The sequence below is a fragment of the Lemur catta genome, chromosome 12 (assembly GCF_020740605.2).
Source record: "Lemur catta isolate mLemCat1 chromosome 12, mLemCat1.pri, whole genome shotgun sequence".
Lineage (NCBI taxonomy): Eukaryota > Metazoa > Chordata > Mammalia > Primates > Lemuridae > Lemur > Lemur catta.
The window spans coordinates 90,179,647-90,434,245 of NC_059139.1; the positions used below are offsets into that span (position 1 = coordinate 90,179,647).

At 40.4% G+C, this 254,599-nt stretch overlaps 1 protein-coding gene across 1 annotated transcript; it reads left to right on the forward strand.

Moving 5' to 3' along the window:
• The first annotated feature begins 99,543 nt into the window (after positions 1–99,543).
• MEGF10 (multiple EGF like domains 10) lies at positions 99,544–213,692 on the forward strand. Its single transcript, XM_045566023.1, has 24 exons — positions 99,544–99,659; positions 106,507–106,608; positions 107,944–108,044; positions 137,203–137,295; positions 158,846–159,092; positions 160,577–160,697; positions 164,378–164,514; positions 169,364–169,576; positions 175,895–176,069; positions 177,403–177,523; positions 178,340–178,503; positions 180,613–180,715; positions 191,188–191,334; positions 192,529–192,663; positions 193,197–193,325; positions 196,266–196,394; positions 198,568–198,696; positions 200,712–200,840; positions 203,151–203,387; positions 204,434–204,561; positions 205,953–206,082; positions 211,059–211,103; positions 211,932–212,138; positions 213,433–213,692. The coding sequence occupies exons 1-24, from the start codon at positions 99,544–99,546 to the stop codon at positions 213,627–213,629; spliced, it is 3,435 nt and encodes a 1,144-aa protein (XP_045421979.1). The 3' UTR covers positions 213,630–213,692.
• The last annotated feature ends 40,907 nt before the right edge of the window (positions 213,693–254,599 follow it).

Consider the following 254,599-nt stretch of genomic DNA (forward strand, 5'->3'; position numbering starts at 1 on the left):
CAACAAGGCTAGGAAATTGCATTTGTTTTGCTGTGTTCTGTGTGTGGCTTCTATCCTCAAGGCCACCTCACAGTCCAAGATGACTGCTTAGATCTAGCTATTACATCATAATTACAAGCAGCTATGGAGGAAGGCAAGAGAGGAAACGTACGCTCTCCCTTGCATGAAGATCTCCTGAACTCAGCACTCTCCGCCGTAACACTTCTCCAGTGCAGCTCACTGACCAAAACCAGCTACCTCCTAAGCTGATTGGAAGGGAAGCTGAGAACTATCACCTTTTAGCTGGATAACAATATATCCTGGCTAAAAAAAAATTCAGAGCTCTTTTACAAGGAAGCAGTGGAGAGAGGATTTAGGGAGGCAACTAGCAGTGTCTGCCACAACCAGGTAACCCTTACGTTCACCTGTCTCACAAGGTTGTGGATTAAAGATCTCTTTAATTTTTTGTTTCTGAGTTTACTGGATCAAAATGCCCTACCACCAGATAGCTAGGCACTGATCCTTCCTCATTCCAATCTCACGTTTTCTTTCCCTTGCTGCTTGCACATCTGGCAGGTCTCTGCTTTAGCTGATTTTCTCTGTGTTCCTCCAAACCTTCATTTGCTGCGGATCCGATTGCCAGCGTAGTAGGTGGCATCCGAGTCCACAAAGCTTGGTAGATTAAAACGAGATGTTACAATATCCTAACTCTCTGCACCCATTCTTTTAGGAAATTCAGCTTCTAGTTTTCTTTGAGGACTCGGCCCCAAAGACCTTACCTAGCGCCAGTAATTAAAGCGGTTTCACCATCAAAGAACAAACATATTTTTCCTGTCTCACTTGCTTTGATGCCTCCTGCCACCAGTATGCTGTGCTGGGGATGACGTCTGTCTCACTGATCTCTGCTTCATTCATGGGTATGGTTCATGCTGGCATTAATCACCTCGTGCAATTCTAGGACTTCAGAGGCTGCCAACTAGGGCAGTGGGGTGATGCATTGCATAGCCGACTGGTGTTTCATAGTACAATTGTTTTGGTGGAATATCTAGTTCTGCAAGTAAAAGGTCCCTGCACATTTTAGGCTTTACTGATTTTGATTGAATCAGTTTGACCATGTAGCTCTTTTCATCCCAGTGTGTTTGGAGACCACCAGGAAACTGGGTCAGGAGGACTAAAATGCCTCAAGAGAAGAGTGCAGAGTCAGGGCCAGAGGGGTGGGAGCTTGCATGTTGCATTCTCCTTGGAGGAATGAGGAAGACCGACTAGCCAAGCATGGATTGCACACATGCCGTGGAGGGGTGAGTAACCACTCGGTGGCCAGCTGCTAGGCACAGATGTGATCCTCAGCTCCAGAGCAGCCAGGATTCCTGCTGGCTGTAGTGACACCTCAGTCACCCACTTGCTCTCCAGTGTGATTTCTTTAATGGGAGAGAGAGAGGTAGGGATTTAGCTGTGCTTCTGGGAATTTCACAAAAATTGAGTATGCCCAGGGAATACGATCTGAATGTTATTTGTCAGTGTGGTAGGCCAGGAAAACTGAGAATCGTGGGTTTGAAGTATTATAGTAATCTTTATTTGGGCTTCATCAAGGCTCTTGACAAGTTAACCCATGGTATTCTTGAGGATGAGAAAAAGAAATGTAGCATGTTTGAACCTGATTGAATTGGCACATTCAGCAAGGGCTGATTAATGGAGGTGAGCATCTCAGGGAGGTCGCTAGGCTCTGTACTTGCCTGTTGAAGATGTAGAAGGTTTCCTAATTAAGTTTGCAGATAACATAAAATTGTTAGTGATAGGAATATGCTAGAGAATATGTTAGAGAATGAGGCTCCACAAACATCTCAGCAATCTGAAATAATGAACAACAACAAGGTCAGTGTGGAATAAATGTGATGTCGTCTCTGGAATCCAAAATGCCAAGCTCAACATACATGTTGAAGGGGACATGCTTAGGTGCATCATGTTTGAGCAGGATTTTAACTGCCATTCCTTTCTTCATTCCTTCATTCATTGGTCAACAAATATTTTTTCAAGCTTTCTTTATTCAGTGCTGGGGATTTAATGGTGAACAAGATAGACATAATTCCTTCCCATATGGAAATAATTAAATGAGAGATAACAATAAAGGATAACACATGCATGGGAGACTGAAAACAGGATCCTACAGAATACGTCGCTTTAACATTCAGGGAAGTTCCCCTTGAGAAAATGACATTAAGACTGAAATATGAAGGATGAGTAGAACTTAACTTGTCAGGCAGTAGGGAGAGGAAAGAATGTTCCAGCAAGAGAAAATAGCATGTGTAAAGGCCTGGAGGTGAAACGACATGACACATTGAGGGACTGGGAGGAGGTTCAATAAAATTCTGGTATGAAGGGTGTGGGGTAAATAATGAGCGATGAAATTAGACAGGGAGGACTAGGATAGGCTTTGAAGAGTTTTGCAATTCACTTAAAAGAGCTTGGATATTATTTTTGTGGGGTGGGAAGCCATGAAAAAGTTTTAAACAAGGAAGTGACTTAATCAGGTATTCATGTGGAAGGTCCCACCAGCTTCGCTGTTGGGGAGGACAGAGGCAGGGGGCGGCAGTCCAGATGCCTGGTGACCTGTGAGGAGGCTACTGCCTGCGTCCAGGTGGGAGACGTTGGTGGCTGCCACGGTGACAGTGTTGAACACGTACAGAAGAGGAATCAAGGCCTTGGTGATGGTTTGGATGTGGGGCAACAGGAAGATTCAAGGATGACTCTTGAGACAACTGAGGGGACTATGAAGCCGCTTGCTAATTTTTGAGAACAGTGGGGGAAGGATATATCGGGGAGAGCAGGTGACGTGTTTGGCTTTGCATGTGCTGAGTTGGAGGCAATCAGGAGTTGCCCGGGTGGTTGAGGCCCAGCAGGCAGCTGGAAGTAAGAATCCAGGACCCAAGAGAGAGGCTTGGGCTGAAGACACTGATTTGGGAACCAACTCTGTGAGCCAACAGAAAGAGCCAATTCAGTCTCCGGCCACGTTCATACAAGTAGGGAAGTGACAGCTCTGGCTCCAGCTCCAAGATGGTGCAGGGGTGAGACTCCTGCCCCCACAGACACGTGAGCCTACGGCTAGTGACTACGTCTTGGAGTTTCAGCTTCTTCAGCTGTAGATCAGGGGGATGGAAACAGTTACTGCGTAGTGTTTTGTAAGAATGAGATAAGATGCTGAATGTAAAATGCATAACAGAGTGCCTGGCACATACTAAGTGCTCAAGAAATAATAAAGATTATTTTCACTGTTGTTGCTACTGTATGTGCTTGTTGTTCGGGTGAACTCACTTTAAGAGGGACAAGCAGATGGTGCTATATTCACAGGAGGCACTGAAACTTTGTCACACGAGGAACGGTTAAAGAGCCCAGGACTGGTCAGCTTGATGTGGCACTTGGGACCGTTCTGTGCCCTTCCCGCAGGGCGCTGTGCTGTGCGCATGTGGGCAGTGGGAGAATGCAGGCCCAGCTGAGAGGGCTGTTTCTCTCTAAAACGTCTTAACCCTGCTCCACTCAGCGAAGAAAATAATCTCTTTTATGGTTAGAGAACAAGGGTGAGAATGAATGTTGTAATGTAATGTTCATACATTTCAATGAACTTGCTGAGGAGACCAGGCCCTAAATAAAGGTTTGGGGGTTTCATTTTCCAAATACACAAAGAACTTACAGGAGAAAAAGGAGATAGAATTACCCTGTGGGACCCCAGAGGGAAAAATGGGATGGACTGACAGGAGTTTCAGAGAGACTGACCTCTTAGATATAATGAGAACCTTCTAATAGCAGCCGAAGTTCTCTAAAGATAGAACAGTTTTTTGTTTTTGTTTTTGTCAGAAGTAGGGACTTCCTCATCTTTGAATTAGAGGCCCTATGATTGCAGCTGGGAGAGTCACACTTTCTGCTGGGGGGTTGGGATGCGTCCTTGCTAACTGCACGGCTAGGGCCCAGTCTGACTAGGGTGTTTATTTAGGGCCTGGTCTCCCCAGCAAGTTCATTGAAATGTATGAACGTTACATTACAACATTCATTCTCACCCTTGTTCTCTAACCCTAAAACAGATTATTTTCTTCGCTGAGTGGAGCAGGGTTCAGACGTTTCAGAGAGAAACAGCCCTCTGAGCCGGGCCTGCGTTCTCCCTCGTCCCACATGCGCACAGGCAGCGCCCTGCGGGAAGGGCACAGACCGTCCCCGGTGCGGTGCCGCAGTGAGGTTTCTTTCCCACTGACCCCTGTCCCCGAACGTGTCATTATCCCTCCCGGCTGGGGAGTGTCCTCCCCTCTCCCCCTCCCTCCAGGGTCCGGCTTCAGGAAAAGCCCAGTGCGAAGTAATAAATAAGAGGAGGGCAAGATTTTAAATCTCACCACCCTGGGTTTATTTTCTGGTAGTAAAATGGAAGGAAAATAGAGTGAAACCTCCGTGATTTAGGCTCCTTTCCCTTCGGAGGTTTTCCAGCTGCATCTTTGCTCTTCGCTTGACATTTATGATATAAGGTATTAATATCTGGGAAGAAGAGCTGCTGGTGCTAATTATTCAGACCTCCTCTGACAGTGAACTGGGGAGCGGCACTCATATGTCAGATCCCATCTATGCATTAAGTCCTTCGCCTAAAATAGGTGGGAATTATGAGGCTCCGCGGGCTGTGGGTGTGCGGCTTGTGCAGAGGGTCCATGGGCTGTATTAGTAAATCAGCCACGATAGGGCTGCCGAAAAGCAAGCCAATACCTGCCTGATAAATAGAACCCTCAGCAAAGGCTTTGATTTAGGAAATGTGCCAGAGACATTAAATTGATATGAGAGAGGGAAAATGCAAATGATGGAACTAATTTTTCTTAATTCAGAAAGGAAAATGTTGGCTTCCTCTTCCAATTCTTCAGGTTGTCAGATGTGCCTTGTTTCTAGTAGCTATTTGTAATATTAATCATTTTAGCAGTATCAAACAGACCGGGTTTTTACACTTGATAAATTTTTGATGTTGAACCTTTGAAAAATGCAGTAATGTGATTTCTTTTTTCCTCAAGAGTTTCTCCCCAGAAGCCAGTGTTAATTTGCAGATGCCAACACAAGACTAATGGTTTTACCTCAAAAGATTAACGCACATTAAATTAACATAGGACTAAGGCCTCGTGGCTGTATAGCCTTTTGTCACAAGAGGTGCTGGGCTTTGCCACTCTGGCAGACGGGCGGCAGCTGTCTCCTCACGACGGATGGTCGCTGCATAGTTGACTGGCCAGTCCGGCAGCCTGGCAGACCCTGTCATTGCCTCCCCACCAGTCAGCCCCTCCTCTTCCTTGTCAAAGAACACAGATTTTGTTTAGGGGGCAATGTGCTCAGCTCCGGGTGACGAGATATGACGGGTCCATGTCAGTTATGGTGAACTAAATTCCCTTTGCCTGTGATCAGTTTAGGGATGCGGAGGCGACCTCATTCTGGCCAATGAAAAGTAAGAGAAGGAAGGAGAGGAGTTGAATGGGTTGGAGGGGAGGGATGGTGGCTTTCAGAAAAGAAATGAAAGGAGGTCAGCAGGAGGGCGTTAGTTCTTTTTTGTCTCTGCTAATTTCTTTCCTGATGTTGGATGTGGGTGTGAGAGAACTGGTTCCTGGAACGAGCAGCCCTGTTGGGATCATGAGTGGAGACCACAGCCAGAGCTGTGGACCGCAGAGCAGGAAGAAGCAAACGGAGCCCTTGCTGATGTCACCAAGCCACCAAACCACCAGTAGTTGGTTCGTTCTTTTTAAACAAATAACAAATGTTGTCAATTAAACCACTGTTAGTCAGGTTTTTTGCATATTGCTGCTGGAAGTATTTCTAATGATACAGTCAATTTTGCAAACCTGTGAATTTCTCTCTCTCTCTTATTAAATTTGTAAAGTCATACATGCATATGGTAAAGCAAAATGTTGAAAAAATATATAGTGGCATTAAATCACAAGTGAAAGAGTATTATCCCCGGCTCCCATACCCTCCTCGGAAGAAACCACTTTTAATTGCTTCTGTTTTAGTCCTCTGATGGTTAGTTACTACTATAATTTATGGTAATTTGCCTATACTTCTATTCTGAACATATTATTTAGACAGTATCTGTTCCCTCCATACTCTGAAAGAATTTACCTTCTACCACTCCCCATATTTATTACATTTCCTCTACAGTTATAGCTTTAAATCGATAAATGTCACCTTTTCACATTTTTACTACATTAAATATAATTAAATGCAGAATTAAGAGGTTTAATCCCTCGAAAAGGGAATGCAATCCTATGTCACTAAACTAGTCAAAGGAACATGTTCTAGGCATTGAGGTCAATGGATTCTCTTTCTTCATGTTGAAATTCTTCAAAATCATGCCATACTTTAGTTGTTCATATTTGTACACTGGTTCTTGAACAACTTTTTTTTAACCCTAAATTGCTAATGGCCTTACATTTTTCTTGTTGAGACTGGAAACCCAAGTGTTCTTCATTATATCACTAGACTTCAGCATCTCGACCATACTATTTGTTGAATGAATAGCGCTTTCTTAGAAGATATTATTTTTATAGGTATCTGACTTCCTATTCTGATTGGGTCAATAACAGTCCTGCAGAACTGTGAAAAGGCATTATTCCCTTGTCTTCTAGAAGTATTGCAGATGAGAAGTTTGATACCAATTTTATTTTAATTTTTATGTGATTTTTTTCTTGATACTCGTCGGCTTTTTTCTTTTTTTCTTTCTTTAGTGTTCGATTCCAGAAGCATGAATTTCATACTCAGTCATAAATCTTTTTTTTTTTTTAGTTCCTGGAAATTTTCTTCTATTTCTTTTTTTAAAAATTAATATCTATTTCACACAGCATAGAATTCACCCTTTGAAAGCATATAATCAAATAGTTTTCATATATTCACAGAGTTGTGCAACCATCACCACTATCTAGTTCCAGCACATTTTCATCACCCCAAGAAGAAACCCCACGCCCATTAGCTGTCACTCCCTCCCCATTCCCTTGTCCCCAAGCCCCTGGCAACCACTAGTCTACTTTCTGTGTTTATGACTTTGGCTATTCTGGATATTTCAAATTAATGGAATCACATAATACGTGGCCTTTGTGTCTGGTTTCTTTCACTCAGTATGATGTTTTCAAGGTTCATCCATATTGTAGCATGTATCAGTACTTTGTTCCTTTTTACGTCGGGATGATATTTCATTATATGTATATAACACATTCTGTTTATCCATTCTTCAATTACTGTTGCATTAATGATTTTCTCCTGTGCATTTTTTCAGTTCTCTCCTTCTGGCACTTCTGTTAGGTGGATGTTGGACTTCTGTTGATTATGATTTTAACTTTTCTTCCATATTTTTGACTTCTTTTTCTTTTTTCTCATCATTTTGGTAGTTTTCCTTGATTTCATTTTTCAGCCCTTGTATTGCAGGTAAAATTTTTTAGCAGCCATATTTTTAATTTTCAGTAACCCTTTGTTGTTTTCTGCTTGTTCCTTTTTAATAAGAAGTCTCTTTTGGTTTTACTTTTGTTTTGTGTGACATTTAGTTCACACTTATTAAGTATCTACCTAGGTGTCCTGGGCTGATGTAAGACATTCCCAAATGTCCCACCTCGAGAGATGAGGGGCATCTCCCTAGGCAGATATATCCACTGTGTTGTGAATTAAATAAAATAAGGTCCTTTAGAATGCCTCGTACCTGGTGTGTACCTGGTTACATTAGGTTTTTGTCCCTCTGCTGCTTCTGAGTCAATCAGGTTAGCTTAGTGCTTTGCTAAGGTGGAGCTATCCTTTGTGTTTGTCACCCCTGTGTGCTGCTAGAAAAGTGGACAAACTCCCCAGCACTGCAGCCAGTCAAGTCAGACATTAACTTTAGTTTGCTTTCCTTTCATGGTTTGTGCTGCTTTTTTGAAGTTCAGGTTTACTGAGGCATAATTTATAGACAGTAATTTCACCTTTTAAAGGCGCTCAACTTGATGAGGTCTGATAAATGTAGATAGTCATGTTATTACCACCAGAATCAAGATAGAGAATAGTTTCATCAACCCCAAAATTCCCTCGGGTCCCTTCTCAAGTCTCGTCTCTTAGCTGTGGATTCAAGCATTCAGTGACCAATGCTGTAGATCACTCCATGGCTTTCCCCCACTGTTGTGTTCTCCTACAAGCTCTTCTACTGACCCTCAGGGCTGAGGGGTCTGACTGTGCTGTGCTGTTGAGTGGGACACACTTTCCTTTAGGGCACGTGGGCAGGGAACAGGAAGGAAGCAGTTCTACAGTTCAAATTCCAGGCTCTAATGGCTCTGATGCAAGGGGACAGGAATGGAGTGGGAGGGGCTACCTGAACCAGGTTATTTCATAAATCGTATTTGACTTAATTACAATGATTATTGCTCTGCACCCTCCTTCTGCTTTTGTTTCTTGTCATCTACAAATTTAGGGTCTCCTGGGACTCTGCCGTAAAGAATGGCACCCGCCTGTGCTGCAGCAGTCTTCCCCATGTGTCCCGGCCTCCGCTTCCTTTGCCCTGGCTTATGCAGTCATACGGCCCCATCCTCTTTCCTGCTGCCAAGAAATCCATCAAAATTTATTTCTCACTGATGGCCTTCCTTCTAGTCACGATGGTGTCGTGACTTTATTCTTGCCTTACTGCTTTACTGTAAGTGCCATGCGCCTTTGCAAGGGAGTGGACGTGAATGTGTGTGCTGGGCACTATCCTGCAGGGCCAGTCTCTAAGGAATCAGTTCGTAACCATCTACGGCACATCAAGAGGCCAGCAAGTAGTCAGATTACCTGGGCTCTCCTCAAGTGAAATAATTCTCCAGAAACAAGAAGAGCAAGCTCCATGCCTCACACTACCATTAGCATGTACTTTGGCTCTCTGCATTCATGTTGTTTAGGTTTTTTTTAAGTAAAATAAAATAAAGTCCTAATTAAAAAGGAAAAATAAACAAACTCTCACAGGTAGTTTCAGGAAGCATTGAAAAGACACTTAGGTGTTTTTATTTTTCTTAAATGTCTTAACAATTTTTTGTGTCAAAGAATCTGGAATGGTCACCATAACAGAATGGCAGAATTAAAATATCATCATAGCTGTGGGGATTGCTTAATTTTGTAACTTTAATTTGCTGTCATTTTATAGATTTGCCAGTCTCTCTGGATATTTGCAGACACCTAGCTATTGACACCTTAGGGAAGCTTAGGTCCAGGCATTCTGTAAATACGGCCTGAGCGTAGGTTACTCCCCCAACTTGCATACTTGTCACACGGGTGGAAGCTACAATTCAGTTTTTGCTAATGTGGATCCTAGAACAGAGCAGCTTGATCTGGGTCATAGGGCAATTCAAAAGGGACTCAAAACATTATATTAAAATCTACTAAAGTGGGCATAAAAATATCGAACACATAATGCCTCACCTTGACTCCCACTAATTTTTTGCAAGAAATTCTTTGGAAGAAGAGAATCCATTTAAAAACCAAACTAAAACATCCATTTCTCATTCCAAATCGTACATGATCACTAAGGTATCTTTCACGTTTCATCTTTTCTTTCCCTTCCTTAATAATTCAACGGAGGTCGGAGGCGCTATGAGAACAGTCTGTCTCTGAGCTGCAAAGAAAGAAGCTTCCCGTAGGCAAAAATCTCCAGTGGGTGGGCTGCAGTCCCTCACCGGGAGCCGGGCAGTTGCAATATTCTGGCAACAAGGACTCTCCATTCTGTAAGGGGAGGGGGAGAGAGTGGCGACACCACCGCTTTCAGACCTGCGGCGAGAGGCCTGCGACCGGCCTGTCCTCGAGTCCGGCCGCTTTTGGTTCCTTCTGGGCCGCAGCTGGCGGCGTCTAGCTCCTGCCCGCGCCTACGGCATGTGGCACCTGCACGTGCGAAGGGCCACTCAGGGCTCTCAGGTGTTTGAGGCTGTGAGCAATCTGACCGTCACCTTGCTCAGCCCCGGACAGACGACTCGGGACAGGCCAGTGACGTTTGAGCCAACCTCTACCCGGTGTCGCAGGGAGCCCAGCCCAGCCCGGTCATTAACGTCTGCGATGGGAACAGGCTGCTTCACCCGCGCGTGGGCTCAGTTTTCTCATCGGTACAAAGGACATCCGCGACAGAGGCTCGCCCGACATGAAGGTCACAGATAAGCCAGCGCATCTGTGAGTGTGTAAAGCGCAAAGCTCCCTGCAAGCGTAGGAGGCGTTGTTGTTGCTTCCCTCGCGCCGGCCCCGCCCGCCCAGACCCGCCGCGCCAGTTTCCTCGGTGACAGTGCCGGCCCCGGCGCGTCGGGCTCTGTCGGTCCCCGCCGGAGACAGGCCCGCCCGCGGCACGGCGACCTGGGAGCCGGTCACCCTCCCGGCCCGGCCTCGCGGCCGCAGGGACACACAGGCGGGAGGCGGGAGCGGCGCAGGCCGGTGCCCGGGGACCCGCGTGTCGTGCGCGTGCGGCTGCCGAGGGCCCCCAGGACAGGCGAGGGACGCGAAGAACGGGGCGTCGGGGACAGGCTGCGGGGAGGCGAGGCTGCTGCGAGGCACGCGGACCCGGACGAGCCGGCCGCGAGCTTCCCGAGCCGCCCTTGCGCGTGCGCCTGTCTCCCCGCGCGGCCCTGGGGACGCCCCGGTGACGCCCCCTGGTGACGCCCCCTGGTGACGCCCCCTGGTGACGCCCCGGGGACGCGCGGCGCGAGGCAGGGCGGGGAGGCCGGAGGGCGCAGCGCCCTCTAGCGGCCAGAGCGGGACCGACGCCAGAGACCAACCTTTGAAAAACGTCTTTTTGCGGGACACTGGAGATTTATTATTTAGTTTTTTTCCCCCCTGAAAGGCAAAATGGGCTGATGAGATAAATGAAAAAGAGAGGCATAAATGAAAACAAAAAAAACGAATGAGATCATTCGTTAGTGAATTTTAGTGATGGCTAAAATTTTAGTTTTTGGTGACTAAAAACGTAGTGTGGGCAGCAGCTAAGACCATGACATCCCTTGCTGTAGTTGTCCGTGTTGTTTTCCACGTGTGGACTCATACGGTCATCAGCAGCAAAGAGGCATATTCATGGCATTGCAGGAGAAGAGACCTCTGTCTGACCAGAGGCTCGAAGCAGCCATCCCATTTTCTTCTCAGACCCAGTGACTGCTGTTTACGTTTCCCCTTCCCAGCCCTCAGGGAGCGGGGTGGAGCTGGAAGGCGGGCAAAAGTGTAGGAATCAAAGTTGAGCCTGAACGTTGACAGCCTGGTGTCCCCTGGCTGGCAGCTGGCTGCCTGCGTTCACCCTCCAGTGCTCAACACCCGGGTGGGAAGGCCCGGAGGCCCAGGGCTGAGCGACTGCCATGGGCAGGGAGGGCACAGGTGACGTTCTGCCCTAATCATTCTCAGAGAAGAGAAGTCACAGAGTCAAGAGCTTTACAAAGTGAAATGAATGAAAGAAGAAAAGAAACAATTGTTGAGTCTGTCAGGAAGGGAGAATGTGTGACTGACCGAGCACCATTGTATTCTGGGTGCCTTACATAATTATATTCCTATCTCTTCCAGCAGCCCAGTGAGGAGGTCGGTTTTATGATTCCGTTTTGCAGATGAAAAGACTGAGGCACATGGTCTATGTGCCAAAGTCACATGGCTTTGTGGAGCTTGGATTTGAATCCCAGCCTCCGTCATTCCACAGCTTGTGTTATTGCCCACGTGGGGAGGAAGGAAAACATTCATGTCCTAATAATCCAACTGAAGGGTGATATTTTAGTGCTGAAGACGTGTCTGGGGCCGCCTACTCCATCTCTTTCAATGCCTTCATTTCAAAGCTGAGGAGACCAAATTGCCCAAGGTTAGGCAAGGCAGGCTTGGAATGCTTTTCCGTGTCAGACAAGGGTGTAACCACACGCCCAGTGCTTTTAGCCAAAATCCAGGCTACACCTTGGTGACTCTCCCTCACCTTTTACATGGGCTCCCTCTGTAAATCCTGTAAGCTCCAGCTCCAAAGAATCGAAGTTTTCTCCTTCTCACTCCTGAATTTGTGCATGAGCCTCCTAACTGGTATTTCTAATTACGCTCTCCACCCAGTGGTCATAGTCATGTTTAAAAAATGAAATCATTTCATTCCTCTGCTTAAAGCACATCAAATAAATCTCATACTCTTAGATTAAAATCTAAACTCAGCATATCTGCCAGGTCTTCCATGAGGTAATCTTTTTCTACTGACCTCGCTTGGGTCCCTCTCTCCCTCCTGCTCCCTGCCCTTGCCACACTGGCCTCCTTTCTGCGCCTTGGTCACATGAAGGATGAGATGCCTGAAACACTCTCCCATCTGTCAGGTCTCTGCTTAAATGTCAGAAGAGCCTCCCCTGACAGTCACACTCCAAGTACCCCTCCCTCTACAATTACTGTTTATCACATCACCCATTTCTTTCCTTCATAGCATTTATCACTGTCTGTGATCTTCTTGATGATGTGTAAACTTGTTTATTATCTTTCTCTACCAGGATGTAAGCTAGATATTTTTACTATCTTGTTCATGACTGTTTTTCAAGACTTAGAGCAATGTCTGATACAGAGAAAATGCACACAGATATTTGTCGAATGAATAAATGGCCAAGTGAGTCAGGCTCCTTGATTCCAGGCCAGTGCTCCTTCCTTCACTAGCCCACTACAATGTACAGCACACGACACACTTGGGATATGGAAACAGAAATGTTGTGCCCCCAAGCTGGTAGAGTCAGGAGAATAGAAAATTGGGAAGAAAAGAGAAAACCCAAACAGAGGCTGAGAAGCATGGAGATCAATGATAAAGTCTGGACTGTGACCTGTGCCGAGATACCCAGTGAATGTTTCTCGATTTATCCGCAAACATTGTAACAGAGTCTTATTACACATAACAGCAAATTCCAAAGCAGCAGTGACAGAAGAAAAGAATGAAGGCAAAGGAACCAAGCCCTGGGAGGAGAAAGTGGCTTTGGGCAATAGTTTCTTCATCTCAGCATCTTTTATGGATTTCAAATAAGTGGTACTGATATTTTCATTTGCGTATTTTTTGAAAATAAAAATGATCTTGCTTATCTCTTTTCAAAATGGAAATGATTAAAGCACACTTGTAAGTTTTTCTTGCTATTTTGTCTTATAAGTGTAACGGTTACCACCCCAGTCTAGGTGGTATATTCTGAAGCATCCGGAAGCTTTCTCCCCCCAAAATTTGTCCTGCCCATTTTGCTTAAATTTCCCATAAGTAGCCAAATGGAGCTTTAAGAAGCTAACAATTAACATCAACCAATCCTCACTGAGAATTTACTGTATACCAGCCTGTGAGCCTTGAACATAGCACATAGACTCGGGAACCTTGAGGATAGGCTCTGCGTTCTGTTCACTTTAGTATCCCAGGGTCAAGGATACAGTAGACCCTCACAGAATATTTTCTGGCAAATGAATAAATATATGGTGTTATCCTAGGTACTTGGGAAACAGTCACTGTCTTCAGAGTGCATAGCAGATGTTCAATAAATTTTTAAAATATAATGGAGGAGCAGATAGAAGATTGTAACACAAAATAGTACAGGGTAAATGTCCCAAAAGAAGTAACAAATTTGGAGGAAATTATGGCTTAGCAGAGAGATCAGGGAGAATTGTATGAGGGGAAAGTATATGAAGATAGAAAAGATGGGCCCTCATTATGGAATGAGTGAATGCATTTTGCCAAAGGACAGACAAGTCCAAGCAAAAGCAGAGGCAGGAAAGCATAGCGAGTGTAGGATTCATGCAGGAGAAGAAAAACCAAATGTCTGGAGCACCAGATTGAGAAGACTGGGCTGTGGAGGTCTTGGACCCCAGTAGACCCCAGTAGACCCCAGTAGGGTGTGCAAGAATTCCTCTGAGCCTTCATCCCTCCTTGCTGGAAGTAAAGTCAATCTGTTGTTTGGGTTCTCTCTCTCTCTCTCTTTGTCTCTCTCTGTCTCTCTCTCTTCCTTGGTATCTCAGAGACTTTTGTGGTTCCTTGAAAAACAGGAGAACTACTGCTAATTTTTTGCACATTATGGGGGTCTTATTGTCAAAGTTGTCACAGACACTTGAATGACAGTGACTCTGCTTCTATGCTCTCTCTTGGTCTGTAGGCATCTTTCTTCACAACGGGAGCCATGTTGCCAAGGATACAGCTGCCCAAGAGGCCGGTTGAAGGCCTGGTCTTCTCCCCCAGGCACTGCCAGGAGTAAGATACAGGCTTCCGACCTCTGCGGAAACCACCACTCCTTCCTGGTACAGGGCCGTCCCCTTCTCTCCTGCTCCGTCTGCCTCTGCTTGTCCCCTCAGCACAGTCCCCTGCAGCAGCTCGCTCCTGAAGACCAGACACCAGGCAGGGATAGTAGGGAGTTTGCTTTCAAACTTCTGCCACAAACTTCCCTGAAGTAAGGCAGCAGTTGGCCTGGCTACTTGCCTGGAATAGGGGAGGAAAACACTGGCAATACAAAGCCCAGATTAATAGTTCCATCACTTATCACACACATGCTTCATTGGCTGGACAGTGGGAAGGCGCTGAAGGTTAATGAATGATGTATTCATACTTTATTGTTCATTTTTTCTTCCATTAGGTTGAGGATAGAGGGAAAGATGAAAAGCCAAAAGAAAACATGGTGGAGGATGCTAGGATTTGGAGATTTGGGGCACACCGTCTTCTGGGGAGCTCATCCGTCAGGGCCAGCGAACCCCCAGCTGCCGCCTCCCTTTTTCCCTCACTTGGTTTGACCAAGGCTGAAGCAGGAGTCCCTAGGGTTTCTTGTCGCAGCTCGGTGGGCACCAACTGTTCATTTTTTCCTGGTCATCATATTAACTTTGAAGGCAGTTTTGGGGAGTTTTTACCTAAGACTATTTTAAAATAGGACTTCTGCGTTGGGAGAAATTCACTAGGCTTCAAGTAACAGAAACCCAGAAAAAAAAGTGACTTAAAGAAGTAAGGATCTTATTATTTATATTTACATCCAGACATTGGAAGTCGAGGGCTGACTCTAGGGCTTCCTGAAGCCCCCAGGGTTCTTCTATATTTCCATTCACTAATCCCTGCATGTTCTTGGGGCCTCAAGGTCACAGTATTGCTGCTCCAACTCCAGCACTGTGTATCTAGGGAGGAAGAGGGGTGAGGGCAAAGGACCCAGGCAGTGGAGTCTCTCTGCCTGTAAAGAGCCTTTGTAGAAGTTCCATCTGTTGATTTTTGCTTATATTAACATTTCATTGGCCAGAATTGTGTAACATGGTCATTCATAGGCACACAGGGGGTGGGAAATTAAGTTTTCAGCTGGGCACATTGCCACTCTGGGAAAAACTAAGGTTTTGTTTGTAAAGAAGAAGGAGGAATGGATATTGAATAGACACCTACCAAGGACTGCCGCATTCCACACCATTTTGTCCTTTTATCCAAGTTAATGTGCCTTCTGGGAGAGTAAACCAAGTTTTAGCAAATATAAGTAAATCTTCCATAAACCCTTCTGTCCTCCGTTTGTCCACCAAAATGCATATAAGTGAATTTTGTATTGGTAGTTCATATTATGCATATGACAGTTTTCCTCCATTAGCATAGATCACCCCGAATTGACTATATTTGTGGATGCATAAATGTAGTTATTTATACAGCTGCTTCTAACAGCCAGTTCTTTATTAAGCATCTTTTAGTGCTTCCTTCTCTCACTTTCTACATTTCTGTGTGGACCATCATCTCGTCTCTGTCAGTACTTCAGCAAATGCTTATTTCTACTCCCATGTCTTTATGAGCCAGTCCTCACTCATGACTGGGTAGCCCTAAACATCCAACTTTATTCCAGATAAAAAGTGAGTCTTCCAGGTGCCCTAAATTCAACATGCCTGAGTGAAATTACTGTCCTTCCCTCCCAAACTCTTACGTCCTCAGTGAACATGAATGCCCACGCCAGCAATCTGGAGTCGTTCCCGAACCCTCCCTCGCATTCCTTCCTCCCACGACCATTTGATGTTACAGTTTTGTCCAGATAGTGCACTGAAGAGTCTCAAATGAGCCGTCTTCTCTCTTATCCATTGCTACCTCTTGGGTTCACCTAGTTTGGACTAGTTGTTTTAGCTATGTTGTTGCCACATGAATATCTAACCATTAGATTTCTTTAATAACTGCTTATAATCCAGGACCTGCCACTTTCTGTGGTCATTTTTAAATTATTGTGTTTTCATTTGGATGACATTAAAAAATACACCAACCATTGTGGCTCACCTCGCTGGCTGCCCTAGAGCCGAGTGCCGCCAATTGATTTCACACGCATTTGCGTTCTCATTGCACCAACAGGCACTACTGTGATTATTAATAGCTGGCATGAAAAGAAGACAGAAGAACTTTGTACCCCAAAATGAGGCATCTGGAATAGGTAAAGTTCAGTGAAGTCACTGTCTTGTTATACTAGGTAAAAGTTTTACCCTAGTTCAAACAAATAAAACCATCATGCGGTCCAGGTGTCATAAGTTGCTGAGTTCAAAAGAACCAGTACTGTGACAGTCAGTCCAATGGTAGGAGTGGACATTTATTTCCATACAAGTCATCTGTCACGTAGAATTAATATATTGATTTGAATTTTATTCTTTTTGTTAGTGTAAATTTAATATGGAACACTTTTATAGTTGCAAAAGAGCTATAAGCATAAGATGCTTGCACCTAGTTTAAGTTTAGTATGTATCTATATAACAATATACTAAAAAAATACCTAAATGGAGTTTTAGGTCTATGAGAACTTTTCCTTTTAAGGAGGGTGCATATATCACTCAAGTGGGCTAGCCCAGGGTCAGCAAACTTTTTATGTAAAGAGCTGGCTAGGAAATATTTTAGGCTTTAGCGGCCATACAGTCACTGCCACAACTCCCAACTCCAATGTCGCACGAGGCAGCCATAGACAATATGTAAACAAATGAGCATGGCTGTGTTCAATAAAACTTTGTGTACAAAACCATGCAGCCGGCCAGACTGGGACCCCAGCTATGGTTTGCCCACCCCTGGTCTAGAGAACGCAATCCAAGTTCTTTGGCTTGACGCGCAGTCTGTTCACCTCTCTAGACTCATCTGCCCGCTATTCTACACATTCCCCGTTTTCTAGCCATGTGGAACTACTTGCATTTCCCAAGCATGTCACCCTCTCCCACGATTCCATGGGTAGCAAATGCTCCCTGAGACATCCTTCCTTATCTTCTTAAACTATCGCCTGCTCACTCTTTAAGATAACACTTAAAAATCCTCTCCTCCTAGAAGCCTTGTCTGGCCACTTGGGACTGAGTTTATTCTTCTTTATACACTCTGTGCTCCCAAAACACTTCTGGGAAACGTAGCTGTATTGCAATTGGCGATTTACTTGACTGTCTGACGGTCTGTTGAGAGGAGAGAGGGAATCCTTTCTTTCTTTTCTGCAGCTCAAGCTACTCGACTTGTTACCTCCAGCCCCCACATTTAGGGGGTTGATGGAGAGAACAGACGGAAATAAGAGAGCACATGAATTCCACATTGACTTCATATTTACCCAAAGAAACCGAGAAAAAAAAATCCCAGAGACGTCTGAGTTTTCACTGAATTGGTAAGGTTAGATATTCTTCCATTTGTTGTAATGAGGGCTTGGGAACTAAGTCAGTTTTGAAAAAATAAAGGAAGTTTTATGTTTGCACATCTGGGTTTTGTGACTGCAAACTTTATGCCTGTTACAGAAATTATTTAACTGTGACGAATAGAGGGAGTCTGTTGAAAAATAAGAGAAGAAAAAGAAGAGAACATGTTGTGTGTGCTTGGGGTATGGGTTGAGTTGGGGGAACATAACCAACTCAGCCGTGGCCCCGAGTGCTGGGCAGAGCGAGATCTGAGGACTCAGGGCCAGTGATGCTGAACTTTCTCTCTCCCTTTACCTCTTGGTCCCTCCTTTGCTTCTCCCTGCTCCCTTCCTCTCTTGCTGTCTGTCTTCTACTGAGCTAGCTATAATGTAGTGCTGAAGTAAATATCGTATTGTTTATTTACATTATCTTTTTGTTATTCTAAAGTTTTGATGTAGTTCAGTTGATCCTTTTCTTCTTAAAGTAAGAACAAGATAATAACAATTTTGATGTCACTTTTAAATTTTAGAAATTTAAAGTTTTTTCTATATCAGTTGCAAGTAAAGAAAAAATGACTTCCACCATGGTTACACACTTTAGTAAACAGTCAAATCATAAAAATACAAAGTATTACTCTTTTGTTTATTTGATAATATAACTATTTCACTTAAGGGGAAAAGTATATTAAAAGTGGAGTGATTTTGTTAATCTATGAATGACTAATGTTGAAAATCCTACCTGGAAAGTTATTATTTCAAAACGGGTTAATGGGATAAAATCAGGACAATTCCAAGGGGCCATCACCACTACCAGCACACATGCAAATACACACACATCAGACAATGAATGATGAATTTCTCAAACAGAAAAATACCTATGAAATCTTAAAAGTAAGCAGTAATTTTAAGGTTTAGGGAGTAATCATGTCTTAGTTTGGGCTACCATAACGAAGTGTCATAGACTGAGTGGCTTATAAACCACAGAAATATGTTTCTCATAGTTCCAAAGGCTGGAAGGGTGAGATCAGGGAGCCAGCATGGTTGGGTTCTGGGGAGGGCCCTCTTCTGGGTTGCAGACGGCCATCTTCTTGTTGCAGCTTCCCATGGCAGGAAGAGAATGAGAGAACTCTCCGGGTGTGTTTTCTAAGGGCACTAATCACATTAATGAGAGCTCCACCCTCATGACCTCATTACCTCTGAGAGGCCCCACCTCCTAATACCATTCCAGTGAGGGTTAGGACTTCAACATATGAATTTGGGCGGGAAGTGGGGGACAAAAACATTCAGTCAACTTCAGATCCTAAGATCCTTGACAAGATCTTTGGGCAGGCCTTTTTCTATTTGTAATTTAGATCTTTCTGTGGGAATGTCAATATTACATAAACACGCACTAGACACAGGTTACATACATATCACTATTAATTATGAAGGGGGAGTTAATAAAATCCTCCATGGAAAATGACATTGAGCACATTTCATTGTTACGATTTTTTATTATTTGGGAAATGTTAATGCTAGTCATCTAATTGTCAAAAATCAAACTCTTTTGCCCTAAATAGCTCTCATTAGATGATGATGTTGGTGATTTTATGCAAACATGTTGACATTTTACCATATTATATTTCTGACACGGTCCAAACTTCAGACAATCTTTTTCATAAAGAAGACCTAGGGTCTTCCTTTAGTCAGCACACGGCTTTGGTGGCTCTTCACTAGAAACATCATCATACCATTGACGACTTGTTAGTGTGTCAGACATGGCACATGGAGCCTCTCAGTGCTCGCACCAACCATAGAAGATGAGCCCTACGATCGCCTGTGTCACTGACGTGGAAGCAGATAAGGAAAGGTTAAGTGACTTGCCCAAAGCCACACAGGTGGGAAGCAGCAGGGCTGGGGTGACATCCCCAGCAGTCTGGCCCCTGAGAATGCCTATTTCTGCTAAGCTTGCAGGACGGTTATCCCCTGTTGGTGTCTACTTATGATCTATATCCACCTTTCATGAATAAAACCAATAAAACTCTGTATAAATGATCTGTGCAAATGTCTCTTGGCACTAAGACAGCTCATGAGGAAACAGAAATTATGCTTTGCAGTCCTTGTCTGGTTTCCTCAGTAATGGATTATGTCTATAGGATATGAGCTCAATAGGTTGGAAAAGTGAGAGAATCATCATCAGTAACAGTACAGCTGACATCGTATGGCTCCTGGTGTGATACGATGAGGACACAGCGTCACCTATGTGATAGTGCTGCCAGAAACGCTTCACCTAAATCTAATCATGAGGAAACAATCAGACAGACACACATTAAAGGACATTCCGCAAAGCAACCGGCCTGGACTCTTCAAAGGCATCAATGTCATGAAAGGCAAAAAGGCTGAGGAGTTCTTTCAGATTGATGGAGACAAAAGAGACAGGACAATAAAATGCAATGCACGGTCTTTGTTTGGATCCTGGATCAGGGGAAAAAACAGCTACAAAGGACATTATTTGGACACATGGGAAATTTTGAATATGGACTATCTGTTAGATAATGTTAAAGTTACTAAGTGATAATTATATAATGGTCGTATAGGAGAATGCCTTTGTTTTTGGGAGAAAGATGAAATATCTCTATACACACATGCAGAGACACACATATATATTGAGAGAGGGAGAGAAAATACATATACCATACATATGCAGTATATATACATATATACATGCTATATATTTATATAAAGTTAACAGAATGTTAACAATTACTGAATCTAGATGAATGATAAATAGGTCATTATTGTTCTATTCTCACAACTTTTCTGAAAGTTTGAAATATTAATAATTAAAAAGCATACATGGGAGTGGAGAAAGAGTGGGAATATAGATCAAACAAGATTAATCCAGAGTTGGTCATTACTCAAGCTTGATGTCGAGTGCATAAGAGTGCATTAAATTATTCTGTCTACTTTTTTTAGACGTTTGAGATTTTTCCCCAACAAAAAGTTTTTAAAAAGAGAATGATTCAGTCAGATTTCATGGTGCTGATTCTCAATAAATATTTGATGGGGATGCGCTGCATGACGGATGATTTCTCTCCCTGTCACTCCAAGTCCTGCCCCAGCTACCATTTTCCCGGTGCCTGGCCCTGACCCCGTCCCCCACTTATTATCCAGCCTGAAGCCAAAGTGATTTTTTTTTTTTTTTAAAGCAAATCTGATCATACCAGGCCCTGGCTGAAACCCTTCAGAGTCTATTCATTGTTTTAGGAGGAAGTTTTTCACCTACACTGGCTTGGGCCCTCCTCACTCTCCCACTCCGTGCCTGGGGTCTGGCCCTGGGGCAGTCTTAGGTCTCTGATTCTCCCCCCAGCTTCCCTACGCCTACGTGGAGGCTTGTCTGTTGGAGGAGAATGCTTTTTTCTCTCTTTACCTAGTTAGTGCTTATTCATTCTTCAAATATCAGTTCAAATATCACTTTTTCATGAAATCCTTCCCTGGTATATCTGCTTAGGGTAAAGGCCCCAGTGTGGGCTTTTGTGGCAGCAGGTCCATTTCTCTGGGGACATCCCAACTGGACTTACAATTCTCCAGGGTCGGACTGATGCTTTCTCTCTCTGCTCGCCATTGTGACCACAGTAGGTGCTTGATATGGACACACAGTTTGTATACATTTTTAACTAATAGTTTTTTCCCACTAAAAATATTTAGAATTTTTGTCTTTATAGAATTCTTTTTTACCTATCTTAAAAAGGATAGGAGACTGTCTCCTGAAGCTTAATTTCAGTCCTCAAATTGATTTGATCTCCTCTGATAATACAGAAACATTATTGTCATAATGCTCCTTGAAAAATTGGGTAAGTCACTTGGCTTCTGTTTCCTTTCACAATCGATATGACTTCATGCAAAATGATGCCGCAGTTCACATCATCCTGTCAGCCCCCATCAAGGAAATATTGTTTTCCAAAATTAAAATTGTGAATCAACTCACAGGAGGATGTTGTCAAATAAACAAAGAATCATTGCTTATATTATGCTGCCAAATTTTTGATAAGCTTAATTCCTCTAAATGCATTTAACTTTAATGAAGAGTAATGCAATTTAATAACAACATAAAATAGAATCATTTATCTTCCCAGTCCTAGACATTGGGCAGATGTCTTCTGCTTAATAAATTGTTTCAAAGTGCAAAAGTATTTTTTCCTTCTCCTTCAGATTTTTTTCTTCTCATTTCTATATATGTGGCTTGGGGAGTGATCTGTAGGTACTTGCTTAATTAAATCACTCGTCAGGCTTTAGTGTCTATGGTTGGAAATCTCTGGGATTTGTTGTTTCGAGTTCCTGAGGCAATGATATTTATGTAACCCAATAAAATTAGGTAATTATTAGTATATTAGTCAAGATTATTTCACTTGCAAGTGACATAAAACCAAGCTCAAAGTGACTTAAGCGAAAAGGGAATTTCCTGGCCTATCTAACTAGGGCAACCAAAGGTGGACACTGGCCGCGAGGGCCCTGCCGGGGCTGGCAGGGGTCTGCTTTCCTGGCTGGCTTTGCTCTGCGCAGGCCTCGGTCCGGGTAAGCGCGCTCCTTCGCAGGCGAGGAGGGAACGCCAGGGAGCAGCACGCTCAGGTATTCATTCATACCAGGCGACCTTCAGATATCTAAAGTCAGGCGAAGGGCCCCAGCTGGGACTGAGAGTGTGCTGAGCGTCTAATTTGTGTGACAGGAATGTTTCGGCTTAAGCAGGGGCTTTGCTGCAGGGGGTTGCGGCGGGCGAGGTGCCATGCAGCGGGCGAGGTGCCATGCAGCGGGCGAGGTGCCATGCAGCGGGCAAGGTGCCATGCAGCGGGGCAGGCATCGCTTGGTGCCGTGTCTCCCACCGCGGCCCAAGGACTGGTCTTGCAGCCTCTGCGGATGTTACAGTTGTAACAGAGGGTGAAACAGTTGCTTTTTATGAAGCATTGCATACACTGTGATGGGAATGGGCACAGTTTCGGTGCGGCAGGGCTGCGATAGCTGTGAGACGCTCCCAGGCGGCGTCAGCGCAGGACGGGCCGTCTCGGAGGAGCCCGCGGAGCCCGAGGGCCGCAGCGTCCTTTCCGGACACCCTCTGCGGACGCCCCAGCTGCCTGGGTCCCCGGGCCACGGAGCCAGAGCGGCGGGGATTACAGAAACGGTAGATTTAGCTGCTTGTTTTTTGGATGGTGTTTCTAATTAGTTTTATAGAGATAGATTACATGACCCCAAAAGGTTACTTACAGGGACCGAAACAATGCAAAAGGCATTGTCATTAAATCAGAGTAAGTGAATGTGAGGATACAAAGAAATAAGGTATTGTGTGTTGACAACATTTCAATTTGATAAGACACATAAAACAGGCAGCTTATGTACAAAGCCGGTGGCATTATCACAAGATGTTTCTCATTTACTGCCCATAAGGAAGTCATGGTATTGCTCTGCGAGGGCCTCCAAAGATAGCACCAGCACTAGAAAAGCCATTTCAGACTTGTTTAAATAACTCAGCAACATTAAGATTCCCCTCACTGAGAGTACTCTTCCTATATAACCTCTTCTCTGGTTAAAAACATTAAAAAATGTTAAAAGGCATATCTAATGGGATTGCAGGGATTTATACACTCCAATTAGTCATGTGGCCTGCAAAAATTAACTGTAAATTGTTGTCTATGTAAAAGCCGCTGTTACTTTTGTTTGTATAAATTCAGATCCTAAATAAAACTGCCGCTAGCCAAATGCTCATTAAAGTAGACCTAAAATTCCAAATGAAAAGTTATTGATTTCAAAAGGGTAAACACAACTAAGCTGCTAAAAATCATTTGAAGTTATTAAATTGCCAATTTAGTTACAGTTGTTATGTTTTTTAATATCTTGGTCATTTATTAGGTAAACTGTATAAGGTATAACATTTGAAATGAAACAGAAAGATATTGGTCAATAGTTTTTTCCACAGACATTTAAAAATTAATGGTCTGCTGAAAAACGGTGATGGGTTTTGGTCTCCCTTGCCCCAAATTCCTGGCTCTCAGAAAAAATATATAGCCTACTTAATGTCTAAGGGAAGGAAGGATTAGGATGGGGGATAGACAATAAATTTTTAGCCACCAGTATGTAGCCCAAAGAGCCTGACTTAGTCCTATCACATTTCCCATGTATATTTTTGTACTATACCATTTGGGTATTATAATAAAAATTTTTTTATCTGTCTCTGGAGGCAAAATTGAGTTATATATTAAATGGCTATTTTCTTTGTTTGCTACTTAGGTATGCATGCAATGTAGTAGCATAATATATATTCCACACTTGTTTCATTCCTGCAGAGAGATAATATTTTTGCAGCTGACAGAGTAAAGACATCTTGTGCTTGCAGAATAAGAGAGAACATATTGGCAGGATAAAATACAGATGTTCCCATTGTTTCTTCTACCTCATGGTTGTTTTCAGTAGAGGTTAACTTTCATGAGCATATTTCCCTGTCCTTGTTTGGGCAGTTGAACACAGAAGTATATAGTAAATCCAAGATTGTAAAAGATGGTTTCAAGGAAAATATTTCAAAATGTGTTTAGAGGGAGGAAAGAAACTCAAAAACTCATTCCTCCAAGATAGGATCTTTTCATAAGAATGTTGAAATCAAAGTAACTTTTCTGTTTCTCTACAAGGAAAGAATTTGAAGTATATCCAATTTTTCTTTTAAAGAATTCTGTCTTAAGTGAGAAACAAATATAAAATTTCTCTTATCACAGTTTAGGAAAAATAAACAGAAGCTTCTGTATCCTAATCACGTTTGATGCCGTCGTCTTTCCTATTCCAGAAAAAAACAATCCAAAGAATCTAAAAGGGATATAACAAAGTCATTTGTGTAACATCATCATCAACTTCTTACCTCTATCCATGAAGCTGAGGAGTTGTAGTTGGAAATGGTAGAGGAGGGAGTGAATGGAGGGGACTCTGAGGAGCCATTATTCACATTTTGGCTATCATGCTGGAAAAAAAATTCTTCCTCTGTAAAAATAAGAAAACAATACCAGATAAATTAAGAAATTCAGTGGTTCAAATGAGGGGAATCAAATGTGAGCATTCAGATTAAATAACCTCTAATAAAGCAGAATTGCTATAAAATAAAAGGATTTAGGGGGGAAAAAGCTAATTTTCTCAGTCAGATTCAAAAAGATCCTGAATTAATTTTTTTTAAAAGTGAGTATGCCCACAAAAAAGTAAAAATCCAGACACAAAAAATAGATCTTGAAAGCAAAAAGAAGACTAATTATGAGACATTCTTCCAGAATGCAGAGCATAAACTTCAAGAGTTGGAAATTTCAGAGGAAAGTCAAGAGGCAGAAAAGATTGAAGCAGAAGAAGCAGTATGGTTATGACAGGAGTTCCAGAAGGACAAAACAGTATGGATGAATGAAAGCAATAATCAGAGAAATAAAAGAAGATAATTTCTCTGGGTTGAAGAATTCAGTCTTCACATGGAAGGACTTACCAAAGACTGGGCAGATATAATGAAAAAAATCATATTCAGGTTGTTCATCATATTTTGGATAAAGAACAAATGCTAGAAGCAGCCAATTAGGAAAAAGAGATCACACCCCTCTAAAAAAAAGTTTGAATAACATTGGACTTCTTATGTGCAACACTAATGCTAGAAAATGTCAGAGAAAATGTATGACCTCTGAAGGAAAGGCCTTATGTTCTGATAATTATATGCCAAACCAAACTGTTACCTAATGCAATGGCAACTAAAAGCCTTGTTCAGATTTGCACAAATTCAGAAATTTTATGACTCAGATATGCTTTTTTGAAAAATATAACTGAAAGTAGACCTTTCAGTGAAAGCTAATCAAAATAATTTTAGAAAAGCAAAGACATGTTTTAGAAAAAATAGCAGTGAGCAATAAAAACTTAGATTTAAGTCTAATAAATTGTTTGTGAAGTGGTTGTAAAACCAAGTGCAATTTATAAGAAGAGATTTAAAAAGAAAAGGATATAATATATACTTTAAAAGGCCTAAGGTTTCCTAGAGGTGTGTGGTGAAGAGAGAGGTGGGGAAAGACGAAGTAAAGTATGACAGTTTTTATCTTGAACAGGGAGGGTACACATATGTAACTACATTCTTGATATTGATGAAAAATAAATTGAAACATGTTTTTAAAAATTTTAAACAAAACAAATTTTAAATGAGACCATTGTAGAAGCAAGAAAAAGAAACACAGAAAGTATTATTATTCCAAAAGATGGAAGATGTGTGTGTATGTGTGCATGTGTTTGTGTGTGTAGGGAGAAAGTGATGAGAAAACATAATTAAAAGAATCAATGAGGTAAGATAGAAGGAATATATCAATTAAGTTCATCTATTGCAACTTTACTTAGATGCAGTACCTGCTATTGGATTTACCCTCCCACTAAAACTAAACAAAATATGACATTGCAAAAGAGGCAGTGAGGACTAGCATCTTAGAGAGACAGGAAATACATGAAGTGAGCACCACGTTCAATCTGATTCTATGTCTGGGGGCATTTTTCTGAATGTAGGGCACCGAGAATTGGAGCCCAAGTGAAGATCATTAGTGTTATTGAGCTTAGGAGGCAGAAATTGAAACGCATGGCTGTAGAGGCAGCTAGAATTTTCAGGATAGGATTCCAGAGAGGAGGGAGCAGTACAGAAAAAAGGTCTTAGAAGTCTGTGTGAAGATTCTTAGCTCTTTGGATAAGAGCTCGTCTGGGCTTTGCGTGTGTATTTGGAGATTCTGCAATACCTCAAGATTCTGCAAGATAGAAGCTGCCATGGAGCTAAACATTAGAAATGCCAGAGGTCTGCAGTGCTAAGAGATATAGGAGTTCTGGTCCAGCCATAGTGGAAAGACTTTGCCAAGCACATCAGTTCATTCAGTTGAGAGCCTAGAAAGGCCACCCTTTAGAAAAAAGGAGTAAGATCCTATTCAAAGATTAATGTCAAAATTGATACAGACTAGTCCAAACAAAGCATAAAATAAAGCCTGAAGGATTAAGAGAATGGGCCAGTTGTGTAATTGCTGACCAGAACAAAACACTCTACTTTTGAAAGCAAGACAACATAATCCAGACTATCTACAGTATATCATGTGCAACATTTGACATGCAACAGAAAATTACTACATATGCAAAGAAGCAGGAAAATGTGACCCATAATTAAGACAAAAAAAAAAAACCAGTCGATAGAAAGAGATCTTGAGATGACTCAGATTTTGCAGTTAGAACACAGTTTTTAAAATGATTGTAAACATGTTCAAGGATTTAAAGGAAAACACAGATAAAATGAATGAACATGTGGGAAATCTCAAAAGAGAAATGCAAGATGTATTATAAAAAATAACGAACTAAAAATACTAGAAATGACAATTTCCCTCAATGGCTACAGAGGAGATTGGACACTACAGAATAAAATATCAGAGAACTTGAAAATACATCAATGGAAACTCAAAACTGAAAAACAGAGAGAAAATAGATTTTAAAAAATGAACAGAGTCCCAGTATCTTGTGGGACAATATAAATGGTCTCACCTGTACTTTAAGTCTCAGAAGAAAAGGAAAAAGAGAATGGGTTATAACTATTTGAAGAAATAGCCAAAAGTACTCAAAACTTGGCAAAAAAAAAAAAAATCAATCTGCAGATCTAAGAAACTGAAAAAAACCAAAGCAGATAGCTTTCAAGATATTCTTTAAGATTGAATGCTAAAAAATATTTTCAAATTAATCTAAGCTGAAAGAATTTGTCCACAGTAGTCATGGCACTAAAGGAAATGCTAAGGAAAGGAAAGTTCATTAGGCTGAAGATAGAACTGTAGGAAAAAACGAAGATCAGTGGACATGGCAAATATAAATAAATTTTTCTTTTCAACTTTAAAATTCTTTAAAAGGTAGTTGACTGGTTCAAGCAAAAGTATAATAATAACACAGTACTATGGCATTTCTAACTTATGTAATAGTAAAATATGACAATAGCATTAAAAATTGAATGAGGTAAATGGATTCTACTGTTGGAAGATTCTTCTATTCTCTGTGAAATGTTACAATATTAAATAGAAGTAGACTGTGATAAGGATGTATACTGCAATCCTTAGAGCAATCACTAGTACGTGCACACACACACACACACACACGTGCATGCAAATACACACACACACACACACAGAGAGAGAGAGAGAGAGAGAGAGAGAGAGAGAGAGAGACAGACCCAACAGAAGCAATTAAATGGAATACTAAAAAATATTTTGTTGATTTAAAAAGGTAGAAAAGGACAAAGATACAAACATGAGATGGGACAAATAGAAAAGGTAAAATTAAAGCCAACCATACTAATAATTATGTTCAATGTAAATGTACTAAATATTACAATTAAAAGGCAGAGATTATTAAACTGGATATAAAAACAGGAGCCAACTAAATGCTTTCTACAAGAAAAACTCTTTAAAGAAAATCACACAGGTTGAAAGAAAAGATATATTTGGTCTGTTCTGTGCTGCTGTAACAGAATGCCTGAGACTGGGTAATTAATAAAGAACAGAAATTTATTGCTCACAGTTCTGGAAGCTGGGAGGTCCTAGATCAGGGTGCCAGCAGGTTTGGTGTCTGGTGGTGAGGGCCTGGTCTCTGCCTTCAAGATGTTGCCTTGAACGCTGCGTTTTACAGAGGGGAACAGCATTGTTCTGTAGGAGGCAGAAGAGCAGAAGGGGCTGTGTAATTCTCCCTTTTATAATGAACCCACTCCAGTGATGACAGCATTAATCCCTTCATGAGGGAGGAGCCCTCATGGCCTAATTACCTCCTAATGATCTCACCTTTTAATACTGTTACAATGTCAATTAAGTTTTCACTATGTGATTTTTTGGGGGACCCATTCAAATCATAGCAAATGTACACCATACAAATAGTAACCATAAAAAATAACTTATATTGCTATATTAGTATGAGGCAAAATAGTCTTCAAGGATTATTAATAGAGATTTAAAAAATTTCATAGTAGAAAAGGATCAGTTCGTCAAGAGGATACAACAGTCTTAAATATGTATTCATCTAATAGCTATGTTTAACATAGCTCCTGACACATTAAAAGAATACATTAAATGTAGCTATTATTAATGAAAGGATGATTCAACACAAAGAAAACCACTAATATAATTCACCAGATAAATAGATCAAAGGAGGAAAAAGTCACAACATTTTAATATGGGCAAAAATGTATTTGCTAAAATTCAATAACCACTCCCGATTAAAAACAAGTACACAATAAATCTTGGTAAGGGCAATAGAAGGAAACTTCACTAAGCTAATGAAGATTAGCAGAAACTAAGAACAAATACTGCATTTGATGTAGAACATTAGAAACGTTCCTATTATAACTAGAAGTAAGACACATTTGCTCCCAGCACTGTTGCCTTTTGACCTTATAATGGAGGGTCTAACTCTAACCAGTGCAATAGGACAAAGAGGAATAATATGATGTGTAGATATTATAAGGGAAAGGTACAGGCACAATTATTTGCAAACAAAAGATTGCCTTGAAAATTGAAGAAATTATCTCAAAAAATTATTAGAATCAATAAAGAGTTCAGTATGATGGTTAGATACAAAATTAGCATAGAAAAAATCAATGTTTTCCTATATATTATCAATAACATATTAAAGAATGAAACAGAGAAAGGAAATCCATTATAATAACAATTCAAAACTATAAAATGCCTAATAGAAATATGCTTCATATATTGAAAACTATGAAATTTAGAAAAAAGATAGAAGAAGATCCAATAAATGCAGACACACAGCTCTTTCCTAAATAGAAAGACATTATTTTTGAGATATCAGTCTTTCCAAGTTAATTTAGACATATAATGCAACCCTAATCATTAGTTATGGAGCTTAATAACCTGATTCCATAAATCGATTGGTAGACAAAATAGCAAGCAACTGGAAAATTCCTAGAAGAAAAAATGAGAGAAACATCTCTTTCAAAATTAAGATACATTTGAAAAATAATTGTAAAAGTATAGGATTGGTGCAGGCGTAGGCGCTGATTAACAAGATTAAATGGAATCTAGAAGCAGGAACATGTATATTGGGGTTTAGTCTACTAAAGAACATTGGAGCTCAAGCCAGGCCACACAGTAACTGTGCATTCTTGGGCAAGTTACTTAAACTCTCTGTGCCTTAGTTTCGTGTAAAACAGGGATCATTATACTACCGACGTCATTATAGTTGCTGAGAAGATTAAACAGAGCACTTAGAAGTGTGCCTGATATATGGGCAGAGCTATGTAAGTGCCAGCTGCTATTAATGATAACGATGCCAACAAATCTGTAGGAAGATGATGAATTATTCCTCAAATTAGGGTGAAGTTTGGTCATCCATTTTCAAAGAAATACAGTTAGGGGCGATTGGTAATCCATTTTGAAAGACATACATTTAGGCATATACCATAAACCATACCCAAAGAGCTATGCATAAAAGCATTAGATGAAACTATAGAAAATATATACTCATAAGCTTGGGATGAAGAAAGCCTATCTAAGCAAGGTGTAAAACACCAAAGCCATAAAGGAAAATAATCACTTATTTAAATACATAAAAATAAAAAAGGAAACTTCTGGGTGCAAAAGACATAATAAACAACATTAATAGACAACCTACATCTTGGGAATATATTTGTATTATATTAGCAAAGGATTAATATCAATATGAGTCAATAGGAAAAAGACAAGCACTTCAATAGAATGATGAGTGATGGATATTAAAAAGCAACTTATAGAAAAAGAAATACCAATGTTCAATAACATACAAAATACAAAAATGCTCAACCTCATTGATAATCAGAGAAATGTAAATTAATGTGACACATTTTAATCAATTTCACTCATTAGATTAGCAAAATTATAAAAGCTTGATAATACCTGGGTTGGTAAGCATGTGACAAATGGGCACATTGATAACCTATCAGTAGAAGGATAAGATGATAAAATTTTTTGGGAAGCCAATTTTTCAGCATCTATTAAGATAAAAACTGCCGATTTCTGTTGACTTAGTAATTCAATGTTTATGGATTTATTCTGAAGAATATTTCACATGCACAGGGACCTTACGGGTCTACATACAAGAATGTTCACAGAAGGATTGTTCTTAACAGTGAAAAGTGGGAAACAGCCAGATACTCATCATTAGAAGGACAATTAAGAAACTTATGGTATGCAAATTAGTACAACCTCTGTGGAAAGCAATATGGAGATACCTCAAAGAGATAAATGTAGAACTACCACTTGATCCAGCAATCCCACTACTGGGCATCTACCCAAAGGAAAAAAAGAGATTCTGTAAAAAAGACATCTGCACTAGAATGTTTATGACAGCACAATTCACAATTGCAAAGATGTGGAAACAACCCAAGTACCCATCAATCCATGGGAGGATTAATAAAATGTGGTATATGTATACCATGGAATACTACTCAACCACAAAAAACAATTGTGAACTAGCACCTCATATGTTATCCCGGGTGGAGCCAGAGCCCATCTTTCAAAGTGAAGTATCACAAGAATGGAAAAATAAGCACCACATGTACTCGCCATCAGATTGGTACTAACTGATCAACACTTGTGTGCTCACATGGAAGTAATATTCATCGGGTGCCAGGCAGGTGGGAGGGGGTTGGTGGGGATGGGTAAACTCACAACTAATGGGTGCAGAGTGCACTGTATGGGGGATGGGCACGTTTGTAGCTCTGGCTTGGGTGAAGCAGAGGCATTGTGTGTAACCAAAATGTTTGTACCCCCATAATATTCTGAAATTAAAAAAAAATAAATGAAAGTCAAAATTAAAACAAACTTATGGTAAAGACATAATGTTGAATAACATGCAGTTATTAAAAAGGATGAAGTGCATATATTTTTACGTCATTTAAAATACATATGTGGAAAGTTTTCCAAAAAATGTTAAGTGAAAAGGAGTAAAGTTTTAGAAAAATTCTATTTATTATTTATATATGCATGAATGCACACACACATGCATGTTATGTTTACATATAAACATGTGAGGGCATAGGAAAAGCACTAAAAAGAAAGTACTAAATTGTTGATCCTGGTTAACTCTGGAGATGGGTGGGGATGAAGTAAGGGAGGTAGATTCTCACAAAGACTTCTACATATAAGTCTTTATACTTATGTACAGTTTTAACTTTTTATAATGAAAGTCCATTCATGCACATCTTGTACAATAAAGGACAATAAAACATGATAGAAGAATAGCTACTGAAGAACTTGAAGAAGCACCAGGAGGCAGATTGTTTTCTTGGCAAATGCTCTTAATAGCCGATTTTTATGACTTTAGAACTGTTGCAAAGCAAAGACATGAAATATTCTAGTTCATTTAATGTGGTTAACATAATCCTGAAATGAAACCTGAAAAAGATAACACAGATAGCACAAAGCTTCGACTGATACTCATAAGCACAGATGCAAACATTTAAAATAAAGTGCTGGAAAATCCAATTAATAATGAAGTAATGTTCTTCTAAAAATGCAAAAGTGGTTTAACACTATGACAAATATTAATGCTTTTCATAGCTTATAAGAGACAAAGCACCTGACTGTCTGGAGGTGACTTTTCCATCTGTTGATTCATTTGTTCAACAAATTTTTATTGAACCAGGGATTATTCTCAGTTCTCGTATAAAACCAAACACTAGTATGATAAAGTATTAATAGAAAGCAGTGTTTGGATAGGAGAAGTCCTAGATACAATAGAAGTAGATGATCAAGTTTCTAACTGATATCAATAGAAAATAATATTCATGTTGGGGAAAACCAGGTGTATGCCCATTAAGTTGGGAGCAATACAACCAAATATTCCCATTATCAAAGCTATATCTAACAAGTGCTAACCAATGCAATAGGATAAGTAAAAGAAATAAGTCATATGTATAGGAAAGGAAAATTATAGCACACAATTATTAATATAATTATTTGTACATTTATATGATTGTCTACCTAGAAAACTGAAGATAATCAGTTGAAAAAGTATTGGAGATAAGCATTCAGTAAGGTGGAAAGTTACAAGAAAAATATAGAGCTTTCCTATATGCTAGAAACAGCCAGTTATAATAAGCATATAAAGGGAAAAGATGTTATCATAATGCAAAAAATAATATAAAATGCCTAGGCATAAACAACAGAAATTTCATAGGATTCGTATTAATAACAAGAAAGTGATAAAACTCTATTTGAGGACAGAAAAGAAGTCTTAACTATATTTCTAAAAGGAAATACTCAGAATTATAAAGATGCCAATTCTCCATAAGTTATTTTTCTATAAACTCAATGCAATTCTAATAAAAAACAGTAATGTAATTTTGGGGGGAAATTTAAAAATAATTCTTATTTAAAATTTTAATCTTTATTTCTATCAGTCATACATATTCATTTTAAATATGCTGAGTTTTGCTAGCTTATAATAGCAATCCTCAGCTTTGCACTTTCCAACTTTTGATTTCCACTCCCAAAGTCAACAATTTCCAACAAGTTTAAGCAATTTTTACTGGTATTTACATCCATATTTCCAAACAAGCAGATTTTTCTGCTATGTAAGTTCTGTCTTTCTTTTTCAATTTTGGATATTATCTATTGACTTCCTTCTATGAAAGACAGGATTTCTTTTTCTTACCCATTCTTCAAACCCCAAACAGTCTCCCCCACCCCTGCTCAAATACACGCCACACAAAAGCACAGGCATTTCACCTTCTTCTTTCCTGCCTGATGGTATTTTTGGTTCTATCAGTATCCGATGCTAAAATTGAATGTCTTTGTATATATTATTCACAGACAAGTCTCATAGTGTCCTACAATTTCCTTTCATATACAACTTGCTTTTCCAGAAGTTAATAATTGTCTCCTTTTAAAGTGAAACAACTATTACTGAAAGCACAGTTTAGGAAAAAAAGAAAAAGAAAATTTAAACTGGTACAACTGACAGAGCTAAAGAGGAGAGGGGAGTGAAAGAATGAAAGTAACATCTCAATACAGTCAGGCACTCAGGGAAAATCTAGGAATTGCAGTTTTTAAGACGTGCGTCCTGGACCCATCCTTCCACCCCGCAGTGCGTGGCCACTCGGGACGTGGTGCCCCGCTGTGTTTCAGGACCTTCCCTTCGCTGTCATCCCGGGAACACTGGATTCCACGTCTTCGTTTTTTTATGGCTCATCCCCTTGTTCGTGGGGTGCTTTACCCAGCAGATTCCGGGGAACCGTGCCGGAACCGGCCTGGGGAGGAAGGGCCGCCGCGCTGCGCTCCCAGGCGCCGGAGAACCCTGCCGTGTTTCTGCCTCCCCGGGACGCGCCCAGCACCGCCGGCCGGAGCGGAGGGCTTGCGGGCATCCGTGCCTGCAGGCCAGAAACTCTCCCCGGATGGATTCATTCCCAAGCCGGTGGGCAAAACCAACCTGTGATAACAAACTTACTACCCTTTACAAGTTTAAGCTAACATACACGGTTTTTTACAAGTCATTTCAATAAACATAGTGATAAAGACTTTCTCCTTTGACCAAAGGAGACGATACTTGATGTTTCTTAGTACTTTTCCATTCACTGACCCCCACTCTGCTTCTTGGTTATAAACCCGGCTTGTCCTTGTTAGGGTTGAAGTTGAGTCCAGCCTCCCTCCCCCACTGTTAGATCTGGCTGCGGTGGTCTCTACACCTGTTGCTGTGGCCTCTCCTCCTTTGAGTAATATCTACCCCACCACTTTTAACAAGTGTCCATGAATAATTTTTTATTTAATAATAGTAACCTATAACATGTGGTCTAATTGCAAGTTTGTAAGTCACCATTTTTTAGAAATATTAAAAATAAACCTTTGTAGGGTCTTAAGAGGTAAAGCTTCCCCCTCACCCCCTGAAGCTTCACTGAAAGTAAACTGATAAAAGGCAAGTTAACAGGAGAAAAAGCCATACAAAATGTATTGAACGTGCCCCGGGGAGAATCACAGGAGAGTGATTACCCTAACTCAGTGAGGTCCAGATGCTTGTATACCCTTCACAGCGGAAAGGGAGGTTGGGCGTACGGAAATGAATGAGTCCATGGAACAATGGCCTAGGACAACAGTCCTCTGAGCTCTGGGGTAGGTGGCAGAAAGGTGAGAGGTGGAACCTCACTGTGAACAAAACTTATCTTACTATGCAGACAGAGCCTCCCAGGTAAGTTCTTGGAGCTGCAGAAGAACAGATGAAAAGTCTGGTTGTGAGGGGAAGGGGTCTTAAGACAATTGCATTTCTTTTGGAAAAAAGCTTTCTTAGGTAAGAAGTTCCAGAAACAGTCTCTCCTGGTGCTTTGGGAAAGAAAGAGGATCCCAGAGACAGGAAGGTCAGAGAGAGAGAGAACATGGTTCTGAGACTTATTTCTGAGGCCTTTCAATTCTCTTTAATTCAAAGCTCTCAACATTCCAAAGTGCCATGTTTAAGCATACTGTTTGCTACACCCCAAGACCTTCAAATATAAGAAAGCTTTGTCTTTAACAAATAGACCCAGGCAGAAACTCAACTTTTTGGTGACAAGATGCCAAATCAGTATAATTTTAATTTAATTTTTTTAGCAATAGGTATTGCAAAATATTACCTATTTATAAAGTTGTAAGAGCTGACACAAGAGTAAACAAACTTATTTTTTCAATTTTATTAAAAATTAAGATGTTTCTGCTATAATACTTGAGTGCTATTTGCTGGCAAGTACTCAACTAAAGGACATCTTTAACATAGTGATGAAATATAAAGATGAAATAATTTTCCGCAAGTCCATAATTATTTATATAATTATATAATTACTTATTATTGAATTATAATAGAGGGATAATAACATGAATCAGATGTAGACCCATCTATCTGATATTTAGCTTTACTTTTCCAATTGTATTCAGTATTCTTGCTTGCACAGCAAATTCTATTCCTGCTGGAATAAAAATATGAAAAAATTTTCTTAATTTCAGCATTGAGACCAAATGACATTTGTGTTAGCATCAGTTGGTTTCTCCTTGGGGTAATCTATGACAACACTGAGAAAATGAGATGGGTTTTAAGGGGTTGGAATACAAATGAGCAAGAAGAAAGTTAAGAAATAAGAAATTATGTGATGCTAGCAGTTGTTTCAAGCACTGTACCACTTAAATTCTACAAAATTAGAGAAAATAGTTGTAAGTACTTTTATGTTCCCAGTTAGGACAAATTTGAGTCTAACATTATCTACCAGTAATTATTTAAAATTTATTCTGGCCAGGCACAGTGGCTCATGCCTGTAATCCCAGCACTTTGGGAAATCGAGGCAGGTGGATGACTTGAGGCCAGGAGTTTGAGACCAGCCTGGACAAAATGGTGAGATCCTACCTTTAAAAAATAAAAAAAATTGCCAAATGTGGTAGCATGTCCTAGCTACTTGGGAAGCTGAGGCAGGAGAATATTTTGAGCCCAGGTGTTCAAGGCTGTAGTGAACTATGATCACGCCACTGCACTCTAGTCTGGGTAACAGAGTGAGACTCTGTCTCAAAAATGAAATAAAATAAAATTTATTCTTTTCTTCAGATTTGGGACAATATGACTTTGGAAGACATGCAAGAAAAAAGCAAAGGATTGTAGGACAAAATTTGTGGGCATGTTTCTGAGTTTCTCTTGCTTAATGCTATGGATTAAATGTCCTCTCAAAAACTTGCATTGAAATTTAACTGCCATTGTGACAGCATTAGGAGGCGGGGACTCTAAAAGGATTTTCGGTCATGAGGGCTTCACCCTCATGAGAGGACGGATGACGCTATTGTGGGAGTGGGTCCACCCCCTCTTGCTCTCTCTCACCCTCTCTTTGCTCTTGTGCCATGTGATGCCTTCTGCCATGTAGGACGCAGCAAGAAGGCCCTCACCCGATGGCAGCACCTTGATCTGGGACTTGCCAGCCTCTAGAACTGTGAGAAATAAAATTCTGTTTGTTGTAAATCACCCAGTCTGTGGCATTCTCTTGTAGCAGCACAAATGGACTAAGGTGCCTAGTTACATATCCATCTTTTGATCAAGAAGAAAATGGTGGTAACGGTCACTGGGGAATGGCTGAGGGGCCGTATTTCTACAGTGAGACCCCTGGTCAGGGCTTTACGCAAGAGCCCATCACAGTATAAATTCCATTTGTGAGACGGTCTGAGACTGAAGTCTGAACAATTCCCGATGAGAACAGGCAGCAGCAGACGTGATCAGGCCGACTGGGACCCCCCGTGGTGCAGGCTTGGTCGACACAGGGGAGTAGGGCTGCTCCAGATGATCAAGGTCACCGTGCCACCTCTGCCACCCCCTGGCCAGGAATGAGTTCTGCATACTTGGCATGTACACATCTAGGGTTTTGATTTTCTCAGTCTATAACTTCTTTTATTTTTCTATGATCTAACAGCCTCTATTTTGAGCTTCCGTTCTATTTGGTGGTGGGAAATTAACAGTCTATTCATCATCCTTCCAAGGTTTGAGGGATGAGGGGATTGAGTGGCATTGAGGTGTCAAGTGGAGAGAGTGTGGACTCAGGACATCATGTCCTGTGTGGCATTTACTGTGACATAGGAACCTCTGGTTCTTGGTTGTTGTTACCTTTCTGTTGTGATGTCCACTGTAACATCTCTGTTTTGCGCGGCTCATGCTGCATGTCCCCTCATTATAGCTGTAATGGCCCCCAAGGCCCACCAGTCCCCTCTCAGCTAAATTTCTCAGCTTTTAGGGGTAACTTTTGGGTATCTTGTGCCACTCTGGAGCTGTGGGGAACCGGGCAGTTGCCTCAGCTCTCTCTGCCTGGAGAGGCTGCCACTGCGTGGTGGCTCAGGGAGTCAGTTAAGACGTTTCCACTCAGCATTATACAATGTAGCCACGTAACAAAAACATCTGTACCCCCTTAATATTTTTAAATTAAAAAAAGATGTTTCCAGCTATGAGCAACAGGAAACTCATCTCAAACTGCCTTAAGGCAAGTTATTAGCTCATACTGTACAAGAATTTGAGAGGTGAGGTGGGTTTCAGGCTGTGCTGATCCAACAGTTCAATAATGCAATTAAAACCCAGGTTCCTTCTGTCTCTTCACACTGCCCCTGCATCGTCACCTTGACTCTAAAGCAGGCATCTGTCTTTGTTGTATGGAGGTGGTAAGCAGGAGGCACGGCTTTCTCTTTTATATCTAATTGGTTTCTCATGACTCTTAGTTAAGAATGGAGAAGGTCATTCTCAGATGTCTTTGGCAAACTCCCTTCATCTCTCATTGGCATAAGTGGTTAACATGCCCATTTCTGAAGCAATTTTTAGCAAGAAGAATTATCCTTCGGCCAATATCAGGCTAAACCCTGAAGCTGAGGGTGGAATCAATGTCTCCTACTTGGCTGTGTGATGGAGAGATGAGTCCTTGAACAAAATGAAAAATTTGTTAGGAAGAGAACAAGGTGGATGGTTACTGGCTAGGCAATAATATCAATCAGAATTTAGTTAGAAAAACAAACCCCTCTGGGCATTTTATTTTACTTTATTTTGCTTATATCTGTTCTGATTGGTTTCAACACTCTAGGCATTTTAAGCAAAGTGGGATTTTACATAGGGAATTAAGCAAGAAAATCATTGGAAGGGATGAAAGAAAACAAAAACAAAGAGGGGGGATAAAGTGATGTTAGTCAATGTTCATGACCTTTAGGAGCCTACTGATGCTGTCATAGGAACCACACCTGTCTAATCCCAAATTCCTCTGAATTTATGCCCTTCTGACCCTGCAGAGCCAGTGTACAGGGGCACGCTCCGCACTGCCAAAGCCAAAGCCGGAAGACGTGGCTCTGCCTTCCTTCTTCCCTTTAATCTTTCTTTTAAAAACAGATTTATTGAAACATAAGTTATATTCAATTCACCCATTTACAGTGTACAATTCAGTGCCTTTAGTATATCCATAGAGTTGTGAGTCCACCAGCACAATCAATTTTAGAACATTTCATTACTGTCAAAAAAAACACCCTTTCTCTTTGCATGTCACCCCTCAAATCCAAACCTTTGATACTCTCTGGTCCTGGGCAAACACTAATCTACTTTTTGTCTTTATAGATTTGCCTAATCTGAGCATTTCATATCAATAGCATCTTATAATAAGTGGTCCTTTGTAATTGGATACTTTCACTTGGCAGAATGTTTTTAACATTATGGTTCATTCATGTTGTAGTATGTGTAAGTGATTTGTTGTAGTATGTGTAAGTGATAATATTCCATTTTATGAATACACCATATTTTATTTATCCATTTATCAGTTAATGAATATTTGGGTTATTTCTATTTTTTGACTAGTCTAAATAATTCTGTTATGAACATTCCTGTATAAGTTTTTGTGTGGAATTATATACATTGGGTATATACTAAGGAGTGGATTTGCTGGGTCATATGGTAACTCTAAGTTTAACCTTTTGAAGAACCGATAAACTGATTTCCAAACCAGCTGTACCATCAGCAATGTATGAGGGTTCCAATTTCTCCACATTCTCACTAACACTTGTTATTATCAAAATGATATGCCATTGTGATTTTGATTTGCATTTCCCTAATGTTTAATGATATTTAGCATTCTTTCTCGTGCTTTTTAGTCATTTGCATACCTTCTTTGGAGAAATGTCTGTTCATATGCTTTACTTATTTTTTAATTGGATAATTTATCATTTTGTTATTGAGTTATAATAGTCCTTTATATATTCTAGATACAAGTTCCTTCTCAGATATGTGATTTGCAAATATTTTCTCTCATATCACAGGCTGTCTTTTCACTTTTTCTTAATGCCCTCTGGTGCATAACAATTTTTAATTTTGATAAAGTCCAATTTATCTGTAATTTCTTTTGCTGCTTGTGCTTCTGGTATCGTAGCTAATAATCCATTGCCAAATATGATATCATGAAGATTTACCTCTTCATGTAAGAATTTACAGTTTTGGTAGGTACAATGAGGTCTCAAATCCATTTTGAGTTAATTTTTTATAGGGCGTGTTCTTCTCTCTTCCTAGTCCAGAGAATTCTAAAATTCAGTCTAAGAAAAACTCTGTCCTATATCTTTCCAGATATTTCTGCCTCCCATGCTTTTGTTCTCTAGCTCTTTCCTCTCCTAAATTGGATCCTTAAGTAAAACTACTGGTACTGAAAAGGAAGGCCTTTGTAGCGATGAAGAAAGTTTTGTTATCAACTATTAATAATTTTTTTTTTTTTTTTTGAGACAGAGTTTTGCCATGTTGTCCGGGCTAGAGTGAGTGCTGTGGCATCAGCCTAGCTCACAGCAACCTCAGACTCCTGGGCTTAAGCAATCCTCCTGCCTCAGCCTCCTGAGTAGCTGGGACTACAGGCATGCGCCACCATGCCCGGCTAATTTTTTGTATATATATATTTTAGTTGGCCAGATAATTTCTTTCTATTTTTAGTAGAGACGGGGTCTCGCTCTTGCTGAGGCTGGTCTCGAACTCCTGACCTCGAGCAATCCACCCGCCTCGGCCTCCCAGAGTGCTAGGATTACAGGCGTGAGCCACCGCGCCCTGCCCTTGTTATCAACTATTAATAATATTTTGAAGTTTTATCCTGCCATACATGGGTGGAAGTGGAGATGAGGTGGGTGTGGGGTGGGGCAAATTCTTATAGTATTTGCTGAAAGTAGCAATAAGGGCCATGCTGACAAAACAGCAACAAAAAAATACTCCTACTGCTTTAAAAATATACACGGTACTAGGTGTCCTTACCTTTAAAGGTATATTGTATTGATTTTCTTAATTTTGAAATAATTCAAAACATACTGTGGTAAGCTTTTAAAAGAATGAAAGAAAATCTTAAAGGTACAAGATTATTTTAGACTGACTGTTAGACAATAGAAAGCATCTCCGCCTGACAGATTGGGAAGATGCTTTCATGACTGTGAAGCAATGCGTCAGAGGCAGGGACAGGACTTTGGTGAAGGGAGAGGGATTCTCAAGGGGGAGATGAAATAATTATAGATAAGGAGCTAAAATTAATAGGTAAGCAGGACATTCGTGCCTTTGCTGGAGATTTCCAGTTATGACTAAGCAGGTATTTGGGGTAATTTGGCAATGGTTTTACAACTGTATTTTATAACAAACCATAGCATGCTAATACAGTCTGAACTGTTTAAGCATCTTGGAGACTTTAATTTATTCAGCTTAAGAGCTTAGTTGAAGGAAAAAAATAATGGAAAGTAAGCTGTAGGATTGCTTTTCTTGAATTCCAAATTTAGCTTAAACATATTTCTAATCCTCTATGCCAGGAATATTTTCTTGAAAATACATTTGAATTGTATAATCTGATCACCTTTATTAATACAGGGATTTATACAGACGTGAACATGCTTACTGTATTTTACTGTGTCGATTTTTAGGCTAGGTAAGCCTGTAAATGATTGGCTAATTATATTCTGTCTGATTATCAAGCTTCTTAACTTAAATCCAGTATGATCATAAATGGTAAGTAAATCTTCGGTGCCAACAGAGGAGATTCCACACATGGTTGCATTTGAGAAGGCAAGAGGGACTGCACCATGTGACCACAGCCTGCAGTGTAATTCCCACGACACTGACGACAGAATCAGAAAGGAATAGACTGTGGGAAAGCAACACAAGTTCAAAGCCACCGTTTTAGGTCTGTAAAACCCAAAGACAAATATTATTGCTCCCTAAATTGACTGTCTTATGAAACTAGGTGGGAAACATTCCATTACCAGTTATATAAAATGTCTCTCTCCATTTTTAATTTAGGCCCAGATGATCTCACATTGCATATGGGTATAAATGGAGAACTTTTTAATGAGCAACAGAAAAGGAAAACAGTGCATGAGAACTCAAGGATGTGGTATTAATATAGCTCTCAAATTGAAGAAGGGCAATAGCATATTCAGAGTATTTCTAACGTGCAGGTCATACAAACTCATTTAGTCCTCATGACAGGCATGAGAGGAAGGCATTATTATCTCTAGATGTGGAAATGGCATCAGATATATATTGGAATCCAGTTTGTTTGATTGCCAATTCTACGTACTTTTGGTTGTTACATTTTGACAGCACTCTTTCAGGTGCAAAAGATAGAAGCACAATTCATAATAGCTTAGGAAAAACAAGGAGTTTATTGACTCATAAAACTGAAAAGCATAGACGTGATCCTGCTCAGTCAACAAGCTCAGCTGCAGACGTGGTTGGATCTAGAGGCCGGCGTGGGACTCTCTCTGTCTGTGTCTTCGTTCCGCTGTCCTCTGTGCCGTGCTCACCACCAGGCAGCCTCTCAGGGGCCCCAGCTTCAATCTTTCCAGCTTCCATCCCATGGAAAAAGAGATCCTCTTTCTAAGTTGCACTAAAAGTCTCAGTGTTGAATCTCATTGCCCTGGCTTGGTCTAAGTTATCCTAGCCATGTGCTATAAGCAATTTGAAAGAAAAGTGAACACGTAGGACCAGCTGCTTCAGAAAATGTGAATTCTAACTCTTGAGCTTTATGTATGTATGTTAAAGATAGGGACTGCAGAAAAACTGCGCTGTTTATGAGATACTTCTCATGTGGATTATGAAACCAGATAACTACAGCAATTGGTGCTGGTCATGAAGATTCCTGAAATAAACAGATGCCCTTTACTTCTCTGCTGTTGAAAAGGTCTCAATTTCATGATAAGGCCAAACATACAGCTTCATTTGAACCTGCATGATAATATATCTTATAGCATGCTTTCTTTAAAATATATTTGGAAGGCAGAAGAGGTAACATTTATTAAATACCTACTTACATACAGGCAGAATGTAGGCATTTTATATTCACTTTTATGTTATATAAAATCATATAAATGAGTCAGCAGGTACTAGCCACACGTGGCTATTTAAGTTTAGAATTTAAATTAATTAAGATTAAATTAAAAGAAAATTTAGTTCCTCGGTCGCTCTAGCTACACTTCAAGCGATGAATGACGACATGACTAGTGCCTGGCATGACGAATAGCATAGATATAGAACATTTCCATCTCATTGTTGAAAGCTCCATTGGACAGCTAGGAATATCTGTCTCAATTCTTTCCTTTTTCCAAAATAGAATCTAGCAATCTTGAATCATGTTAATAACACCATGATGAAACAATCAGCCCAGAAGGCGGTAGTTTCTGCAAGAAAACTGATCTGAGCTCTTAGAAAAGTCAATGTCTGGGGAAAAAATTGAGGGTAGAGGATACTTTTCTAGATTTTAAAAGGCTTAAGAGAGGTAACAATCAAATGTTATGTTTGATCCTGATCTGAACAGAAATAATAAAAAAATTTTTTGTTGTTTTAAGGAGGAAATTTGAAAATGATCTAGATATTAGATGATATTATGGAGTTGTTATCAATTTTGTTAGGTGTGATAGAGGTATTGTGGTTTTGAAAGAATGTATCTAAACTTTTTTGAGATCTATGCTGAAGCAGTTAGGAGTGAATTATCTTAATAATTTTAATTGATTTAATAATAACACAAAAAATAGATGGATAGAGCAACTAAGACACAACGTAAACAATTGTTAAATCTAGGTGGTGGATACTATTAATTCTAATTTTGAAATATTTCAAAACTTCTAAAATAAATGAAAAGATTTTAAAAATCTATCTTTTTAAAAAAAGTTCTTCGCCTTTGGTGTGACACTCAGAAAATGTTTTTTCAAGCAAGGGTTTTAAAAGTAGTCACTGAGATTATCTTGTAGTATTTTTATGGGTCATTTGCTTTAACACAAATCTTTTACCTGTATGAAATTTGCTTTGCTGTAATGTATGAAATAAAGATTACTTTTATTTCTAAATAGTTAGATGGTAGTGAGTATCTTGTGTTTGATTTTCTAAATGCATTCACCATTTTTCCTAGAAAGATCCCCTAGTTTTCATTTAGGAATCTACATTTCTTTCATCTTCTCGTTATGTGTTTTGGGTAGTACAGCAACAGAAAATCATAAGTCCCATATTCTTTACCCTTGGCTAAGAAGTAAATAGAAAGCATAGTCCTTGTTGTTAGTTTAATAGGAAATATAAAGAATGGGGGTCTGTTGAGGCGTGAGCAGGCAAGTCCTGTGCCAGCCATTACACCCTGCTAAATAGACAGGAAAAAGCTTGGGGAGTACTAACATATCTGTTATCACACAATGGAAGTTAAAGTGTATGTTTATTTTATGTTTTATATCACAGAGTTTCTATGCCTGTTTCCTAAGAGGGGCTCAGACAGGAACACAAAAAAAGCATTTTAGACGTTTCAAACAGAGGATACAGTGTAAAGGATCAGGTGCTTACACAATGAAGGGCTGAAGGAAGGCGAGTCAGCGGTCTACCGCTAACTAACTGTTAGGTGCACCAGCATGGAAAGTCAGAAAGCCTCTGTCCCCAGAGTCAGGAACGTGCAGGAAGCTCCTACTCATCTCATGGGACTCTGTAGCCCCAGCATGGGTGGAATGGCAGGGGACATAGAAACCGCTACAGAAACTCACACTCTGCTGCCAGAGAGAGAAGAGGAATGATTTCTGCCTCGCTGCCACCTTTCAAATATCATGTGAGTTTATCTTTAAGATGGAGCCTAAAAATGCTTCCAGAACTCTGCTGGCTAGAATGTCAGAGCAATATAGTTCTTAGGCTTCCAGCCTCTGCTCTATAAGGAGAGATGGAAAAGTTTATGAAGTGGGCTGAGTGTCAACAGACAAATCCAATAGAAGGGGTGAAGAAATTTTCTACATGTCCAAATGTTTATTTTAAAAATTCAAGGCATTGTTGACTTGAAACTTTGACAGTGGACTATGTTTGTTTTAGGAAAATATATTTGTGAGACTGTTTGGTGCAGAAAGAAAGTTGAAGTTGTAAACCATGTTTGTCATAGAGGATTGTTTTCACCCACCAATTGGTAAGAATTCACGTCCTACGACATCATCTAATCTAGCAAAGCTTCCCATCTGATGGCTCAGCCAGCCTGAGGGGTGCTGGGGGTGGCTGAGCAGGCTCTGGTGGGTGGCCAGAGTAGCCTTGCCAAGGGCTCCAATTCCTTCGTTTACCCCAGTGTGCCATATAAACATAACTGTCCTTTTCTTAGTGTATTATGAAAAGGGCTACAAAGCACAGCATTTTGATGAAATAATCTTCTGTCATTTTAATGTGCATGATAATTCCAGAGTGTGTAGGCTCCAAAGTAAATCAACTTACAAGAAATGTAAGAAACGTCTCTTCCAGGGCACTCTCTCTTCACCTGTGTGAACACATCATAGCCATTTAAGACTGTAAATCACGGGATATAATATTAATATTCCAGAGGGTAATGCTAGGTAAATACCAAAGCAGGCTGATGTGAATATCCTAGGTTTTCAGAAAAGTTGAAGCCTTGATTAATTAATTCTTTGTCTGCAGCTCCTCTTCCCTTTCTTTAATTTTATAGCAGGAGTGAGATAATTACTATAATCTGAGTGATAAGCCTGCATCTACTGAGAGCTGTATTTGGGCAACTCTGTGGTTTGGGCAAATGTATTAAGTGAATTAAATAAATTCATATTCAGAAGACTCTTATTTTAAAAATAATTTCCTACTTAGAAATGATAATTTCCAAGTGGAAAATAAAAATCCTCTACTGAGTTATAAAACATTCATTTAAAACATATTCATTATATTTGAGAATTACTAGGTACCAGGACACCTCTCGGTGCTTGAGATATATCAATAAACACGATAGGCAAAGATTAAGAAGTTTATATTCTCGTGGGGGAAAGACAGATATCAAACAATAAACATAATGAATAAGTAAATTATATAGGATACTAGAAGGTGAAAAGTGATATTAAAAAAAAAGAAAAGTAGAGCATGGTAAAGGGCATCAGGTGAGCTGGGGAAGGGGTGAAGGGCTGCCTATTGAATAAGGAGGCTCACTGAGAAGATAAAATTTGAGTAGGATGTACAGGAGATTTGGGAGGAAGCCACACATTCCAGGCAGAGAGAGTAACAAGGGCTCTAAGGTTGAAGTGGGTCTTGTATGTTTGAAGAAAAGCAAGGAGACCAAAGTGTCTGGAGTAGAGAGCAAGAGAAGAGCAGTAGGAGATAAAATCAGAGAGCCACTGGGAGAAGGTAGTGGATAACACGCACCCTTCAGGATCAAGGCATTCATTTCTCAAACTGCAAGGGTTGTTGGCTGTAGATGGCTCCTGGCTCAATTCCTTATCCTGAATTGCCCTCAGCAGAAAAGACCACCATTCCCAAGGTTATGCTTCCTCCCTGGGAGCAGCCCACATTCAAAGACTCGTCTATGAGAGGTACAGCAATTGAGTGTCCTTGCCTCAATTCAGGCCAACTCTGAAGAACGTATTGTGACTATATCACAGTCCACTTTTCCTTCTGCCCAGTTTTACTTTCCTTGCCCCCATAAAGGTGTTGCTTCTGAGAGCAAGCACAATAAAACTCCTGCATACAAATCTCCATCGCAGAGTGTTTCCTGGAGAAGCAGACCTAAAACAGAGGTCATTGTAAAGATTTTGGCTTTAACTCTAAGATGGGAGGACATAAGGCCTAGAGCAAGAGAGAAACAAGATCTAACATATTTCAACAAGATGACTTTAGCTGTTGTGTTGAGAGTGGTTGATGGAGGGTTAAGAATAGAAACAGAGAGACCAATTAGGAGGAGACTATTGCATTAATTCAGGACCAATTCATGATAAAGATTTGGAGTAGGTTCACAATATATTTTGGAGGTAAAAACCCTACAGGATTTGCTAACAGTTTGAATGTGGGGTATGAGAGAAAGAGCAACTCAAACATGACACCAAAGTTTTGACCTAAGCAAATGAAAGGATAAAGTTTCTGTTTACTGAGATGGGAATGGGGATGAATTTGGGAAGGGCAGACTTCTTGGAAAATTAGGAGTTGGGTTTTGAACATCTTAATTTTGAGATACCAATCTGTGAACCAAGTAGAGATATCCAGAAGGCAGTTGGAAGAGGTCAAGGCTGAAGATTTGATATTTAGGAGTGGTCAGTATATGAATGGTATTTATAGTTCTGAGCCTATATGAGATGTTCTACAAAGTGATTCTAGCTAGGAAAGAAAAATGATCCAATGACTGAGACCTGGGCACTTCAACATTTAGCGGTTCGAAAAATGAGAAGAAATGAGCAAAAGTGATGGAGAGGGAGACACCAGAGAGAAAAAAGAAAAATTATACAATTGCGGTATACTGGAAGTCAAAGTCAAGAAAGATATTCAATAAAGAGGAGAGCAAATGTTTCTGACAGTTGGTGCCAGCAACCTGGAGCTCATTTGATTACTTTCAAAAGAAAGAGTACTTTCAGTTCAGAGTTGGAGGCCAAAATCATGATTGGAGTGGAATTAAGAGAGGACAAAAAGAAACAGTAGGAAGATAGTAAGTTTAGAAATTTATTTCCAGGAATTTATAGTAAAGGGCAACAGAGAATAGCTAAAAGAGGGGGATGGCTCCAAACAGTGTTGTTGCTTTTTTTTTTTAAGTGGGAGAAATAATAAGATTTTTGAATACTGGTGGAAATACTCTTGTTGAGGGAGAGGGGATTAATAATGCAGGAAAGAGAAGGGAAACCCATGTCATTTAGGAAGCCCAAGGGAATAAATTTAGTGTCTGGCGAGAGACTTCTCAATGGAAACAATATAGGACAGGAGGGAGTGAAATGACATTTTCCAGTTGCTGAAAGGAGAAAAAAAACCACCATCCAAGAATATCCAGTGAAGTTATCCTTTGAATATGAAGGAGAGATAGTCTTTCCTAGATAAGCACAAGTTGAGGGAATTCACCACTACCAGACCCGTCATACAAGAAATGCTAAAGGGAGCTCTTCAGTATGAAAGAAAAAACACTAACATGCAAACAATGAAAGGATTTGAAGGTATAAAAACCACTGTTAAAATTAAATACACAGGGAAAAAACCAGAATACTCTAATACTGTAATTGCAGTGTGCAATCCACTCATAACTCTAGTATGAAGCCCAAAAGACAAATCTATCTAAAACAATAATAGCTACAGCAACCTAACAGATAGATAATATAAAAATATGTAAATTTGAAACAATTGAAAGTCACAAAGTGAGGAGGATGGAGTTAAACTGTAAATTTTTTGGTTTTTGCTTTGTTTCTATTCTTTGTTATCTAAGATAAATTGTCATCTCTTTAAAATAACTCATTATATCTATAAGATTTTTTTTGTAAGCATCATGGTAACCACAATGCAAAAACCTATGATAGATTCATTAAAAATATAAAACAACAAATTAAAACATACTATCAGAGTAAATAACTTAACCACAAAGGAAGACAGCAAGGAAGGAAGAAAGGGAGAGAGGAGTTACAGAAAAATCATAAAACAAGCAACAAAATGGCAGTAGTAAGTCCTAACTTGTCAATAATAACACCGAATGTAAATGGACTCAATTCTCCAATTAAAAGACATAGAGTGGCTAAATGGACAAAGAGACAAGATCCAACTATATGCTGTTTACAAAGAAACTCACTTCACCTATAAAGACACATACAGACTGAAAGTGAAGAGGTGGTAAAGATATTCCGGGCAACTAGAAACCAAAAATTAGCAGGAGTAGATATACTTAGATAAAATAGACTATAAGTCAAAGACTGTAAAAAGAGACAAAGAAGATCCCTATATAATTATAAAGGGGTCAATTCAGCAAGAGGATATGACAATTATAAATATCCATACATCCAACACTAGAACTCCAAAATATACAAAGCAAACATGAACAGATCTAAAGAGAGAGATAGAATGCAATAAAATAATAGTAGGGGACTTTAACACCCCACTGTCAGTAATGGACAGATCATCCAGACAGTAAATCAACAAAGAAATATCAGTTAAACTACACACTACACCTAATAAGGGTAACTGACATTTATAGAACACTTCACTCAATTGCTTTAGAATAAACATTTATTTCATCAGCACGTGAAACATTCTCCAGAAGAGACTATATCTGGGGCCACAAAACAAGCCTCAACAATTCAAAAAAGTAGAGTCGTATCAAGTATCTTTTCTGACCATAATGGAATAGAACTAGAAAGCAACAAGAGGAATCTCAGAAACTTCACAAACACATGGATATTTAATAACGCATTCCTGAACAGAATGGATTAATGAAGAAATTAAGAAGAATATGAAAAACTTTTCTGAAACAAATGAAAATGGAGCTACAACATACCAAAAAATCTATGAGATACAGTAAAAGTAGTAGTAAGAGGGAAGTTTATAGCAATAAATGCCTACATCAAAAAAGTAGAAAAACTTCAAATAAACAATCTAACTATGTACCTCAAGGAACTAGAAAAGCAATAACAAACCAACCAAAATTAATAGAAGGAAAGAAATAATAAAGACCAGAACAGAAATAAATAAAATGGAGACAAAAAATAATACAGAAGATCAATGAAATGAAAAGCTGTTTTTTTAAAAAAGATAACCAAAATTGACCAACCTTTAGCTAGACTAAGAAAAAAAAGACCCAAATAAATAAAATCAGAAATGAAAAAGGAGATGTTATAACAAATACTGCAGTAATACAAAGAATCATTAGAGACTATTATGAACAACCATATGCCAATAAATTGGAAAACCTGTAAGAAATGGATAAATTCCTGGACACACATAGTCTATCAAGATTGAAATTTGAAGAAGTAGAAAACTTCAACAAACCAATAATGAGTAATGAGATTAAAGCCAAAATAAAAGCCCAGGACCTTATGCCTTCACTGCTGAATTCTATCAAACATTTAAAGAACACAATTTTACTCAAACTCTTCAAAAAAATTGAAGATGAGGGAATACTTCCAAACTTACCCTATGAGGCCAGCATTACCCTAATACAAAAAACAAACAAGGACATGATATAAAAGGAAAACTATAGACCAATATCACTGATGAATATAGATGCAAAAATCTTCAACAAAATACTAGCAAACTGAATTCAACAACACATTAAAATGATCATTCACTATGATCAAGTGGAGTCATCCCAAGGATATAAGGATGGTTCAGTGTACACAAGTCAATAAACAGAATACATCACGTTAACCGAACCAAGAACAAAAACCATATGATCATCTCAATAGATGCAGAAAAAGCATTTCAAAAAATTCAACATCATTATGATAAAACCCCTCATCAAACTGGATATAGAAGGAACATATCTCAAAATAATAAAGGCAATATATGACAAACCCACAGCTAACATTGCACTGAATGGGGAAAAATTGAAGACCTTTCCTTTAAGATTTGGAACAAGACAAGGATGCCCACTTTCACCACTTTTATTCAACATAGTACTGGAAGTCCTGGCCAGAGCAATTAGGGACGAGAAAGAAATAAAGGGCATCCAAACTAGAAAGGAAGAAGTCATGTTAGTTGGTCTTGTTCACAGATGACATGATCTCATACTTAGAAAAACCTAAAGACTCCACCAAAAAGCTATTATAACTGATAAACTAATCAGGTAAAGTTGCAGAATATAAAATCAACATACAAAAATACGTAGTACTTATGTACATCAACAGTAAACAATATGAAAAAGAAATCTCATTTACAGTAGCTACAAAGAATACAAAATACTTACAAATCAATTTAACCAAAGAAGTGAAAGTTGTATGCAGGAAAAACAATAAAACACTGATGAAAGAACTTGAAGAAAACACACAAAAAGATGGAAAGATATTCCATACTCATGTATTGGAGGAAAAAATATTGTTAAAATGACAATATTACCCAAACCAATTTACAGATTCAATGTAATCCCTATCAAAATACCAATGCCATTCTTTAAGAAATAGAAAAAAATCCTAAAATATATATGGAACCACTAAAAATCCCAAGTAGCCAAAGCAATTTTGAGCAAAACAAACACACTACCTGACTTCAAAATTTTCTACAAAGTTATAGTAACCAAGTTGGCATGGTACTGGCATAAAAACAGACACATGGACCAATGAAACAAAATAGAGAATACAGATGTAAATCCATGAATTTACAACCAACTCATCTTTGACAAAGTTGCCAAGAACATATAATTGGGAAAGGATAGTCTCTTCAAAAAATGGTGCTGGGAAAACTGGATAACTATATACAGAAGTATGAAACTAGACCCCTCTCTCTCACCATACACAAAAATAAAAGTGAATTAAAGACTTAAATCTAAAACGTGAAACTATGAAACTACTTGGAGAAACACTGGGTAAATGCTGCAGGACCTTGGTCTGGGCAAAATTTTCTGTGTAAGACCTCAAAAACACAGGCAACCAAAGCAAAGGCAGAGAAATGGGATTATATCAAGATAAAACACATCTGCACCATGAAACAGTTGAAAAAATGAAGAGACAACCCATAGAATGGGAGAAAATATTTGCAAGCTACCCATCTGATAAAGGATGAATGACCAGAATATAAAAGGAGCTCAAACAACTCAATAGGAAAACATCAAATAATCTGATTAAAAATAGGTGAAAGATCTGAATAGATATTTCTCAAAAGAAAACATACAAATGGGCACCAGGTATATGACAAAATTTTCAACATCACTAATCATCAGGAAAATGCAAATCAAAACAACAATGAGATATCACCTCACTCCCGTTAGAATGGCTATTATCAAAAAGGCAATAACAGATGCTGGCAAGGATGTGGAGAAGGGGAACCCTTGCACGCTGTTGGTGGGAGTGTAAATCAGTATAGCCACTATGGAGAACAGTATGGATGTTCCTTAAAAAACTAAAAATAGAACTACCACATGATCCAACAATTCCACTACTGGCATATATCCAAAAGAAAGGAAATCAATGTATTAAAAAGATATCTGCACTCACCTGTTTATTGCAGCACTAATCACAAGAGCCAAGATATGGAATAAACCTAAGTGCCCAACAATGGATGAATGGATTAAGAACATGTGGTATACATACACAATGGAATATTAATCACCCATAAAAAGAATGGAATCCTATCATTTGCGGCAACATGGGTGGAATTTGAGGTCATTATGTTAAGTGAAATAACATAACCACAGAAAGACAAATAATCACATGTTCTCACTTATATGTGGGGGCTAAAAAAGTGGATCATGGAGATAGAGAAGAGATTGTTGGTTACCAGAGTCTAGGAAGGGCAGGGGGGAGGCGGGGATGAAGAGAAGTTGAGTAATGGGTACAAATATACAATTTGATAGAAGAAATAAGACCTATTATTAGATCAGTAAGATTACCATAGTTTACCATAATCTATTGTATTTCCAAAATAGCTAGAAGAGAATAATTCAAATATTTCTAGCATAAAGAAAAGATAAATATTTAAGGTGACAGATATTCCAAGTACACTGATTTGATATTTACAAAGTATGTAAATGTATTAAATTATCTATTATGCCTCAACGAAAAAGTGTTTTAAAAAAGAAAATCCTCCTTTGATCTCATATCCCTTTCTAATTACTGCCTTTTTTTTTTTTTGCTGCAGTTTACAGGAAAACTTGAAAGAGCTGTCAATACTTTGTGTCAAATACCTCCCCTTCCATTTTGTTTCAAACCCTCTCCAAATAGACCTTCAACTTGCCACTCTACTGTAGAAAAAAACTCTAGACATGGCATCTGTAAAATCAACCAACCCAGAAGCATTGGCTGTGTAATATACACACAATAGAATTGATCTGATGCAGGATGGTGTTATGGACAAAATCATTTAATCGAATTGAATCTGCTTTCCCCTGATTAGTCAATATCAAATGATCAATCTGCTTGTGTTTTCTTTTTCTATTACTTTCAGAATAAAAATAGTAATAACCTACTAGTGTTTACTTTTAATTTGATCATGGCTATGTGGGTAAAATAGTTTATATGTTGATTATTATACAGTATTAAAATAATATCCACCTTTTTCTTTCAAAAACACTTGGCTAAATTATTGTGGTAATTGTGAGTAAATGAATATTAATTTTGACATAAAAAATACACAAAACTTTTCATAAATCTTTGTTAAACCAGGAGAGGAGTTGATGTAAATCTTAACGTAGTGCACTGATTAAACCTTTACTGATTCCAAGTAATTCTGCGTGACGATTCAGATGCACCCCCCTCCATCAATAACACTTGGTGCCTCCATTCATTGGTGCAAAGAGAGACTCTCCTCATGATGGTGGTTCATAACAGCATTTCTCCACTGGTCTTCATCAAGCTGTGTGCTCATCATCTGTTAACCGTATTTCTGCCTGAGCTGGATGTTTTCCTCTAGTATGTGTCTCAGGTGCATCCCCTTTGTATTTGAGAAATGCTCTCCTTAAGAGCAGAGCTGCTGCATGCAGTTGTGCAGTTTGTGCACCGCATAAAGGCTCCCAGGAGAGAGGGCAAGTGGGGTCAGCATGCTCTGCCTTCCGAACCCTGACAGTGGCCTGCAGCTACTGGGGAAAGTAGGGACTCTTGCTTATTTTCCCAACAAGAGGCATGCATTTTCCTCATTGTGCACAAAGCTCTGTATAGACTAATAGCAACCCTGCTTACAAGTCCTGATGAGAGGAAGAGCTATCCTTGCAGGGTAGGAGCAACAAAGGACACATACCTGCTTCTGCAGACTCCTTTCCAACAAGGCTTGTGCATGTGACTGAGACTCAGCCAATCCGGTGCATCTGCCCTGGACTTTGAATTTCGATCCAGGACAACAGAGAATCCTTTTTGGCAGCTCAGGGAAGGCAGTAACCTCCCATGTCCAGGGGCAGTGGTTGCCTCAGAGTTAGTGTCCAGGGATGGAGGTGTTGAGGTGAGAATGTCAGGGCTGGGCATCTGGTGGCAGGGCAGGGCTTCTTCAGACCACTTCCGAGGAGTGGCTTTGTCTCTGGTGCAGAGCCTCATCTGTCCCTGCACGTGTTCCCAACCTAGTCCTTCAGCCCTCCCGGTGTTACACTGAGCAGCAGATTCTCAATAAATTCCTTTTCTGCTTAAACCACTCAAAGTCAGTTTCTTTTGCCATGTAACCAGTTTATTGGAAGAGTCTGAACTTTGCGGGACACTAATATGAAGCCGGTTTATTTTGTTTCTCCTAGATTATTTTCAGGCATGCTTTGACAGAGCTGTTTTCTGTCCCTTCACGACTCGACTCGGGAAGCTCCTACAGTATTCCAGACATTCAGGTTTTTAGAAAGTCGAGGCCAGTGTAACCCAGTTTACAGCTTGACTCTCACATCATATCCATTTTTATGCCCTTCCTCTCACCCTAGCTCAGGTCTGACCAAGGTGCAAATGGTCCTGCCCCGGGGAACTGTGTGGGCTTTGCTTCTGTCTTGCTCCTCCACTTCCTTCTCTTCCTTGTCTTTCCTGCCTCTTCCAGTGTGTCGGGGGCCTGGAGGAGGGACGAGGGAAGGGAATGACATCTGCTTAGCTGCCGCCACTGTGGTCCACACTGGATGGTCAGTAGTGCCTGTGGCAGACGAATGGGTGCCGTGGAAGGGCAGGGCATGGGCGGCTCTTGTGGGGGTCCTGGGCGCAGGACCAGGTGCGCAGGCCGCTGTCGTGGGCGGTAACCCTGGGTCCTCTGCCCTCCACTGTCAGCTCCTGCTCCTGGGCCGGGCTATTCCGTTCGCAGGCAGCCCTCTTAGACAGGGTGACCAGGAGACACCTCCAGTGGTACCCATTTGGCCCCCAGGAAACCCAGGCATTCGTGCCTCACCAAACAGTGGGATAGAAGCTGCCCATTGTTGTCTCTTTCCAATTCCTTTCCTCCTGTTCAAATGTGTGCAGAGATTTTCCTGCTCTGCCTAAGCAGAAGTCTAACTAGGGGTGGAGATGCCAGCTTCTACCTCTCACTGGCACTCCTCATCTCTCTGACGTTTCTCTTGCTCCCCTCCACCTTTGCCACAGGGAGAAAAGAAACATCCCCCTTACCGCTCATATATGGAGGGGAAAAGTCACCAGTTGGGTGATCTCTCCCATATGGCAGGAATTCTGACAGCTCTTCTAGAATTTCTTAGTTTTTTCCTATAGGAGTAAAGGCATAGGGGTCGGGGTGGCAGTGGCAGTGCTTGCTGGTGGCATCAGAGATGGTTTTATGATACCTTTTATTAAGTATTTCAAGGGGTGGGTTTTGATACACTTGTGCCAATTATCACTTATTCTCTGAGCCTATAGCCACAGTTCTCAAATAACTGGAAAATCCCATTCTCCATCCTGCATATCATACTTGTAATAAGGGACCTGATGGATTCACAGTGCTTTGTCCAGTATGGTTTATTGATGGCATTTCCATGGCAGCCCGATTCACTTTCAGGACATTTCATCTGCCCACTTCGCTATGCTCTTGGACGTGTGTTACATCAGGCACCTGCCCCGCTATGATAGTTTGAAGAGCCAAATTCTTCCTGTTTTCCCAGGACAGCCAGGAGAGAATGCAAAACCCAAGTTCAGCCAAATGGATGCTCTCCTGTAACTCTGATCTTGAGAGCATGGTGTGAGGACTACGGAAAGAAACAGTTCAAGTTCATTAATCTCAGCAGGGACAGTCTGACCAGGCTGTTTCTGCTCTGACACCATGGCTTTGATTCCTTTTTCCCAGTCCTCTAGAGGGGATCTTCCTCATTTTCAACTTGGTCCCACAGCTGCCCACTCTTCTGGAGTCCCCCAGTTTTGTTTGTATTGAGTTAGTCAGTGTTGGTTTCTGTTACTTGAAAACAAGAACCCTGACTGACACAGAATGAATTCATATTGCAGACAAAAGGAGATCGCACTGCAGGAAATGTTTTTTTCCTCCCTAATACTTATGTCATTGCCACAGTCACCTTCGGTCACCTTCTGTGATTTTCTTTTCACACACAGTCATGACAGTCCTCGTTATACAGAATGCTTAGATTTATTTGTTTCAAATTGCAATAGGATGTATTCATTGTGTCAAATGCTGCAATTAAAAAAAGCAATTCCAGGAAGATATACATCTCTCTGCTTCTATGATTCTCTGGTTTTGGTGTATGGGAGATAAAGCCTGTTACCTGCATGACCCCACTCCACAGGTAGTCTACTTTTACAAGAATGTCCTGCCAGTCTGGAAACATGCAAGAGTCCTAAAAGTAAGTCAGTGTACAAATAAAATAAGATAGAAGTTTGCTACTCAAGATGCAGTACAAGAAACAGAAGCATCTACCTAGGAGTTTGTTAAAATACAGGCCCCACTCTGGACACTGAATCAAAAAGCCTCACATTTAACAAAATCCGTACCTGATTAACATGCACATTAAAGTTCAAGAAGCACTGATACAGAAAACGTCAAAGGGCGTTATGTGTGGGAAGAGTAAGTGTTGTTTCCTGAAACTTGTTCTAATTATATACATATGAAGATAGGAATTTGGTCATGATGAAAAATGTACTTCTTACTGTGGATCACATTAAAAAATTATTATTTTTTTAAAAAACAGTAAGCTAGAGGAAATAAACAGATGAATCTGGAATCCCACTGTTGCGTCTCTCAATAAGAATACCAGGATTCCCTCGCATCCGTGGAGACGTTACACAAAGAAGACAGGAAAGTGCCCCCAACCTCTCACACAGCGTCAAGCACTGCAAATACAATTCCTCTGCTCTGCCCTTCTTTCTTCCACTACCTTTGAAAGAGAGTGATCTTTTCCAAAGTCTGGACAAGGGTCATGCTTGAGAAGGGAGTGTATAGAAAAATCCGGGTCTAGGGGAAGGAGACTGAAATGAGGAAGTTTGAGGGGAGACTCATGCGCCAGGAACTTCACCTTTCTAGCTCTCCCCATCCCTTGGCTGAGACCTAGACTGAAGAGACAACCTATTCCAATATCACCTGCATTTGTGTTGTGGGGAGAAATGAAGCAGTGTACACCCAACAGCTTCTAAGATTCCTGAGCAAAAGAAAAACCAGACCCTACAAAGCACATTTTCAAAGTCTATGGGAGGAAAGTGTTTAAACACAGCACATTGGTGGGATTTGAGACCATGGTGGGCAATCAGACCAGAACAGTGCAATGTGGTTCTGAGGCCGACGCAGTGGTGGAGGGAGCACACGCTTTAAAGCCAGACCTGGGATCCGTCCTGCCTCTGCCGCTTACTTGCTGTGTGACCATGGGCGAGGCAATCGATTGCTCTGAGCCTTCACGTTCTTACCTGTACAACAGAAATATGATACATACCTCTTGCTATGATTGAGTGAAGTAAAAAAATGTTAACCTTCTGCCATATTTATAAGTTTATATTCTGCAATCTCCTCTCCTATTTTTTTTCAATAGGAAAAAGGTAAATTCTGTGAACTGTGGTCTATTAGTGTAACTAACCAAGCATTGAAATCATAGATTTAAAAAGCTGTTTTGAGGAGTCATGGGTATAAGAAGCTAATCTTATTTGCTAAGAGGTAGAGCTGTTTGTCTGACTTATTTTCTTGTATTGGAAATATTACCAGACAGGTAAACTGAAGGAATAAGAATACATCTGGATTTATAAGGTAATTGAAAAAATATCCCATGAAATCCTTGTGGATCAGATGAAGAAAGTAGGCTAGACATATTAAGAGATGTAGGATTTGTAAATAGTTGAATGACCATACTACGGGATGTGAATAAATATAAACGGAGAAGAGTCTTTATTAGAATATGCCTTTGACTTCTACTTGCTTCCACATGTTTAATAATTATTTGCTCAAGAACATGGTGGCTTGCTGATCAAACTTCAGATATCATGATTTCAAGCTTGGTAGCTGATATACTAAGAAAAGAATTAGCTCCACCAAGATCCCAACAAGTTCTAAAGATGGGTTGCATATAAAAATTTCAATTTCATAGACCTAAATGAATAATCCTGTAAAACTACTATGAAGGTCCAAATTAAAATTATAAATAATATTTTAAAAAGTTGGAATTAATAGCAAATATGAAAAATAAATAGAATTTTACTAGATTATAAATTCTATGTTAACAGAATTGTATAGTTACCAAACAGCTAAAATAGCCCATTTAATCTGAGATTATATTAGTAATGTTATAGTGTCCATAATAAAGGTAGTAATTAATAAGGAAATAGAAGACTTGAACAATATCATCAACTAATGAGACCAGTTAACATATTTAGAACATTCTACCCAACAACAGCACCAGTTGTACGTTCTTTTCAGGTGTACATAGACCATTCACCAAGAAATACCATATTTTCACCATAAAGCAAATTTCAATATATTTAAAAGTATTGCAATAAGATAGTGTATGCCCTCTGTTTACAATAAAATAAAATTAAAAGCCATTAACAAAAACATATCTGAACAATCCCCAAATATTTGAAAATTAAATAACACAGTTCTGTATAATCCATAGATTAAGGAAAAAACACTTTGAACTATATGAAAAAGCTACCAAAATTTGTGGAACATGGTTAAAGTAGTTCTTAGAGAGGAATTTATAATTTTAAATGCTTATATAAGCAAAAAGAAAGATCTAAAAATTGATCAAAAATTTAACCTTAAGAAATTTTAAAAAAGGAGAGCAAAATAAAGCCAATGCACATAGAAGGAAGGAAATAGTAAAGTAAGAGCTAAAATCAATGAAAGAGAAAATGTGTAAGTAATAGGAAAAAAATCCATGAAACTAAAGGCCAATCTTTGAATAGGTTAAAAAATTAATGAATCTCAAATCAGACAAAGAGATCACAAGAAAATAAAAATGCAGACCCTCATGAATATAGACACAAAAATCTTGAATGAAACTTTAGCAAATCAAATCCAACAGTATGTAAAATGTGTCATGCACTACACATTGAGCAAGTAGGCTTTAACCCAAAAGTGCAAGGCATGTTTTATAATTAATTCAATCAACTAACAGAAAAAAGGAGAAAAACCATATAATAATTTCAATAGATGCATGAAAATATTTGACAAAATTCAATAGTCATTCCTGGTGAAACACACAACTGCTAATGAACTATGAATAGAAGGAAACTTTCTCAATCAACAAATGGTATTTATAAAACCTACAGCTAACATACTACTTAATGTTACACAACTGACTGCTTTTGCTGTAAGATGGGTAACAATCGTAGGACATTAACTCATGTCACTTCTATTCAACATTATACTGGGCATCCCATACAGTGCAATAAGGCAAGAAAAAAATTAAAGAAGCAAAGCATGTATAAAATCCTAAGGAACATTAAACAAAATCCAAAACTACTAGAACTACTTAATACTAAGTAAATTTATCCAAGTTGCAAAATATGAAGCTATTATACAAAATTTCATTATATTTCTCCATTGTTCTAGTGATGAACAATTGGAAACTAGAATTCAAAAATAATTTCATTTACAATAGTATCAGAAAGAAAAAAATACTTAGGGATAATTTTTTAAAGTATGTGCAGAACTGCTATGCTGACAAGTATAAAATATTGCTGAGAAAAATTAAAAAAATACCTAAATTAATAGAGATATATAACATATTCATAGATTGGAGGATTCAATACTGTTAACATGCTAATTCTTCTTAAATTGATCAATGGATTCAAGGAACTCTCAATTCCAAAAGTGAGTTTTTTAAATGTTGACAAGCTAATTCTGAAATTCATACAGAAGATAAATTTTGAAAAAAAAGGAGCAAAGTTGGAAGACTTATTATACTTAAGTCAGCATCTTATTATAAAGTTACAGTAATTAGGGAGGTATGGTATTGGTATAAGAATAGAGATGCAGATCAAATGAAAGGAGTAGTGAGTGAGTCCAGAAATAGATCCGCTCACCTATGGTCAACTGACTTTCAATACAGGTGACAAGGTTACCCTGAAATGGGAAAAAAGATAAACTCATGGACAAATAGTGTCACAACAACTGGACATCCTTGTGAACAATAATGAACCTCAACCCTTACCTCATGTCATACACAAAAGTTAACTCTAAATGGATCATAGACCTAAATATAATAGCTAAAATTATGAACTTTTATAAAAAGCCATAGGAGAAAATCTTCATGACCTTGAGATAAACAAAGATTACTTAGATAAAACATAACTAACACAACAACAAAAGAAAAAACCTGATAAATTGGAATTCATCAAAATAAAAAACTGTTCTTTGAAAGACACAATTAAGAAATTGCAAGACAAGAAACAGACTGGAGGAGTGTATTTGTTATACACATATCTAACAAAGGCCTAGTATTCAAAATGTATAAAGGACTCCTACAACCCAGTAACAAGAATACAAATAACCCTAATTAAAAATTAGGCAAAAAATATGGACACTTTATCAAAGAACAAATGGTATGAAAGCATATGAAATTGTGGTAAACATCTTTGATGGTCATTAGAGAAATGCAAATTAAAACCACAATGAGATACCACTATATACCCACTAGAATGGCTAAAATAAAAAGAAAAGACAGAAAATACCAAATGTTGATGAGGTTGTGGAGAAACTCTCATACCTTGCTGGTGGGAATGTAAAATGATGCATCCACTTTGGAAAACAGTTCAACAGCCTCTGTTATATAGTTAAACATGCAATTACTGTATGAATGAGTGATTTTATTCCTGAGATAAGAGAAGCAACAACATATGTGCACAAAAGGACTCAGAAAAGAATGTTCCTAACAGCTTTATTAATAATTTCACAATGGCCCCATATTAGAAACAACCCTGATGTCCTCCAACACTTGATAAATTAGTAAACAAATTTTGGTATATCCATGCAATGGAATACTACTCAGCAAGAAAAAGGAACAAACTTCAGATACAGGCAACAACATCAATGAATTTCAAAAACATGTTGGCCGGGCGTGGTGGCTCACACCTGTAATCCTAGCACTCTGGGAGGCCGAGGCGGGAGAATTGCTTGAGCTCAGGAGTTCAAGACCAGCTCTGAGCAAGAGTGAGACCCCGTCTCTACTAAAAATACAAAGAAATTATCTGGACAACTAAAAAAATATATATATAAAAAATTAACCGGGCACCATGGCACATGCCTGTAGTCCCAGCTACTCGGGAGGCTGAGGCAGGAGGATTGCTTGAGCCCAGGAGTTTGAGGTTGCTGTGAGCTGTGAGGCTGAGGCCACAGTACTCTAGTCAGGGTGACAGAGTGGAACTCTGTCTTAAAAAAAAAAAACAACATTATGTTGAGTGAAGAAAGTCAGACACAAAGGAATATGTGCTATATGATTCCATTCATTTGAAATTCTAGAAAAGACGAATCTAAGTCATAGATTCGTCTTACAGGAAACAGCTAAGTGGGCCAAATATGGGGTGTGGTGGGGGTTGACCTGAAAGAGGTGAAAGAGAATCTTCTGGGATGATGGAATTATTCATTGTCTTGATTGAGGTAATGGTTACATGGATGTACACATTGTTCAAAACTCATCAGACTGTACACTTAACATGAGTCTAATATATTGAATGTCAATTATGTCTCAGTAAAGTTGATTGAAATCAAAGGAAAGTGGGAGCAACCAACTTCATAAAGCAAAAGGCAGGATATCTTTAGGTAGTAAGTGGCATGAACTAATGGCCAGTTTCTTTAGTAAACAGCCATATGGATCAATCACCTCTAGATTGATTTGTCTTTGTGCCACACTGATCAAAGTTCAGATTGCTGGGTCAGGGGCCCATTTCCGGACAGGGAATTCCTGACCGACCTTCCCACCCTGACGAACTACGTGTGACAGGGGTGGTCCCCCAAAGAAAAATGGTGGTACTGTTACCAGAGAAGGGGCAATGATGACAAACGAACAAACAGTCTTCCCTTGTGTATTTTCAGGGGAGAGAGCAAGTAGGATGGTGAAGGGCTTCAACCATATGTTCATTCATTCCACTCATTTATCCTTCAAACATAATCTGGGGTTTGGACTATTTGCCAGGTACTGTTGCTGACTCGGGAGATGTATGTACTTTGTCTCTGAAGAGTGCATAGTACTGTGAGCAAGAGAGGCCTTCAGGAGAGGATTATCTGGCGTGGGCATGGGACACAAGCCTGTTTTTGTTTGTTTTGTTTTTGTTTGGGGGGGGGAGTGGAATTCAGCTGAACAGAAGAAAGAACTTTCCAGCAATTAGAGACGTTTGTATCTTTTGGGGTCCTGCAGGCGCGGGGCAGTTCCTCAGGCTGGAAGAGGAAGGTGCCGGGTCAGGGAAGCGGAGCCTGCGTTCCGTCCTGCCCGGGGCCTCCCCGTCCTGTCGCCGGGTCGCCCGGGCCGCCTCAGCGGGCCGGCAGAGGGAGCCATTCCCCAAGAAGTCGCGGCGCGCGGCCGCTCGGAGGGCCGGGGGTTCCGGGCGGGTCGCGCGCCTCCTCCCCGCCCGCCTTCGGGCAGCGCCCCCCGCCCGCGCCGTCCCCGCCCGCGCCGCCTTCCCTGCCGCTCGGCTGCGGGGCGCTGGCGCGGCTCGGTCGGTCGTCGCTCCTCGGCCCCACATTTGCGCCCCTCCGCTGACACCGCCCAGGACGCGCCGTCCACTCCAGGTGGTCGTTCTGGCGCTGGCCCGTCCCCAAAGCGAACACCTTCTGGGCACTCTGAACGTGGGTCGGGACGCAGACGGGCGCCGACTCTGCCACCTTCTCGTTCACCCCCCTGAGGTGACCCCAAGGTTCGTCAACTTCGTGACCGGCCACTGGCAGGGTCACCCGAGACGGTGGGAGCCGCTGAGGCAGGGGCGACTCGGTCGGGGCAGGGGACGGACCCGGAGGACCCTGCCGGTCGCACTAGGGACGGCCCGCGGCGCCAGGCGACACCCCCGCGGCCGCTGCCCGGCGGCAGCAGCTGCAGCAGCGGCAACTGCTCGCATCCCGGCCCGGCTCGGGTTACTCCCCTCCTCCTCCAGCATCTCGGACCAGACTGGGAAAACCTCGTTCAAGTTTGCAGCGAGTACTTTCCCGGGGCTGGAAACGCGCTGAGACCTGCCGCCTTGCGCGCGCGTCCCAGCCTCGGCGCCGGCTCGGGCCCCCAGGGGTTGCTTTCTTCCGGGACGCTGCCTGGACTCCAGCTGTGCTGTTGGGAACAGATTTCGCGTCTTGTCTGGCCTCGGGTGGAGATCGGGTGAAAGGTTGCGCGGCGAATCTGAAGATCTCAGGACCTGGTAAGAGTTGGGTCAACTCAACTCTGGCGGCCGCTGGACTCCGGCCGGGCGCGTTTGCCTTAGCCGGGACGCTGGGGTGCAGCGTGAAGTGGGGCGAGATGGGTCTGGGCTGTTCGTGTACTTCTTAAGCGTTTATTGTTGTTTGCATTTGGTTTTGTTACTTGAGATTGTGTTTTTGGTGGGGAGACACCCTCATTACGCTTTTTATTTTGCATAATTTCTGCCTTTGTATTGCCTTGCCTGTTTGTTCCGTGCTGACGGGTGACATAGCTGGATGTAGAGAGATTTGGGGGAATCAGACTGAGACTGAACAACAGTTTCAGCGGGGCCCTTTCTTCCGGATCAGCTTCACTTCTCCTTTGGGATCTTGGCTTGTTCTGTAAACTTTTCTTTCTCCCGTACTGGATGCTCAGATTGCGCAGACAACTCACTAGGCTTGCAGGGCGCGCCTCTTACTGCGTTCTCAGCCGTCTTTACGGGGTGGCAGGGTCACAGGCTGGTCACTTAGACCAGAGAGGGTCCTTGCCAGAATGCTTGGCTCTTTAGAGTGCTGGAAGGGACGGTTCTTCATGCCGTAATTGCATAAGAAAGATTTATCCCTACTTGTCTTTTTCTTTTAAATTCCTTTGGTCTAGGACTTTTACCCCTGGTGTAGGGAAATAGTCTGTCCTTATTTTTTTTCCCTGAAAGTATTTTTTTTTAATGACACCACTGAGTAAATGAAATATGGTGATATCTTTGCTGCTTCTTTAGAAAATATCCTTACAGGAGGACCTGAATTCTTTAGGGAAAGGTCAGAGTTTGGCATTTTATTAGCCAAAATGAGTCATTATTACTGTTCTTATGCAGTAATAACCAGGCTGTGCCAAGGCAGAGGAGAAATGACATTCCTTTTTGGTTTTTCTTGCCTTATTCCTTCATGTCCTGGCTCTGACTTTGTGTATAGTCTTCCCAAATAAAAAGGCTTCTTTCCTGTGGATGAAAAGCCTAGGGCCAAATTACATTATCCAGATATGTCGTCTTCCTGACATGAGTGTTCCAAGAGGTCAGCTGGCAGGGCACTTTTTATTTTGCCACTGAGAGGTCAAAGAGTCTGGTTGGTAACTAGTAGGGGCCAGGCAGCCTGGATTCCACTCTCAACTCTGCCACTTCCCAGTTGAGTGATTTTGGGCAAGTTACTTAACTTCCCTGTCCACATCTATAAAATCAAAATGATAATAATAGTGCTCATGCCAGATGATTGTCAAAGGATTAAATGACATAATGCATGTGAAGTGCTAAGGCTGACATGTAGTAGGTATGTATTAGCTATTATTATTATTACATAACTAGCATTAACTGCTGTTGTACCCCCATTAGATAGCCTTTATCAGCTGTCAGTAAGTTTTAGTTACATTCCTATTTGTATGGGCTTTGAAGTGCTCATCTGTAAGCTTTCCTACTATCTATTGTCAAACCTTAGCTCAGGCGTGATCTTTGTATTGCTTTTCGCTGGGGCACTTCCAGTGGAAAAAAAGGTGCATGTGGCAGGGCTGGAATTTGGGGACTTGTAAGAGGGTGGGCCCTGGATGGGCACCAAAGAGTGCTTGGAACAGTTTAGGAGGTGGGAGATCTACACTCAGTTCACAACCTGTACACCTCCTTAGAAATCCTTTGCATTAATATACTTCCTTTAACCTGTTTTTAAGAGATCACTCATTCTTTCAATGAGTATTTATTAAGTATCTATTACATTTCAAGAACTGTTCTAAGTTTTATATTAAAGTTTTTCAGCTTCATTATAAAAGTGGATATGCATGAGTATTTGCTTTATGTCCCCTAACACCCCCCCCCCTGCAATTCAAGCATGTTAGGGCTTCATGTGACACTGGCACTCTGTTAATTAAATCCCAGATACTTTTTAGTGACAGTGACTTCAATACTCATTGAAATGCACACAAGAGCACATAAAAAGCATGTATCATTGGAGAATCGAACAAAATATTCTGTATGACCTCAAACAGGTTGCTTCCCCATTTAGGCATCGGTTTCATCATGTATAAACTTGTGGTGGGAGGTGGAGTAAGAGCTGAATAATCTCCGGTGTTCCTTCTGCCTCTAACATTCTTAAATTTGCTGCTTTACATTATTGGTGGCTGATTTTGAATTCCCTCTCTTTCTTTTCACTTTTGTTTTAGGTGCATAAATTATGTTACTTCCGTCTTTGGATGTTAATCAAAGTGAGTAATGACACTGATAATTAGTAAAAAAGGAAAAGCATTTAGCTCTGCTTGTATTGCATCAATTATTCTTAGATGTTGGTGTATACCGGAAGCAGGGGGGAAGGGAGTGGAGCTTGTTAAAAATGTTAGATTGCTGATATTTGATCATTTTTGACCTAAATAAAAATGGCAATTTCATATGGTTGAAGCTAATATAAATCCTAGCCCCTTAGGCCTTGATTCAGATACAGTAAGTCTTGGGCGAGGTGTGAAAAATGTCTGTAGTTTTACAAGTTCTCCAGGTGATTCTAATGCAAAGCCAAGTCACATGCTCATTTAGTAGCAGTGGATTTACTTTATGATTGTCTGCTTGGTCTAATAGCATATTTCTAAAATACACATCTGATCATGTTATTCCCTTGTCTGCAAATCTTTGGCAGGTCTCCGGATGGTGAACATCAGTGTCACCCAGGTGCCTGCTGAAGATATACATTCCAGAGCTTCACCTCATATGTAAGGGCCAGAAATCTGCATTTTGGGAAGATCTCCATGTGAATCTGGTTGAGGCCTCAATACATGATCTCAGATCACTTTGGAGAAACACTGGCTTACAGCATAAAGCCTCACCTCTTTAACATGATACACTAGACCACATTTGCAGCTTCTCTGGGTGGTTTCTCTGCTTCCCTGCACCCAGCCCTCCAGCCTGTACTGATCTTGACCTTGTTACTGTTCCAGGAATACATCGTACCCTGTCATTCCTCCATGACCTAGCTATGTATGCTGTTCCCGGTGCTGGAAATGTCTTTGCTCCTCCTTTTGGTCTAACCAACTACTTACTACCCATTTATTTCTGAAGATGTAGTTAAAATCCCTTTGAAGACTTTCCCTCTGAAGCTTTTCCTAATTTTCTCATAAACTTAGTGCTATCCCATGAGTGTCCCCATTCTACTTTGTGGATAGCTTTGCTATAGCATCTATCACATTGTGTCAGCTGTGTTTGTTATCCGAATGTTTATCTCCAACAGATTGGTGAGGTCATCATCCCTTATTGTGAGCCCTTATACAAATGGCTGGCACAGAGTAGTTATATAATAAGTGTCTACAGAATGTGGTGGAAGAGCAACTGCATGAATGATAGCTGACATTTTGTTAGCGCACAGCGTGTTTTGGATGGTCACTGTGTACACCCAGAGAGTTGTGGAGAAGCCAGTAGAGAATTTCCAGTTTGGCTAGACATAGTCTACAAAGTCTATGAATGTCCTAAGAGGACTTACGAAACACCAAATGCTACTGAATTAATGTTACGTGTTCAACATTATGGCAGTGTGACGAAGGGCTGAGCTTATCCTTTAGGACAGCTTTGGTTTGGCTTTTGGAATGACAATGTCAGAGCACTGGAATGGAAGTGCCAATGCCAATAAAAATAACTGACTTTGTCCTGTATTTTTAAGTTTATGAAACACTTCTGCATCTGTTTTTGTATTTGATCAGAAACACAGTGACTGGTTCAATACTGTCTTTCCTACTTTGCTAAAAGGACAGATTCCTGAAAATAAGTCCAAAGATTGTACAAAAGCTTACATGTTATAAGGGATCTGGCCCTGGAAAGGCAAATAAATAATAAAATTTCCTATTATACCTTGCTATTTAGACACAGCACTCAGTGTATACTCCTTTAATTTTTTTTCTTTAAACTTCCCATAATTTTGGTTATTTCCTTTTCTTTAAACAACAGTTGACCTGTTCAAGTTCAATAAATGTCTGATTCAGACTAAAGATTTGCCATTTTGGGCATGTCTAATAACTTCTATCTTTGTCTTACTTATAATAAGTTTATGAGACAAATATTTCTCATAATTACTAAAAGGTTTAAAATTTTCCCATTTCCATTCATTTTTTGTAATAATAATATGCAATAACATTTGAATAAGTGAATAAATAACTTCCAGGATAATGACAAAGATGGTAATGTTGCAAAAATTGAACTGTTGGATCATGGGTAGCTCCACCATAAAAGAAACAACAAAAAATGTCCATCCATAGGCTGATGTATGAGAGTTCCCATGACATAGGGCAGGGCGGTGGCAGAATCAATGAATGTAGTACAACCATCCAGATTGTTGGACTTCAAGCAAAGCAATAGTAAGAACTGCCCCTACTCTCAGTTTCTCAAGGGTGTGTACCTGGTATTTAGTCTTAACAATTAGCTTAGTTTTGAGAATTGATATAGGATTCATTGGATTCTATTGATTTGTCTTCTTTTTCAATTCTATTTGCAAAATGAACTTTTTCTGCCTTAGTGTGAGCCTGTATCATTTTCTGCCTAGACTTTTGCAAGTCTTTTAACCGTTCTCCTAATCTCTTTATTCAGTTATTCATTCATTCTTTCTCTCTATCTGAATTCCCCAAGATTTTATATTTATCTTGTCTCTCTTTTCTTTACCTTTTAAGATTATTTTTCACTGTGATCATTTTTAAAAACATAATTATTTCAGAGGATCAATTTGGAGCACTTAGTAAAAGGATTTCTCATACTATGAGGAAAAAAGATGCAAACCAGTGTTATTTTACTTTATAGAACTTTATTTGTAAAACTGCAAGTCTCCGTGTGGATGTTGTTTGATAACGTGTGCTGTGTGCCATTAATCAGTCTGGAAGGTGTGAATGTGATAATATATCCAATTAGTATCGCTGTTCATTTCTAGCAGTTTCCTCTCTTGTTTCATTTTTAGTGATTTATACTCCTAGATAAAGAAACTATGTAAAGCATTTTAACCACCTCAATTTCCTACTCAGAGGGCAATAAATTGTGCCCCTCCCAGCTTCTAAGACAAAGCCCCCACTATTTCAGTATGGAAAACCTCATCTTGATAGGTACATGTGCAGGATTTATAATAGCATCTGTTAAAAACATCTTATCTTTGGGAGCAAAAAGGCACCATCCTATAGAATAACTAAGTGCCTGTCATTAACATCTTGTCTGACCCTGAAGAGCTGTACAGATTTGGCTAGTTCAAAACATAGCCACAAGTGGTAGTTCCCGTGATGGGTCTTTGGAAGTGAAGACCTTCTGGTAAAGAATTTTGTCTTTTAAAAAAAATAATTTTTGATGGCAAATTGAAAATGAAAACACACAAATTTATCTTGTTCCTCACATATAGAAATAGAACTGTGAAATCTTTGTTTTGGGCTCTGAAGACTAATTCTACGATCAAAACAAAAGATTTTAAAGACCCACCCCGCCATTGACATCTTGAGAAGGGGATTTTGTTTATTTTGGATGAGGAATTGATGAAAAGATGTGACTTTGTTCTTTAAAAAAGGAATTGGTTTGAGTTTTATTTTTTAGTAGGTATCTAGGTCATGGGGATAAGTATTATGCGTAATTACCAAGAAGTTCTTGCCTTCGAAAAAAATCTATTCATAGATAGAAAAAAAAAATACAACTGACCAGGTAAGGCTGGGTGTAGCAAGGATCCCGGGTGCAGCTCTGAGGGCCGCCCAGGGAGCTCCCTCTGGAGAGAGCGCTCTGGCAGTGTGGGACCTCGAAGGAGAGATGTGAGTGGGTGGGCATCTTAGATGGGGAGAATGGGTTCAGCAAACATGTGGCAGCAGGAATTTGCAAGACACCTTCAAGCAGTAGTGACTAAACCATTCCACAAGAGTGGTGAGTTAACATTTGAGAATCATTTTATGATAGCCAATTACGGGGCTTTAGGACTAGATTCTGCCTGCACCCCAGAGCACTATGTGTGCATTAAAGGAAGCCTTCACATTATACTGCTGTTATTTATTATATGAACCAGATGTGGTTTGGGGTGCCCCATTGAGATTAAAGGAAAAATTAGCTAGAGCCACCTCCTGCCCCATTACATGAGAAAGTGTGAAACCAGAAAGCTGTTATTTCTTTCAGCCAAACTATGGAGATTCTTGATGGTAGGGATGGTGACTTAGATTTCTTCCAGTGTCATCTGGATCTGAATTCATATTTGCCCTTAAGAAGTTTAAAGATTATCTTGCCACACTACTGTGCTGTCTCTTTTAGCATGAAGTCACCCACCCAGCCATGAAGATCCTTCACTTCATAAAATGCCACCAATCATGTGGCTTGAGTAGTTGTTTTTTAAGGTTTGGGACTGTGGAAAGAGTTCATATCTTAAAACTTAAAGCCTATTATTAAACATGCTTGTTTTTTAAGAGTTCCTCCTACCACTGGCACCTTTCTTGCCATCCATCCTTTCCTGAAGGCTATGCCTGTGCCAGGGAGCCTCAGCACTCCCCTGCTCTCCCTGCACTCCCCTGCTCTCCCTGCACTCCCCTTCTCTTGCTCACTGATGGCCCACACCCAAATTCCTATTGTTTTCTGAACAACTATTAGTATTTTTAAAATGTCCGTCTGCTTTCCCACATTTCCTTGGTGCCCCCATCTTTCTCACCTGCCTTCATCTAAGTGCTTTTGCCTCCCACACTAAGATTTAATGACCACAATATAAAGTATTTACCCTTTCACTATCCTCCCTACCTACGATTGGTCCCTTAAACAGATGAGCAAATTCAGGCCATTAGTGAGGTTGGAAATGCTTGAGGCATGTTCAGCCTGTGTTCTCAAACGTTAGGGGCAGGAGAATCACCTACATATACTGGTTTCTCTCTGGATTTTGACTCAGTAGGTGTGTAGTGGGGCCTAGGGATGTGTATTTTTAACATGATTTGCTGATGCAGGTGGTCCATGGATGCATGATAATCTTTGTGAGGGTTATAGTGCCCCATTCAAAAGGCATGCCTTTTCTTGTTGTTTTTAAATTGTAGTGAATTGGCCAGAGGGGGTCACAGAGAGTAGCTGGTCTGTGAGAACCCATGCCTCTTCTCTCTACTTGAAGGAACAATGGCTGTAACACAACGCAGTTCATGTGACAGCCAGAGAAAGGGGCCCATTGTTCCGGAGTTGGCTGATGCTCTGTCCAACTGAGCTTGGTAGCCCCAAGGACACAGACACACTTGCATCAGGGAGACAAAGAAAGGAGGTCAAGGCCTTCCACAGTTAAACTACTTGCAGCAATGTGTCAGAGGAAGGATTTGGGAAGGAAAAAAGTAATTCTGCGGAAGCATCATTAATCTGCTGGTTTTGGAGCAGCGGACATGGCATTAGGGGAGCACAAGTCTGTTAGAATGCCAGCGCATCTTTGGCCAAGGAAGTATTGTATTCTGCTACTCCCCACTGACTTATCTGGTTGCAGGGTTTTATTACTGATTCTGAAAATAAAAAAAAAAAATCTCCCCCAGCCAGGATAGACAAAGGCATACTCCTCAGGTTCTCTTCCCCAGCCTCATCAGACAGGTGCCTGATGGAAGAGCCTGCCTAAACCCAGGCCTATGACCTCAGAGAATGAGTCTGTGTTCTGGGGAATGGTCACCATATATATGATATATAAACAATTCCCTTCCAAATCTAGATTTGGATAGCTGTTTTGAAGCTGAGAATTTTTTGATTTTGAAATATAATTAAGTCCATCAGAAAATTATTGATGTATTTGGACAGTTATGAGGCTGGAGGACTCTCCAGTTGCTATTTACATACCCGTTCTCATCCCTAACTTCCAAACTGGATTCCAGCCCTGGAGGGAAAGGGTTGCAAACTTCCTGTAAAGATCTAATCTTGAGTTTAACAATTGGTTACATTCTTTGTGTCAGAAGAAGATTCAAATTCAAGGTCACAGCTTTTGCAAAGGTCACAGACTTTTCGCACAGGATTGTTCTTTTAGCCTGATTACTCCCTTTATGAAAAAGTATGTCATTCATTCAGCCTTTGCCTCTGGGTTTCTTTGAAAGCGAGACTTAGTTCCTAGTCCCTGTGGATATTTGTAGGTGGCTTTTCTTTTCTTTTCTTTTTTAAAGTTAGGCACAGAATGCAGAGTCCAGTGAGGCAGAGTGGGGAAAGGCTTCTCTGGACGTACTGTGTTCTGGGGAGCCCGTCTACAGGAGCGTGCAGACTGCTGGTGCTCTTGGGCCAGCGGGAATCCTTTTATCTCTGAGATAAGAGGTTTCTTAACTGGGAGTATTTGGCCTAAGGAGGTTTGTATCAGGAGAGGGCAATGTATGATTGGCTTGAGGTCACTTAGAGCTCCTCATAATTAAGTCTGTCATTACACCTTGATTATAGATTATCGTAGCAAATCCATTAAAGCAGGAGAAGCAAGTGGATTGCAGAGAAGCAAGTGGCGTTATTTTCTTCATTATGTTTCCACTCCCCCTTCCTCTCACAGTTTGTTTACACTTTACGAAATGGATATTTGGTTTTGTCAATGATATAGATGCCTTTGAAGTGGAGAAGAGGAAGGGGAGTCTTCCCGGGTGACGAAAGGATTGTGTTAAACACTCTCCTGATTAGTTCATTAATTTTCAATTCTTTGCCATTAGGCCTGTTTCTTTGGCTCTGTCTGTGTGATTTAGGGAGGCTCCCCATCGACACTGGAGGGACAAGGACTGCACTGGACTTGAAGTGCTACGTAGGTGCCGCATTTGTTGAAAAAATAGGAAAGTTATATGTTGCCTTTTATTGCTGTTGTTTGTGTCCCAAGTAGTACATTTAATACTAAATGCGTTTTAGACATAAGATACCCGATGGGCCTTGGTTTTGTGTCAGGATGAAAGCCCATGGGGGGCTTCTGGGATGCTGATGTTGTTATGTTTAACCTGGTGCTGGTTGTATGGGTGTCAATTTGAGAAATTTATTGAGCTGTTCCATTTTGATTTCTGCCATTTTTTTTGGTATGTATTTTACACTTCAATAATAAGTTCAAAAATTAAAGGCCCCTATTTAATATAGAATTAAGAGTCTAGCAGTGATGGGAAACTGTAAACTCACATAGTTTGAATCCTGGTATGGCTTTAGATATCCATGAATTCACCCTCACTTCCACAGCCGTAAGAGCAAAGGACCAGCACCATCAGAGGCAATTGTTTTACTCTTCTAGGCGGCAAATCCGGGGCCTGAGAGATGCATGGTGTTCGCAGAGCCCCATTCTTTAGAATCCAAAGCAAGAGCCCCCCTTCAAGCTGGCCAAGTAGCGCGTCTCCTCATCCCACTCTGCACCCTCCTCCTATCCATTGTGATCTGTCAGGAGCAAGCAGAAAAGCACTAGGGATTGTGGATGTTGTTCTGCATCTTTAGCGGACATCTCTGTTAGAGTCTAATACTGGAATACTTCTTTCCCTCCCATTTTTCCAACTGGGATAAAGTGATAGGAGGTGTTGGGTCTCTGGCTCATCTCTCTCATGTATTTCAGCCATCACTTCCTGAGCTCCACAGTGAGTTCCAGGAGCAATACCTGCAAAACGATGCTTCCGGCACCAGAGCATCCTATGGTCCCCTTTCCCTCTAGAGGACCCTTGTCATTCGTCGGTGTGGAGATGCATAGATTATACCAATGTGGATCATTGTACCTATAGAACATTCCAGCTTACTTTTATAATATGGAAAAATAAGAGCAATTTCTAAATTCTTTTCCAAAGGAGAGTTAGGGGCCCTTGACTTTGAAATGGTTATATAGCACATTAGTGAGAGGTCTGAGTTCCATTTTTTACACTTCTTTTTGGGCATTGGACTTAAAGGTTAAATGCTGATTTACACAAACAAATGTGATTAAATGTGGGTTATGAGAGGAGATTTTAACAGTCTGGGTGTACTTCTTCTGACCTTGTCATTTACTGTATGAAATTTGACAGCCTGGGCTGGGATCCCATCTCCACCACTGAAAGCTTGGTGACTTTGGGCAGGCCACTTAAGCTCCCTAAGTCTCTTTGTCACCCCCAAAATGGTAACAGTATATACTTCAAAGAGTGTTGTATTTAGCATAGTGGTAGGCACACAGTAAATTCTCAATAAATATTAGTCACTATTTGACACCAAATAATGTTAAAATAAGGAAGAATAATTAATATATAATTAGGAATCAGGTCTGCTTATGCTTCTTACGAAATAATCATTCAAATGCTTAAATAAGATCTTATTAATTAAGTACAGATGTCAGAAAGTGTAGTTTCTTTCACAAAACATAAACTATTAGGAATTTAAAATATTCTAGAATACAAAAACAGTTAAATTTACTCATAAGCATAAATGTTGTTTAATGAAGATAATATTTTACTAAAAGAAAATTCATTTATCTTAACTAGAGAATTAGGATGTGGCTGCTAGTGAATCAGTTCGTTTTTCCTTAGTAAGATGTCAGCAGAATTGAAAACAGATGTTCAAACAAAATCCAAAACACGATATATTCACACGATGGAGTGTTATTCAGCCATAGAAAGGAATGAAGTACTGATACATGCTACAACATGGGTGAACCTTAAAAAACATTATGCTGAGTGAGGGAAGCTAGACACAAAAGACCACATATTGTATGATTTTATTTATATAAAACATCTAGAAGAGGCAAATCCATAGAGACAGAACGTAGGTGAGTGGTTGCCAGGGGCTGGGGGAGTGGAGAAGTGGGGAGTGACTGTGTGATGGGTGTGGGGTCTCCTTTTGGGGTGGTGGAAATATCTGGGAACTAGACAGTGGTGATGCTTGCACAGTGTGGTTGAAATGGTGAATTTTAGGTTACATGATTTTTACCTCAATTAAATTTTTTTTACCTTTATTTAAAAAAAAAATCAGGTGTTTGCTTTGAGGTGAGATGTATGTGCATAGATCAGTTGATCTCTGATTATTATGTGTCTGCCATGAGGCAAGCCTTTCTTGCATGTTGGGGAAAATACCAAAAATGACAAGATGCCACCTTCAGCTCATTGTCTTCCCACATTGCCAGTCTGTTTATGAGGAAAGGAAAGTATGAGGAAGTTGGTGATGGCCAGAGTGAAGTGTTTCTTTAGGAATATCAAGAAATAAGGCTGGAAGTATAGGTTGGAGCCAAGTAGGGAAGTCCTTAAAAACTGTCTGCCAGAGCTTCAATTCATCAGGCAGTGGGTAGCAAGTATCACTGATGACAGGAAAATGAAATAGAATGGAGATGACAATAAGGAGACTGTTGTAGTAATTTCACTCAATCTAACACAATTCATTATTTATTTAATCAATAGATATTTACTGAGCACTTATTATACTCCATACGATCATCTATGCCAGAGATAGGGCAATACCTAAGATAAACAAGTTCCTAGCCCTCTTGGATTTGCATTCTAAGCATACATTTTAAGCATTGACTGCTATGTCCAGTGGACAAATGTAGTTGAAAAGTTAAGGCACAGATGTGTTATAATGTGGTGGGGTATGAGTTCTAAAACCAGATTTCCTAGATTTGAATCCTGGCTAACAATGCTATTTGTTGGATGTATGTCCCAGTTACTCTATACTTCAGTTTCTTCATCAATTAAGTGAGGATAATTATGGCAACTCTTTCATAGACTTGTTATAATGTTTAATTGGGATAATAAATGAACAGGGCTTCAGACAGTACTTGGCATATAGCAAATGCTCAGTAGGTTTTATTCAGTTGTTTGTTTGTATCTGATTTATTAATTTTTACCAAGGATTTGTCTAGGTCACTTCTGTTTTTAACTCAGTGAGTTTATTCCAGAATCCTGGTGTGTTGTATCTCAGGTCTAAGCTCTCTTTAATATGCTATACTATTTTGGATATTGAACTTATTGACTTAATTAACATATAAACTCTTCCTAATTTAGGCAAGCAGCAAAATTCCTCTCTTTAAAAAACCACTATCCTGATCTTGGTTTGGGCAGAAGCTTCCAGATAATGCTCTTTATCCACCCCAAATCAAGAAGCCTTTTGAAACATACTGGCCTGAGAGGTACTGCCCTTTCAGTATTAGGAGTCTGGTGATAAGGAAGGCGGTTGATATCCCAGATCTTGGCACACATCTCTGGAGACAACCGCAGTATGAACTTATATATTTTTTTTTTTTGTTACCTCATCATAAGTGCCACAGGTCACCTCACCTCTCTGTGCCTCTGTGTTCCTTTCCATGAATTGGGGTGAAATAGTCAACTACCTCATCAGGAAGTATGTTCTTAGAGTATATTAACAAGGAAGCCTCAGAGCTTGTTTATGCAGGAAGAGACTGCATAAACTTTGAGGGCCCTTCAATCTCTAGCATAAATTGATTTTAGAATGTAAGCTCCTTGAACACATGGGGTCTATCTTATTTTCTTTTCTATCCCCAAATGGTCAAGCATAGTGCTATGGACTAAATTGTCTCCCCCAGATTCTCCCCCCACCCCCAAATCCATATGTTGAAGTGCTAACCTCCAGTGTGGCTCTATTTGGAGATAGAGCTTTTGGGAGGTAATTAAGGTAAAATGAGGTCATAGGGTGGGGCCCTAAACTGATAGGGCTGGTGCCCTTCTACGAAGAGGAAGAGGCTCCAGAGTGCTTGCATTCTCTGCCGTGCAATGACACAGTGAGAAGGCCGCTGTCTGCAAGCTAGGAAGAGAGCCCTCACCAGAAACGGAATCAGTGGGACCTTGATCTTGCACTTCCTGCCTCCAGAACTGTAACAGATAAATTTCTTGTTGTTTAAGCCACCCAGTCTGTGGTATTTTGTTATAGCAGCATGAGCCAACAAGACAAACAGACCAAGACATTTAAAAAAAGTATTTATGGGCCTAATTTCAAGATTATTCAGAATTGTGGTGACATAAGAATAACATGAAAAACTCAATCTAATCTATAACCCTAATACTCACTGAAATGAATAATCTTGACTTTATTTCCTACCATACCCCAGTGAGGCCAAAAAGATTACACCATTCCTTGAGTGAAATTTCCCCAAGACCCCATGCTCCCTTCAGCAGAGGTGCCACTGGGCAGTGAAATGGTCCAAAGCTGGTGAGAACCATTGCTGGGAGGATATGAGGTAAGGGAAGAGCCTGGGCAGTTTATACTTCGGACTGTAAGTTTTCGAACAATTGTGCTTTCATAGGATGCGGCTAGATTGGAAGTGGTGAGAGTGTGAGGGGAGGGTGAGCAGGGGAGGCCAGCTAGTAAGGAAGCGTTTCAGCTGGGCCAGGAGAGGTCAGGTGCTTCCTTGCACCCAGGAGAAGAGATCATCCTTCCAGAAAGGCGACGACTGCCTGAGTCCAGCCAAGGATTCGAGTGGAGAGAGTTCCTCAGTATAGGAGCTAGATGGTCTACTTTTATTTTGGTGAAGAGCAACCTGAAGCAAAGGCACTTTTCTTCCGCCATTAAAAAAACAGCAAAGCAAAAACAAACAAAAAAGCTTGTGATGTGGAGCTCTGCCAAACCAAGCCTGGAAAAAAATTCCCCTGTTTCTTCTCAGGCAGTATGTAAATGATGCCTTGTAGTTTTGTTTGCGCAGCCACTGGGGGGTGTTCCGAGCCTCACTGCGGCCCATCACTGCTGTAGCTTGGTTTTTATGATCATGATCATCCCATAAACTAACCGTCTAGGCCCAGCTGTCACCTCCCTGTGCAACTGTCTTTGGCTAAGGATATTGTATTGTCATAAGTCCAGAGTTCTTCGGAAAGTGATCACCTAAATTAGCTTTTAGAATTTCAGGCATGTGCATATGTGTAGCCCTCTCCCTAAAGGACAGGACTCTGATCTTTCTGGATTCTTCCAGAATTCAGGTGTCGCAGGCAGAGACATTACTTCCCCCCATCTAAGAAGGATTTTTTTATAGCTTAACCAAAGGAGCGTCCTGCCTAGCTGGAGAATGTGGAAGAGCATTTTCACTTCTTGGCCAGGTGGTTCTGTTTGCAAAAATGAGGCCATGTAATTAGGGCCCGATGGCGTGTGGATTCATTCACTGGCACATAAGGGAGACCGCAGTGCTTTTATGGGTTAGTGGCTGACCATGCGCTCTCTGTTTCCTTTGATGGTAAATATGTCACTGCTGAGAAGGATGGCAACCCAGTCCTGACAGGCAGGTTTTCAGAATAGAGTGTTGGGGAGTGAAGAAAGGGCTGTGGAAGCCAAGTGAGTTTTGTCACTGAGTTTTTTTTTTTTAAAAAACACAAGCAGCTTCCTATTCTCTGTCGGGGAGTTGGATCCGGCACAAATAAAACCCCAGATAGACCAAAACCCTTTTAGTGTGTACTGGGAACCACCGTGCGGCTTCTTGCATGGCGCACTCTCACACAAATGAGTTGGTGACCCTGCCTCTCTGCTTGGCTCTGCTGCTGTACCCAAGGAGCCATGGAGGCGGCTGTTCCATCTATTCACTTCGGCCCAGCACTGGTGGCAGCTGAGCAGCTCAGGAAAGCAAAGATACTCGTGGGCAGTTAGCACCAGGCCTCGGATTCTCTGCTGAAGGCCCAACGGGGAACCCATGGTTGGAGGAAGGAAGTCCAGGGAAGCAGAGCTACTTAAAAGATTCACTTTTAGGAAGTTTCGCTTCACTGACTCAGTTCAAGTTTTACCTGAAATGCACTTTATGCTGAGTTGTGGGAATGGTGGAATCACCTGAGTTTGAGATTCCAGTGTTACTCACGGGCCTAGTTGCTCACTTTCGGAATTGCCTCAATGGGAGGTAACTTTTTACATTTTCTAATCCTGGTGCAAATGAAAAATGTCGACAGTGATGCAGATCTCAGGGCCAGTATCACTAATCCATTAAAATGTTTATTTCCTTTCGCTTTGCATGGGCTTGAATGAAACAAAAACAGCTTCCAGAGCAGAGGGGAGCACACGGCTCCAGGACAGCTCTGTCGGACAACCCAGAATAGTGGGAAACGTACTGGCTCTGGAGCCTGAAGGCCTTGGCCTTGAGTCCTAACTCAGCCACACTGATCTTAGCACCTAAGGAAACTCTTCTGTGCCTCAGTTTCTGTATTTGTAAGATGAAGAGATCAAAAAAGCCCTTCCCAACCCCGGGAACTTGACCAGGGAGGCTCTGGGTCGTGTCCGGGCTGCAGGGGTGCGGAGGAGGAGGCAGTGGGCGTGGGGTGGGCGAGCCGCACCCGGCAGCACCTAGAGCGGAGCCGGGCTTTGCCTGAGCTGCCGTCGGCCTGGCCCAAGGGCTGGCCTCCAAACGGAAGATGTACGACCTGAAAGGGCTTGCGCTGTCTGCCCCTTCTAGGCTCTGGAGAAGCTGAGTGCGAGCCGTCTTCCTGGGGGTGTTCCTCTGTGTCGGCTCGCGGTGAGGACACGGCCGTTAGAGTCCCACAGGCATGTCTGTTCAAGTCTCAGAATTCAGCTAACTTCAGACCGAATGCAAACCTTCTTCTCTCCATGATGGATACATTTTCTTCCACTCCACCATGACGGATCTTTGGGAAAATGTGTAAAAATGAATTGTATGTTCTCTCTCTCTCTCTTTTTTTTTTTTTTTTAACTCATACATGAATTTTTTTTTTTTAATTGTTGACTTTAAAAAATTTTGTAAGGTCTGAAATCTGCTTCTATTCCCCAAGAGATCTGATGGCACAGAGCTTCGGTCCAGGAGCGTGGTGTGTAAACCCCGTCCTGAGTCCCTGGACTCTCTAATCCGTGCCACATGCGGTGACCTGAGCGGACCCTGCAGGACAACAGAGGTCTTGCTGTCTCCTCACAGAGCAGTTGCTCACAACCCGTTGTACAGCTGTGGCCCGCTTTGTTGGAAAGTGCAGCGTGACTTGATCTTTTAAGCTCTGTCCTCCCTGTAGATACAATCAGTAACAACTGGTCTGTGGGAGTACCTGCCAGAGGGCTTGAGATCTGCATTCTAGTCTCAAAAAGCATTGTTTTGTGTAATCTTGACTTCATTAGCAATTACGAGAGAGGAAAAAAAATGAAACCCGAAGGCAAAACTACTTTGTTATGACCTGGAAAATCCAAATCGGGGAAATAAGAACTGAAACTGAGGAAGAGAAGGTCCTTTAAAATCTCAAATTCCTTAGAACTTTTCTGAGAAAGTAAGGAGCACAGACAGGTCCAGATCCCCAAGGCATTCCAAGTTCGACAATCAAGTCAAAGTATGAATCCAGGCAGGCAGTCAGCTCTAGCTGGAATTCTGACATTGCACAGTGGCTTAGAAATGTTTGCTGCCCTTTTGGTTTCCGTTTGCTTAAAGTTAAGAGAAAGTTAAATTGCTCTATTTTGGTTACGGTGTCTGGGTTCTGGAGGGATTGCCATCTGTTTTAGAGCTCTCTGGGAGAGCGGAGAGGTGAAATCCTGAGAGACTGGCCCAAGGAGAAGGGTGTGAGGAGACCAGGCTGACACAGGATCCTACTGTTGTTATGTTTTCCCTCCCCCCACTCTCAAATTCTAGCAACTGGATTTCCAGCCTGTGTGATTCATGGAAGAATTCATGGACGTCTGACTTCATCTTGCCAACAGACATCGCTTACTTACTTCCTAGAACTGGCTTGCTTTTAGGTATTACTTTTATTGTGGTAAAATACACATACCATAAAATTTGCCGTTTTAAAGTGTACAGTTCTGTGGCATTTTAAGTGCCTTCCCATTATTATGAAACTATCACCACCATCCACCTCCAGAACTTTTTCATTATCCCAAATTGAAACTCTGTACCCATTAAATAGCAACTCCCCATTTCTCTCTCACCTTAGCCCTTGGCAACCACCATTCTACTTTCTATCATTTTAAATTTGACTACTCTGGGGACCTCATATAAGTGGAACCATACAGTATTTGTTCTTTTCTGACTGGCTTATTTTACTCCATATAATATCCTCTGGGTTCATCCATGTTATAGAGTATGCCAGAGTTTCTGTCCTTTTTAAGGCTGAATAATATTCCATTGGATGAATATAACACATTTCATTTATCTATTTATGCATTAGTGGACAAATGTTTCCACCTTCTGAGTATTGTGAATAATGATGCTTTGAACATTGGTGTACAGATATCTCTTTGAGTCCCTGCTTTAAATTCTTTTTGAGTATAAACTCAGAAATGGAATTGCTGAATAATATGGTAATTCAGTGTTTTCTGAGAAACCACCATGCTGTTTTCCACAGTGGGTGCTCCATTTTACATTCCCATCAGCAATGCACAAGAGTTCCAATTTCTCCACATCCTTGCCAACACTTGTCATTCTCTTTTCTTGTGTGTGTGTATGTGTATGTGTGTAGGGGAGATAAGAGCCATCCTGATTGGTGTGAAGTGGTATCTCATTGTGGTTTTGATTTGTATTTCCTCAATGAGTAATGATGTTGAGCATCTTTTCATGTGCATATTGGCACATAATTGCATATTAATATATCTTCTTTATAAAAAATATTCAATTTTTTTGCCCACTTTTTAATTGGGTTGCTTGTTTTGTTGCTGTTGTTTTGTTGTTGAGTTCTTTTTATATTCTGAATATTGATCCTTTATCATATATATGATTTAGAAATATTTTCCCCATTTTGTAAGTTGCCTTTTTCCTCTGTTGACAGTGTCCTTGGATGCACAAAAGTTTTAGATTTTGATGAAGTCTAGTTTATCTGTTTTTTCTTTTATTGCCTGTGCTTTTGGTATCATATCCAAGAAATCATTGCCAAATTGCTTTTAGATATTTTTAAAGTATAGCTCCTTTCTTTGTAATGCCACAAAAACCGTTATTTGTAGAAATTTATCTTTGAAGGGATTTTGCTTTGAGATGGCTCTTCTTACTTATTTGGAGAGGGACCTTTGTTTATTTCAGAATTGGTTGATTTCACTTATGCCATGCCCTGCCATCCTCTTCCCCTCCTCTCAAGGGGATCACAAAGACTCATTTATGGATAAAGAGGAAAGAGAGAGTGAAGGAAAGACTTAGTTGAAAATAGCCTCAATGTTTTATATTATAGGGGCCAAGGAGAGGAAGGGCAGATTTCAGAAAGTCTGGGGAATATGAGAGGGCCCTTTAGAAATCATGACTTGCAAGAAGTATGTGATGCCAATCTGGACTACCGTTTGTCTGAAGAGGCTGAAATCTACTTCCTAAAGTCCCCTTTTTATAAAGCTGGAAAGATTATTGAAAAGTGGGCAGGTCCTCAGGGTAGACCTCTAGGGAACTGACCTTCAGTCCCCTTTCAAAGGACAGAATATTCCATATCTGAAACTTCTTCAAGTGTACTATAGACAATGACTTTTATGACTGTTCATTTCTTTTTAGAAAATACAATATATTCCTTTTATTTTTATTTAGTGTTGGTAAAACCCTTCTAATAGAAAATCCCTTCCTGCTTGCCAATTTCTCATACTTTACTCACTATTATTTCTGGATTATATTCTGTGTACAGAGTCACCATTAAAAGTAGCCACACATCCAAAACACTATAGATATTGCTTGGTATAAAAAAGCAACTGGGGAATACATCATAAATTTATACAACCTCATCTTGAAGAGCAAATTAAATATAGAGACTGCCTCAAGGACATTCTTCTTTATACTTGATGGTTCCAGAAGAATGTATTTAAATGCTGTTATGTTTTAGTCTTTTCTCATGACTTATGTCACAGCTGTGAACTTCTGAGCCATAGGGCTGCTGTTTACTTTAGACATTCGGGGTTGAGCTAGGTGAATATTTGAGTATTTCCCTACTCAGTGCATGTTTAGATATGAAGTTGTTCGCTGTGGCTTTTATGCTTGTACTTCTGGTACGAAGAGTGATTTTGTTTCCCATTAATTGTCCCCATGCTTCTGTCTGAATGATAACTTGACTTAGGGATAGAGAGAGCTGTAGGTGTCTGACTGTAGTTTTAAAAATTTGGCTAGGTGTGGTGGCATGCACCTGTAGTCCCAGCTACTCAGGAGGCTGAGGCAGGAGGGTTGCTAGAGCCTAGGAGTTCAAGGCCAGCTTGTGCCATGTAGTGAGATCCTGTCTCTAAAAACAGAAAAATGAATAAATAAATATAATAAAAAATTATAATATAAAATTATAAAGACACTTTATAAAGGCAGCCCTTTCAAATGAGCTGCAGTTTAATTAGTGGGTCCCCCACTTGCCTACGTAACAGACTTGAAGGCATCAATGAACAGTTTTACTGAGGACAAGGAAAGAGGGGTTTAATGATAGTTTCTCTAATATGCATGTTACAGAGTGCAACATTAAATTTCTGAAATCTCATTTGATTGTTGATCTTTAAAAATAAATCGTCTTTGTTCATAGGGCCCAAGGCACCCAAGGGGTTAGGTGTCCAGAAGAGCCAGTTCCCTGTTGTTCCATGCACTTTTTAGAGTCTTAATCACCTCAGGAGCTAGGAAATGCTTTGAATCTGCAGCATATCCTCATAACTCCTATTTCAATGCCGGCAGGTAGGAATCCTGACAAAATGGTAGCTCCACTCCTCCTAGTGTTGCCTTGCTCCTCTTCTCGCCCTGAGCTTCTCTATCATGGGCTCTGGGGGAGTGTGGTCGAGCCTAGAGGAGGAAGGGAAGCCAGGGAGGGACGGAAGCAGGCAGCCCAGGCCCTGCTTCTGTCTTAACTGGCACCCCCCAGGAAAAAGTGCCTTCAGCTGGCTCAGGGGCTGTGGGCACCAGGCGTCGCTTGTTTGCCATGGAAATCCTGGTTGTAACAGAGACCAATGCCGTTCAGGCACGGAGCTGGAAGCCGCTTTTATGGGAGGCTTTTTGGCACCGTGTCCGACATACACTCCAGTCAATCACTGTAAAGTGCCTAATAACAGATGTGGTAATTAAGCCTGAAGAACTGTCTCTATGTTTTCATTTTTATTTTAGAGAATAACAAAGTGCTTCATTAAACCTCAAATCACACTGATTTTTGAATCACTGATTTTACTAGTGTCCTCAAAAATTACATCTCCGTAAGGACATTCTTCTGAAGTCCCTATCAGCCATGCATGCTACCAGGGGATCCTTTTTGGCCAGGACAGTTAGATCCTTGCTGGGCTGCCCTTTGCACTCCAGAACCAAATATATAGATTCCTGGGGCACAACCAGATTCCTATAAGTACCTTGGGTATAAATAAACAGTTTTAGCTTTATGTGCTTGTGTGAATATTAAATGTTCCCTGACTCTCTTAGGTTCAATTACACTGCTTATAGCAAGAAATTAACTATAGCTTTCAATCTTAGAAAGGTTTCAGATAACCCGAAACCATGGGAAATTACCATATTTTAATAAGATAAATTATCTTGGAAAAAATTTAATTACATCTGAAAAGGTCTGTCTTTGATTGTGGTAGTTTCTAAGGCAAATGTCTTCATTAAGGTTGTTTTTCTTTCCTTGTAAATGATGAACATGTGTCTGGCTCATCATTAAAGGGAATTAATCTAAGAATTTAATGACTTGCGCCAGGTATAAAAAGCATATGTCCTCAATAGTGACAGCACATGGCTCAAAACTTTCTTTTTAGCTTTTCCGGGATTGTTAAGAGCTGGTTCTGTGTGACTGCGGGGTTCTTGATAAACACACTCGAGGGTTCTGTCCATTTGTCACCTGACTCATGTGGCTCTACTGGAAAGCATAGATTTGGAAGCCACATTTATATCATGGAGATGATTTTTTGTTTGTTTGTTTCTAATCCAGTGTAGCCAGAGATCCATTTTGTAAAATTATTGATTCATTACCTTGTCTCCAAAGGCATAATTTTGAGTTTCCAGGATATTTCCAAGAGAGTTTCTACTTGACTAGATTCTTAAATTTATTTTTCTTCACCTGACCCACGAAGCAGATGACTCATAGAGCAGAATAAAGATTTAATTATAATTTCAATTCCTGTATTATTAATAAAGGATAAACTTAGCCTGCTCGTCTGATTAGCCTGACAAAGTAATTTGTGTGTATTTAACATTTGTACACACTCCTACATATGAAGCCAGTACTAACCTTAATGGCACTTCATGTTTGTTTACTCATCTGAAACCCAATATTTACAATTCACTTTTTACCACTTTTATCCATTTAGACAACATTTTCCTCCATTGATGTCAAACGTGTTTCTTGAATAAAATCAGCACTGTGCAGACTCAGATTTTACCACATTAAAATCTGTTTTAAGAAACCATCCTGTCTAACCTTGCATCTGAAAGTGAGACCTCCTGGGTACAGGACGGGGGACGGGTGGTGCAGGCAAGGACTGGCCTTGGGATTATTCGCTTGCTGGAAAAGCAAAGCTTTTCTTTAAATAAGATTTGGAATAGTTTCCTTATATTTTGCCTAAGAATAGCAAGATCTTCTGGGCGGATACAGCTCGTTTTGTTCCAGTTCTGTTCGCGGGAGACATTGCTGTAAGTTGATGGAGTTGCCCTGAAGATGGAGACGCGGGGACAAGAGCGTCCCTGCGCTGAGGTGCCACCTGCTGGCAGAACAGATCGTCCAGCCGTTGTTTCTCCAAGTGACCGCGGCTCCAGCTGAGGCATCTGTTCTCTCCAGCAGTGGATCCCACTCTGTTGGTATTTATGTCTCACTTCACTCCTCTGGGCTCCTACCCATTGTCTGTGACTCGCAGAATACGATCCCCTGACCGGCTGTCTTCAAGGGCCCATGTGATGTTAATGTTCGTGATCTCATAGCTCCCAGTTTCGCTCTTGCTCAGTTAACAGCCATTTATTGAGCATCTGTTATATTCCTGCAAATGGGGAGAGATGCAGAAATCACGGGTCGGGAGTCCCTGGCGTGGGAGCCGAGACAAAGCCATGGGCTCTACTTTCAAGGGTCTTACAGTCTAGTTGCGGAGATGGGATTGGTTATGTCAAAAGGTGACCAGAAGCCCGAGGCAAGCAAGATGCAAATATCAAATGAAGGATGTGGAGAGTTGGTTCCATTACATATTTCCAGGCAGTTTCTAGTGAAAAGACTAGAAAATATTTTTACTTATGTCTTAAACACACTATTAACTAGATATGGAATGAGAGAATAAATTATTTCAAAGAGAAATAAGCTGACAGAAAGCTTATGTAATGGTTTGAATTTCAAACAATTAGGGAGGCTTACATATTGACCTGAGGGAATTATGGAAATGAATCATAGACTCTTTCAAATTAGCAGGGTAGGAAAAATATATTCTAGGTAGGAAACGATTTCATTCTCCGTAGATTCTTCAACTGCGATATTCTTCACGTATGTTTTAAATCCATTAGATTTTATTTTTCCTGTTTAAATTAAATGATTAGGAAGTTTAAAACCTTGAACAAGTGACAATAATATAGTTTATGGGAACTGCTTCTTTATAAGAAGGAAATGAGTGTATTCATTGTGATAGGGTCTACTTAATCCTGAATGCTTTTGGCTTTTGTAGTTTCCAATATTTACAATAAAATGAAGATGTTATTAGAGATTTCAAATTTAAAAACCCAATAAGAATTGAGGGAGAGAATTTATAATAAAGGCAAAAAGGGAAATGACATTTGATGAGGACGGGAATGGAAGAAGAGAAGAGATTAAGGAAAATGTCAGAGGCTGGAAAGCCTGCGGCCCTGCTCAGTTCAGAACTCACAGCTTTAGGTTCAAACTGCCCTTAAAGGGTATCAGAACTTGCTTAAAAGTGGAGGCGTTTTTCCCCATGAAACAAATTATTTTGATATTAATGATACAGCTTATTCAGTCTTAATGTTATACTTGGTGAGCATTTATGCCCACCTGTGTATAAAAGAAATCCTTGCCTTATTTGGGGAATGTACAGATACTTTATGTACATTTGGGGTCCATTAAAATATTCTTTTACTTATAGTCACAATGTGACCTTTATCAAAGATCTTCATAGACCTTAATTACTTCTCAAAATTAAGCCTTAAAGATATATGAAAACTTTTTATTTCTGCCTATATTTCAAGCATACATTTTAAATCACTTTGTAATAAAGTCTTTTCCTTTGCTAAAATGTACTTACATAACACTTCATTAACATGTTGGTGAAGGGCAGTCCTTCAGTCGCTGCAGACTGTAACAATCTACCAATTACTGAGGGTTCGTTCTGAGGTGTTCCCAGACATTGTTTTTCTGGTGAAGTTTGCTGCAATGGGTTTCTGTACTAGCTCACATAGGGAGGCCTCAGGAATTGTGCTTTTTAGCAATGGAGATGCAACACTTCAAAAGAGTTCTTAGCACAGGAAAAGGTTGCCCATGGAGAGTTTGGTGCCACTGGTCCCTCACCCCATCTACTTGTCTTGTCTTTGTTACTTCCTGCTGGCTTCTATTGCCTGACCCCCATCCCCTTCTGGAGGCTCCCTTCGCTGCCCTCAAATGTGTGCTCATAGTCACCTCATCTTGCCTACAGCTGAGATGAATACCAGGTCCCCAAGAATCATGACCAAAGGCAGCCAATGTTTGAGCAGGGCCACTTATTGAGAATAAAGGAATATCAATGAGTGCTAATAGAAAGCTTTAAGCTTTTAAAGGAATTCACAGAATGATTAACTATTAATGAAGCCCTTGAAAGTGCCCATAGGTTCTCTTCTGAGACTGTATACTTTTATCTTTAATTAAAACAAATATTTCTTAAGCAAAACTTTGTTTTTTGTAGATTTGTAATCACTAGTATTGCAATCATTTTGTTTCAGCTCCATGATTTTCTGCTGCAGTTGTATAGTTTAGCAATAAAATGGGAAGATTGACCTTTCGTTTTCTTCTTTTTTATATTGAGAAAAATGATTTCAAGATCCGGAACAACTGATTTGCATGATCTGAGCTTTATTTTTCCTTTGGATCAATCATTCATTCAGTTAAGAAATATTATTGAGCCCTCCATATGTGCCAAGAACATGTGGAGGTGAACAGTGCACTGTTCGGACATTAAAGAGTTCACCAGCTAGTGGAGAGATGAGCAAGAAAACGGTGAATAAAACAGTGTGTATCACTTCTCTGACAAAGAGCACACCATCTACTCCCAGGATGTTTCAGGGTGTCAGGAGAGCAAAGAAGAAGGATGTTGAGGTCAGCTGGGGAGCTCTTCTAAGAGGAAGTGACATTTGATGCTTAAAGAATGAATGCGAATTAAGTTAGCCAGATATTTAAGGGCATTCCAAGAAGAAGAAGGGACAGCATGGGCAAAGGCAGAGGAGTGTAATCCTGTAATATTGTGGGAAATTCAAGTACCTGAGAATGGCTGAAGTGCTATGCACAAGTGATACGTACATATGAGAGTTTGCCATGTAATGAAGCTGGACTCAGGTCATCTTGAGTCTTGAATGCCAATTGGGCTTCACCTCAGAGGCAAGCTCTCGAAAACCTTTAAGTTGGGGGGTGTGATGTTTTGGTTTGTGTGTTGGAAGCATTGGTGGCAGTGTGGGGAATGAATTGGAAATCAATCGACTGGTAAAAAGGATGAAATGATCAAACTAAAACTAGTCCAAATTAGTATTCCTAGGCATTGCTATCAATAAAGGGATTCGTAAATGGGATTAGTGCCTTATAAAAGAGACCCCAGAGAGCTACTTGCCCCTTCCACCAGGGAAGAGCACAGCAAGAAGGCACTCTCCTAGAACCAGGAAGCAGGCCCTCACCAGATGCCGAATCTGCCAGCACCTTGCTCTTGGACTGCCCAGCCTCCAGAACTGTGAGAAATAAATTTCTGCTGTTTTTAAGCCACCCAGTTGATGATATTTTGTTATAGCTGCCCAAGCTAAGGCACCTACTTTAACTTTACAATAAAAAGTCCAGACTAAAGGATAAACACTTAATGACTTGTTCAGGAAAACCCAACCAAAAAAGTGGTCATTTTCTCATTCCTGATAAAAGTTTATGCTAAAATATAAAAGTGATGAACAGTTTAAAATAATGGAACCCTACTAAGTAGGCATAGTTGGCATCACTGGCTGAAAATGAATTTAAAAAAAACTTTGGAAAGCAGATGAAACTGCCAAATGATAATGTGGAAAAAAAGGTTGTAAAATCATCCTAGAATATATAAAGCTTATGAATACTGAAATCAATGATGAGAACTCTACAGCAACTTTGCCACTGGAAAATTGATGTAAGCATAAAAATAAAAGTTAATGAAAATCTTTGCCAATAAGCAGATCGAATATAGTTGTCTGAGAAGGAGGCAGGAACAACTAAAATGCCAATAAGCCCATAAAAGTTGTTCAACTATGCCCAATTTCAAACAAACAAGCTCGAAGTTCTCCCTGAGAACTTTTAAAAAGTACAAAAAGAGATGTCTTTGTAAGGTGCATAAGGGTCGCACAACTGCCTCATGGTACATAAAAATTACTAGTTCCTGAAAAAGTGTGACTTGAAATAACATTTTTCAACAGACTTTTACTTGTCCAATACCCCAATTCCAAATTTGTCCCAATCTCTTTTCTTCTTTAAACTAGTTTTTCTTTTCTTAAATTCTTTGTTCAAGTGCACATACTTGACTCTTCTTTGTGCTTTTCTTTCTTTAGGTTTCTTTATTCATTCAATCATTCATGCACTCATTTATTAATTCACTTGCTGTCCTCTCTGCCAGGTGCTATTTTAGGTACCAAGGATACTGATAATTTTTGAGGAACCAAAAAGGTATCATTGTGCTGAGGAAACCGGGAGACGTCAGTTTACTTCCCATCAGCTCCTTCACTCAGCCCTTAGCAAAACTTCTACTGCGGCTGTGTCTCATCTGCTCCTTTGATGCCCAGATAGAGCAGACATAACTCACTGCAAGCACTTCCCCCTAGGAATGAAGAGGAGCTTTTACAAGTTGCCTTATTAAAGTCTTTGGCCAACAAATCAATTTTTTAGTGTTAAACTTTTATAAGGACCCTTGGGCCAATTATTTCTATATTTGTACTCTATTAACAGTGGCATTAGCCACAGAAAAAAAGTAATTTCATCTTTATTATCTTTGTGTGTGGCAATTTATATTATTGGGCAAGACAAAACTGATAGGATCTTGAATTTTGGCCAGTATTAGCCTAAGGAGAAGCTATTTGGAAAATAGCTGTGTGACCTCGGGCATACACTTAATTTCTCTGGACCATGGCGTCATCATCTGTAAAATTTTAGAGTATTGAACCAGCTTCCTGCTAAAGGCTGTGTTCACAAAAGCTGATGAATCTTAGGTATTCTGGAGGTTTATAAGAAAAGCAAAGTGAAAATAAGACTCTCGTTGTAGGTTTGCTTGTCATTACAGCCTCTTTCCCTGCTTATGCTTCAGAAAGGGAATTAAAACAGAGAGGGAGCAAGTGACCTGCCAGTGACCAGTCTGATGTGGAGTCAGACTAGAATTTCCCTCCCTGGCTGTACCGCCTGCCCCCATAGCATCCAGAGCCTGGATTTCCCTAAAAATGGCAGAGAAGGACAAATCGGTAGACACAGGGGAGTCAGAAGAGAGAGTGATGGATAGTGTAAATGAAGGAAGTAGTATGGAGAATGGCTCTGAATTTTCCTATCAATATGAGATTGTTCTCCAACTATTAGTCAGGGTCAGACAGGGTCATTTCTTGAATGAAGGATCAGTCTAGATACTACAGGAAGTGGTGTTACTAATTCAGCATGTGGCCCTTTATCTACCAAAACAAAGCCCTATTTTAGGAGTCATAAAGTTGAGGTTGAGCTTGTGGCTTCTCACATTTGCATATATACAACATTGTCAAGGAAGTGGAGGTGGAAGGGAGGCTGCCCAGGCATTTTTTCTTGAATGTCCTCACCAAATGCAGCTTTGAATAATTACACCCTTTTGCCTACTTAACTTCCTCAGCAGTTTCCTCACATTTCACCTCAAATCTTCAAAGCTTTTGACCATGTGGGCTTAAAACCATGAGGATAAAAGTGTTCAGATTCTTTTCTGGCAGTGCTTGCTGCAGGAGATACCTGTGGTCACTCTGCATCCCGGTCTGGATTAGTGGTTCAGAACTGAGTCTGCTGGGAGGAATGACATTGAGTCACAGATGTCACTGATTATTTGAAACATCTGTACAGTATAAATGTGGAAATAGCTTTTGTACTTCCTAACTGACATTCTCAGTTTTGACCAGCAAGTAGCTTAGTCACTTGGAGAATCTAGCTTTTAATGAATTTGTGTTTCAAGAAGCACGTATTGCCATTATACAATACACAGATGGTGTGTTATTCTAGAAAGACTGTGTCTGTTTTACCTGGTGGAGAGGTGATTTGACTAAGAGGTAAGAGACTGAGATCTGGGTTCTCACGTTGTACCACTTACAAATGAGCTTTGTGATCACGGTCAAGTCAACTTGGGGCTTCAGGTATTTCATCCATAAAATGAAAGGATTTTGCTTGGGTCCCATGAAGGCCTTCAACTCTAACTTGCTGTTTTACTGTTAATATTCCTTAGCACAGGAGCTCCGTGGAACCCAGGACATATGCAGTGCTCTGGAAACTTTGGGGAGCCAAATAAATATTAAAAACTAAATTATATACCCTGTTAGAAGAATGCTGCGTGTGTGTGTGTGTGTGTATGTGTGTGCCTGTGTGTTTGCCTTAATAGAAGTGCATAGATTCAGTTGATAGGAAAATTTTCTAAAATCTTGATTTCATAGAAATTCTTCTCCTCATAAGGTCTTTTTTCCTCTACGGGGGATTTCTTCTCTAAGGAATGACCTTCGAAGAACGGAACCCTGGACTTGGATTGCTCAGCTCTGCCCTAGCAGTGAGTGTCTCAGTAACTGAAGGTCAGCTTACATAACCCAGGGCCAGCAGAGCAGGTGACATGTAGGTGCCCCCTACCATGCCAGTGATGGGGGCAGAATGCCTGTTCTCATCCTTCCCACTGTAGCTGCATGCACTATTGAAAAGGATCTTCGCGAGAGAGGGGCCACGCACATACGTAGTCTTCCCGTCTCGTGCAAGGGAAGACCTACGGTTCTGGTGACCCCCAAGTCTCCTGTGGTACGTCAGATATTTGCTCCTCTTTCTCCTTATTATAATCTGACTATTCCTTTCTAAAGGAAATTGCCTTCTTTTGTCATTTATTCTGTTGTGATTGGAATTTTTCCCCCCCTGGTATTGTCAGGGGACTGGTCAAACCTGCAACCTCTTCAATAAGTATTTTTGGTTGAAAGAAAAAAAAAGCTGTAAGTCTTCCTTTTTTCCTGAGTTGATGAAGTTCCATTTTCTAGTTCATTTTTCTCAAATCCATTCACTCTTGGACCACTTGAGGTCTCATGAGTGTTTGGATAATTTACCTTTACCTTAAACCCTGATATTCGGCATCATTCCTGAATTTCCCCTTCCACTCATTTACTTTTCTACTGTGTGCTTCAAACAATCTTGCCTATTTGCTGTTCCTCTGAGAAGTGAATTTCTCCTGCCCTTGCTTCTGCTAATTCCTCTGCCTTTAATCTCTTCTGTTCCATCTACCCAGCCAAAAGTTCCTTAAGGAGCTTTTTTGTAAGTCTTCAATAATGCTATCTCTCATCCCCACCCACCAGGTGGAAATACTTTCTGAACTCATATGCTTATGTTATTATCTTCTTTTGACCCTAAGCACATTTTGCTTTGCTTTGCCATTTCCATCTACACAGTATTATTCTAACATTAGACTGTTAATTCTTTGAGGGGCAGACATGGCCTTCATCAGTGTTTGCTGATTGAAACAACAAATGTGTGTTCATAGCAAAGCCTTTGAAAGGTTTCCATGTGATAATTGTTAAAGTAATTACATTATGAGAACAACTGATGAAATTTGAATTAGGTCTGTAGATTAGATGTTAGTATTGCATCAATGTTAAATTTCCTTGTTTAGATAATGATACTATAATTATTTAGGTGAATGTCCTTATTCTTAGGAAATGCATACAAAAGTAGTTAGAAGTAAAGGCGCTTGATGTGTACACATCACTCTCAAATGGTTCAAAATATGTATAAACATTGCATATGTATGTGCATGGGCATTCCTTGTTCTATTTTTGTAACTTTCAAGTAAATTCAAGGAAAAAATTTCAAAATACAAAGCTTTAAAAATTGAATTTTTATATATTTTCTAATCAAGGATAATCATAGAAAATTGGCCCAGATACAGAAAAATAAAAGGAACAGTTATTTGTAGAAGAAAAAGTAACCCAGAGAATAGTCTGAAATTCATTGATTTAATATTTTATTAAATTTAATATTTTATACATGACCTGTAGCACAGAGCACATGAAGAACTCTCCAAGTTTTTATGAGGCAGGTCAATCCTTCTGGACAGTCACATGCTAAACAGCTAATGATAAATGGCAGGATAATCATAATCTGGGACGATGCTTTGTGTGGAAAAACAGCAGATGCACCTCAAAGCACAGGCGTTGCAAGGTCATGCCTCCAGGCACAAAATAACTCAAACTCGTAATTAGAAGGTGATGGGCTCTTGCCAGAAGTTATAATGCAGTTTGGGAAAGATTTCAGAATCATTGCAGGTGGCTTCTTCTGTGTGCTACTGCTCCTAAAAATGCCAACAAAATGGTGGGCATTATTGGGAGATATTTAAAAAATAAAACAGCGTAATTTTGGCATGGACCTACTTAAATACAGGCATTTTGGTTATCTATTGCTGTGTAACATTACCTCAAAAATTAGTGGCTTAAAACAACAAACATTTATTACCTCACAGTTTCTGCAGATAGGAATTTGGGAGTAGCTTAGCTGGAGGTTCTGGTGCAGGGTCTCATGAGGGTCTAGTCAGTATGTTGGCGGGGGCTGCAATCATCTGAAGGCTGGACGGTGGCTGGAGGACCAACTCCCAAGATGGATCACTCGCATGGCGGCTGGTAGGAGGCCTCAGTTCCTCACCATGTTAATCTCTCCATATGGCTGCTTGAGAGTCCTAATGATATTGCAGGCAGCTGGCTTCCTGCAGAATGGTGATCCAAGAAGTGAGATGGAAATACCTTTTATGACCTAGGTTTGGAAGTTTACTTTGTCATCTCTGCAATATTCTGTTGGTTACAAAAGTCGACTTACTCAATGTGAGAGGGAGGCAGAGATCGTTGGAGGCCATCTTGCAGGCTGGCTATAAAAATAGGGTATAATTACGACTGTCAGAGCAGAGTTGGAAAAAAGAGTAAACTTTTATAAAAATGATAAAAGGCTTTTTTTTTCATGGATGGGCCAAGAAAATTAGGACTGTTCAGGTTGAGAAGAATGAGTGGGAATGTTATTGAGGTATATTAAATCATGAGAAGTTTGGAAAAATAACTATGATTTTATTCACCAAATTTTGGAATGAGAAGTAGTGTTTGAAGTTTCTTTTTCTAATAAAAAAGAGATATATTTTCTTTTCTGAGTAGGAAATAAATAGATTGAACCCAGAAAATGAATCGGAATTCAGAATGATTTAAACCCAAATCCATTTTCCCTGATATCTACCCTAATTTCTAGTGTTTCTCCTACTCCTGCTAATTCTCTTTCATTGGTTTCTCACACACTTCCTTTTCTTTAGGCTCCCACCCTAGGAAGGTCATTCCACCTCACACCTGAGTGAGGTAACCTCTGCCCACTCACTGTCTTTGTCTCCGAAGGATTTGGTCCCCTGGTTGGATTTTGCATACCTTCTCTGTTGATCTCCAAAACACCTTTTTCATCAAATAATGTCCCTGCTCAAAGACAATTCCATTATCGATACAATGAAGTAGTCTGAACTCCTTAGCCTGGTGCTCAAGACCCTTTATCACCACCAAGCACTACCCACCTTTCTAGCATTGCTTCTGGCGATCTCTTACAAGCCTTTATTTTCTCCACCCCCAAGCCTTGGCTCATAGCTTTCTCTTTGCCCTGCAGCCCCTCCTGGAGTTTTTATTTACTCAGAGCCTTTCTTTTACCCAAGGTGTGATGCTAAGGCAGGTCCTAGGTGTTGTCTTATTCAAATCTCTTATCTGTCCTAATTGTTTGGCTTCAAGCCAGACATTTAATCTCAGAGTTCATGGGGATAAAGGGAACTCTCACATGGAGTCGATGAGACTACATTGTGAGTGTGAGCTGCCACTCTATTTCTAGTTCCTTTTCTTTCTGAAGCCTCTGTTTGAGTTTTACTTCCTTCATGAGCCTTTACAGCTTGCACTGATTTCCCCTCCTCTTATGACCCTGGCAAGTTATTTCTAAGTTGACTCGTGGCAAATAATCATGTTTTGTTTATAATTTTTCTCCCCAGTAGATTTTGAACTACTGAGGGTAGAGACTGTGCTTTACAAGTCACAATAGTCCCCACAGTTTCTTGCCCTTAGATCTTTAACTAGCACTGTTTGTGGATTTTTTTCCATATGCTGTGGGTGACGGATTCATAGGGGCGTTGTAGAGGACTTCCCAAAGCTGATGACAAGTGAGTCACCAAGGGTCTTCCCCAAACTATCCCTTAACACCACCTACATAATGACTGTGGGTTGGCTGGTTAAATAGGCAAGCCTATATCTGTGTTCCCAGAGCAGCCTGTTCTGGACTTCATCATGGCGTGCACCATGCTGTGTGGATAGGGTCAGTTTGTGGCCGTTTTCCGTGTGGGGCTGTGAGCTTCCTCAGGGTAGCTCTGTGCCTGGCATTGTCAGTACCTTGCTCAGATTTTGTTTGATGTGAATTGCTCAAGGAATGTTAGAACCATTCTATTTATTTATTTATTTATTTATTTTCGAGACAAGGTCTTGCATTGTTGCCTGGGCTGTGGTGCAGTGGTGTCAAAATAGAAGTGTTATTAAACATTTACTTAATGCTAATGCTTAGGGATTTTGGGTGGCCTTGTTTATAAATCCATTATAAGTTTATAAAATAGGATTTGAGAGTATTTTTTTTCTTTTATTAATGTTGTTGGATATGCTCATTTAACTTATAATCTTAGAAGCTTCTCAGGAATTTTCTGTGATTGCCACTATAATGATTTAATTAACTTTAGAAGAATATTTTTGTTGTGGAATTCAATATAAGCAAAATGACAGGAGGCCCCCCAAACAAAATAAATATACTAGTGTTAGAAATGAATATAGTCATGTCTGGATAATGGACTGTTACTAGAATAACTAGCCTTGGATGGTGAACATAGAAGTCATGGCAGTGACTTCTTATAAGGATATAAGGATTCCTTATATCAGCAAAGTAATATTTCCGTGGAAACCCTCATCTGAGGTTGTTCTCAGGGCAACTAGCATGTGTTACTCTGTCAACATCTTTAATAGCCTGAAGCTGGACCGTTGCTACTCTGTTCACAAGCTCAAAGCTCCAGGAAGAGCAGAGCACCTGCCCCCTGCCAGCCTTTCTGGGTGGTTTGAGGAAAAGTGAGTACATCCTTTATAGATAAAATGATGGAGTGGTCAAGTGAAATAGATGGCTCATGGTAGCCTGCCTAGGGAACACAATTGTGGAAAAGTGGCTATTCTTAACCAAGAAATTGGCTTTAATTTAGAGGTATGTGAGAAGATTGTAAGGGTAAGAAATGAGCTTGAGAAAAAACTGGGTGAGGGCACCTAAGTTATTTCTGTGTATGCACTCGACAATTCTAGGAAAGGAATAAATTTTAGAGCCAAAAGGAATTGTCTGAAATTATTTATTCCTCTGTTGTTGCAAAAATAAATTAGTAAGGCAACACCCAATTATTTATTTCTCTTTAACACACCGAGGAAGAAACTACTGCCTATCATCAGAACTTAGACTCATCCATTGTAAGGATTTTATTCATCTTGATTATTATTTATTGAGGCTTTTTTGGTAGAACAAGCAAAACCTGACTTCCAAGTGGAGCTCCAAGGCACATAGGCAGCAAGAGTTAACTCTGAGGGCTGTTTCCTCTTTCTAATAGGAGCACTTTAGCAATGCTAATCAGTTGTACTGATTTTCTGTTTTGATTTTTCCATAATAATTAAGTGAATGATCTGGAATGCAATCAAGTTTGGCGCGAGGGGGTTCATGCAAATGACTCTTTATTTTTTTACATTTTAAATTTTGTTAAATGGAATCTTAGGGAAAGTTACTTGAAGAGGAAGTCTGGGTGGGTGAGGGTATCCAACACCCAATTTTGAGTTTTAAATATATTCAAAATGTCTATTTTAATGAAGCAAATCACCACTGTTTTGTCCTTATTTTCAATTGAAATAATGGTATTTTTTTAAAGTTGTATTTTGTTTTCATTTGCACTGCAAAGAGCAAAATTATAGTACAAGACAGGTTGATGATAAAGCATAGAAGAGAGAAATGAGGAAAAAAATGTATTGAACTTTTCCACCTTCAGAGTAGGCATACTGGAAAAAGTGTACCCACATTTATTCACCAAAACCTATAGAAGAAAACAAGTAAAATAGAGAAAGAGTATATGTAATGACTTCTGTGATAGCTTCTTAATTTGATTGAGTATAAAGGGACTGTCCCTTATTAAACGAGATGGAACAAAAGGAAAATCCATGTTTCTGAATATAGCGAAATGCTGCATTTCTGAGTTCCTTACAGCTTATTGGCATGTTTGTGAGATGTCTTCCTTCCTCACCTTCTATAACATTTGCCTTATTTTCTCAGTTTTAATCAGCTTACGTGAATTTGTGAGATCCCTGCATCATGCTCGAGCAATTCTTTTTGCTTTTGACATTTTATCCTCTAATGTAGATTATTCTAGAACTCAGTTAATTTTCTAATTTTAATTACAAAAATGCTTTGGGACTAAGAGGCCAAGTAATATATACATATATACACACATATATATTTTTTAATATACCGATTTTTCTTTCACAAACGCCACCTGCATCTTTTCAATGCAGTTTGATATTTCTGTATACTGAACTGAAAGAGCAATGCACAGGTGACCAAATTCTGCTTTTTTTCTGACAGCTCCCCTTCACAGGGCAACGCATCAGGTGTAAAGCAAGGAGAGAAATCAGGCGATTAGTGTCAAAATTTTTGCATGAAAAGAGAACACACAACCTCTTTCTTTTTCTTGGAATTTGATTCATTGCTTGTGGCAATTTCTAACTTTACAGACTAAACATTTCTAATTGGTAAATGGATGGTTTGAGTCTGAGATGGTGACTCAGGAAATAAACTTTCCAATTTGGGGTAATTGTTTATGAGTAGATGGCAAATTACTGCTTACCAGTCTTCATGTTGTCTTTGAGGAAAGAGTGAAAGTTAACATACATATTTCACACTTCATTGAAAGGAAATACTTACTTCTCCTGACTTAGATAAAGCAATGAGACAGAGAGATATTTGCCATGCTTTTCTGTTACAACCAAACATGTTAAAATTTTTTTGATGGATGAGGAAAACACTAGCTGTATATTACATGTCTTCAACTGTAAAATAGGGACAATAAAACCACTACTTCTTGGGTAAATTTCTGTGAGAACTAAATAGATAATTCACATAAAGGGCACACAGTAGTCAGTCAGGAAATGCTAGCTGTCATTGTTTATTGTCATTGTTATCATGTTTTACTCATTCCTGTTAAATGGAATAGCTTCTTTAGTTATATAATGTTAAGCTCCAGATTTTATAGCTTCATGATGGTTAGCCCATGAGAAATATCACTAACTGGAATTAATCCATAAGTCATATTTTGGCTACCTATTTATGCTTTATATATTGAAATTACTTTGTGACTATTGAAATATCTTTTTTAAAGATTTTACAACTCTTCTAATGGCTTATACTATCTTTTTTTGATTATCATACAAACTCATGATTTTTTTCTTTCTTCCAGATCAAACATTTTCTTTTGTTTTAAGCTTTGTGGGGTCAGAGACAGATAACTTGTCATAATGTACTTAAAATACTTGTCTTAAACAACCGGAATTTTGAAGAATTTAATATTTCCGCATTTGACCTGTCCTTCTGACTTTTAAGGGTAAACTATTTCCTAGAGTTAGTTTTTTTGCTATTATTGTTGTTTATTGTAAGATAAACTTATCTTTTCCAACCCCCAGATTATTATACAATACATCTGGACCCCAGACACTAAAAACTGGTAACTTCATGGTGTGGGAAGTTAGTTTAACTTCTCCAAATGCCATTTCTCACCTAGAGAGATGCTTTAGTCAAATAATCTGGCCCATTATCAGTATTTTCACTAATTTACCAACAGGCAGGTTAATGTTTATTCTCTTTTTAATTAGTAAATGGATCAGTTATTTCTAATTTCATGTCTACTTTTATAATGACTACATGACCTAGTACAACAATTAAACATTTCCTTCTTACTAAGTGCTAAGTTCCAGAAGGTGAAGAAGCATGTGCGATTCCCCGGCACACATTACATTTGTTTCACACCTGGGCTTGGCGCAGCACCCGGCACATAGTAGGTCTTCAAGAAATGCTTGTAGACAGCTGGAGATCTCCTAGGAACCTCAAACTTGGCATGTCTAAATTGGAACTCAAAGCTTCCTCTCCCCAGAGGAGGAGGCTTCTGTGCTTCCCAGCTCAGGGAAGGGCTAAACCGGAAGCCCCTCCTCTCCCTTACTCCCACATTCAGTGGCCATGTTCTACCTCCTAAAAATCTCCTGGAGTCACTCAAATTCCTGCAACCCCAATGCTGCCGCCTTGGTCTGCCCACAGTCGTGTCTTTCCTGGCCTTTCTCTAGGAGTCTCTCCCTGCAGCCAGAGGCATCTTCCTAATGTCACTCTGTACCCTTTATTAGCGCCCTGTTATTCTTTTTTTTTTTTTTTTTTATTTGAGAGAGTCTCACTCTGTTGCCCGGGCTAGAGTGAGTGTCGTGGCGTCAGCCTAGCTCACAGCAACCTCAAACTCCTGGGCTTAAGCGATCTTCCTGCCTCAGCCTCCCAAGTAGCTGGGATTACAGGCATGTACCACCATGCCCGGCTAATTTTTTCTATATATATATTTTAGTTGGCCACATAATTTCTTTCTATTTTTAGTAGAGACGGGGTCTCGCTCTTGCTGAGGCTGGTCTGGAACTCCTGACCTCGAGCGATCCGCCCGCCTCGGCCTCCCAGAGGGCTAGGATTACAGGCGTGAGCCACCGTGCCCGGCCAGCACCCTGTTATTCTTGGATGAAGTTCCCCTACTGTACAATGGCTTATACAGCCTATATAAGTATATACAGATACCCATTGTGTCTTTCTCCAGATGTCCCCTTTCTTTTACTGTAAATTACCTGGAGCTCCCTGAATGCACCTGGCCCTCCCTCACCTCCGTATTCCTGTGCTTAGAACATTCACTCTCTTCTTATTCAGTCTCCTTTGCCAGCCTACCTGTTTTCCAAGCTTGCTACATGGTTTTTAGGTTCATTTTCTCCAACATTGACTTCCAAAGAGCTTTATACTTTATATATATATTTAAATCTATTTTTTAGAAACCACTGTAAGATAGCTGGCTTTGTTTCTATTCAGCACGTGGAGAAACTGAAGCACCACATTTAAGAAATTTATACCGTGATTAATAAATTATAAGCATCTTACTGGGCAGAGATGGGAACTAGTTCTGTGTTTTATATCCAGTTTTGCACAGTGCCTAGGCTCGTGCAGGCATTCAGTGCACCTTGAGTGAATTATTGAATGGATCTCAGTTTGAGCCTGAGGTGCCTCTCTCGAGTCAGTGGAGCTTCTGTTTCATCATTTATTCTCTAGGACAAATGAGGCTGGATTCCTCTGTGGGCCCTCTTCTTCCAGACGGGAAATGTGCCTGGTGAGACAATCTGGAAGCCTGTGTTGCTCTGAGTTGTTCTGGTGGATTCCTTTAATGTTGGCTGGCAGGGATGAGAAGGGCTTTTGCTGTAGTGGCAATTAGTGATACTTTGCACATTTTAGTAATTTCCAAAATGGGAGGCACCCTGCATGACATAAGAAACACCCCTCTCTCCTGGACCATGAAATTTGGTGACCCGACTATATAAATGCATGGCTTGTTTACATGTTTCAGCCCTGGTGACAACTGACACTCAGGGGTTGTTGTACTGAAAAGAATTCTGTTTGGGTCATTTCAATGCATCTCTGATTTGTATTTTTTTTTTTCTTATAGGCTATTCTTCAGAAAAAATGGTCATTTCTTTGAACTCTCACCTGAACTTTGTCTGTTTACTGTTATGCCATTGGATTGGGACAGCATCACCTCTGAATCTCGAAGACCCTAACGTGTGTAGCCACTGGGAAAGGTAATAGTTCTGAAAGCAGCCTGAGAAATAATTGCTGATAAGTTCCTTTTATCCTATCACTATAGTCTGATGTATAAAATTAGAATTTGAGAAGAGATTGTGAAATTACTTTTATGAGAAAATCATTAGTTATAGCTAATAAATTAGATAGTATTACTCACCTTAGTCTTGTATATTATATGAAAGAAAACCTTGATGTATCTGATTCCAACTGTAAGACCCCGGGAAAACATTAATAGCCCAATTAAAATGATCTTACGGTTTTATTCCTGCTCTGAATCTGTTTCCAATAACTTTGGGAGCCGGATTTATGCATGGGGATCCTCAAGTGAGAAGTGGAAGGTAGCACGGAACGAGGTGCTAAACTAAAATGCTGAAATATATGGGATAAGAAAAATTGTGCCATAGGTGGCTTGAAAAGGGAGCCTGGATTTTTGGAGGCACCGGCAAGACTGCATGGAGGTGGTGTCCCTGCGGCGCTGTTGAAGAGCTGCGTAAGATGAGCGGATAGCGGTGGCTGGGAGGGGTCCTAGGGGTGGGAAGTAGCTGGAGATCAGGGCCATGCAGACCCCCGAGGGCTGCACAAAAGAACAGAGTCAGTGTTGTATCGAAGGGGTAAGATTGGAGAGATTATGTGGACAGATGATGTAGTGTCTGGGTCTGGGCAATTTGAAGTAGGAAATACAGAGGAAGTATAAAACAATAGGTCGTCCTCAGGGATCTTACAATCCCTTTTGGAAACAAAAATAGCACAAACCCATCCAGTGATCCTGCAGTACAAGCAAGTGCCCTTTGCTGTGCTCTAATGTGCTACTTTATTTCTAAGAAATTATCTTTATCCAAAAATAACAGTGTAAACACAAGTGTTTCAAACAAATAGAAGTTGAGTACTAGAGAGTAATGTGTATTTTTAATAGCTATAAGTATAATTACCTCAAGCTCTTGGTCTTTTTTTCCTACCACTCTCAGCGCCATGATTAGCAAAGCACAGAGTACACATTCTAATCCCCTTTGTCACCCACTGTTAGGACACACAAAGCCCGGAGCCTCACCAGCACAGCAGTGGTATTATTCCAGGGGCATGGTGGTTTCTCACTCACCACATTATCTTTTGGTGAGAGTTATCCCCATCTTTATTGGTAATATTACAATCAGGGTAATAAAAACATAATTACCCGGTCAGTCAATGGAGTTACATAGCAACATGAAACTTTAAGCTGTGAAAATATATGTATGTAATTAAGTTCTATATATTTGTGGTATTAAGCATACCATACAGAATTTAAGGGGAGGGACTGCCTATTGATTATCTTTATAGTATTTACAGTGCCTCTCACAAACCATTTCACCAGGAAAGTACGTAGGAAACATTTATTAAAAGAACAAAAATGAATCACTGACTGCATGAGTGGGTGCACGTGTGGTTGAACTTCTTGGACGCTGATAGCTTGGAGATGGGAGGAAAAGGCAAACTTGTGAGATGCTGTGAAATAAGGATCAACAGATCTTGATAACGTGTTGACTGAGGAGGTGAAGGAGGCAGAAAAAGCCTGGATTTAGAAGCTGCTGTGTGGAAGAATAGAGGTGTCATTGCACATATGGAAAAATAAGAGAGAGTTGATTTCAGAGGGAGGAGGGCTCGTGTGGTTTTGCCATGTGGTGCTCATAAAGTCAGGTTGAAATATGGGCCTGGAAGTATGTGGGAATATAGATTTGGGAGTATCCAGCATGATGAGGTGTGAACAGATGACGTTTCTGAGGGAAAGACTATAACAGAAAAAAATCCAAGATTTCAAACGATCCAGCACCCACTCATAAGGACAAATTTTGTTCTGCCTCCTTGCTCAGCAGGTGACCAGAGCTGCCAATGCATAAGTGTGTCGCTCTGTTCATCACCAACGATTCCCACTGTCTGGAGCACTGTCTTGCGTATGTGGCCCGTGCTCTGTGCACAGTAGTGGAATGAGTGAGCCCACCTTCTTACAGGAAGGACCAAGTGTGGACATCAGTTTGGGGGGCGGGCATGGAGAGAGACACACACACAAGGGGCACATTAGTCTCTAAACCTGACATAATCCCACAGCTGCACAAGTGATTAGAGTAACCTCTAAAATACTAAGGGAGAGGGAAACTGAGTGTGGACAAATCAGGAAATCATGGAAATATTTTTTTTGATGATATTTTTTGTATGTACTGCTAGGAAGAGGGATTGACAGCTAAAATCTTCTCATTGATAAATTTTCTGTTATGAGGCTAGATAACCTTTCCTAGAGGAAAGGTAAAAGACAGTGGAATTGTTTTTGATAAGAATGGAGGAAGGTGTAGCAAGATAAAGTAAAATGGTCAAATAAAGGTGCAGGTGACAGATTCTCCTGTATTTTCAAAAATGGAAATGGGCTTGAATTGATACGGGGAAAGGGACATCCGCTCCAAGGACATCATTCTCGGTAGGAGGGTTCACTGTAGGTTCTCCTTATACTATACTATACTATACTATACTATAAACCACCCACATCCAATGGCCGAGAGCTTTGCTTCTCAGAGTGTGGTTTGTGGGGCTGAGGGATGAGCTTTTCAGAAACGTAGACTCGAGGCACCACCCCAGACCGACCGAATCACAGTCTGCATTTAAACGAGATCCCGGGGGATCTGTCTGCACATTCAAGTTTGAGAAGCACTGAACAGAAATACTTCCATCAGTGTCTGCTAGTTGCATCCCCTTTGATACCTGAATATTTATTTTCAAATAAAGATATGACTTGTTTCAATGCAGCAATTGTGATTCTAAGAAATTGTACATAAAATGAAGTGAAAGAAAATTAAATTGTTGAAAATACACAAGGGGTGTTTCTGATTATAAAGGAATTCTGCACAGCATCCTTTCAGAAAATGAATAATTCTGTGAATCATCTGTTCCTTCTCCCTGTCCCCTTTCTCTGTTCTGTGAATTTGAGCTTTTCCGTCTAGTGGGGTTCCTTCTAAAGAAGGCACAAGTGAACACAAACCCTCAATTACTCACACAGAAGTGGTAGTAATTGCATCAGCAGTCCTGAAGTGAGCAGAAATAAGAAATGATGATTATTACCATATCTGATTAAAATAACAAGGTAATTTAGGCAGGTAAAATGTAATTAACCACTTTGGAATGTGCCCAAGTGATGATGGCTCCCTACGCCCTACTTCCATCTTCTCCCCTGCCCACCCCCTGTTCTTTGACCTTAAATTAAATCTTGCTGGGGCTTCTCCCCGGATAATACTTAATAGATTAAAATCACGGTGATGATATGTTTTTAGTGTGTTTGAGAAAATTAAACAAACAAGTAAGAAATAAGGATTTTTACATCTCAGTGCAGAAAATAGTGCAGAAGTGGGATCAGATTCCCCTGGTACCACAGTTCGCCACTCCCTGTCTGCTTTAGAAGCTTTAAATGTTCTGTAGTGAGGATGGAGAGGGGTCAGGGGCAGGACAGTGTCTGAGGGTCTTGGTGTTAGTGCTGACTCCATCTGGAAGCTCAGTGTTGGTCACTGGCGACGAAAGCGGGATTGGACCAGACAAGGGAGAAGGTGCCTTCCTACCTTACGACTTGAGGAGCAGCTGCTGGAGAAGGTGGGGGAGGGACTGGTAGCAGATGCACTAATTACTCATAACTCCAACAGCAGCCCAGGCGCCGGCTACGGCAGTAGTGATAAAGACCAGAGGGGCAGTCCCATTCTGGAAGACATTTCTCTTGGTGTTGCAAACACACAGCTTCCAGAAAGTGGGCCCCTGGGAGAGTGGCGACAACTTAATCATCTAATGACAGATTGATATTGAGCAAATTAGGCATAGTCACTTACGGAGTATTTGGCAGTTATAAGGTGAAGACATTTATGTACTAACATGGAAAAATGCTTATGATAAACTCTTAAATTGAAAAATAGGTTTCAGAATTATGTGTGAAGCATGATTATAATAACATAAAAATTTAAAAAGTATCCCAAGACTCAAAACTAACCACCCCCCCCCCGCCCCACCCTTCCCCGCCAGCCACAGTAAGGAAGCACAGCAAAATGCTATTGGTGGTTATGTGAGAGTTATAGAATTCTTTCTCTCCTTTTAAAAATTTGTTTTCCAAATTTTGTAGTATGATTATAATATCTTTAAAAAAGAAAAAAAAGAGAAAGACTGTATAGAAAAGAAAAAGAGTGTATAAAAAGCAGAAAAGAAAAGAAATTTGGGTAGAAAAGGCTTAGTACTCTTCTCCTATAAACTTAAGTGGAAGCCTCAGTTTCTGACCGATGTGAAAAGTAGTTTATCCTCAGTCAGTTCTGAATTGGGTTTGACTATCAAAATAATCTTACTGGGAAGAGTCCAGATTGAGGGGAAATAATCAACACATGGGGAATTTTATACCTCTGTTTTCTCCAAACTGTGTATATTTCTCCATAAAACCTTGTCATGTTGTATTTAGCATTTATGTGTTGACCTCTCTCATTAGACTGAGAGCTCCTTGAGGGCAGGAATTGCATGGAAATTGCTGAATAAATGTTTGCTGAATTGGAATTCTAAATGCTTTCATTATCCTTTTATAGGGAAGAGGCTTTTGATATCCTAAAACCAGAGAGGCATCCTGCAAATGTGTGCTGTTGGTGACTAGCAAGTGGCAAGAAGAGGAAATCCATGTACTTTAACATTCCCCCTTACCTAAGAAATCTTCCAGGTTGCTAGAAATTAGTAAAATCATTTCTCGTTTGTTTGTGGATTCAGTTCCCCCACCCACATCAAATAGAATTGGCCAGGATCCATTTGAGGATGATAACTTTTGCTCTCCAAGGGATAACATGGACTTTGAAATTTTCTGGGAACTCTGTATCAGGAATAGTTCCAACAAACTAGTTTAGTTCAGCTAAATTAGTACTGTAGAGGCTGATTGAGTAAGTTTTTTTTCTCCCAACTGGCTTTAATTTAGAGTGGTTTCTTTTTCATTTCTATAGCACTTGGGGGAAGTTGCTCTATTTTATTCATAGATGATGTGGAACTGTACCTGTACCACAGTTCTATACACAGAAGACATTGATTTGCTTTGCTCTCCAGTAGAAATGGAACAGAGAGATATTACATTGCAGGCCTTAAGATTCAGTTATTTACAGGCAGCTGGATAGGAAGGAAAAAATATTGGTAAGGAAGCTTTAGAATTTGCACCAACCTGAACCTCAGGACACTGCTAGTGGTCTGAAGAAAATAGTAATAGCTTAATGTGATATGTCATTCCAAAAACAGTAACATTTTAGCAATTTCCTCTTGCTTTATCCTAAAGGAGTTATATCACAGCATATAGGCAATTGCACACGCTATCCTCATCTCTACCTGTTTTTGCAGGGAGCACCAGGTTTCATCTAATGAGGCAGAAAGAAATAATCATCTAAAATGTATGTTAGAAATTCAGGATACTAAATGGGAATGGATCTTCAACACCATCCCTGACCCCCTTATTTTAAATTGTGATAATCAACACCCAGGGAAGTGAAATTATCTGCTGAAGATCACCCAGTTTCTCAGTGTCAGATTAGTATTATAACTCTGTCTTCTAATCCAGCAATCTTTTCATCTGCCTAACATTTATGGAGGATCTTGAAATTCACCTAGAAATCAAATTGCAATCCATACATCCACGAATAAAATACACAAACATGTGAGTAGTATGATTATTTCATGGATGTCCTATTGAAGCCTAACTACTTGATGACTGCCAGAGACCAGCTGCAGAAAAAAAGTTTATTATTCGTGAGGCCAGTACCACGTAGCTTTTCAAATCAGAAGGTTCTGTCTAACCTGAATTCTCCATGCTGAAATTTCAACTTTGATCTCTTTCGTACCTTCTCTGCTTGGTGGTTCCTATTAATGACTTCGGGCTGTTGATTTGCAGCAAGAGACTCAATGATTATGGCCCATTTTTTTTGTTAATGTGAATTGAAGATTTTAGTGGAAATCTTTAAGACTTACAACAAACAGAATAAATTGTTTGGAAGAGAAGAGCCTCCAGATTTTCTTGTAGGCAGACACTAAGCTCTTGAATATGTAATAGACTATTTAAAATTAAAAAGTATGAAATTGAATATTGAATGTTCTTTACATTTCATGGATGTTTTCAACCCACATTCTTGGACCCACAGGAGTGCATGTTTTACTCTAACAAGAAGCTGTTAATGAAAATGTATTGGAAAACAGACTGTTTAGGTAGCAACAAGCTGTTGGTATGATTGTTTCAGACTAATCATCTCAGCCATACTGAGAACTGGGTTTAAAGACTTCTTTGTAGTTTTTATTCAGACATTGTATACTGTTCATTCTTCCACTGTCTGAAAGAAAATTTTTCCTAGTTCCAACCAGAGAAATATGTTCTTTCTGATTTTTCAGAATCAATAGCAAAATGTATTGTTATGATTACTTGCATTGTCTCTTTGCTGATTAACCTGATTACCTGCATGCAGACTTACAATGAAATCATTTTGTGAAAGATCTTTGTTATCCCTGTAGCCCTGGGATGGGAGGAATGAATTAAATACGGAAAAATATAAGAGTGATATGTTTTTAAATTTGTGAATATTAGAGTTTATAGTGAATATTAAAAGAGAATTTCCTTTGAAATTTATAGTGCGAACTCTTGTCTTTTAAATATATTGTTAATATTGGTCCTTTTGGGATTCTAGTTTAAATAAAAACCTGTAAAACATGGAAATTCTCTGTTGAAAGTCACTATGGAGTTGCAATTGGAGATAATCTAGCCTACAATTTCTTTTAGTACACAGTATATCATTAATGTAAAAAGGAGAAATACCGATTCCTTATTTTCCTATTTCTTTTCAGCTACTCGGTGACTGTGCAAGAGTCATACCCACACCCCTTTGACCAGATTTACTACACAAGCTGCACTGACATTCTAAACTGGTTTAAATGCACGCGGCACAGGTAATAGAAGCTCAAATACATTTATGAGTTTAGCTAACTGGGAATAGGGTCTGATACGATCAGTGATGTTAATTTTAGCACTGAAGAAAGTGCATCCATTCGTTCAGTGAACAGGTACTGAGGGCTTGCCACTTGGTCCAGCCTCGCTCCCATCACCAGGGATATAGAAAAGCAGAAAGGTAGTCCCTGCCCTGAAGGAGCCCGCGCTCTAACTACAAAGGAAATGCCAGCTGCTTACCATCATTTGGTTAGCAAAAATTCATCCCGCTTCTGTGTTGTTCATAACTGGGGAAGACACTGTTAAATGTGGACATCAGCAGATATCAAGAAACTTGTATCTCAGCCAGCATATGTTCCTAACTGAACATTTGACTCAGTTTAGGTTAACTTAAATTTGACCCTTAAGTAAAACAAGCCAGATATTTTTTTACTATAAGTGTGAACACAGAAACAAACCCAAAATATAACTAAATATTAATGTTAATATAGAAGGGAATTCGTGTTATGCGTTGAGTGTGGCACCTGCTGATTTGTGCTGCACTGAGTGATGTCACGCCCAGGGCCATTCCTTCCTCAGCTGTCCTTGACCACTCTGTCTAAACTAGCATTCCCTTCCCGTCACATTCTATTCCCCAACTCTGGCTTTATTTTGCTTCACACATTTAATCATTACCTGGCATTATATGATCTAATTATTTGTCAAATGTGTGTCCTTAAACAAATTCTACCAGATCTGTCTTGCCTGGTAAGATGTAAGTTCCCTGAGAGCAGGGGCTTTATATTGTTTGCTCACTGCTCTTTCCCCAGTGCCTAGAACAGTGCCTGGAATATAGTAAGTGCTCAATAAGCACATGTTTCATAAGTGAATCAGTGAATGAATGATGCTTTAGTTAAATGGAAAGGTCTTTTGTCTGTTAACTTTCTATATCATAGTGGGATGAGGCTGCACCGAGATAATTTTTAAAGGAATTCTCTGATTCTTCCTTAAAACATATGTAAGTGAATGATGCTTAGATGAGTATCATGTAAGAATTAATCAATACATTTTAACATATTTTAAGGTAAGTAAAGTAGGGAAATCATGAAACTACTGATCCTCTGAAGTAAAGTATAGGTTGGCTTAAATAGTGAATCTTAATATATTCTTAGCGAATTGATAAGAGTTAGCATAATATTGGTCAAGACATATATTCTATGTTTCTTCTTAATTATTTTGATATACTTCGCTTTTCATACCTTTTTTATATTTAATAGCTCTTTTTATTAAAATAGAAATTATTTCTAACTAAATTGTCTGTCAGTAGAACTAATAATGTGATTTTTCCCTCTCTGTAGAATCAGTTATCGGACAGCATATCGACATGGGGAAAAAACCATGTATAGGCGCAAGTCTCAGTGTTGTCCTGGATTCTATGAAAGCGGGGAAGTGTGTGTCCGTAAGTAAGGCTTCCACCCTTGGAGGTTCCTTGTTTTTCCCAGTTTGCGTCTGTTAACTGTGGCTGAGATGGAGGCCTGGGGAGCGGGGGTGTCTCGGAACATTCCCTTCTGCTCTTGGCTGCCACTTTCGTGGCTGTGTGTGGAGGGAAGCGTCAGCTCTGTCCCCTGTCCCAACCCGTCTCCAGATGGACGTTGCTTGAGGAGAAAACAGCTGTTACAGAAAGATGATTCAAGGCCGGATGTGGCAAAGTTAATTGCAATTCTTCAATAAATGTCTCATTGGAAATTGGTCAGGAGTCATTGCACTTAGGTCACAGAGGAGAACAGAGACCTAACTTTCCCGCAGCTGACCCGAGTCGACTTCCGAGAGGCCAGCAAATTCTTTTCTATGATGAGGCTTATTAAAAGTAGAGATCTTTTCACGTTAAAAAATGACAATACGTCTGAGTGACAAAGTAGAACTTCTTTTTATTGTCATTTTCCTGCTTCTCTCCCCTTCTCATCTCATGAATTCACTCTGAGACGTCTTGAGAGCAAGTCTGGTACACTACAATGTGCTTCAGAAAGTCCCAGTCTGTCATGTGAGATGCAGTTGGGGATGGAGGTTTCTTGCTATTGTGTGTAGGTCATTTAGAAGAGAGACCATTAAAAACTCTTTCATTCAAGTATTCTGTTGCAACACACAGCTGGAGGGGCACCTCTGCTCTCTGAGTTGAGACCCTGATGTTGAGTAGCATCGAGACAAGGTTCTGCTGTAATTTGGAGGCACCAGGAATGACGGGACAAGTCTGGGCTTAAGAATCTACAGAGCCGAGTGACATCACTGGTTCACTCAGCTGTCCTTAGAGAAGCCACTTTGCCTCTTTGAGGCTCCTTTGCTGTCTCGGAGAGAGTGCTTGGATTAGCTCTTGCCTCCTCTCTTGCCAACGCCCAGATTGTATTCTTTACACAGAGACAGCTCCCTAGTTTCGATTCAGAGCCAGGACTACCTATGATAATAAGTATTCTATGATAATGAATATTCATAGAAAAAAATTAGAATGTGTAACTAAACAAAAAGAAGAAAATAAAAATACATCATAAATGTCTTTCCTGATCAGTAAATGTAGCATACTGCAAATGTCAGTATATGACTGCATTATACATACTTATTTAACCAATCTCAACTGTTGAATATTTACACAATTTCCAAGTTATGCCTATTGTGAACTACTCTAAAAGACATCATTGTGGTTAAATAATTGTTCCTGCCGTTCATTAAGCAAGCATAAATTCCTAGAATTGCTGGGTCAGAGGTGTACATATTTCTAAGACGTTTGGTGTATTTCCAATTTATATACCCACCAGCAGTAAATGAGAATGACTTTTTGCTTATACCCTGTGCCAATTTTTCCTTTGCTAATTTTTTCTTAATTTGCATGTCTTGGATGAATAATGTTGCTGACTAGGAAGAATTACAAGTTTATAATCAAACATCTTAGAGAATAATCATGAACGGATCTCAGGGGCCCAGGCCAGTGGGAAATTTTCAAAGGAAAGCAGCACTGAGCCCACACAGGGTGGGAGGAAGGAGGCCTTGCTGGTTCAGGCCAACCACGTCCCAGAGCCCTTGGGTGACATCTCCTTGGTGCCCTTACCTGGGTTCAACCTTACAGGCACAATTGCTAACACACTGAGAGAGTCCTTCTGTCTCCCAGGATACATTTCTATCACCCCAGGTCAAAGGACTGACATATAAAGCCAGGGTGGCATTTCATGGGGTTATACAGAGCTTGGCGAGGTGATGGAGCCTTTGTCTTCTGGCCATACCTTCTCTCCTTGAAGGCCTGGCACGTGGGAAGCTAGATTTTACCAGCAAGCTGGTAAGGGGAACATGGATCCAAGCAAGAGCAGTTAGTGGGTTTCAGCGTTTGCTGGCACCCGTCTTCCATAGTCCAGCACCTCTGGTTTTCCGTTCAGTAGTGCAGCCCTCCTTAGAAGGTTAGGCAGTGCCACTAGCACCGTCACGCCTGAGACTACACTGGTGAAAATAATGCTTCTCTCCCACTGGACAGCTTGCAAGGTGTCCCCCAGACGGACACCTCTAGCATTTGCTTCTAAATTCTCCTTTTTCTAGATCTCTTGGCTGACCAACTGCCCCTGGAAACTGAAACATTTTTCTTTTAGGTATTTTAATACATGTTATCAGCTTACCCTCTAGGCTCTCTGGCCTGGGAGCTACTCGGCCTTTTTAAGCTCTTTTGCATCTTTTCCCTCTGAGGTCTTTATTTCATTGCTTAACCCTCGAGACAATTGCTCTTCTCTTACTCCCTCGTCCTTGCGGATGCCTGCAAGAGACTTCTGTGCTGTCGCAGCTGGCCCTGGCCAGGCACCCTTGCGGACAGAGAAGGAAGAAAGAACACAGGATTCTCTTCTTGGTCATGCTGTCATAATCTCTTTTTCAACCGAGTTTCACTGACAGGCAGGTAACACAGCCACCCTTTTTATCTGTTTCCATTTACCAAAAGAAATTGAAATACAGGAATCGGTCCTCATTTTAGTTTACTTCTTGGTAGTCAGTTAACCCGGAAGGCAAAAAAGGATGATTTTGTGCAAACGTGTCGTTGAAACAAGTTTCTTTTAGGTAGCTGCAGTAGCTGCTTTAGGAGAGCAAGTCCCGTCCACCCGCCCCTCCCCGGCCCTCTCGTCCTGCCCTTCCCCACCCCTCCGCGGCCGGCACACTCCACCCAGGGCTGCCAGCGCCCCACCTGCCTTCCACAGCTTTCTGAATTGTTTTGTGAGGTCCTGGCTGTCTGTCCCAGCTCTCCCCTGTTAGCAACATGTCCCTGTGTTTCTCATCCTCCCCTCAGCCCCTCCTCACCTGCAGAGATTCATAAATTCTAAAAGTAGCTCTTCATCAGAAAGTTGCCAAGGATGTGTATGTGAACGGATCGTCTTCTCTAGGCCACCTGAGATGTTTCTGGAGAGCTGGCTTCTATCCGAGCATCTGCTGTGGTTGGGGAAGGGGAGCCGGGTGGCCTCAGGGAACACCTAGCCAGGCTGACCTTGGTGACGGGGTCTGTGAATAATGCCATCCTCAGGATGACGAGGACAGCTCTTAGATGCCACCAGGAAAGTGGTAGGACCACACAGCTTAGTTTAAGTTGCACTTGGGAGGAAAGCAGGTTTCTGTTCTACTTGTCCAGGTGACAGAAATCATTGTTTCTGCAAGTCATTGCCTCTGCTTCTTCATGGGAAAAATCAGATTCAACCCAGTGGATTCAGTGCAATCAAATTAAACATGGATTTGTAGGGCACCTCCATGTCGAAACCAGTGAGCTGGGCCCTAGGGATTACAGATGTATATGAGCGAGACAGATTTCTTATGCTCAGAGAGTTTTGGAGTATAAGTATCTGTTTAATGTATCTAAGCCAACAACAAAGTAACAGTTATCTTTACTCAGCACTTACTATGTACCAAGCACATGCATTATCTGATCATTATGAGGCAAATATAATTATACCCATCTTACAGATGAAGAAACTGAGGCTTTGAGAAATTAATTAACTTTCCTAGTCTGATCAGTTGGTGGTGGGTGGTGGAGGATGGTGCTGGTATATACTCTGAATGGAGAATGAGATATTTCACCTGAATAAAAGAAACGAAAGTGGCAGAGTAGTTTATGACCCAGAGATTATCCAAATGCCATCCATGCCATATTTTGTCAAGAATTTCTCAGCTACATTTTGGTTATGTGGCTTCAGAGATTTAAAAAAATATATTAGATAAATTTGCCTTTGAAAAATAAAGTCAGGAAATTTGATTTTATTCACAAATTTAATTATATGTTTTCTATGTTCAATTCTGTTTCTCTTTTTAAAAGTGACTTACATCAATAAACTTTTTTTTCTTTTGAAATGGGATATTTTAAAGGTTCCTGAAGACAAAGAGCTTTAGAGAAGTTGAGTGACTAGATCACAAACATGTGGTGATTGTATCAACCAGAAGGCCGACCGCGGATCTCCTAGGCACACAGGGCGAGTCTTCAGACCAGTTGCTGCCACTGCACTTTGCTTTGCCTTTTGCAAATCCAGCAAGGGAGCCTAGTCAGGTGCTCCTTCCTTCGCGGTGCTTTCAGGGTTCTGGGGAGAAGGACCTAGCTCCGAAAGATACCAAAGATTCTGAGTTTTATTACATTCGTGGCCAGAGCGTCCTGGAGTTAGTTCCCTTGTAGATTCACATGGAAACCGTCCCAGGCCCGGCTCTCATTTCATGTTTATGTACAACAGAGGCCGCAGGTGATCACTGAAATGGCTCTTCATTCTGTCAGCTGTGGGGATTCTTGGAGAAAAACCCTAGTTTTCTTGTACATGGAGCACAAGGAAGAGGGGGCCTCTGCTTTGGACTGGAATGAGCAGGCAACATGCTGGGGGGCGGGGGGCTGTTGAAATGCAGATTCTGATTCCCTGGGTCTGCGGGGTCCAGATTTGAGCACATGTGTTGGGTTCTCAGGCTGTGCCGAAGCTGCTGGTCCACAGAGCACACTGGGAGTGACTGGGCTCTGTCCGGAGTAGCATGGCTAGAAGCCTCTTTTAAGAATCTGGGGGGAAAAAACAATGGATTGGAAAACTTTTCATAAAGAAAATATTACTAGGACATGAGGACATCTGTGATTCCTTGATGAGGTTTTGCTCTGTTCATAAATTTAATTAAACTCTAAATTTGTTCATCCTTCAGGATTAATGTCCTTGCCTGGTCCATGTTAAGAAAGAATTTACATGTGTTTTATTATTTTTGATTTGGAGAATTTCAAGTACAGTTTGAGTATCGCTTATCCTAAATGCCTGGGACCAGAAGTGCTTTAGATTTTGGATTTTTTCACATTTTGGAATATTTGTATGTACATAATGAGATGTCTTGGGAGTGGGACCCAAGTCTAAACACAAAATTCATTTATGTTTTATATATACCCTATACACATAGCCTGAAGGTAATTTTATGTAATATTTTAAATCGTTTTATGCATGGAACAACGTTTTGACTGTTTTGACTGTGACCTGTCACATGAGGCATAGAATGTTCCACTTGTGGAGTCATATTGGTGCTCAAAAAGTTTCAGATTTTGGAGCATTACAGATTTCAGATTTTTAGATTAGGGATGCTCAACCTGTATTAATGAAGAAATGCTCCAAGAAGTGAAATGGAGAAATGCCCAGAGGAATGCAGTGATTTTAATGTATGTGTGCATGTGTATGTGGGTGTATCCATAAATATATATTTTTTAAAGTCACATAACTGATCTCTTAGAGAAATGCTATTAAAATCTCAGGTCCCTGGACCTAAATAAATGTTGATTCAAATACATTCCAATACCTTTTCTTTAACACATTAGTTTTTTTTTTTTTTTTTGAGACAGAGTCTCACTTCGTTGCCCAGGCTAGAGTGTGTGCCGTGGCATCAGCCTAGCTCACAGCAACCTCAAACTCCTGGGCTTAAGCGATCCCTCTGCCTCAGCCTCCCGAGTAGCTGGGACTACAGGCATGTTCCACCATACCCGGCTGATTTTTTCTATATATATTTTTAGTTAGTTGTCCAGATAATTTTTATTTCTATTTTTAGTAGAGACGGGGTCTCGCTCAGGCTGATCTCGAACTCCTGACCTCAAGCGATCCACCCGCCTCGGCCTCCCAGAGGGCTAGGATTACAGGCGTGAGCCACCACGCCTGGCCAACACATTAGTTTTTATAGTAAATGTTTACGTTTTGTTTTGTGCAGATTTCTGTGGTTCTTCATGAGATGGCTTGGAGTTAGCTAATACTTTTCTGTTACATGCATTGATCCTAATGCATACACAGGAACAGTAGTTATATTAGAGAGATAGGAAAATAAGAAGTGTGAGTAGTTTAAAAGCTTGTGGTTGAGAAATCCTGGATACTATTCTCCCCTTTCCACATCCCCATCATCTGACCATAAATGCAAACATAAGCACTGTAACTGCAGTGCACACGGCCAAGAAATAGTTTTCCAAGGAAAACTATTATATTTATCTCCTCTCCCTTCTGGCTTTCAGGAAAAAAATTTCAGGTCATATTCTTAACATAGAATGGAGAAAGCAGATGAATTAAACCTAGGTTCAAATCTCAATGTATGTACAATACCCTTGAGAAACTGATTTAATTTCTCTGAACCTTACTTTCTAATCTGCAAGGTAGGTTTTAATATCTATTAATCACATATGGTTGCTATTAGGATCAAGTAAGATATATGAAAGTGCTTTGAAAAATGTGAAAGACTTGCATGTACAGCATTACTAACTGCAAGTGAAGATTGTCTCTTTGATTTCACTATTATTTATAGTGTTTAGATTTCAGTTAAAAGATATTCAAGAATTCTTCTACTGTAGCTCTCAAGTTGAATGAATATTAAGCTGTAAGATTTTCATGAGCAATTCTTTATTATGACTACCATACTGACTTGCCAAAATTTAAACTGTACATCATGATTCATTTATATCCACATGCTTGTGATTACTGTGATTAGAGATAATTAATATTATCAAGTCCTGTTTTCTAGTCATATAAAATATATTACCTTTTGCTTTTATCTGAACAAAAGTAAAAAAGCCCACGTTTTTGATTCTAGATTTGTAATACATGTAGATGTTTTAAATTTGATATGCAGTCAAGTTTAAATGTAGAATTATTTTTTACATAAAAAATACATTTTGGGATTTTTATCTTAAACTACGAAGGCAATGAATTTTTGCTACAAGCCAGACCACCTAGATATGCTAATTGCTATTTAGTATTTGCTAAATGTGAAGTTTGTGGTGTCTCTTGTGTGTGTGTGAATAGGTGTGTATGTGCACACACATGCGTGTGCAACACAGAAAAGTCTATTCAGAGGTTTACTGTCATTTTAATAATTAATATTTGATTTACTATAGTTTTAATTCCAAAAACAGTTGTTTCTTAAACAAAATTCAACTTACAGATGTTTCATTCATTAGTTTAACAAATTTTAGTAAAAGGCTTTGACTATTTTATAAACTTAAATACTTTCAAGTTTTTCAAATGAAATTTGTACGTTTACTAGATTTGTTTTCCATTTTAAGTAATTTAGCTACCAGGATGACACACTTTCCTGTCCACTTGAATAATTTTTGTAAATCTAGTAAGTTCAATTTTAAATAAGGTGAAATCTCAAGTTCTCTGAAATGTTAAAATATTGTTTTTGTAAGACTCAACTTTAAAATAACATTTTAAATCAATTATCCTACTACACACTTAAAAGTGATATTAGAAGGCTGACTTATTTTATAGAGCATATTCTCTTAAATATTATATCTTCTTAAAACTAAAAAATGAACATTATAGATTTTGATTCTCGTACACATTTCTGTAATTAGTTCAAAATCTTCACAAGGTTGAATGATAGTTACCCTCTAAGCAAATAATTATTTCATCTCATCTTTAGTTTACTTTTCAATATAATTTTGGTGATCTCTTTTCAATTCATTAACTTTTTTCTCGATAGTTATTTTTATTGTGGTAAAAACACAAAACATTAAATACACCGTATTAACCATTTTAAGTGTACAGTTCTGTAGTGTTAAGCATAGTCACACTGTTGTGCAATAGATCTCTAGATCTTTTTCATCTTGCAAAACTGAAACTCTATACTCATTGAACACTAATTGCTCTTCTCTGTCAGCCTTTGGCAACCACCTTTCTACTTTCTGTTTCTATGATTTTGACTACTTTAAATATTTCATATGAGTGGAATCATACAGTATTTGTCCCTTTGTGACTAGCTTATTTTGCTTAGTATAATGTCCTTGATGTTTATCAATTTTGTAGCACGTGACAGAATTTCCTTTTTAAGGCTGCATAATATTTCTTTCTGAAGTTTTTATTTTTTTGGGGGGGTTTAAGGTTTATTTATTTTTATATTTTTTATTTCATCATATTACAGGGGTTATGTTTAGGTTATGTATATTGTCTTTGCCCCCACCTGAGTCAGAGCTTCAAGCATTTCCATACCCAGACAGTGTGCACCGCACCCATTAGGTGTGTACATGTCTATCCCCTCCTGCCCCCTGCCACCTGCTCAACAACTGATGAATGTTACTACTGTATGTGCACATAAGTGTTGATCAGTTAATACCAATTTGATGGTGAGTACATGTGGTGCTTGTTTTTCCATTCTTGTGATATTTTACTTAGTAGAATGGGTTCCAGCTCTGTCTATCCAGGATAATACAAGAGGTGCTAGATCGCCATTGTTTTTTGTGGCTGAGTAGAACTCCATGGTATTCATGTACCACATTTTATGAATCCACTCATGTATTGATGGGCATTTGAGTTGTTTCCACATCTTTGCAATTGTGAATTGTGCTGCTATAAACACTCCAGCGCAGATGTCTTTTTAACAGAATGCCTTTTTTCCTTTGGGTAGATGCCCAGTAATGAGATTCCTGGATCAAATGGTAGTTCTACTTGTAGCTCTTTGAGGTATCTCTGTATTACTTTCCACAGAGGTTGCACTAGTTTGCAGTCCCACCAGCAGTGTATGAGTGTTCCTGTCTCTCCACATCCATGCTAACATTTATTGTTATGGGACTTTCTGATAAAGGCCATTCTCACTGGAGTTAAGTGATATCTCATTATGGTTTTGATTTGTATTTCCCTGATGATTAGAGATGTTGAGCATTTTTTCATATGTTTGTTGCCCATTCTTCTGTCTTCTTTTGAAAAATTTCTGTTCATGTCTTTTGCCTACTTTTTTGACAGGGTTGTTTGATTTTTTCTTGCTGATTTTTCTGAGTTCTAAATGGATTCTAGGTGTCAGTCCTTTATCGGATGTGTACCATATGAATATTTTCTCCCATTCTGTAGTTTGTCTGTTTGCTCTCGTGATAGTTTCCTTGGCTGTGCAGAAGCTTTTTAATTTGATCAGGTCCCATTTATTTATTTTTGTTGTTGCTGTGGTTGCCTTTGGGGTATTCTTCATAAATTCTTTGTCTAGGCCTATGTCTATAAGAGTTTTTCTGACATTTTCTTCTAGAATTCTTATAGTTTCGTGTCTTAGGTTTAGTCTATTACCTATCATGAATTAATTTTTGTGAGTGGTGAGAGGTGTTGATCCTGTTTCAGTGTTCTACATGTGGCTATCCAATTTTCCTAGCAGTATTTATTGAATATGAATTCTTTTACTCAGTGTATGTTTTTGTCTGCTTTGTCAAAGATCAGATGGCAATATGAGAATGGTTTTATATCTGGGTTTTTTGTTTTGATCCATAGGTATACGTCTCTGTTTTTGTGCTGGTATCATGCTATTTTGGTTACTATAGCCTTGTAGTATAGCTTTAAGTCTGATAAATTGATGCCTCCTAATTTGTTCTTTTTGCTCAAGATTGCTTTTGCTATACAAGGTCTTCTCTGGTTCCATACGAAACATATAATTATTTTTTCTATATCTGCAAAAAATGATTGTGCTAATTTAATAGGGATTGCATTGAATCTATAGATCACTTTGGGTAGTATAGACATGTTAACAATGTTGATTCTGCCGACCTGTGAGCACGGTATGGTTTTCCACCTGTTTACGTCCTCTGCTATTTCCTTCCTCAGTGTTTCATAGTTCTCCCTGTAGAGGTCTTTCACTTCCTTAGTTAAATATATTCCTAGGTATTTTATTTTCTTTGTTGCTATTGTGAAGGGTATTTAGTCTTTGATTTTGTTTTCAGTTTGACTATTGTTGGCATATAGAAATGCTACTGATTTCTGTACATTGATTTTGTAACCTGAGACTTTGCTGAATGTGTTTATCAATTTCAGTAATCTCATGGCAGAATCTTTGGGGGTTTCTAGATATAAGATCATATAGTCAGCAATGAGCAATAGTTTGACCTCTTCTGCCCCCATTTGGATGCCCTTAATTTCCTTCTCTTGTCTGATTGCTCTGGCTTGGACTTCCAGAACTATGTTGAATAGAAGTGGTGATAGAGGGCAAACTTGTCTGGTTCCAGTTCTAAGCAGGAATGCTTTCAGTTTTTCCCCATTCAGTATGATGTTGGCTGTGGGTTTGTCATATATGGCTTTTATCATTCTGAGGTAAGTTCCATCTATGCCTATTTTGTTAAGTGTTCTTATCATAAAAGAGTGCTGAATTTTGTTGAATGCTTTTTCTGTGTCTATTGAGAGGATCATATGAGTTTCATTTTTAAAGGCTGCATAATATTTCTTTCTGAAGTTTTTAAATACCAGAAAATATCATTCTTGATTACTGCATTGATGGATTATACTGAGTCCATCATCTGTTCTAGATGGTGTATCCTGTATTCCTCTGACTTAGGACGTATTTCCTGGTACTAGTTTCAGGTTAGATTAGAACCCTCAACCCAGTTGGCTATTCCCTTCATTTGAATTTTGCATATCTTTGATCATTAAGATATGTAGATATGTTTTTTTGGCCTAACTAGCATGATGATTAACACAATTATATATTCTTTTCATATATTTCTTATCTTTTATGACCAGACATCTCTTGTAAATGTTAAAATGATATCCAATCATTTGCATTTTGTATTTTGCAAATCTCATGGCTATGTTTGGAGGTGGTATCACAACCTCCAGGGTCATCTTGTTCACCTTTTTTCGCTTTGCCTTTGGGCTTGTCCCACATATAGCCCGAAGTTACAAGAGTGGCAGCTGTGTGGCTCTTTCTCCAGGGTTTTAATTTCTTCCACAATATTGGGAATCTTTATACACTTCCCATCTTTTTCATTGTCCCTACCTCCTAGCCTGCCCAAGATTCCAAATAGTTCTCTAATTTAGAATTTTGATCCTATTCCTAAGATGAAGGGATGCATAACATGTATTGGACTAAATGTAAGTGTTCCAAACTTGTCTGTTAGTGTCTATTTTCTACTGTTTTGCCTGACTTGCTTCCTCTTCCTCCTTTTTTCCTTCCTTCCTCTTTATTCTCTCCTTTCATCTTCCTCCCTACATCTCCTCCTTCTTTTTTCTCTCTTCTATTTCTTTCTCTTCCTTCTCTCCTTCCTTTCTAAGCACTAGATCCATCAGAGGCAGGAGAATGAGTAAACTGCTGTTGATGTTCTTCAGGGATCAGTCTATACTACAAAATAGAAGTGAAATATAGACTATGGAAGGAAGGGAAAGACCCTCTGCCCCCTCCCCTCTCAACTGTGCTACTTCATTTGTTAGAAGTAAAACACCTGGGATACTTCAAAAGAAATGTGAATTTGTTTTATATTTTAAAAAATTGCTTAAAATTATTTTTCATAGTGAAGCCATTTTTCTTTTCTGTTTAAAAACTTGGAAAACAGATGAGCAAAAGGGATGAAAAAATTACTCATACTCCCACCATTTTGTTGTATATCTTTCCAAGTATTTTTCCATTATTTAAATCCAAAATAAATTTATAGGTTTATGCCATTACTTTTTCTATAAAATCCAAGATAAATTTATAGGTTTATTCCATAAATACTTTTTCTGTAAACTGCCTTGTTCATTAATATTATATTGTGGATGTATTTCCTTATAAATAAATACATCCACATAATAATCATTTTTATAGTTAAATTTTACTGTATCAATATGTCCTAATCTTAGACTAGTTGTATCCTAGTTCTAGTTTAGTGGCTGTGGTGAGCCTCATTTTGTCTATCTTTTTGCACGTGGGAGTGATTCATATAATAAATTATTTTAAGTGGCATTTCTGGGACAAAAGATATGCGGATTGTATCATTTAGGATTAGATTTGGCTATGAGGTTCCTAGAAGTGGGCAAGTCAGTGAGAATCCAGGCAATTTCTACCTTTCTGCTCCACCATCTCTAGGGTATGGTCTTCATTTTTGTATACCATTATTGACATCCACACATCAGTCAACATATGGAATAGGTGGGAGAAAAAGGCAAATGGCCGTGCCAGCTGTTTCCTAAGAAAGGTTTCCAGAAGTGATCACATTCCATTTCCTTTTATATTTCATTGGCCAAAACTTAGTCACATGATCTCACCAAGCTGCATTTTGATACAAACTGCCAAACTGCTGTCCAGACAGGTGGTAGCAACTTGCATATCCAGCAATAATGCGTGAAGGTACCCATCCTTACCAACACTCAGTGTTACTATTGCTTTCAAATTGTTAGGTGAAAAAATGGTACCTGGCTCTATTTTGCATTTCTTTAATTACTAGGGATGCTGTTCTCTTTAAAAATTTATGTTTATTAGCCATTTGTATTTTGGCTTTAAGCCCAGGAACAGGATGGGAGATAAATTAAGATTGGTTTGTTTTTCACAGAGCCACAGAAACATTGATTAGAAACAACAGGTAACAGTGGAAAAAGAAAGAGAAACAGGCTGAGGTGGGGGCTGGTACAGAAGGTAGTTTGGTAGGAGACTTGACTAACAAATGCCCCAGGGTCAAACCAGCAGGAGGCCCAGGCCCTTCCAAGCCCTTCTACCTTCATCACCATCCAGTTGCCCATTCTCTCCTCACCCCAAAATTCCATAAGGCCTCCTTTCCCAATACTTGGGGTGTTGCAGCTCTAGGGATGATTTGGAGCCAGGGCAGCCTCTTGCCTACCCCCACTACTCCCCACCAGCACAGTAGAGAGAGGAATATCTCTGATCCCATGGCGGTGAGGGAGCTCTTAGCAGCCTGAACTGAAATATAAATGCATTGGCTCATGGTAAGGAGGTAAGACTCATGATTCCCACAGTGCTGTAGTTCATTCAGGAACATTTTGGAGAAAATGAACTATTGAGGCTGTCCTAGGGACATAACCATTATTTACAACATTACAACTCCAGGAGAATGTGGCTGGAGGTACACACACCTGATTTGGAAACACATCTTTGGAACCTGACCTTTTAACACACTGGGGACTGCTTATAGATTGGGTTACATGGGACTTGGGAGAGCTCACAGGAAAAGCAGCAGAAAACAGCAGAGTGGGAAATTGGCAACTACCCTCCTGTGGGAAGGACTGGGGAATCCAGAGGCAAGGCTGGCCTTACATTCTCACTGGGGTGTTCTTGGCTTCACCTTGGCTGATGGCAGAGGAAGCGTATCATTGCCAGCAGGGCCTTTTGCAGCAGAATCATGAGGGGACCGAGGGCACAGCCAGGGGGCCCTGCTCTAGTCCAGCTCCCATTCTCTTTGCCCCAGATGGCTTGTCTTCTCCTGCTGGCGGCTGCTGCAAAGGAAGGAACCATTCTGATGATTGTTTTTTGGGGGATAGACTTAAATCTATTGCCCTATTTTTATTAGATGGATGATATCAAATGCTAACTCCAAGTTAAAGTTCTAATGGGGACATTCAGGCGGTGTGGCTTGCAAGGAAGACAGAGGGAAGAGGTTTGGGTATTGGGCTGCCCACTCTGTTGCCTGGCAGGCTTGCGCTGATGGTGAAAGAGTAGCTCCCATGGATGTGCCCTGCCTGTCTTTGGCACTCGTTAAGAGAACTTTGGAACCGTAAATAAGAAGCCTTATCTCACACACACTGAACTGTATATGATTTCCTGTTCATAACAGAGAGAAGCGTGACAATTGATTACCAGAGCAGTGAATGAATATTCACAGCTGATTTTTAACTTGGCCAACTTTATGTAAAACTGAACTGGCTGTAGGCAAATAAGGAGCTGGAGCTCTGGTTGGTTGGTGTTTATATGAACAAGAGTTCCGTAGATGAACTTTACTCTTGTTTGAATAGCATGCTGCAGAAAGCAGTGGGTTTAAAACCTAAATTTTGGAGCAAGGGCTTAAAAACATATGCAGCTCACTAAGCCAGGGCTCTTCCTTCCAGGAGACAGCTATGCCACATAGGTGGCACCTGGGGGGCCACATTAGGCTATTTGCTATATAATCCATACATTTTTCCCTATTTCTTATTTTTTTGGTACTGGAATATTATATTATATTAGACTAGAATTAACAAAAAGCTTCCTTTTTGGGAAAGAGTGCCATCTCTTGAAAGTGGCTACTTTGAACATTGTGTTTAGAAGGATTCTGAGGTCATGTCTGGAGCAGAGTGACCCACTTATGACTTTTGCTATGGGATTGCAGCGGCAGTGGGTGGTGTGAGTGCCCCTCGTTTGCCACACCTGGATTAGTCTAGGTGGCATCTGATGACATTTTGGACTTCTTGAATCATGGAGGTATCAACTGAAGTTCCTGAATCATACACCAGGCCATGGGCTCTTATTCCATCCCTCTGTGCCATGTAACTGGGAAGTCATATTTACTGTTCCTGCTGTTGTCCCCAGGAAAAATTGGCTTCCTCTTTGTGAGCTGGAATATTTGTGAAGCTTAGCTCAGGATTATATTGTGAGCAGTTTGGTATAGGGCATGGAAAGGATGGTTTCTCAACAGTCACATTTTGCCTAGTGTCAGCCAGTGGGGGATCCGATTAGGAGAGGGGTTGGCAGGCTTGGGCACGTTGGCCAACTAGGCAAGGATTTGGGGAAAATCTGCATTGAAGGTACTTTCTCCTCCCACCTGGCGATTGTGTCAGGACACATTTATTAATGATTCTTTATCTGGGCTTTATGTCATTTTGGTCTTTTCTGGCTGAGAAGTGTAGCGCCCAGATATTTCAGTCTTAAAGAAGCTGGAGTGAGGGCAAGACACCTTGCTGTGGGCTGTGAAGGGTCATCTGTTGGCCGAGTGCTGTTTAAGGGAAAGCTGGGCTGCACTGGTGGATTTAGGGGGGCAGAGGGAGAGCTTAAGGAGAGGAGAGGAGCTCCTCTTTTTGACGTTTAAGGCAGCCAGAGCCTGCTGTTCTGGATTTGTTTGATTCTCACAGGCTTGTTTAATGATAAAGTTGTGATCTTGTCAAATATTTCCCAAAAGCTTTAGTCTATAGACTCTTTTAAGTAGACCCTTTTGAGCAGAGATAAAAGTGAGACAATCCTGTTAGGCTAGCCAGAGACCCTGACTGGCAACAATCAGATGATATGTTCCCAAATATACCTACCCCTGATGCCCTTCCGGCCACTGGCAGTGGATTTTTTCATGTTTCCATAGGGACCTGTACGCTGTTGCTATGGAGTCCAACTTGGTTCAGAGGAACCTACCAGTAAATACAGGGAAAGGCCCTTTGTCTCCATGCTGCACCCGCAGAAACTCCAATTTTCCCACACATCCATTGGAAGCCAGACTTCTGTTTTCCAGTTTTGGTCATTGGTTTCTGCTGACAGTGAAGATAGGAAATCTAATAAATAATGCAGGAAACCTTTGTTGCTTTATTTTGTTGCCAATGCTTGCTCACTATTTAGGATTTTATAAATTGAAACTATGAATTTAATTTTAAAAACACCCACTATGAATTCAAGATAGCCTAAATCTAAACAGATGGAAATCATATCTACTGTCTGTTTTTTTGCTTAACAAAGCCTGACTTTAGAGTCCCATGGGGACAAGGCCAAAAGGAAACAATGAAAAAATCCTTGCCTTATCTCTAGAAAATGAGTTCCTGAAACTGCAGTCTTTGCAGGACAGGTAGAATTGTTACAGGCCTGCTAATATATTCAGTCCCCTTGCAGGGATAAATAAAAGCCCAGAACTGAGCAGCAATTTTTATTGTACTATGGTTCAAATAGTTTTAGGGCAAAGTAATTTTAAAATAATGGAAAAAAGACATTTTGATCTAAGTGACCAACCACAAAACATTGACATGACCAGGTGCTGACAGAACTTGCGTTTTTTCAGTCTGGGCTAGTGACTGCCAACACTTTTACAGATAATCCAGTGGTGAACCTAGCGCATCCATCTGGGCCACACACGGAGATGCTAAAGGGAGGGAGGGAGGGAGAGGAGAGACTGATGTACTGATAGAATCAGCGCTGCACTGACACGTCCCCTGTTCCCTTCGGTTGTAGTACATCCTATGTTCCAGACCTATTTTTTTTCCCTTGACAACTAATTCTAAAAAAGGTTTGAAGGAAATCACCTAGAGCTTCAAGACAGTTACCACACAGAAAAGCAGACTCCTCTCCTAGGTCTCAGAGTGGGGCAACATCTCAAGGTGGGCCTCCCTGGCCAGCTGGGCACACTGGAGGGGCAGAGGTGGTTGTGGCAAGTTTAAAAAGATATGACAGCCAAACTAATGGGGGTTTAAGCTTAAAAACAATAGCTAAGTTAATTTATTATACTTAGCGTGGAATTGAGGGACATAAGAGGAAACGTGCCACTTAGTTGATCTAGGGAGGAGAATAGGTTTCCATAAACTTGGATCCTGGGCATTAGCTGTAGTTTCACGCCCCTAGTGTGAGCTATGGTCTGCAGAATTCACCGTTGCATTATCCCATTAGTTTAGTTAATGCCGTATGCTGAATCCCCTTCTTGAAGAGTTGCATTAGCCTGCAGTAAGGGCATGTCTCAAACTTACTTGACTGTGGTATCCTTACTCCTCTCTCCTTCAGTTTTTCCCCTAAGAACATGATGGAACTCATAGTTCTCAGAATCTACTTATTTGTAAAACACGGCTTTAAGGGATTTGTTTTTCTTTTCTATAAACTTAGACTGTGTAATTATAAATATTTATACTTTATTTGAGACTCTCTGGATCTTTAATTTCTTCTAAGAACAATTATATCTGTTGTAACAATTCAAGAAAGGGAGAGTTTTAACTGAGTTGTGGGAGGGTATAACAGATGCTTCTTTACCTTTGCTGTGGCTTGGAGTACGTCCCTGTTTTACTGGCCTCATTGATGGAGACGGCATCAGCCGGACCTCTCCAGATTTTGAACTGTTATCAACAGAGACATTCCATGGAAAACAGTTGTTCACCAAAAGTAAAGTTGTCCATAAGTATGCATATGAAGTTGCTCTTGATGTGAAATTTAAAATAGCTATGTGAATGATAGATTTGGCACTTGATACAGGGTCAAAAGCTAAAATTAAGGAAGAAGGACAATGAAGTTTAACATGTGACATGTCAAAGAACTTAAAAACCCTTTATGCTGTGTTCTTTTAGCACCATCACTGTGGTTTCACACAGTGCACCGACAGTCTGTGTTAGAGGTAGCAGACTGGCAGGCTGGATGATCTGATGTGTAAGCATGTTTTGTTTGGTTCACATGGTGTTTCATATTTTAAAAAATTTTAACATAAAACTTGGGGCTTTCATCTTCCATGGAAAAATCAGGCTATTGGTAACACTGGCTCGATAGACAGGGGACCGAAGGGAAGTCACCTCCTTCACACGAGCAAGTGCTCATATAGTCTTCCCAGGTCCCACCTGACTTGTGATACTTCTCTCTAAGTTATCCTGTGGCCCCTGAAGGCAGTTAAGTTTGTATTCCCTGGTTTTTGTGGTGAATTCTAGTAGCAAAAGCCCTGCTGCAGCTTTCTCTCAGACCCTTAATCCTCCTCCTTTTGAAGAAGTTCTACTGCCTAATGTAGACATTTGGTTTCAGGCTTCCGTCCTGAAATGCAAAGGTTCCTGACAAGAAAAATCTTAGCTGTTGTTATTCGCCATTGGCTCTGGGGTATGAGGACTCCATTTACTCTGAACCAGGGGTAGACAGGGAAAGAGAATGGGAAGAGCGTGAGGGCCCCTGAATCCAAAAGGAAATGTCTAAGGACCACCACCAAGGAGGGCGGAGGGGCAGGAACACTGAGTGGGAAGAGTGGTGACCCCGACTATGACCTTCACCACCCTCTTACCTCTCCCTAGGGCTGGCCTTTATTATTATTAACATGTGATTCAGATGTACTGGATGACCAGAAGCAAAGCATCTGGAGACCAGTGTCAGCACAGTACGATGAAATGAGGCAGACCGGGGAAATGCCATGTGGTGGAAAGCATGCTGTGGGGAACATATTTGTGAAAGAATTCCATGGCTCCGTAGAGAGTGGTTGGACCAAGAGAAATGCCATTCTAAAAACAGAAGAGCCTGGTTTGGCACTTCCTGTGCATAGAGTCATCTTGCTTTCCTCGTAGCCATAGACATGACAGGACTAGCAGGGAATTAAAATTTGTACCAAATGAAGTTATGTTCCTTTTGATTTCTTCTCTAAGCTGTGTGCTGACAATTTTGAAACCCTTCTCAAATTGAGTCAATTTGCAGTTGTATCATCAGACCTGTCGTAGGCTAAGTTGTTAGGAATTTGTGCTTAGGAAAACTAGAGTTTATTCCAAGTGCTTGTTACCATTTTGAAACTTTGGCCCATTAGAATCATGTTACTTATGTTACTTAAATCTGATTCAACCTAAAGAGACACAATGTGAGACATGGAGAAAATAGATAATGCCCATATAAGTGTGGAATTAAGCTAAAAACTCTTTTCATTTTCAAATAAATGAATAGGATTATGTGCTCCACAGATGGTATTTCAATCCCTTGTGTGGGATCCATTACAATAGCCTATTTCTACACAAACTGTATATTTTTTTCTGTATAAGTCATTTACTGTGTATAGAAAAAGCTTAGTGGAATGTTGCATTGTGATTTTTTTCGTATTAACATTTTCCAAATAGATATTTCTTGGGAGAGGCTGAAGACAGTACCTTCTTGGGCACTTGGAATGCCCAGCCACCAATGACCACAGACTCTCTTTGAAATTGCACAGTATGTACAGTATTTTAGGGTTAGCTCAGATTTTTTTTCTCTACCCTCTTGTATAGGCAGAGGGTTTTATGCCTCTCTCTGGATGTTCTCCTCACACTCTAGTTTTTTTTTAAACAGCTTTATTGAAGCAAAATCAACATGCAATAAATGCACATTTTTAAATGTGTAATTTGATGAATATTGACATGTGTATACAACCCTGAAACTCTCCCTTGACATGACAGTGAACGTAGGGAGCACACACTAGTGTTTCCTCATACCCCTTTGTAACTTCGCCCATCTACTTCTCTCTGTCCCCCTCTTTCCCAGGCACCATGGAGCTGCTCTCTGTCACTCAGATCGCTTTGCACTTTCTAGAGCTTAAATCAGTATAATCACACAGTACGTTCTCTTTTATGTTTGGCTTCTTTCACTCAGCATAATCATCTGAGATTCATTCCTGTCATCCTGTGCACCATTAGTTCACTCCTTTTTATTGTTGAGTTGTCTTTCTAATGTGTGGATACACCACAATTCATCCTTTTGTGTACTTACCACATTTGGGCTACTTTCAGGTTTTGACAACTACAAATAAAGCTGCTCTGAAAACTTATGTCCAAGTCTGTACGTAAAACATATTCTTTCATTTCTCTTGCGTAGTACCTGCCATGGGATGACTGAATTATTTGGTAGTTGTACACAAGTCTTCAGAGCTGCTTTACGTGTAACAGCCAAAAACTGGAAACAAGCCAAATGTCTATAAACTTTTTAAGAAACTGCCAAACTTGACAATTGGTTGTTCATTTTACATTCTCATTCACAATGTGTAAGAGTTTCAGTTTTCCATATCCTTGCCAACACTTGATATAGTCAGTATTTTTAATTTCAGTCATTCATATAGATGTGCAGTAGTATCTTATTGTGCCATTCATAATAGCATCAAAAAATGAGGATACATCTGACCAAAGGTGTGAAAGGCCAGTATACTAAAAACTAACAATATTGCTGAGAGAAATTAAAGAAGAATTGAACAAAACTATCAACCAACTTGACCTATTTGACATTTATAGAACACTCTACTCAACAACAGCAGAATATTATTTTAAATAGTTACAGATTTTTATCTGTAACCTTGTTAAACACTCTTATTATTTTTTTAGTAGCTTTTTTGTGGAGTCCATCAGATTTTCTACATAAATACAAAATAGTCTGTAAATCAAGGCAGTTTTACTTCTTCCTTCCCATCTGGATAACCTTTATTTCTTTTTCTTCCCTTATTATACCCACCGTAACTCTTACTATAATATGGAACAGAAATTGTAAAAGCAGGCATCCTTGTCTTTTTTCTGATCTTAGGGAGGAAAGAATTCATTCTTTTACCATTGAGTATAATGTTAGTAGTAGGTTTTCATATTTGCCCTTTATCAGGTTGAAGAAACTCCTTTTTGTTCCTAGTTTTCAGAGAATTTTTATCCAGATTGGATATTGGATTTTTCTAAATGCTTTTTTGAAGTATCTTTTGAAATAATCATACACATACACACATAAAAATTTTTAATACAACAAATTGTGTTGGTTGATTTTCAAATGTTAAACCAACCTTGCGTTCTTGCATTCCAGGAAAAAACCCCACCTGATTATGAAGTTTCTTTTATATATTATTGGATTTAATTCACCAAAGTTTTGTTTAGAATCTTTACATATATATTAATGACATATTTGAAAGTTTTTTTTTTCTGCAAATGTCTTTGTCTGGTTTTAGTATTAGAGTAATTTTGGCCTTATAGAATAAGTTCGGAAGTAGTTTGTCCTTCAATTTCCTTGAAGAATTTTTGTAGAATTGGTGTTATTTCTTTTTTTAATGTTTGATAGAACTCACCACTGAAACCATCTGGAACTGGAATTTTCTTTATGGTAAGGCTTTTATAATTTAATTGCTTTAAAATATATATGTCCTTTCAGGTTATTTATTTCTACTTGAGTAAGCTTTGGTAGTTTCTCCATTTTATCTAGGTTATCAAATTTATTGGTATAAAGTTGTTAATAACATTTCCTTATTTTTTAAAAAATATCTGCAGATTCTCTAATAATATCACCTCTCTCATTTCTGATACTGGTAATTAGTGTCTTCTCTATTTTTTTCCTGATAAGTTCAGCTGGAAGTTAACTCATTTTACTGATCTTCTCAAGAAACGAGGTCCTGTTTTCATTGTTTTTCTCTTTCGGTTTTCTGTTTTTTATTTCATGGATTTCTGCTGTGATTTTTATTATTTTCCCATTTTCTCCTTCCTTGGGGTTTAATTTACTCTTCATTTGTCAGTTTCTGAAGGTGGAAAATGAGATAATTTGTTTGAGACATTTTTTCTTTCATAATGTAGGCATTTAGTGCTGTAAAATTTCCCCAAAGTGCTGCTATAACAGCATTTCACAAATGATGACATGTTGTGATTTCATTTTAATTTATTTCAAAATACTTTCTAATTAATTTCACTTTTGATTTATTCATTGATTTATGAGTTATTTAAAAGTTTGTTAGTTTCCACATATTTGGGAGCACTTTCCACATATCTTGCTGTTCTTGATTTCTAATTAAATTTCACTGTACTCAGAAAACATGCTTTGTATGCCTTGAACCTTTTAAAATTTACTGAGACTTGTTTTATTTCTTAGAATATGATCTAACTTGGTGAATGTTCTGTGCATACTTGAAAAGGAAATTTATTCTGCTGTTATTGGGTGGCATGTATATAAATGTCAGTTAGGTTCAAATCTACTATATCTGTTCTGATTTTCTGTCCAACTGTTCTATCAGTTAGTGAGACTGGTTATTCAGAACTCCTAATTTAATTGTATCTGTTTCTCTTTGCAGTTTTTGAAACTCTGTTGTTAGATGCATAAATGTTTAATAGTATTATCTCATTTTGGTGAATTGAATACTTTATCATTATAAAGTGACCTTTCTTATTTCTAATAATAGCCTTTGCTGTGAAATCTTCTTTGTTTGATATTAATATAGCTACTTCAGCTGTCTTTTGATTAGTGTTAACATGATATGTCTTACTACATACTTTTAACATAGTTGTGTTTTTACATTTAGAGTGTATTTCTTGTAACAGCATATAAGTTGGTTCTTGCTTTTTTTTAAAATCCAATCTGAAAATCTGTCTTTTAATTGAAATATTTAGACTATTTACATTTAATGTGATTACTGATATAGTTAGGCTTACTTTCTGCTTATCCCATCTCTTCTTTGTTCCCATTTTTCTCTTTTCTACCTTCTTTTAGGTTGAATGTGTTTTATGATTCTGTTTCATCATCTTTGCTTATTAGTGATAACTCCTAGTTTTGTTGTTTTGTGGTTGTTTTAGAGTTAATGGTTTCCATACTTAACTCTTCTCATATTGTAATTTGAGTCAAAATGGTAATTCATGGAGAGAATCAGATGTGTATTTAATGGCAGGATTTTTAATTCCCTTCATATTTTTTGGCCATCTCACTTGGACTTACGTTGTGACACTTTTACTTCAAACATATGGTAGAAGTTCTGAGTTCTTGTATCTCCTCCTTATATATATGGGCCTTCAATTTATTCTGCTAGTATGGATGTTTATTTAATTTAGTAATTGACTCACCTGTAAGATCTCCCAAAAGAGCAGTGTATTAGTTAGGAATCATGTTTTGCTGCAAGAAATAGAGATCTGAAATATATACATCATAGGGGTCCTCATGTAAAGATAAGTCTGGAAGTCAGTGGTTTGTGGAATTCATTTATCCATGCAAAGAATTCAGAGTGAAGGGTTTCATGATTCTCTTGGCCCTTTCCTCAGAGTTACCAGGTGCGTTTTAAAGATTTAGCCATTTGTCCACACACCATCAAGCAGGAAGGAGGATAAGAGTTACAGGGAAGAGTGGCCAACAAAAGCTGCCTCACACTCCATTCTGCATGCATCCCATCACCAAAGTTGTATAACCTACTGCTTAGGCTCTGGGGCTCTTACCCCCAAGCCACCAGTGGTCCTCATCCATGGCATACTAGATGACTGATGAGTCATGGAGAGAGTGAGGGAGCACTAGGAATCTAGAAGTTTGCATTTAGTAAATATAATGAAAAAAACTCGGTATCTAAAATCCCTTTCCCTCCATTCCTGATAGGGCTTTCATGTCTCTTAAGAGCAAGTACTATCCAAGCAGTAAGTTATGTAACTTTGGTGATTGGATGCAAGGAGGAAGGAGCATGAGACAGTTTTGTTGGCCACTCCTCCCTGCAACTTTATTACAAAGGTGTCTACTCTCTCAGCTCAGATGTCCTCTCTTTGATGAGATCCTCCTTGATCTCACCTTGGTTGGCATTAATAGTTCCCTTTCCTCAGCTTCCGCAGTAGTTTTATGGTAGCTTTATTGAGATGTAATTCACACACCACACAATTGAACCATTTAAAGTGTAAAATTAAATGTTTTTTAGTATATTTACAGAGTTGTCACACAATTTTTGAATATTTTCATCATCCCCCCAAAAAACCTCTGTGCCCATTATCCACCACACATTTACCTGTGGTCCCTCCCAGCCCTAGACAACCAGCTAATGTCCTGTCTGTCTATATGGAGTTGCTTATTTGGACATTTTGTATAAATGAAATCATTCAATATGCTCTCAGTATTTTGCTCAAACCTGTGTTATTCCCCCTGCATTCTGCTCTGTGTTTACTGAATTTGATGGACCTCCATCTGATTTCCTCTGCAGACTGAGAGTTCCCAGTCTACCACCTTTTTATCCACAGTAGTGCCTAGGATTGCACGCAGTACTTCAGTAACTACTAAATTGAAAGAAACAAGAATTCCTTTTCTTTCTTATAAACAAGCATAATAGGATAGGCTGCAATGTAATGTTTGGAAATATGAAACAAAATTATTGCTGTCTGCACTGAACCTTATCATAGCAATTAGATTTTGTAGATAGTTTTCATATAATTAACCTCAGGCAAAAGTGTGGGAAGCATAAAGTTTATCTTGGAGGTCAACTCTGTTTACTTTCTCCCTCTTTCTCCTTTGAATCTTCTGACTCCAGACTCCTGCCCATCTGGTACCTGTGCCCTAGTATCTGACCTAGCACACTCTCTACCATCCTTCTCAATCCTTCTATCACCCCACTCCCATTATAACTCATCATGAGTTTTGGTCCACTGGGAGTCAGGGACCAGGGTTTAATCCTACTTCTGCCTTTAACACCATCTACAAATACTGGGGAAATTACTTCATTTTCCTAGTCTGTTTCCCTGTGAATGATGTTCAGTAAATGCACCTTTTTAAGTCTAAAAGTCTATGTTTCTCTGTAGCAACTCACAGAATAAATGAGAGAAAACAAGATCTGTGACTTGGCTCTTTATTCATAACATCAGAATAAAAGGAACTTCTGAGGAAAGATGGATTAGCTGGAAGGTTTGTGTTTCTATTGGACAGTTATTTTCAAGAGATACTTTGATCCTGGAAACATTTTCCAAATGGATTTAAAAGAATTTATTATATTATATCTTTTAGGACAATGGTATGCTCTGCCTTTGGAGATATAATTGGTTTACAAAGGAGTCTGTAGTCTGCCTATTCTTCCTTTTACCTTTTTGCCATCTCTCAGTGAAAGTGCAAAGGGAAACGTATGTGGCAGAAGAGAAAACTACTGAGTATAGTTAATGGCTCTCAGTATTAAAGCCAACTATTTACAAGTGAAAGGAGTGAGGTCCATGTCATTGGTAATGGGATTTAAATGGATTTAGGAACTAAGGCTGAAATAGAAGCCTAATTAGAGAAGATTCCAGGGTCGTCATGTCAGTCCTCACCTGTCGATCAGGCAGACAGACTGTCCACAGCTTTTACTTCAAAGGCATGGCCTGTTCTTCTCATCAGTGTCTCTTCCCTCCCAATTCTTGAGGGAAAAAGATGCCTTGGCTGCCCCTTGTAGCTTGATATGTCTGAAACGTGCGTTGAGATTGAGCTTATATCTGGCCTCTAAAAAAGGCTATTGAAAACTCGGAATATGATATTTAATGATTTTTTTTTAAAGATGGGTGGGAAAAAGAAATCATATTGTATAGATCGTTTTTGCCAGGCTTATCCTAGTTTTAATTGCCCTTCTAAAAATATGAAGAAAGGACGTGGATAGGGAATAAAATGACTATTCCCATTGATGAGAGAGCCACACTTATGGTATAATGGGTCCTTTGTACCTATCCTTGAGATCTAAGATGCTGAACATTTGCTAAGGTGGACCTCTCTTCCCCTTCTTTTCTAGTTCACTTTGGGGTTTTCTATAATACATGAAAACTTCATGTCTTTAACCTACCTTGGTTTCTCACGTGGAGTATGTTAGTCATGGAAACCCAGGACCTGGAGTCAGGGCATCTGGAGCTGCAGGAGGAAGGTGAGGCTGAGGTGCGATGGAGCTCAGCGGATCTCCTAGGGACGGGTGTGTCACTGGTGTGCCAGAGCTGGTATTTCCTCAACTTGGCGAGTTGGGACATCAGAGAGCATAGTGTTCTATGGCTTACTCTTCCTCCTCTGCTGCTTCTCTTTGCTCCTGTCTTCCTGAGGGTACCTGTGGGCAGTCCAGAGACAGTGGGAAAGAGCGTGGACCAGAGATGGCACTCGTGTGACAGAGTCTACTGCTGTGTGAAGATGCTGCACCATGGAAGTAGAATTTTGTAGTTCTTTCCTTTTAGACTCCATCCCAACAATCTTTCTCATCATTAGATCATTCTTCCACTTCAGGCTTCAGTGCTCAGAGGTGATTCCATTGGCTTTAGCTTTAATTAAGAATAAAGAAGTCATTAGGAAAGCAGATTCCCCCTTCAGGCAAATTTGTTTTCTGCTAATGACCTAGCCACATTTTGTTTCAGACTTTGGCCAAATGTTAGTTCAAGGTTTTTGTAAAAATAATCTACATTTTGAAACTACCAAGGCCGGGCGCGGTGGCTCACGCCTGTAATCCTAGCACTCTGGAAGGCCGAGGCAGGTGGATTGTTTGAGCTCAGGAGTTCGAGACCAGCCTGAGCAAGAGCGAGACCCCGTCTCTACTAAAAATAGAAAGAAATTATCTGGCCAACTAAAATATATATATACAAAAAATTAGCCGGGCATGGTGGCACATGCCTGTAGTCCCAGCTATTCGGGAGGCTGAGGCAGGAGGATCACTTAAGCCCAGGAGTGTGAGGTTGCTGTGAGCTAGGCTGATGCCACGGCACTCACTCTAGCCCGGGCAACAGAGCAAGACTCCGTCTCAAAAAAAAAAAAAAAAAAAAAAAACTACGATCATGAGATTTTTTTCCATCTATTATAATTCATTGGACTTAGTAGAATTCATTTCATAAAACACAAAGTTTGCACTATCAGGAATGAAATCTCCAGCAACCTCAAAACATTTGGAAGCAGGACTCCTTTGATTCTGTACATAGAAATTTACTTATTATCTTTTCTTTTTGAGTTAACAAAACAAAAATAACAAAAAAACAGTGGATTGAGATTTAAGCATATGCAGTTCAGATTCTTAACCCTCTGAAACATATGCTTAATTTATCATGCATTCATTTACCCATCATCATAAGTGTTATCTTGATATTGGAGGAAAGATGCTAGGCCTGCTTGCTCATGCTTAGCTTCCTTACTTGTTGATTCAGTTGCTACAGCGGAAATCATTTTGGGTCACGCTGGGGTTAAGAGCCAACATAACCACAGCTAAAACCAGATTTTAATCTGCACTCTCTATGGTAACCATGCATGTGAAGGGAGTAGTTGGTGGGGAGAGAAAGAAGATGAGTGGTAAAAGTCAAAAGAAAGAGGAGGAGTGAAAAAATGAAAGAATAGAAAAGAAAGAGAAAACAGCAAATTGACACCTGTCCATAGACGACCCCAGGCATCCTCCTCTCATAGGCAGCCCCTTCCCAGACGGGTGCGAAGCCCCTGGTTGCTCTGATGGAATCCGGCTTCCTGGGAACCCAGAAGTTTTCAGATTCTCAAATGGTGGAATTGTTCCGTTAAATGAGATCTTATATGGATGCCCAAGTTATAAAAACAAATAAAACAGTCTTTTATTAATGTAAACTTACCATATAAATTAACATTTATAACATTTCTTTAGTATAAAATTAATTGGTGAGAACTGCATTATTAAATACAAAAATGTGAAATTCAAGGATATGGGTGACACTTCTTTTCATTACTTCTTTTCACCACATCCAATTTCTGTGTTTTGTTTTAAATGCACAGGATTAAGGAAGTCTTGTTTCACATCAAAGGCAAATAGTATTTAATTTGTGAAACTTCTAGGGGTATGCAAACAGAATTTTAAATAGCTTTAACGTCTTGAAGGGGGAGGAATTGGTAAATTTGGGTCCGAAGGCTGATCGCCAATTACAGCTGCACACATGGGTGTCATGGGTACAAAGTGAGGCAGAGCCCCTCACCCTGACATACGCACAGTGGGTGCCGGCACTCTGTCTAAGGCGAGAGTCCCATGCCCACGTGCTGCCATGTAACACAGTGTGCTAAGTGCTCTGCGCTGAGACCCAAGATTTCTGTGGCATTTAACTGAGCTTTGCACACTTGAGTATGGTAGCTTGCTGGCTTTAGGTGTGTGCATACGTGAATTTTAAAGAAAGAACAGAACTACGGCCTTACAGATGAATGACATCTACAGATTCAAACACATGCATAGAGATGGAAGGAGACACCGAACCCTGGGGTCAGCACGTATTGAATTAACTCAGCAGCAAAAGTCAACACAGTGTAGGGCTATGCATGTGCTTGTATGTTATAGGCAGGTTCTGATTTTAATTACAATTAAATACATAATTGTCTGAATCATATATTATGAGGTTGCTAAGCACTTCCCTGGAACTCTAGTGTCAGAAAACTCTACCCTGGGTGAGGGTCCCATTCTCCCCAGGCCTAGTATCCCTCGTCAAATTGCCTGGGTGCTAAAGAATTATTCTGGTGACAGCAAGACAGCTTATATTTCCTGAAATGCATGGTCACTTTATGTCATTGTGGTGTCCTTTACCTGGTTATTTGTGACAAATTTATACTTTTCTTTAGATTATTCTTGGCTAATTCTGAGAATAAAACTCCAACACCTTAATTTGATTTTCACGATCTTTCTCTACTTTTCCAAAGCTATTGCCCAAAGCACTGCACCCCCACAAGAGCTTCTCATTTCCCTTTGTTTTTCTTCTTTCCACTTGATTTTGCTGCTTCTTCATCAAAAATGCTTTTCCCTTGTATCTCTTCATGCCTAGATCTTCATGATCAAGACCTTAGAAGTGATCATCATTTTTGGTCCAGCAATATATATATATATATATATATATATATATATACACACACACACACACACACACACACACATATATATATATACACACACACACACACATACACACACACCGCGTATGTGTGTAAAAGCATGCAATAGTGTATAAATCATATAAATGAATATTTAATGACATGGAAATATTATTCTCATTATGTTAAGTGGAAAAACAAATTGAAAAATATGGTTCTGTTTCTTTTCTGAGTAGAAAAATATGTAGGAGAAAAATTCCTGAATGTTCTACAACCACAAAAATGTTACTATTATAGTTTGTGGAACTAGAGATGAGGTTTATTTTACTTACTGATATTTTATGTTTGGACAGTAAACCTGTTTTACTTTTGTAATCAGTCATACATTAATAAACTGCATCTCTAAAGTACAGAGTACCTTACACCACCCTTAAATAAAATTTTAGAATATCTGAACCCAAAACTCTTCCAAGTTGTTTTCACAATTACTCATATGTCCAGGTATTCTAAAGAATGTTTAACCCATGTAGGTGGCCCTAAGGTTGACAATAATGCAAAGGTTCCACACAGCATATTTTTGAGGTCTGTTTCTATTAGCCAACTGAACCGTGTTGTTGGAAATCATCAAACTGTCTATTCACTCATGTCTGCAATGATGCCCCTGCCTCCAGGCACTGGGTACACCTAAGATTTTCATTAAGGAAAGAGGAATTGAGATTTAATACTTCCCAAAGATCTAGATGACATTTTTAAATATCCTCCTCAACAAAAAAAGAGCATGCAGTTCTGCTGTGTCATAGTTGTGAATAACATGTCCACAAAGGAACGTGACTGTTGTTTCTGGTGAATTTATTATGCAAAGGGAATTACGTCTCGGTCCATTCTATCATTCTGGAGTCCTGATCGTGCTTTGTGGTTTGTTTCTCCACATGTGCTCCTTCCAAAACAAAGAGGGTATGTTTGGTACTCATTGATACTTTTTTAAAAAAAGTGAATTAGGCAATTTTCCTTTAAATTTCCTTCCTAATTCAGCATGAAGTAGAATAAAATAGTAGAAATGATGGAATTTATTTAGAGATACCGCAATAAGAAGGGGAATTGTTTGGTAATGCAGCAGAATGTTAGAGGGCTGAGGAATGGATTGAAGAAAATTATCAAGCATGCATGTTGTTTTTAAGTGATACTTGAGACTGGGATGTGCAACAGCTGTGTTGTTGGCTTTTTTTTTCTTGTGCCAACTTTCTTTATTTGATTGATTTTCTCTCTGACAGCCCACTGTGCTGATAAATGTGTCCATGGTCGCTGTGTTGCTCCAAACACCTGTCAGTGTGAGCCTGGCTGGGGAGGGACCAACTGCTCCAGTGGTAAGTTTCCACCTGCTGTTGTCTATCCTGGGATGTTTTGCTGTATGAGCCCCTTGTCTGCAGCTGACCCTGAACCAAGCTTTTCCTCTTCAACCCTGTGCACAGCAGGGTGTTGATTCCAAATTCAGTCATTTGTACTGTTCCTTTTAAATCTGTACGTGTATTATGTACAGAACTGTTGTTAATTGGGTATAAAGAGAAGTACTTGGATTGAAATTTCAACAATCCGAGGCTCATGCTTCTGTGCATGTGAATGCATTTTCCAGAGTAGTGTGCACAACGTAGATTCTGTACTTCAGCAAGACAGCTGTGGTAACATAGCCATTATATTTTAACTTCTGTGTTTACCTGATGATTTATCTGAAACGCTTTCTTGGAGATTAAATTTTACCACCCATTGGTCTTAACTCAGAAATAAAATTGGTATTTTTGATGTTAACATAACTATTAATATTTGTCTCTGCATTCTGAGATGTAACTATTGAACACTCGCTCAGATAACTTTTGGGAGAAATATTTGTGATAAATGAAAGTTCCTGAGCATTTTGGTGCTATGATTTGGTACAAATTATAACATAGTATGTGATTTGTCCCGATTATGTTAGAATTATAAATTCTAAAATGATGATATTTTGAACTATAAGCAGGCTTCACCAAAAATGCTGTATTCATTATTTTGAAGATGAAATGATGGAATGTCATGTGATACAGTTGCTTTTCTAAATTTCACAGTTAAAACTTAAATCTTCTGGTTAACTTGTTGCTGCACACATAATTGCATCCACTTCCTGTTCCTTTATGCTTCTTTTTTTGCCTTGAGAAACATGTAAAAGAATTGAAGTGCAACTAAATTGTAAAGCATGAAATGTTACATTTTGAAAAAGGAAATAATAGTTTTTAAAAATTAGCAAGTTCTCATGACAGCACAAATTTGTCTTCATTGCTACCAAATAATTTTTTGAAACTGGTCCGAAAGGACTTTAAGCTGTCTAGATAAGCTAGTTTTATGAATTTTCACTTGCTTACTGTGGAGTTGGGGAGATTACTCTTTATCTTGTTAGGACTGCTTGTCTCGGACTTGTGATCTCTTGGCTTTCCCTGAAGCAGCATCTCCAGGGGAAGGCCTTGTGCGGTCTGTGCACAGAACGCTTGGTGTGAAAGAGCCTTTTTATTGTACCTTAGACAGGGGGGGCGAGAGAGAGAGAGAGAGAGAGAGAAAGAGAGAGAGTGTGTGTGTGTGTGTGTGTGTGTGTGTGTCTTTCTGCCCCTGACAGGCTTCTCAATTCCAGTGGATGACTGTCTTGCTGGGTTTTGTTTTGCTTCTGTCGGAGATCAGGAGGAGAGTGGGCATTTTGTTCACACGCCATTGAGGCAAAATGTTTGGGATGTGGGATTTGGCTCATGTCCATTTTTCTGGCCGACTGACCTCAAATGCAATGTTGCTTTCATTAACTTTTCCAGCTTAAAAATCAGTTGTGCCTAGACGTTTTGAAGAAAAATAACATTATTATAAACTAGTGGGAAAGGGGTGAGTGGGTGTATTCTTCATTTGAAAAATGAGGTTTATTACTAATTCCAGGGTAAGAAGCTAAGGAATAATTTCAGTTGTATTCATACTTTGTCTCCTAAGAACTGCAGCCTACCTCAAGCTAAGGGATCAGACTGAAGAGTTTTTGTGTAAGCAAAACAAAAGCCTACATGGGTTTCAGACTCTCTAGAACTGATTTGGGCCTTCTAGAGCATAAACTGTTGCTTTATTTACTGGCTTTTGAATGAAGACTCTAGAATTCTGGGAACATATGTTCTTTTAATATGGGAGATAATATTGAGGCAACTTTTAGTTTGTTCTCTACAACTCATGTTTTAGATTTATAATGAACAAAAACATAAATAAACATGAACAGATGTCTGAAGTCTTTAAAGATGTTCAGAGAAAAACATCTTTGTACCTTTTTTTAGGTGCATAAAAAATGGTATTCTAAGCTGAACTACTCACTGTGTCTTGCCACCTGGGTTTTGTCTGTGGCAGTTACCCTAATATCAGGAAATGTATAATTTTGTTTACTCTTGGCCAGATAATTCTGGAAACAAAAAGTATGCTCTAGTAATCTACTATGTGTCAGAGTTAAAATGGCCTAATTTCCAAGGACTCTATTTCTATTTAACCTCCTCTCTGGTTATTGTTATATATAAATTTGATGATGTGTTAGAACCATAAAATGATTGCTTTGATAATTAGACTGGTTCCTTATATCAGTCACGGTCCAATCAGGGTACAGAAACCACAGTAATATTTTTTTAATAATGCTGTTATTTGGGAACAATTTTAGATTTACAGAAAAGTTGCAAAGATAGTACAAAGTTTTCCCATATGGCCACGCCCAGTTTCCCCCATTGTTAACCTCTTAAATTACCATTTGTTAGTCAAAGCTGAGAAACTTCCATTCGTATGCTACTATTAAACTCCAGATGTTATCTGGATTTCATCACTTTTTCCATTAATGCCCTCTTTTTGTTCCAGATTTCAATCCAGGCCACCATGCTGCATTTCACTGTCAAGTCTCCCCAGCCTCCTCTGGTCTGTGACAGTTTCTTAGACTTTCCTTGTTTTTCATGACCTTGACAGTGTAGGGAAGGACTGGCCAGGTACCTTGCGGAAGGTCCTCCAGTTTATATTTGTCTGGTGTTTTCCTTATGCTTAGACTCTGGTTATGACCTTTGAAAAGAACACCACAGAGCTGAAGTGCCCTTCTCGTCACACCACACCATGGTATTCACAGGGCATCACTGATGATGTCATCACTTTAGCCTTCATCACGTGGCTGAGGTGGTGTTTGCCAGGTTTCTCCACGTGAAGTTACTATTTTCCCCTTTCCCTACTCTATTCTTTGGAACCAAGGCACTATGTCTAGCTCACCCACAGGGCTGAAGGGCAGGAAGTTAGCTAGCTCCGTATCTTTGAAGGAGGAATATCTGCTTACATTATTTGTAATTCTTCTGTAAGGAAGATTTGTTTCTTCTCCATCTATTCCATCATTTATTTACATCAATGTGGACTCATGTATATTTATTTCGTATCTTGGACTAAAAGCCAATATTACCTAATTTATTTTATTGTTCAGATTGTTCCAGCTTTGGCCATTGTATCCTTTTGACATGCTTCATCTTTTTGATTTTGAGCACTTCCTTACTTTCTGATACCACAAAATACTCTGGCTCATCTTGTATTTTTACTGCCCCAGCCCTAGAGCCATTTCTCAAAGAAGCCTTGGTTCCTTTTACTGGAGGGTGATATTTAGATCACTAAGATCTGGGTGCTGGAGATGCTCATTGTTACTGGGACATACAGTCACTTGAAAGGAGAAAGTTTAATATAAAGAATTATTACCTAACTGTGACAGGAGATTGGAGCAATGAGGGATTGGCTAGTAAGCAGACAGAACTCTAAAGAATATAAGAGGCAGCCACTACCCCTAGAGCTGAGACAGAAGCCCAAGGAGGAAGTGCCACTAGGCGTGCGATCCAGACCTGTTGGAGAGGGCACAGCCACAGCTCCCTGAATGGCAGAGAAGCCGCGTGGTGCTGCTGTAGCAGAACTTGCTGGAAATCTGCCCTCTGGAACTTGCTAGAAATCTGCCCTATGGGATACTTGAGAAAGCTCTTTATGGAAAAGTGTCTCACTGGAAGCACTCTGCTACAAAAACGGGAAGTTGTTGGCTGATAGGTGCTGCTAGCCATAGTATGTGAACTCCAGGAGCTGAATGCTAGAGACGCTGTTCATGACAGGAGCTGGGTGCTGGAGAAGCCACTCGTGCTGCAGAAACAGGGTGCTGGGCAGGCTGTGTGTGCGTTAGGAGCCTGGCACCAGAGAAGCCACGGGCACTGTGCTCACACTGCAGGCTGGGTGCTGCCCTGACGGGATCCGCTGAGCTAGCACACTGCAGCTAGGATGGAAAATTCCCTCCTTCTGCAGTGTCTCTCCAGCGCCCTCTACTAAACATGCTTAACCTTCAGCCAGTTAGTGAAGGAAAAATTTTTAAAGGGCCCATATCCATTTTTGTAGAGCAGGCAATGAAGGATAAATTAAGAGCTGAAAGGCAATAAATTGGTAACTGTTGCAGTCCACTCATTTGATTATTCAGCTCTTATATGCACCCTTCTACACACATTTACATTCCTGTCCATCAACAAAACAACCCTGCATTTCCACCTAACATGATACAGCAGTTCATTATACAAGTAAAGACAGTCCCACGAGGAGATGCAATTCCCAATGGTCATTGCATCTGTTGATGACTATATGAATTTTTTTCAAACTCATTGTTCTACTAACTATTCTGTTTCCTTGATACTAAAGTTAACTTCCAACAACTTGTATATAAAATAAAATAAAAATGGGAAAAAAGAGGAGAAAAGAAAATAGCAAATAAAAATAAGCATGTACATATAACAAGCAAATAGAAAATATTAAAAGCTACTGCAGACTTCTTTTCTGTAATTGGCCACAGGACTGTCATCGATATCTACGGCTCCCTTCTTTCATTCCCTATTTCACATTTCTGCCGTCCTCAACCTGAACCTCAGTTCCTTAAGGCTTTTTACCTGATGCAGTGACTCAAACCTTCATTCCTGAAGAGTTTGAGTTCCCACATGTCCTGCTTTTTTTTGGTTGTTGACATTCGCTGTTAACCCGTACTACTGGGCGTGGAAGTATGAAGAGGTAGGTGCTCCACAGAATCCCTGCGTCCAGACCTGGTTCTCCTTTCCCCATGTGTGGCAGCAACACAGTTTTCCCTGTGCTAATCAGGATCGATCAGTCCAGCCACTCCTGTGAATCTAAAATGGCCAGATGGTAATAAATTGATAGCTATCACACACAGCCATCATTTTTACTTACAAATGCCTTCAAATGTACAGTTTTACAAAGGCTTCTCTCTGAGATTTGTGTGACTGTTTACCTTGGCCGTGGAGAGAAGGGTTCCTACCTATGAGGCAGTCAGTGTTCCTGGGTCTCAGTGTTTCTCTGTATAAAAGCCAGGTATGTCAGAGAACTGCACAAAGTTTGTCCTCCTGGAATGAAATCATGATATATTTGGCTAGACTTAGACATATTGCTTCTTTTTAAATTTGATTAAAATGATTTTTTAAAAAAGCACACACATATTTTACCTTTATTGGCATCCTAATGTGTACTCTAGCCTGTATGAGTGAATGCCATTAATCTCTTACCTCATCTCCTTCTTCCCTCCCCTCTTCCCTACTCTCTCTTTCTCTCTCTCTCTGTTCTTCTCCCATCAATCTGTCCGTCCATGCATCAAGCCTCTATGCCTTCTCTCCTCTCACGGGGTGACAAACAACTCCTGGAGCACAGGGGCCGTGTGTTATTAATCTCTTTAGCCTTCACTGTGCCTGGCATGTGGTTGGAGCACAGTAAATGTTCCATTTAATTAGATTGAATGAACTGTTTGGTTCTATATGATTCTGAGAAGGTCATTCATGTGTTCATTTCGTGAACTTTCACTGAGTGATTACTGTGGCACTGTATTGGATGCTGGGGGTAAGGGAACAAATGGGGAATGGGTTCTGGTCCCACAGAGCTCACAGCTTGGGAGAAAGGTATAGATAAGTGTAAGGAAGAGAATAGCCTCAGAGAGGAAGTAGACTGAAGAAAATTGAATGGAGTTGGATAAGACAGTGAAAGGTCTTCTGAGCGGAGAGGGAAAGAAGGCCTGAGTTTACTGCTGGGGACAGAAATCAGATTGCTCCGGGGTGAGGAGCAGTGAAAAATGATGACAAAGTGTAGACTGCTCTTTCAGGCACTTCTCTGAGAAGCCAAGGAGAGGGAGCAAAGAAATAGGGAATTGGTAAGAAGTACATGTAGGGTCAAGAAAAAGGTTTTTGAAAAATCATATTTTTTTGGACATGTTTTAAGATGGAAAAAACGCCGAGGCTGAGAGAATGGTGAAAGAAATGACACAGAGGCTGGAGACTGAGTCGAGACAGGGGGTCATTTAGTCGGGGGGACGGGGCTCCTGAGGAGGCGGCGGGGAGGTGGGAGGGGCCCCTGAGCGCGGACGGGGCCCTAGCGAGAAGCAGCACTTCCCATTCCCGACAGAGAGGCCGGGCGGCCGGCGGATGCGGGTGCGTTTCTGGGCGGCAGCAGCGCCGGTGCGCAGTGGGGGAGGCTCAGCAGTTTGTATTCGATGACTGTCTTGTCCTGGCAAACTGGCGGGAGGGATAGACCGCCGCTGCCGAAGGGAGAAGTGGGGTCGCACTGGTGTGAGGATGCCAGCAATGGTGCAGCTTTACCGAGTGCGCAGCGGGTACCCAGCGTCACCGTAAGACTTACAGGAATCACCGTGCAGTTATTGTTCCCGCTTACAGACGAGGACATGGAGGTGCGGAAAAGCTCGGGGCCTGCCTGAGTTTGTGCAGCCAGAATGGCGGAGCCAGCCTGGCGTCTCGTTCAGAGCCGGTGACCTCAGCCACAGTGGCGAGCACGGTGCCCCCCGCAGCTGGAAAGAGGCTGGGTGGAAGTGACCGAGTCTGCAGCCGGGAGGGGCGCAGGCAGGGCGGCGGCACAGGACAGAGATGTGCATAGTCAGTCCCCTGAGAGATGCCGAGGGCACCCTGGACCTTGGAGACGGCGCATGGATAATGGCACCCATCCGGACCTTCCTCATTTGTGACGTTAAGCGTGTTGGGCCAGATTTTATTTATGATTCCTTTCAAGCCCGAGATTCTGTCTGTGATTTACGTTAAGATATATGTACATGCAATTCCTGAGATTTTCTTTGCGTTGGAAACTCTTTAAACCTTTTGAATGAATAGCAACAACACGTTTGTTTTCTTAACCTATATAATCCTATTTGTAATTTTCTAAATGTCTGTAGAGAAGCTTATTGCGCTTGTGGTTACAGGGCGCGCAAATGGGAGAATCCTAACTCAGCAGCCAGCAAATAGTTTTCAAATGCTTGTCCCTCAGGCTTTTTGCTTTTGACATTAGTACCAGAAAGAGGCAAAATGGAAATTAATTTTGGTCTAGAAAATCCAAACGGGCGTTTTATTTCGTCTGGCTAAATGTACTTGCAAGTAGTAAAAATATGCCCAGGAGGCAAGACTAGCTCGGACATTTTCGGTACAATGCGAGGGACACTGGTCACCTTTTGTGTGACATGGGCATGCCGCGCGGCGTGCAGCGAGTAGGGAGACTTTGCCGCAGGGTAATTCGCACGGGGAACCCGCGTGAAGGCTACTACAAGCCGGAAATGGCCAGGCACAAAAGCTGGCATATTTCTCAGCAAGGTCTGCCGTAAAGGTCTACTGACCGGCCACAAGGGTGGGGTCGATGCTGTCTGAGGAGAGAAGACACCGGGAGCCTCGTCCTCACTGCGAGGCGTTAGCACGCCCAGCACACTGTCAGGACTACTCTAGAAATCAGGCTGGTGGAGCAGCCAGAGTAAAAGTGGATCATTTGGGTTCACTGGCATGGGGGACAGGACACTGACCATGGGGGAAGGACTGAGCTCGGAGTGGCTCATCAGAACTGTCGCAAAGGTAGTTTCACTGACAGACCATCAAAATAGTTTGACAGAGGTTACAGACAGGAGCTGCTGATTTTGCCTTTTTGAAGGAGTCCAAAATCTGGGCTGTTCTTGGCCACTTTCTGGGGGGCAGAGAACCCCCCCATCCCCCGTGGTGGAATGGAGTTGCCGTTGTCCTAGCCGCTCTGCTTTTGTGATTTTTCTGTGCCTCGGTTTCCTCATGCTTTGAGTAACGGTAAGAGCACCGCCTTGTGTGCTGGTGAGGACTGAAGACGCAGGGCCTGCTGAGTGCCCAGCCTGGCAGCATCGGCAGGGCGAGGAAACACTGCTGCAGCTCCCCGTGTGACAAACACAGCTTCCACCACACTTGCACACACCCCGGTCTGGACTGGACAGTGGATGGGGCAGCTCTTTGGGGACATCGCATCTGGTCCCCCAGGCCACATCTTTCTTTAAATAGAGCCTCTCTTTGTCCACGGTTGCTTGCTGAGAGGTTCCCAGTCAGAAGCCCTGATGAGGTTGCTGTTGTGTGTGCATTATTTCCACCCTCTGATCGCGGATGTCCTCACCAGATGAATTCGTGTCTGGTTATTTTGCTTCTGGCACTGTGAGACTACTATAGACATTTACATTACTCATGCTAGTGAGCTGTAAAGATACGTCTGGGCTGTCATGCTGTTTAACTCCGCTCCATATCATTCATTGATTTTTTTCCCCTTTTATTTTTTTCACTTTGTGCAATATTCATCTGTAAGCAAGTTTTGTTGATTGAACTCCAAAATATAACCCAATCTAACCTCTTTTCACTATCTCGACCTCTGCCACTTAACCTAAACCACATCCTCTCTAATTTGGTGATTCCAGTAGTCACCTTGCTGGTCTCTTATTCTTCCTCAGGCTCCCTAGAGTCAATTCTCTGTATTTAGACCAGAGTGATCCTGTAAAAATGTACTTCAGAACATGCTGTTCCCCTTCCCAAAACTGCCTGGTGTTTCCCACTGTAGTTGAAATAAACTCCAAAGCCTTGACCGTGACCCAAGTCCTGCATGATCTACTTCCCTGACCCCTTCTCAGCCCACTACTTTTCACCACACCGCTTGGCCTCCGCCTTTCAGTTTTGGAACACATTAGTTGCATTTCTGCCTTTGCACTTGATATTTTCTCTGCCTGGAATAATACTCTTCTCCCTGGATCTTTCCATGGATGTGGTCTGTAGGTCAATTAGATTTCACCCTGAGAGTCACCACCATAGAGACACGTTCCCTGACCTCCATATGCAAAGAGTCTGCCCCTGTTACTCTGTATCACATCTTCTTTTTAAGTATTTTTTTATGGCACTTTCTGCAAATGTTTGATTTGTTTACTTTTTATTTTTTTGTCTGTCTTCTCCTCCAGGATATAAGCTGCATAAAAACACGAATTGGGTCTGTTTTATTCACTACTGTTTAGCTACCTCTTAATGTCTAGCGCAGTGCTGGGCAGGCAGTAATGCTCAATTATTATTTGTGGAAGGAAGCAATAAAGGCACACATGTGCCAGGAGCAGTGATCGATATAAAAATAAGGTATGAGAGATTAGTAAGACTCTACCTCTTCTTTCCAGGGGCTTTCAGTTTAATACAGGAGCTGAAGTATGTAAACAAATAGGTGAAGCATTGGGAGAAGCCAAGGAGGAAGGAGCCAAAGGTCTTCTAGAGAAACGGCATGACTTGAAGTCGTTCCTGCATTGGTCTTAAGGTTGCATAGGCTTCTGTGGCTTCAGGATTCATCTTGGTTATGTGCAATGTAAACACATTCATTCTCGATAACTTGGCAGAAGATTCCTTGCCCATAAACTGGCAGCTGCAATGAAATTGTAGAAACCAGACCAGATGTATTAGATGTGGTTTCCATGAACTTCGAGGAAAATATGGATCTGGGAGCTCCTCATCCTCAAGATAGCCTAGATTGTAGTGTAAGCATCAAGGTTATTACTAAGATGGGGGAGTAACTTCTGAAACGGCGGCCTCATGTCTAAGCAAGGTGTTTAAAAGTCAGCCTTTATTTGAACGGAGAATGCTTAATGATTTTGCCATCTAAACTTTTGCATTATTACTTCCCCAGGTGGAAATTTTGTACGATGATATAGAACTTAGCTATTATTTTGTACCCAAATAGAGTATGAACAGTAAGAAATTAGGCAAAGAAATTCAGACTACAAATTATTTCAAATCACATAGCAATGAGGAGAATTTCATTAACCTTTTTAGACTCCTCTTTTATCAAATAAATAGCAGGAAATAACTTAAGCCAGTTTTTTAAAAATGTTCTTACAAGGAACAGAAATATTAGCCCATAGATCTTTATAATTTCTTTCCTATAAACATATAAGAGCCATTTTCTGACTGTGGTATCGTGCTCGCGGCTGTTGTGTTTGGAGGAAGGATGAGAGCTGGTCCTGCAGACTCACCTGCTACCTTCCCTGTGTTCAGGCTCTACTTGATTTTAGCAGAACTACGTATATCTTGTCTCGGGGGTGATGTTGTCAATTGGCTGAAATTAAGTGTTCTGGTTTATTTTATAATCCAGTTTATTTCATGGCTGCATCTGATATCTTATTTGACTGCGTTAAAGAATTTTTTTAAATATTTGAAAATTTACTCAGGGAAAAATTTAAAAAAATCTAATCACTCTTTTTCCTTCTTGATCAAAATATTTTTTAAATTCATACACAACCTAGTTAATTTTAAAGAGTTTGAACATTTGTGCCCATAGCCTGGAGCAAAGGAAATGTGCTTGAGATGTCTAAAACTAAAAAGGGTAGAAAGTAATACAATGATAATATTTATCCTAGCCATAAAGATTATTCTAGTAAATAGTAGAGGTTCCAAACATCGCTCTTGGCCCACAAATGAAGGGTGTCATCTTACAATTCTATGAAAATCAAGTGGTTTTACCATTTACTACTGTTGCACAAGACTAGTGGAGGTAACTTTTAAAGAAAGTTTAAATGTTAATGAAATTGATTTGAATTTGATGTTAGTATATAACTGGGAATTTTTGTTCATACATTAAAGAAAAGCAGCCACTTTAAAAAAAATAGAAATTCAAGTGGTAAAATTAGTAATACATAAGCAGATTTATCCATGCTGTAGATTAGTTCTTAGAATATTTAGACCACAACAAAGTTTAAAACTTCTTTAAGACAGAGGACATCATAAGCAAAGTTAAAAGAGAAGCCAGAGATTCGTAAAAGATTTTTGCAACATATAAAACAGACAAATTATTATATAAAAATCTGTAAAGAACTTTTACAAATCAATAAGGAAAAAAATTTCTGAACTTTAGAATAGGCCAAGGATATGATAAGGTAATTCAGAGAGGAGGTAACCTGATTGGCCAATAAACATGAGAATATGCTTATCTTTGTAATAACGGAAAAGTATGTAATACAGGAACAAGACGTCATTTCTCACCATCAGATTGGCAATGGTTAAGAAGTCTGACAATACCAAGTGTTGGCAAGGACATGAACGGAACCTTCCTTATATTACTCCCACGAGGGTAAATTGGCAGAGTAACTTTAGAGATGAATTTGGCTATCTCTAGAGTGAAATTTTAATATATATGGGCCATATGACCCAGGAATTTTAGTTCTACTTCTTTATAATTTGTCTATATACCTTGGAGAAATCCTTGAATACCTTATTAGGGGATATATTCTGTGCATCTTTTTAATAGTGAAAATTTGGAAACAACTAAAAAGGGCCATGTACACAGGAAAAGCTAAATTTATTGCAGGCTGTTAATATAGTGGAATGCTATATGGCAGTTTATAGTAACAGAGTTCATTACTCATACATTAAATATACAGCATTCCACTATATTAGCAGATGTATCAGTATTAGTAGATCTCAATATCATAATATTGGCTGGAAAAAAGAAAGATGCACAGTGACATATATATTTAGTATAAAACTAATAAATACATAAAACAATTCTGGGTACTATTTCTGAGCACACACAGAGACACACACATGCAGAGCAGAAGGATACATATTAAAACCATGACTGTGTTTACCTCTGGGGAAGGGATAGAGTAAGAACCGGGAAGCAGGCACAAAGGAGACAAAAGGGACTTTGACTTGACCTGCAATGTTTCATTTTTTGCATTCAGTGATGAAGCAAATGCGATATAATGTTCTTAACCGTTAACTCTCCTTTGTGAGTACATGAGCCTTTGTATTGTTATTATTTGTCATCTGCCATAGTTTAAATTTTTTTTCTCAAGAAAGCTGTATTAAATCTTTCAGACCATCCAGTTAGCACTGAGGGTTCTGGGCTTAGTTTTCTTACTGTGGGGTTTTATGCAAATCATTTAAGGCCCTTGCCCTTTAGCCTCTCACGTCCAAAATGAAGATGATAAGTCTTTGTACATGGTGGTGCAGAGTACTTATCCTTTAATACTCGCCTCACCCCCTTCCTTCTCTGGAAAGACTTCTCCCGCCCTCCTTCCTCTCCTCTGCCCAAAGGTGCAGTGAACGTAGGTCCTCTCTGTTCCTCAGTATCCCGCACACTGTCACACTTCGCACAGTCGTTTGTGACAAATCTCACTGTGGGCCACTTTCTTCCAATACATGAAGAAATTTTAATTATACTACATGTCTTAGTAAGGAGCAGGTAGTAAGTGCTCAATAAATAGCTCAGTAGCCTTAATAGATACTTAACAAATTTTTAACGAAGGAGTAAATGATCAAAAGAATGAAACTATGACAAGACTTTATAAAGTGAGACATCTTATAACGGCTTCCGAGGTTGTTAGTATTCTTTTGACGTCAGTGAATGAATGTAATCCCCCCAGATCCCTTACTTAATCCTAGCCTACGATTTACTTAATCCTAGCCTACGATTTATATCCTTGAGATTTTCCCGCACTGTGAATAGGGCCATCAATATGCTCCCATAGAGAGACAGCAACATTTATATTTAGGCACATGAAAGAATAAACATTTCACACCCTTTTATTCTGGTTCATAATTTGTGATAAGCATACACTGAAGTTATAAAATGACAGCTCATGCTTTGAAAATTCATTTAACAAACATTTTTTAGGAAGAATGAAGGTTCTCTCTTAGCCACTGAATAAAATTAATATCAACAGCACTGGGTGGTTGTCCATGGTGATTGTTGGCACTCCGTCAGCTCTCCAGAGGGTTTTTTTGACATGTGAAGGACATGGGGTTTTAGTGCTTTCAGAGGATCTGGAAAATACATTTTTATTGTTTTTCTTCATGGATGGAGAAGCTTTACAAAGTTGTTTTATTTTTAAAGCGCTTGATGTTTTGAATGAGGATCTTTTCTTCCGCCATTAACAAAGGGAATGACACACCATGGCCTTGTTAGCCTGAAGCACAAGGAATGAAATCACAGGGAGATAAAAGACCCTGAGTGAACCGAGGCTTAAGAAGAAAGGGTGTATGTTTCAGGAGGAACCATGTTTTTCTATCCTTTGAGACAGCAGAAAATTATTTTGGCCTCTTCTAAAAGACATTCACTTTGTAGAGATATTTTTGCGAAAACAACTTATTTGTGCTCTGCCTTTATGTTTCAATGTGAAGGACTGAATTTTCTTCCCTGTTAATTTTTCTCATAGTCATGTATTTTCCTGCTTAAAGTCAGTGGAAAACAACACAGTCTAACTTCATGTAAATATATATTGTCAAGTCAGTTTACTGACTTTGATGTATCCTGATAAATACTGGATGACATTTATATGTTGAAGACACTTACAGTGTTAGTTACTTCAAACAGCAACTCTGGTGAGGTTAATTATATATGATAAGCTGACATTTCTTTCCTCATAATAACCTTGGGTTCTAAGATTCATTATGTTCTCCTGCTGTAGGTATCCGGTAGAGATGTAGCTCCAGGGTTCCTGACCCTCATATTATTCCACAATTATATTTAAATCCCAGAGGTATTAAACCAAGATAAAAAAAGTCTGACCTGCTCAGTTCATTGAGGGTTTAGCCTTAACACAAGTGCACAGAACCGGTCACTTCTGTGTTCTCTGTAATTCAGATCCAGTAGCTTTAAAGAAGCGTCTTCTAGTTCAAAATGTGTTTCAAGGCTGCTTCTGTGGTCTTAGTTGGTGAACCATGGGCGTAGATAAACTGAGGAAAAATGAAGTCAATGGAATTATTTGGTGCCTATTAATTTGGCAAGATTCTCTAGATTGTATCACAATCTAATTCTTTATGCTAAGGTGGGGATTACTAAGACATTCATGTATTTGTTTCTTTCTCATTTTACATTCTCAACCCCACATACAAGCCTACATCCGGACATACAGTCATCAGCAAGTGGGAAATTTCTAAATCCAGTTTTTAATTAGCAATGAAGAATAGGATGAAAGGCAGCATTGGGTTTCATTGTAGGCCTGAACTTTCTCTAGTTGCCTTTGTAAAAATGAATGAAAAGTCCAGACCTTGTTTCTTTTTTTCTTTATAGAGTTACTGGGCAGTTTTATTTTTGAAATACACATTGTGAGAACCAGGTTGTTCTTCTGGGCATGAATGATTCATGCAAGACAAACAAACAATACAAACCAATGTCAGACATGTTTTTCCAGCTTCCTATACAGCTGGAAGATGGTTTTCTAGGGCATTTTTTTCCCACTAGGTTGGATGTTCCAATGTGCAAACGATAGAATAAAATTTCTGCTGCTACTAGGTCTGTGCTGTGTCATATATAACAAGTACTTTTTGTATAATTAGTATGTTCCACTATGCTCATTTTACAAAAAGAAAATTAAGTATAGCAAAGGTCAGGGACTTGACCAAGGTTCCATAGCTGTGGGATGGCCATGACCCAGCTAGGGCCCAGGTCTGTCTAATGTTGAATGGTTATACCTTCTCCTTGAACCAGCGAGTGAAAGGAATTTGGTAACAAGGTGAACTTAATGGTAAACATCACTTCTTTATCTAAGGGCAGAGGATCTCATCTATTTTGATTGATTGATTGATTGATTGATTGATGGCAGGAGGAGTCCTTTGGATGAGACAAAGTATTCATGTGTCCTCACTCCTTCCTCCAGAGCGCCTTTCAATATAGCATTTCTGTTCATCTCCAACTGAGCCCCTTTCTTTGTCTTTTGTCTACATGAAGGCAAGACTTTTCCTAATGCCTCATTTTTTTGTCAATACATGTGTGATTGTGCACATGTTGGAATATCCTTATCAAAACTATTCTGATGAAACTGCTGCTAACATTTTGAAGGCCGAGGAACTGTCATTTTAGGCAAACAAGTATTATTTCTCAGATAAACAGTTATGAGACTTTTGTTCTAGAATGTTCCCCCTTGAAAACCAGGCAGAAGCAGTTAATCTGTACTGATTCAGGCTTTGCAATGGCTGACCATCACTTCTGTGGGAGGCATTGCCTTGATGGATTTGGGTTGAACCTTTGTTCTTGCCACTTGAACAAGTGACTTTGAACAAATTACCACCTGAGTTCATTTTGCACTTGGAAGTATTGGAACAATTATACCTAACTCGGCCAGGTGCAGTGACCCATGCCTGTAATCCTAGCACTCTGGGAGGCTGAGGCAGGAGGATCACTTGAGGTCAGGAGTTCAAGACCAGCCTGAGCCAGAGTGAGACCCCATCTCTACTAAAAATAGAAAAAAAAAAATTATACTTAACTCATTGATTTATTGTGAGGTTTAAATGAAATAGCCGCATGGTGTCCCTTATAATGTAATAATGGGCACATGTTAGAAACTTAATATATCCTAGAACACTTTCTCCCCCCACCTCATTGCCTTTGCATGGAAAACTAGGACGAGGGTTTGAGGTAGGTTAAGGAGAGAAGAGTGTAGGTTGAATTTTTATGTGATTCGTGGGTCTCCCTGCTTGTGAAAGTTGTATCACAATCACTTTCGTTCATTTGCCAGATACTTCTTGAGTGCCAGCCATGGGCTAAGCACCACATGGGCCTAGTTTTCAGGTTGGTGTGTTTCTAAAGCTAGAGACACCAATACTGGTTCCTAGATAAAGTACTGGCATGGAATCATTATCAACTTACAGAACCTCTTCAAATCTGATCATCTCCTTAGTTTTATTTTTTCTTTGAGAAATGTCTTATGTTCTCACTACTGAGGTAATTTCTTATTCTCAGTGCCCCTAAATATTGAGTCATTGGCTGATCCCAAACCCTTGCTAAGTGAATTGTTACCATGTGTTGCTCTGCCTTAGAAAGAGTACTGGTTTCATATTTGATGAAAAATATAATTGTGGGATATTATATTTAACCAAAATATGGAATTTCAGTACTTCAGTAACAGAATGGCCTCCTGTAAAGTGCTTGGACGTCGGTGTGCAGAAAGTCTTGGGTTTGAAGACTGATGCTACCACTGACTAGGTTTGGGGTTTTGGGCATTTTACCTGAATGTTCTAATCTTAAATATCTTATGTATGCTAAATGTGGTAATGATATCCCCCTTGTCATAATAGTCATGAGAGCTAGAAAGAGGTGTGTAAAACATGGAGTGCAGAACCTGGCACAATATAAATGCTCTGAAGGTAGAACCGTTAAAATAACCCACAAAACTTATTGCTTGCTTTTCTCTCACTGCGAAAAGGATATGTGTTTATTGTAGAAAATTTAGAAGATCTAGTTAAACCAAATGAATAAAAGAAAAATCCTATGTAATTCCAAGACCCAGAGCTACTCAGTGGTACCATTTCTCTGTAGAGCCTTTTGGTTTTCGTCTGTCTCTTTCTCTTTCTCTCTCTTTTTCTTCTTCCCTCCAGATATTAGGTTCAACCATATGCAATTGCTCATATCTGGCCATTTTTTTAACCTAAACTCATGACAGTTTCATCTAGTTCATTCTAATATATTGCTAAAATTGGATCGTATGGTGCATACTGTTTTTTAATCTACTTTTAACAATTATGATATTGTAAACATCTTTCCAACTCATTAAATATTCTTCTATAATATTTTAACTGAGGCAGGTATTCCATTGTATGATTATACCCAATTTTTTTCACCAGTCCCCTTACTACAAAATTAGGTTGTTTTCAATTATTTGTTATTATAATCAATGCCAACATAAACATCCTTATAGCTTTGGAGGGAGTGAAATATAGTGGTCTAGAACACAGACTCCAGAGACAGAAGGTCTGCACTTCATGCTTTGCTACCTGTGTAGCTCTGAATGAGTCACTTGGATCTCAGTTTCATCTACGAAATAGTACCTACTTCATATAGGGTCACTATGAGAGTTAATCCATCTCAAGTGCTTGGAACAGTGTTTGTGGGCACACAAAGTGTTATTAGTGAACTAGCTATTTAGCTATTATACATTGTTATTGTCTTTATAGACATATATGTTTATTTCTTTTGAAAAAACCTCCAGAAGAGAAATTTATGATAAAGGGCTTTTCATACACTTTGCCAGACTAATCTCTAAAAAGCGTGTAGTCTACTCTCCTGCAGTACTGAATGAGACTGCTGGTTTCCACACAAAGAGAGAGGTTACCATTATCACGCTAAGTATAAGTCTCAGCATCATTTTTATCCTGCTCATGACTCAGAGTGCCTGGTTTTTCACCTCTAAAATCAGAGTGCAGCTAACCATCATTGTCACCCATATGACGGTCATGATGTACATGGTTGTACAAAACCTTCTGTTGACAACTGCTGAAGTCAAGAGTGTCATTGTGTCTTAATATCTATGAAATTCAGGTTTTGGGGGGAGATATGAAACAAGGCAAACATATATAAAAATTATGATCTAGGTGCAAAGTGAGTGACATGGAAAATAGATAATGCAATTTTCAGAGAGCATCTCAAACTGGGTCTCAAAAGTATTCCTAATGATAGAGGTTCCTGGGCTGCATTTGAAGATGGAGAGGTGGGGGAGTGAGACTGAGGAAGGGAGAGGACAGGTCTAATATCTCTTCATCTCTGCCTAATTCTATGCTTACTTCTGCTTATTCCTTTTTGTTATGCACAGAGCTATGAAACATGAAAATGTCCATAGTGCAATCATAGCATAGAGGCCCGAGATTGTATTCCTGGGCCTTTTGGCTGTTGCATGTTTCATTCACTGTGAATGTCCCACCTTCTGTAGATCCCATCCCTGTCACACCCCAACTTGCTATTTTAAAATCCTCTACCTTTTATCTAAATATGGCCCACCCTGCCTTTAGGTCTCAGCTTGGGCCTCATTTTAGCTGGGAAGCCTTTCCTGATACACCAACACTGGGTCAGTATCCCCATGTGTTCCATTGTACCTAGTCCATACCTTGATCTTAGCACTTATTACACAGTGTTGTATGTTACTGGCTTGCTGTCTCTGCCACTAAACTGGAAGCTGCTAGAAGCATGTGCTCTATTGTTTTACTTTGAACTCTAGGTCTAGCGCCATGTCTGGCACATAGCAGGTAGCCCAAAGATATCAGTTGAATGAATTACAGTTCCCAGCCCATGAATGTAACCTGTGGTTACTGGGATCACTGGAAGTTATAGCCATAGGGTTCCAGCATCAGTCCATTGCCTTGGGAGGATCCAGTGCTCTACTAGTTTTCACTGGGGGGTGCAGCATGGATTATATACATCTGATAGTACAGAGTAGTTTAAGATTTCTCTTATTTTTGACTCATTATGAGAGCTTATCAGAGCAAGCTGTCTGTGCATGTCTGAGACTTTCATTAAGCCGTCTCTTGAAACATTTGTGTGGATCTGGGCACGTTGCATCTGAGAGCCCATTGCCAGCTGTTAGCACGGTAAGAGCTGAAACCAGAAGCTGAAAATGAGTCATCACTTTCTCACTAGCGGTTAGGTTACTTTCAATTTTATCTGAAATAAAATTTTGTTCCTTTACCTCTTTTTCTTCGTATTAGGACACTCAAGCTATTGTCATGTTAACTACATTTTTTCTAAGTTATTAACAGAAGTAACCAGTCAGTCACTTTCTCCTGTGGAGTGAAACTCTTGTCCATGAAATTAGAGTGAGGCATTAAGTAAAAGATGTCAGATGGTCTGAGTTCAGACTCTCTGAAAATTGTCTCTCCAAACATGGTACTTGTAGTCAGGATAATCGGTCAAATTCTGCACTAAACACAAGTAATGAATTCTGCCTCTTGTTTAGACAAAGTCACCATACGCTCATACTTATAGTAATCGGGCAAAAGCTGGCTTAGGTGGTATAGACTGTAGCTCACTGAGGCACATTTTAAAATGGGTGCGTTGAAGTATATATGGCAAATGAAGAAAGGAAAGGAAGTCACAGTGACGCCTGACTTCAAGCCAGGCTTGTGTGTCCTACTTGCTCTACTTCCTGACTATTTGTTTGTAAATTTCTGTATGTGGACTTTTTTTTTTCCAGAATAGCTTGTGTTGCTGCATAGTATTCACACTGTGACATCCCTGTATTAGTGGCTTTTTAGGAAAATACATCCTAAAGTGGGGAAGCTCACTTCAAAGCGTGCCATAGTGCTTAGAAATTAACCATGTCAGCGTAAGAATATTTCTTTAAAAGCCTCCGACCCCTTTTTCCTATGCTGACAGTTACAGATTTCGGCATAAACTCATTTCTATCATGATGATATATATATATATATGTATATATGTTTATTTATTTATTTTGTCTAATCCCGAGGAAACAGAGCTGATCTCTGCCTGACTGCTCTGCTGGGAGATACATTGTTGACTGGGATGTAAAACAAGGCTGTGAAGAAGAGGAGAGGCCAGTCCTGTCCCCTCAGTGCCTCTGTTCCTCCCACTGCTCTGTTAGGAAACTCGCTCTGTACAGCACGTGTGCTTGGGCCACTCCTACCACAGTGTCTCGGTGGTAAAACTCTACGGTGACCCACTGCAGTTTTTAAAAATGCTTTTGACATGATCTTGATGTTTTTATCAAGGTAATTTTATTAGCTAAAATTCCTTTCCATTATGTTCATAAGGAGTTGACAAGTATTTAATTCAATATCTAAGGCTCCCAGAAGGTGAGAGGGACAGGGAAATTTTGGAGAGGGTTCTGCAAAAAGATGAATGAAATTGAAAATACAAGTAAAAGTATTGGAGTCTTAGCATTTAGAAAGGAGCAGGATCAAGGCCACGTTCACATTTCAGGTATAAGATCATTTGTGACATAGAGGATAGGGATGAATTGGGCTAATGGTGTTGTGGAAAGGGCAGGAGAAAAAAGGATTGCAGGTGGGATAACAGATTTGGCTCGTGTGGAATGAAGATTTTTCTTACTCTTCAGGACTGATGAGTCAAGGAACAAGTTAGGAAGGACTGTGTAATTTACTTTGGAGGATGTTAAAAACGGGATAGATTGTTCTCTACCTGGAGTAGCTGAAAGAACCAAAAGGAATATTCCGTGTAATCTTTTTAAAGAATTTTTTCTTTTAAGATCCTAGATTAACAGAGTTATAATTGAAAAAAGATTCATTGTCCACATCTATAAGCAATAAAATAAAAACTCATCTGAATAAGAATTAGGCTTAAATCTCATTTTGGAACTACCACCTAATCTTATTTTGTGAAGGAAGATTGTGAGTTCTTAGGTAATTGCTTTCTTGATCTGCTTTTGGTTCAATAATTCTCTCATTGTTTTTAATTGTGTTAAAGTGTTTATTAAAGTACTAGTGAGACCAAAGCCATACTGATTAAAAACAGAATTATTCATTTAAACCTTTTGATATTATGAAATAAAATGTAGATTCTAATGCTGGAAGATGGATCCTGCACTTCTAATGAGTTGTTTGCTGTGCACCTAGAGTTTTGTTTTTTTTACAATAATGTATTCCAGATCTGTTGACGTTACACAATTTTTATGAAATGAAACTTTTGTTTTAAGTCATAGAAGCAATTTATCCTAAGAGTTCTAGGATGGTACATCTTCCCTAGTGATTTTTATAGCATCTAATTAATAAATAAATACACTGCTGGCTGGGCAATACATAAAGAGAGTAGGTTTTGTTTATCTTCACCCTCTAAAATTTTTTTAAATGTTTGGGATTAAGGTTTTTTTTCCCTTTCCCCGATTCCCTTCCTGCTCGCTGACTTTGTATTGCAGCCACTCTTTCTTTCCTTTAGAACTGCACTTTATATTTTTCAAATGCTATTTTCTTACTTTCTCTTACCTGGTTTCATGTGCCTATTATCTTTTTATTTAATCTCCATTTTCAGTTTCAGGTTTGTCTTATTTTTTAACTAGGTCAGCATATTTAAACATATTAGTCCATTTTTTGGTCTGCCCTGTTTTGGTAGGTGATTGAGATTACTTCCCAGTCACAAATATTTTGACTGATTTGAGCTCGAAAGCAGATCAGAAGTTTCCCTCTCAGAGTGCTCTGGCCCAGACCTGCAGCGGGGTCAGCCCGCGGTCTAGCAGCTCTGCCTGCGCTCCGGGCCCTCCTGCGTCCCACCGCCACTGCCCGGGCTCAGGCCGGCTCTGTGATCCGGACTACCGCTGTCTTCCTGCTCCACCTCTCGTTGTCAGCTCCTTCTTGCCCTTTCCTCACACTTAGTAGGACACAAATCTGCGCTGTCCTTCCTTGCTTAAAATCCTTCTCTACTAACCCCTTGTCCACAAGATGCAATCCCGACCCCTTCACATGGGCAGGAGCCCCTGCGTAAGCTGATCATCCATCTCCGGCCAGCCTCCTCGCCCCCCGGCACCGTCCGCCGCCTCCCCTGGCCCGTTATTCCAGCCGCATCCGACCCCGCCCTGCAGGTGCAGGGAACAGGCTGAGCGAAGGCCTGGAGCTGGGAAGTGAAGTGACGCTTAAGCAGTGGAGTGACAGGAAGTGGCCCAGTTGGTTCTGAGCACCCGTTGCTGAAGCACTGCCACGGGTGGGTGCCGGAGTCCTGATGCCCAGCTAATGAATGGAGACGAGGGGATGTCAGGTCATTCTCTCCAAGGGGACGGGAAAGCTCACTGTGAAGAGCTTGCCATTGCCCACCCCGGACTCTGATGCCCTGCACTGTTTCTGTCCCCAATCCCAGCCTGCGACGGCGATCACTGGGGGCCCCACTGCAGCAGCCGGTGCCAGTGCAAAAACGGGGCTCTGTGCAACCCCATCACGGGGGCCTGCCACTGTGCTGCGGGCTTCCGGGGCTGGCGCTGCGAGGAACGCTGTGAGCAGGGCACCTATGGTAACGACTGCCACCAGAAATGCCAGTGCCAGAACGGAGCCACCTGCGACCACGTCACAGGGGAGTGCCGCTGCCCACCGGGATACACCGGAGCCTTGTAAGTGACTGGTGCCCAGCAGCGCCGCAGAGCCCACCCCGCCTCCATTCATGCTGCTGCCACTGTCATATTTCCTGTGGCCGCATTTCCAAAGCTGCCCAGAGAGTTGCTGACGGGATTGCACTGCGGGCATGGACAGGGAGGTCAGCAGTGACGGCCGTCAGGTTCTGCCGCTGTTTGGCGCTGGGACGCCAGAGCCCAGCTTCCACGCTGGCCTTGCAGGGCAAACGGAGGAGGGAGTCGGGATGTTGCTGAACGGCAGTATTTGGGGGTCACTGGGGCAGATACGAGGTTCTGCTTCAAATCTTCCATGATTACATTCATTTTATACTGCTGGCTATTAATAGTCCATGTCATTCTGCTCTTTGTGGCTGGAGAAAGCTGGGTGAGTTCAGTGCCTTAGAAAAGGGAAAAGGAGGAAGAAGTTACAAATAGTCCACGATAAAGGATTAACTGGGTTGTTTAATGCCCACGGGTACATATGTTGCTTTGTGAATATGCCAGAGTGTGTATCACATCTGTGTAGAATATATGCACACGGGTAGTTTAATTCTCTCTGAAGAACATAGAAGCCGCTACTTTACCTCTGCTATTTTCTTCATTTTGTGGGAAGGGCATTCTTCAATCTGTTTCTATTAGCAAACAGAATAAGAGGCAGATTTTGCCAAAAAAAGTAAGAGATAGAAAAATCTGGTTCCCTTACTAAGAAAATTACACTTATAAATCACAGAATTAAAATTTGGGGGAAAAAAGCTGCTGATTAGATAAATACTTCCTGCCAACAGTGTTAACATCTATAAAGCAGAGCTAAAGAAAAAAATTGCATTAGCCTAGAAAGCCCTGATTTTTGGAGGAATGCATAATCATCGCAAACTGTTTAATTGTTAATATTGCTTTTATGGGTTTTCATCGAGGCCACAATCGAAAAGGGCTGTGGGAAACTTGGAGCGATTTCACAGGAGAGCAGAAGAGACAGAGGCTGAGAGAAGAAGGTCCGTGCGGACATGGGGCCGGGGGAAAGGAGGGGGACTCGTCAGTCTGGACAAGACAACACGGACAACTGATTATGAAGAGAATGTGTGCAAAGGGGGTGGTGTGCCAGCGGTGTGATGATTTTCTTTGAGATTAGAATAAACACACAAACCACAGTAGACGTAAACTGTAGCACAGAGCTTTACTAGAGTTACATGGAAAGTTCTGTCACCAATGAGTGGCCATATTTCTTCCTTGGTGTTATCATATAGGACAGATTCTCCTCAAACTGAAATGGCTTTATTTAGAAAGTACCCCAAAACAAAGGGAAGGACTGGATGACCCCCTCAAAGGTACTTCCAGGCAATACTATTGTTGCTCTTGATGTTAAAAAATTAAATGAACAGTTATTGAACAGAGAAAGCTGTGTATTGTAGGGCCCTGAGTGCCTGTGACCCTGAGTTACGTGGCTGGGAAATAACACTGTCGTTTGTCACACCTTAACCCCTCAGCTGCGAGGATCTGTGTCCCCCTGGCAAACACGGTCCACAGTGCGAGCAGCGATGCCCTTGCCAGAATGGAGGAGTGTGTCACCACATCACCGGAGAGTGCTCCTGCCCCAGTGGCTGGATGGTAAGCGTCCTTCCCCGCCCCCTGCACCCCAAAGCCACTTGTCCCGGATGCTCAGGTGAATACACATGTGGAGGACTTGAGCACAAGGGAAAGTTACGATGGGCAACGATTCCAAAATTGAAAATACACAGCCATTTTAAAGCTGAAATCCTTTAGTCTGGAGAAGGCAGAAGGTGGTTTCATCCTGGACTTGAAGTGTCTTAAGGGTCCTCATGGAAAAGACAGTGGCTGTCTGTCCTGCATTTCCCCTCAGGATAAAAAAGTGGCAAATATCTAGCTGATAAACACTAGAATTATTCAACCATCATTTTCATAATTATCTTCCATGAATTGCTATTGTTCTATGGCAACGTTATTCTCAACAATATAAGTGTTATGTGAGAAAAGTCATCCAGTCTCATAAATCTGGAGATACATTGAGGTAAACCAGGTTTACCAGGCATTTCAGAACCGTTCAGAGCTTTAGCGTGGGAATCTGGGGGGAAGCTGTAACTCACCATGCTTCCCAAACTTTGACCAGGTTTGCCTTCCTTCAGTAGCAATTTCACAGGCTTAGTGTTAAGTGGAATTCACAATGCCAATTAGTTTACTGATTAGACTTATCTGAAATCAGGAAACAATATTGTTGTCATCTTTCTGAGTTAGTTTGTGCATATGTCTGCTTGAGGACAGAAGAGCAAAGGACCAATGGCTGTTTACTTTATCAACAAACTGCTTAACAGAGCAGTTTGCTTTGTTGTCACTGTCTATCTCCGTGAGCAATACTGAAACTGTCTTTCAGATGTTACAGTGACTTCTTAATTGCCAAGACTCTTTGTTCTCCTTCTGCTTCTCTTCTCCAGAGTTTTTGACTCTGCTGATCACCAGCCTCCCTTCCTTAATCTCTTTGCCCTCTACTTCTCTAATCACCCTCTCTCTGAGCACTTATGCTAGAGATCTCTCTTCCGAATCTCCACTCTGCTTACACACCATCGTTACAGTATTTCCTAGGTTTGGACCTTGTCCTTCTCCTCTTTTCTCACTATAAAGCCTCTCTGGAAATCTCACGGAGACCCATAGCTTTAAGAATCACCTGATGATGTTCCCAAATCTTCATCTTACCTGCCCTGAGCCCAGGTGTGTGGTTATCACACATGAAGCCACCATCTGTCTGGGCTCTGTCCAAGCTATAGTCCGTGCAGCCAGACCTGGGGGTAGAATTGGTCTGGTATTGCCCTTTATCGTGGATATAGCGCAGAGGAGGACTGCAGTCTAGGCCGTGAGGGAGAGTTGAAGACGTCAAGACCACTGGGGCAGGAGTACAGCAAGTATCAGACCCAAGGCCGGGGTCAAAAATGGGGAGGCAGAAATTCTCGAGGGTCAAAAACTCTGGAGGCAGAGCATGGAGAAACTCCGTGAGGCAGTGGAGCTGGAGAGAGAGGGCGTGTGACCGGTGGGTGAGGCGAACAGAGAAGCTATGGAAGGAGTGCGGGGCAAACTTAAGCAAGCCTCGCGAGGCCGAACCGGTACGCCCAGGCTTGTCTCAAGGCTACTCCTCTCCTGCCTTCTTTATCGTGGTTAAAACTAACACTTCTCTCTTAGCTGCCCATGGTAAAAATGCTGGCTTATCTTTGACTGCTTCTCTTCCTTCATTTCCTATACTTGACCTTTTGTCAACATTGGTCCTTGGCAGGGGAAGGATTTTTCTGGAATGGCAGAGTGTCCAGAGAGCCCAGTGCTGTGTGGGTGAGGAACTACAGGCATTCTACTCTGAGGACTTTGTGCAGATACTGTCTGTGGAGTTGCCTCCTTCAGCCCTGACGTTGAAGCTTTCTCAGTTGAGGCGGTCTTGGTGTGGCATAGTGGCAACCGCAGGCTGGGACCCCGAGTCACAGCAGGTGGACAGACGGGTCCTTTCTAGAGGCCAGTGGAGCTTCCCCTTCCACCACTTCTCTCTGCTCCAGGCCCCTCACCCTGACGATGCTTCAGGTCACTCTTTTCTCTTTGTGTAGCCAACCTTCCGACTGACACCTCTCCTTTATGACGTTTGTGTGTGCTACCGTCCTAGGTGCTTTTCAAAGATGAATACATATTCCTCTTACACGTACACACACACCTATGAATTTAAACTAAGAGAAATAATGTCCTCTTTAAAGCTGTTTGCTCATGTTAATCCTTACGCATGAAAACATTTCAACAGCATTTCTGCAGCTTAAATGGGGCCATTATGGGTAGTTAGAGTCAGGCCCTGAGAGAGTGAAAATTCCCACCAGCGCCCTTGCCTACTACAACCAACCCCTGCACGTTAAACATTCTTCCTTCAGTCATCTTTCCCGTCACACCACGTGCAGTGTGTTGTGCTAGAGTGGACAGATTAATTAGAGCTATGTTTACATCTGTCCCCGCCACAGTGTGAACTAATTAAAGTTTGTGACCTTATCTTTGGTTTTCAGGGCTTAGCGCGTTGCCGGGAACACAGATGACTCTCAGCTAAGTGCTGATTTGAATCATCTCTCAAAGGCCTTTGGGCTCCAAGAGTCTGTGGAAGAAATTTCCCTGTTGGTAGATAGCTAGAAACCACCGGAGGAGACTTAATTAGCACACCAACTGCCCTTGTGGGTAGCCAGGAGTTAGAGGAAATGTATTTTCTTACGCTGTCCAGAATAAACATTTACAAAACCATCTGGTGTTCGCTAGCCTCCAATTTCAGAGTGCCCACAGTCTGCCTTTTTTTAGAGAGAAGGAGGACAAAGCAACAGCTTCCAACAGTTAGAAACATTAGCAAAGTACCTGTGTGGGGGATATGTTGTTTGTCTGATTATAACTCCAGTGAGCAGGTGAGAGGCTGAGCGGGCTGTACAGCCCAGTGAAGCAGAGATACAGCCCAGTGAAGCAGAGAGCAGCCGAGCATTTCACTGCCCTGTTGCCACCGTGTCATGCTCTTCCACACAGGCGCAGAGTAGATATGGTGACTGTGCTTGACAAGACGGCAGCCTCCAGGGTGAGGAGAAATGTCCAAGTTGCTCTCTTGATTTTTCTCCCCAGGAAATAAGCTTTCCTATTGATCTTGGCTCAGCAATGCTTGTTGAATCTGCTGAAAATAAAGTGTTTTTCTTCTGAAATAAATGTGTAGGTTAATTCCAGTAGAAGTGTTTCTTGGGCAATGGAATTGTTAATTCAGGTACACAAAATTTCAGTTTTATCTTATGCTACATTTTAAGAAATAAAGCCAACCATAATGTGCATTTTCTCTAGAACATATGGTAAAGCATTTGGATATTCCATGTGTGCCAGATGTTGCCATTTGTGTAACGGATGCTCAATAAGTATTGCTGACTTATTGTGCCTGTAAGACACAAGGAAGAACACTTAGGAGGATTTATAAATTCCTTAGGTTGCCATAATAATTTGATGTAGCTTTATCTTAAACTTCAGTTTTTAATATGGATTTTCCTTAACATTATTAGTCAGCCATCTTTGAATGTACCTTGAGATTTGGGCTTACCAAGTAAATAAGTCAATTTAAAATTTCTATCATTTTTTAAGATGATGAACAATTCTAAAATTCCCTTAATCTAATTTTCTTGCAGCCCTGTTCCCATATCCCTCCTTCCCTTTCTATTTCCTCTGATTTATTCTCCCTCCTCCAATCCCTCCCTGGCTGGAGGCCCATCTAATTTTCCAAGTCTCTTTGAATGCAGGGCACAGTGTGCGGTCAGCCTTGCCCCGAGGGTCGCTTTGGAAAGAACTGTTCCCAAGAATGTCAGTGCCATAATGGAGGGACGTGTGATGCTGCCACAGGCCAATGTCATTGCAGTCCAGGATACACAGGGGAACGGTAAGGGACACCCTTGTAGTTCTCTGACCGTTCATAATGGCATGAAAGGAAAATTCTGCAGGTCCAGGGAGCATCGTCAATACCATGCGTCCGTGACTATACATCTATATAGCATCAGTGTGCTTGACAGATTCTATCCTAATTCAGTATGTGGAAACTGAATCATAAACAGTGATGGGGAATTGAAGAGAACAGAGAAATCATTACCAAAAAAAACTCCATAAAATATCAAGTATTTGGAACCCATGATAAATGTGTCATTCTAAAAAGTTGCGTGTTTAGGACTGCCACTTACATTTTAGGTATTTTGGGATACATTTATTTTGAAATTGAATGTGTACTTAGGTACCTTTAAAAACTATAAAATTACCTTCCTATGATTTCATATTCTATTTAGAATATTAGTCTTATACTGTGCGGTGGTAATAGAGTAAGATCCGCTGGGACTCAACGGGGCTCTCTGGTCCCACATGAAATCAGAGCCAATGGCCCATGTGGTCCTCACGGCCACCGTTTGTCATTTTCTGTATTAGGTGGGAAATTATCACTTGGGAGGGCTTTGCTCACCCTGCTTTTAATTTGCTCTTTAGTCTGCTATGTCAAGGAAGACTAGATAACCAAACTCGTTGGATGTGTGTGTAGAATTAGAGAAAAGGGGCTTGGGAGGCAGAAGGGTGTAATGATTTAAAACAATCTTTTGGAACCTAGGTTTAGCCTAATGTGTCCTTGGAAACATCTTCATCTCTAACGTTCTAATAATAATTGTACTTTTCTCTGAGGTTGTTGTAAGGATTAAATAAGTTAGTAAGTACATTAAAGCATTTAGAACAGTCCTGGAACTTACAAATATTAGCTATTATTATGTTTTAGTGAAGGAATTCTTAGCTCGCTCAGATTAATAATCACTAGTACTTATATAGTTGGTAGAAATCACTCAAATTCAAGTTTCAAATTAGAGGCAACACGAAAACAAACATATAAGGCAAGTAAGCTTATACCCGTCTTATCTGGAACACAGGGAAAGGGAATAACAGCTAATTTTCAGGTAAATTTTAGATTTGAGACAAGGAAGACAAAGAGCTAGAGAAAAAGGACAGTACAGAGGGAATTTGCCTTTTGATGTGTTGCTCCTGTAACTGTTGTTTTTCCCGTCTGGGTCCTAGAGTTAACACACACACACTGGCCCCAAGCACTGTGGCATGAAAGGAAAATAATGATCGGCCATGGGGCAATTGTGGCCGGAGGTGTGGGGAGAGAGGCCTTGAGGGGGTGGGGTCTTACTTGCCGTTTCCCTCGTTTTGAGAAGTCAGCGCAACTTGATCAGTGAGGTCAGGCCAGAGGCTGCCATTTCTAGAAGCAGGTACCACCGCAGGCCTCTGCCAGCACAGCATTCCCAGGATGTGGGGAAGACGGCCCTCCCAGCCAGAGGGGAATAAGAGAAAACCAAACAGGCATCTAGCAGGCTGGCAGAGCAGTGCATGGGATGCCCAAATAAAAGCCTTTGTGGTTTGTGGAAAGGTCTAGAGGATATTGTGGGGAGGAAATGTAATGTGGCACAGTGAAGTAAGAGTGAAGAGAGGATGGTTTCTAGAGCCTCACAAAAATTCTTCTGAAGGAGTTAAAAAAAGAGTGTTTCTAGCACCAATGGCATTGTCTTACGATGGCTCTGGGGCCTTTGATGTTCTAGCTGGGTCCGTGCACTTAACTGGTGCTCAGTAAGTGTTAGTTGCCTGAAGGGATTGTGACTCAGTATTGGACTCTATTAAGGTGAAGCCCAAAAGATAGTCCTGCCAAGCCTGTGTTCCATTTTGCCCTGAAAGTAAAGATTCATGTGGTTGAAAGGAGGTAGAGTTAAGAATTACAGACAGGAATTGGGGGGATGCAGCTCTGGTCTTCAGTGGAGGAACTCTTTCCTGTATCTACAGCCGTGGAAAAGTTGGCTCTTTCCCAGCATCTTTTATGCTTCCCCCAGAGCAGCAGTTCCAGCTGTTGGGAAGGTAGGCAGCTGATTCATAGATCCAGGGTTTAATGAGGAATGCGATTCTTTCACACTAAATCATGGTTTGGCCCAGCTATTCCAGTCACTCTAGGGAGGGAAATACTCAAAAGGACAAGGGTGAAGGAGGGAGCTGCCACCCCCTACACGCTAACTCACCTCCCTTTCCTTAAGTTCACGTGCAATGCAATGTAATAATCAAAATGGTGTTAAAACAAGTCTGTGACCCTCATTGGTTTGGGAATTGGTGTTGCGTTTTATTAGTTTATATCTATCTAATGCCTGTCCATTCTTCCCAATTCCAGGGCATTATTCAAAATAAACAAAAATTGGAAGCTTTCAAAATTTCCAAATATCTATTTTGGCCAATATTTATTGCTATATCTTTATCACTCCTTTGCCATCTTTCCTAAGAATGTTTTTCCTCTTTCACTGATTCCCAAGATAGCTTTTTGGTGCCAGTGGGGACCACAAGAGCAACGTGAAGGGCATAACATTTGTTGGGATACGGTGCTTCTTGAAGATAAAGGAACCCAAAACACTGCTTGACAAAGACATTTAATGCATCCAATCAGAAAGGCACAGGCTACCTCAGGTTGTGTTTATTTTCAAGATGGAAAATGTATACTTCTAGAAAGACATCCTACCATTTTGGTTTGGTGGGTGGAAATAGACATAGCTATTATTAACAGGATTCTCTTACAAGTGCAACATTGACAATAAAGAAACCAAGAATATGAACCCACCTTGCATAATGGCTGCTTTAGTTAGTAAAATTCAAATGACTTTTTGTTTTGTATTTATAATAAAAACTAGTAGTATGTTTAATTACAGGTTAGAAAGGTAAATATGGGTCAGGACCAGCTATTATGGATTTTGTTTTCCCTGAGAAAAGGAAGTCTCTGCCAAGTTATGATACATACACACTGGTTCCCTGTAATTTGGTATGAGATACTTTCCCAGGCTTCCAATCTATACCACTTTCACCCGCTTTTAGAGCTGTGCTTTTTCCTAAATTAAGGTTATGAAAATAGTCCAAGGCTTAATGTTTGAGTTTGTTTTCCAATCCCTGTAGGAGAGAGAAAGTGATATTATTTTACCTTTATCTTTGTCCTTTTGGTGCTGACTTACAAGAAAATCCAAACAGAGGTTGCAGAGTGGTCTTGCTAGCCTTCAGCAGCAACCATAAGGCCCAAATTATTGCACCTCAGCATTTTTCCCTTTAAAATGTACTTCTTTAAGGAATAAACTAAATGACTTGGATTATTAAAGCTTCTTATAAGTTAAAAATAAAGAGTACCTTTTAAAAATACTTTCTGGTCTAAAAATAGGTATACTCGTGTAACTTTAAAGCACATATTTGATTGGATGGTAAATATTAGTTCAGTTACTTGAGAACTTTTCTAATAATTTCTTGATCAGTTGAAGACTTTGCCTAATTGCCAAATACACCTGAAGATGGCTAGAATCTGTGAAATCAACCTTCTATGAGGCCCTTTTCCTTGTCTCCATCATATTAAATATATGCTAGAGCTAGAGTTAATCAGAAGAGTATCAGAGGATTCTCAAGACTCGTCCTCTGCATTGCCATAGAAGCCTGCTCACCCCGGGATTGTTAGTCATTGCACCCTATCACTAAAAATATGCAAAACCTTGCAGAAAGGTTATGACTTTTAAGTATGTTTCTCTGCTGTTTATTTTAAGTGTGCTTAAATTTGCTATTATGCCTTGCTGCTCACATTATACAGATCTGAAAAACGCAAGACCGACCTACATTTTTGTCTCTGGGTCTGGCATGACTTGAGAGCCACATGGGAAGTGGCTGCTGAGACAAAGTGTACCCTCCTTGTGGTGAGCACTCTGCTAGACAAAGCCCTGTCTCCCTCTCCCTTGGCAGAAAGCTCTCCTTCTGCTGCAGAGAGCCCCATCACCTGGCCTAGCCAAAAAGAAACTTGGCCAGTCCAAAGCTATTTGTGCTTTCCATGGCGCAATAAGAGATCATATTCTTTTTTCTGTCGCAATTCCCTCCAGCAACTCAGCTTCCCGTCTCATTCACCTTAGCTAGAGCACATCCTTCCTCTGCGACAGAGCTCCAATGCCATTTTTTAAAAGACAATAAAGTGAATTTTTGAGGGCTGATATCTTCTCCTTGCCATTTGGCAGCCCTACTTCCCAACAGAGGACAATATCCCACTTGCCAACAATTTTGTGTTAGAAAAGGCCAAGCCTGCCTACAACCTACTACTGGCAGGCACCTTCCAGGCTGGAATCAAGGATGCCTGATTTCAGTAGATCAGAATTCCCCCAATCTAAAGAGGACTTTGCTTATTAGTTACATAACTTTCTAAATGAGGAGCAGTGATTACCATTTAGCTTTGAAAAGAGCAGAAACATGGCTGAGATCAAAAATTAATGTCTACGTGAAAGCCAAGAGAATTAAAGTTTAGTTTCAAGTTGGGCACAGTTTTTTCTTTGGAATGGGGAAAGCCTATTTTTAAATGTCCTAATTATGGACTGCGACTAACGTTTGGGTGATTTATTTTCTTTTATTCTTGGTACCTGCTAAAGTGCTAGATACACCTTTGGCAAGCACTAGGCATAAACAGGCTTCATGTCCCAAGCTCATAATTCTATTTTGTTTGTATTTTGTTTTTGTTATTTATTCTCTATACAAGTCACGCTAATGTTATTGTTGTATGTTGCCATAATAATTTATCTTAATGCTTTTCATCTCTGTAACAGGACAACCACTAAATAGCATCAGGAACAAAAAGCAATTTCAATTTATGCATAACAAAGCCATTATGCATCGACCGTTCAGTCTGTCTTCTGCTTTTGCCCGTTGCTGGGTAGGTGCCAGGATGAGTGTCCAGTGGGGACCTACGGCGTTCGCTGTGCGGAGACCTGCCGGTGTGTCAACGGGGGGACGTGTTACCACGTGAGTGGTGCGTGCCTCTGTGAGGCTGGCTTTGCGGGCGAGCGCTGCGAGGCGCGCCTGTGCCCAGAGGGGCTCTACGGCATCAAATGTGACAAGCGGTGCCCCTGCCACCTGGACAACACACACAGGTGAGTGTCCCTGCCCTTGGAAGGATGCGTCCTGTTACGATTTTAACCTCAGTGTCCAGGAAGGAGGGGTTGACAGAGTTTCTCACCCCTAGTCCCTTCCTGCTCCTGGCTATCCTGGGCAGGAGTCTACATGTAGAAGGAAGACTTTTTACTTGGTGAGTGAGGCCCATATCAGAAGTGCTCAAACTGTTAGATGGTCATTGGTGGATATTAAATTTTATTCTCTATTAACAGCCACTGATAAAAATTAAATTTGCTGAGGTTAGTAGAACTTTTCCTAAAGTGAGGGATTCTGTGATATTCCCCTAGAAGCAAAGATGCAATGAGAAACAAGGGGTTAAGCCAAGTTAAGTATGTAAAAATACCATAAAATTATTGTCACTGCAATATCTTTTACTTGACAGCACATCTGTGGAAGAAAAAAGACTATAGAGAGGAAGTGCACCAGTGGAAGTTTGTGCAAGTACTTCGCATGTGGCTGTCACATGTGAAATATCTTTTCAGAATTGATTACTCCGACATAGAACTCACAGGGGTCTTTTAGCTCAAAAATCTCTCGAAGAATTTGAGAACAGGAAACCATGATCCTACCCATTCTACTGTATCCTGTCTGCCCCTGAAAATATCTTCTGGACCCCTCTCTTCTTTTCCCTCCCCCAAGGACCAGATACACACAACTTAGAATTCTGGGCCTCGTTTGCAGACTGCTGGAAAAGCTGAGTTTGACAAAAATGTAGTACGTTATATACCAGTTCAGCTGTTACTAAAATAACTTTTATTTGCATTCAGTACAGCTGTTACTTCATTTATACTCCTGAAAGATAACTCGTGGCCACATCAAATCCCAAATGCACAAAAGTTAAAAGTAAACAGAAGGTGGTTGGTCTCTTCTTTAAACCATTGTTAGGAACAGAAAAATAGACTTTGCAGTGTGTGTGTGTGCGTGTGTGTGCTGGAATGCATTTTAGTGGGCATATCAAGGAAGTGTATTCTCAATGTTATTCAAGTAACTTTGTAAGCCACTTTAGTCAACTTTTGTTTTTTCCATTGGAAAATATTGCCATTCTTTACATGACAAGTTTAGGTAAACATTTAGAGAGCAAAAATGAATAATCTCTGTAGGGTTTTGTTTGTTTTTCAACTCTCTAATATTTAGGGAGCTGGCAGGATTAGGGACCACTCATGAGTTTGGCTCTCTTTCCTACAGTGTAAGACTTGTTGCAACAAAAAGTAAACCTCATGTAGTGATGGCTAAGAGCATTATACCAGTGTGCTATTTTGTCGTATGTAGACACAGGTGAAATCAAATGGCATAATAAACCTATACAAAGGGAAAGCACTGCTAGGAGAAGAATTGGAGAAGCAAAGAGAATGTTGGTTTTGTTGGAATTGGGTACCACATTAGTAGTGACAAGGTGTGGGTGGAGAGTTATTGAGGCCAATACTGTCATAATTTTACATAGGTCACATGTACCTAAGCATGTATGCTTTAACAAAGAAGTACATGAGATTATTTGACAATTGCATAAATCAAAATAACACTAAAATCTGTCTAATGATGTATATCAAATAATCAGAAAATTAAAAAACAATTAGCCTATTACTTCCCTATCATGAAAGCTATTTTTAAAGATTAGCTTTTATGCGTGTCTATTAAAACCATTTGAATGTAGATTATATGACTCTATCTTGTTGAATTCACAGTTGAAGCCAACCATCTAATTCTTACATCTTCAACTACCATGTAAAATTCCTGAAAACACAAGGTCCCTTCAAACAAAAAGGCATAGAATCTTTGTATTAATTGAAAGTCTATCTTGTTCCTTTTATCATTTAATCAAGCAAGTAGAGCTTTGCTGTTACACAATTCATGATGCATGTTTATCTTAAAGCCTTGCATTATAATTAACAGCATATCTAATGCAATGTAGATTAATAGCGTACATTGTCTTTAGGTAGATTTTGAGTTCTGTGGATATACATATTGACATATATTGCAGCCATATATTTGAGTAGGGATTTGTATCAGGTAGCTTTTGCTGCATTAGAAAAGGAAAAACTCCCCAAACTTAGTGGCATAAAACAATAATTTTTATTAGCTAATGATTTTTAGCTTGGCTGTGGGGGCTGGGCTCAGCTTGGTGGTTCTTCTGCTAATCGCCCTGTGTTCAGCTGACAGATCAACTAGATGCTAAGTGGTCCTGGATATCTTTACTCACATGCCTGGCATTTGGCTGGATGATGGGGGTGACTGTGCCACATGTCTCCAGCATCTAGCAGGCTAGCCTGGGCTTCTTCACATGTTGACTGGATTCTAAAAGCAGCAAGAGACAGGGCAAGCCCCAACATGCAAACATTTTTCAAGCCTTTGGTTGTGTCATGTTTGCTGATGTTTCTTTAGACAAAGCAAGTTATCAAACCAAGTCCAGATTCAATATACTCCACCTCTTGATGAAAGTGTCACAAAGAATTTATAGCCATTTTTATTTTGCAATCTGTCATAGGGTTGAAATGTATTTAAATATATTTATAAGTAAAATTAGTATTTTAAATTTAGGTAGTATTATTGAGCCTAAAGACATTCACTGTGACCTGGACCTTTCAACTGAAAACTAACTTTTATGGTGGAAATGATTTTGAACAAGAAGATAAAATTTGAGATTTAAAAAGATTCCACATGGGTTATGTATATTAGCTCTTGTTAATAAGGACATTTAATAGCTGTGGACAATCAGGATGTGTCTATTTGCAAATGCCACCTAATTGTCATTAAATTTGAGCATTAATAACATTCAAGGAAATGAATTAAAGAAAGTTCAATGACTCAGTCTGCTTTAGCCAATATTATATAGTATTGGTCTCTTGCTATCACTTAACTATTAAATTGAAAAATTTACTAGAATATGTATATCTAGTTATATTTGTGTATAAAATGACAAATATTCCCATATGTGTGTAATCCCATTTTCATATACACAAAGCAATCTGTTCTTTAGACAGAAAACAGGTAATGAGTATATCTACCCTTCAACCGCCAATCTGCTGCTCCTACATCGACACGTAAATCTCATTGCCAATTAAGCTGCCTGCATGAGAACCCATCAAATGCTTCCAGAGTGCTCTGGCTTCCTACATCTAATTACAAATTGCAGAGTAGTAATTTTGGTATCAATCAATCTGAGAACCAGTGCACTGCACTAGCACTCGCTGGGGGGCATTGAATATCAATTTCTCCGTCTGCCTCTCATACAGTTCAATTCACTGTTTCAAATTGGCTGTTTCATTTAACATTTTATGTCTACACCGTGAATATTATTTCCTACTTTTTAATGGAAAGTAATATTTTCTACCAAAAATGTTCTTTCTTCTCCAGCATGTTAAGATAAGGTGAACTACTTTAACCAATCCATCACTTGGAAAATCACTTTTCCTTTTCACAAATATAGAGCCTTACTGAACCACGTTTAAATTTGTCTCTGTTTTTTGTACAATGCAGGTTTTTACTGATCCTGTTGACCTCTTTGTCTGTGCTAAACCCTAAATTTTGGCAATTCCCTTTCATGTCTGGTCCCCCACCCTCAGCAGGCTGCTAGCAAACTTAGTTTTTCCTTGGTACAAAAACAAACAAACCACCCTGGGTTCAAGTTTGATTCTGCCACGACCTGCATGAGACTTTGAATCAATCACTTACTCTTTGTAGGCCTGTTTCCTTCTTGATAAAGTGGGATCATACCTACCACTTTGGATGGAATCGAATAGTGCACGTGGAGTGTTTAGCATGGTGCTGGGACCTAGTCACTGCTCAGTAAATTACTTCTAGTCTGTGCATTCACTTACAACATCATCACAAACATCACAGCGTTCCCTGTAATTAATGGCTATTCCCCTTAAGCCAAGATTTTAACATTTTTGAAACTAGTTTGAGGGGAAATCCTGCCTTTGCGTATGGATATACTGAATATAGTGTAACATGTCTCAGTCCCTCCGAGATGTCAGGGAGAGGTAGATTCATGTGGGACAGCTAGATCCCTAGAGTGAGATCCGCTGTGCATCAGCTGTGACATTTTCACTTATTCACTCAGTTAGCATTTACTGGGGCTATTGTGTGCCAGGGGCAGATAACAACACAGACATAATTCTTGCCCTCCTGGAACTCACAGTCTAGAGGGGAAGGAAGATGTTAAAAGACTGTGAACATAAACACAGGATTATAGACTGTGATGAGTGAGATGAGGAGAAAGAAAAGGGCACTAGGGAAGAGCATGGGATAGATCTAGTTTAAATAGGGGTGGTCAGGGCAGGCCTCGCTGAGGAAGAGACACTTACACTGAGAACTGGAAGGACAAGCTGGAGACAGACAGGCAAAGAGTAGGGAAATGGCATTCTAGGAATATGGTTGAAAAAACTCAATGCTTTTACAAACTCAAAGAAATCCGATGTGGTCAAGCATAGTAATAAAGAGAGAATAATGACAGAAGAGGTTGAGAAGTAGGCAGTGGCCAGATGACAAGGCCCCATGGTTTGTGTTTGGGGTGATCATATATCTGGTTTCACAAGGACAGTCTGTTGTAGGCCTGTTTTCCTAGTATAATTATAAGTGACTCTCTTCACTCTTAAAAGTGTCCTGGTTTAGACAATACATTGTATAGTCACTTTATCTGTATTAAACAGCATGGATATAATGCATGTGTAGTGGGAGCCTTTGGAGAGTGTTAAGGAGGATGTGGTGTGATTCACCCTCCGTGTGCTGTGGCCAGAGGGATGTGGGGAGCAGAGCTGGGAGGCTGCTCAGGAGTTGAGATGAGGGGGTGTCGGCTGCAGAAGGATGGTGACGGTGAAGATGAAGAGATGTGGGCAGGTTCAAAATATATTTTGGAGTTACAATGGTTACGTTCCAGTGGTGAATTGGATAAGGGAGATGAGGCAGAAGGAGTTATCAAGGACAACCAACTCCTTGGTAAACTGAGTGGCTGGTGGTGCTGTCTACAGAAATGTGGACCACTGGGTGGTAGACACACTGAGGGAAGAACCAGGGCTCAGTTTTTGACATGTGAGGTTGGAGATGCCATGGAGATGCCAGGCGTTTGCTCAAGGATAAGCGATTTGCTCAAGATCGTGGCCTGCAAACAGACGTGAGTGGATCCAGGTAGATCTGAGACCCAAACCCTTATCTTCCTGATCCACACCTTCTGTGCCCAAGAGACCACGTCCAGTGCAGAAGTGTACCTGAATGTTTCTTCATGCCGTGTTTCCTGAATATCTTGTGGATTTCTAGGCTGTTGTTTGTGGGCACTTAGCTGCAGCAGGGGTCTAAAGTGTATTTGAATAAGTTTCTGAAAATGAGGACCAAGCTATCTAACCCTCAGGCCTTTTCTGAAGGAGGAGAAGGAAGAGGAAGATATGATATGAGATTATGGGGCATGGCTGAGACTCTCACATGCCAGACCAGGACCTCAGGCTTTCACTGAGGTTATTCAGGTAGTGGGAGAACTAGAATTACATCCTCGGTCTTCATACTTCCCAGCTCATTCTTATTTCCAAGAGTAGAAAATGTATGAACACTCCTTTGATGAGAGATTATTTAGCAAATGTCTGGATGCCACAGCGGATTTTGTTGGCCCTAGTTAAGGGGAGGGTTTTAGCTCCATCAGGAGAGGAGGACCATCTTTAAACAGGCTTCCAGTTGTCAGCACGGCTACTTTGTTTGTGAAGATTTTCCTCTGGTGAGAAGCACATGTGTTTGGAGCCCGTGTGCCACAGAGCGCCCTATTGTGTCAACTCTCTCACGCAGGCTTCGCAGCGCAGCTGGTGTGTCCATTTGCCACGGAGCAGCAGCTGGCTGCATGGCCCATCCGCGTGGCTGCTGTCCCAGGTAGAGACAGCTGCCTGCTACTAGGTATGAGGAGCTGAGAGGGGAAACAGGCTGACGAGGTCACTGCTTTTGGAGCTCCTGGGACATCACGCTGGTTAACTGACTTGGTATTGCTCACTGGATGGAGTTTTTTAGCTCTCCTCCTAGAGCTGACCTTTTACTGAATTAGTGCTTTTGATTTGAGACGATTAAAAAGAATTTCAGACAAAAGGTCGTGGTTGTAGTACTCATCCTGCTAGAGATGATGCTGATTTCATACAACATATCTGTAGTACCAGTCAGGTTTCAGCCAATTAATGAACTCATACTAAGCCTGGTGATGAAGTTTAAGTTATTGTGCTTGGAATTACCCACACATTTAGTGTCATGGCTAAAACAACATTTGCACGGCCTCGTGTGTCATGTCTATCCCAGGGTGACTTGTTCTTTCCATCCATGTCTCTCAGCTGTCACCCCATGTCTGGAGAGTGTGCCTGCAAGCAGGGCTGGTCGGGACTCTACTGCAATGAGACATGCTCTCCGGGATTCTACGGGGAAGCTTGCCAGCAGATCTGCAGCTGCCACAACGGGGCCGACTGTGACAGCGTGACTGGAAAGTGCACCTGTGCCCCAGGATTCAAAGTGAGTGACTTGGGCTTTGGAGGAGAGAGCAGAGGGGTGCAAGGGTGGAGCACATCAATGCCATGGTTTATATGACCTTTGGTGCAGTATGATGAGTGTGCTAGGATCATTCACATCATTAACAAGAAAGAGAATGAAAAGTACTAGTAGAGATATAAGGACTTACCTTGAAATGATGGCTGGGGAAGCTGATAAAACTATAAATGTGACACTAGTTTTTAATATAAAAATATGTCAGGAAGTAAGATATATCATAGTTATTCCTTAATTATTTTACTGTGTTTTATAGGCAGCAAAGAAGTTACTTTTTGAAGTAGGTTATGTATTATTGTCGACAGTTTTTGTTTCTAATTTTATGAAATTTAAAGACATATCATATGTCAAATTAGTACTTAAGTATTTACATTCTATAGTTAATTGCATATTAGTTTTGAGGTTCTTTTGAAAATCTAGACTCTACACATACGCCTGTATTCCTATGGAGCAGAATTTTGCCTACAGTTTCTAGGATTTCTTAGCTATAGATCAGGAATTTTTGTTTTAAAGGAAAATGTGTTGTTCTTCAATCATTCTCTCCCATTTTAAAGAGGAGACATTGAAGTATGAAGAATGTTGATGGTTATTACAGAGCACATGGTGGAGAACTGGTGGGTTGTAAAGTCTCTGCGCTGAGAGGATCTTTAGGCTTTTCTAGCCTAGGTCACAGTCCTTTGGTTGAGGCCTTGCATTAGCCTTGTCTTAAGAGTTCCTTCTGTTTTGAAAGGAGGTGACCTCCAATCACCTTTGGTAGCCCAATTCTACGTTTAATGGTCCCTGTTGGATAAATTCAATCATGCTGCGGGCCGAATGTGTTCTGTTGCTTTGCTTCACCCACTAATAATATCACATTTTATACAAGGAAGTCTAGGAAGTGTTGGGTTCTAGTATATAGTTCATATTTATGTTTATTTATTTGCTGACAGTAATTTTATGGCTACAATTTATTTTTATATGTCTCCTTGTCTGAACAAGAGCAAAAGGTTTTTGGGGTTTTTATTTTTCTTTTTTTTCTTTTTTTTTTTTTTTTTGCAGCTGTGAAGGCAAAACTGATGAAAGCAGCGGGCTTTTTTGGGTCCCATTTAATACTATATCCTAAACTTAGGCCAGCTAGTATTGCCCTTAAATCTCTAAAATTTGTGTAGTGGTGACATTATAGCAACTTTTAAAAAAATACAGTGTCTTAAAATTAGAGAGGAAGTATAATTAGCATTGCCAAGATGTATTTTTGTTTATTTGTGTTGGCCTCATTTCGACTGGCAGAATTGCATGCATTTTGCTGTTTGTGCCTGTCTAGGGAATTGACTGCTCCACCCCCTGCCCTCTGGGGACCTATGGGCTGAACTGCTCCTCTCGCTGTGGCTGTAAAAATGATGCAGTCTGCTCTGCTGTGGAAGGGTCTTGTACTTGCAAGGCAGGTAAGAGTGGGTAAATACGTCTTTTATTTGATCCTGCTCACGTTTTCTCCTAAAGCCACAGGAAAGAAATCTCGACCAGCGTTCTAGCTCCCGCTGCACCAAAATTCGGTGCTTGACCTCAGCAAGCCCGTCATCCAGTGTGGGCTCTAATGGGAAGAGGCTCACGTCAGACGATCTCTGAAGTCACTGCCAGCTCCAAAAGTCTGGGGGCCTCTGCGCTTTTGGGAAGAATACACAAGCAGACGTGTGTCCACGCCCCCGAATTGGCCAGCCTGCAGTCCTAACAGGAAATGCAGCCAAGCGGCGACTTTATGTGAAACCAGAGCAAGTCCCTCCATAGGTGCAGCCAGGATCCTGGACACACTGTTCATGGTTAATGGGGTCCTGCTTTAAAGACAGTGTTGTGTTTTCAAGCACAAACCTTCCCCTCCCTCCAATATAAGTACCCCACTTTGCCGATCTGCACAGAACTCGGCATTCCGCCGCGTGCAGGCTGCACGTCAAACGCGCCCCCACTCCACAGCTGCGCCCCAGTAGCCCAGCAGTGTCGCTCCGCGTTGGCATCCTTGACAGATCGCGCGGCACGCGCAGCTGTTGGGGTCTTCAGGGGCGCCTCTTGTTCACTTCTGAGGGAGCCTAACTTGGCAGAGCCAGTGCTCTCGGCTGCGGGGCTGGCACCGGGGCTGGCACTGGGGCATTGCTGGGCATCGCTGGGCATCTCCAAGGTGTCTCTGAAGAGGAACGTGGCTGGGCGAGGCTCAGCAGAGCTCCCTGCTGCCCTTGTTCCCTCACGCGCCCGGCATTCTTGTCGTGCAGGCTGGCACGGGGTGGACTGCTCCATCAGGTGCCCCAGCGGCACGTGGGGCTTTGGCTGCAACCTAACGTGCCAGTGCCTCAACGGGGGAGCCTGCGACACCCTGGACGGGAGCTGCACGTGCGCACCCGGGTGGCGCGGGGAGAAATGCGAACTGCCCTGCCAGGTACGCCGGGGGAGCTGCTGCTGGAGGGTGGGCTGCTTTCCGCAGTTTTCTTGGTTTAAAGTGGCTCATTGTGAACCAAACTTCAGGAACTATTAGCAGAATCAAGGGGGTTGGATTCAAACTGGACATAGGATTAGAGAAGGGCTAGACGTGGAAATCAGTTAGGTGGGCTTTGTGAGAATTTCTCCCTTCTCCTTCGTCTCACTGTGTGTCCTCCTCCCCGCCCCTTTACTTTCTGTGTCTTACACGCCCTGTCTCTTGCTGCAGCCAGTCAGCAGCAGCGTCCAACACCCAGTGTCCGCCTGTCAACTCTCCAGATACTTTGTTTCTATTATAATGGAAATCCCCTCCCTCCGCCTTCGGAGTGGATCATGGCAGGGCCTTGAAAGGGGGGTGGTGACTGATGTCACAGAAATGCTCATCCAAGTGGATGGATCAGAAATAGCATCTTTTAATGTAAATATCTCTGGAGCCACAAGAATCTCTGAAGATTTCCCTGTGGTTCGCTCCCTTCCCTTGACCTACTTTGGAGAGATCCATCGTTAGAAATCTCATACTTACCCACTGCAGGCTGGCAGAGGTGCCAACAGGAAGTGCATTCCCTGTAACCTGCCGATGTCTTTCCCATCCCTCTTTCTTCCTAGTGCAGTTCTTTCCTCCCGAGCCAGTAGGCGATGCTGAGTGGTGTGTGTTCCCTGCCTCCAGGACATCATCTGATGGCCAGATAACAACATGACCCCCTAAACTGAGCCCCTCGACAGGGCTTTCCAGGGAGGCTGCTCTGTCTCTGGGCTTCCTCCTCATTAAGTCCGACCCATGTCCCAAAGTAGAGAGGAGCCTGCCCTGGACTAGCCCCGCCCTCTACGCCCAGCGCAGAGTTAAGCTAGCTTTGCTGCTTCTCACCGGCCAGTGAGCACGTTGTCAGTCCTAGGAGATGGGCTTGAAGACCACCTTCACTCCCCATCTGACTGCAGACAAAGCAAAGCCCCGGCACAGTCCTGTCTTTTTTTGTACATTAAAGGAGTTAGTAAACCAGGAAAGGCTGACAGTTTAGTGGTTCCTATCATGGCAAAGCTAAATCCTAGGTAGTTCTAGCAAACATTAGCGGGGCCTAAAACAGAGCTAATTTTCTTTTTTAATTTTAACAAGTTCTAGACAAATGGTTATTCCATCTAGCACCCACGCCCTGTTTGTGCTGGTTCCCATGTTCTTTCCTCCCATGCACCCTTGTTTTCCTTAGTGCCTGGGTGGTGCGGGGAGGTTTGTAGCTCCCTTCCTCAATTCTCAGGATCCAGACTGAAGGAGCAGGACTCATAAATGCAGAGCTTTCCATTCTCCTCTCACAAACAAAATGATCATGTCCCACCTGTAAACCCCACCAGACCACCCAAACCGCTGTGCACGTGCAAATGCAAAGATCCGGGAGGGGAAGAGCGAGGAGGGCTGTCAGCTCGTACTTAGGGTCTTGAACCAGAACACTTTATGTGGCTTAGACTTCTTCATGGAAAGGAACATAATAACTAGAGATTGCTTTATTAGGAATAAAAGGTTTTCATTTTTCTTTATAGTAATGAAAATGTACCCCATTGGCAATTTATAGGAGCAAACTTAATTCAATTAGAACTATCTTTTTTCTTTTTTTTTTTCTTAGAGCTTCTTTGTGTGGGCCAGGGTCCTTTCTTTCTACTAGAAAATGCGATGCATTGTAGGAAACATTGAACTATTTTATAAAAATCTTTAGGAACAGAAGAAAATATTTTTATGAGTTGTGGCTTATAATAAGATAAGTGTATTTTAATTAATTGGCATATCTATATATTTGCATACAGGCAGAACAGCATATTGGCATAATTGGCCTTACCATTCACATGTCTCAACAATTACATCAGGCTTAAACCAGGGTTTTAGCAATTCTAAAACGCTGACCTCCTGGAGCCTACATTTTGGGGACTAAGAAGCCATGGGAAGGGGTGATTATGATGCGTGTTCCCCAGAGGTGTTTGGGAGAGCAGGGTACTGTATCCGCAGTAGGTGACCATGGCCCTTTTGTCTCCCATTGTGGGATTTCCCGGGCCTTCACTGCTGTCTTTGATGCTGTCTTCCGTGCAGGATGGCACATATGGGCTGAACTGTGCTGAGCGATGCGACTGCAGCCACGCGGATGGCTGCCACCCCACCACGGGCCATTGCCGCTGCCTCCCCGGATGGTCAGGTGAGAGCCAAGGGCCAGTACTTGGGAGGGGAAACCTGCCAAGCAAAAGCATTGTTCTTCCAGAACCACTTTCCGTTCTCACCCACAATGTATGAGCATTCCAATTTTTCCATAGTCTCACCAAAACTAGTTATTATCTGACTTTTTGATTGTAGCATCCTAGTTGGTGTGAAATGGTATCTCATTGGGGTTTTGCTTTGCATTTCCATGACGGTTAGTGATGTTGAGGACCTTTCTATGCATTTATTGGCCATCTTATATATCTTCTTTGTCTATTCAGATTCTTTTCTCATTTTTAATTGGATCATTTTTTCATTATTGAGTTTAATAGTTCTTCATATATTTTAGATATGTCACTTATCAGATATATGATTTGCAAATATTTTCTCCCATTCTTTATTTTTTCACTTTCTTAATGGTGTTCTTTGAAATAGAAAAGTTTTTATCTGGATGAAGTCTAGTTTATCGTTTTAAAAATTACATTGCTCGTATTTTGGTCTTAAATCTAAAAAGCCATTGGCTGCACCCAGTGGCTGACGCTTGTAATCCTAGCACTCTGGGAGGCTGAGGTGGGAGGATGGCTTGAGGTCAAGAGTTTGAGACCAGCCTGAGCCCTAAGCAAGAGTGAAACCTTGTCTCTACTAAAAATAGAAAAATTAGCCGGGTACAGTGGTGCATGCCTGTAGTCCCAGCTACTCGGGAGGCTGAGGCAGGAGGATTGCTTGAGCCCAGGAGTTTGAGGTTGCTGTGAGCTAGGCTGACGCCATGGCACTCTAGTCCAGGCGACAGAGCCAGACTCTGTCTCAATAAAAAAAAAAAAAGTCTAAAAAACCATTGCCTAATCCAAGGTCACAAGATTTATGTCTGCCTTTTCTTCTAAAAATTTTATAGTTTTATCTTTTACATTTAGGTCCTTGATCCATTTTGAGTTAATTTTCATATACAGTATGAGGTAGGGGTCCAACATCATTCTTTTGCATGTGGATATCCAGTTGTCCCAGCACCATTTGTTGAAAAAAGACTATTCTTTCCCTCATTGAATTGTCTTGACACCCTTGTCGAAAATCAGTTTTCCATAGATGTGAGATAGTTTGTGTACTCTCTATTCCATTTCACTGGTCTATATGTTCATCCTTATGCCAGTACCATACTGTTTTGACTACTCTATCTTTGTAGGAAATTAAAATTGAGAAATCTGAGTCCTCCAACTTGGTTCTTCTTTTTCCAGATTGTTTTGGCTATTCCAGATCCCTTGAATTTCCATATGAATTTTAGGCTCAACATGTCAATTTCTACAAAGATGCAAGGTGGAAATTGAATGAGGATTGAATCTATAGATCAATTTGGGGAGTACTACCAACTTAGCAACATTGTCTTCAGATCTGTAAATATGGGATGTTACCAGCAACCTCTTCAACAGTGTTTTAGAATTTGTTAAGAGCTTCTTTGGTTTCTGACAGGAGATGAACCGTCGTATGCTTGATTTCTAGTGTCTGAGAGCTACCTTGGGAGACAGGCCCAGGCAGGAGCAATGGACTTTGCTTTCTGTCAGCCCGCAGACACAAGGCTGCCCTAGTCCTGCAGTTCCTTCTTGACGTGTAGAAGCTGAGATGACTCTGGCTTCACAGTATGAAATGCCGCTTTCCCCTGCTTCCATCTGGCACCCCATTACTCAGACGCATCGCACCAGGGATTAAACCAGATTTTGTGACTTTACTGGGGTTCTTGGGGTTCTTAAATGAAGTGACCAGTACTGATTTCTCAGTGACCACAGTGAGGCAAAATAGCATTTTTAACCTTCTCGAAAATTCTGAACTTTCCTAACACAGGTGCCAGGTCATTTGTTTTGGACCACACTCTACCAAATCTGTGTTTGTCTTATGAACACAGAGAGAATGTGGGGTGTCCCTAGACATACCAGTTCCTGCTCAGGCATCCACTGCTTTGATGATTAGAAGCAGCCCATGAAAAGCGCGCTGTAGTGTACATGACAAGAGCAAGGGAGGTGATCTGGCCCGAAGCCAGCGGGGAAATGTGTTAGTTGCGTTCCACAGTCTGGGGCAGGGGGCAGGACAGATCATCCCATCTGGCCTCAGACCTATCAAGCTCTGCAGGGAATGCAGCGGCTTTGTCACACGACGTCATCCTGTAACCCTCTGTCCATCTGTGACTGGCCTGCACCTCTGGGAGGGGAGAGGCTCTGCTGCCTCGTGCTGCTTGCTCCCTTGTTTGTCGCCCGGCGCCGTCTCTGCGTTGCGGCCTGGGCGTCTGTCTTGCCCCTGGGCCAGCTGAGGGGCCCAGTGTCTCGCTTCTCTGGGTCTGCTGTGGGGCGGGTGGTCTGCGAGCACCGGGCAGTGTCCCAGCCTGCTGCGAGGTCATCGCCCACACTCGCAGAACACACCTGCTGAAAGCAAACATACGTAGAGGAAAAGAAAGTTCCTGAAGTTCCAAAAAACACCCTATGATTAGTTTGATCAAGAGTTGGCTTATTTTTTTTTAAAGGAAAGAGCAGATTCTGTGCATTATTTACACAGCGCATCATTTCATTGTCAATACTGGACAGACTCATAATTCTTCCTCAATAAACTTGTTTTGAGTAAGTAGCTGGTAGGGACCTTTTTGAGTGTAAGGAAGCCTTTGCTCTTCAGTTAGACTCCAGATTTGGGGCCAGATATTAAACATAAGCCCAGGGAAGCAAGTTAATTCTATTTCCTCTCCTCCCCGTTGCCGAGGTTGCTCTAGGTGAGTGGTTAAGCATCGCTGGGAAGGTGGCGGTGTGTAGCAGTGTGCAGTGGGGCTTTGGTGAGGAGGTCAGTGGAATCCAGCGTGGAAGCCGGGCTCTTCCCCGACCAACTCAGCAAGGCAGTGTTACTGCCCGGCCGCTGAGGACACTGTGGGGAGAGGCTACCAGGTAAGTCTGGAGCCAGAGGTGAGGGTCCTAAGAGCCTTATCCCTCTTTACAAAGAAAGTGACACACCCAAATTGAGGAAATCTTGCCCTAAGGAAGTTAGCTTGCCTTCTTACCACGGGGGCGTCCACCCTCGTAACTTCACCCTGTTGCCTAATGGTTGGCTGTCTTTTTCTCTTAAAGGAACTGAATCTTTTTTAATTTCTACTATATTTGATAGTCCCATTTTACCTACTCATAAAATAAGTCTTAGGATAACTACTATGAAAGAAAATTAACTGAAACAAAAGCTGCATTTGGCATCACAGATCCTATTTCCAAAAGAAATGTACTATTTTTCAAAAGAAAAGACATGCATTTTTATTATAGTGCGTGGTTATTTAAAACCATAATTTATTGTCATTGTTAGCCAATAGCCTATTTTATCAAAAAGAGGCAGATTACAGTAGAAAATGGGGAAAAATGAAATACCATCCAGGAAATAGGCAGTGTCCTGGGCTGCTTCTCCTGCAACTCTGCTACACACACACACACACACACACACACACACACACACACACTGCTGTAAGATGAGACTGGCTTTTCAGAATGATTATTCGGAAATTTCCAATGTCAGTGCAGTATAATTAGCTCTGTGTGTGCGTGCACAGACACACACATGTTTCCAGAGTAGTAGAGTGATGCGCTTCATAAAGTATTTTCCAAAAACGACAGAAACAGGCTGATGTTTATGTCTTCCTTTCTGCTCTGACTTCAGTCAGCCAAAACACCTATTTGCTGAGCATTACAGCTAATCACGACTTCATTCCAGCTGTCTGGGAACACATGCGTCTCCAGCCCGGTTCCCAGTCCTGGCTAAGATCACTGTCACCTGGGAACTCTTTTAACTTGCAGGTTCCCAGTCCCCACCTCACACCTACTAAATGAGAATTTGGAAGGTGGGTGAGGAGGAAGAAGAGGATGGAGCCCCTTTTGTACAAACCTGGACAAGGTTTGGAAATCCCTCAGGGCGTACTCCCTGGCACAGGGGGTGTGTGCTGAATTTCTGACCTGACTTGGCCCCTCGGCCAGGGCCTCTTGAGTAGTGCAACACTGCGTGCCATTTAAGAAGCTGCGCTGTGGCCAGGCAGTGGCAGTTACCAGGCTGTAGAGTGTCATCTGCTGTGCTCATTGCTCTAGTTACTGAGGAGCTTTCGGTCCAGGGGGGTGTTTAACAGAAGCCTCGTAACCAGTGGCAAAAGAGGAGAGGCCTGAGGATGAATTTATACCAGAATAAACAAGCTAGAGGCTAAACAGATAAAAAGGACATTAGGACAGCAAATCAACCTCTAGGGGTCTTGGAGGACAGAGAAACTAGCAAGACGGTGGTGTGACTGTGAGGAGGGAAAGGAGACAAGGGGGAGTGGGGGAGCTCACCCGCACCCAGCCAGGGAGGGCAGGATCGGACAGAGGAGCCCGCGGGCAAGCTGGTGAGAACCGCCCAGCTTCTCCATGCCCGGCAGGCAGAAAGGCCTGCAGCGGCCTCAGCCCCTCCCCACGAGGTCACCCTCCTTTTCACATTTCCCCGAACACCCAGTCTGACTGGCTCAGTCAGGGAACTGCTGCTTCAGGAACTCATCTGTCCCAAGGTGATCTCTCATGCAGTGAAGTGACACCTGAATGTTACAGTAAGGAGAGACCTACTTCCTTTGTCCGGTGCTGTAGAAGTGCAAATCCAAACTGAAGGTAATAACTTTAGTCAAATGCGTTTAGTGAACATGTATGTACGCAATCAGCCACACGTGCAAATGACTCACCATCTGACCCTCTGGGGTACTGAGGAGGGGAGAGTGTGTCTGCAGAGTCTGTCTGTCTGTCTGTCTGTGTAGTCTTACAGGAAGGGCTCATATAAAAGCAGAGGCCGGGGCTGCTGAAGTGAGGATAGAGGAGCACTGATTTTCCCGAAAGAGAAGCTGCAGGGAAAGCCAAGGCGGCCATGTCTCCCCATCTGCCCGGCAGTCCTTTCTGCTTGCTTTCGCCAGGTCTGGACTAAGGCAGACCATGCATGCTCTCCAGGACTTTTGTCTTACAACTGCAAATGTAAACATCTCTGATTTATATGACTTATCAAGACTTTTCTCAACTTGGTTACCTATACAAAGCAGATTCTCTTTTAATGGATCTGTAAAATCTATAGTATCCACGTGGAAAGATTTGATTTAACAACCGTTTGTCCAGTGTCTCCAAATTCTATGCAGCCGTAGTGCTCGGGTGCAGGGAACACAGACACAAAGCAGTGCCAGCTCCCGTCCCGCAGAAGCTCACGTTCCACCAGGACAGTCACTCCAGCAGCAGATGGATACACCAGTGGATAACTTCTCTGCACTGCACCACTCTGTGCTGCGCTTTGTTGGTCGGAGGATTAGAAAAGCAGAAAAAGTGTTATGACTAAATACTATAATTCCTCCCTCTTTTGATCACCAAGCCCAATTATTGTTAACAGCTCTAATATATGTTTAATAGCTTGTTGCCCAGGAACAAGACATTGAATCGAAATCATTTCCTTCATTCACTAACGCCCCAAATATTGCAATACTGGCATAAGGAATACAAGCAATTAAACAAGACAAGGATTTTGGGTTATATCTCTGAGAAGGGAAATAATGACACCCCAGATGATTTATTTACTGCATTCATGCAATCACAAATGCCCTGTGAATGCTGATTTCACATTGAGGCCGCTGGCATAATGCATCAGGCATTAAATTCACGAACATTTCTTTAGAGCTGCTTAGCTGAAGTTTATCATGATCATTCAGCCATTGCCTAGCAACTGGTGAAGGCTATCAAAGAGCTCTTTGTCCGCAGTCCTGGCAAAAACAGTCCTCACAGATCTCCTTATCAGCATTAGAACATTTATCAGAAAAAAATGCTTCCATTGAACCAGAGACTGCTGCAAATTTAAAGCTATCCCCTTCCCATTTTGCCCCTTCTTCCAAGTATTTTAGGAAGTTATTTCCTGGAGTAACTAGTATTAAACCTTTCATTTGTTTTTTGTTAAATATTCCAAAGAAGTTTTCTCAAGATGTCTCTTGATTCTTCTATTGCTCTATAATCTGGGCCAACATTAAAAAACCCAGACCTGAGCTCCTGAAGGTGTATCTTCTCAAAAATGAGCAAGGCAGACATCCCATGCGCTTAGCAGGGAGGGGTCACCATTTTAAGCACACAGACTACACGTGTGGGGCTTCCTGGCTTGAGTGGAGACTTCTCCAGGGAAGCAAAGAATGATACGGTTGCTCCATCCAGTTGGAGAGTGGTCCTGAATATCATGCAGAAAAGAGGAACTGTGCTTTTTGATTCGCTCAGCAAATATTTATTTAACATTTTCCATGTACTAGGCACTGGGGTGAGCAAAAACAGGCACTGTTTCTCCCTCATGGAGCTACCAGGTTAATTAATTTCCTCGGGTGGGGCATGGGGAGCGGATCCTTCATCTGCATTTTCTTGCATATCTCTCCAAGAGTCATCTGCCCCTACATCCCAGCTGTCATTGATTTAGTTCAATGCCTTGTCATTTTTATCATTTTTCACCTGGGGAACCTAAAACAGCCACCTGACAGGTCTTCTTTCTTCCACACTCACCATCTTCAAACCACATTCTGCTTTCCTATAAAACCCAAATTTAATTATGTTCCCTTCTTCTTAAAAATTGTCCATTTGGTCCCTGTTGATGCCAGGAGGAGGTTCCCACTCCACAGCACGGTCTCCTGGGCCCTGCTCAGCGAGGCTGCTGCTGGGCGGCCCAGACGCCTCCCCTGCTCTTCCCAGCCCTGGGTTTCAGCTGTACCCAGCACTCGCCTGCCTGAAGGATAAACACAGGCTTCCCTGGGCCTCTGAGCCTTGTCTCCAGCCTGGAACCCCCTCCCACTTCCTTCTACCTCCTTGGCTTACCAAGATCCCCAGAGGTGGGTGTGCCTGGTCTGTGGTCACTATCACTCTGAAGTTCCCTTTCTTAGAGAACTTCTCATCAGCAAGCCAGCAGCTGGCCAGAGCCCCGGAATGCTTGTTGAGTTAAAGTCTCTTCTCTGTCCTTGACAAACTAGGAAACAAAAAGATAGCTTGTAGGACTCTAGCAAAGTTGGCAAAGAATAAGATGAGATCAGCAGAAATAATTAAGAAATAACACACACACACACACACACACACACACACACACACGCACGCACACACATGGTCAGAAAAATGGTTAAAGCAAACTTAGACTCTATATCCCAGAGGACGTTTCATCGCAGGGCTGTCCTTACGTGGAGGCCACGGCGCAGCCAGATACCTGGCGTGACTTAGAAGGAGGCTTACACAGTGCTCCCTCCGTGATCCTCCGTGCCTGAAAATCTATTAGATACTTATTTCTTAGGCTCTTAAAATATGTGCTCTCTTAAAATATTAATATTCTCCAGAGAAAGTACACCCCTGAGTAATAAATTTATCTTGTCCTTTCCTGACTGTAAGATGAAGGGGAAGATAACAGGAGAGCACAGAGGGTCTGAAGGGGAGGAGTAGCCATAGGAGCAGAAAGACAGCTTCATACTTTTCCCCTGGAGTTGCCCCCCGACTGAGACACGCTAATATTTGTCTTCAAGTAGATTATGCATTAATAATCTGCAAAATGATGACTCATTTTTGTCGATGATAGAATAAAAGACAAGGGCTTGAATTTTTAAGATAGCGTTGTTAATAGAAGTTTTATAATTTAAATTCAAAGGAAAGATTTCTTTGCAATCCTAAAATAAAAGTTATTTGCAAGCAAACTTGATTCTGTTGAAATATGCTTATGTGATTGGAGACACATAAGGTTTGATAGATGATCTGTAGAATTCCCTACGAGTCTCTGGAAGTGAAATGATGGGTAAATCATGTGCAACAAGCTCATCTCTGCAATGGGTCTCCTTGCTGTATCCTGGGTCTTATTACTCATATGAATATTACCTTCATAAAGTTGATTATGACTGATGGTTATGCTAACCAGCTGGACAAACCTCTTAAGGGAATACAAATCAAATATGAAATAAAAGATCATTTTATTCAGATCTGCCTATCTGGCCTATAGTCATTTTTCTTAACATGCTCTGATTGAAGATGTGCTGAGCTATACATAAATTGTGATAACCTATAATGTAAAAAAGAAAGAAACAACCAACATATACTTTTTTTTTTATTTTTTTTTGAGACAGAGTGTCATTTTGTTGCCCTGGCTAGAGTGAGTGCCATGGTGTCAGCCTAGCTCACAGCAACCTCAAACTCCTGGGCTTAAGCAATGCTACTGCCTTAGCCTCCCGAGTAGCTGGGACTACAGGCATGTGCCACCATGCCAGGCTAATTTTTTATATATAGATTTTAGTTGGCCACATAATTTCTTTCTATTTTTAGTAGAGACGGGGTCTCGCTCTTGCTCAGGCTAGTCTCAAACTCCTGACCTCAAGCGATCCACTCATCTTGGCCTCCCAGAGTGCTAGGATTACAGGCGTGAGCCACCACGCCCGGCCCAGCATATACTTTTGACCTAGAATGTACTCAATTTCATCCTAACTGAATTCATTAAATGTAATGTGAAGTAGTGATTTGGCAAGTAGCTGATAAACCAAATCACCATAAATGGCTAAATCTTACCCTCCCCAAGTCCCACAAAAATCAGAACTAATTTTCAGGATGACTATCAATCAGATTAACCAGATAATTATTCAGCTTCCACTTCTTCAAAATCCTCACTGGGATTTGCCTTGATGGCTCCAGACCAAAACGCCCTGGTTTCCTGACTCTTCCCGAATCTGGTGTCCCTGTCGTAGCCACCGTTCAGCAGGAGTCCTGGCTCACAGTCAGAGCTGAGGACCCGGATTTGAATTGGGACTGACGCCTGCAGCAGGTAGTCCTTGTTAGTACTTCTTTAAATTCACAAAACAATGTATAGGTTTGTAGCCTCCTTTTAAAGTGGTTTACTGCTTAAGGTTTGATTCTTTTGTCCAGTATAGGTGTGAGTAAAAATACCAGATAAGGTTCTGTGGTTGGTGTATCACATTTGGGGAGGGAAGAGTTTGCAATTTTATCTCAGTTTTTCAAAAGAGATTTGAAAAAAAAAGGTCACATATTTGTGAATGCAATAATAAAAATAGTGGTAGGCCTAAATTGCATATTTTATTCTATAGGGAACGTTTAAGCCCCAACTGGCTTTATAAACAGACCTGGTCTCCTTTCTTCTGCCAGTGGGCCACGCTGAAATAAAAGTCTATTGTTGGTTCAAGCGAGACACAATGAGGTCTGCATGCTTTCATGCCTACTTAGCAGCCTTTGCCATGTGGGAGACTTTCAGAGGGAAAAAACCAGGAGCAGCAAAAAGTGGAGAATTACTCTGAGCGGAAATGGCTGCATCCCAATGAGCAGCCCTGTCATGGTCTGGGGCTGCTTCGCTGCTTCCGTTTTAAGGTTCGGGCTGTGGTGACTTTTGTCCTGATCACTTTAGAAGCAAAACCTACAGTACACAACACGGCCTTCTCAGCGTGCCTGGTGCTGGGTGGTGGTTCATGTTCTGGAATTCCGGAGGGCGTGTGTGCTTGTTCTCGACGTGTTTTCATTTGGTCTGAGGCCAGCAGTCTCCAGTTCACTACTAATTATATAACTCACTGCCTTTCAATGCAAAGAGCATCTCTGAGTTGGGAAGAATTCCGACTTGCAAGAAAGAGGCCCCTATTGTATTTCAAATACAAATTTACAGAAGAGATTTCCATTCATCTCAAATAAAACCTGGTTTTATTTTTATATTTGCAACCTTGATTTTTCTGTATGTTTTCTTTAGGCATTTGTTTATTATTTCATGACTGATTCTAAAGTTTCTCAGGGTTCAAAATGAGAGGTAAACACCTACATACAGTTTTGTAATAATCAATAGCTTAGACAACAGCTATAAATAACGTCAGTTGTGAGACTCTGCCTGTATCTGCCCAGTGTCAGATTAAATTTTTAAGGAGCAGTTTGGTGGCGCATGTTAGTGCATCTTGTTCTGTGCAATGTATCCCCAAAATATTTTAATATTATGTTTATTTGTTTACTCCAGGGGAGAGTTTTCTTTATGTAAAGCAATTTAGCCACTTTGTGTTTTGCCTTATCATTTTATACTTTGTTTATTTCTCTGGGAAAACAAAGAATGAGGGGAGAAGGAAGTCAGTGAGGGCTAAAACATATAGTATTTTTGATGCATTTTGCCTTCAATAGACAGAACCCTTGAGCTTCTCCTCTGCTCCTTCACCTGAAGAAGAAAAATCAATGTTTTGATTTTTTGTGTTTTTCCTTCTTTTTTGTGTTATTCCTTCTTCTTGAGTCCCTAGAAACCAGTTCTGGGTGTTACTGCAGTGCTATGATGACCCTGTGTGTTGGTGCGCATCAGGTGGTAGCTGGACTGTAAACCTTGCGTCAGCTCTGCTCGCCGCTGCCCGTGCTGCTCGGTGTGGTGCTGTGAGCTGGGTCCTCCTCTCACAGCGTCTGCCGGAGCCCGCGCTGCCTCTCACTCCGCTCGCCCATTTCACTGCCGCAGGTGTCCACTGTGACAGCGTGTGCGCTGAGGGACGCTGGGGTCCCAACTGCTCCCTGCCCTGCTACTGTAAAAACGGGGCTTCGTGCTCCCCCGACGACGGCATCTGCGAGTGTGCACCAGGGTTCCGAGGCACCACCTGTCAGAGAAGTAAGTGTCCCGTTAGGCTGTCAGCCACATCCTCCCCGCCCAGGCGTCAGGTAGGGAATAATGTCCGCCCGGCCCCCGCGGGTAGGGTGCTCTGCTGCAGCTGAGACCAGAAGGGGGTGTAACGGCTCACCCGCCCTTTGCAGGGCTGTCCTCAGTAGCGCTTCCCCAAGAACTCCCCCCCAGCCTTCAGAACTAACTTAACAGATGGGGCTTTAGCCATTTCTTCTCAGTAGTGATTTCATTGTCTTGCTGGCACCACCATCAGGATATGTTTCTTGATCTTTCCTGAAAGCTTGCAAATGGTGTTCCAGAAACTCATTGACCTGTAAACACTTTATTCAGCAATTTGGCATTTGTCTTACCTCAATTAGCAGAAGTCAACATCAGCCAACCCTGGAGGCAAATCGTACGTCCTGCTAGCAGCCTTAAAGTCAGTGCCGAGGGGAAAAGAGAATGGCGAAGTTGAGAATGGGGACTGTTGACATTGGTAATAAAATTTTTAAGTTAGGAAATGGTCCCTAAGATTTTACTAAATCTTTCAGCAAATGTAATCAAGAAAAAATATGACTATTATAAGATACACTATTCTAATTTTTTAACTTGCATTTTCCCCATTGAGAACACTATGCAGTTATCCTAGATTTAAATTCAAATAATATCTTGGGAAAAACTTAAGTATGTAACATTTTGCTTAATCGCTTTTTGATTGTAATCATTAACCTGGACCATTTTGAGGAGGAAAAAAAATCTTCTAATTTTGACTGTAGGTCTATTTATTGCCAATAATGACTCTTAAAGAATAAAGGATTAGCAAATGGTTTGAGAGTACTTATTTAGGACTTATTATTAGTAGTATTTAGAATTTTATTTTTTTCTTCTCTTTATTCGCTCAACAAAAATTCTTTGAGTTCCTGCTCTATGCCAAGGCTTGAGCTACTTGGGGCCTTAAATGAGAAAATTAAAAGGACTAAGACATTTACTTGCCCTCAAGGAATTCATAGTTTAGTGCCTTCTTTTCCTTATTAAAGAATGCCCTTGTTCCTTTTTTCCTTCTTGTTTTATACTTGGAGAATTCTCAGTATCTTGTTTTTGAGTTGTTTTTTTTTCCCTCCAAAACTTTAACTAGATCCTGATGTGGAGTAGGAGAGAAATGCACCTCAGAAAGGTGACAGTCGGTTTCCCTTCTGTTTCCAGTCTGTTCCCCGGGTTTTTATGGGCATCGCTGCAGCCAGACATGCCCACAGTGTGTTCACAGCAGCGGGCCCTGCCACCACGTCACGGGCCTGTGTGACTGCTTGCCTGGCTTCACAGGCGCCCTCTGCAACGAAGGTAAGAGCACGGCAGGCCAGGGAGACCCCGAGCACTAGCAGCCGCCCCGGTCTGTCCTCGGGCCTCCTCCCCGGCTTCCCAAAGGACACGTTTTTCAGCTCTCAGCCGTCGGTGCCGTCTGGTGTGCTGTGTCTGCAGCTTCTGACATAGGGCCCCAAGCTTTGGAAAAGCTGACTTGCCGCGCCGGCCAAACCTCTCTGTTCTCCGAGCTGTGCTACTCTTCAGCTTGAATGGAAACTTCCTCCCATGAAAAATCAATAGGAGGAAGGATTTTGACTCCCTGAGCGAGAAGCGGTGAAGTCAGGTTTCTAGAAGTGCGATGATGCCTCCCAGGTTGGGATGCTTTAATGAGGACCTCTGGCTTCACGTATCTGTGAAAATGAACCCATTCAAGATGAGGGGTGCTGCTGAGCAGGACAGCTGCTGCATGAGTGGCCGGGTTGCTGCCCTTTACAGTCGTTTCCTGTGCTGAGAATCTGGGTTCTGTGAGACGGGTTGTGATTGCGAGTTACTGACCTGTGGCTTATTCACAGTGTGTCCCAGCGGCAGATTCGGGAAAAACTGTGCAGGCATTTGTACCTGCACCAACAATGGAACCTGCAACCCCATTGACAGGTCGTGTCAGTGTTACCCAGGTTGGATCGGCAGTGACTGCTCTCAGCGTAAGTTCGGGAACAATTTATCAACTATTCCTATTTGTTTGTTTTCAAATTATTTAGGACTGAAGTGTGAGTGTTTATATAATCAAGAAAGAATATCTGACTAATTATAAGATGCATTCTAGTTTTCAAATTCATTTTTGTTTATTAAAGGCTCTATGTAATGGTCCTATATTTCAATCCAAATCAAGTCTTAGAAAGAGCCCAAATATGTAACATGTTGCTCATTCACTTTTCAGTGTCTCACCTCCATTTAATTAAAACAAAAATAGCTGTATTTTGAAGACGGTCTTTTCATTTTGTGTTTCTCTGGGGAGTTAATTATGGAGAAATGAAAAAGTAGAATTTAAATGGTATAAGCCTTAGATACCTACTGAGGTCCTAAGAAGGCCATCCACCTCCCTGTGGCACACGCACCTCCGCCTTAGCCTCCCCCATGCGCCCCCACACCACTGGATTGCAGATCAGAGCCGTGTGACCCTGTGAGGGACTATATAGATGACTTTTAGGTACTCATGTCATGAAAAGATAGCACTGAACATAAGTCATTGGTTAATGCTTTGAAACGGGTCAGTGCACCTTCTACAAGTATTCACCTTTTGACCAAGGAATAGCACATGGACGGGGTGACCTGGTTCCATTCATTGTACATTTCACGGCACATATGCAGTTTATATTGAATCCACCCATTATGCACATAAGAGAAATCAAAGAATGACTGTGTGCTGATTTTACATGGTGGTTTATTGCTCATTTAATTCAAACTTTACAGTTATAATCAACCTGAAAATGTTAATTGATGAGCAATATATTTTAGCTTGAAGATTTTTTTCCAAATGTTATTTTTCTCTCTTGAATAGTTCAGGCTGTACTCCATTTGTGAAGAATGAGGAATCAAAGCCAATAGGTCTTGAAAGTATAACCTTTTGGTGAAAGAAGTCTTATTAGATGTAATTTCTTGGTGTGTGTTTCACTGTAGTCTGGGGGCACCACTCAGGGTAACCACAGCCTGTTTACATCTGCATGTGTTGCAAGGCCTCTGGCTTGGGCTGGCACATGCACAGATTGAGGAATAGATACTCAAGGCAGGGTTTGGGGAGAAAAAAAGGCCAATATTATTGTTATAAAATGATTGATTTATTTTGCTCCTTTTTAAAGTCCTCTTCATTTTGGAAGTTGGTCACTTCCTAATTTGGAAGAGGAATGTGCTAGAAGGAACAGAAATGGAAACACCAGTATGAATGGAGACTATAGTGTTGCCTGCCCCATAACCACTGCAGAGGAAGCTGATTTATTTGGCAAAAGCCTTTGCTTCTCTTGGGAATCATTGATTTCACTGATTCCCTTATGGACTCTGCGGAACCATCTTAAAATTTCTTCTCAACTGATTGTGTTTTGTTTAAAAAGAAAAAAGCCCTTCGTAGTGAAAACAGAGACTTTGAAAAATTAAAGGGGTAATTTAAAGGGGCAGGTGTCCTTGGCAAAATGATTTTTTAAAGCCCTGTGTCTACATTTTACCTTTCGGGAACATAAAAGTTGGGTGATCTTTAGTCCTATTCTCTGATCATGGCCAGTAAAGGGAGTTAGCCTAATGCAAGTGGGTTACCTTAAAAAAATGTATCATGGACATAAAAGGGTTTATGAAAGTTTGTTAAGTATCATCTAAGGAATACGTTGTTTCAGGTTAAGAGTGCTGATCCAGCATCCATGGGCTGACACCTCAGTTGTTTTCTCCCCCAGTCTTGCTGTGGCCTTAAAGAGAGATGCTGTATTTATCTAACAAATAACAAATATTATTATCAGTCTATGTGACCTTTGATAAGTCACTGTTAACTTTTTTGGGACTTTTGCTTTTTCATCTGTAAAATGAGGGTGTTGTACTTAGAAAATTTATTCTGATGTTCATTTCAGACCCTGAGTGTTAACCATCATTTTTCCCTTGCTCTTGGGCAAAGTCGTGTGCAAAATTATGGAAGAATTTTTTTTTCATTTTTTAAATTACTTCAGATTTATTATCTATTGTTTGTATTAGTCCATATTCCCTACTGGGTATCCTTATAGAAATTACAGGTCGTCCTCCTTCTGTGCAGTTAAAATTTGTTCCTGAAACATTAGTATGAATGAAAAGCATTTTTTTTGTAAATTAAATTATTTTACCCTGTGATCTTACACTATTATTTCACAGATACTTTATCTGACTTTCTGCTTGCTTTTCAACTGGCAGTGACCCCTAATGATTTAGTTTTTGTTATTTTCTACTTCTTCCAAGTAAGTTTTTATGAGTAAACCAATTTTTACCTACAGCTGGGAACCTTAACATTTAAAAGGAACCTAAAGTGATGACTCTGATGTAGAGTGAGTGTAGGATTTGGAAATCAAAGACATGATTAAAGGGACCTTGGGTCCCTTAATCTCTCTTGAGTCAAAGCATTTCCCCATCTGATCTCTGCTCAAACAACTTCTCCTCAGAGAGGCCTTTTTTACAGGAGTGGCTCCCATCGTTCTTGTCTTCCTCATCTCATTTTAGTTTTTTCATAGCACTCACCACCATTGTTTTTCCAGTTGGTTGGTTGGTTACTTTGCCTGACTCCCCAGCTAAAATATAACTTCCAGAGGGTGGTTTGGACTTTGTCTTGTCCTCTGCTATCCCTGTGCCTGGGACAGTGTTGTGCACATAGTAGGTGTTGAATGGGTGTTTGATAACTGAATCTGTAAAGTCGAGATGATTTTTCTCCACCTGCCTCACTGTGCACTTGCGAATGAACACACATGTCCGTGACGATGGGCACCGTGCGGTCAGCACTGCCCTCTGAGTTTCGGTGCAGAATTCGCAGCAGTGTGCTCTCTGAGTCCTCGGTTACACTGCTAACCTCCTACACTCAGGAGTTGTGTGGGGGTGGATGGGATTCTCTCTACCTGACCTCTCCACATCTGTGGTTTCAGCATGTCCACCTGCCCACTGGGGCCCCAACTGCATCCACACCTGCAACTGCCACAACGGGGCCTTCTGCAGCGCCTACGACGGAGAGTGCAAATGCACCCCTGGCTGGACGGGGCTCTACTGCACTCAGAGTAAGTGACAAGCCTTCTGAGAGGAGCCTCCCCACGCCCCAGGAAGAACACAGCCTCACCCTTTGCATGCGCAGTCTGAGCTCACCAAGGGTCCCTGGCATTGGAGTGCCTCATCTACCCAGTGACCTCTAGACTACATTTCTCCAAGTGGTTGAGAGCTGCCATGTTCCAAGTATTCTGTTCTAGGTTGTGTCAGGACACCGAGGAAGAGCAATGCTGTGCAGTGATATGCAGTTTCTTCCTCTTCCCTCTTTTAACCAGACCCTGTTCATGTGGATCAAATTCCCTGTAACTTATTCTCACAGCAGAAGGTTAGGATAAAGGACAGAGGTTAGAAAGATAGCGAAGACAACAAGCCTTACTGCCTGACTTAACATGTGCTCTTGGAAAAGATGGAGTTCAGTGGTTCTCAAATGCAGTGAGCCTCAGGATCACTTGGAGGATTGGGCAGGTGCAGAGTGCCGCCCCCACCCTCAGAATGTCTGATTTAGTAGGTCTGGGCTGGCACCTGAGAGTTTCCATGTCCATCATCTGGTGGTAATGCCAGCTGAGGACCGTGCTTTGAGAACCACTGCTCTGGCTCTTTTTCCCATTTCATATCCCTTAGTGTCCTAACCATTTTTTCTTCCGTGAGGTTTTTAGCATCATAGGGTATAATTTGAAAAGTACTCCACAACTGAGCTTCATTGGGAAAAAAAGATTATTCTCTGCCCTCTTGCCTTCCACTGAATAAAGCAGGCAAGACAGGAGGGCACATATTATGATTAGTATTAAGAATAATGTATAATTAGAATTATAGCAAAGAGCTGAGGAGGAAAGATGGGTCAGAAATTAGGCAATTCTTTTTAATACTAATTAGAGCACATAATTAGAGAATAGGCTGAATAAGTCTTTTGAAACTTTCTAGAAGGGAGTGGAGACCTTGGACCAAGATTTGAAAGGGAAAATTGGCAAGGAAAGAGTTCAGCCCAAAAATATTCTGCAGAGATTTTATCTATAAGGATTTTTAACTCCTTAGAGAAGAGTACTTACAAGATATTACTTATAATCTAAAATTAGGACCTGCTTCAAACAGAGGACCTTTTTTAAGTGGAAGTAGCGTGACATAGTGGTGAATACATGGGGTCTGGAGCCAGACCTCCCTGGGTTTGTATCACAGCCCTGCAGGCCTTCCATTTGGTAGCTGTGTGACTTAGGGCACTCTGGGCTTGGTCACTATCTGTAGGATCAGAATACCCATCCCTGCATTTCTGTGTTGCTGTAAAGATTAAGAGAACACATGAAAAGAATCTGGCACAGAGTAGGTGCTAAATAAATATGTGTGAGAATGAGGGTTCTCATTGCATGCTGGCATCTGTACACTGCCTCTGTGTCTTAAAAGGTGGGCTTTTATTATACCTCGCCATAAGAAAATAGAACAATAAAAAGCACATGTACTATTTGGAAACAACCATCGAATCAGCCTGTATTGAAGCTTTCATTATGCCAGAGAGCCCTGAAACACTCTTCCAGGGCAGCTGCCAGCCCATGTGAGCCAATAGAGCTTGTGGATGGATGTCTTCAGCCCAAGAGTCCCAGTGCCTCGAGCCTTGGAAATTGTGCAGCAGTAGGAAGGCTTACAGCTTTTTGCAAAGCACCTGTGAGGCACAGTTGGTTTTTTTTTTTTTTAAGTTAAGCGTTCTGCCACACATCTTCGATGAAGGTGATATTATCAAAGTTAACAACAGATACAGTGGACAAGGCTAGTAGCAGGGTTGGAGACGTTCTGTACTGCCAGTAAAAGCATGCAGCTAATTGTAATATAAAGTACTCATTCGGCCCATGGACTTTGAGTCCAGGATCCTAGCTGTTGAGCGGAAGAATGAAAGGCGACGCCCGCCTTCTGGGCTGGAAGGGGCGCTTTGTCAGGAGACGCTCGTCTGGCCTTTGGGGATCCCAGTGGTGGTTAGAGGACAGGTGCAGGACTCTTCTGCCTCCTGCTTACAACGTACGACCTCCTCGCAGGAGCCCTGTCTGGGGACTTCAGAGAAGCCCTGTGACAAGCTGAGACGTGCCCTGTTGTCTTTATTCTCTAACTGTTCCGTGTCCTGCGAGGTTAAAGGCACATGTGTTGGGGGCACGAGCCGTTTCTCCTCAGCAGCCCCTTGACCCCGCCGTCCTCCCCCTCGCACAGGATGTCCCCTGGGGTTTTACGGCAAGGACTGTGCGCAGATATGCCAGTGTCAGAACGGAGCCGACTGCGACCACATGTCGGGGCAGTGCACGTGCCGCACGGGATTCATGGGCAGAAGCTGCGAGCAGAGTGAGTAGCGGGCGGCCGGCGCTGGACGCGGGGACGGCCGGGCAGAATTCGCGACTCTAGGCTGTGTGCGCTGCGGGCACCCTTGCCTTCCCCTCCCGGAGGCCTGGCCTCGCCCCGTCGCTGGCCGCCCTCGCGGTTCCCCCAGTGACTCCCCGCGCCCTGGGGGGAGACAGAATTCAGGTTTTCCGTGCTGCCCTTCCAGGCGCTGTACATTTGCAGCGGGGCTGCTCCCGGCGGTGGAAGGGCCAGTCGGGCTTTCTCCGAGGCAGAGGCGGACCCGGGTCTCACAAGGGAGGCCGCTGCCTTATGGGGGTGCAGGCTGGGGACCCGGGGCCGGCCCCCGCTGCTGGTGAACGTCCCTGTGAACGTCGCCACCCTTTTGGCAACTTTCTCCAGATAGTACTTTTGTGCTGTTTCCACTAACAAGTTCTCATGTTAGTTTTAACAACCTCAAGACAGCATATTGCCTGTAAAAAAATTTTTTTTTTCTTTTTCAAACTCTCGCTCAGAATATGCTCTGTTGGAATGACTCGTCCTTGGGTTTCCATTTCCAACCCACAAGCTATGCATCTGCTCGCAGGCTTATCAGAACATTAGTGTTAAATTGAATATTTCAAGTTAGTTTATCATTCTTTCCTCTGTGACTTTCCCTCAGTATTCAAGGTAAATAAATAAGGGCTTAGAGCTGTATGGGGCTCACTCTCTTACGGTAAAACCCTCTGAGGCAGGAAAAGGTGCAGAACGATTCCCACTCACCGGAGGTTGTACTTGGATCAGCCACTGTGGCTGCAGGAGCCGGGTGGCCTGGAAAGGGTGTCAGCACAGCAGGACTTTGGCGGTGACGCATCCCTGCCCGCTGCACCCCGCCAGCACCTTCCAGAGCCCCTGGGCAGCCAGGCTGCCTCCAGCTCACGTGCTAAACCCCAGGATATCTTGGCGTTTCCGCCCTCTGGCAAATGCAGCGAAAGCAGCGTCCAGAATCAGCTCCCGACAGAGATGGCCCAACCTTAGTCTTGCATTGCCGTGCCATTTAAGCATGACACCGATACTGAGTCACACCCCTCGTGTGCATAAAAAACCAGTAGAGGCTCTAAACTGACTTTGATTTGAATGACAGATGACTAGTTAAAGTCTTATTAAATAAAAACCTTTTGAGTGTTTCCACGATTACTCTGAACATCAAATTAAAATGTCCCTGTTTTTGGAGACTTCTCCCAATGCTCATTTGTAAACAGAAACCCTATGTTTGACAGAGAACTCTGATAATAATAGCACATTGCCCCCTGCTGCTCACTTTACAAAGAACATAAGTATTTTGTCATGAAGATTTTTAGATTTTTACATGCCTGTACTATTCTTTGAAATTCACGCCCTACTCTTATTAAGACTGCACGATAAGAATCCCACTGTGTTAGTCTCTGGGACTTCAACTTGCAAATCTGAAGTTTATTCCATGGCAAATGAAGTTCTTACCTAGAAAATGAACAAAACTTGCCCTCCCCCTCTTCTCCTACTCTCAGCCAATCCAGGTGAGAATGTTCCTTTGCAAAGATCACTAAGTCTACAGTAAAATAGACATGTTCTCCAGGAAGCATCTCAAGTTTATGCTTTTCAGTCTAGGCCCCTTCCAGCCCACAGTTTTGTCTGGTGGAGTCATCTCAAAATGCCCTTAGTGATTGTCTTCTTCTGTTCCGTGGTGGCTCCACAGACTCCCCATATGCATGTGGGGGAGGAGGGTATGTATTAGCAGCAGCTGAAAGTGCCAGGAGAGCAGTATGATTCCATGTAATGTAATGCTGAGCAGCTTCCTCTCTAGCCCTGCGCAGCCTGGATGGTGAGTCCCACGAGGATGCAGGGAATGCTGTCCCGCTCTGGGCCATCCTGTCTGGCGTAAGTCTGCCTGAACAGAAGTCCCCTAAAGGTCTCACCTCCAGATGTGCAGGGCCCTGCAGTAAGAGACAGTCTTGCTCCAGATTCCCAAAGCTGGGGAGACAGACCTGACTTTCCTTCTCCAGAGTGTCCTGCGGGAACATACGGCTATGGCTGTCGCCAGATATGTGACTGTCTGAACAATTCCACCTGCGACCACATCACTGGGACCTGTTACTGCAGCCCAGGATGGAAGGGCGCGAGATGTGACCAAGGTAAAGATACCAGCAAGTAACGACTGCCTCTCATTGTGTGACCGCCATGTGCTGGGCAATGTTGAGTATTGACACTGATGTTATCTAACATAATCCTCATCACAGCTCGACACGGCACACCTGTTTCCTTATTCAGTTTCCAGATGGGTGCTTTATTGTTGCTGTCTTAAAGATAAAGGAATTACAGCTTAGAGAGCTTGTGTAATTTCCCAAAGGTCACAGAGCTAATATATAGAATATGTCACAGCTTTTATGCCAGGTTCTCTTATTCCAAAGCTCATGAACTTTCTAGTGGACCTATGATTTTTTCAGCTTTATTGAGGTATAATTGACATATGAAACACACACCTATTTTAAAGTATACAATTGATAAAATCTGAAATGTGTATATACCATGATAAACACAATGTCCATCGCCCTATAAGTTTTCTCATGCCCCTCCCTGTTGCCACGACCCCGTAGGCCCCAGGCAATCACTCATCTGCTTTCTCTCACTATCGATTAGTTTGCTATGTGTAGATCAATCATCTAGAATTTCATATAAATGGAATCACACTGTACTCTTTTTTGGTTTCGTTTTGTTTACTCAGCATAATTATTTTGAAAGTGAACCATGTTGTTGTATATATCAATAGTTCAGTTCTTTTTATTCAGGACTCTACTTTATGGACATACCATAATTTGTTTATCCATTCATGTGTTGATGGACATTTGAATTGTTTCCAGTTTTTGACTATTACACATAAAGCTACTTATGAACAATAGTGAATGACGTCTTTGTACAGGCACGTGCTTTCATTCTCTTGGGTAAATGCCTAGGAGTAGAATGATTGGGTCATATGGTAGGCATATGCTTAGCTTTTTAAGAAACTTATTTCCATGGTTTTTAACTAGGGTATATAGCATAATCACTTGGGGTATTTATCTCACATATATAGTTCCATTGGGACCATCTTGATTCTGGGGTGGATGGGACTTTTGAGAAGGCTCCTCTGACGGTTCTGAAGCACGCCCTACAGACAGCCCTAGCACGCACGTGGTACTCTCTGGGAGGCAATCAGCAAATGGGCTGGGAAAGGCTTTAGAAAAGCTCTACAGTGTTGTAGGTGGAGTCATCTTAAACTGCGGATCGTGGAAATATTTACACTTAATTCCTTTCATAAAATAACTCTTGCATGTTTGTGATTTACATTTGACTGTCACAACAATAGGATATTACATTTCATGATCATATCATTATTACAAATACATTGTAATGTCTCTGTGTTGGCCTTGGTGGTCTGTGTTTCAGGACAGGCTGTTTTATACGAAGGTCCTCTCGCATTTACAATTGTAAAATCATAGGAACATTGCCTTGTGCTGGAAACAGCTACATGGAAGCCAGTTTCCTCATTTATGGGAGATAAAACTGCAGCCTGAAAACTTAATGGAAAGTGCAGAGTACCTGGGTCCATTTTTTTAGATGCTAGATTTCTTGATTTTCAATCCCTGCTGTTAGAATCCTCACTTGATGGACCACTGGGAAGTACTATGTAAAGCTGAATTATAAATTTAATGAGTAAGGTTTTAGGGTGATGTATCAGGTGTTATCAGGACAAATCTTTCTGTCATGGAAAATAACTTTGCACAGAACAATATCTGCTGAGGTAAAAGACCCATTGAAATTAGAGTAAGGCAGATTCTGTTCTTGGACCATATAACTGAGTTATGCTTGCTTGGAAGGGAAATTACTCTTAGAAATGCTAAGGATAGACATAAGATTAAGTCAGGCAATTGGGACATTTAGGATTTAGCTCTCCATAAGCTCAGTACTGAATCATAAGTAAAGAAAAATAAAAATTAGATGAATTATTACCCCAAATTAATCATCAAAGTGTTTTCTGAAATATGTGAGATGCTCCCAAACTCTACTGTTAAATCTTTGTGTTTAAGAAATCCTACCTCTTTTTAATTCAATTTTTATTTTTAGAGACAGGATCTCACTATATTGCCCAGGCTGGCCTTGAATTCCTGGGCTCGAGCAATCCTGCCACCTCAGCCTCTCAAGTAGCGGTGACTGTAGGCATCTGTCACCAGGAGCCTGGCTTTCGTCTCATTGTAGGGCTTAAAGCAGCCATTCTCTGGGCATGGATAAGGCAACAATTTCTGAAAATGAGGAATGGCTGTTTTTCTTTCCTGCTCTGTTTCCAAATTAACATTTTATGAACTGAAAATAACCAGGCCTTAGCACTGCAGGTTTTTGTCAGTACAGATCAGACATCTATCCAGCCGCTGTCATCCTTTCTCAAGTCTCTTTGCTCCCTTTTCTAGCTGGTGTCATAATAGTCGGAAATCTGAACAGCTTAAGCCGCACCAGCACCGCCCTGCCTGCTGACTCTTACCAGATCGGGGCCATCGCGGGCATCATCATTCTTGTCCTCGTTGTTCTCTTCCTCCTGGCGCTGTTCGCTATCTACAGACACAAGCAGAAGGGCAAAGAGTCCAGCATGCCGGCAGTGACCTACACCCCTGCTGTGCGGGTCATCAACGCGGATTACACCATTTCAGGTACGGCTGGAGGCATGGCAGGCATCTTCTCCTTGAAAAGTGAAGTTTCATCCCGGTTCTTTGAGACTGAGTGTTTGGCTGTGCCATCATTGTTTCCATCAGTTCTCCTTGACAGAACTGTATGTTTGGTAAAAGAATCAATTGTTAGAGACGTGTTTTGTGTCTCAGCAATAGTTGCGGTATAGTTTTGTTATCTATGGAGAATTTTTAAATTGGGTTCATTGCGTGGTTGCTTTAGATTTGGGGACTTTCAATCCAGAAGAGATTGTGCGGAGCAGCCAATGCCAAGCTCTTGTCATAGTGGAGGGGGGAGGGGAGGGTCACGAGTTTACCAAGGTCGTGGAGCAGATCCGGGGGTGGCCCAGGTCTCCTGCCGCCGGCCTCGGGTGCTTTCTATGGCGCCTTCCAGACTCTCCCTGGGTCCACATGAGTCTGAGAGAGCCAAGTTATGTTAGGAACGGTTTTTGGTATTAGCAAGAACCAAGGAAGTACTTTAAGAAAGCTCTTTTGAATCTTCCTTTCTGTCACAAGTGCTCATAAAAAGAAAAAAAAATTATTTATAAGTGACACAATCATCAGAAGTAACCACTTACACTGAGGAATTTGAGAGCTTAAAATCTTCATTAATTTTGGAGCAATTACTGAAGGACTTCAGGTTGGTTGCGTGTTTAAAAGCACAGTGATTCTGGGGAATACGTAAAGTAGCTGATTTACATAGTAGTGCATTTTCAGTGAAGAATTATTGTGTCAGTAACTCAAGTGTTTAAAAAAAGAGGAAAGTTACCGCAGAAGTAGCTTCAAACAATGCCTTTCCAGCTTTACAAGCCCCAAAGCAAAGAGCAGCTGTCTGAGGATACTTTCGTGCTTTTCCAAGGAGGCAGGTAGGAAGGCAGAGGGCTGCTGCCGCTAGCTGAGCAGGCTGGGCAGGAGGGATTCTGCCCAGCTGGTGACGTGGAGGCGGTCTAGGCGTTTTGTTACTTTGATTTCCTTTTTCCACACGGAGTCAGAGGGACAGGCTGTCTCAACCACTTTCTCTCTGCTTGCAGAAACCCTTCCCCACAGCAGCAGTGGAAACGCTAACAGCCACTACTTCACCAATCCCAGCTACCACACGCTCACGCAGTGTGCCACGTCCCCGCACGTCAACAACAGGGACAGGACGACCATCACAAAGGTGAGGAGATGCCCGAGTCTCCGAAGGTGGGCAGGGAGAGAGGAAAACAACAGGCGTTTACTGAGGGCTGCTGTTGGCCAGATGCTGTTCTAGGTACTTAACATATATTATCTAATTTATTCCTCTAAACAGTCCTCTGAGTGTGTCTTAGGATCTCAAGTTCACTGACAAAACTTGAGTAATGGGGAGTTTAAGTCCCTTCCAAACATGCTGCCCAGCTACTGAGTGAGGCAGCTGCTGTGTGCGTCCTGTCTCTGCAGTCTGCACTGTTTCTAGTACACTTCCTTGGAAAAATGTTTCTAATTGTACATGAGAATTTAAAATAATTTCTCATAATGACATTAACACAAACCTAAAGACCTATAGCAGAATCAACTCTGGGCAAAATCAATAAGTTTGTCTCTTCAGAACATCTGTCTGCCGGTCCCCTTTCCTGGCCACCTGTACTTTAGTGACAGCACTACTAGTGTGCACTGATTTGGGGTGAACCACACGAAGTTGGTATTTTTGTAGGTCAAAAATGGTCAAATGACAAGAACCTAATACTATGCCAAGCATTTCTAATCACTTTACAAATATAAACTCATTTTATACTAATCATATAAATCAAGAGTGATGGTTATGCCCAGTTTAGAGACACGAAAACTGAGGGACAGAAGAGTTGGAGACCCAGGTTTGTCTAAACCCAGAACTGCTCCTCTAGTAGCACCCAGCTCACCCCCGGCCTTCCCCACAATGCTCTGAAATCCCGAACATTTCTCCCTTCCAGTTGTACCAATTAGATTTCCAATCTCCATCGGCTAATTCCAGATCTTTACTAGAAAAAAAAATCAAGCTAATTAAAGCAATCCATTCATAATTAAATTAACACAGCTAGATTTCAATTATAGCGCCTCATGGTTAAATAGCACTTCACATTCTCCAGAGACTTTCACATTCATCCTTCCATTTGTTCTCGTACAAATTCAGGTAGGAAGACAAAGCAGATAATCCTACCCTCATGTTTATGCCCAGGAAAATTGCTGAGAGCCACCTGTGACTCAAACAAACATACAGTTTTTGATGAGAGGGCTTAAAGCAAGAATTGTTTTTTTTTTTCCGAGTCAAAGCTCCCTGTCTATAAGCCCAGGGAAGGTCTGAGCGGCGCGAGTGACAGAGCGCAACGGAGAACTTGCGGCAGCGAGGGGCGTCGTGGGGCTGCGGGACACGGACTCCTGCCGCTCTCTGAGTCCCCTCGGGTGGCCAGCGGTCACCTGGGGCCCTCGGCTCAGCCTCCTTCAAGGCCTGGTCCTTGATAGGTGCCCCGGCTTGCTCTTCCCCAGATCGGCAGCACCGTGCTGTGCCGCGTTGTGTTCTCTTCTCACACCTTTTATTGTTTGTAATTTTAACAGTCAAAAAACAATCAGCTGTTTGTGAATCTTAAAAACGTGAACCCTGGGAAGAGAGGCCTGGTGGCAGCCTGCACGGGGACGGGGACGCTGCCGCCCGACTGGAAACACGGCGGCCACCTCAACGAGCTGGGTGAGTGCTCCCCGCGGCCCGGCCCCAGCTTCGCCCTGCAGCCCGGGCAGTCCCGATCTCTGCTGTGCCAAAGCCATCAGTCGAAAACGCGCACCGGAGACCACGGTAACAGAATTACCTAACGCTTGCTGAGGGCTTGCCGCTGTCCTACGGGCTTTATTTATTCAACATTTATTGAGTTCCTACTGTGTGCAGGGATTGATCAAGAGAGACCAGGATCTTAGCCAAGAGCGCTGGCGCACACGCCCGTAGTCCCAGCTGTGCCGGAGGCTGAGACGGGGATCGCTGGAACCCAGGAGTTCCGGGTTGCAGTGAGCTATGATGACATCACAGCACTCTAGCCTGGGTGACAGAGTGAGACCCTGTCTCAAAAAAAAATAAAATAAAATAAAAACAAAAATAAAAAATCTTTTTAAAAAGAGGGCAGGATCTTTGCTTGTTGCTTACGTTCTAGCTCTACACAAATTAACTTACTTAATTCTCACAAGAACTCTAATAGGTAGGTGCTATTACTGTCATCATCTCCATGTTACAGCTGAGAAACTGAGTCATAAAGAGGTTAGGAAACTTGCACAAGGCCTCATGGCCTGTTAAATGTTAGAGCTGGTATTTGAACCCTGTCAGCTTGGCACCGGGAGGTGTGCTCCTCTTTGTTCTCTTTTAACACAGGGCACCTGTGCTTGAGGTCCTCCTCCCCCTTCAGGTGAGGAAACAGGGCTGCCAGCAGGAATATAGCAGATCCACGGCTCTCAAACTTTTTAGAATCAGGGCCTCTTTCCACTCGTACAATTTATAGAGGACCCCAAAGAGCTTCTGTTGATAAGAGCTGTATCTGTTGACATTTATCATATTGGAAATTAAAACTGAGAAAAAACTGTTAATAGTTATTTATTAATTTATTTAAAATAATAATAATCTTGGTTCAAAATAATATGAAATGGGTTTTTATGAAAAATAACTACATTTTCCAAAATCAAAACAAAATTAGTGAGAACAGTAGCACCATTTTATATTTTTATAAATCGCCTTAATACGTCTGGCTTCATAGAAGATGGCCAGATTCTCATATCTGCTCCTGCATTCAATCAGTTGCAATTGCACACTTCAGGTAGCTTCTGGAAAACACCACTGAACACTTGAAAGAGAATTAGAGTCAAAAGGCAAGTAACATCATTGTATTATGATGATCTCTTGGACCTCCGGGAAGAGGGGTGGGATGTTTGGCATCTCAGGGAGCTTCTGTGATACACCGCTGAGAACGTGGTGCAGTTTCCAGGCATGTACCCGTATTTTCAGGGAGGAGCTTGATGGCATAGGAACTTACGTGTGTGCAGCACGTTATGGGTGACAAACCCTTTCACATATGTTTATTTGGTTGGTAGGATTTCCAGGAAGCCCACTTAAATTTGCATTTCAGATAAGCAACAGACATTTTTGCATATATGTATCACAAATCTCACATGGGACATACACTAAAGATTATTTGTTGTTTCTTTAAAATTCAGATTTGATTGACCTTTGTGTATTTTTATTTGCTAAACCTGACAACTCTACCCAGGGTTGGGTGGAAAGGGTCCATGAATCTTGTTTTATAGAGAAATAAATTGGGAAGCACAGAGAGGTTGACCTTCTTATCCAAAATTTCATGGAAGGAAAGGGGTAAAGCCAGATTTCAAAGTTGGTCTTCGGACTCCTCCTTTCTGCTGCTGCTGCGAACACCACAGACGCCAGACTCCCTCCCCAGTCGCGGGAACTGATCCCTGTAGACCCTGGAATGCTGCTTACTACAGACATAAAAATGTTTTAGTAGAAAAACGTGCATGGATTCTTAACTTTTACTTGTATTTTATATTTAATACCATTGTTATCAATAGGATGTGTATTCTAAACACACAGTAAAATTATTTATGTATCAGATTCACACTATGCTTATTGGTAACATCATTTAACATTAAAGCAGATTTTAAAAGTCTAAATTATAGTTAGTTATAATTTAGCTCAAAAAGTATATAAATTGATAATAAAATTATAACCAGTACTAATGAGGGAAAAGTCTTCTTGTTCTATCTTAACCTACTGTAATTCGTCCTTACTCCTAAACGCACAGAATCACCGCACTGGTTGTGTATAAACACCTCTGCTTTCTGTCTCAGTGAGACCCAAGAGACTCATGTTGGGAACTTAGAATCTTCACTGGAAATTCTGGATCTCTCTGGTTTATTCCCACCCAAGAGTAATTCTGCATTTAACGTCCCTGTAAAGTTGTTGCACAGAAGTTCTTCCTCACAGAGAGCAGAGTGAGGCATGTTGTGGATGATGAAGTGTGTGGGCATTTTAAATGAAGGGATAGTTGTGATGGCATCTGAAAGAGCCCTGAGCTTGACACACAAAGCCCTGAGACGTGGCACTGGGCCAATCACTTACCCTCTCAGAGTTGATTTGTTCACTTGTAAAATGGGGGTAATGACCATGTACTGGCTCGTTGTGTGAATTAGATTAAACCAAGAATTTGAAAGCCCTGAGCCCGGAATTGGTACATAGGGGAGTTCATGAGGAAGCCTGCCTGCTCCCCTGTTAGAACAGCTCCCTGATCCTCCAAGGCAGAGGGACACAATCCGGCAGGGGTGGCTGGTCCCACAGCCCCAGCTCTTCTTCCTGTCGACTCAGCTTACTACCTACTCCCTGCTACTTCTCTCCCTAACCCCCTGGGGAGGGCTAGCCCCAAGACTTTGCTGCCGGAGAACTTGTCAAAGAAGAACAGAGGCAGAGCTCCGTGATAGGTTGCTGTCAGAGGCCACAGGCCCTGCCCCATCTTCATGGAGTCTCTTTACAAAGTCTAGGAGTTCCCAAGACCACCCTCACTTCTGACATCAGCTGCAAGTTCGGGGGTCACCAAGACCACCTTACATATCAGTGCTTTGCTAGAAGGACTCTCAGGACTCACTGAATGGTGGTACTCATGGTTATTATAGTTTATCACAGCAAAAAGATACAGATGCAAATCAGCCAAGGGAAGAGACACGCGGGGCAGAGTGCAGGAAGGTTCAGGGCATGGTGCTTCCACTTGTCCTTTGCCAGTAGAGTCACGGACACTGCTGACTTTTCCTGGCAATAATGTGTGACCACACGCACAGCGTACTGCCAGCCAGGAAACTCACCTCAGCCCTCAGATCCAGAGTTTTTGGGGGGCTTGGTCATGTAGACATGCTTCACTGCTCGTGGTGTTGACCTTTAGTCTCTGCCCCTCCAGAAGGCCACAAGGCCCAAACCCCCTACGGTAAATTACCTTGTCCAACCATCCAGTGTAGCGCTCGGCCCCCAGGTAAACAAAACTCTCCCACTGGGCAGCACGTTCTACAGACGTAGAGATACCTCCCAGGAGCCGAGGGCAAAGGCCAAGCCTCTCTTTGGTAAGGGGGATTCTTTACCACACACCCGTTTTTCCTGCCCCTTGCATGACCCTGTGCCTTTCCCCCCAGTGGCAGCTTGGCGAAACTCTTCACAACCCAGACGGAGAGAGGAAATGTTCCCATTTCCTGTCCCACAGTGACTGAGGTTTTGCACACCCTGTCCCTTTAGGGGAGCCCCCGCTTTCTCCACAGTGGTCTGTCCTTACTCCGTCCCTACCACGAGACAGCACCATCAGGACTGGAGCTTAGCATCCGGCTAAGAGATGCAGGCACCGTGGCAGGGGATGGCAAGTGCTTATTTGGGGTGTTTGTCACCAGTCAGCACTGTACTCTCTGCTTTTAACCCAAGTCTATAACTTTTTTTAAAAGATCATTGAAAGTGCCTTGGAGTGGTGACAGATAGACTGCGGCTGAGCCTAGTGTGACACAGTAAGTGTCACAGTAGTTGCAACACTACTGATTTGTCTGGTGCTCCAGAGTTTGCAAAGCCTTTTCATACGCTCTGTTTCACTTAATGACAGTAACAGCCCCGTGAAGCTGGAAGGCAAGTTTTGTTTTCCCCGTTTTAGAGATGAGAATATTGACACTCAGAAAGTTGAACGTCTTGCCCAAAGTCATATGGCTAATAAGTGATGAAATCTAAGTCCTTTGTTTCCTAATCTATCGGCTTTTTTTCTGTTTGTCAAAACACCGCTCCAATAGAATCCTTGATTCCTATGTGATATTAACAATGCAATTTAGTATTTATACACCAGGTGGTATAAAATGGGCTAAGTAATGTCCTCTTATTTTTTGGTATTATTATGAATCTGTGATTAAATGCTTATATTTTACACAAGAGGCTTGTGACCTGATTGATTTCTGTAAGTGGCTGCATGTTCTCGCTTGCTTACATACTTAATTTTTCCCAGCGTGAGCAGAAACACTCCTGTTTCTTTCTTGATCTTCAAGAAATAAGGGCCAGTCATTTTAAAACAAGGGAGCTGTCTAGGCTCATACATAAGTCTGCCCTCGTACCTGGAAAAGTCACATTGTTAACATAAAAACTGAATATAGATGACCAAGAGCTAGTATTGCCTGTAAAGTGTCAGTCAACAGTGTTTGAAGCTCCCAGTCTTTAGGAAACTTGCTTATAGTGGAGGCAATCATATAACTGAATAGTGGTAATTTGAAATCCATCAGAGCCTTGAGAGATCTGCACACAGGTGTGAATTTTCAGTTCTAGTCTTAGCTGTGTCCTTGCTTTTCACTGGACAACCTTGGCTCAAGCATACTGATTCACCTCTGTGCCTCAGTGTCTACCCTGTTTTGATCAGCCTCTTCCGAAGTCACTGTGAATGAGTGGAGTGTGTGTGTGTGTGTGTGTGTGTGTGTGTGTGTGTGTGTGTTTGTGCAATTCTAAACACTGCGGACAGCTGGCACAACTGATATGGGGTACAGGCTTGAGAAGCAGCAGCCTGGATTATTCACTGCAGTGGGGAGCTCCTCCTCCATGACCTTGGAGTATTAGAGGGGTTTTCTCTTCCTTTCAGTTCTCACTGGGTGTTTTTTCTTCCTCTATTGCAGGTGCTTTTGGACTTGACAGAAGCTATATGGGAAAATCCTTAAAAGGTATGGTGTAAATTTGAGGAAGAAATACATATGTCAGAATCAAACTTTTTTTAAAATAGTATTTTATCTTGGAGACTGAAATATTTTTTAAACAAGCTAGAGTGGCAGCGTGGAGGGAATGCAGGCTTGCCAAGTGACTACACCAAACGCACACACACGTTTGACTGACAGCCAGAGAGTGGCCGTAGGTGGATCTTGTTAGGGCTTAAGTCTTGCGGAATAAGAGATTCAATTAGCTGAGGAAACATTCATACTTCCTTTGAAAGAAATAGGCTTATGAGGAGAGAGAAATGTAAAAACGGAAATAGCAAGGAAAACAAGAAAAGGTCAGCACGTTCACGTGTATATAGGCTGAGGTCGGCTCTTCAGGGTGAGTGTGAGGGACGAGGTGCCCGGTACTGAGGTGTCACAGGGAATCCTCCCGGCACAGATGCCTCCTCACCACGATCATAGGGCCCTCCTGGTGCTCCCGGGCCCATCAGGAGCTGGTTTCTTGACTGATCTCAAAGGCTTCTGTTAGCACGTTTTCTATTAGTAAAATAAAATGGAATTGGTTACACAGGAATGTGACCATCAAAATGAAATCAGATCCATGATATTTACATAGATACTCACCTTTGAGAGGTGCTAAAATTGCTTTATAGATGGGCAATTCTATAGCAAATTCTCTCCAAAATAAGTAGAAAACGTATAGTAGTATTTTCTTTGCATATAATTATAGGAACCTAGCTATAGAGAAAAAGAAGTAACCTGTCCAAGTAAATTATCATCAAGAAATGATGTTGCCATGAAACAATGTTTGCTTTTTCTTCCCATTTCTCTTCACAGACCTAGGGAAGAATTCTGAATATAATTCAAGTACCTGCTCCCTAAGCAGCTCTGAAAACCCATATGCTACTATCAAAGACCCACCTGTACTTATCCCAAAAAACTCAGAATGTGGCTATGTGGAGATGAAGTCGCCAGCACGAAGAGACTCCCCGTATGCAGAGATCAATAACACAGCTTCAGCCAACAGGAATGTCTATGAAGTTGGTGAGTCCTAACCATGGAAAGAACCCAGTGCATAAGATCTTCTTAAAAGAGTTTAAAGTATTTGGGAATACAGTAATTGCAGTTCATATAAATCTTATGGACAGTAATGGTCCATATTTAAGATGCACCCTGTGTTTGCAGTGATCATACTAATTGGTTTCAAATGAATTGTTCAAGGAAAATACCATTTAGAAAATTTAAAGTAAGTATTCCCTATTTTCTACCCGTCATCCATCTTTTGTTTTGTAACCATAGTGAGCATTTTAGCACACTCGTAGAAAAAGCATATATGTCACATTAGCTAATATATCTAGTTAGCCAAAATAAATGGTTCAAATGGATTAAACAGGTGGTTCCATTTCCTGGTTTTATTCATTATACTAATAAAACAGTTATAGTAGTATCAAAACATTTTCCTTTCAAACTTGTCTGATATATCAATAATATTCTCAGATCTGAATCTGCTACAAATTAATAAGAATTCAATTTAAAATTAGAATTATTTTGATTGCCCTTTGCAAATACTATTTGGGAAATGATAAAGCATACCAGAACCACCATTGGCTAGGTAGTAGGGCTATATATTTTAATTATTTCTCTCTCTCTCTCTTCCTATATCTCTGTTAGTATTTATGATTTTAACTTTTAAAAATTCTCTACAGCTTTAAATGAGGTGGCTAATTTATCACTGGTAATTCATTTCAGGCTAGATATGTAACTGAAAAATATTTGTAAAACAATTCATTTTTTAAGTATTAAGACAGCTTTTAAAAATGGAAGCCAGAGTGAACTAAATTTATTTTTGAAATGTCAGTAACAATTGCCCTTTAAACTGTCCCCTAAGCCTGCCACAGTAGAATGGGGACTCAGCCGAAAATTTGAGTCTGGAGTCCTAAAGTCGAGAACTTGTTCAATGTTTCCATGAATTGAGTTAACCTCGAAGGACCTGAGTCTTCTCACCTGTAGAATAAGGTGTTTGGACTAGATTATCCCCGAAGTGTTTTTCAGACAGTGATTCAGATCCAGGGTTTCTGTACATCCCCTCGTTGTGGTCCCACCCAACCATGTGGTCGTCCTTTTGTTCTAAGCACCATTTGTGCATGTCAGTCAGGCCAGCAATTACAGAGTTGCCACCCCTGTGTGATTATAAAGGAATCATGTTTTTAAAACCAATATTTCCTTATATTTTTAGAAAAGTTCCTTTTGTGTGTTTGATATTTGCAAGAAATGCCATATTCTTTGTTAAAAAAAAATTTCCATTGCTGATAAATTAACGTGTCCTTGGTTATCACAGAACCTACGGTGAGTGTTGTCCAAGGAATATTCAGCAATAACGGGCATCTCACCCAGGATCCATACGACCTCCCAAAGAACAGTCACATCCCTTGTCATTATGACCTGCTGCCCGTCCGAGATAGTTCATCTTCCCCCAAGGGAGAGGACCGTGGCAACAGCAGCAGCAACAGCAGCAGCAGCAGCAGCAGCGAATGACGCCAAAGGGCCGCTTGGTAGCCGCTGGAAACCTTTCCAGAACTGCAGTTGGCTTCTCCATCCCCACGTTTGCCACCTTATGTGAATGTTAATCAACTCGGTAGGCAGTTGTTGAGCATGAACCAGAAAGCTCAAAGCTGAGGCTGACACTGACTGTAGGTGCTTGTGGTCCAGGTGGTGGCGTGGAAGGAGATAGTGTCTTGAGTTCCCATGGCTGTTAGTTTTAGAACTGCACCCGTGAAACATGACTTATTGTAAGGCGCTGGCTGAAAGCATGAACTTGCAGAACTCCTTCGGAGACACGGGTTGCAGTGGACATTGGTATTGTTGCTTGAAAAATTAAAATTTAAATGTTTTATTTCTCATTTGCAACATAGAGCTGTACCTAGGATTGTACAGTTTCTCATAGAATTTACTTCATACAAGTGGGAATCACTAAACATGCAGAAGAAAAGGGGCATATTATTGAGTCCTTATTGCCTAATTGTTTTCATCTGGACTCAGACTTGTAGGGATGATAGGAAAGCAGGAGGAAACGTCCTGCCTGGTGGCGTGACTGGGTAGATTTGGAATAAACTCTGGAAGTGGACAGAAATATAAATATGAAAATCTTAGATTTTGTTTAGAGTGGGAAAATGTACAATTGGATTCTTTTAGAAATATTAGAAGTATTGCAGAAGTCAATACACAAATGTGCCAGGTAGAGGTGGTTTTTCTGTTTGATCCTTGGCCCATTTTAGATTCATCACATTATTCTGATCACTGTCCCCATCATAGTTATTCACCACTTGTGATTCATAACATATCAATAATTATTTCATAATAAATAGAAATGAAATAATTTTATTTTTGACAGACTGGATTGAATGAGTGTGTAATGATTGGTAAAGACTGTAAATTTTAAGTGTAAGAAGATGCTTAAGTTTTGTAAACCATTAGTAATACATGCTGTAATATAGAATTAGCAGAAAGTTTTGATTAATTTTTCCCTATAAGGGACTGAAATATTTTTGTGCATATTTGAGAAAAGGGCACTTTTCTTTTATTAATTGTTGGTTTAGAGAAACTATGCTTAAGCTGGTCTTTTGCATTGCTAATAAGACATGTACCCAGTTTTTCATTAATTTGTATTTTCATTTTTAAGTTGTATATTCTATGTGTTGTAGTGTTTGGATTGTTAATGAAAAAACTGTTATATGTTCCTTGTTTCTTGTATTATTACCACTCATCTTTTGCTTGATAAAAATGCATTGTTCTTTTTTCTTTTGGAGGGAAGAGATGAAAATATATAATTGGAATCTATTAAAGTTGATCATTACTAAAATAGTACAGTAACCGCAGGTGATTGGCTTATGATTGAAATAGAGAAGCTTTTTAATATTTCGAAACGGAGTTCCTTTTGATCTGTTGGTTCCCTGAGTTTTGGTTAAACCAGGGAGAAGGGGAGCAGGAAGGAAACATTGTCACTGAGTGTTACAGATTCATCTTCCTAAAAACCTTCGTTATTATGATCATATAATTGATCATTCAAACTGGGACACTTTTGAGAGTAAACAAGGGCATTATTAATAATTATCTTGCCATGGGCTTCAATCTGGACTGTTCCAGGCGAATCAGGACGGATGCTCACCCTGAGCACGCTTACGCAGTAATGTAAGGACGTTGTCTCATGAGCGTGCTGACATGATGCAAGAGAGCCAGTTTCACTTTTTTTTTATCTGCTTGAGCAAGCAGAGGGGCTGAAAGGCTGAATAAGGAAGGAGCTTTGTAAGAGAGAACAGTGGTCTTCAATTTTTTGAAGACATGATACCCTGTATGGCATTCTGCTCCAGTGAGTCCACTAGCAAATATGTAGAGTGCATCCACCTGCCGGTGGTGTACAGAAGGCATTGTCCCTGCGAGTTATCAAGTTGGGATATCTATAGTTATTTCGTGTCACACACCTGCACCTGTGATGGTGGCTTGTCAGGTGCAGAATACAACAAACACCCTTATAACACACACTCCTTTGGTGGCTGTTTCTTTTAAGGAACTCCAAAGTTAATTCAAGGAAATAAGGAATTACCTGGAATCCACCTTAGAAACGATTGATTTATTCCAATAGTTAACTGGCTGACCCTTGACTCCAGGGGATAGGCATCTCACCGAGACACCTGTGGGTCAGTGGCCCCAGGAGTCCTTTTTGGTAAGGAAAAATAAGACATTTCCCCCTTCTCTTCTAAGGGTCATCTCTTTAGAGCTCTGTGGTAACCCGACTTTCCCGTTGTTCCCTGGAGACGGGTTAAAGAAAGCACTGGTTTCTTTCCTCACTCCACCATTAAAACAATGAAAGCTGCATGTACAAAGGCGACAGCAGCTTAGGTAGAAAATGGGAGCAGCAGATGTAAACTCCGAAGAGCCACCGCCGTCCCCTCCTGTCCGTTCTCTCTGACGAGGAAGTGCCCGGCTGGCCGATGTCCTGAAACATGGTACCCGAGGCGAATCTTGTCGGAGTTCACTCGGGACTTTTCAGACATCAGAACTCACATGGACGTTTGGATATTATGAAATGACACGTTACATTTGGAGAGGTCTGGTTGAGAAGGCAAAATTTTCTAGGTATTTTGATATAGATTTGGATAGAGAGGATTACTTTTGTCAGAATGAGAATTAAACAAAAGACAAAAGAACCCTGGCAGATTTTGACCCTTGAAATTATTACAACCTTTAGGAACTTTCTCAGATACATCAGATGAATTTGATGGAAATGTCATTCTTCATACAAACTGAATCTATCCTCATGACCTTTGAACCCGTATTAATTTTGGACCTTAAAGTTAATTTCTCTCCTATATCCTGTAATGGCAAAGGAAGTGAATGATTTTCATACAGGAATGAAATTTCTATATGAAATGATTTCCTGTATGAAAATCATTCACTTCCTTTGCCATTCATATAGGAACGTCAGAAACCATTCACATAGGCAAAACCCATTCATAAAGGAATATCAGCCAAACTATTGTTATTTCCTTAGAAGTTGATGTATCAGAAAATGTATAAATTATTGGTATTTATATATAAATACACCAGAACTTGTCCAAATGACAACTCATATATTTGCTTTAATAAAAAGAATATGCTATTTGTAGTTAATTATATTATAAGGAAAATTTCATAATTATTTTATAGTGCTTGACATTAATTCTTCTTCTGTGACATAGTAACAATGTTAACAGAGTTTAATGTGTTTGGCATTACCTTTAGGGAATTTTTATTCACCGATTTCAGGAAAACCAACCATAGAGTTCTATAACAGGACAGTTATGTTTGCCCCAACAAAATCCATTAGCATAATGACCGTGTCTTGCGAGAAATGAAACAATTTATGAAAATGTATTCACCTTGACCCCAAAGAGCCATAGTAGTTGTCAATTTTTGAGACTTTTAAACCATAAATATTACAAAAGTTGAACAAGAGTATCATAATACCATTTACAGTTTTTGTCATTATTAGAAGTCCATTTTATGCTTAAAATATGACAAAGTCATTAAAAAATTAAGATTTAAGGTTATGTTTTCTTCAATAATGGATTTTCTATCTCTGGGTAAAATCTCTTCATTATTCAAACTGAATATTTAAGAGATATTTTGGTGTTAAAGGCTTTATGTCATGAAAGTGTGCGTAGATATGCAAGTGCAGATCACATGGTGTGGACGGGTACTTGTTGATTAACTGAAGATGTGCAGCAAACTGCCCTTCTAGAGTCCTGTTGATATTGGTGTCCTACCACTGGGTCTGCTTATTCTAGTTCAGTATTTAGTATAGGCTGCATTTTGATATGAATGAATTGCAAAATATATTTTTAAAAAGAAAAAATCAAAATACATTAGGATTTACTTGGTTGTAGCAAACAAAAAAAATGTTGTTAGTGTTGAAAAATCTCTATTTTCCAAAGATGATAAACTTTCATCAGTATTAGCCTACATTGTCATTTATATCACCACTTGAGATTATAGATCAATGCAATAAACTTTCTAATAAAAAAACTTCCAAGTAGTGTTTCTTTCTATATCAGATTCTACTATTAATTAATGAGAAGAAAAAACTTATGATCCTATGGGAAAAATTAATATGCTTTTCATGTTTGGCGCCATAGCACTTTACATGTACAGTCTAAAAACAATAATATTTTATTATATTTGTGTGTGTATGTGCTTCTTCTCCAGACTACTTGTTCTTTAAGGACAGACGAAACATTTTATTCATATTTGAATCCCTGGAACTCAGGTTAGTGGCTGAAAGTCAAGTCTTCTGTAAATAGCTTTAGGTTATCTTATGTGGATTTGCTTTCTAAATCTCAGTGCCTGTTAATGCTTTCATTTATAAGTAAAACATTTTTGAAGCATTTGCCTTATAGCACTGTGTTCTAGGGATCAAATATGGGTAAAACATTGTCTCTTCTCTCAATAGCTGTTTATTTACTGGGGGCCTTGAATGCTAAGCACAGTAGGGGATGCAGACAAGTGTGTGACATGAGCTATTTTCAAGTCACTCATTTCGTTGGTAAATAAAACATCTTACTAGCTGTGTGACTTTAGTAACCTACTTAACCTCTTAAGGCTTTAGTTTCTATATTGTAATGCATTGGAAGGAATATTAATAGTACTTATTTCAAAGGGTTTTGTGAGGATTTAATAAACTTATACATGCAAAACACTTACTTCAGTGCCTGGCACATAATGGACACCTTGTAAATTTTTGCTAGCTAACATTACTATAATGGAAGACTAGCTAATAATATGAACCAGTTTGCAATAACCAAATGAATGATGGGGCTAGCAAATCAGAAGTGAGCATTTAAAGAATATTATACAGCTATACATTTGAATGACCATATCCAGATATATTTTTGTACTATTCAACATTCCATATATATTTCATTTCTAGAGAAGTAATTTAGGAAAGCAACAATATGATTTTATCTTCCAGGAACATGTTCTCTTCCTAAGAATTAGAAATGCTTTTCAAACATTTGGGCGTGGGTTTCTGGGAAGCTGCTGACCCGGCCTCACGTTCCCGCCCTGGAGAATGTGGCCAGCCAGAAGGAGCCAAGGGCTGATCCTGGCCACCTCAGGAGGTTCCACATACAGTGAGACAGCAAGTCTTTGAAAGAAGGTGCAGGTGGAGGGTAAAGACGTAAATGGGAGTTGTTGGGATTGCCGGGGCTGGAGGGAGGCCGGCTGACTTGGGGGGATACACAGAGGGAAAGTAACGGAGAGATGTTCCTGCCGTTTGCTTTGCACAGCAGTGAAAGAGGCTACTTGTTCCTTGGACGGTGGCACCTTAGGAGGGGTAGTTTCCACGCTGGGTTGAGGTCAGCCTGTCTCCCTCTGCCTGGACTTGTGAACTGAGAGGTCTTCTGCCACTTACATCAGCAAAGGGGCCAAGTTGCTCACTGGCTGCTCCCTGAAGGAAAAATACCCACCCCACTGTCAGAACACAAGAACCAAAGAGACCCACAAAGGTGTTGAAAACCAGCACACTATCAACATGGATAGGCAGAAAAAGATCACAAGTCACTTAGGAACATTGCAGCCCAGATAAAACAAGAGACTAAACTGGAAAACTACAATAAACCTCTATTATGAAGGTGGGGCTAATGTAGAAAACGGAAGAAATATTAGATAAAATATGATTAAAATTCTTAAGAGAGGCTGGGTGCAGTGGCTCACACCAGCAATCCTAGCACTGTGAGAGGCTGAGGCAGGAGAATCACTTGAGCTCAGGGGTTTGAGACCGGCCTGAGCAAGAGCAACACCCCGTCTCTACTAAAAGTAGAAAAATTAGCCAGGTGTTGTGGCGCACACCTGTAGTCCCAGCTACTGGGGAGGTTGACACAAGAGGATGGCTTGAGCCCAGGAGTTTAAGGTTGCAGTGAGCTATGATGATGCCACTGCACTCTACCAAGGTGTATAGAGCAAAACTTTGTCTGAAAAAAAAAAAAATCTTAAGAGGATACAATTATAGTACCAGAGGGTTTCCAGGAGCTAAAAATAATGATTTCCCAATTTAAAAATTCCACAGAGGAACATGAAAACAAAAATAATATGGTAACTGTGAAGACTGTATTCATGTTTTAGGAGATGAAATGAAATCGAGTACAATTTCAAAAATGGAAGTCATGGATGAGGAAACAGAGAAAACTGTCTAGGAGACCCACTATTTAAATAGTTGCTGATCTAGAGGAAGAAAAAAGGAACCATAGAGAAGTAGTAATTAAATAATAGAAGAAAACTTTTATAAACTATGCCTTTTCATAATGTGAATCTCAGATTTTCAGATCTTTCTTTCTTTCAGATATGAAAGAATCTACTGGATTAATGAAACAGAATTAATGAAAAATTATGGAGGCAGATAACATCCTGGTCAAATTTCTGGACTCTAAAGATGGAAAAACAACCTTAAAATTGTTCAAGCAGAATTAACAGATTGCTTAAAAAGGAAAGATAATTAGATCGAATAGAGAAAGTGTAGGGTGGGAGCAGGAATGAGGAGGAAGCCATGACGGGTCAGGGAGACGGCTGCCTGACAAAGTGGGCTGTGTCCCTACCTGCCTGCCATTACCCTTTTGCGACACCAGCTGCCCCTTCTCCCAGAATAGCATGGATACCCGGCAGGAGATTGCTCAGTAGCCCCAATTCCATTCTGCTTCGAATCTCAGACCCCATCTAGAATAGATCAGGCAGAGTGGCAACAGGAAGGGGAGAAGGAACCTACGTAATGGACTGGCACAGGATAAGAAACTAGAAATGCAAATGGCTTCTGTTTATTAGGCTTTATTGAATTGCTATTAAGGAATCAGAAAAAAAAAATCAAGCGCAGACAAAATTGGTGGAAGTCTTTATTGCTCTTAGCTTAAGTTGTACTTCCCCCTATGTGGATGACCTGGACTTTTTTTTTACTGATGATAAAGCAATAGAAAAATCCAAATATGCCACAAAGTGATGGGTTTGCCATGGTATATTTGATTATTAGAATATAATGGAGAGTTTATGGAACAAGTAATCTTTAAAAACCTAAGACCAGAACTTGAAGTCCATTAATTTCTTGTAATCTTCAATGAATACTCCACAAAACAGAGAATATATTGCTGAACAAACATTTGAGCCTCTCCATTTTCTAGGATTCTACCTAGATGTGCAGGCCAGTTTTGCTTTAGCTGCATCTTGGATATCAGGACAATCGGGAGAATGAACAGAAACATTGTCCTCTCTGGAGATCCAACCATGATCAGAGACTCGAGACGTGGTTTCCCAAGGGTTGGGAAGAGAGTTGTAGATGCCAAATGGAAATTAAGGTGAAGAACTGAGAGACTGTAGACTAAAGCCAATGTGTACGGAAACGGTTGTCACATTTTGGCCTTAGTCTGCAGTCTGCCTGTAACACACAGCTTTGGAGGCTCCACTCTGTCTTTCATGCTTGAGTCCTATCAATCTTGGTGCACCGCAAAGGATTATGAAGACAGAGCTAGCATGTATCACCACATTTCAATGTTTGGAGTCATGTTGTAAAATTGATTTTATAGTTAATGGGAAAGAGGTCATCTTTTTTATTACCTAGTTTGTATGGATGGTTGGTAAACTTGGCTTGACAATAAGACAAAACACAATTTTTTCAATGTATCAATGTGTGAAGGTAGAGGAAAGTGAAAATAAGTATTTTGCCTCAGATTAAATAGCTAAATCTTCTGTGTAACAAAAAAGAAGGGGGTTTTAGTTCTTTCTGTTCCCAACTTTTTGTAGATTAACTAATTTTCCAAAACTGAATGGAATTTAATAATTCAAGATAACAGTGCTTAAATTATATACATCTAAAAGTATGAGAACTTTTATATTTTTCACTTATACTGTGAGGAGAAAATATAAAAGAAACAACTGTGGTTTTTAAAGAAAATAGTAAAACTGTAAAAAAGAAATCCCTGTGGTCTTGCTTATGCATTTGTAGGAATCTAGCTATGATCATTTAAAAACTTTTCTGTAATCCTCAAAAATATTGGAAGGATTTTTTTTTTTAACAAATTCGTTTGGAACTAAGAAACTAGTGTCTACAACACGTAGTGTTTCCATGGCATGCTTTTGAGCACGCGGCGAATAGAGAATGGGGTCAGTATAAGGCCGAGGTTGTATTCGGTGGTACGTAGTTTTTCTCAGCAAAGGAATCTAGAATAGTGAGAGTCAATTTATAGGCAACAGAAAAGGAAAAGCTCTAATCTTGAGCGCTGCTCACTTCTTAAGAAAAGCCCTTCTTGGCCACCGGGAGGAACAGGACCATCCTCCCGTAGCCTACTCCCCTGCCGGATGGACTTCACGAGGCGTAGGATCTGAAGGCGTAGTATTTAGTTATTTTGTCTGTTCCTCGATTGTCTGTCTTTCCAACTAGAATGCAAGCTCCGTGAGGCACAGTCTCCTCTGTGTGGTTCCCTGCTCTATGACCAGAATACTTAATAGTGTCCGGCACACAGCAGGGGCTCAACAGATACTGATTGATTGAATGAACAATGGCTTCTTCTTACTTTGTCAGTGCCACCTTTGGCTTTGTTGTTCCTCAGCATTCTTCTTAGGTGACTGGGAAATGTTGCTCCTTCCTTCTCATCCTACAATTGTAATAATGCATGATGACGGCTGCAAGTTCAGAAAGCTGGTAACATAAAGGGATACAGGATAACAAGCACCTGTGTGTCTAACAAAATATTTCTTCTTTCCTTAAGCCTCAAGTCACGTCTTTGATACTTACCCACACAGCTGAGAGAGCTGGCTCTATTAGTTTTGAATGTCAAGAGCATCTCCACTGTATGCTTCAATAGAGGATGCTAAGCAGTGCGTTTTAATGAGAAACACTACGTTCAACATTGCACATTCTTTGCTTCCACGAGCCCTCTCTTACAGCCCGCTTGGACTATTTGCTGGTCTTCGTTCCCCTCCACCCACCTCCATCTTCTTCCCTGCACTTCTCCCAGCTCTGCCTTTGCCCTCTGCTACCTACACCACCACATCTGCATCAGTCACACTTTCAGCAGGCTGCTCCCAGGCAATGAGTGAGTGAGGGTGGAAACTGAGGAGGGCCCTGTTCTGGGCGATGCAGGACTCCTTGGACAGGTGACTGTGGCTCAAAGATTCCATAGTGGCCAGACCTAAACTGTCTTAGAACTACTTTTTCAGTCTAAGACTCTGCTTATCCAACCCTCCTTCCTTTCTTCTCTCATTCACAGAACCGGATTTGTATCAGGCTAAAGAGCATATGTGACTCGTTGTACCTAGGTGAAAATATTTCCTGTGGAACCTGCCCTAGGGAGACATCGTGCAGTCTGCTGTGTAGTGGGACTCCGGTTCCCTTACTTAGACCCACTCTTCCCTCCTTTCTTGGGTCTCAGCCTGGCGCCCCTGGTGGTATGCTGGGAAATGTTTAACAACCAGCTCTCTAAATATGTAGCACCTGACTGTTCCCACGTGGAAACCCTCCCCCTGTGGGTGATTTCAAGCTTCCAGCCTGACATCACTGAATGCCAGGTAAGGAATAGAGAGATGCCCAGCAGCTCGACATTACATAGCATTAAACAATAGATCCAAAACACAGACAGAATAGGTGTAACATAGCTAGTAGTGAAAGGTAGCAAAATAATCGAAATGGAAGAATTTTGAGTATTTATTACCTTTTAAGATATTATTTATTGAATTATAAGTTTATATCCTTTAATTTCAATAATGGCTATATTTAACAGCTTGAGAGAGAACCTTGACTGGTAAAGCTGAAATGTTGACCTTCAGAAACAATACATTATTTAAAAAGTGGAGAAAAGTAAGGAAAAAAGCAAGGGGAAAAAAAGATGTAGAGGCTCAAAATTCCCCAAAATTTAGCAAATGGCTCTCACAGGCCTCAGCGCATCACCAGGGTGCCACAAGCCTGATTTCTGATTGTCCAAGCCACAGTCTCTACCCAAGGCTCTGATATTAACTTATATAATGTAGCAGCTGGAAGGGAGCTGAGACCACATTTTCTCCTACCTTTTCATTTTACATCTGGAAAAATTGAGGCCCAGAAAGTTTATCCATTCAGGTAAGGAAAATACCATGGGCTGAGTCTCCTCAAATGTGTGTATCTCTGATGTACTCATTTTACCCGGGAAAAGATGATAGAAACTGGATTCCCTCTTTTTAAATAGATCCTCCAACTAATTATTTGGCCCTGAAAAAGTCCTCCTCTTTAGTGGCTTTCCTATGAAATACTAAATGGGAGGGTCACTTTACTCAAGGTTCCTATTAATAGATTCCATTTACTATATAAACTCTTAGCACAGGGATTTTTTTATGAACTGCCATCCAGAAAAAAATTCACTTATGCACAAAGCTATTTAATCACTTCATTGCTGGTTTTTTTTTTTTTTTTTTTTTTTTTTTTGACAGAGTCTCACTCTGTTGCCTGGGCTAGAGTGCCATGGCGTCAGCCTAGCTTACAGCAACTTCAAACGCCTGGGCTCCAATGATCCTCCTGCCTCAGGCCTCCCGAATAGCTGGGACCACAGGCATGCACCACCATGCCTGGCTATTTTTTTAGATATATATTTTTAGTCGTCCATATAATTTCTTTCTATTTTTAGTAGAGACGGGGTCTCACTCTTGCTCAGGCTGGTCTTGAACTCCTGACCTTGAGCAATCCGCCCGCCTAGGCCTCCCAGAGAGCTGGGATTACAGGCGTGAGCCACCGCACCCAGACTGTCACTTCATTGTTTGCAAGTATACACAGACATTGTTTCTGAACTTTATAACAGCCCACTGGGGACTTTTCCAAGGATGGATGTCCGACTAATGGAGGCCATTCAAATGGATGACTGTGTTGTAAGAGCTGGGTTAACTGCCTGTTTTCTGCATATTACACTAGTTTTTAAATCATTCACTGTAATCTTTTCTCACTAATTAGCTGGATGTTGATAAACAGCAATGGCTGTCCTTTATGCCTAATTGTAACTGCAAATTTATTAAGTAAAAAAAATTCCTGCATATTTTATTCATATTGCAGGTAGATTTTGTTTCTGGCAGAGAACAAACCAGAGTTAAGTAACTCAAAAAAAGGTAATTTTAAAGTACCGAATAAAAGGTAGGATTTTTCTTACTTTTCTGAGATATTGAGAGAGAATCTTGACCAGCAATGCTGAAATGTTGACCTTCAGAAACAATACATGATTTAAAAAGTGGAGAAAAGGAGGAAAAAAAGCAAGGGGAAAAAAAGATGTAGAGGCTCAAAACATTGCTCTTTTCCCTCTTAGAGAAAAGTATAAGATAATTGTCAATGAAAACCCTTTAACCTAAAAGAAGGAACCATGGGGCTATATTAATTACTAGAAAATGCCTTTTGGTTACTAAAAGACTACCTTTCCTTTAATGAGGAACTGATTCTTCTATGAGCTCAACACCTGGTACATATAAAATAGGTTCCCATTAAGTGCTTCTGATTGAATGAGCAAATATAAAAACATTAACATATTTCATTAAATGTTTTAGAAACTTTTAGGGCAGAAGTCATTATTTAAAATCATGAATATTTAAAATGCCCTATTGCCATTAAACACAAGCTTAAAGACTAAGCATAATCTATTAAACCTGTGGTCCCCAACCCCTGGGCCCGGGACCAGCATGGTCCGCGGCCTGTTAGGAACCAGGCCGCACAGCAGGAGGTGGGCAGGGGTGCGGGGAGCAAAACTTCATCTGTATTTACAGCTGCTCCCCATTGCTCACCATCCTCCCAGGCCCCTCTAACCCAGTCCATGGAAAAATTGTCTTCCATGAAACCAGTCCCTGGTGCCAAAAAGGTTGGGGACCGCTGTAAACCATTGCCACGCATAACTCTATAGACAGTCATACCTTGGAGATATTGCAGGTCCCAGCCCTCTGCAATGAAGCAAATCACATGAATGTTTTGATTTCTCAGCCCATATAAAAGATATGTTTACACTGTCTATTAAGTGTGCAAAAGCATTATCTCTAAAAATGCCTTAATTTAAAAATACTTTAGTGCTAAAAATACTAACAATTATCTGAGCCTTTAGTGAGTCCTAATCTTTTTGCTGGTGGAGGGTCTTCCCTTGAGGCTGATGGCTGCTTACTGATCAGGGCGGTGCTTGCTGAAGGTTGGGGTGACGGTGGTGATTTCTAAAAACAAGACAATGAGGTTTGCTGCACCCATTGACACTTCCTTTCACAAAGGATTTCTCTGCAGCATGCAATGCTGTTTGGCAGCATTTTAACAATAGAACTTCTTTTAAAATTAAAGTCAGTCCTCTCAAACCCTGCTGCTTCTTTATCAACTAAGTTTATGTAACATTCAATGTTCACACCTTCACCAGGAGTAGATTCCATTACAAAAAAAACACTCTTTGCTCATCTATAAGAAGCAAGTCCTCATACATTCAAGTTTTATTATGAAATTCAGGCTCCACTTCTGTTTCTAGTTCTCTCGTCATCTCGACCACATCTGCAGTTACTTCCCTCACTGAAGTCCTGAGCCCCTGTTAATGCTCATGTTTTGCTCTCTTCCCATGAATTATGAATGGTCTTAATGGCATCTGGAATGGTGGAATCTTTCCAGAGGTTTTCAATTTACCTTGCTTAGATCCATCAGAGGAATCACTATCTACGGCAGCCTTATGATATGTATTTCTTAAATCATAAGCCTTGAAATTTAAATTAACCTTTGATCCATAGACTGCAGCGTGGGTGTTGTGTTAGCAGGCATGGAAACAACATGGGTCTCTTTATGCATCTCCATCAGAGCTCTTGGGTGGGTGACTAGGTGCATTGTCAGTGGACAGTAATATTTTGAAAGGAAACTTTTTTCTGAGCAGGTCTCAACAGTGGGCTTAAAATGTTCAGTGAACCATGTGTAAACAGATGTGTTGCCATCCAGCCTTTGTAGTTCCATTTATAGAGCACAGGTAGAGCTGATTCAGCATAATTCTTAAAAACCCTAGGATTTTCAAATGGTAAATTGAGGATGGGCTTTAACTTAAAGTCACCAGCTGCATTAGCCACTAACAAGAAAGTTAGCCTGTCCTTTGAAGCTTTGAAGCCAGACATTGACTTCTCTCTAGTTATAAAAGTCCTAGATGGCATCTTCTTCCAATGGAAGGATGTTTCATCTACACTGAGAATCTGTTGTTAGTGCAGCCACCTTCGTCAGCTCTCTTAGCTAGAGCTTCTGGATAACTTGCTGCAGCTTCTCCATCAGCACCTGCTGCTTCACCTTGTACCTTTATATCATGGAGACGGCCTCTTTCCTTAAACCTCACGAACCAACCTCTGCTAGCTTCAGATTTTTCTTCCACAGCTTCCTCACTTCTCTCAGCCTTCACAGAATTGAAAAGAATTAGGGCCTTGCTCTGGATTAGGCTTTGTGGCTGGTTTGATCTTCTATCCAGACCGTTCAAACTTTCTCTGTATCTGCAGTAGGGTGTTTTGATTTCTTATCATTTTCATGTTCACTGGAGTAGCACTTTTAATTTTCTTCAAGAACTTTCCTTTGGATTTACAGCTTGGCTAACTGGTGCAAGAGGCCTAGCTTTCAGAGGCTTTATCTCAGCTTTGAACATGCCTTCCTCACTAAGCTTAATCATTTCCAGCTTTTGATTTAAAGTGAGAGAAATGCGACTCGTCCTTTCATTTGAACGCTTAGAGGTCATTGCAGGATTACTATTTGGCCTAATTCAAATATTCTTGTGCCTCAGGGGATAGGGATGCCCAGGGAAAGGGGGAGAGACAGGGAACCCACTGGTCAGTGGGACAGTTAGAATGCACACAATATTTATCAATTAAGTTTGCCATCTTCTACAGGCATGGTCTGCGGTGCTCAGAAACAATTACAATAGTAACATTGAAGATTGCTGATCACGAAACTCCATGTCAGATATAACAATAATGAAAGAGTTTGCAATACTGTGAGAATTACCACCGTGTGACACAGAGACAGTGAGTGAGCATGTGCTGTTGGAAACACAGCCCCGATGGACGTAGGGTTGCCACACACCTTCAGTTGGTAAAACAATGCAGAGTCTGGGACACACAGTAGAGTGACGCTCACTAAAATGAAGCTTGCTTGTATGAAAAATACCAGACAAATTTGCTTTGTGACTGATTGCTGGTCTGGGCTGCAACTGTCACTGGTTCTAAAGGCAGACTGATTCAATGACAGTGTCACCACCCACGCTGATGACCTCAAGTAAAACTTTGCTTGGGTGTTTACATCTTGAATTATTCATTTTCAAAACTAGACTCACACTCTTATAGTCAGAGCTCTTACATTGTTAGTCCAGAAGCTGAGGCAAACATGCTCTCCAAGGGCAACCTCAGAGGCTCCTGAGAACACGGGGACCCGCTCAGAGAGGCGGTGAGCGCAGCTGCCCTCTGTCCTGCCCAGAGCTGGCTGGTGCCATCACCCCCTGCTCCGGCCCTAGCAGATTCCCCTTGACATTTTCGGTCACAGCTGTTGCCAGCATCTCGCCACTTGAAGCACGGAAAGTGGAGAATGAGGCTCGTGCGTAGCCACTTCCTTGCTGATTAGAACAGGCGGCCACAGCATTCGTCGGTAGAACTCACAGAACTTGATTCTCTCTGTTAGAGTATGGAGGATCATTCCACCCCTTCCTGAACTTCCCCCCACTTTCCTCTCACTCCGCCACACACAGACCGTGCTACTGCTTCCAAGTAACATTGCTTTATAATGGAGAGAAGATTTTGCCATTATACTGAAAGAATTCTCATCTCAGCACAACGGTTAGTCACAGCATTATTTAAGTCTCCATGTTTATTTATTTTACCTTCTGTCTGTATACCTTACTATCTTTATCACCAATTTTTCAGGCCTGTAGAAGTAGCTTTTATTGTGACTACTTCAAATTCTTTCTAGGATTGAGAGACGTACACTCTAAATCAGTAAATCATTTTGAGAATAACAGAAACAAGAGGGAAGGTGGAATTGGCAGGATTGTTGACAGATCTCCAGTCTTGATACTTTGTGTGATCTTGATCAAGGTAATTCATCTTACTTGGCTAGTTTATTCACTTGAAAAGAAATCAACATGGTTCTTTTTCATAGAATTGGCATAACATGTAAACTAAAGTGTATAATATTTTAAAACTCCAAATGAATGTGCTACCTGAAAATAACATAAAATAGCTTTAAGAGTAACTAAGATAATCTGTTGAAACTAGAATTTATAAAAATTATTATTATGGAAGGATCAAGGAAGAAGAGAGGCTGGGCACAGTGGCTCACGCCTGTAATCCCAGCACTTTGGGAGGATGAGGCAGGAGATCGAGACCAACCTGGGCAACATACCAAGACACATCTCTACAAAAAAAAAAAATTTATCTGGGCTCAGTGGGTGAGCCCAGGAGTTTGAGGTTGCGATGAGCTATGATCACGCCACTGCACTCCAGCCTGGGCAACAAAGTGGGACCCTTTCTCAAATTTAAAATAAAAAAAGAAGAGACATGAACATGATTTTCTAGAATTAGCAGAATGGCATAAAATACATTGCTGTGCTGACTTGTAACTCAGTAAATTCTTATAGGATAGGGTCATGGGTGTAAACATGGAAGACTAAGATGGGTAGCCCCAAATCCTTATTTAATCTGTCTAGCTCTGAGATGAACTTTCTGGGTAACTCTGTTTAAATAACTTTACCTCTCACCTTGTGGGTGACATCTGGCATTCCTAGCAGCTGACCGCATCAGAAGAATAAGGACGGAAAAGTGAAATATCCATGAAATAATTTCTGGAAAGGTTCCAACTTTTTTGGAAGAGTGCTGCTGTTAAAACAGCAAGTGTCATTTTTCATAGAGATATCTCTTGTAAATGAAATGCCATTTTTAAATAAATAAGTAAATTTTATTTTCTAGAGCAGTTTCAGGATCGCAGCAAAGCTGAGTGGCAGGCGCAGAGTGTCCACGCGTCTCCTTCCCGTGCGCCGCCGCCACAGCGCTCCTTGTGGACACGCCGTCCTCACCCAGCGCTCGCAGTTTACATCACGGCTCACCCTTGGTGGTGTGCACTCTATGTGCTCGGAAACATGTAAAAATGAAATGTATCCATGATTGTAGTATCCTACAGAATAGGTTTATTGCCCTACAAATCCTCTGTGCTCCACCTATTCATCCCTCCTCCCCCCAAACACCTGGCAACCACTGATCCTTTTTCTAGCTCCATAGTTTTGCCTTTTCCAGAAGGACATATAGCTGTAATCACACGGTATGTACCTTTTTCAGGTTGACTTTTTCACTTAGTAATGTGCACTTAAGTTTCCTCTGTGTCTTCCATGGCTTGATAGCTCATTTCTTTATAGTGCTAATAGTATCTCATTGTCCACACGTACCACAATTTATTTATCCATTTACCTGCTGAAGAACACCTTGGTTGCTTCCAAATTTTGGCAATTATTAATAAAGCTGCTATAAATATCCTTGCATAGGTTTTTTATAAATGTAAGTTTTCGGCTCATTTGGGAAATACCAAGGAACAGGTTTGTTGGATCACATGGTAAGAGTCTGTTTAGTTTTGTAAGAAACTGTCAAACTGTCTTCCAAAGTGACTGTACCATTTTGCATTCTTAGCAGCCGTAAACAAGAGTTCCTCTTGCTCCACATCCTCACTGGCATTTGGTGTTGTCAATGTTTTGAATTTGGCCATTGTAACAGGTGTGTAGTGGTTATCACGTTGTTTTAATTTACAATTCTCTGATGACATACGATGTTGAACATCTTTTGATATGCTTACTTGTCATTTGTATATCTTGTTTAATGAGGTATCTATTCAGTTCTCACGCCCATTTTTAAATTGGATTGTTCATTTTCTTATTGATGAGGTTTATCAGCTCTTTGTATATTTTGGATAACTCCTTTATCATATGTGCCTTCTGCAAACAGTTTCTCCCATTTGGCAGCTTGTCTTCTCATTCTCTTGACATTGTTGTTGGCAGAGTAGAAGTTCCTAATTTTAATGAAATCTAGCTTATCAATTTTTCTTTTATGGATCATACCCTTGATCTTGTATCTAAAAAGTCATTGCCATACCCAAGTTCATCTAAGTTTTCTCCTATGTTATCTTCAAGGATTTTTATAGCTTTACATTTTATATTTAAGTCTATAATACATTTCTAGTTAATTTTTGTGAGGAGAATAGTAAGGTCTTTGTCTAGATTCATTTTTTTGCATGTGGCTATTTAGTTGTTCCAGCATCATTTGTTGAAAAGACTCTTTGGTCTATTGTATTGCCTTTGCTCCTTTACCAAAGATCAGCTGAGTGTATTTATATGGGTCATTTCTGTGCTTTCTATTCTGTTCCACTGATCTATTTATCTATTATTTTGCCAATACCACACTGTCTTGATCACTAAAGATTTATAGTGAGTCTTGAAGTCAGGTATTGACTGTTTTGGGTCTTTTTCTCTTCCTGAACTTTTTGGATCTGAGCCTTAGTCTATGACATTAATTTGGGTAAATTCTGTCATCATTGCTTCAGATATTGCTTCTATTCCTTTCTCTCCTTTTCCTCCTTCTGCTGTTCACATTATGTGTATGTTATGCCTTCCTTTTGTAGCTGTTCCACAATTTTTGAACATTCTGTTCTTTTTTTTTCTCTTTGCTTTTCAGTTTTGGAAATTTCTGTTGTCCTATCCTCAAGCTCAGAGAGTATTATTCCCTCAGCAGTGTGCAGTCCATTAATGAGCCTGTCAAGGCAGTCTTCATTGTTGTTACAGTGCTTTTGATTTCCAGAATTTCTTTTTTATTCTTTCTTCTTGTTTCCATCTCTCTGCTTACATTGTCGATCTGTTCTTGCATGTTGTCTATTTTTTCCATTGAAACCCTTAGTATATTTTTTATAGTTTTTTAAAGTTCCTGGTCTGATAATCCCATATCTGACTCTGTCTCTGATGCTTGTTCAGTCTCTTCACACTGTACTCTGCCTTTTAGTATGCCTTGTAATCTTGTGTGGAAAGGTGGGCATGATGTGCTGGGTAACAGGAACCGCCGTAAATAGGCCTTTAGTAAAGTAGTGTAAGGTGTGGGGGGCGGGGGCCATTCTCTAGTCCTAGTATTTATTAGCCTCAGTCTTCTAGTGAGCCTGTGTCCCTGAGCTGTGACTGTCACAAGTGCTACTCAATACTCCCTCCCTCTTAGATGGGGCAGGATGGCTCGAGGTGGCTGGAGTTGGGCATTTTCCTTTCCCCAGGTTCGTTAGGCTCTGATAAAACCCTAGCAGGTTAGGCTCTGATAAAATAGTTTCTCTTGAGGGCAGGACTTATTAAGCAGAACAGAATATTCTGGTAAATTTCAAAATGGCCACTTTTCTCTTCCCCCTGCCAGAGCAAAAGTGGACTTTTTTTCTCTAATATTCACTGTGAGGGCCAGGGGGTGCTCCAAGAGGTGAAATTCTCAAAAGCATGGAGGCCCCACTCTGACTGGGCACCCCCTGGAGTCTCCAGCTCTCAGATGTGTCCACACTGAGCCTCCAGCAATTTGTCAATTACAGTTGAGGCTTTCCCAGCTTGACACTGGTTCCTGTGAAGGTTTCTAGTTGTAGGTTTCTGCCTCAGTAAGTCGTAACTCTGTGTCCCCTGTCTGTCTCTCCAGTTTGAGGAGCAGTGGTTTGCCCTTGTGACCTCACTTTTCTGAGAGATCTAAGAAGAGTTGTTGTTTTTCAGCTTGCTTAGTTTCTCACATTTTTAGGACAGATTAGTGATTTCTAAGCTCCATGCCAGACCAGAAACTGGAGTCTGAAACACAACTTTTATGTCAGATAGATGATGACTTCCCGAAAATTACAGGTGTGAAATTGCTTTACAGAATAAATGCCAGATTCATTCTTTCTTCTTGAATATGCAAAAGGTCCTTGCTCCTTAGCTCAATACCAGAATTCAAAGAGCCCACGTTGTATTGTTGGGATTTTCCAATGATTAACATTCCAGCTGTCCTTTTCCTTTTAATAGTAGAAGAAATGTGCATTTTGAAAAGTTTTATTCTTACCATTTCATGTAATAGTCTTCATATATATATATGGGACTATAGAGAATAGTGTATATTAAAAAAAAAGATTATCCTTACCCTTTGGGAGCTTATAGTCTAAATCGAATTTTCTTTATTTTATGCAGCAACCATTCTTCCTGGGGTATGATGGCAAAGCTAGGAGAAAAAAACATTAATGCTCTCCATCTTTCCTCAGTACCTGTTAATATCAGAATTCATTAAAAGTTCTAAAATATTAAAAGACAATTTATGCAGCCCAGGAACAAGGTTCATAATATATATTAAAATTGTCATTAAAATCAATGTAAGCAGATGTTCTTTCACTGCCTAGGTAAGACTGCTGCTTATTTGCTTGAAAGAGTCTCCTACTAATACAAATTGCCCAATTATACACTTTTTTCCCTCCTGTTTTTCTCATCCAAACATGTATGGAATAATAATGGCTGAATCCTTTCATGTCAAGACACTGCTGGGCAATAAATCACTTTCTATTTTAAGCAATAAGTGATTTCATTTATCTCCAATCAAGGCATCCAGGTAGTTGCTTAAATCGGTAAGACAAACTCAAGAGAAACAAAGGTCGGATACCTTTGTTAACCTTTTATTTCTTTGCAATTATTTTCAGATACCTTTTTCAATAGTCTCATTACTTTTCAATACTTGCTGTCATCTTTGCTTCTGCTATCAAAGAATGTTTTGCACAGATTCAGCATCATATGTGATCTATCCTAAGTTTTTAAAAAATGTATTTCAATGGCTTAAATTAAAATAGAGTATGGTCATTTATCACTTTTGAAAGCTAAAGGTTCTTTCACAATCTGTTAGCACATCAATGAAATGGGGCTAGGCGTTTATACAGCTAGTCCATAGCTAAAAGCTTACACTGGAATATAATGCATTAGCATATCCACACAGATATGTGTCTGGTGGCTTTCCTATTTGTTTTTCCTTAGCATCATAGTTCTTGTGAAGCTGCCAATATGAAATGCAAAAAGTTCAAGCTCATAACTTGGCAGTTTCCATTGCAGTGCTTGGAATTCTTCTAGATCAAAACTTCACTTGGAAACCAAAAGGGTTATGTAAAAAGTGAAATTTTACCTCAGTACAAACTCAGCAAGAAGTAGACATTTTCCAAGGTTGGAATGAAGAACCTAAGCTCCTACCATTAGATTTATGTCTAATCAGAGGAGAAACTCGGCATAGATTAATAACGCAATTTGCAAAGGAATCCCACGAACACCGTGAGTGCTCTCTGGCCCAGCAAGCAGCCACGTGTGTGGGTGTCCTGGTCGCCAAAGACTCAGAGAGGTAAACAGCAGTTTGACCTGAGCCTTTGCCCGACCTATCAGGAGCACAGTTTAATTTTGGCTTAGTTATAAGCATGCATGTCTGAAGTAGAACGCATTATAAAGAAATGTTTGAATCTAAAGAATTTCTCAGATATTTGGCCTTGTGACATTTGCAAATTTTTAGCAAAAGATAATCAATTTGGATGGTTCCAACACTTTTTATAAGCAAGGGTCAGAGTTTGGTTGCACAGCAGCTGTCTTATTGTATGTCATTGGGAATATAAAAGCTAAGTTTCATCTTTAAGCCTCCTAAACATTCTCATCATCAGGGACATAACCCAATAGGCCTAAACGGAGGTTATCTAGAAGGGTTTCAAAGATATTCATTTTATGAACTCAACAAAGAATTTAATTAAACACTCAAAAAGGCAATTACAGGGTGAAGAATGAAAATGGAACCTAAGATCATTGAGAGAGAGAGGTGACAGCTCCCAGTAGCCTATATAAAGCTGATTCTTTATTCCTACAGCGTCGTGATTGAGGAAGTGTCATGAGAGTTATGATTTAGAGCACATGCTCCTCAGCGTGTGATGGGTTTATATCCCAATAAACTGTTTGTGAGTTGAAAGTATCGAGTCGAAAATGTATTTAATACTCTTAACCTACCAAACACCATAGCATAGCATAGCCTACCTTAAATGTGCTCAGAACACTTACATTAGCCTACAGTTGGGCAAAATCACTTAACGTGAAGTCGGTTTTATAATAAAGTGCTGAATGCCTCATGTAATTCATTGAATACTGTACTGAAAGAGAACAACAAAGTGGTTGTATTGGTACTTGAAGTACAGTTTCCACTAAATGTGTATTGCTTTGGCAGCATTGTAAAGTGAAAAATCACTAAGTCAAACGGTCATTAAGTCAGGGACCATCTGTACTCTCAAATCAATTGTGGTAAGACTAGTAAACATTTTTTGGAAGTGATAAACTGATTAAAAAAATCAAAGAAAATCATTTTCCTGTACTTATAATGTGTTATAAGTACAGGTAAATGAACCCAAACTTGTTCATCTTGTTATTTTTTTCTATGGCTATTTATAATTACTTCATTTTTATTTACCAATTCAATACATGCCCATTGTGAATTATTTTAATTCAGAAATAGGAAAATAAAATTGTCTTCCAGAGATAGCCACTAATAATGTTTTGTTCTCCTTAAACACACAACACAAAGGATCACAGTGTGCATATTATTTTGAAATCTTTTCTCATTGAACATTTTTCTTTATCATTAAATGTTATTAAATATTCTTCTATAATATATTTGTAATAGTTTTTATTAGTCTGTTCTATTTATTCACATTATTTATTTAATTATTTTTCTTTGAATATTTATGTTGTTTCTAATTTTTCAGTATTAATAAGACAGCACTACAACATACATTTCTTTAGCCTTAATTATTTAGTTAGGAAAAATGTTTAAAAGTGGAATTTTTGGCTTAAAGGACACACACACAAAAATCTAAAGCATCTGATGTTTTATTGCCAAATTACTCTGGAAGGTTTAGTACCAATCTATCTATGAATGTTTTAACCTTAAAAAACAAGAGCACGTTGCTAGTAGATTCCCATTCCATATAATGAACATATGTCTAGTTTTCTTCTTTGAAAATTTCTGAGATTGATATAAGATTGAGTAGAGCAGATTTAATGTCTGGTAATAAACATTAACATGTAGGCAATGCGTTTGACAAAAGGTACCTGTTTCTCTCTCTCTCTCTCTCTCTCTCTCTCTCTCTCTCCTTCCCTCTCAGAATGAGGAGAGGTTCCTTTGTTGGGGAGACAAACACCTAAGGCAAAATCTTCTACAAAGCCTCTTGCTGGTGCCTAAAAGCATAAGAAATCAATTTTGGGGCGGGGATGCTAATTAGCAGAAAGTAGAACGATAATAAGAAAAAAGCATTTGGTAAGAGGTCTAGGTCAGAAAAATTAGAGTGGTTGCGTATTTGTGGGCATTGAGATGTAGACCTTTGATCAGGCACAAAGATTAACATTTGCGAAGGGGACTGAGAAGGAGACTCAGGCTGGGAAGCCCGAGATCCAGGCACTGGCGTCTGGTGAGGGCCTTCGTGCTGCGTCATGACATGGCGGAAGGGCAAAGGGAGGGCAAGAGAGAGAACAAGGGATCGAACTCTCAGCTTCAAGCCCTTTTATTTAATTAATTAATTAATTTATTTTTTAAACATTTCTTAAAAATAAATTTTATTGCAAATAACTAAGGTATAAAACATGATGTTATAAGATACACATATATATAGCAAAATGGTGACTGCAGTGGAACAAATGAACACAGCCATCACACAGCACAGCGACGGATGCTGCAACCAGCCTGGGGCTCACAAAGCATCGACCCGGCTGCTGCCGCCAGAGGAGCACCGGAGCTTAAGAGTAACAACTATAATTCATAAGTTTGAAGTGATAACCATCTTATTTTTTGAATGCCATGGTCAAAGTCACCTTAAGTCTGCCCTGTAGATTGAAATATTTAACTTTATTAAATATTAGCTCAAAGGTATGGGTAGAAAAATTATTCATGTCATTTTAGGGCTTGCTGGTTCTGCAAACTCTTCCAGAAACAAAACACTGCTTCTTCAACATTCACCCAGCCTTAACATGGCCTAGAATCTGCCACCCTGTCTCTTCCCTACCTACTTCTTAAATGCCTCTATGGCTTAGGCACTAGCTTGTGACAATCCTCCCTTCAGAACTGGAATCGCCTCTGCTCTCTCATTTCTACTGTTCAGGCCCATTTCCACTGTCCTCCAGCCACCGACTCAGACTCTGCAGGGGTGGAGCCAGCACCTGCATTCTTAATAAGCCACCTCCCAACCCAAAGAGATTCTTTAAAAAAATTTTTTTAATTGATACATAATAATTATACATATTTATGGGCTATATAGTAATGTTTTGACATATAAATGTATGGTAGTCAGCACAGGGCAATTAGCATGTCCATCATCTTAAACATTTATCATTTGTGTTGGGAGCATTCAATATCTTCTCTTCTAGCTATTTGAAAATATATATTATTGTTACCTGTAGTCATCCTACAGTGCTATGAAACACTAGAGCCTGTCACTCCTATCTATCTGTAATTCTGTAGCCTTTAACAAATCTGTCCCTATTCCCCGGTGCTTCCTACCACATGTCCTTTACAATCAGCATTAATCCATTCATCTAAACATCTCCCATTAGGTCCCACCTCCCAGCACTGTCGCACTGGAGCTTAAATTTCCAGTATATGCTTTTTGCAGGACACTTTCAAACCATAGCACCTGTGTTATTGCAATTTTCTAAGTGAATCTTCTTAATATTTATTAATATGATGTCATAAACCATGATATTAGTTGATGACTAAGGTCAAATGTGAAAGATAATCTATATTTTTTAATTATTTTCTTACATTTCTTTCTTTCTTTTTTAACCAGAGAAGCTCTTTCCTTTATCAAATCCATCTTATTTTTTATTTCACTTGTCATGAATTTTGACTCTACTCTTAAAGATATATAATTTCAGAAAAAACATTAGGATTCACAGGTACAAGGCAATTGACATATACTGTAATAACAGCAAGTATAGGAATTACTTATTTGCAAAGTATACATCAGAATCTCTACAAATAGCTCTTTGGTTCTTAATTTAATAAATGTTGACTGAGAATTAACTTTCTACCAATCATTGTGCTAGGCACCAAGGGTAGGCAAATAAATAGATTTAGTTTAAAAATATCACATGGTAAGATATATCTGAGCCCTTGTACTCTATTATCTTTGACGAACTTAGACAATAGCCATAAGCCAGGTAATCTGTCTATGGAGCAATCTTGCTAAGAGCAGTGAAAATTGGCTGTGGGCAAGGGACAAAGCCAAAAAAGGATGCATTTTTCTTCTGATCAACTCAGGCAATAAATTTTCCAAAACTCAGAGTTCTCCAAAGAAAGATGGAAGTTCCTAAGAAGTCTACAATCCCTTGTTTGGAAAAGTACAACTAATCTGAATGTGTGTGGGAGCTGGGAGAGCATCCCGCATCCCATTGACACAATTGGAGGGCAGGGGTGGTGGCTGCACTTGGCTTGCCTTTGCGAGAAGCAGGTGAGCATCCAGCTCTGAGGATGGTAATCTAGGTAAACGTATCACATAAAAACCAAAGACATGTTCAAATATGCAATAATTCAGAAAGATACTAAGAAGAGATTGTCCAATACCTAAGAACTCTTTTGAAAAATGCACTTAAGAATAAAATATAGCCATTCAATATGAATGGAGATTAAAAAAACAGTTTATTATTAAAGTCTCTTCAGGATAAAATAAAGGCTAAATAAAAGTTTGCAATTAAAGTTTTTGACTAGAATATAAATGTTATAAACCACAACATAGACATAGAAATACTACTAACAAAAACAGATTGCTGGAACGAGATGGAAAGGATAACAAACAAGTATATTGGTTGACAAATCTTTCATGGGGGGAGGTGTTAAAAAGATATTGTCTCAAGGTGATCGCTCGACAAAGGGATATTATGACATGTTAGGACAGATATAACTGAGAATAATTAAAAATAATAATACAACCAACAAAAATTCAATAGGCAGTGGGGAGAATTCATCATCTCAGTGGAAGATGAGTGATAGTATATTGATTCTTCATTTTTATAGTAGAAATTTATATTTTTATAGATTCTGCCTAAAGTTGATAGATAAAGGAATAAAGATTTAGCTGGGAGTGATGACACGCCTGTAATCCCAGCTACTCAGTGGTCTGAGGTGGGAAACTCTCTTAAGCTAGGAGTTCAAAACCAGCGAGCAATATAGGGAGATCCTTCTCAACAACAACAAAAAAAGTTTTAAATAAACTACATTGTTCTAAAGGTTACAATTCACTGAAGAAAATAAAGCAAATTTGCAAATTATTAGAAGAAAAATATGAACACAAAAATAAACAAAACACATTCTAGAGAGCAAAAGATTAATATCTAAAAAAGTATTGAAAATAGAAGGTATAAAATAAAATGGCAGAAAAATAATGCATATATGTCACATATAAATGTAATTAGTATAAACATTAAAATGTAAATATAAACAGTATACAAATAATGTAAATAATATACTAGATAAAAACAATTATGTTTCATTTACAAAAGACATAGCAACAATAAAGTGACTGAAATATTAAAAGTAAAGGAATGGACAAAATATACAAGGAAAATATTATAAAAAATCAGGAATTTTGATGTTAACATCAGACGATGGTAAATTCAGATAGATAACATTAAATAAGACAAAAAGACAACCTAATAAGTGGTTCAAGAAGCTACTTACCAAAATAAATATACTATTAGAATTTATAAATCAAAATGATAAGAAATACAAGCAGAAAAGGACAGAAACACAGTAATAGTAGGAGACTTTAACTCTTAATGTCAGTCCATGACAGACCAAATAGACAAATAGATGAGGACAGAAAGGACTTAATTAATAAGAAGATATATTGAACTTTATTCTCTGAAAGCAGAGAATACACCTTATATTCTGCCCTTGTAATATTTTATGAAACTAACTATAAAATACCTTGTAAAATAGAAATAGCATATACACGTTTTTAAATGTCCAAATTCGTTCATTTTTAAAGATGCACAAATTTAGATAAGATGCCATTTTTATTCATCAGATTGGAAAACGTCATCGTGTTTGCTATACGCGGCATTGTCAAAGGTGTGGGAAAAAGAGAATATCATACACTGTTGATGGAACTGAATGAGCTCCTCAAAGTGTGCTTCAGAAATAGCTTCCAAAATTTAAAAGTCATACTCCCTTTAACCTAGAATTCTATTTTAGAAATTTAACGTACAGTTATATTCAGATATGTACACAAAGATATAAACAGGATGTTTGTTGAGATCTTATTTGTAACAAAAGCAACTGGAGACCATCCAAGTGTCCGTTCTTAAGAGATCAGCTAAATAAATATGTCATATGCATTAAAAAGAATGTCATGCTATTATTCAGAACGAAGAGGTAGATCATAGGCTCACGTGAAAAACTTTGCAAAAAATGCTAAAAGAAAATAAATAATGCTCAGAATGGGTTTTATAACATGCACCATGTTACAAACATTTGTATATGCATAGAAAACTTCTTGAATAACATGCACACAAAAACTAATGGCAGATGCTTCTGATGAAAGGACAGCCATTCTGGAGTGGGAAGAAAAGTGGTTTTTCATTGTATGTGTCTCTGCACTGAGTTTTGTTAATTGTGCCCAAATATTAGATTTGCAAATATTTTCTGAAGTACAAAACAATGAATGAAAGAGACATCATATGTGCCCATGAGGAGTGTGCAGGATAATGCAGGATACGAACATTTACGTCAAAGTCACAATGCAGTGTGAGAAATAAAATAAATTTGTATAAATGGAGTGTAGAGGAAGTGCCTAACTGCAACAGCTATTTTCTTATAAAAGTGGGAGAAAGTATTGTACGATGGTTTTTCTCATGATGATTTTTTTCTTCTTGCTGTTAGCATCCAACTTTTTTGGAAAATAGACCTTATTTACCAACTTGAAACATGGAATTTAATTCTGCCTGAAACTGCCATAGCCTCATGAACAAAGAAAGCAAATGCAAGCAAAAACCCAAGGGGTATAGTTTCTAAATAGAATGTGCCTTCTCATCGTGGGGAAGAGTTGGTCTTTACTATAGTCTTCTCTGATTATTTTCCCCCATTCTCTCCTTTTGTTTTTTGTCATCTTTCAGGCAGGGTTGAGAATCTTGTTCATGGTTTGCTGCCATCGATAATTAAAGTAAAATATGTCCCACAAGTATGGTCATGGACCGTGTGTGTGTTTTAAGTGAATTCTCCCATGTGGGATGATGATCTGGCCCGATAGCTGCATCCTCTGTGGCACTGGCCTTGCTGCTCATGTGACACAATGGTGACTATGCCGCAGTCAAGCTGAAGGCCATTTGCACAGTGTGACATGCCTCCTTGCTTTGTGCACTTCCAGTGGCTTTGATGATGTGATCATCAAATAGCCCATTGTTAGAAACAAGAGACCACTTCATCTTGACATGGACAAAAGGGGTGAGTTACTGAAAAGCTTGAAGGAGTTAAGTTTCTCACAATAAATAAACAGTCTGGGAAGCATTGGCAGCAATATAGTCCTTTAGAAACACATTGGTCTTTGGGTTTCTGTGCATTGTCTGCTGGAGCTCAGAATTCCATGCTTCTGGCAGAAAAAAGAAGAAATGGAATGTTCAAATGTATGAAACATAATAGCTTATTGTTAGGGTGAAAGCAGTGGGTTAGGAGGCCCCCATTTGACAGATTTCCCTCAAAAGTTTCAGAAATCTCATACCTTTTATTCTAAAGTATACGTCAGCTCCAGTCACTGCAGTCCTGCACTGTGACAAAAAGATGCTTGATTGGGTTTTGGGTCTCTGCATATCTAATTACACTTTTTTTTCTTGCAATCTATCCATATTAGTATAACCAAGAAATATTGTTAAATGGATTTATTTTCTGAATTTAGAGTTTATCTCTATTGTTATTTAAAAAATAATTCTATAAATATATATAGTCAAATGAATAGGAAAAAGTTCAACTATTAGATGTGTTCCCTGGTGAAACCTTTAAATTTCTAGTAAGTAAAGGTGGAAAATATCTGTAGCAGGAAATTCATATAATTTTTCACTATTATTTAGTAGTCAGTTTGCAACAAATTCCAAAGGAAAAAGAGAAATAAATAGCTAGGATAAATAGAGATTTACAAAATTCTAAATGAAAATCAGACTTGATATCAACATTACATTCTATATTTCCAAAAAGATTTTTCACTTAAGTGAAGGTTATAAAAATGACAACTAAAACATAACATAATTTTTTGTTATTCTATACTTTAATCCTGTCATTGATCGTTCATACTATCATAACATTAGAAAGCTTCTATTTTAATATGAAACTATACCTCTTTCTGTATTCCATAGCAGATAGAGTTTAGATGGTGTTAATAAAAAAACATATCATTGTAACATTATTTTATCTTCATTTCAACTACCCCCTAAGAACATGTATTATAACAACAGTACAAAGATTATAACCTACCCTGTGTTAAATAAAGATAAATTTTAACTTCATTCAATGTTAAGAATTTAGTTTAATACAATTATAGAATAAGTTTTTAGATGTTTGACTCCTCTTTCTCAATAAAAATGGTCTTACACTGATGTTGAATTACTGTTTTATTTGAGAGATTTTACTAATGCGTGTTTTTTCTGTCCGCATTATAGACTTTGTCAATTCTCTGCAACCAAGTTGTGTGCTATTTCCTTCTACCACGGACTGTTGTCTTCATTAAATGAAAAACCATTTTAACATTGACTTCAGTAAGAATACTAAGACAGATCGGCCTCTGAATGATAATGTCATGCTTTTCAAAGCCAAGTGGAAATGAATTTCAGATCATCTTCTGTTTGTGATTATCAGCCCCAGTGCTCCTTCCATTACTACAGGTAATAAGAGCTATATCTACTTTCCCTGAAATGCATCAAAGGTAATGGTTTATGTTAAGGTTTTTGCCAAGTTTATTTGGTTTCTGTTCCCACCCAGCCATTAATCTACATTCTCTGACAAAATGTTTAGCTCAAGATCAGTTTCCTACCTTCCTGAATCCTGTTCAGCTTGGTATTCCCAATACCCAACCCAGTGCCTTGCTAGTGGTATGTGTAGATCTGTGTAGCTACTAGCAACATGCCAGACAATGTTCTAAGCTCTGCATGTATTAACTCATTTAATACTCACAAGGATTATTAATGGTAAGAACTATTATGATCCCCATTTTACAGGTGACAAAACAAAGGTTAAATAACCTGTCCAAGGTCATATAATAAGTAAGGGAGGAGCTGGTCTTTAAACTCGGGCAGTCTGGTTCTGGATCCTGTGTTTTTAAGCACTAAGCTATGCGTACTCAAAAAAATATTAGTTTTATCAAACTGGTTTCGCTGAGTACTTTCACAGATACCATGACCAAAATGCTGAAGTGGGGAAGAGAAAACTTGCTTGGCCAATAAGATCTGACAACTTACCAGATGTGGCAGCTGGATTATTTTCTTACTTATCTTCTCATTTGTGTTGTGCTTCTTTAAATTAAATACCAAGAAAATTTTTTGGGTATGGGTGTGAAATAGCCTCAGTTTATGAATTCTGCTAGAATATAAAGTGCAATTTAGGTTCACTATTGTCATCATTTAAGTTTATTTCTCTTTGAATGAAGGATTCATTTTAATTAACAAGCAAGTCATATTCTCTTCAAATGTTCTTCATGGCATTTCTATGAAAAAGTAAATGTACATCCTTTCAAATGTTTTTCATTAATTCAACAAACATTGACGGAATATGGAATAAAGATATCTTAGGTTTGTACAACTTACTGAAATTAATAAAGCTGTTCTATGTAAACAGTTTTCATTTTATCTCCCTACAATTCTGCAAGGTAAGTAGGGTGGGTGTGATAATTCATTTTACGGATAAGCAAAGTGAAAAGAATTTAAGGCACTTAATAGGTAACATTTAATGCAGTGTTTTTTCCATGACACTATGGATTTATAGATAATACTGTGTTAGATGCTTGGCTGCAGATACATGTCCTTTTCCCGAAAATTCTAGGTAATCCAATAGCTATTATAAAAGGGAGCCATGCTATGTCATCAGGCAGATATTAAATAATATCGTATTATTGTTCAGAGAAGGGAACGGTTATTTCTGGCTGAGAGAGCTTGTGGGAAGAAAGACCCGGAAAAACAGCTTCCAAGATGAATAGAACACGGACTTACAAAAGTGATGCAAAAGACCATTCCAGGTAGAAGGAATAATCAAAGTAGGACTTCTCTGGTTCCTAGAATATGGTAGATTCAGCTAACATGGGCCCTCTCCTGCTACAAACATTTGAAGATTCTGGAAAAAAAAAATTAAAAAATAATGTAAATATGCCCCAGAAGTTGCAAGAGAAAAAAGAGATGGGCAGGGGGCAATCCTCCTGATGTCAGAAAAAGAGAGTGACTTGAAAGTCAGAGCAGCAGAGGCAGAGGCTAATACCGCTGCATTCAGGAGACAGGAGATCAGACCCACAGTTAGGTCTTATATGCCTAGAAGTCGAAGACTTACTGACTACCTAGAAACAGGAGTCAAAATTTCTGTCCATCATTAAGATTTGAGATGGAATTATGTATAAAGAGAGAAAGGGCTGCTCAGTCCATGAAAGGAAGCTAGAAAAACTAATCTTCAGGACCCAAGATAGTAGCAAATGTCCAGAGCAATCAGTAGAAAGACATCTCCAGAAAAAATGTCTATATTCAATTGGTAGAACAATCATCAAGATGAAAATTTGCCATAAAAATTGTTCAGAGGCTAATTATATTCCTAAAGTACCAGATATTGTTAAAATCAATACCATTCTGGAATGCTACTTCCACAACTCAGGTCACATATGATTATCAGAAATAAAAATAATATCTACTATTAAAAATGAGCTCATAACAAAAATTACAAAATGTATAAGGAAATGATACACCATGGATGAAAATCAGCAAATATAGTAAACAGAAGAGTAACACCTCCAAGAATGTGAGATAATAAAGCAATCTGAAAGAGAAAACAAAATAATTATGCTCATATTAAATCAGATGAAAGAAGAAATGGAATTCATAAAAAAAATTAAAACATCAGGGCAAAAGAATAAGCAGATTTGAGACAGAACAAAAGGAAATTTGGGGAAATGAAAGATGTATTCATTGAAATTTGGGGGGTTAAACCCCAGATTGGACACAGTTGAACAAGGAATCTGTGCCAGCCATGGAATGAATCATGCCACTCAGACCTCGTGCTGCGAGGAGAGTGCCGGATGGGTGGACGGGCCTGGTGCTTTGCTCTGACTCTCACGCCGCTTTCATGCTGAGGTTACGCTTCCCACAGCCAGGGGCTGAGCGTTCAAGCAGACCTCGCCCTGTGACGCCCGGGACTCCTGTGGTGAGTGAAGAGGGTAGATACATTTGAACAAATTTATCCTTTTCAAGGCAAGTAGGCAAGTTAAAAATGTACAGGTAGGATCTCTTATCAACATGCCAGATTGAACATATGTGTTTATCACTATTTACTCCCCAAATCCCATTAAAATGACAGTAAATAAATATGAAAGAAATAAGCCTACATTAAAAGAAAACAACAGAAGAGAAAATGACAGCAGATAGCATGTGTTAAAAAAATTGACAACATAAAGTACATAAACTAGAAGAATGCATGAAAGCAGGGAAAAATGAAATGTAAGAACCTTTAATGGGTAAAGTTGACTCAACGCAGAATCCAGGAAAGGCTAAAGAGTTGGAGGCAACAGGTATTTCTAAAGTTGCGGTTGCTGATGGTAGTGATTGACAGACCAGGGAGCAGATTGTAAAATAAGGGGACTGACTGAAAAAGTTTAAAAACCAGTTTGAACCTTGAACCACCTCCACTATGCTACAAACAAGATGACTGCCCTTCTCCCCTGCAGCATAAAGTAGGAAGTTTATTCTCTGAAGAAGTTGAACAAGACAGGTCTGGGGTTAAGGACATGGAACATAATGAAGAGCAAAAGTGAGGTGCAAAACTATAAAAAGAAGGTGCCAAGGGAAGGTGTGCAAGCTCACTCCTCAGCCATCGTCTGTCTCTTGGCTCTTAGCATGCTGAAAGGCAGGCTGACATTTTCAGAGAGATGAAACTGACCAGCCCAGGAGAAAAAAATAAACGACTATGAATCCTTTAACACGTGAGGGTGTCAGCAAGGGAGATAACATCCCCACCCACTGACACACAAATTCCAGTTAGTTTTTAAGGATTTTGTTCTTAAATATTAATAGACAGTCAATGGTCACGAGATATCAAAGGAAAACCTTTGGAAAGGAAATAGAAAAATAAAATAATTAAATAAACAGAAAGAAAGGAACTTGGAAGATGGAGCAAATAATTCCAATAGAGTTATTATTAATATTCCACAAAAATAAAAGTTATTACATTACTGAAAGAAGAACAGGAATATATCATATGAACACATTTTCTCTGAAAATGGGAGAATATAAAAGACCTTTTGGAAGTGAAAAACATGATTGCAGAAAGAACATTTTTAATAGAAGAATTGGAATACAAAATTTAAAAATATTCCAGAAAGTAGGGCAAAAAACTAACAGATGGGAAAGAGGAAAGAAAGGATAAATAAATTTAGAAGGCCTATTTAGGAGTTCAAGAATCCAAATAATAGGAGCTTCAGAAAGAGAGAACAAAAAAATCAAGGAAAGGAAAATATGGAATACATCATACAAAAAAATTTGAGAATCAAAGGACATGAAACTCCAGACTGGAGATGCTCCACTGAGTGCACAGCATAATCAACACAAAAACAAAAACAAAAAAGCCTTTTTCCATAGCACATCACTGTGAAGTATCAGAACATGAGTGATTAAGAGATAAACTTGGATGTTTCCAGAAAAAGTCGCAGAATCAGGTAGAGAATGACATTGCACTTATACTAGGAAATGCTGGAAGTTATAAAGCAATGGAAAATGCCTTAAGATGCTAAGGGGTAATGATTTTTAATTTAGAATTTCATATCCTCATACCTCAATCATCAAGTGTGAGAGTAGAATAGATATGTTTTCAGATAAGCAAGTTCTGAGAAGACCTTACCTCCCAGGCATCGCTTTTTAGTGATCTACAGAAGAATGTATTCTCTGAAAACGAGCTGGTGAACTAAGAAACAGGAAGTCCGCAAGCAGGAGATCCAATACAGAAATGCCAGGATAATGGTAAAGAGAAATTCCCAGGACAACAGCCATAGGAGTAAGTCAACAGACAGTGTCTAAAATGAAAAAATTTAAAGGCAGCATAAATGCTCTTTAGAGATAATGAAGATAATTATTAGAAGAAAGAGCTAAAAGTGCTGAAAGAGATTGCTTCTGGGGAGTGGGATTTAAGAATAGGAAGGCTAGGCTTGCTCCTTTTTATCATAAGCCTACACATAAAAGCTTTGACTTTTGAAAATTTTTGTATGACTTTAAGAAAATTAACTTTTTCAATTGACTCTATCTCCAAAATATAGAAATAAAATTCGTGTGTGGGGGGAGTTAGTGAAGGGGAAAAAGGAAATACAGAAAGTTAGATTAATACAACTGAGGATAAAAAAGAGGAAGAAAGAAGCACAGAAAAATATCATTGAAATAAAAACATGAGGTAAGATTGTAGGAATAAATCTAAAATATAAATAACAATAATAAAGTGAATTAAACTTGCCAGATAAAAGACAAAGAATCTAATATTGTACAAAATAACAAAATCCAGTTCTATGCTGTTTAAAAGACATACTTAAAGCATAATGATGCAGAACGATAGACATTTCAAAGATGGAAAAAGACATACTAAGCAAACACTAACCCAAAGAAAGCTGCTGTCATTATATTAGTGTCAAACAAAACAAACTGTAAGGCAAGAGATTTGTTAGGGACAATTGAGTTCTTACATATGGCTATAATAAACAATTTACCTGGAAGCCATAATCTGAATCCATGGGTGTCTGAGGGTGTAGCTTCAAACTATATAAAGAAAAATTTAGAGAATTTCAAGAAACAGTAGAAAATGTCAAAAGTTGAAAAAAGTATAACACATTTAAAAAATACAATTAACAATCTTGGGCTCGTGTATGTGTGTATGTGTAGACATGATATAGAGATAAGTATAAATATAGATAAAGATGTAGACATACTTGTTTGTAACTTTATATATGGTGTACTGAACTATCAATATCAAGCTGGTTGTTGTAAAGTGCAAAGAGAAGCTAACTAATCTTTCAACTTCTAAAAACTTTGCTCCTGAATGAAATCTTGACAAGTTTAACAGTTCTTCTAATCACCTTTGGGTAATAAAACTCAAGTCCACTCCAACATAAAAAACTCTATTGTCATCCAATTTTAGATGATTCTCCTTCCCCAGCTCAGCTAACATGGGACCCAAAGCTCACAATGAGACGCAAGATGTGATTGGCTGTTCCACTTCCTTGGTACACTCCCTTCTTCACTTCCTGGATGAGTTTTTGGCCAATGGGGAAAGAAGAAAGGGTACGAAAGGGAGACTGAGGAGAGGAGAACAATTTTTCAAGGTTCCCAGGGTTATAATCTGGTAGGAAGCTCTGCTTTGTATTCCACACCCAAATTCTGGCTCTTTAGAGACCCCTCATTATTGGTTTTGAATACATCGTACAAATCCCCAGCTTAGCTGCTATCCTCTAGCAGTTCACCTTCTGCTGTGGTCACCCATCCCACCCATCCTCCTGAGTAATGCTCAGGGGTGGTTTCTCCTTCCCCAGTATCCATGACATCTTGAGAGAGCTATGCATCCACTTTTGCCCTGACAGACTCTTAAAGTGCAGTCCATTTCTAGGCAGACTACTTTAGCCACGCTCTCATCTTTAGAATGTATTTATTCATGAGCCAGGTACCAATTACTGAGTCCCTAAATTCTAGGGAGCATCAGTTGAGCTCTCTGGTTGGTTCTATAGAGATGTGCTCCTTGCTTTGATTAAAATGAGGTTATCGGTAGCATGTCTGGGTGGAGAAGAGAAATGCCATGACTCTTCAACTGTATCTTTAGGGAAATACTGTATTTCTTTCTGGATTTTTTTATTTTTATCATTCAATAACCAATTTCCTTGCCTGATCTCATACAGCACCGAAATGAGTGATGATTTATTTTATAAAATCAGTCTCACATTATCTTAGAACTCCCAGCAAAGATGCACATTGACAAACTGGGAGACTTCTGCTGAAACATTGAGACAACAAAAAAAGTCACAGTTAAAATCTTGTTACACACATACACCCCTGTACCCACAATTGGAACCTCTAAAACAGACATAATACAAGTCTCAACACACATCAAAGAACTGACATGATACAGACCCATTCTTGTGTCTCAGTGCAACAAAATTAGAATCAATGAATAAAAAATAAAATTCTCATATGATTAGAAAGTTTAAAACAGTTTTAAATAAGTCATACATCATACATCAAAAAAGATAATGGAAATTAGAAAATAATTAGAGCAAAATTACCAAAACACCCTATGTATCAAAACTTGTGCACCTTAATTTACAATGGAATATAAGTGTTTATCCTAGGAAAAGTTTTACCTGTATAGAGTAAAGGTTTTAATTTTTACTAAATGCCAGTAAGATGTTGCTTATAGATTTTGTTGTATTAGATCATGTATACTCTTTGTGCCTTTTTAGAAAACCAATTCATTTTTTCCATTTTAATTTTTGAGGATCTCTAAAGTAATTTCTTATATTTTGCATGGTTAAAATGAAAACAAGCAAACTTGTCTAAATACTGTTGATACTGATATATTTTCCCATTATTAAAATGAGTAGTTCATTAAAATCAATCTATTCTCTTTAATCAGGTAGACACATGAGGGTAAATTTCTTGCATTTCAATTGATCTTAAAGAAAATCTAGGAAAGTACAGGGCTTTAAGAATAAAGAGCCAGCAATGGCAATCAAATGCTGAAAGCTCAGAAAGAAAAAAAAAATTTTAAGCTTTGAGCTCCCTCTAATGGCGCAAAGGCAAAATTCCCAGAAACAACATGACAACTTCAATTAAGTAATAAATCTCCAATAAAGATGTCTAAAAATTCCTGGAAGTATCAGATTGCGACTTTCCCTTAGGTGGAGCATTCAGGTGCTGAAAAACTGAGCCTACCTAAGTGCGGCTGCGGGAACGTCCTGTCCTTTCTACCTATGTTACTGAGGAGAGACACATTATCCCCCTAGTGGATGTTAACAAAAATGACACAAAGATATTTCCAAACTGAGATTAAACTATTGCAATCATAGAATTTAGATAGCACTGTGAGATTCTTGATATGGTTTAGTTTAATCTGTCATTTTGCGCTTGAGGAAATACAACAAAGTTATGAGTGTGTCACAGTCCAGGGTCACAGGCTCACTAAAAGACTGAGACCAAATGTTAGGACTGTAGAATAATCCCCCTCACCTCGTACTCTACCTCCTCATAAATCGGGCTCCTGTGTAAGAACTGCAATTGCAATGGAAAGAACTGCAAGTCTCAGACCTTATGTAAGAAGTCTCCAGGGAAACTCGAAGACAACAGAGGAGACAAAAACAAGGACATCAGAGGAAACTTTGCCTCTGACACCTACAACTACTACAAACAGTAAACACAAACTCCTAGTCATATAACGTAAAACCTCACACTAAAGCCCTGCTTATCTAAATTCTTTCACCCAGTACTTCATGCTCAGCTTTAAACAAAAAATTACAAGTCACAATAAAAGGTGAAAAACACAGTCTGAAGAGACAGAGTAAGTGTCAGAACCAGAATCTCATCTGGCAGAGATGTGGGAATTATCTGACTGAGAATTTAAAAGAACTCTGCAATATATGTAACCTAGACATTTGTACCCCCGTAATATGCTGAAATAAAATAAATAAATTAATTAATTAATTTAAAAAACCAAAGATATATAATAGAATTCTGATTAATATGCTAAGGTTCTAATGGAAAAAGGGGATAACATGCAAGAACTGATGGGTAGTGTAAACAGAAAGGTGAAAACTCTAAGAAAGGATCAAAAAGAAATGCCAGAAATCAAAAGTCCTATAATAGGAGAGATGCCTTTCTTTAGCTCATCAGGAGACTGGACATAGCTGAGGAAAGAATCAGTGAGATTAAAAATACATCAATAAAAACTTCCCAAACTGAAAAGTAAAGAGAAAAAAGAATGAATAAAAACAGAACACAATATCCAAGAACTGTGGGACAATTACCAAAGGTTTATACATGTAATAGGAATACCAGAAGCAGAAGAAGGAGAAAGGAACAGATGCAACATTTGAAGCAGGAATGACTAAGAGTTTTCCCCAAATTAATGAGAAATGCTAAACCACAGATCCAGGAAGCTCAGAGAACACAAAGCAGCGTAAACTCCCCCCCCAGAAATCTATACCTAGGCATATCATATTCAAACTACAGCAAATCAAAGATAAAGAGAAAATCTTAAAAGAAGCCAGAGAGGGGAAAAACCCCACCTTATCGATAGAGGAGCAAAGATGAGAATTCTATCAGGCTTCTCTTTAGAAACCATGCAAGCAAGAAGAGTGGTGCAAAATAATTACAGTGTTGAAACAAAAACACCACCAATGTAGATTTCTGTATCCAGCAAAATTATCTTTCAAAAGTGAAGGAGAAGCCAGGCATGGTGGCTCATGCCTGTAATCCTAGCACTCTGGGAGGCCAAGGTGGGAGGATCATCTGAGGTCAGGAGTTCGAGACCAGCCTGAGCAAAAGCGAAACCCGTGTCTACTAAAAATAGAAAAATTAGTCGGGCATATTGGCATGCGCCTATAATCCCAACTACTCAGGAGGCTGAGGCAGGAGGATCTCCTTGAGCCCAGGAGTTTGAGGTTGCAGTGAGCTATGATGATACTACTGCACTCTAGCCTGGGTGACAGAGCAAGAGTCTGTCTCAAGAAAAAAAAACAAAAAACAAAAACATAAAGGAGAAAGAAAGGCTTTCTCAACAACAAAAATTGGGGAATTTGTATCCAGTAGACCTGCCTAGCATGAAATATTGTTAAAAGTTCTTTAGAAAGAAGGAAAATGATCTAGGTCAATAACTCTGATTTATATGAAGAAAGGAAGAGCATTAGAGAAAAATAAGTGAAAGCAAAATAAAATATTATATTTTTCTTAATTGGTCTAATAAATAGCAGTTTGTTCACATGAATAATAGGAACACTGTATTCAATTTTTATAGCTTATGGATAGATGAAATGAATAACAGAAGTGTTATAAGGTATGTGAGGAAAAAATTGGGACTTTGCATTACTGTGAATTGGTATAGTGTTACTTGAAAGTGTACATGGATTAGTTACAAATGTAAACTGCTAACTCTAGGGTAAGCACTAAAAAAATTTAAAAATAAAAGTATAATTTATATGCTAAGACAGGAAACAAAATGGAATCACATAAAATGTTCAACTAAAATCACAGAAGACAGACAAAGAGTAGAAGACAAAAAAGAGACAAAGAACAAAGGCAATAAAGAGCAAAAAGTAACAATTATGGTAGATTTAATTCAACTGTATTAATAATCACATTAAACATCATTGTATAAATATACCACTTAAAAGAGTATTGTAGTGGATAAAAAACAAGGTCCAACTATATGTTGTCTACCAGAAACCTACTTTAAATATAAAGGCACAAATAGATTAAAAGTAAAGGGATGGAGAAAGATATGCCACACTAACTCTAATCAGAAGAAAGCTGGAGTAGCTATATGAGAGTCATCCAAAGCAGGCTTTAGAGTAAGAAAGATTATCAGGGATAAAAGGGATATTACTTAATGATAAAAGGGTCATATGTCCAAGAAGACATAATAATCTTTAATGTGTATGCACCTAACCAATGCAACATCGAAATGCATGAGCCCAAAACTACAAGGAGAAATAAATGAATCTGCTATTATAATTGTAGACTTCAACATCCCTCTATCAGTAATTGGCAGATCCAGCAAGCAGAAAATCATTAAGGACATAGCTGAATGGAACATCTCCATCAATCAACTGAATCTAATTGACATTTATAGAATACTTTAACAACAGCAGAATATAGATTTTTCTCAAGCTAACATGGAATATTTACCAAGATAGACTACATTCTGGGCCATAAAATGCACCCTAACAAATTTAAAAGAATATAAACCATAAAAGTATACTCTTAGACCACAATGGAATTAAACTAGAAATTAATAACAGAAAGATACCTAGAAAATCTCAAAGTGCTTCAGATTAAACAATACACTTCTAAATAACACAAGGGTTAAATAGGTCCCAGGGGACATTAAAAATATTTTGAACTAAATAAAAATAATAATACAGCTTATCAAAATTTGGGGAATCCAGCAAAAGAAGTGCTCAAAGGGAAATTTATAGCATTGAATGCATATATTACAAAAGAAGAAAGATCTAAAATCAATAATCTAATGTTCCACCTTAGGAAAAGAGAAAATTAGAGCAAATTAAATACAAAATAAGCAGAAGATAAGAAATAATGAAAATAAGAGCCTAAATCAATGGAATTTAAAATGGGAAATCAATAGAGAAAATCAATGAAATCAAAAGCTGGTTCTTTGAAAATATCAATAGTATGATAAACATCTAGCCAGGCTAACTAAGAATAAAAGAGAAAAGATACAAATTATTAATATCAGAAATGAAAGAAGGGCCATCAGTACTGATTTCATGGATATTAAAAGAATAATAAAGGGATGTTAAGAATAATTCTGTGCCCACAAATTTTATAACATAGATGAAATGGACCAATTCCTTGAAAGATACAATCTATCTCTTAAAAGTTTAACTCCTAAGATTCAGCAATGAGAAAATAAACAACCCAATTAAAAATGGGCAAAAGATCTGAATAGACACATTGCCAGTGAAAATATATAGATGGCAAATAAGCATAACAAAAGATGCTCGACATCATATGTTATTAGGATTAGGCAATTTCAAGTTAAAACAATGATGAGATATATCTCATCTATAGAATGGCTAACATCCACAACAGTGACAACACGAAATGCTAGGAGCGTGTGAATCAACAGGAACCCTCATTAATGGTGGGTGGGAATGCAAAATGGCATGGCCATTTTGGAAGACAGTTTGGTAGTTTCTTACAAAGCTAAACATGCTCTTAATTTACAATCCAGCAATCATGCACCATCATATTTGCCCAAATCAGTTGAAAACATATATCCACACAAAAACATGTAAATGAATGTTTATAGCAGCTTTATTCATAATTGCCAAAATTTGGAAGCAACCAAGACACCCTTCAAAATGGTGAAGGGATAAGCAAACTGTGGTATATCCATAAATTAGACTATTTTGCAGTGATGAAATGAGTCTTTGCATTATAAAAAGACATGGAGGAACCTAAAATGCATATTACTAGGTAAAAGAAAACAGTCCCAAAGGCTACATAGTGTATAATTCCAACTATATGACATTCTGGAAAAGGCAAAACTATGGAAACAATAAAAAGATCAGTGGTTGGGAGAGGTTTGGGATCAGGGAGGGAGGAATTCATAGATACAGTACAGGGGAATTTGGAGACAATGAAACTATTCTGTACGATACTATAATGGTGGTAAATCATACATTTGTAAAAACCCGTAGAATTGTACAACACAAAGAGTAAAACAATGTAAACTATGGACTTCAGTCAATAATAATGCATGAATATTAGTACATCGATTAAAACAAATTTGCCACACTAATGCAAGACATTAATAATATGGGAAACTGTGGTTAGGGGTGATACATAGGAACTCTGTACTTTCTGTTTAATTTTTCTGTAAGTCTAAAACTTCTCTAAAAAATAAAGTCTATTAAATGAGGGGGGTAGAGAAAGAGAGAGAGATGGTGAGGGTTGGAGTCTAACAAAGGTTCAAATTCTGGCTCTTCCATTTAT

Bases quoted from the DNA above. Each gene is read 5' to 3' on its own strand.
- MEGF10 (XM_045566023.1), top strand. From the start codon at position 99,544: ATGGTCATTTCTTTGAACTCTCACCTGAACTTTGTCTGTTTACTGTTA. The intron at 169,577-175,894 runs GTGAGTGTCCCT...CATGTCTCTCAG, and splicing joins CACCTGGACAACACACACAG to CTGTCACCCCATGTCTGGAG. The intron at 198,697-200,711 runs GTGAGTAGCGGG...TTCCTTCTCCAG, and splicing joins GGGCAGAAGCTGCGAGCAGA to AGTGTCCTGCGGGAACATAC.